Below are 288,358 nucleotides of genomic sequence, written 5' to 3'. Positions count from 1 at the left end.
CAGCTTATAATGGTCATGTTATGATGCCAGGCTACTTTAAAACAGCTCAATACACCCTAAAAGCACAGTTGCAGATGCCAAGGTTTAAACCAGTTTTCTCTTGGCCTGAAAGGCTCCAAAACGATGTTTTAGTGTTTCTGCATTGCTTTCTAACAATTACAGCTTATAATGGTCATGTTATGATGCCAGGCTACTTTAAAACACCTCAATACACCTTAAATGCACAGTTGCAGATGCTGTGGATTGCATTAGTTTTCTTTTGGCCTGAAAAGCTCAAAAACGATGTTTTACTGTTTCTGCATTGGTTTCCATCAGAACAGAACAGATACTGTCAGATACTGTGGTTTAAACTAGTGTTCTTATGACCTGAAAAGCTCAAAAACGATGTTTTACTGTTTCTGCATTGGTTTTTAAGTATACAGTTTGTAATGGTCATGTTCTCATGCCAGGCTACTTTAAAACAGCTCAATGCATCCTAAATGTACAGTTGCATATGTCGTAGTTTAAACTAGTGTTCTTATGACCTGAACAGCTCAAAAACAATGTTTTAGTGTTTCTGCATTGGTTTCCACCAGAACAGCCTCTAATGGTCATGTTCTGATGCCAGAATATTGTCAAACAGCTCATTGCTTCCTAAATCTGCAGCTGCATATGTCTTGGTTTAAACTAGTGTTCTTCTGACCTGAAAAGTTAAAAAACAATGTTTTACTGTTTCTGCATTTGTCACGGCTTCCGAGGTAGCGGACCCACATGCACAGCGAAGACAAGACTTGAGTGGTAACGCAGTTTACTTAATTCGTGGTCAGGCAAACAAAGGTCAATACACCGAGCAGGCAGGTACAGTACAGACAGGGTTTAGGCAAGCGGTGGTCACAAGGCAGGCTAGGGTCAACTTACGGCAAGGCAGGATCATGGATGAGACAAGAATCAGGGTCAGGAGAAGCAAGGTCATACACAGGTTCAAGATCATGAGGATAAACGCTGGTTTGCTGACTAATGCACATAGACAATCTGGCAACCGGTTGGTGTGAGAGGTGGTGCTTAAGTAGTGGCAATTGATGGTTAGATGGGGAACAGGTGTATGGTCTGGAGCAGGAAGTAAAGCTGGCAGTAACTAATAATGGCTGAGGCAGGAAGTGACAATAACATAAAACCGGAAATGAACATAAACAATGGTGCAGTGACTGAGTCCATGACAGCATTGGTTTTTAACTATACAGTTTGTAATGGTCATTTGATAAGATCAAGTGTAGTATCTGTTCTTATCAGTTTAATATCTGATACGTCTCCTAGCTGGAGCCCTTATATTAAATTGCTTTTTGAAACAGGGAGATGGAATAGGGGCCTTCTCCGTCCACTCCATGCATCTACCTAGTATTGCATTGCTTCTGGGAACTGTGCACCCCACTCAAGCTGTATAATGTTAGGACTATGTCAATGTTTCCTAGCTGTAACTGCGTTTCCTATAGCTAAAGCTTGTCCCCAGCATGGTTGGTCACCGTAACATTTCCTTTGAACTGTTGGAGATTGCCCTGGATTTGTAGTAGATGTGGTGCTTGAGTTTGTGCTGGAAATGTATCAATGTGTGATGGCAAAGGCGTGTTTCTGCATGTGGAACAGAAACACAAGGGGAAATGATGCTTGTCAACCCCTACACAAGCGTTCTGCCTGAGTAGTGGCTTAGTGCAGTTCTATAGGCTCATTGAATTCCAGCACCGTCAGTCAACATGATCAGCCCAGGAAGAATCTCCGAGTGTTGGAGGAGCAAGGAATATTTACCTGGCAGGGGAGATACCATGATCTAGAAGGTTGTTCACCCAGGGCGAGGCTCGGCCATTGCACTCTGGCTGTCTGACCCCTGAAAATTCCCCAAATGCGGGAATCTCGACTGTATAATTTGTGCTAGTGGGGGACTGCGTTTGCGCTCTCCCCTCATTTCCAGTTGAAGGACAATATGAATAAACGGCAATGGGCTCCTTTGAGCCCGTGTGGTTGGGCTGGCACCTGACCTTTGGCACACCTCTGTTCCTGCCTGTTTGGTTGGCATAGCTCCAGGAAGTGGGAGGGGCCTGTGAAACACTGCAAGTCTGGGGCACACGTCCCGTCACGACTGTGGCTTGTACGACAAGGGACTTTGGCTTCGGCTGTAGCGCCATGCCAGCTTGCCTCTGGTTTCTCTTCAAAACGCACAAGTCTTTCGCCTTTTACTAAAGACTACCGTGGAGAGGAATGCTGGCGAGTTGATATGATTTTTGGCAGGCACTGCTTGTGGGCAGTGCCTTCACAGTTTCATGAAAACCCGTGTCAGCTACGTTTGAGTATGACTCTCTTTCAGGGTTGTAATATCACACCCCCTTAGATCTCTCTGATCACAAGCACTTTTTTCCCACTTTAGGCTTTGTCCTACCCACAAACCTACCACTTCCAGAGTAAATACATATAACAATTTCTGCACCAAATTTGACCTCACTGAGTTCATTTTTTTTAAATCTGTAAACAAGCCGTGCACATCTATGTTTGAAAAAAGTTGTGCTTCCGTTAGGAGGAATGAAGGCACATCAAAATGTGGAAACGCTTCACAAATTTGCGTCTCGTCCTTTCGCAGGGGCCAATGCTAATCTTCTCTGTATCGATTACCATTTATCATATGTGCTGCCTGAGCAAGCACGGCAAATGTGAGGCGATGAGTGCCTTATAGGCCAGCTGTTGAAAAAAACTTCCTCACGCCGTGGTGTGGCCTGACAAGGGACAAAACGTTGGGAGCTGTTTTGGTGGGTAGTTAAACAAGAATAACTTCTGTATGAGCATGTGAAGAAAAATTGGCCAATAATCATATTTGTATCAGATTATATTTTGTGATCAGATAGCCTAAGACCATCGTCAAAGTCATTAAGTGAATTAGAGTCGGAGTTTCTGAGCATAGTGCATTGTGTCATTTGATACAAGAGTGTTGCTGAGGTCGCACGCATGATGAGACCTCTAACTAGTGGGATAACTTTCAGATCTTTAATTGTATATTTGGGTCTAGAATGAATACTAGAATCAGGGATTAAACCAGAATGATGATGCATATTGTCGCTTGTGTTGTCTATTGTCTGTAGATGAAGGATAAAAACTAATTGTAGCAGTGACTAAAGTGATTGTGAGCAAATGAAACACCAAGTCAACTTCAGGATATTTAAACTCAGTGTTGTTGTGAATTTTCTTAAAAAATCTCTCTCAAAAATAGTGTGTAAAGTTACAAGGAAAACGTCATATGATAAGGCAATAATCAGAGTAACATAAAATGAATTCTAACAAAACAAGGTTACAATTGATGCCTTGTAACAATCTGCTTCTTCCTGTTGAACAGTAGCGTTAGATTGTTTCCAACCTGTGTGTTGAAGTATTGACAGTTTGTTGGGGTTCTTCAGGTTGTGATTAGCTGATCACAGAGACACTTGGGGTTTGTTATCACCGCCAGGTTTCCTCCCAATGTCGTCTGAGTCACTGTCACTCTGTGATGTGAAGAGTCTACACGTCGTCCAGCGTCGGCAACCCAAGGCTGCTCGTGTGTGTGTTTTCTCAGGAACGTGTGTGTAGATGTATGGTCTGATAGTGTGATTCACCGGCGCAGCTTCAGGCGGCGCTTGGCTCACACCCTTAGCTGAACGGTCAACGCAGCCTCGCCTCAGTGCGTGTGTGAGCACAGCGAGGGTCATCCTTCTCACTTCTTTTCGTTAGTGGTGGTTTTCTCGGTGGGATGTAGATGGAAGGTCGTCTGTCGGATCCGGGACCTTCCTGCAGTAGATGGAGTGGATCCAAGTCGTTCTCTCTTTACAGCCGTGTGGGTCGTCAGAAGGACCTGGAAGGGGCCTCGCCACCGTTTGGAGTTCCAGTGCTTCCTCCTGAACTTCTTAACGATCGCTCAGTCCCCTGGTTGGATGGTGTGCAGTGGTCCTGTTGACTGTTTTAACCTGTTGGGAAATCTGAATTGTGGGGAAAAAGTGTTTGGGCGGCACAGCTGCCATCAGGCCCAAACCAGACTCCATGGCTACAGGTGGAACCATTCGTCTGCCAGAGTTCCTGTGAGGTTGAAAATGTTTAAAGCACAGGAAGATGAGGAAGGAGAGGATAGAGAGAGTTTGAGAGGGAACAAGGATCAGGAGAGAAAATGAGGATCAGGAGAGGGAGGGGTTGTTGGGCAGTTACCTTCGCATCAGCGTCTGCAGCTGCATGTTGGCAGAAACAAAGTTGTCACTGATGGTGTGAGTCGGACGGTTAAAAACAGCTTTAGCTGTAGGCAGCAGGACAACGTCCAGCAAAGCAGCAACCTAATCATGATGTAAGGTAGGTTTGCAATCAGACTTCAAAAGTTTCCTATGCTTCCACAGAGCACCTCTGTGTCACAAGCATCTGTGGAGTCTGTCTAGGAGTAGTGTCTTAGCAAAGCGCTAGACTTCAAGACGACCTCTTGATAGTAATGTTCAGCATGTTGAGCAAGGTGGTGTTGTATCTAAGTTGCAGAAAGATGTGATGTTTTCTGTTCCTAAAGATTAAAAGACACAGTATGAGGACAAAAGAACAGAAGTCGTACAACCTGATTTCTCATCCACTGTTTGAGTGAAAGGTCGCCTAGGGTCAGATCACGGAGACCCAAAGTAGGAGCCGAATGAAGAGCAAGCATGAGGTCAGTGAACGTTGTTTAGCCTCAGACGTGGACGATGAAGACGTCCACTTCAGGACCCTGAGTGGGGCCTCAAAGACAGTAAAGTTAGGAATGAAGTTCCTAAAAAAAGGACAAAGACCTAGAAAAAATAAGCTGTTTATACGTGCACGGTTTAGGCAGGTTTCAAATTGCTTCAACTCTGTTGGGTGAGATGGATTTGCCATCAGCTGTAATTACAATGACCCAGAAAAATGTAATTTAGACAGGCTCTCTTTGTGGCCTGGAGCATCCAATGTTTCAGTAGCTTAGTGGTGTCTGCAGTAACGCCATCTATGGCTTCCTTTAGAGGGTGTTGTTGTTTGAATTCATGGTCAGATTTAGGTGTGATGACCACTGGTTCACATCCTCTGATCAAACCTACATTATATGTGTGTGAGCCACAGGGAAGCAGGCCTTCCTGTAAGGCTGAGTGTTGAGTCAGAGCGTCCTCTGAAAAATAAAAATAAAAAAAACATGGAAGTGTAACATTAGAATATGGAGGTAACAAGTTCACTGTTTGTTGTGCATAACGGGCAGAATAAAAAAGAGTTTTCTAAAAGTATGCAAAGTAGGTGAATACGTCACGTGGGGTCGGAAGTCGTTCACCAGTCTCCACCCCGTTGACATCTGTTCACGAAAGGACCCACATCCTGCGTCTGTCTCCATCATGTTTTCACAGAGGGACGTGTGGAACTGTAGAATAAACATCAAAAATCCTTTCGTTCGTTAGTAAAAAAAATCGCAAGCGCAGACCTGTGTTCATCCCAAAAAAGGGAAGTTGAGGTCAGTTTGTCAGTGTGTGTGTGTGAAATCATAACTCTTTAAACTTATCATCAGGACCAGAAGACACATGTGCTGTACAGGACAGGTCAGATGCGTCTCTGGAGGTCGTATCACATAGGAAACAAGCTGTGATACAGCCTGTGTGAGGGCCTCAGTTACAGCCCCCCCCTCAGTAGCCAATGATAAGAGTACAGCTAAGCTGAAGTTAACACCAACAAAAGAGGGATTATTTAGAATGTTTGTAGATGTAACCTGCACTCCGTCTGGAGTGGAAATCAATCAAATACCTAAACTACACATGAGATCTCTTCCTAAAAATTTAACTGGGCATAAGTTTGAAAGCAAAAATGAATCTCAAGGTGTCTTGCTGTCAGATGTTGCACAAGAGTAAAGAGTAAGTTTTTCTTTAATAGTCTGGTACGTACAGTAATTATTACTTCTCTCTAATAGTCGTCTTCCCTTTAATAGTCATTAATAATCTATTTCAGTCAGTTTCAGTCATCCTATAATCTGGTTTTGCTTTTTCTACAGTCTGGCCAGACGAACCTATAGAGTGCACAAGTAGTTTTAGAAACACGAAGGATTTTATTACTGAATTTGTTGCAAGTTAAAATTGTTTAAAACCATCAGACTGTAAAGTCATGCAGCAGTTGTTATTTAGCTGTTTGTCATCATTTTAAAATCACTCTGTGGGATTTTTTTTTGAGCAAAAAGCGATTCTTCATTGCGAGCAGATAAGAATGAACATGAATTTGAGCGTGTATCAGCTGTAAGCGTGTTTCTTCATTGCGTGTCTGAATGTTTGTGTGTGTGTTTGTGGTACCGTTTTCTACGTCACCCACTAACGCTCACTGATGTGAGCGCTAGTGGGTCGAGCCTGACGTAGATGGGACAGTTGTTCTTCAAATGCGATGACAGACCTTTCCTGGATCCTCAGATGCAGCTCTATTGGGCCGATCACGTCTGAAGTCTTTCCTGTTGTTTCAACCAGTGTCTGTGTCAGAGCACGTCTTCCCACTCTGCTGTTTCTCTGTCCTTGTTTTCCTTTGCTGATTGTCATAAGCAGGTGTCTGTGTCAGACACACACGCTTGTAGTAGCTGGTCAGTCTGATGAGCCCAGAACGTGATGGCTGCAGACGTTGTGGGAGTCTGCGAGGCCTCCATGCTGTGGTCTGTCTCCTCCAGCTGCTGTGGTATCAGAGCTTCCACCCTGTTCTGGTTGTTGGTCAGGCGCTTCTTCTCCTTCGGTTCTTCTGCTGATGGTGGGAAAGGAGTCCAGATCCGGATTTACCCTCATCGCGCTCAGTTCTGCATTAGAACAGAGAGCAGAAACAATGGGAGCATTTGCTCTTGACATGATATGTGTGTGTGTGTGTGTGTGGTCTGTGTGTGTGTGTGTGGCAGAGTGCAAATTCTTTCCCAGAGTTGTTATTTCCTTTTTTTCTGTTACTCTCATCACTCTTTTGTTTCTTTTAGGGGTTTAGTTTTCATAGTTTTGCTTTTTTCGAATTTCATCTTTTGTATCTAATTTTTCTTTTAAAGGTGCATATGTCTTTTACACTAAGTGATTCTCCTTTTGAACCCATAACCAGTTTCCCACTCATGGAAACATGAAACGCAGTAATAACCATATTTACTTTGTACTTTTTACTTTTGTAATTCTGCAGTCTGGTGGTGGAGACTTAGATCGCCCCGAACCCATCTTTCAGAGTCCCGGCGGTTTCCTGCCTTAGACTTTTATGTGTTCCGGCCGGAACCTTTTTTCGAAATTTCTCTTCCACGGACGTCTCTGTAGAAAGGGAACCGCTCAGATCAGCGACAGAGTTCTCGGAAGTGCTCCCTCACCGTTAGGCCCCCTCTAATCTAGCCCCTCGTATCTCAAAAACACTTCACTCTGCAAACGCGCTCCGGCTTTCAGAAGCCGTCTTTTATTTCTTGTCCACTCCCTTTGGACTGCGCTCAGATCTGCACACTGGTCTGTATCCTCAGTACAGACAAAAAAAGCTTGGTTCCATGAGCCAACCCTTAGCAACCACCGTCTTGGCCACCAGGGCAGACTTTGACCTAATTAATTTTACCCGAATATTAAATTTGAAAATCAAAAATTTTTGTTTGTTCCTAATTATTATATTTTAGATGTTTTTAACCAAATAGTCGTTTTAGAAACATTGTTATCTCTAGTCCTAATTATGTTTTCTTTTGTTGTTGGCGATCCAGATGGGTGAGCAGTCCTCCCATCTCTGAATGTCTGTAGAGGTTTGGAGGCTGAGTGACCCTAGTCCTCAGGACTATCGTCCCTGGTCACACCGTCCAGACGACCTGCAGCTGATCCTGTTCGTAGACGCCAATTTCTGTGGTGGAAATTTCCCATAAAGAAGCAGATGAGAGAGTTGTCCTTTTGTGCGATTTATTGAAATAATAAAGAAAATAAAAATAATGGGGAAAGCAAATAAAAAGCATGGATGTTGATCGTGCACATCAACAAACCAAAATCCAGCTGGGGAGATCAGTGCACACACCACGAAGGTGTGATGCAAAGAGCCCACGATCCTCAAGTTGTCTCTGACTTTTAACCCCTTTCTCTGGCTCTGGTGGAATGTCCCTCTGCAGCAATGGAATTGTTTGTGCCACCTTATCTCGCTGTGAGTGAGAATGTTTGCTTTCTCACTTCTGCATCATCATGTCTTGTTATCCAAAGGAAGGAACACCGAGCTTCCAAGACAAGATGCATTCGCTTTAACAGCCTTGGTTCTGGTGGGAAGTCAGATAGAATGGAGCCAGAGTCCGGGTGTAAAAGACATATATAACATTACATAACATATATCACAAATTATTAGTCAGTCAAATGGAACATCAGATGTTTAGACTTGATGTACGACATGGCGCAAGAGATTATTTGTTTGTGTAAGAATGTTCAGTATTGCACCTAACCAGCACATGACGACTGTGTTGGATAAGAAACAGCATAAAGGCAAAATTTTTCCATTACAGTCAGTAAACATGTGACACAGCTACATTTGAGTAGATCTCTGTTGGGAAGTTGTCACTATGCACTCTTGAAAATGTCAATGCCCTAACCTCATTTGCTCTGTTTCTCATTGAAGCACAGCATGGCTACCTTGCAGAAGGCCCGCGGATAATTACAGAGAGTAGGGGCGTGGGTGTGGCTAAGCAAACACCATTGTCTGTCCAGCTCAACGCACAGCACCCTGACAAGTGACTGTGTCAGTGTCCCCTAGCTGTACCTGGGTTTCTTATAGCTAAAGCTTGTCTCCAGCATGGTTGGTCACAGTAACGTGTCCTTCGGACTGTCTGCGATTGCCCTGGATTTGTAGTAGATGTGGTGCTTGGGTTTGTGCTGGAAATGTATCAATGTGTGATGGCAAAGGCGTGTTTCTGCATGTTGAACAGAAACACAAGGGGAAATTATGCTTGTCAACCCCTACACAAGAGTTCTGCCTGAGTAGTGGCTTGGTGCAGTTCTATAGGCTCGTTGAATTTCAGCACCGTCAGTCAACATGATCAGCCCGGGAAGATTCTCCGAGTGTTGGCGGAGCAAGGCATACTTACCTGGCAGGAGAGATACCATGATCAAGAAGGTGGTTCACCCAGGGCGAGGCTCGGCCATTGCACTCTGGCCTGCGAGTTCCCCAAATGCGGGAATCTTGACTGCGACTTGACTCTTTACGCTAGTGGGGGACTGTGGTTGCGCTCTTCCCTTATTTCCAGTTGAAGGACAATATGCATACACGGCAATAGGCGCTTTTTGATCCCGTTTGGGTGGGCTGGCACGTGACCTTAAGCACACCTCGGTTCCTGCCTGTTTGGTTGGCAGAACTCCAGGAAGTAGGAGGGGCCTGTGAAACTGTAAGTCAGAGGCTCGCGTCCCGTGACGACTGTGGCTTGTACGACAAGGGACTTTGGTTGTGGCGCCGGGCCATCTTGGCTCTGGTTTCTCTTCAAAACGCACAAGTCTTTTGCCTTTTACTAAAGACTTCCGTGGAGAGGAATGCTGGCGAGTTGATATGATTTTTGGCAAGCTCTGCCTGTGAGAAGTGCCGTCACAGTTTTGTGAAGAACACACATTTATGCGCACGCTACAAGCAGCCTTCTGTGGCATCGTCCTACTCACAACCCTACCAGTTCCAGAGCAAACACAGATAACAATTTCTGCACCAAATTTGACCTCAGAGTTCATCTTTTTAATTCTGTAAACAAGCCGTGCCATCTATGTCTGAAAAAAGTTGTGCTTCCGTTAGAAGGAATGATGGAACATCAAAATGTGGAAACGCTTCACGAATTTGCGTGTCATCCTTTCGCAGGGGCCATGCTAATCTTCACTGTATCGATTCAAATTTATCCTATAGGCTGCCTAGGCAAGCAAGGCAAATGGGAGGCGATGAGTGCCTTATAGGCCAGCTGTTGGAAAAACCTTCCTCACGCCGCGTGGTGGCCTGACGGGCTGCCACTAGCCTGGCAGCAAATAAGTCGATGTAATGGTGCCGCACCTTTGAGCCGACTACAGTAGCGAGGCCTTTCAGAATAACTAAGCGTGTAGACATTCGGAAGACGTGAGCTGTTTGAATGAGGCCTGAATGATTCTGTTGCAAATTACAAGACAGTGTCGAGCTAACGCTGTCTGGCCAGCGCTGCTCTTGCCTCCCAGGTTTATAAAACATGCTAGTGAGTTAGCTAAGGGTCAATTGGAGGCTTAAAGGCATCGCTATGTAAAGCTGTGTCCTTTCACATACAGGACAAATTCAAAACGGGTCAAGTTCTTACTATTTCACTGGAGGGAGTATATTGACTTTCCACCGTGTCAGTAAACATGTGACACTGCTACATTTGAGTACGTCTCTGTTGGGAAGTTGTCACTATGCACTCTTGGAATGGTCAAGGCCTCAACCTCCTTTGGCGTGTTTTTCATTGAAGCACAGCATGGCTAACTTGCAGAAGGTCCGCGGGTATGCACAGAGAGTAGGGATGTGGGTGGGCTAAGCAGACACCAATATCTGTCCAGCTCAACGCACAGCATCCTGACCAGTGAGCAGCACCAGAGGAGGCGGCCTCTGGCAGCAAAGAGGTTGGCTCATTGCTTCTCGGCCTTTTGGCTAAGATCAAGTGTAGTATCTGTTCTTATCAGTTTAATATCTGATACGTCTCCTAGCTGGGGACCATATATTAAATTGCTTTTTGAAACAGGGAGACGGAGTAGGGGCTTGCTCCGTCCACTCCACGCATCGACTTAGGATTGCATTGCTTCTGGGAACGGTGCACCCCACTGAAGCTGTACAATGTTAGGACTCTGTCAGTGTTCCCTAGCTGTATCTGGGTTTCCTATAGCTAAAGCTTGTCCCCAGCATGGTTGGTCACCGTAACGTGTCCTTGGGACTGTCGGCAATTGCCCTGGATTTGTAGTAGATGTGGTGCTTGCGTTTGTGCTGGAAATGTATCAATGTGTGATGGCAGAGGCATGTTTCTGCATGTGGAACAGAAACACAAGGGGAAATGATGCTTGTCAACCCTTACACAAGCATTCTGCCTAAATGGTGGCTTAGTGCAGTTCTATACGCTCATTGAATTTCAGCACCGTCAGTCAACATGATCAGCCCGGGATAAATCTCTCTGAGTGTTGGCGGAGGAAGGCATGCTTACCTGGTAGGGGAGATACCATGATCAAATAGATTGTTCACCCAGGGCGAGGCTTGGCCATTGCACTCTGGCTGTCTGACCCTTGCGAATTCCCCAAATGCGGGAGTCTGGACTGCATAATTTGTGCTAGTGGGGGACTGTGTTCGCGTTCTCCCCTTTTTTACAGTTGAAGGACAATATGCATACACGGCAATAGGCTCCTTTGAGCCTGTGTGGTTGGGCTGGCACCTGACCTTTGGCACACCTCGGTTCCTGCCTGTTTGGTTGCCATTGCTCCAGGAAGTGTGAGGGGCCTGTGAAACACTGCAAGTCTGAGGCACATGTCCTGTGAAGACTGTGGCTTGTACGACAAGGGACTTGGCTTCGGTTGTGGCACCCTGCCATCTTGGCTCTGGTTTCTCTTCAAAACGCACAAGTCTTCCGCCTTTTTATAAAGACTTCCGTAGAGAGGAATGCTGGCGAGTTGATATGATTTTTGGCAGGCTCTGCCTTGGGCAGTGCCGTCACAATTTTGTAAAAAAACTGTGGTGGAAATTTTCCCTAAAGAAGCAGATGAGAGAGTTGTTCTTTTGTGCGGTTTATTGAAATAATAAAGAAAAGAAAATAATGGGGAAAGCAAATAAAAAGCATGGATGTTGATCGTGCACATCAACAAACCACAAACCAGCTGGGGAGATCAGTGCACACACCACAAAGGTGTGATGCAAAGAGCCCACGATCCTCAAGTTGCTTCTGCCTTTTAACCCCTTTCTCTGTCTCTCTGCAGCAATGGAATTGTTTGTGCCACCTTATCTCGCTCTGAGTGAGAATGTTTGCTTTCTCATTTCTGCATTGTCATGTTTTGTTATCCAAAGGAAGGAACACCGAGCTTCCAAGACAAGATGCATTCGCTTTACCAGCCTTGGGTCTGGTGGGGAGCCAGATAGGAAGGAGCCAGAGTCCGGGTGTAAAAGAAAGACAAACATATATCATAAATTATTATTCAGTCAAATGGAACATCAGACTTGATTTAAACTTGATGTACAACAGGGCGAAAGAGATTAGTTGTTTGTGTAAGAATGTTCAGTTCGGTATTGCACCCAACAAGCACATGACAAGTGTGTTGGAAAAGAAATAGCACCAAGGCAAAATTTTTCCATTACATTCCCCCCTTTTGATTACACATTAATTAAACACTAAAATAATAAAAATTTTCAAACATTGCATTTTGTAGTAACAGCCCTTACAAATGAAACAGTGAGTGTATTAAGTCATCAAGATTCACAAATACACCTTCACATAAAATGTAACATAAAATGCAAGTAACTTAGGGATAAAAGGTTGGGAGCTGTTTTGGTGGGTAGTTATACAAGAATAACCTCTGTATGGGCATGTGAAGAAAATAAGCCAATAATCGTATTTGTATCAGAATTAGAGTTGGGGTTTTTTGAACATGCATTGTGTCATTTGATACAAGTGTGTTGCTGAGGTTGCACGCATGATGAGACCTCTAACTAGTGGGATAACTTTCAGATCTTTAATTGTAGTTTGGGTCTAGAATGAATACGAAAATCAGGGATTTGACCAGAATGATGATGCATATTTCCGCTTGTGTTGTCTTTCATCTGTAGATGAGGAAAAAACTAATTGTAGCAGTGAATAAAGTGATTGTGAGCAAATTAAACACCAAATCAACTTCAGGATATTTAAACTCAGTGTTGTTGTGAAATTTTCTTCTTCAAAAGTAGTGTGTAAAGTTACATAGAAACATCACATGATACAGGCAATAATCCAGGTAACATAAAGTGAGGTCTAACACAGCATGGTTACAATTAATGTCTTGTAACAATCTGCTTCATGCTGTTAAACAGTACCGTTAGATTGTTTCCAACCTGTGTGTTGATGTATTGACAGTTCGTTGGAGTTCTTCAGGTTGTGATCAGCTGATCACAGAGACACTTGGGATTTGTTATCACCACCAGGTTTCCTCCCAATGTTGTCTGAGTCACTGTCACTCCCGTGATGTGAAGAGTCTACACGTCGTCCAGCGTCGGCAACTCAAGGCTGCTCGTGTGTGTGTTTTCTCAGGAGCGTTTGTGTAGATGTATGGTCTGATAGTGTGATTCACCGGCGCAGCTTCAGGCGGCGCTTGGCTCACACCTTTAGCTGAACGGTCAACGCAACCTCGCCTCAGTGCGTGTGTGAGCACAGCGAGGGTCGTCCTTCTCACTTCTTTTCGTTAGTGGTGGTTTTCTCCGTGTGATGTAGATGGAGGGTCGTCTGTCGGATCCGGGACCTTCCTGCAGTAGATGGAGTGGAGTCGTTCTCTCTGCAAGCTTTACAGCCGTGTGGATCGTCAGAAGGACCTGGAAGGGGCTTCGCCACCGTTTGGAGTTCCAGTGCTTCCTCCTGAACTCCTTAACGATCGCCCAGTCTCCTGGTCAGATGGTGTAAGGGTCCTGTCGACTGTTTTAACCTGTTGGGAAATCTGAATTGTGGTAATTCATTTGCCAGAGTCTGCGTTCCTGTGAGGTAGAAAATGTTTAAAGCACAGGGAGATGAGGAAGGAGAGGGTAGAGAGGAAACGAGGATCAGGAGAGGGAACGAGGATCAGGAGAGGGAAGGGTTGTTGGGCAGTGACCTTCGCAACAGCGTCTGCAGCTGCATGTCGGCAGAAACAAAGTTGTCACTGATGGTGTGAGTCGGACAGTTACAAACAGCATTAGCTGTAGGCAGCAGAACAATGTCCAGCAAAGCAGCAAACTTATCATGATGTAAGATAGGTTTGTAATCAGACTTCAAAAGCTTCCTATGCTTCCACAGAGCATATGTGGAGTCTGTGTAGATGGTAACAGACTCTCCTTCTGCTGGTTTACTAGCTTCAGTCAATGCAATAAACTCTGCAGCCTGAGCAGAGTAGTGTCTTAGCAATGTGCCAGACTTCAAGGCGGCATCTTGATAGTAATGTTCAGCATGTTGAGCAAGATGGTGTTGCATCTAAGCCATCGGGCTGTAGAAAGATGTGATCTATTCCAAAAGAATCAAAGTATGAGGACAAAATGCCTGATGCAAAAACCTGATTTCTCATTCACTGCTTGAGTGAAAGGTCGAGTAGGGTCAGATCAGGAAGACCCAAAGTAGGAGCCGACTGAAGAGCAAGCCTTGAAGTCAGTGAACGTTGTTCAGCCTCAGACGTCCACGTGAGACAAGAAGTGGACGATGAAGATGTCTGCATCAGAACCCTGAGTGGGGCCTCAAAGACAGTAAAGTTAGGAATGAAGTTCCTAAAATATAAACAAAGACCTAGAAAAAATAAGATGTTTATATGTGCACGGTTTAGGCAGGTTTCAAATTGCTTCAACTCTGTTGGGTGAGATGGATTTGCCATCAGCTGTAATTACAATGACCCAGAAAAATAAACCCCGTTTGTCTAAACAAACTGTAATGTAGACAGGCTCTCTTTGCGGCCTTTAGCATCCAATGTTTCAGTAGCTTAGTGGTGTCTGCAATAATATCTATGGCTTCCTTTAAGAGGGTGTTGTTTAAATTCATGGTGAGATTTAGGTGTGATGACCACTGGTTTACATCCTCTGTTCAAACCTACATCATGTCTGTGTGTGAGCCACAGGGAAGCAGGGCTTCCTGTAAGGCTGAGTGTTGGCTCAGAGCGTCCTCTGAAAAAGAAAAAGAAAAACAAAAGCATGTAATGTGTGTCATTAGAATGTGGAGGCACCAAGTTCACTGCTTGCTGCACATAACGGGCTGAAGAAAAAAAATTATAAAGTATGCAAAGTAGGTAAATACGTCACATGGGGGTCGTAAGTCGTCCACCCCGTTGACATCTGTTCACAGAAGGACCCACGTCTTGCATCTGTCTCCATTATGTTTTCACAGAGGGATGTGTGGAACTGTAGAATAAGCATCAAAAATCTTTTTTGTTCGTTAGTAAAAGAAATCGCAAGCGCAGACCTGTGTTCATCCCAAAAGAGGGAAGTTGAGGTCAGTTTGTCAGTGTGCGTGTGTGAAATCATAACTCTTCAAACCTCTCATCAGGACCAGAAGACACATGTGCTGTGCAGGACAGGTCAGATGCATCTCTGGAGGTTGTATCACATGGGGAAACAAGCTGTGATGCAGCCTGTATGATGGCCTCAGTTACAGCCCCCCCTCAGCAGCCAATGATAAGAGCACAGCTGAGCTGAAGTTAACACCAACAAAAGAAAAACTCACACCTCCGGGAGAGCTTCAACCAGATTCCGAGGGAGGTTGGAGACATAGAGTCCGAGTGGACCATGTTCTCCGTCTCCATCATCAACGCGGCCGTTCGGAGCTGTGGACGCAGGGTCTCCGGTGCCTGTCGTGGTGGTAATCCCCGAACCCGGTGGTGGACCCCGGAGGCAAGGGACGCCATCAAGCTGAAGAAGGAGTCCTACCAGGTATGGTTGACCTGTAGGACTCCTGAGGCAGCTGATGGGTACCGGCAGGCCAAGCGTGCTGCAGCACGGCTTTGGAGGAGTTCGGGGAGGCCATGGAGGAGGACTATCGCTCGGCCTCAAAGAGATTCTGGCAAACTGTTCGGCGCCTCAGGAGGGGGAAGCAGTTCTTTACCAACTCTATTTTCAGTGGAGGTGGGGAGCTGTTGACCTCAACTGGTGATGTTATTGGACGGTGGAAGGAGTACTTTGAGGATCTCCTCAACCCCTTCGACATGCCTTCTGCTAAGGAAGCAGAGGCAGAGGACTCAGAGGCGGACTCGCCCATCACCCAGGCTTAGGTCACTGAGGTAGTTAGTAAGCTCCTCGGTGGCAGAGCAGCGGGGGTGGATGAGATCCGTCCTGAGTACCTTAAGTCTCTGGATGTTGTGGGGCTGTCTTGGGTGACACGCCTCTGCAACATCGCGTGGATAAGGGGGACCGGGGGGGACTGTTCCTCTGGACTAGACAACCGGGGTGGTTGTCCCTCTTCACAAAAAGGGGGACAGGAGAGTGTGTTCCAAATATAGGGGAATCACACTTCTCAGCCACCCTGGGAAAGTCTATGCCAGGGTACTGGAGAGGAGAATTCGGCCAATAGTCGAACCTCGGATACAGGAGGAACAATGTGATTTTCGGCCTGGTCGTGGAACGCTGGACCAGCTTTATACCCTCAGCAGGGTGCGTGAGGGTTTGTGGGAGTTTGCCCAACCAGTCTACATGTGCTTTGTGGATCTGGAGAAGGCATTCGACCCCGTCCCTCGTGACATCCTGTGGGAGGTGCTCCGGGAGTATGGAGTCCAGGGCCCTTTGCTAAGGGCTGTTCGGTCTCTGTACAACCGGAGCAGGAGCTTGGTTCGCATTGCCAGAAATAAGTCAGACCTGGTCCCGGTGCATGTTGGACTTCGGCAGGGCTGCCCTTTGTCACCGGTTTTGTTCAATATTTTTATGGACAGAATTTCTAGGCGCTGCCAGGGGCCGGAGGGGGTCTGGTTTGGGGACCACAGGATAGCATCTCTGCTTTTTGCAGATGATGTTGTCCTGTTGGCTTCATCAGGCCAGGACCTCCAGCGTGCGCTGGTGCGGTTTGCAGCTGAGTGTGAAGCGGCTGGGATTAAAATCAGTTCCTCCAAATCTGAGGCCATGGTTCTCGGCCGGAAAAAGGTGGTTTGCTCTCTCCAGGTTGGAGGAGAGTTCCTGCCCCAAGTGGAGGAGGCAAATGTGAGGCGATGCGTGCCTTATAGGCCAGCTGTTGTTAAAAACCTTCCTCACGCCGCGTTGTGGCCAGATGGGCCACTAGCCTGGCAGCAAATAAGCCGATGTAGTGGTGCCGCACCTACAGTAGCGAGGCCTTTGAGACTAACTAAGGGTGTAGACATTAGGATGATGTGTGCTGTTTGAATGAGGCCTGAATGATTCTGTTGCAAATTACAAGACAGTGTTGAGCTAACGCTGTCTGGCAAAAGGGTCAATCGGAGGCTTAACCCTCACGCAGCTCTCATTTTTAGACCCCACGAGGGCAACGGAGGAGGGTTTTACATCTGACCCCACAAGTGGGTGAGGATGTGTTGTGGGGGGGTGGTGGTCGGAGTCACGCTCAACCCCACGAGGACACCAAAAGTGCAGGTTAGTAGGAGGGAGGTGGAAATCACTCTCGACCCCACGAAGAAACTGAAAGTGCAGGTTAGGAGGAGGGTGGTGGGGGTCACGCTCGACCCCACAAGGACACCGAAAGTGAAGGTTAGGAGGAGGGAGGTGGGGGACACGCTCGACCCCACGAGGACACAGAAAGTGCAGGTTAGGAGGAGGGATGTGGGGGTCATGCTCGACCCAGCGAGGACACTGAAAGTGCAGGTTAGGAGGATAGAGAATCTCCAGGTTGGATTGTGTGTGTGTGTGTGTGTGTGTGTGTGTGTGTGTGTGTGTGTGTGTGTGTGTGTGGGGGGGGGGGGGGGGGGGGGGATACAGGGAGGGCTGTGACGTTGTGTGTTTCCAAGTTGGAGGGGTTCTCCAGGTTGGAGAAATTCTCAGGTTGGAGAAAAAAAAAACAAAATACCCAAATTCAAATGCTTTTGCTTTTTTTATTAATTATTTTTCTTTTACATATTACACTTTGTTAGTAAATAGTGTTACTACACTGACAACAACAAAAACATCAACAATAGTATAAAACACACACCGAATATTATTATTATTATTAATTTTATTATTATTATTATTACTATTATTCCTATTCTTATTATTATTTTATTTTCTAATGAACAAACAAATTATCTTCAGGAGCAAGGGGCGCAGTCTGAGCAGCAGAAGAGCAAATGTCTGTGGCAGATGTATCTCTCGCACCGATGGCAAACGTTGTTTGTTTTGCGGTCCCTCGCGTGCGGACAAATTTGACACCTTTTCCTCTTGCCCTTTTGCGCCCGGTCGCTAGCGGCGGAACCAAGGGCGTCATCTTCTCCGTCACCCTCGCCGTCCCCGACTTCACCCCAGACGAGGTCTGCGGTGAGGGCACGAGCGAGGCGGACGCTTCGCCGCGAGGTGGATGGCGCCTTCTCCGGATGAGAGGAGTCACGAGTGCCTTGCCCAGCTGCTCTAGAAACACCCTCCTCCTGCTGCGGTTGCCGGGCATCCAGTCCGGGTGGGCCTCTTGCCACACGACGAAAGCGTTGTAGCAAGACACGTCTAGGACGTTGTGAAACACCGCCACGGGCCAGCCCGCCAACTTTCTCCTGCAGCTGTAGGTTCCTATCACCTTGTCCAGGTTGTCTACGCCTCCCTTGGTGGCGTTGTAGTCTAGGACGGCAAAGGGCTTTTTGTCCGAGCATGGTGAGCTCCCTGCGCAGGAGCCGCTGGCCCAGTTCGTAGGAAGTGAAAAAGTTGTCGCACGTCACGTTGCGAGGCCCGGCGAGCCCTTCGGTGACGTCCAGCACGACCCGCTGGCCATGCTTTTTTTCAGAAGCTCTCTTTTCTCCTCCTCCTCCTCCTGGCTTGCCGGTGTAAAGCTGCATCTTCGTAGCTGGACTTGGCGTTGCACGCCACCCAAAACATGAGGCCGTATTTTGCTGGCTTGCTAGGCATGTACTGTCTGAAAGAGCAACGACTTACAAAAAATAAAGGTGAGATTTTTAAAAATATATTTTTTACAGAGGTAAAAAAAAGCCGACGTGCTATGTTTTTTCTTCATGTCTGCGTGTGTGTGTGTCTTTGTGCCTGTGTGTGTGTATGTGTGTGTATGGGTGTGTGTCTGTGCCTGTGTTTGTGTATGTGTGTGCCTGCGTGTGTGTGTCTGTGCCTGTGTCTGCATGTCTGCGTGTGTGTGTGTCTGTGTCCCTGTGTGTGTGTATTTGTGTGTATGGGTGTGTGTCTGTGCGTGTGTGTGTGTATGTGTGTGCCTGCGTGTGTGTCTGTGTCTGTGCCTTTGTCTGTGCCTGTGCCTGTGTTTGTGTGTCTGTGTCTGCATGTCTGCGTGTGTGAGATGTATGTTTTGCTTTACTTCTGAAAGGTACCAGTTGCCCGTCCACCGTCACGTTAGCTGGGCAGCCGCTCCACCCACGCGTCCCAGACCTCTCTCACGGCTGCCAGCTTGTCCGTTGCTCGCCTGGCGGGTCTAGTTTGGCGATCGCCGAAACGCAACAGCTTCGAGTAAGCGTGAAACACCTTGAGCGACATCGTGGCGCGAAAAATGGCACTGCCGCTCTCGGCGTCCCACAGGCTGGCCACGGCGTCCCCTCAGGACCTGTAGACGCCGGACAAAATAAGGAGGCCCAAGTAGGCTCGCAGGTCGACCTGATCCATGCCCTTCCAGGCGCTCCCGAGCTTTTCGAGAACCCTCCTGGTTGCTGTTCTCCAGGACGATCCTTTCCACTGCTGGGGTCACAAACATGCAGAAGGTCGATTCCAAGTTGACTGCCTGAGCCACCGTGTCCAGCCTTAGATCCCATCCCTCGCTGTCTTCTTGTCATTCATCTGTTTCTGGTCCTGCTGTATCTGCTGCTTCTGCTTCTCCTTTTTCTTCCTCTTCTTCACTTGACACATCTTCCTCCAATTCCTCTTCTGGTTCAGAGTTGTCATTTGACTGGCTTAAAAAAAAAAAAAATCTGCTTCAAATCTTCAGGCAGGCAGGCCAATGATCAGGTGTTCAGGCACGCAAGCATGCAGGAAACGCGGGCACGCAGGCGTCTCCCTAACACCAACTCATAAGTAAGACCAGTTGTCTCTTTTTTTGTTTGTTTTTAGACCAAGCTACGTGAGGGTGGTGAAATAATTTGCAGGTGAAAGCACACACAAACACAAGTTTCCAAGTTGGAGGATCCTTCTGGTGGGATAAACTGCCAGGTTGGAGGATTTTTCACGTTGGACAAACCGGTGACAGGTCCCGACTCTACCCCCAGGTTAGATGATTTTTTCCCACCACGCTGGAGGAATCCTTCTGTTGGGATAAACTGCCGTGTTGGAGGATTTTTCACATTGGACGAACCCAGTTTAGATGATTTGAGGGTTATGAGCGTTTGGCTTACATAGCTGGCTGTATTGAGCTTCTCCCTGCCATGCCTGCCTCTGTCGTTACGCGTGCCAATTAAGATGTCCGGACCTCTTTGGATTATGAATACATGTGATGTGAATATTAATATGAATATGAATATGAGTGCATATGAATGCATTGTGTACCCCTTTCTTTGATTACTGTTTTATATTCAATAAATATTTAGCATTTATCTAAATATCAATCAAAAGTTTTGCTTATTTGGTCTTTATGTTTTCCCTCATAATATAATAATAATCATATAATGTGTGTGTGTGTGTGTGTGTGTGTGTGTGTGTGTGTGTGTGTGTGTGTGTGTGTGTGTGTGTGTGTGTGTGGTGCGTGAGGGTGGTGGTGAAAGCACACACAAACACAAGTTTCCAAGTTGGAGGAAGTTGGAGGAATCCCCCCCCCCTTGGTTAGATGTTTTTTTTTGTTGGAGGAATCCTTCTGGTGGGATAAACTAGGAGGAGCTTGGAGGATTTTACACGTTGGATAAAGCGGAGAACGGTTCCGAGTTCTTTGGTGGTGAGATGATTTTGGTTTTTGGTTTCTGGCAGTGATGGAGATGTGGCGCCAGAGAAAAAGAAAAACAAACAAAAGCAAGGTTGGGGTCAACTTGGACCCCGGTCTGACCTGCCACCTTCCACGGTTGGCGTCATATAAACCCCACAGAAGATGGAAGAGGATGGCTACTCTTCCCATCCCTCTAAACTGAACAGAGCTCAAATACATGGACGCAGAGACCAGAGACGCCCGCATCGACAGCTCTAACTTCTCTAACGGACCGGAGCTTGTTGCCGCCGCTCAGATCTTAGAGACCTTCTCTAAAGGCACTGGAAAAGCCAGAGACAATGACAAATTTGCTGTCTCCGAGACGTGCGTCCTAACCTCTTGCAACGCAGACCCTCGGGAAATTGGGCGCTCCTGAACGCCTCCTGGGAGAAAATGGAGGTCCTAACGGGGAAGATCTGGGCCTCACCTGGCAAGGGGCTGGTGCATCTGTTTCGCGCGCGCGTTACACCGTGCGAGGGAATCGTTCAAGTCAAGTCCCAGGAAAGAGTCGGGGCACGGCACTGTTCTTTGGGGTGTAATCAAGACTGTGAGGGGTCTGAGATTTTTCTCTCTTGTGGTTTACAATGGAGTCTTCGAGCCAGCGGCTCTCGACGACCCGGACATGGACACCACCACCTCAATTTGGTCCGACCCTTACAGGACGGCGTTGGACCCCGTGAGGCTGATTGGCGAATATAAAGTTATTTATGTCTAAGCAAGTAGAAAATTACAGGTGTTATGAATACAATGCCCTTTAGTCAAACATTCAGTCAACATCCACATGGATATTTTATTTGTTTTAATTATATGTATTGTATGTATTACTGTATTGTAATGTTTAGCACTAATCTTACTGGCATTTTTTGACAACTGACAAAGACCAAAAGCTTCCTTAGTCTGAGGGAAGTTCCATATTATCCTCCAGTTTGGCTTCACTTCACACTTGCAAAGAAGTGGCTCGTTACGTGAACAAAAGACACAAAAGTGAGTAGGTGTGATGAACCCTCCCCCAAAAAGGACACCAGACTGAAAGAGTTGACATGACTTAACTTCCACACAACTTCACCAGAGCCATGAAAATCAGATATATTTGTAAACTGCTTAAAAAGAAAATTCTTCATGGATCCGTAACTTTAAAGGTTCCACTCAAATCAAGGCTCTGTTAACATAATGCTGTATGAAGGAATTTAGTTACTGTCCATACAGTAGGTTTCCCTCAGAGGACCAACAGCCTAGTGGTTAAGGCACAGAAGCTCCCAGCTAGAGACTCCTGGTGTAAACTTGCCTCTGGTGTCTTTTGTTTACCACACAAATTCAAGTGACACAAAATGCAGAGATCTGCATATATATGTGTTTTGAGTTATGCCAGCTGATATTCTTTTAGTTCTGTGTCATTTCAGTCACCTTTTACTGCCAAATGTCACCGCAATCGGCTGATTGTGACTGCTCAATAATTTTTAAGTTAACTTACAGACTTTTCTTAAAGCAGAAACATTACCAAAAGTGCAGGAACCTTCAATCTGAGTAAAGTTAGGCACTATCCTCTATTGACAATAGGCTTAACTTCACACCTGTAAAGAACTGGCTCATCAGTTGAACAAAGGACTGTAAGAAGGTGTAAAGACCATGTCCTCCATGAAGGACATATAATGTAGAAGCTCCTTGAGAAACAGTTCTGCTCTAAAAGAATGTAGTGACCCAACATTCAGACTTGGTTTAGAAAACGGTCAAATGAACTGGACGTTTATAAAATCTGTAAATAAAACTTAAAATAAAAAAAAAAAGTGTTAAGTCTATGGCTTTAGGATATAAAAGTTTCTTATTTTAAACCACCAACTAACAAAAACTGTTTATTTAATAACTGTGGGTTAGAAGTTGTGTGCTTTAACCACTAGGCTCTTATAAGTGATGGACGGATGAAGTAGTTCACAAATGTATCTGGTTACATCACATCAGGTAACAGCACTGCAGGACTCTGGTGCTTTGGGGAGAAGGGGGTGGTGTGAAACCAGTCTAACTAGTGCTGTGGATTGGTCGTTCTGTCTGAAAAGAGGCTTTCTATTGTTATGTTCATCTAAGCTTGATTAGAACATTGAAATGTTCTTTTTTAAGTTAAAACAGCTCCTGAAGCAGGCAGACTGACACACACTACATTCAAGTGAATATGAATAATATATAGAATGAGAATTTAATAAATTCATTAGGTACTTTTGTGAAGTCCAACTCAACCTAATACAGCCAGTAACTGATAAACCTCCAGAAGGTAGTTTGGCAGCTGTGGCAGCGTGAGCTGCCGATGCTTATCTATGATTAAAAAAAGAGTTAGTACAACATTCAATTCTGACATGAAGTCAGCTTTTCAAGTTTTCTCAACTTTTTAGTTGACTTTTTAGACAGACTATTGTCTGTCTGTCTGTTTGTCTGTCTGCCTGAGCAAACAGTGTAGAACTGACGTTATCAGATCTATGTCCTGTTCTCAGAACTGTGCCTATACTTGCTGTTTGACCCTAACTCTACAGGTCAGATACTAAAGCTCCACCTTTTGGTTTTACCCTGGAATTGCGTCTTTGGTGCTAAAATGGGGGTGGCCTCATTAACATTTTTAACACCTTCCCCAGGCAGACCAAGGGGGGGGGGGGCTGCTGACAGTTGGCTGATGAGGGTGTGATAAGTGTGTGATCAGCGTCAGAAAGGTGACTGACAGTCTGACTGGCTGTCCGACCACTACAGGTAGGAGATCACCGGCGTCAATTATTTTACATGTATGGGGAGCGTGGCTGCTGCAGGCACTGAGGTCTGCGCTGTGTCAACGCTATTCCACCAGTCTCAATGTGAGGAGCACTGCGGCCAGTGCTGACCAGTCGCCACCGCATTTCCAATTACACACAATTTCACACACCCAGGATTTTTCCGAGTTGGAGGATCCTCCTAGTGGGATAAATTGCCGGGTCGGAGGATTTTTCCACGTTGGATAAAGTGGAGGATGGTTCAAATTGTCTGGTGGTGAGATGACGATGAGCCGATTGGAGGATCCCTCGCTGGTTCAGATTTTGGGTTGGGTGCCTGTGGCGGGGACAGAGGTGCGGCGAACATTAAAAGTCACAGAGAGAATACGTCGCAGTATCACTTCACCTGACAAACTTGGAACGAGCATTTATCCACAGTCTCGTCGAAAAGTCCCAACGCTATGGCCTCTCAAGAAGGTGACCTGCAAACCGACGACTGTGCGGTCTTTGAGCCGCGGCTCAAGCAGACCAGAGACTGTCTGCGCTTTCGCGTAGAAGAAGGAACCCCGTGCCCGTTGGATCATAGCGGATTCCCAGACCCGGAAGGAGGCCTAGACGAAGGTCTGGAGTGCGACTGTTTGCGTGGGAACGCTCTGGCCGCTGACGGCATAGAGTGCGACGGCGTCGGTGGCATCGTCGGGCATGGACCGGAAGGGAGACGCGGTGCCTTGAGGGCCTTGTTGGACAAACACATCCTGGCCAGTGACGGACGGTGTGCTCGTGTCAAGGCTCGTTACAAAGATCGTAACGTGCCAACGGATCAATTGGCCTTGGACCTGGGCGAACTCAGGTCCGCCCACGGCATGGTGGCGTTTCCAGACACCCTCTTATTTGCCAGCGGTGGCAAATGTTACCTGCTAAACGTAAACTGATGCGTCATCTGTGCCGGCGCAGGGGGACGACACCGCGACAGATGCAAAGAAGTTTGCGAAAGATTCACGGCGTACCTGACCGACACCCATCTGGATGGCGACTACGGGCGCAAGGCTCCGCTGTACACGAAAATGCCGAGCTAGAGGAGCGTGGTTGGCCCTCGCACTGCGGACAACATGTTCAGGGAGCTAAGCATTAAATTATACTGTATGGAATGCGCCTTGTACTCCTTTCTTTGATAACGTTTTTTTTTTAACCATCATCATCATCATCATCATGTTGATCATCAGTGGGCCTGTGGCACGGGTGGAGGTTGCGCCGGATCCCAGGAGGACGAGGGACGGGCCTGTGACGAAGACGAAGGGAGAGGTGACCCGAGCCGCCGTAGATCCTGCGACGCGTAGGTGCCTCGTGGTCAAAAAAAAAAAAAGAATCAAAAGTTTCATAGTTTGTCTCGTGGGGTCAGACTGACCCCCTCGAAGGCTGCGTGAGGCTTAAAAGAGCTCCTGTCACAATCTTCTTTCTCTTACCGCCATACCACCCTGAGCACGCCCGATCTTATCTGATCTCGGAAGCTAAGCAGGGCTGGGTCTTGTTAGTACTTAGATGGGAGACCGCCTAGTAATCCCAGATGCTGTAAGCTTTTACATTTATCCTCAACCCTGCCAGAGGGTGCTGTTTGCTCAGGTCCACATTGTACTGCACAGTGTTGTGGGAAAAATGTTTTCTCTTCCTTATTCTATGCAGTTATTATATGATTTATGACGTATGGTCTGAAATTAATGTGTTATGTGTTATATTACTTCGGTTTTATGTATTTGACATTTCACCTAGATTGTTCATTTATTTGTAACCCCTATAATTGCATCGTTCTTAGACAACAGAAGCTATTACCTGTGAGAATTTTCTGTTTTCAGTTACAGTGCTGCTTTTGCTTTGTTCACAGTTCATGCCTATGGTCAGTGACACATTACAAGTAATGATTTCGACTTCTCTCTGTTTGTGCTGTTTAAAGGGAGCGCGAAATACACAAAAAGAACATTGTGTTAGAGGCCAAAATGGCCACCTTCTGTGTACAGCCCAAAATGCTTTAAGTCCTTTACAAACGCCACATCCAGGCAAATGGATGCAAAGGTGTGGCTTGCCAAGTTTAAAAGAGCTCCTGTCACAATCTTCTTTCGCTTACCGTCATACCACCCTGAGCACGCCCGATCTCGTCTGATCTCGGAAGTTAAGCGGGGCCGGGCCTGGTTAGTACTTAGATGGGAGACCCCCTATGAATCCAAGGTGCTGTAAGCTTTTACATTTATCCTCAACCCTGCCAGAGGGTGCTGTTTGCTCAGGTCCACATTGTACTGTACAGTTTTGTGGGAAAAATGTTTTCTCTTCCTTATTCTATGCAGTTATTATATGATTTATTACGTATGGTCTGAAATTAATGTCTTATGTTTTGTCTTAATTCCGTTTTAGGTATTTAACATTTCACCTAGATTGTTCAATTATTTGTAAATCCTGTAAATGCCTCATTCTTAGACAACAGACGCTATTACCTGTGAGAATTTTTTGTTTTCAGTTACATTGGTGCTTTTGCTTTGTTCACAGTTCATGCCTATGGTCGGTGACACATTACAAGTAATGATTTTGGCTTCTCTCTGTTTGTGCTGTTTAAAGGGAGCGCGAAATACACAAAAAGGACATTGTGTTTGAGGCCAAAATGGCCACCTTCTGTGTACGTCCCAAAATGCTCAAAATCCTTTACAAACGCCACATCCAGGCAAATGGATGCAACGGCGTGGCTTGTCAAGTTTAAAAGAGCTTGTGTCACGCTCTTCTTGCTTACGGCCATACCACCCTGAGCACGCCTGATCTCGTCTAATCTCGGAAGCTAAGCAGGGCCGGGCCTCGTTAGTACTTAGATGGGAGACCCCCTATGAATCCAAGGTGCTGTAAGCTTTTACATTTATCCTCAACCCTGCCACAGGGCGCTGTTTGCTCAGGTCCACATTGTACTGCACAGTGTTATGGGAAAAATGTTTTCTCTTCCTTATTCTATGCAGTTATGATAAGAGTTATGACGTACGGTCTGAAATTAATGTCTTATGTTTTGTCTTACTTCTGTTTTATGTATTTGACATTTCACCTAGATCGTTCAATTATTTCTAAACCCTATAGTTGCATCGTTCTTAGACAACAGACGCTATTACCCGTGAGAATTTTCTGTTTTCACTTACAGTGGTGCTTTTGCTTTGTTCACAGTTCATTCCTATGGTCGGTGACACATTACAAGTAAGGATTTTGGCTTCTCTCTGTTTGTGCTGTTTAAAGGGAGAGAAATACACAATAAGGACATTGTGTTTCAAGCCAAAATGGCCACCATATGTGTACGTCCCAAAATGCTCAAAGTCCTTTACAAACGCCACATCCAGGCAAATGGGTGCAATGGGTGCATATGCCTTGGTTTAAACTAGTGTTCTTATGACCTGAAAAGCTCAAAAGCGATGTTTTAGTGTTTATGCATTGGTTTCATTCAGAACAGCCTCTAATGGTCATGTTCTGATGCCAGAATACTGTCAAACAGCTCAATGCCTCCTAAATGTACAGTTGCGTATGCCTTGGTTTAAACTAGTGTGTACTTATGACCTGAAAAGCTCAAAACCGATGTTTTAGTGTTAATGCATTGGTTTCCATCAGAGCAGCCTCTAATACAGCTCATTACACCCTAAAAGCACAGTTGCAAACCCCGTGGTTTAAACCAGTGTTCTTATAACTTAAAAAAGCTCAAAAACGATGTTTCTGCACTGGTGTCCAACATTACAGCCTCTACTGGTCATGTTTTGATGCCAAGCTACTTTAAAACAGCTCAATACCCCCTAAAAGCACAGTTGCAGATGCCGTGGTTTAAACTAGTTTTCTTTTGGCCTGAAAAGCTCAAAAACGATATTTTAGTGTTTCTGCATTGTCTTCCATCAGAACAGCTTCTAATGGTTATGTTCTGATGCCAGGACACTGTCAAACAGGTCAATACACCCTAAAGCACAGTTGCAATTGCTGTGGTTTAAACTAGTGTTCTTATGGACTAAAACGCTCAAAAACGATGTTTTACTGTTTCTGCATTGGTTTCCACCAGAACAGCCTCTAATGGTCATGTTCTGATGCCATGATACTGTCGAATAGCTCAATGCATCCTACTGTAACTGTACAGCTGCATATGTCTTGGTTTAAACTAGTGTTCTTCTGAAAAGCTCAAAAACGATGTTTTAGTGTTTCTGCATTGGTTTTTAACTATACAGTTTGTAATGATCTTGTTCTCATGCAAGGCTACTTTAAAACAGGTCAATACATCCTAAATGCACAGTTGCAATTGCTGTGGTTTAAACTAGTGTTTCTACAGCCTGAAAAGCGCAAGAACGATGTTTTAGTGTTTCTGCATTGGTTTCCACCAGAACAGTCTCTAATAGTCATGTTCTGATGCCAGAATACTGTCAAACAACTCAAGGCATCCTAAATGCACAGTTGCACATGCCTTGGTTTAAACGAGTGTTCTTATGACCTGAACAGCTCAAAAAAGATGTTTTAGTGTCTCTGCATTGGTTTCTTACATTACAGAATAAGATGGTCATGTTCTGATGCCAAGCAACTTTAAAATTGCTCAATACACCATAAAAGGACAGTTGCAAATGCCTTGGTTTAAACTAGTGTTCTTATGACCTGAAAAGCTCAAAAACGATGTTTTAGTGGTTGGTTTCTAACATTACAGCTTATAATGGTCATGTTATGATGCCAGGCTACTTCAAAACAGCTCAATACACCCTAAAAGCACAGTTTCAATTGTCGTGGTTTGAACTAGTGTTTCTACGGCCTGAAAAGCTCAAAAACGATGTTTTAATGTTTATGCATTGGTTTCATTCAGAACAGCCTCTACTGGTCATGTGTTGTTGCCAGGCTACTTTAAAACAGCTCAGTACACCATAAAAGGACAGTTGCAAATGCCGTGGTTTAAAGTAGTATTCTTATGGCCTGAAAAGCTCAAAAACTATGTTTTAGTGTTTCTGCATTGGTTTCCACCAAAACAGCCTCTAATGGTCACTTTCTGATGCCAGAATAATGTCAAACAGCTCAATGCATCCTAAATGTACAGCTGCATATGTCTTGGTTTAAACTAGTGTTCTTATGACCTGAAAAGCTCAAAACCGATGTCTTAGTGTTAATGCATTGGTTTCTAACATTACAGCTTATAATGGTCATGTTATGATGCCAGGCTACTTTAAAACAGCTCAATACACCCTAAAAGCACAGTTTCAATTGGCGTGGTTTGAACTAGTGTCTCCATGGTGTCAGACTCGGGCAGGCGGCGGACCCACATGCACAGCACGGAGGCAGGATAATGATTAAGCACAGGTTTATTTTCCAAGGCAGAGTCAGACGGTCCAGGTCATACACAGAAGTGTTCAGTGAAGTAGTACACAGGGGAGCAGGCAATCTTGAGTCCGATATTCAGGCAGGGTTCGTACACAGGCGGTCTCGGCAGAAGTACAGACAGGGATAAGGCAAAAACTCACGGTCAGTTAGTTAGTCCAGGTTCTCTTACAGGTGGCGGTACAAGCGAGGATCAGGCAGGATACACGGTGCAAAGCAAAACAGGAACAAACACGAGGAGCACGGACACGAAACACGGGAACGAGGAAACTCACACAGTGACTTGATGACTAACAGAGTGCAGGTGTGGGTAATGACCAGGTGAGGCAGGGACAGCTGTGACAGGACATGAACCGGAAGTGAAGCTTGAGCAGACACAGAAACCAGGAGACTACCAAAATAACACAGGAAACAACTAGAAACACAAAAGCCAGATCATGACACATGGCCTGAAAAAAACGATGTTTTAGTGTTTCTGCATTGGTTTCCACCAGAATAGCCTCTAATGGTCATGTGTTGATGCCAGGTTCCTTTAAATCAGCTCAGTGCACCATAAAAGGACAGTTGCAAATACCGTGGTTTAAAGTAGTTTTCTTAGTTTCTTAGTTTAAACCAAGGCATATGCAACTGTACATTTAGAATGCATTGAGCTGTTTGACAGTATTCTAGCATCAGCATGACCATTAGAGGCTGTTCTGGTGGAAACCAATGCAGAAACACTAAAACACCGTTTTTGAGCTATTCAAGCCATAGAAACACTAGTTCAAACCAAGGCAATTTCAACTGTGCTTTTAGAGTGTGTTGAGCGGTTTTAAAGTATCCTGGCATCAAAACATGACCAGTAGAGGCTGTTCTGATGGAAACGAAAGCAGATACACTAAAACACTGTTTTTGAGCTTTTCAGACCATAGGAAAACTTGTTTAAACGACGGCATTTGCAACTGTGCCCCCCCTAACCCTGTTGCGGTCCCACCGAAGGAAGCAATGAAAAACATCAACAATACAATAAGACAGCTTTGCTGCTTTGCTTATTTACAAAAAAACAAATAAAGTCCACACATTATTTCACTGTAACGTTACTAAAAATTGCAGAAAAGACGACAGTACACCGCTCACCCATCTAGTTTTAACAAATGTGCAATTAAAAATATATTATAAACCAAAAAACGCTTGAAAGCGTTTCGATTTTATATTCCATTTATTTCGTTATTTCCCCTTTCACCTGTACCACATAATAAGTCATTGCAGAGCTACAGCCATGTTTCACCAGCCGCTTTCGGCAGTGAGTCATAGACGGACGTTGTTCTGCCCGCTCTCATGTAGACACGGAACTCTTCACAGTTTTTTTAAATGTAGATTTTGTTAATTTCGTTATTCATATACAACAACATGCAAATGCTAAAAATTAAAAGATGACAGTACACCCATCTAGTTTGGGTGAACAGAAAACGCTTGAAAGCGTTTCCGTTTTATATTCCGTTTATTTCGTTATTACTCCTTTCACCTGTACCACATAAAGTCATTGCAGAGCTACAGCCATGTTCCTACAAAGTTAACCAGCTGTTTATTTCGTGATTCCCTCTTTCATGTCCGTCTGTTGAATGGAAGTGGGCGTGGCCATCCACATCCCAGAGCAGGGACACTGGGGGAAGGGGAAACCCGCATCAACACGCAGGACAAAGATCTGCGTTTCTCTGCTGCTACAGCCTCGGCTGCGTTTGGTTGTTAGTGTCCCTTTCACCTGTACCACATGAAAGGTGTTCCTACAAAGTTGATCAGCTGCTTTCAGAATCAGAATCGTTTTTATTCCCCAGGTTTGAACAGGGCAAACATTATTTTTATTTACAAAAAAAAATTAAAACTTTCACATGTGATTTGCCCGCTTTCATTCAACAGACGGACATGAAAGAGGGAATAACGAAATAAACAGCTGGTTAACTCTGTAGGAACATGGCTGTAGCTCTGCAATGACTTTATGTGTTACAGGTGAAAGCAGTAATAACGAAATAAATGGAATATAAAAAACGCTTTCAAGCATTTTCTGTTTATATTTTTTATTGCACATTTGTTAAAACTTGATGGGTGTACTGTCATCTTTTCTGTAATTTTTGATGACGTTACAGTGGAAACAATATTTGAACTATTTTTTTTTTGTAAATAAACAAAGCTTCGCCACATTTGAGAAGGATCTGAAACTGTCTTATTGTATTATTGATGATGATATCTTATTGCTTCCTTCGGTGAGACCGCAACAATGACACTCGTCCTTTCACGTTGTAAATCTAAGCACATAGCGGTGGAACATTGTAACAGTGGATGTCACTAATAGACTCATAGGAACTGTGCAGCCTTGGAGACAGGAGCAGGGGCAGCAAGCCCAGGCAACCCACCACCTAGAGTGCATCAGTGTTTGCCCTCTTTACCTAACAAAAGCAGCTGTTCACAGATGATTCAGGGTCTCAGCTAGCCGAGCAGATCATTTGATCACCTTCTAGTGGGAATGGGTATATTTAGAAAACCCAGTAGTTCTAGTGTTAAGGTGTAATGAGCTGTGTTAAAGTAGCCTGGCATGGAAACATGACCAGTAGAGGCTGTTATGATGGAAACCAATGCAGAAACAGTAAAACCTCGTTTTTGAGCTTTTTAGGCTGTAGAAACACTAGTTTAAACCAAGGCAATTGCATCTGTGCTTTAAGGTGTATTGAGCTGTTTTAAAATAGCCTGGCATCATAACATGACCATTATAAGCTGTAAAGTTAGAAACCAATGCAGAAACACTAAAACTTCGTTTTTGAGCATTTCAGGTCACAAGAACACTAGTTTAAACCATGGCAACTGCAACTGTGCTTTAAGGGTGTATTGAGCTGTTTTAAAGTAGCCTGGCATCATAATATGACCAGTAGAGGCTGTTCTGATGTAAACCAATGCAGAAACACTAAAACATCATTTTTGAGCCTTCTGATGGAAACCAATGCTGATACGCTAAAACACTGTTTTTGAGCTTTTCAGGTCATAAGAACACTAATTTAAACCACGACAACTGCAACTGTGCTTTTAGGGTGTATTGAGCTGTTTTAAAGTAGCCTGGCATCATAACATGACCATTATAAGCTGTAATGTTAGAAACCAATGCAGAAACACTAAAACACCATTTTTGAGCTTTTCAGGCTGTAGAAACACTAGTTCAAACGAAGGCATTTTCAACTGTGCTTTCATAGTGTACTGAGCTGTTTTAAAGTAGCCTGGCATCAAAACATGAAAAGTAGAGGCTGTCCTGAAGGGAACCAATGCAGAAACAATAGAACACCGTTTTTGAGCTTTTTAAGTCATAAGAACACTAGTTTAAACCACGGCAATTGCAACTTTGCTTTTACAGTGAATTGAGCTGTTTGACACTAGACTGGCATCAGAACATGATAATTTTAAGCTGTAATGTTAGAAACCAACGCAGAAACACCAAAACTTCGTTTTTGAGCATTTCAGGTCACAAGAACACTAGTTTAAACCATGGCAACTGCAACTGTGCTTTAAGGGTGTATTGAGCTGTTTTAAAGTAGCCTGGTATCATAATATGACCAGTAGAGGCTGTTCTGATGTAAACCAATGCAGAAACATTAAAACATCGTTTTTGAACCTTCTAATTGAAACCAATGCAGGCCATAAGAAAATTAGTTTAAACCACGGCAATTGCGACTGTGCTTTTAGTATGTTTTGAGCTGTTTTAAAGTAGCCTGGCATGAGAACATGACCATTATAAACTGTAATGTTAAAAACCGATGCAGAAACACTAAAACATCGTTTTTGAGCTTTTGAGGTTGTAGAAACACTAGTTTAAATCACAGCAATTGCAACTGTGGTTTTAGGATGTATTGAGCAGTTTTAAAGTAGCCTGGCATGAAAACACAACCATTATAAACTGTAATGTTAAAAAACAATGCAGAAACACTGAAACATCGTTTTGGAACTTTTCAGGTCATAAGGACACTAGTTTAAAACCACAGCATATGCAACTGTACATTTAGGATGCATTGAGCTGTTTGACAGTATTCTGGCATCAGAACATGGCCATTAGAGGCTGTTCTTGTGGAAACCAACGCAGGAAATAATAAAACATCGTTTTTGAGCTTTTCAGGCCATAAGAAAACTAGTTTAAACCACGGCATTTGCAACTGTGCTTTTATGGTGTACTGAGCTGTTTTAAAGTAGCCTTGCATCAACACATGACCAGTAGAGGCTGTTCTGAATGAAACCAATGCATAAACACCAACACATCGTTTTTGAGCTTTTCAGGTCATAAGAATACTAGTTTAAACCAAGGCATATGCAACTGTGCTTTTATGGTGTATTGAGCTGTTTTAAAGTTGCCTGGCATCAGAACTTGACCATCTTAAGAACACAACCATTGGAGGCTGTTCTGAAGGAAACCAATGCAGAAACACTAGAACATTGTTTTTGAGCTTTTCAGGCCGTAAGAAAACTAGTTTAAACCACGGCATATGCAACTGTACATTTAGGATGCCTTGAGCTGTTTGACAGTATTCTGGTATCAGAACATGACCATTAGAGTCTGTTCTGGTGGAAACCAATGCAGAAACACTAAAACATCGTTTTTGAGCTTTTCAGGCCGTAGAAACAGTAGTTCAAACCAAGGCAATTGCAACTGTGCTTTTTGGGTGTTTTTAGCTGTTTTAAAGTAGCCTGGCATCATATCATGACCATTATAAGCTGTAATGTTAGAAAACCATTGCAGAAACACTAGAACATCGTTTTTGAGCTTTTCAGGCCATAGGAAAACTAGTTTAAACCACGACATTTGCAACTGTGCTTTTATGGTGTACTGAGCTTTTTTAAAGTAGCCTGGCATCAACACATGACCAGTAGAGGCTGTTCTGACTGAAACCAACGCATAAACACTAAAACATAGTTTTTGAGCTTTTCAGGCCATAAGAAAACTAGTTTAAACCAAGACATTTGCAACTGTGCTTTTATGGTGTACTGAGCTGTTTGACAGTATCCTGGCTTTAGAACATGACCATTTCACCCCAATAGAACCATACGTCGCAGATGGAGAGCCAACACCTTCGGCAAGGAAAGGCACCTCGACCCGCCTTCAGAGCGGGTCCTGCGTTTTGTTACTGTGGACATTCTTCGCAGCATTCGAGACTCAACAATTCAACATGCACGTGAAACAGACAGTGCAGATTGGTTCATGGCCCCCCTTGAATTGATGGCATTTATTGCAATTGCGGGGGGTTATGAGACTTCCATCACTACGTGACTGCTGGTCTGAAGAAATGGGAAACCCACAAATTATTCGCATCATGTCAAGTGACTGCTTTCAAGAGATCATGGGACATCTACGGTTTGATGACAGGTCCACCCGCAGTGATCGAGTACAGACTGATAAGTTTGCAGCAATTTCTGATGTGTGGGGAGCGTTTGTTGCAAACTGCATCAGATCCTACAATCCTGGTCGACATATAACAGTCGATGAACAGCTTTACCCTTCAAAGACTCGCTGCTGCTTCCTGCAGTACATTGCAACCAAGCCGGACAAGTTTGGAATTAAGTTTTGTGTGGCTTCTGACTTGAAATCCAAGTATATTTGCAATGTCATTCCATATCTTGGCAAAGACCCCAGTCGTCCCAGTGGCGAGAGACTGTCAGAAACTGTGGTGATGAGGCTGATGGAACCCTTCATGGACAATGGCAGAAACATAACAACAGACAACTTTTTCACGTCACCGTCACATGCACGACGACTGCTTAGCCGCTTAACCACTATCCTCGGCACAGTCAACAAAATCCAGGGGGGGAAATCCCTCCATCCGCCAAGCAGACGGACCGCATGCAATACACCACACAGGTACATTGCAGATGTTTTGTGCTTTGTGCTCTGGATGCGTGTTTATGTGTTTCTACTTTGTGTGTGAAAGTGCTATGAAAGTAACAACTTGTCTCATTTGTTAGGTGCTTTCAACCACTGGTGCCACGCTGACAGTGTATGCGGGCAAACCGAAAAAGTCAGTCTGCATTTTGAGCACCATGTACAGCGTTGTCCAGACAGACGAAGACGACACCAAAGCAAAGCCAAACACCGTCACCCTTTACAACTCCACAAAGTGCGGTGTGGACATAATGGATCAGATGGTGCAGGAGTACACTGTCCGCCAAGGAACACGGCGCTGGCCAGTCGCCGTTTTCTACAACATGCTTGATATGGTAGCAGTAAATGCACATGTGCTGTATCAAGCATGCACCAGAAAGCAGGAACGACGAGCGGACTTTCTGGTGAGGCTCACAAGAGAGCTGGCTAACGCTCATGTGTGCGCTAAGTTGGCAGAAAGAGAACGGTTGCTTCGCCAACAACCTCCCACACCTGGCCCTGGAAAAAGAGCCATGTCTCAGGTGAAGAATTGCTGCAAGTCCACAAACAGCAACAAAGAGTCCATGAGAAGCAGGGTCCAAAACTGTCCTTTCACGGGGGATGGTGGCGAGGCGAGATCCTGCTCAGCCGTCGCCGAGACAGGGCGGCACACTCAGTGCCCAAGAGCAAGGCTGGCGGAGTCCGGGAGGGCAGAGCCAAGTCCCGACGGAGGTGATCCAAGGATCCCAGAGTCGCGGCGGACGATGACGGCAGAGACCACGCCATCGTCGCAGCAGGAGGGGACGTTCCCCAGGTGAGCGGCCCCGACGACGGCGGAGCCGAGGCGGACGTCACAGCAGGAGGCAGCGCCACCCAACCGGCAGGAGGTGACGAGGGCAAGGCCACCAGTACGGCAGACGAACCAGAGACGAGGACAGACATGGAGACGAGGCCGGAACCAGAGACAAGGCAGGGACCAGAGACGAGGACAGACGTGGAGGCGAGGTCGGAACCAGAGACGAGGCAGGGACCAGAGACGAGGACAGACGTGGCCGGAACCGGACCCCCAGGGACCGGTGCAGGCGCGGCTGGGGCCGAGCCACCAGGAATCGATGCAGGCGTGGCCGGGACTAAGCCACCAGGGGCTAATACAGATGCAGCCGGAGCCGAGCCGCCAGGAGCTGAGACGAGCGTGGCCGGGACCGAGCCACCAGGGGCTGATGCAGATGCGGCCGGAGCCGAGCCACCAGGAACCGATGCAGATGCGGCCGGGGCCGAGCCACCAGGAACTGATGCAGATACGGCAGGGGCCGAGCCACCAGGAACCGATGCAGATGCGGCAGGGGCCGAGCCACCAGGAACCGATGCAGATGCAGCAGGGGCCGAGCCGCCAGGAACCGATGCAGATGCGGCCGGGACCGATCCGCCAGGAACCGATGCTGGAGCAGAGACGAACGTGGCCGGAGCCGGGCCACCAGGAACCGATGCTGGAGCAGAGACGAACGTGGCCCGGGACCAAGCCGCCAGGAACCGATGCAGAAGTGGCAGGGACCGAGCCGCCAGGAACCGATGCTGGAGCAGAGACGAACGTGGCCGGAGCCGGGCTACCAGGAACCGATGCTGGAGCAGAGACGAATGTGGCTGGAGCCGGGCCACCAGGAACCGATGCTGGAGCGACCCCCTCCTGGAGGTCGGCAGGAACCGATGCTGGAGCGACCCCCTCCTGGAGGTCGGCAGGAACCGATGCTGGAGCAACCCCCTCCTGGAGGTCGGCAGGAACCGATGCTGGAGCCACCTCCTCCTGGGGGTCGGCGGGGGCTGCGGCAGGAACTTCAGCTGGCGCGACCTCCTCCTGGAGGTCGGCGGGGACTGCGGCAGGAACTGCCGCTGGCGCCACCTCCTCCTGGAGGTCGGCGGGGACTGCGGCAGAAACTCCAGCCGGCGCGGCCTCCTCCTGGAGGTCGGTGGGGACTGCGGCAGAAACTCCAGCTGGCGCGACCTCCTCCTGGGGGTCGGCGGGGACTGCTCTCCTGAGGCTGACAGGAACACGAATGGCGTCCTCGCGGTAGCCGACAGGAACGGGAACTAAAACGGCGTCCTCGCGGGAGCCGACAGGAACGGGAACTAGAACGGCATTCTCGCGGGAACCGACAGGAACAGGAACTAGAACGGCGTCCTCGCTAGAGCTGGAACGACCGAGTCAGGCCCGCCAAGGGCCAGACCGGTCTCTCCTGGATCAGCGATGGGCAACGCGACCGCCTTCCCAGGACCGACAGGGACAGGGACGGTGGGAGTCGACAGGGACAGGAACTGGAACGACCTCTAAAGGGCCGAAAGGAACTAGAACGACCTCTACAGGGCCGACAGGAACTGGAACGGCGTCCTTACCGGAGCTGACAGGAACAGGAACTAGAACGGCGTCCTCGCAGGAGCCGACAAGAACAGGAACTAGAACAGCGTCCTCGCAGGAGCCAACAGGAACAAGAACTAGAGCTGGAACGACCGAGTCAGGCCCGCCAAGGGCCAGACCGGTCTCTCCTGGATCAGCGATGGGCAACGCGACCGCCTTCCCAGGACCGACAGGGACAGGGACGGTCACCGCTACCAGGTCGACAGGGCTGCTTGCGGTCTCCTCTCTGGAGCCGGCAGGGCTGCTTGCGGTCTCCTCTCTGGAGCCGGCAGGGCTGCTTGCGGTCTCCTCTCTGGAGCCGGCAGGGCTGCTTGCAACCTTTGCGCTTGTCGGGACGGGCGCTGAACCCGACTGGGCTAGAGCCGGGCTCGACTGGCGTGTTGTGCCATGTGGCTGGGGCGAGACTGGAGCGTGAGCGTGACGTGATTTGGCTGGAACCTGAACGGAACACGACTGAACGGGACCCTGAACGGAGCCCGATTGAACGGGGCCCTGAACGGAGCCCGACTGAACGGGGCCCTGAACGGAGCACGACTGAACGAGGCCCTGAACGGAGCATGACTGAACGGGGCCCTGAACGGAGCACGACTGAATGGGGCCCTGAACGGAGCACGACTGAACGGGGCCCTGACACGACTGGACCGGAACCTGAGCAGGACACGACTGGACTGGAACCTGAGCGGGGCTAGAGGACGGGGGACCGCATGAGTGCAGGAAGTCCTCCCAGCGGAGTAAACAGGGAGCTGGGCAGGCTGGTGCAGCCACGACGGTCAGACGGGGCTGGGAAAAGGAAACTGAAACCAGGACCATTGGCGGTGCGACCGGGGCTGGCGTAATCCAAGCAGACAGCGTGGGGGCTGGTGTGGTGCACATCCGCTCGTAGAGGCGACGGACACTGGGGCGTTCTAGCACGCTGTCCTCGTCCTCCAAGGTCAACACGGCCACCTCCACGGCGCTTCGCTGGGCCGCCGGGTCGGGCGCCCTCCGATAATCCTCCGCAGGGATCTTAAAATAATTGCGGAGGTCGCTGGGTAAATCGGCACATGAAAAATCCATGGCTTACGGCAAAAACGGGAAAAGCAAAAGAGCGGAGGGAAAAAAAAAACGAACTGGGAAACTAACTAGAAGCCGGCTGGGTCCAATTCTGGCCAGATTGTTCTGTCAGAACGTCAAGGCGGCGGACCCACATGCACGGCACGGACAGGCTGGTGTATGAGTAGCAACAGGAATTTATTCCAACTCTGTGTCGATATCAAGCAGGGTCATACACAGACAGTTCATACAGCGTATACAGGAGCAGGCAGAATCGATGTCAGGGACAGGTGAGGTTCGTACACGAGAGACTGTTTTACAATACCAGATCGTCAGGCGTAGAATCGTGGTCAGGCAGGCAGACAAGGTCGGTAACAGGCAGGATCAGAAAACCAGGGCAGGCAGGGACTAGACAGGCTCGGAATCGGAGGTCCAAAACAAGATACACGATACACGACGGGACTAGATGAACGAACACTGGAAAGTGGTGATAACACGCAACACGAGCAAACAATCTGGCAAGTTACACAGGTGAGAGGTGGAGCTTATATACAGGGTGGACTGATTGCGGATGAAGTGCAGGTGTGGATAATGAGAGCCGATACTGACAGGGAACAGCTGATGATATGACGTTTAGCAGGAAGTCCTTTCAACATAAAACAGGAAATGAAACTGGAACAAAACCTGGGTGACGACAAAGTCCTTTCAAAATAATACCAGAACAAGAAACCAGATCGTGAAAACCGGTACTCCCTATTTCTTGCAGAGCAGAAGGGAGAAAACTTCAAGGCTATAGCACAGCTCACGTGGCTTGAGCAGATCAGCAAAATAAATTCCAACAATGTTTCAATGATTAAATGCAGTATTTCTCCAACATTTCCCTCCTGTTTAACATTGAAACATCCATTAAACAATTATGCATACATCAGAAGAGCACAACTTCTTTTGATTTTCAGTGCAGTCATCATAAAACATGGAATAAATGTTACAACATCGTAGGCAGGGTCAAAAGCACAGAAGCACAATATTTACAGCTTAGCGTCCATTTCCGTCGACATCGTGGAGATCCTCTTCACAGTTATCAAGCTTCAAAGGTGTATAGTGTATTTGCCGAGAGTGCATGACTGCGCACACCCTGAGAAGGCCTTGATTCACCAGCCCGATGATCATGGCCCTCAAAGGAATTACGCACAACACAATCAGCATCAGAACAAAAAGAATCAGTAGAATCGGTCCAAAAATCTTCATCAGAATGTCAGTCCATGTGCCAGACCTAAACCAATCAAACCAGGAATTGTCTTTCACTACATCAGCCGCCTGCACATTAGATATGTGCTGTAGGTCACGAAGTGCCTGTTGGGTGACCTTTGCGTCTTGGTCGTCTCCTGGAATGCATGTGCAGCACTTGGGGCCCACTATTGCACACACTCCACCTTGGCTTGCAGTGAGCGGATCTAAGACCAGGCGGTCCTGTAACTCACGGAGTGTTAGGGCGGTGAGACGACGATCTATACGGGCAAGGGCCGTTACCGTGAAGAACAGGGTCATACGGTAATTTATGGTTTCAACTCTTAGCATGATTTTTCTTACCCCCAACCATGGAAATAGGGATTGTGCCACTTTCTGGCCTGTAGTCCAGAGCTTCTTGTCCATGGGGACGTCTGATCCCCAGATCCGATCACTTTCCTTCAGGTCAATCTCTCGCTTCCGTAGCCGTCCCTTGGAAGTCGTTTGCTGTGGTGTTATCGCGTAGGAGCCATCTGAAACATAAACAGGGGCACAGCGTCCTACCCAATGGGGTGGAAGATCCACATAGATTGTGTGTCCACGAACATAATTGATATCAGACTGTGGGAGAGTCCCCATGAAATCAGGACCATCATAATGAGGTCACACTGAACCCTCTTTGGTGCCTCAGAAGTGTTGAAATGGGTGGAAGAAGTTGGCACTCAAAAACCGTGTATAATTACGACCCTGGTATGGTGGAGGACGTGGAACTAGTCCTTCCGTTTGACCTCGGAAAGAGGTATAGAAAGCATCAGGTGACACCAGTGAACGTAAAGTGTCTGGATATAATTGCTCTCGCTGTGGGTCTACAGGCTAAATTTGTACATCAGGGTTTGCGACAGATTTTGGCATGTTTCCACACACATAACAGCCACTTTCAGTAAAGTTATGAGTGCTCGGTTTAGCAAGAAACTTCATGTAACGATACCACAAGTTAGTGTGATACTGGTCAGGAGGTCTCTCCTCATCCTCGATGAGGCATGTTTCCACACACATAACAGCCACTTTCAATAAAGTTATGAGTGCTCGGTTTAGCAAGACAACTTCATGTAACGATACCACAAGTTAGTGTGATACTGGTCAGGAGGTCTCTCCTCATCCTCGATGAGGTCGGGGAGCAGCTTAGCATCGATCAACAGTACAAGGGCAGTTAGTACAACTCCCGTGGCTGGACAGTGTCCCCTCATAGTATCTCCTTATGAGAATGTCCCCCTAAGTGAGAGAAGGTACCGCTGGTTTCTTTACTGCCGTTGAGACGACCAGTGCTCTAAATGCTGCTGACCCCCTTTGTAGGCAGACTTTTTCCCTCCCTCAGTTGGGTGTTTTCTCACGGACAATACTACTTGGTTGCCTTTACCTGTTGTCTTTTGCAGTGTGTGTTGTGTATCCACCTAGAGATGCCTTCGACTTTGCAGGCTGTAGGTGTTGTCAGCATCACTCTTCCCACCGGGGTGAGGTCCAGTTCTTGCGCTTTATGATTCTGATGAACACCCAGTCACCAACCTGCAGCGGTCCCTCCTGTGGACAAAGCACGTCTTGAGAAGCATTTTCAGAAAAACATTTCTGGTGATGTTTTAACGCCTTTGACATATAATTAACTATGTCCCCTTCTATTTGTAAGTCTGTTGGTATATCAGGGAACTGAGATGTTCTATACTCTCTCCCATATACTATTTCAAAAGGTGACAAACCAGTCTCGTTAGGTGTGATTCTCATACTGAGTTTGACTAAATCAAGACAAGAAATCCAATCCATATTGGTCGCTGCCATGGCCTTTCTCACTTTGCTTTTAATTGTGCCATTAGTTCTTTCCACCAACCCAGCACTTTGAGGGTGGTAGGCACAGTGTTTTTTTAAATCTATATTTAATCGTTTGGCAATAGAGGATATGACTTGATTTACAAAATGTGGTCCATTATCACTGTAAATCTTTTCTGGTATTCCAAATCGAGGTATTATGTCTCGTACTAGAATTTTTGCAACAGCTAGTGCATCATTTGTGGTTGTGGGAAACACTTCTACCCATTTAGAAAAAGGATCTATAATTGTCAGACAATACTTTTTTCCTTGAAATCTATTTAATTCTATACAATCCATATGTAAATATTGGAATGGATATTCTGCTTTAGGGAATGTTCTTCTTGTTTGGCGAATATTTCCTTGAGGGTAATGTTTAGCACATATGATGCATCGGTAACAAAATTTTTTGTTACCGATGCATCATATGCAGGGGGTGCAACCAGCTGCTGAAACCAAGCAAATCTGTTAAGTAAACAATAGGAGCAAAATAAATAAGAAGCAGGGATGTACCTTAGGCTAACACATTCATAACTAAACAACTTTTGTACTTTGGTTTACCTTGGAGATTAATACTAATACCAATAATAGTGTTAAGTTATGTGCACATACTCAAACAAACATATACATATGCACATTGTTATACATATCCCATACTACTTAATAAAAGTCATGACATACAACACCACAAATTCCAAATTCACACATTATTGATATTGGTAGTGATAAGTATCAATAATACTTACAGTTGGATTTGGAAAGTGTCCCACTACAAGGTTAGTAAGGCTGTAGCTTGATATTATTCACCCAAAGGGCGAGGCAGACGTTGGTGCATGAACAATGCCACTTGTGGAAGCCAGGGTGATGTGAGGGGCTCGGCCACTACACCCATCCAGCAAGCTGAGGAAAGAATTCTAGCAGCCGGGGAGCCCACACACCTTCAGTTCCAGGAGGGCAGGTGTTGCGACCCAAGCCGCCCACACAGAGCCCCCCAGGCAGAGCTGCAGCAGCCACAGAGACAGCACCTGAGGTCAGAGTGGGCCACCGTGGGTCAACGCTGTTCGCCCCATGAAAACCAGGGACAAACACTCCCCCCGGCGGGAGGGTCGGCCTGAAAGAGTAGAGCCCGAGGACCCACGGTCCGTAGGGAGCCCGCCAGAAGATGCCCCCAATATTTTTTGCTCTAATTCTAATTCAAGTAACATGTCCTTTTTTTTCTTGTGCAATGAATATGAAATAATTCCACCCCGCATAACTGCCTTCCCAGTCTCCCAAAGAACACAGGGTGATATTTCCGGTGTATCGTTGATTTCTATAAAGGTTGTCCATTCTCTCCTGACATAACTGATTAAGTCTTGATCATTGAGTAATTATTGAGTATTAAACCTCCAATTCCTGGTTGATGGTGTGGCTGTTTTAATCAACGAAATGGACATTGGTGCATGATCACTGATTGGGATAGAGTGAATATTGGTGTCAGAGACATCTTGCAAGACTGAGTTATTTACTAAAATATAATCTATACGGGAGTGAGAGTGGTGAACTGGCGAGAAAAAGGTATATTCCCTGGATGTAGGATGAAGAGAACGGCATGTGTCACAGAGACCGAAGTCATCCATGTACTGTTTTAAGGTCTGTACTGATTGCCAGTTCCTGTTGCTCACAGCTTTGCTTAGCCTGTGTGAGTGTAATTTATAATTTTGGGAATATGAGTTTCCTGTAGTAAAACAATGTCTGCTTGTAGGGTTTTCAAATGATTAAATATTTTGTGGTGTCATATCTTACCTGACTGAGTGTGACAGACTTTAGGTGTGTGGCTAACCTTAAGTACCTGTGTATTCTGAGTTGTGTGTTATCTATGTATGTGCACGTGTTTCCCATGTGCAGTAGATGTTTGTGTGTGGCTGCTGGAGGGCTACATAGCTGGCTGACTACGTGGGAGAAGAATAGAGAAAAGAAGGATGTAAACAGTGTGGAGTCAAAGTAGGTGAAGGAAAAAGAGTAAAGGGAAGGAAAATTAAAGTGAAAGGAAAGTGAGTGATTAAGTATGATGAGCGCTTTGCAAAGTGAGTGAATGAGTGACATTAGATTGACAATAAACATTTACATGAAACATCTGCGAGAGAACAAGTTTGAATACTGGATGTAAAGTTATAACACATAGTTGCATTGCATCTATTTTTTTTTCATCTGTTAATACAAACCTTTTATATTAAACCATTTTTTTACATACCACCTGCTAGTACAGCCACGGAGTTGCTTCCCGGTCCCGGTAGAGCTCTCCATTGACGTACAGTTTGTTGACGCTGATGACAGCCCTGCAGCCTTCTGCCATGAACTTTTTACGGATGGGGAACAGTCGGCAGCGGTGGTCGAGGATCTCCTTGGGGAACTGGTCGTTAACGCTGTAGTCGGTTCCCTTCAGCTGTCTGCCCCGGCTCTTAACCAGTTCCTTCTGCTTAAAGTCATGAAACTTGGCAACGATGGGTCGAGGGCGCTGGCCATCCGGTCGTCTTCCTCCGAGTCTGTGCGAACGGTGGAACGCCATCTTGTCCACAACTTCCACTGGAATCTTCATCTGTTGTTTCAGGAAGTTTTTAACGGTGGTTTCCGCGTTTTCCTCCGCCTGAGAGAACACCAGGTTGTCCCTCATGCTGCGGGCCTGCAGATCGATGATGCCTTCTTTTATTTTTTTATTTTCGGCCGCTAGCTGAGCCACATCCTCCGTCAGGGACTGCACCGTTCCATTCAGGGCCTCGTTCTCGGTGGCGAGAGAAACCACCTGCTGCTGGCTGAATTCCAGGGAGTCGCGGAGGGCCATAAACTCTTTGTGGAGGAGTTCCACTAGCGCCAGACGTGTGTCAAAACTTGATATTTTTTTCTCTATGGACTCCAGGATGTCCGTGATGTTTTTATCCGCCGAGCTAGCTCCAGGTGACTCAGGTGAGTCAGACGGACGGGAACGCTTGTTTGGAGCAGTGTCCTTTTTCCCCATTACCAGACGCTTGAAGCACTCGTCGATGTACTCGAAACTTTCTTCTGTGTTATCCAGAATGGTAACATGGTTGATTATTTTCCGTAAAATAAGGTAGTTATTTATTTATTTAAATTGGCGGATAGTTTGTCGCGCTGTTGTTTACTACCGGTGTTGCGCCGCCTTGTTGAATTTCTTGTGCTGTTCTCGCAGAGTCTCGCTTTCTCTCACAGCAACGCATTCCCTCTCCTGCATTTCTTACAAGAATGTGCTGTCCACTGGGTAAGTGAGATAAGTGTAACATCGCTTTGCAACACTCTGTCTTCAGCGTTAGTATGAGCAGTGCATTTACAAACGGCTATTTTGGCTGGTAGTTGTATTGTCTTTAATAGATTTCTTATTAAATCACCATGCATTATAGGCTTTCCTGTTGATGTTATCATGCCTCTATTTTCCCACTGACTGGCAAATATATGAATAGTTGAGTGGGCATATGTGCTGTCAGTATAGATGGTAACTATCTGACCTGCCATAAGTTTGCATGCCTCAGTCAGTGCAATTATTTCTGCTGCTTGTGCACTGTAGTGTGGGGGTAACGGCTCTGCTTTCAAGATTTCAGTATCATTTACAACTGCATAACCGCTTTGTGTCTTTCCACTTTCAGAGTTTGTGCTTGATCCATCAACATAGATAAATACAGAACCAGGTATTGGGTCGTCCCGTAAATCTGGCCTAGGTTTTGTGACTTTTGAACACTCTACTAAACAGTCATGTGGTTCTCCGTCTATTTCTGTGGGCATTAGGGTCGATGGGTTCAGAACTGTACATCTTTCTATTGTCATGTGTGGCTGTTCCAGTAGGACTGCCATACACGACAAATGTCTCGCTGGGGACAGTAGTTTTATCTTTTCTTGCAGGAGCAGAATAGAGATGGCATGTGGCACCAGCAGAGTCAGTTGGTGATATAGTACAATGGTGGATGATGCTAAGACTGCTTTTGCTGCTGTCTCTACTGCTCTTACACATGGTGGGAATGCCCTGGCAACTGGGCCCAGTCGTGTAGAATAATACGCCACCGGTCTCATTTGCATGCCGAATCGTTGTGCCAGCACAGAGACCATGTATTCCCCTTTACAGTCTACTGTCTGCGGGTAAGGGTTTGGGATTATCAGGAAAACCTAACGCTCCTGTCTGAGTCATTGCTTCTTTAAGTTGTGAGAAAAAGGCTTCAGCTTCGGTCGACCACTCTAGTTTCATGTGCATTGGTATTTCTTTTTTAAACATCAGCACTTGGAGTGGGGCCGGTAAATGTGCATAATCTGGTATCCACCTTCTGCAGTAATTTGTCATGCCCAGAAATGACATCATTTGTTTTTTAGTTTGTGGTTCAAGTGCTTTTAATATAGATGTGACTCTAGCTGGATCTGTTTTTTTGTCTGCCAGCAGTTATGATGTGTCCTAAATATTTCACTTCCTCCCTCCACAGCTGTAGTTTGTTTTTACTGACCTTGTGGCCATTCTCTGCCAGAAATGAAAGAAGTGCTACAGTGTCTTTCCTGCATTCTCCTTCAGTCTGTGACGCCACCAGAATATCATCTACGTACAGTAATATCTGACTACCGTGTGGGGGTGTAAACTTAGCAAGATTCGCTGACATACAATGTGAGAAAATAGTCGGGCTTTCACAGTAACCTTGGGGTAGCCTGGTGTATGTGTATCGCTGACCTTTGTAAGTAAACGCAAACCAATTTTGAATCTGGATGTATTGGTATGCTGAAAAAGGCATTACTAATATCTATAACTGAAAAAATCTGCTTATTTGGGTCTAAATTATTCAGCAGAGTGTATGGATCGGGTACCACAACTGCTCTTGGTTGTACAGCCTTATTTACAGCTTGAAGGTCTTGTACCATCCTCCAGCCAGTGGAAGGAGGAGCCTTTTTAACTGGGAATATGGGAGTATTGCAAGGCGAGTCATCACATGGTATTAAAATCCTAGTTCTCAAAAGGGACTCTATGATGGGTGCTATTCCTTTTTCTGCATCAGGTCTAAGCGGATATTGTCTCTGACATGGCCGATAAGAGGTTTTCTCTTTTATGTGGACCAGGGCTACTCCTTTCATTAGTCCCTCATCCGCATCATATTTTTTCCATAAAAATGAAGGAATCTGCTGTAACTCATCCTGGTTCACCCCGAGGTCAACATAACATCATTCTGATTTATAGGGATTTCCTCTAAGGTGGGCTGTGGGCACAGCCTGAGCTATCCAATTCAGAGCTATCCTCCTCCAGCCCGTCACTGAGCTGTAATAACACTCTTGCTGTGGTTGCCAATCATAAATTTTGTTAACGACCTCGTCTGCAGCATAACCCACATCATTCCAGGTTTGCTCTTTTTCTTTGCTCAAAGAAACATGAGGCACATGTCTGTTACAGTAGACTCTCTTCTGTTTCTGGTTCAGTTCGCAAGTCAAAAAGACCACATTTGTCTTCCAGCACAAATATTTTATTTTCAAAGATAGTCCTGCTTTTTCTTGCAGCTGCTTTTCATAATCTGGATCGAAGCCTGGAGCCTGATGATATCTGAATGTACAGTGTAAATTTTCTGGGGCTCGACAGTCTCCATCATGGACTCTGTTTTTTGTCATTTTAATTATTTCATCGCATGTCTCAGCGGGTCCATTCTTTAGGTCAAGGCCGTACCAGTAATAGGGTTCTCCCCTCTCGTGTTGTACAAAGGTATGTGTTTGTCCGAAACGTCGAATGACCAGTCTCCCTTCTACAGGAACTATAGTCAGATTTTACAGGGAATTGCATCTCTCCTCAACAAATTTACAGGACAAGATGGGCTATATACAGCATGTACAATAGCCTCAGTTCCTGTGACTGGATCAATCAAGGTTAAGGCTTTTGTTAACCCTGCTCTGTCAACGTTTCCGTTCGCTGTCACTTTCCCACCACTATTCGTCTAATTACTCTCTCTGTTTCCAGGCTGTTTAACTGATAACTTTGCAACAATTCCCCCATGTCACGCACAAACTGTTCACTGTCTTCTGATGGAGGGGTAACAGGTGCACTAGCTGCTTCCATGTCACTTTGTGTCCAGGGTCGATAGACCCTCATAGTTCTTGGTTCATTGCCTTCCCCAAATCGTGGGTTAGCTACTTCAATCAGAGGATAAGTGTCTGCTGTACCAGTGTCCTCATCTGATTTAGGTTATTTTTCTTGCAGTTTGTTTTTTTCAGCCTCCTTCTTTTGATGTCTGGTTTGCATTCCACCTACTGTTCCTGCCCCCCCCCACTGCCCCTAACTCATCAAGATTGGGAATTGGTTGGTGACCCTCTCCCCAGTAGGCTGGGGGTGGAACGTCTACATCCCCTGCGTGTTGTGGGTGGGGCTGAGGCTGGGGTTGGTGTCTACGTCTAACAATAGTTTGTTCATCACATGTATCATATTGTGGCCACTGTGGACCCTTTGGTTTCTCTTTTTTTTTGCTGTTTTATAGCTTTAGATTTATTAATATCATCCCGTCTCTTTTTTGCTTCATTTAACCATAATATGGCTTCTTCTCTGCCTTGTTCTTTACATCTCTTTTCACTCTCTCCAGTTATCACAGTTATTTTATCCACTAATTGTTGGCATGATTCCACTTTTAATTTACCATCAAATTCAAATTTCTTTTTCCACTGTGGTAAATATTTAGTTGATTGTGGATGTGTCTTAGACATGTATTTTGAATCACCTTCAAGGTTTTCACCCTTAGTGTTTTTGTTTCCCATTTTTAAGTTGTTTAATTTGCTTCACTACGAGGATTGAGATCAACGATCAGTCACAGTGTTCAGAGAGCATCGACTGTGCCAAGCTTCTACAGGAACTAGTTTCCTGCGGACACAGCTGTCTCAGTAAACCAACCTCTCAATTTTGATCTCAATCAGACACACAACACAAAAGGTCTCTGAGACTTCCTCTAAGAAGTTAAAATTCACTTAGAGCCTGACAAACAATAAACTTATTTATATAGTCTGATTTACTTCAACTGAGTTTATGTTAACACCGTCAGGTTTCCACTCTAATCTATTTTACGAGGACCCCGTTCTCTTTTACCTCGTGACCCTGTCACGGAACTTTTCTGAAGACCCGGTCTTCTTTTACCTCGTGAGTCACTCACGGAATTCTTATGAGGACCCGATCCTCTTTTACCTCGTGACCTCGTCACGGAACTTTTCTGAAGACCCAGTCTTCTTTTACCTCGTGAGCCACTCACGGAATTTAAGATACCTTAGATACCAGCTATAACAGCTGGAAAGAAATGTTACTATAGCAGATGTTTATCTGACAACCAGATTCAAGCAGATGATTCCATCATCTTTTGCCTCAATGTCTTGTAGATACACAGAGAACAGTCACCTTAATCCTTATGAACAGGTTGACTGTCTTGTAGATGATGCTGCAGCTTCTCTACGTACAATGTTAGACACAGTGGCTCTTTTGAAGAAGAAGACAGTGAATCAGAGGAGGTTAGCTCCGTGGTATAACTCAGAGATCCGCAGTGTAGCAATCCACGTCTGGACTGAGGTAACCTGACCTACATGTGAACCTAACTCCCTCCTTTAAAGAGCCCCTACGTCCCTTTCAGTCCCCAGAGATAAGGGACCCTGAATCTTTCTCCACAACAGGAGACTGGCTTCTATCACCACAGGCACCAATTGACGCCAACATCTCAAAGGTCCATATCAAAGAACCATGAGTCCACTCTGTTGATCTACCTGTAAATCCCTCAGGATTCTACCTCTGCTTATCATGCCAAAGGGAGAGGCTGTCACATTTATCACCAAGAAGCTGTCTCTCCCAGAACTGGGACCACCAGCCATAAAATGTGGAATGTGCTCATCAAAGAGAACGAGAGACTTCATTTGGACACAGGTTCTGGTTCAGATGCACCAGAACTTTCAACTTCCATGAAACTGATGTCATTGTATTCTGTGGACAAAATGTTTTCATTTGATATGAGATTGGTTTCTGTGTGATGTTCAATGCCTGATCTACAGATTTGCCAGGGAATTCTTAAAGTACAAAGAGACTTCAACTCATCACCATGCTCTCCTTTGTGTGTAGGCACAAAGTTTAAATAGAGAGACTCACCTTCTTTACTTCTTTTAATCTGTGCAACATACACATGGACTATTTCCACCAGCTACAATTCGGTATCCTCATTATTGTATCACATTTTTAAGTGTTACAATTGTTTAATTACTAATGTCCAGATTAGGTCATTTATAATTTGATTTTGCTTGCATTTATTATTCGTGTATGTTTTAGTGTTTACTGGGTGTTACATAAGACAAGACCAGGCATCATGAATAACATTTAATTTGTTACAGCATTTGTAAGGGACCACATATAAGACCTTAATATTCTATGCAGTTAATATTGCTGTTTAACCATTCTGACTTCTCTGCTTATTTGAGTGTCAAAGTGATCATTACATGTTTATTGTGTTATAATGTGATGGAACTTTGAGCTTGATGAAAAGAGGAAAGCTTAGTTATCCCAGATTTAGGAGCGATCCAAATCAAATAGTTTGATTCCTGATCTGAAGAGGCGGAACTCTTCACCACTGGTTGAAGTCATTTCTCCGCCCTGCAGTGACCACTGCCCCAGAGGTATTTAAACCAGTGACACCCAAGGCAAAACGGATTTCCCTCTATCTTCAAACTTCTTTCACTTTTTCCTTTTTGCGTCGCATTACTTTTCTCTAATTTTCCTTTGTTCTTAAATTTCGTAAACCTAAGTTAAACTTAGAAACACGAACGAACAACGATTTTTGTAACGTTATAAAGTCATCAAGAAACTCTGCGAAACTGAAACTATTACAACCAGTCCTTAATTGACTCGCTATTTGTGATCGAACCAATTAAATTAGATTCCAGCCCGTTTGCTTTTTGGGCTAGTTTAAGTAGCGCTGACGCTTGGAAACACCTTGGAAAGTCCAGCCTGGCTGACTGTTACTTCGCTGAACCCGAGCCGTCCTCATCAATCGCGGGCGACGATTCCTGGCCCAGAGGCCGTGGCACCTGGACCAGAGAGGGCACGCCTGCTCAACCGAACCGGTAACGGGAAACGCTGCACAGCGGCCGACAGCTCCAAACTAAAACTCTAATCCTCTGAGAATTCTGGTGTTTCTCAAAGCGCTAAAATTGATCATTCCAAATTAATTAGTTATCCTTAGATTTGAATTAGTTAGAGACAAATACTCTTTTCTCTTGATCAAAGTCATCACACACTCAGGTCTTGACCATTCTTTGGGTCTTCACTCATTGATTCATTCACTGTTCATCATCTCATTCTGATCGTTCTCTCATTTTCTATTCTGTTTATTTGAGTATTTCCATATTATGTTATTCATATATCCAGTAGTGTTAGATTAATAAAACGTTAAAATGAATCTGGTTTTGTGTGCATTGTTCTTCAGATTTAAACAGAGGTCACTGAACCGCGACAAGAATTCACGGCATAAGAGACTGATTTGGTTTTATCACAAGAAAGTGGTTATTGTTGTTCATGAGTGGTAACTCATTGAATTATTATCTGGCGTTGACTAGATTAATACAAGTGTGGTTTCAGCTTTAAAACAAACCTGGTGCCCCAACTTCGAGGTATATTAATGTTTTGCATTAATATCAAACTATTAATAATTTGAATCCGCTACATATTATTTGTGCCCCGTGTGAGGCACTATTTCATACCTTTGCTTGTCTGAGAACGTTGCGAACCATAGTTCGGTTGAATAGAGTCAGTTGTTGGTGCATTTCTTGTTTGACTTTCGGAAAAGCTTGATCTGAAGCTTAGTTGGTTTACAATAAAACGAGTGGACACGGCCGTGCGCTGTGGAGTGTTGTTGTTTAAGTCCGCGCCGCGCAAGTCCTCCAGCCGAGAGGGGCGCGCAGATAATTAAGCGTTGCTGACGAAGTCAGAAATATGTAGAAGAAGAATATTGTTTTGATTAAAGTGTGTTTGCAAACATTGTTATAACTGAGCGTCGCCGTACGCTTGTGTGAAATTAAAGGCCTTGTTGGCGAGTTCCTTGGTTGCTGCGTCTTCCAGAACTATGGGCTGCGCCCTGGATTAAGTCGATTCTCTGCGTGTTCCAGTTAATTCACCTCTGATCCAGACCTTCCCTTTAGAGCAGCTGGATTAGCTACCCAGCTCCCTATAAACTGTTCAAATAAACCGTTTGACAGGGGAAGAGTGACGTTTATTGCGCATTATCTTGGAGAGTCATACGGACTCCTTATTGTTATTGAAGAAAACCGGTTAAATAGTGAAAACGTTGAAGTTGCCCACTGTGCAATGCCAAGTGGGAAATAAATAATCCAAAGTTGTTAAGACTTAAGATACTGTTGAGTTCAAACGTGGAACTGTTGCTAGGCCTTGGAGCCCAAAGCGTGTAGCCGCCATGCTAATTTAAGTGTATGAACTAAGTGCTCTGACCTGCAGACAGAGCGCAACTGACCTAAAACTTTACCTGCAGCGAGCCCCTTTCAAGGGGCGTGCCCAAAAGTTGTCGGTGCTGACGTCACCGTCTTACAGCGCCTCCCAGTCGAGAGCGCCCTGTCGTCCTTAAACGGAATTAAAATCCGAGTGATACTCTCTGCCTCCACCCAGTGTCCGATTTGGTTAACTGAGTCAGAAAGCAGGAATTCCAGCAGAGAAGGCCCCAGTGCACCTCATAGTTGGATTTAAATAGCCTTAATTGTTAATAAACGTTGTTTTGCTTATGACTAGTCACAATTAATCCTATTTACTCACTTTGGATTGAATCATACATTGTATGACTTTAATGAGTTTTTTTTAAGTTAAAATTAATGCATAGGTAACTTCTGATCTTTGAATATAGACTGCAAATACTTTGAAATTGCAAACTATTATTGAATTTCTTTTGAGTGGGCTAAATTACCTTTGCATTTTTAGCTTTTAGCTTATTCTATTTGATTGATTTTTACCTGTTATCTTTGATTGCCATATTGGGTATAGAACTTTTCTTTTAGGAAAAAAAACTTCCATGAAGAATTTAATTTATTTGATCTACTCTAGTTAAAGAAGCGTTTTGAATTTGAATAATTGATTAGGTGCCTCCTCACCTGTATAAAGATACAATAAGGAAGAAGTAAACTTTTTGTGATTAATTGAGAACCACTCAATTCTAGAGAACTGCTGACCAACCTCAGTAACCAAAACACTGGTAAAATGGAGCCAACCAGTGAGTTGAAAAACCCGAATACCAGCATGTCCAATGACCCTAGAATAGATATCCGGATCGCCACGGAAGAAGCATTAAATGAGCTGACCCAAGCTTTTGTTCCTGGATACATGACAGAAATCTAGAGATCTACGGTGAAGGAACTTGACAACCTGTTAACAGACTTCACTGCTGATGCCCTAACCCAGTCCTTGAACGAAAAGGATAAGATAACAATGCTGGAATGGATGGCCACGATAATGTCCATCCAGTTAAAACAAACACACCTACTACTAGATGTTATGGCAAAAATTGTCTCTTCCTTATTTCTATGTGTCTTCCTTACTTCTATGCAGTTATTATATGATTTATGACTTATGTTCTGCAATTAATATCTTATGTTTTGTCTTACTGTATGCATTTGACATTTCACCTAGATTGTTCAATGGTTGTCTCTGCCTGATAGACTCTCAACTCTAGCTCCCAAACCCAAGGTCGGGGAGTTGTGTCTCTGTCTGTTGAGACTTGGTGCTCCTTTCTCACAGATAGTTGGACGTCAGCAATGCAGGTGTGAGAATGTAAATATCTTCACACACACTGCGACAGGGAGGAGATGGTGCATGTAATTTGATTGGGTTAGAAAGACATTCCACCCTAGTCGGACAGAGAAGCTAAAAGGCAGAAACAACTTTAGGATCGTGGGCTCTTTGCATCACACCTTCGTGGTGTGTGCACTGATCTCCCCAGCTGGTTTTTGGTTTGTTGATGTGCACGATCAACATCCATGTTTTTATTTGCTTTCCCCATTATTTTTATTTTTTTATCCTTTCTTTATTATTTTAATAAATCGCACAAAAGGACAACTCTCTCATCTGCTTTATTATGGAAAATTTCCACCACAGAAATTGGCGTTGTCGGCAGGATCCCGCAGCAGGTCGTCTGGACGGTGTGACCAGGGACGATAGTCCTGAGGACTAGGGTCGCTCAGCCTCCGAACCTCTACAGACATTCAGAGCTGGGAGGACTGCTCACCCGTCTGGATCGCCTCTGACGAGATCCACGAACTCAGATTCAAACTCAAATCCTAATTTGGCTCAGCTCGGTGAGAGAGATTCCTTTTAATTTGGGAAAAAACAAAAAGAAAATATAACTAGGAAAAGAGATAATATTTCTAAAACGACTATGTGGCTGAAAACATCTAAAATATAATAATTAGGACCAAACAATTTTTTTTAATTAAAAAACTTAATATTCGGGTAAAAAAATTAATTAGGTCAAAGTGTGCCCTGGTGGTCGAGACGGTGGTTGCTAAGGGTTGGCTCGTGGAACCGAGCTTCCGTCTGTACTGAGGATACAGACATGTTTTTCTGATCTGTGCGTGGTCCACACGTGGGGGACTGAGTATAAAAGACGGCTTCTGAAAGAGGGAGTGCGTTTGCAGAGTGAAGTATTTTCAAGAGACGAGGGCCCCGGGCCTAGAGGGGCCTAACGTTGAGGAAGTACTTCGTGAAAGACTCTGTCGCCAGATCGGGTTGGTTCCCTTTTTACGGAGACGTCCGATAAAAAGGCATTTTGGGAAGGTTCCGGCCGGAACACATAAAAATCTAAGGCAGAAAACCGCCGGGACTCTGAAAGATGGGTTCGGGGCGATCTAAGTCTCCACCACCAGACTGCAGCATTACAAAAGTAAAAGTAATTAAAAGTAAAAAGTAAATATGGTTATTAGTGCGTTTCATGTTTCCATGAGTGGGAAACTGGTTATGGGTTCAAAAGGAGAATCGCTTAGTGTAAAAGGACATACGCACCTTAAAAGAAAAGTTAGATACAAAAGATGAGATTTGAAAAAGCAAAACTATCAAAACGAAACCCCTAAAAGAAACAAAAGAGAGATGAGAGTAACAGAGAAAAAAAAAAAAAAAAAAAAAAGGAGATAACAACTCTGGGGAAGAATTGTTTGCACTCGCCACACACACACACACCACACACACACATGTCATGCCAAGAGCAAATGCTCCCATTCTTTCTGCTCTCTATTCTAATGCAGAACTGAGCGCGATGAGGGTAAATCCGGATCTGGACTCCTTTCCCACCATCAGCAGAAGAACCGAAGGAGAAGAAGCGCCGACCAACAACCAGAACAGGGTGGAAGCTCTGACACCACAGCAGCTGGAGGACACAGACCACAGCATGGACGCCTCACAGACTCCCACAACGTCTGCAGCCATCACGTTCTGGGCTCATCAGATGAACCAGCTACTACAAGCGTGTGTGTCTGACACAGACACCTGCTTATGACAACCAGCAAAGGAAAACAAGCACAGAGCAACAGCAGAGAAGACGTGCTCTGACACAGACACTGGTTGAAACAACAGGAGAGGCTTCAGACGTGATCGGCCCAAAAGAGCTGCAACCGAGGATCCAGGAAAGGTCTGTCATCGAGGAACAACTGTCCCATTGAAATGCTTCACCCGCTGGCGCTCACATCAGACTGATGGTTGGGGAAGGAGGAAGGTGACGGTTCCTTTTCACGTGACGTACAAGACGGTACCGCAAACACACACACACATTCATACACGCAATGAAGAAACACGCTTACAGCTGATACACGCTCAAATTCATGTTCATGCTTATCTGCTTGCAATGAAGAATCGCTTTTTGCTCAAAAAAAAAAAAATCCCACAGAGTGATTTTAAAAATATGACAAACAGCTAAATGACAACTGCTGCATGACTTTACAGTCTGATGGGTTTAAACTATTTCAATTTGCAACAAATTCAGTAATAAAATCCTCCATGTTTCTAAAAATACTTGTGCACAATATAGGTTTGTCTGGCCAGACTGTAGAAAAACAAAACAGACTGTAGAAAAAACAAAAAACAGACTATAGGAAGACTGAAACCGACTGAAACAGACTATTAATGACTATTAAAGGGAAGACGACTATTAGAGAGAAGTAATAATAATGACTGTACGTACCAGATTATTAAAGAAAAACTTATTCTTTCACTGTCATGTGCAACATCTGACAGCAAGACACCTTAACATTCATTTTTGCTTTTAAACTTATGCCCAGTTAAATTTTTAGGAAGAGATCTCATGTGTAGTTTAGGTATTTGATTGATTTCCACTCCAGACGGAGTGCAGGTTACATCTACAGACATTCTAAATAATCCCTCTTTTGTTGGTGTTAACTTCAGCTCAGCTGTGCTCTTATCATTGGCTGCTGAGGGGGGGCTGTAACTGAGGCCCTCACACAGGCTGCATCACAGCTTGTTTATGATTTCACACACACACAAACTGACCTCAACTTCCCTCTTTTGGGATGAACACAGGTCTGCGCTTGCGATTTCTTTTACTAACGAACGAAAAAGATTTTTGATGTTTATTCTACAGCTCCACACGTCCCTCTGTGAAAACATGATGGAGACAGATGCAGGACGTGGGTCCTTTCGTGAACAGATGTCAACGGGGTGGAGACTGGTGAACGACTTCTGACCCCATGTGACGTATTTACCTACTTTGCATACTTTAGAAAACTTTTTTTTATTCTGCCTGTCATGTGCAGCAAACAGTGAACTGGGTACCTCCACATTCTAATGACACACATTACACGCTTTTGTTTTTATTTTCATTTTTCAGAGGACGCTCTGACCCAACACTCAGCCTTACAGGAAGCCCTGCTTCCCTGTGGCTCACACACAGACATGATGTAGGTTTGATCAGAGGATGTGAACCAGTGGTCATCACACCTAAATCTGACCACAGACCATGTAAACAACAACACCCTCTTAAAGGAAGCCATAGATGGCGTTACTGCAGACACCACTAAGATACTGAAACATTGGATGCTACAGGCCACAAAGAAAGCCTGTCTAAATTACACTTTGTTCAGACAAAGGTCATTTTTCTGGGTCATTGTAATTACAGCTGATGGCAAATCCATCTCACCCAACAGAGTTAAAGCAATTTGAAACCTGCCTAAACCGTGCACGTATAAACAGCTGATGTTTTTTCTAGGTCTTCGTTCTTATTGTAGGAACTTCATTCCTAACTTTACTGTTTGAGGCCCCACTCAGGGTTCTGATGCAGATGTCTTCATCGTCCACTTCTTGTCTCACGTGGACGTCTGAGGCTGAACAGGCGTTCACCGACCTCAAACTTGCTCTTCAGTCGGCTCCTACTTTGGGTCTACCTGACCCTATGCGACCTTTCACCCAAACAGTGGATGAGAAATCAGGTTGTATGACCTCTGTCCTTTTACAGGATCACGGAGGACGTCCGCGCCCTGTAGCCTATTTCTCTGCTAAGCTTGACCCAGTCGCTGCGGGGCTCCCGATGCCTCCGAGCAGTGGCTGCGGCAGAGAAAGCCGTGCTGGCATCACGTGACATTGTTGGCTATTCTGGTGTCACCCTGCTGGTTCCTCATGCCGTGTCTTTGATCCTTCTGGAACAAAAAAAACATCACATCTTTCTACAGCCCGATGGCTTAGATACAACACCATCTTACTGGAAATGCCAAACATTACTGTCAAAAGGTGCAATGTGCTTAATCCAGCCACTTTGTTTCCAGGCCCTGACGATGGCGAGCCTCACAACTGTGTTTCGGTGTTGAACCAGGTCTGCACTCCGCGCCCAGATCTGTCGGAGGTGCCAATTCCTAACTGTGACCTCGTTCTCTTTGTTGATGGCTCCGCCTCTAGAGACCCTGCTTCGGGCCGCTGTCAGGTTGGATATGCAGTCTGCACCTCTCATACTGTTTTACAGTCTGGCCCTTTGCCAGGACATTACTCTGCTCAGGCTGCAGAGTTGATCGCACTGACCGAAGCCTGTAAATTGGCTGAAGGGAAGTCTGCTACTATCTACACAGACTCCAGATACGCTTTTGGCGTCACACATGACTTTGGTGCTCTGTGGAAACACAGAAGGTTTTTGAAATCTGATGGCAAACCTATCTTGCATCATGATAAGGTTGCTGATCTGCTCGACGCAATTCTGTTACCAGCTGCAATTGCTGTATGTAAGTGCCCCGCACACACTGGGGGCACTGATCCCATCTCTGCTGGAAACACACGTGCTGATGCTGCTGCGAAGGCAGCTGCTCGACATTCCCTTCCCTTTGCTCCCTGCCTCTTATCCTCCACCTCTACCCAACCTCCCTCTCCTCCCTCTGCTCTCCCTGATCTTCAGACATTCTCTACCCCACAGGAACGCAAGCTCTGGCTGACGAATGGCGCCACCAGTAGCCATGGCGTTTGGTATGGGCCCGACGGCAAACCTTGCCTACCTAAACACTTTTTCCCCCATTTCGCGAAGTTGACACATGGATTAGACCATGTATCAAAGGGGGGAATGTTAGATGCTCTTACAAAACATTGGTACACTAAGGGATTTTCAATCTATGCGCAAAAATACTGTGAAGCATGTATGACATGCGCCCAACACAACCCAGGTAAGACGACTGCCAAACCACTGGCAGCTCACCCACCACCGGAACAGGCGTTTGACCATTTAATGCTGGACTTCATCGAACTAACGCCGGCAGGAGGTAAAAAGTATTGTTTAGTGATTGTTGATATGTGGTCAAAATGGGTGGAGGCCTTCCCAGCTAAACATGCTAACAGCCATGCAGTTACCAAAGCCTTGCTGACAGAAATAATTCCCAGATGGGGAATTCCATCTAAAATCAGCAGTGACAACGGCTCACACTTCGCAAACCAAGCCCTCGAGGAAGTGGGAAAGTTTCTGAACATCGACATCAGAAAGCACTGCTCTTACCACCCTCAAAGCGGAGGGGCGGTAGAGAGAAAGAATGGCACTTTGAAAAACAAACTGGCTAAATGCTGCTCAGAGACTGGTCTCAAGTGGACTCAGGCTCTTCCCATTGTGCTCTCATACATGAGAATGAGGAGAAGGATGAGAACAAACCTCAGCCCGTATGAGATCCTATTTGGTAGACCTCCTATGATGGGACTCCACCCTGAGACCGAGACTAGGATTTTACCACCTACTGAAATGTGCGAAGACGCAATGCTACAGTACTGTAAGAACTTATCCTCTGTTCTGTCCCAAATCTCCAAGCAGGTGAAAGCGGCTCTGCCCAAACAGGCGACAGAACCACTGCACATCATTCAACCAGGAGACTGGGTGATCATTAAGGAGCTTCGCAGGAAGCACTGGAACTCAAAGCGGTGGCAAGGTCCCTTCCAGGTCCTTCTGACGACCAACACGGCTGTGAAGATCGCAGAAAGAGCGACTTGGATCCACTCCAGCCACTGCAGGAAGGTCCCGGATCCGACAGACGACCCTCCATCTACATCTACACCACACGAGAAACCACCACTGACGAAAAGAACTGAGAAGGTCGACCCTCGCTGTGCTCACACATGCACTGAGGCGAGGCTGCGTTGACCGTTCAGCTAAAGGTGTGAGCCAAGCGCCGCCTGAAGCTGCGCCGGTGAATCACACTATCAGACCATACATCTACACACACGCTCCTGAGAAAACACACACACGAGCAGCCTTGAGTTGCCAACGCTGGACGACGTGTAGACTCTTCACATCACGGGAGTGACAGTGACTCAGACGGCATTGGGAGGAAACCTGGCGGTGATAACAAATCCCAAGTGTCTCTGTGATCAGCTGATCACAACCTGAAGAACCCCAACGAACTGTCAATACTTCAACACACAGGTTGGAAACAATCTAACGCTACTGTTCAATAAGAAGAAGCAGATTGTTACAGACATCAATTGTAACCTTGTTGTGTTAGACATTTTATGTTACTCTGATTATTGCCTTGATCATATGATGTTTCCATGTAAGTTCGCACACTACTTTTGAATGAGAAAATTTCACATAATTTACAACACTGAGTTTAAATATCCTAAAGTTGACTTGGTGTTTAATTTGCTCACAATCACTTTATTCACTGCTACAATTAGTTTTATCCTTCATCTACAGATGAAAGACAACACAAGCGGAAAAACGCATCATCATTCTGGTTAAATCCCTGAATCTCGTATTCGCTCTAGGCCCAAATGTACAATTAAAGATCCGAAAGCATGAAATCTATCTTAAGATTATATGAAACAGAACCCCACCGGAAACGTATGGCTATCATACATTAATTGTCTTTATTACATTACAATTGAATGGCCGTAGACACGTTGTTAGCAGAGAAAAGAGGCGTTTGTGTTATGTTTGGAGACGCATGTTGTACTTACATCCTGAATAACACTGATTCTAATGGTATTGTGGCGAAGGCGCTCCACGGCCTTCAGAATCTCAGCTAACTCTGGTATAGGGTTTTTTTTCCCTTGGAATTGGCTAGACGAAATGTCTGGAAAATGGAAATCTGTTCTCATGTCCGCAGCTGTTTCCCTTATAATTGAGATGGCTGTGATTCTCTTGTTTGGTTTTTGCGTTATCACACTGGTTAGAGGTCTCATCATGCGTGCGACCCCAGCAACACTCTCGTATCAAATGACACAATGCACTATGTTCAAAAACCCCAACTCTAATTCACTTAATGACTTTGACGATGGTCTTAGGCTATCTGACCACGAAATATAATCTGATACGAATATGATTATGGGCTTATTTTCTTCACATGCCGATACAGAAGTTATTCTTGTATAACTACCCACCAAAAACAGCTCCCAACCTTTTATCCCTAAGTTACTTGCATTTTATGTGAAGGTGTATTTTTGAATTTTGACTTAATACACTTATTGTTTCATTTGCAAGGATCTTGTTTGATTAATGTGTAATCAAAAGGGGGGAGTGTTATGGCAAAAATTGTCTCTTCCTTATTTCTATGTGTCTTCCTTACTTCTATGCAGTTATTATATGATTTATGACTTATGTTCTGCAATTAATATCTTATGTTTTGTCTTACTGTATGCATTTGACATTTCACCTAGATTGTTCAATGGTTGTCTCTGCCTGATAGACTCTCAACTCTAGCTCCCAAACCCAAGGTCGGGGAGTTGTGTCTCTGTCTGTTGAGACTTGGTGCTCCTTTCTCACAGATAGTTGGACGTCAGCAATGCAGGTGTGAGAATGTAAATATCTTCACACACACTGCGACAGGGAGGAGATGGTGCATGTAATTTGATTGGGTTAGAAAGACATTCCACCCTAGTCGGACAGAGAAGCTAAAAGGCAGAAACAACTTTAGGATCGTGGGCTCTTTGCATCACACCTTCGTGGTGTGTGCACTGATCTCCCCAGCTGGTTTTTGGTTTGTTGATGTGCACGATCAACATCCATGTTTTTATTTGCTTTCCCCATTATTTTTATTTTTTTATCCTTTCTTTATTATTTTAATAAATCGCACAAAAGGACAACTCTCTCATCTGCTTTATTATGGAAAATTTCCACCACACTAGAGAAGGAACGACTAATCCAACACTTGCGCCATCAATTGGTTGTGGCTGAAAACAAAACATGCGAAACGAAACGCCTCCAAGAAAAACATGAGAAAGAATTAGCTACGGATAGGAGAGATCCTGATTATTCTTTTGAAATAGGGAAGACACACACTTCCCATGAGGCCTTTTACCAGCAAACAAAAAGGGAAGCAATCCCCCCCAAGGAGGAGGAGCCGCCACCTGCTGTACTCCATTCCTACCTCCCACCTGAACCACTGAGGGCACAATACTCGCACAGAAGCTCCTCACCAGTGGTTGCAAACGCATTGCCTTCTTCCCCTCTAGGTCAAAACGCATCACAAAGACCTTCTATGAGAGATTTGGATAAGATAGCACGCAACATCACGCGCTTTGATCCTAGTCCTGGTGGTTCTCATGATACCACCGGCTACTTAAAGGACATCAGCTTTTACCTGCAAAGGTATCCACAGTCTACAACCCATGATAAGTTATATCTTATCAAATTAACCTCGAGTCGTGATGTTAGCAATTTCATTGAACGACAACCCAGCATAATCAGAGATGATTATGACCTGCTATGCGATGCTCTAGAGCGGGAATACAGTGATACTGTTTCCCAATCTGGACTTAATGCAGCTATTGCTATTAAGCAAGCCCGACATGAAGATCCTCAGGCGTACTACCGACGCCTTCTTCGAGCCTACTTCGGCTCTAGAAATGAACCAGGAATGGAGGAAGACTTGAACTTAAAAACACTTTTTATCAAAAACCTCCATCCTGCTACAAGCAGTCATCTTGGCATTTCAGCAAATCCACGCAACTCCACCAGCCAACACCTACGTGAACTGGCATCGTTGGGGTTTGCAAAACACAAAGAGATTCATCCAAGGAATCCTGAACCGAGTACTGTGTTCAACATTGACACCAAACATTTGCCTCTGAGATTAGAAGGAGCCTATGATGGTGGCTCAAAGGACACCGAAAGAACTCCCTGGAGATCTCATCGACCTGAAGATAGCCATGAACCATACAGGTTTCAGGAAACTAACCCATGGCGTAGCCATTCCAAGTCATCTTGGTCTGACAAAAGGCCAAATTCTATAAGGTATGAAAGGGAACATCCTTGCCCTGCTTCCTTTGAAGATCGACCTAACCCTCAGCACGGAAGTGACTTCCGAATGCAAAGGGGGGACATAGGTGAACGACCACACGCACAGAACGGTGACCATCGAGATTACATATCTCCTGGTCCTCCTTGGCGCAAATCCTTTAAGAAGGAGAATAGAAATGGTTATGTGGAGTACAGAAACACCCCACATGAGCCCCACTTTGACGCCTCGGGCCTCAATGGAAAGGACTTGGAGACACTTGAACAAGTTGCCCAAGACCTCAGAGAGAAAAAGAATAGGAAAGCTGAGGTTTTGTCACTGACAGCTGTACAGCCAGATCCTCAGCTAGATCTGATTGTTCAGAAAGAACTTCCACTAAGCCCTACAGGGACTGGGCCACTCACACATTCCAGCCCAAACAACACATGTGTGGCTGAGAAACCGGAGTCTTCCAGTCCAGTCTTGGTAGTTCAGCTGGACCCTAATGAGTCACCCAAGGATGATGATCCGCTCGTTCCAGGTGACCCGCCCCTCTTACAATTTCTTGGTAACCTCACCAAAAGGGGGGTTACACGAAAACCTCACTTACCAGTCACTCTGGAAAACACCTTCAAACAGGAGGCTCTTCTTGACACAGCTTCAGACATCACTTTAATATCTACTGCACTGCTCAGCAAACTGACATCAATGATGCAGCAAACAGGCAAACAGCTTACACTGCATCCATGCTCCCTAAAGATTCAACCTTACGCCCCTACAGGGACCATTCTTACAGCCATGGCTTTGATCCATGTGTCTATTGGTCCAATGAAGTTTGTTCATCCAGTATACGTGTCATCTCTGGAAACGGTTCCTCTATTGATAGGCCAAGACCTACTCAACCGCTTGGAACCAGTAATAGACCTCAAGCATTCCAGAATCTGGGCACAAGTCCGTGACCCTGTGCCCCTCCTGCACAACCAGCCCACAGAGGTCCAATGCTGCACCCTTACCGTTGGGACACCCTCCAACATCAGGCTGATCCATTGACCAAACAAGGCGCCATCCTAGGCCTGCCTGTACACTCAATCTAGAACTGGTTGGAACAATTTTACGGCATTTGCAAGTCATTGTGCTTTATCATGTGCCTACTATCGTATGGCTCCGACGCCCTCACTCTCTTTTGGTCGTGGTGCCTCATAGCCAAAGGGGGGTAATGATGACGTAGGCCCATGACCCTCCACGCGCAAAACACAGATGAATCAAAACTACATGCAACACTCTTCAACAAGTGGCATACAGGCCACATAGGAAGAACGATCTAACAGATTATAACCAGAAAGCTTCCCACCAAAAGTTCCCAAGTGGGGGACAAGCCCACTAAAGAACCCAAATTAATTCATTAGTGGTCATTGTGTTGTTTTGTTGTTTGATTTTGTGAACTATGTACTAAGTGGGGGACACACAGACAATCCATCAAAGTTGATTAAAGGATGATAATGATATGACATGCTACCATCTTTGATCTGAATATTATGAACAATGTTGAAATTTCTGACTTCCTCAGTAAACACGTGGTACAGTGATAAAGGTAACCTTATCTGAATTTAGCATGAAGATTGTTCAAACTATTAATGTAAAGATAATTGAGAATATTAAGGAGTCGTTTGACAAGCCCAGGCTCCAATTCGGTTTAGTTCGTAGGCGTGATTTAATGCAGGCGCCACTGTAGTAACTTTAAAAGTCTAGGTTACATGCTGAAATTCTGAATATCTTATCTCTGCTTTCTAAAAGCTCAAATTGAAGATCAACAAAAGGTATTACCAGCTTGAAAACGATTTGGTGACGATGCCACAAAACCAGAACTTTGGAGATCATAACAGTTAGATTTTTAGAAACCTGGAAAGAATTTTTCTTCCTCTTTCCCTTCTTTTTCCTCCTTAAGATGTTCTTCACACATATACACAGTACATACACACATACATATAGGTAACAAAGGCACCAGCTTAGTCAGTAGGAACCTGACTAATTGATTATAGCATGTAATGGCAGATTTGTTTGTTTTACTAGACCTAATGTTATTTTTTTTTTTACTAGGCTATTTGTTGGCCCTCTTTCGCCAGATATTTTTCCTTTTGATTTAGAAGTTTCTTTACTACTAGTACACTGAAATGTTGCTAGGTAACCACCATTGGTTAGAAGGTTATTAGTACTGAGTCCCACTCTTTCACAACAGTTCCTTTGACGTCCCATAGTCATAGGACAGGTTTTCCCCTTCGATTTTATAAGGGGATACAAAAAAAAAGTAGAGAAGCACCAGTCTACTCATGGGATTAGAATGTTCCACAGGTTCCTGTCTGCCATCCGTGGATGCCTGGAAGTACCTCACGATGATCTCCATCTTCATTCGATCAGCGTGAGCTAAGTGGGGTAATATGTAGCAATCCACGTCTGGACTGAGGTAACCTGACCTACATGTGAACTTAACTCCCTCCTTTGAAGAGCCCCTACATCCCTTTCAGTCCCCAGAGATAAGGGACCCTGAATCTTTCTCCACAACAGGAGACTGGCTTCTATCACCACAGGCACCAATTGACGCCAACATCTCAAAGGTCCATATCAAAGAACCATGAGTCCACTCTGTTGATCTACCTGTTGTCACAGCTCATGTCATTTAGCCACTGCCCTCAGTCGTTTCCGGTTTTATTTTGTCACCACTTCCTGTCTCAGTCATTGTTAGTTTCAGTCAGCCTTGCTTCCGATTCTAATCTACTCACCTGCCTGTCATTTAGTCATCATCACTTAGTATTTAAGCACCACCTCTAAGCCCAGCACCTTGCCAGATTGTTTTTTGTGTCCTTGCCAGCAATCCAGCGTTAACTCACATATTGTCTCGTTACCGATCCTGTTTTCCTGACCTTGCTTTCCGCCTCGCCTGTGATACCGCCTTGCCGTAAGTCCAACCGAAGCCTGTCTTTTGACCACCGTTTGCCAGATCCTTGCCTGTACTGAAACCTGCCGTCTTTGTGTACCGACCCTTGCCTGCCTGACCACGAGCTCGAATAAACCCTGTTGTTCACTGAGCCTTGTCTCCGCTGTGCGTGTGGGTCCGCTACCTAGAGCGCCGTGACAGTACAATCTGGCCACACTCGGACCCAGCCGGCGTCTTGCATCTGTTTAAGGTCTGCAAGGGATTTTTTGTTATTGTGTACTTGGACAACGCAGAGTCGCGATGGTGTTTTCCTGCGCGAGGCTGCCGGAGGACCTCCGCTGGTGCTTCGGGGAGCTCGCGAAGAATTACGCGGAAGCCCCCAGTCTAAAGGTGCGGCTCCGCGTCATAAAGCAAGCTATTGCTATCCTGGAGGAGGAATTCTGGTGGCTTGATTACCCGGAAGTGCAGACGCTTTTTGAGAGGCTCCAGGTAGTGCGGAGGGATTTGGCACGCGCTCTGCGCGCGGCGCCCGCCAGCGTCGCATCAGCTGTTCCTGCTTCACCGGAAAGAGATCCTGTCGCTGCTCAGTCGAGTCAAGCTCATGTTCCTGTCACCGCTCAGTCAAGCCAAGCTCACGTTCCTGTCACCGCTCAGTCAAGCCAAGCTCACGTTCCTGTCGCTGCTCAGTCAAGTCAAGCTCACGTTCCTGTCGCCGCTCAGTCAAGTCAAGCTCACGTTCCTGTCGCCGCTCAGTCAAGCCAAGCTCACTTCCCTGTTGCCACTCAGGCAGATCCAGTCCCTGCTCCAGACGCCGTTCAGGCAGATCCAGCTCCCGTTCCAGACACCAGCTCATCGGCCCAAGTCCATGCCCACGCTACCGCCATAGTTCCCCAGTCCAAGTCAGCCCGTACCGTGGCCCCAGCTCCTGCTTCAGCCCTGGCGGTTGAGGAGGTGAAGCCCACAGCTAGTCGTCGGAGGTCCAGACGGCGTCGACGACAGCCGGATTCCCCTGTCCAGGCTCCAGAAGACTCGGCCACTGAAATCAAGCGGTCCTCTCCGCCAGCAGAGGGCACTCTCGCTCCATCATACGACATGCCCATCTCCATCGCAGGCATCCCGGACAGCATCTTCCGGCGGATCCGTGCCCAATGCGCCCCTCCGGTCCTGTTCCTGTTTGCACACTGGCTGAACCCCGCTGAGGCAGAGACCAACCCGATAATCAAGGAGCGTCACTTCCGTGAAGCCGCCCTGCTCATCGCCTGGAAGCATGCGCTGCGCAAGGCCCTGGGTTTCATTGAACCCCCGTCAGAGCCTGCACCCGTTCCTGCATCAGAGCCTGCACCCGTTCCTGCATCAGAGCCTGCATCACTGGCCCCAGCGTCTAAGCCTACATCACTGGCCCCAGCGTCTAAGCCTTCATCACTGGCCCCAGCGTCTAAGCCTACATCACTGGCCCCAGCGTCTCTGGCTGCATCACTGGCCCCAGCGTCTCTGGCTGCACCATTGGCCCCAGCGTCTCTGGCTGCAGCAACTCCCACCCTAGCCTCACCTCAGCCATGCCAAGCTCCAGTTCCAGCTCACGCCTCAGCTCAGCCACGTCAAGCTCAAGCCTCAGCTCAGCCACGTCAAGCTCAAGCCTCAGCTCAGCCACGTCAAGCTCAAGCCTCAGCTCAGCCACGTCATACTCAAGCCTCAGCTCAGCCACGTCAAGCTCAAGCCTCAGCTCAGTCACGTCAAGCTCAAGCCTCAGCTCAGTCACGTCAAGCTCAAGCCCCAGCTCAAGCTCAAGCCTCGGCTCCGCCACGCCAAACTCAAGCTCCATCTTTACGCCAGCTAGCGGACACCCCTGGCCAGTCACACCAGGCCTCAGTTACTGTTCCTGTTTCTGTCGGCCATATTGAGGCCGTCCCAGTCCCTGTTCTCGTCGGCCATATTGAGGCCGTTCCAGTCCCTGTTCCCGTCGGCCATATTGAGGCCGTTCCAGTCCCTGTTCCCGTCGGCCATATTGAGGCCGTTCTAGTTCCGGTCGGCTCCTCGGAGGAGGACGCCGTTCTAGTTCCTGACGGCTCCTCTGAGGAGGACGCCGTTCTAGTTCCTGTCGGCTCCTCTGAGGAGGACGCCGTTCTAGTTCCTGTCGGCTCCTCTGAGGAGGACGCCGTTCTAGTTCCTGTCGGCTCCTCGGAGGAGGACGCTGTTCTAGTCCCTGTCGGCTCCTCGGAGGAGGACGCCGTTCTAGTTCCTGCCACTGTCGGCCCCTCGGAGGCCGCAGCCCCAGACGATCCCCAGGAGGGGGTCGTCCCGGCCGCAGCTCCAGCCGCAGCTCCTGCCGCAGCTCCTGCCGCAGCTCCTGCCGCAGCTCCTGCCGCAGCTCCTGCCGCAGCTCCCGACGATCCCCAGGAGGGAACCGCTCCCGCCGCAGCGCCTGTTGCAGCTCCTGCCGACCTCCCGGAGGAGGTCGGTCCAGCGCGGTCCCCTGCCACCCTCCCGGAGGAGGTGGTCGGTCCGCTCCTGGTCCCTGTGTTTTTTGAGCCAATGTGTGCAGGTGCAGCTCCTGGTGGTCCAGCGCCGGCCACGTTTGCAGCGATCCCGGTTGATCTGGCACCGATCGCATCTGCCTCAGCTCCGGGCGGTCCGGTCCCGGCCACGCCCGTCTCAGCTCCTGGTGGTCCGGTCCCGGCCACGCTCGTCTCTGCTCCGGGCGGTCCGGTCCCGGTCACGCTCGTCTCAGCCCCCGAGGGTCCGGTCCCGGCCACGCTCGTCTCAGCCCCTGAGGGTCCGGTCCCGGCCACGCTCGTCTCAGCTCCTGGTGGCCCGGTCCCGGACACGTTCGCCTCAGCTCCTGGTGGTCCGGTCCCGGACACGTTTGCCTCAGCTCCTGGTGGTCCGGCCCCGGACACGCTCGCCTCAGCTCCTGGTGGTCCGGTCCCGGACACGCTCGCCTCAGCTCCTGGTGGTCCGGTCCCGGACACGTCTGTCTCCGCTCCTGGAGGCCCGGTGCCGGCCACGTCTGTCTCCGCTCCTGGAGGCCCGGTGCCGGCCACGTCTGCATCGGTTCCTGGTGGTCCGGCTCCGGCCACGTCTCCGCGTCTGTCTTCGCCTCTGGTTCCTGCCTCGTCTCCACGTCTGTCTTCGCCTCTGGTTCCTGCCTTGTCTCCACGTCTGTCCTTGTCTCCGGTCCCGGCCTCGTCTCCACATGGGTTCCTGTCTCTGGTTCCGGCTTCGTCTCCACGTCAGGCCTCATCTCCACGTCCGTCCCCGTCGTTGTTCCCGGCTTTCCGCCGGCTCTCGCCTCAACTGCCTGACGGAGGGCCAGGTCCTTGGCGAATCCTGTGGCAGGGATGGCGCTGCCTCCTGCGTCGTCGGCCACCTCGGCTGGCTGGTTCCGGATGCAACCACCTACCTGGAGGTCGCTGTTTCCCGCCTCGACGATGGCGCGGGTTCCGCCATTGCCAACCGCCGCATCTTCTCAGCCCCCGGGAGCACCCCCAGTCTGGAAAGCACCGGTGCATGCGTTTGGCCACTGGAGGCGGCATGTTCCGACGCCAGCCTCCTAGGACTCCAGCCTTGCCCTCGGGCACAAGATGTGCCGTCTCGGCCTGGCGGCTGCGCGGCCGAGACTCTCCGCGCATCCACCCTCCTTGAGGAGGTTTCTGGACTTTGTATTTCCCCCGTCATGGACTCATTATTCATGGACTCACCTCATGGACTTGGTTCTGTTCCCTGCCACTCAGTGCCTTGATCATCATGTGTTTGTTCTAGTCCGTTGCCCATCATGTTTAGTTGTGTTTTAATCCCCTCATTTTCTGTTCCAGCCTGTCGCCCCCCCTTGCGTGGTTGTGTTTTGTTTTTGGTCGTCTTGGAATCCGCCCTAGACGGGGGGGTTCTGTCACAGCTCATGTCATTTAGCCACTGCCCTCAGTCGTTTCCGGTTTTATTTTGTCACCACTTCCTGTCTCAGTTATTGTTAGTTTCAGTCAGCCTTGCTTCCGATTCTAATCTACTCACCTGCCTGTCATTTAGTCATCATCACTTAGTATTTAAGCACCACCTCTAAGCCCAGCACCTTGCCAGATTGTCTTTTGTGTCCTTGCCAGCAATCCAGCGTTAACTCACATATTGTCTCGTTACCGATCCTGTTTTCCTGACCTTGCTTTCCGCCTCGCCTGTGATACCGCCTTGCCGTAAGTCCAACCGAAGCCTGTCTTTTGACCACCGTTTGCCAGATCCTTGCCTGTACTGAAACCTGCCGTCTTTGTGTACCGACCCTTGCCTGCCTGACCACGAGCTCGAATAAACCCTGTTGTTCACTGAGCCTTGTCTCCGCTGTGCGTGTGGGTCTGCTACCTAGAGCGCCGTGACACCTGTAAATCCCTCAGGATTCTACCTCTGCTTATCATGCCAAAAGGAGAGGCTGTCACATTTATCACCAAGAAGCTGTCTCTCCCAGAACTGGGACCACCAGCCATTAAATGTGGAATGTGCTCATCAAAGAGAACGAGAGACTTCATTTGGACACAGGTTCTGGTTCAGATGCACCAGAACTTTCAACTTCCATGAAACTGATGTCATTGTATTCTGTGGACAAAATGTTTTCATTTGATATGAGATTGGTTTCTGTGTGATGTTCAATGCCTGATCTACAGATTTGCCAGGAAATTCTTAAAGTACAAAGGGACTTCAACTTATCACCATGCTCTCCTTTGTGTGTAGGCACAAAGTTTAAATAGAGAGACTCACCTTCTTTACTTCTTTTAATCTGTGCAACATACACATGGACTATTTCCACCAGCTACAATTCGGTATCCTCATTATTGTATCACATTTTTAAGTGTTACAATTGTTTAATTATTAATGTCCAGATTAGGTCATTTATAATTTGATTTTGCTTGCATTTATTATTCGTGTATGTTTTAGTGTTTACTGGGTGTTACATAAGACAAGACCAGGCATCATGAATAACATTTAATTTGTTAGAGCATTTGTAAGGGACCACATATAAGACCTTAATATTCTATGCATTTAATATTGCTGTTTAACCATTCTGACTTCTCTGCTTATTTGAGTGTCAAAGTGATCATTACATGTTTATTGTGTTATGGTGTGATGGAACTTTGAGCTTGATGAAAAGAGGAAAGCTTAGTTATCCCAGATTTAGGAGCGATCCAAATCAAATAGTTTGATTCCTGATCTGAAGAGGCGGAACTCTTCACCACTGGTTGAAGTCATTTCTCCGCCCTGCAGTGACCACTGCCCCAGAGGTATTTAAACCAGTGACACCCAAGGCAAAACGGATTTCCCTCTATCTTCAAACTTCTTTCACTTTTTCCTTTTTGCGTCGCAAAAAGGAAAAAGTTTTTGCGTTTTTTTTTTGTTTTTTTTTGTTTTTTCTCCGGCGCCGGTCGAGCTGGCTGCTGGTCACAACAGCTCCTGTCCTCTTACTTCTATTTATTACTTTCTTCACTTATTTAAGTTTACCTTTCTAGTGTGTTGTTAGTAACATTAGTGTACACAACCTGTACACAGCTTTTTTATAGTTTTTCTAAGTTTGGCGCAGTACAAACGCTGTTTTTAAAGCTACGATGTGCGTCGGGGTCAGAGCGTGCATTGTTTACACCGCGGAGCAGCTGATCGCGCTGCGCAGCGCCGTAGTTCTGCCCAGAGACAGACACGAGATCACCGCTGAGGTGCTGGTGAAGTCCCGACGTGGGCGCCGCGCTGGAAAACTACGACGGGAGAAAACGAGACGCTTCAGGCCCGCTGTCCCCTCAGTCATCATGGGGAACGTGAGATCTCTCGCCAACAAGATCGACGAGCTCGCGGCGCTCACACGGTACCAGCCGGAGTACAGAACGAGCAGCGTCCTGCTGTTCACGGAGACCTGGCTGACGTCACTCATCCCGGACTCGACTGTCGCACTGGACAATTTTCATCTGCTACGTGCGGACAGAACGGAGAACAGCGGTAAGAGGAAGGGAGGGGGTCTGGCTGTGTTTGTGAACATCAGGTGGTGTATGCCACGACATTGCACTGTCAAAATGAAGCTGTGTAACAGAGACATTGAGCTGTTGGCAGTGGGCATGAGGCCATTCTACCTGCCAAGGGAGTTCACACACGTTATAATAATTGCTGTGTACGTCCCACCCTCCGCTAACGCTGACACAGCTTCTGAGACCCTGCTCTCAGTCACCAGCAGGCTGCAAACACAGCACCCACAGGCCCTCTTCCTGATCTCTGGGGACTTTAACCATGCACCTCCTTCAGCTGCTCTGCCTACATACACCCAGTATGTGACCTGCCCCACCAGAGACAATAAAACACTGGACTTATTCTATGCCAACAAAAAAGAGGCCTACGCTGCATCCTCCCTCCCACCGCTGGGCAGAGCTGACCACAACATCCTGCATCTCCTGCCTGTGTATAAACCTGTTGTACACAGGCAGCCGGTGGTGCCCCGCACAGTGAAGAGGTGGACAGCTGAGAGCGAGGAGGCTCTCAGGGACTGTTTTAACACCACTGTGTGGACGGAGCTCTGCGACCCACATGGGGAGGACATTAACGCAATAACAGACTGTGTAACGGACTACATAAACTTCTGCTGTGAAAACACTGTTCCCACCAGGCGGATTCGGTGTTTCACCAACAGCAAACCATGGGTCACCCCTGATATTAAAGCTCTGCTAAAGGAGAAGAAGAGAGCATTTAAATCAGGGGACAGGGAGGAGCTGAGGAGGGTGCAGAAGGAGCTGAGGAGGAAAATCCGTGAGGGGAAGTCCAGCTACAGGAGGAAGATGGAGGAGCAGCTGCAGCAGAACAATGTGAGTGAGGTGTGGAGGAGCCTGAAAACCATCTCAGGCTTCAAAGCTCCACACCCACAGGCTGAGGGGGACCTGAGCTGGGTCAACGAGCTGAACTCACACTTTAATAGGTTTGACCAAGCACCCACTCACACCTCCCAGCAGCTGCCTCCGAACCTCTTGTCACCTCATACCACTGGATTACCAGCCCCCACAGCCCTTCACACCTTTACACAAAGCCCTCTACCCTCAGCCCTGACGACTGGTGACTCATCCCAACCACACCCCCTCACTTCACACAACACTGAGTCACTTCCTCAACCCCTCACTTCACACCACACTAAGACACTCCCTCCACCCCTATCCTTCTCCAGCACCCAGGTGAGAAGTGAGCTCAGGAAGATCAAGGCCAGGAAAGCAGCTGGACCAGACGGCATCAGCTCCAGACTCCTTAAGTCCTGTGCAGGCGAACTGTGTGGAGTTATGGAACATGTCTTCAACCTGAGCCTCAAGCTGAGGGTGGTACCACAGCTCTGGAAGACCTCCTGCGTGGTACCAGTGCCCAAGACACCGCACGCCAAAGACCCCAGCAGCTTCAGACCAGTGGCTCTGACATCACACCTGATGAAGACACTGGAGAGACTGGTCCTGGGTAACCTCCGCTCTGCAGTGGGAACCTACCTGGACCCGCTGCAGTTCGCCTACCGACACGGCATAGGAGTAGACGACGCCGTCATCTTCCTCCTACATCGAGCCCTTTCCCACCTAGAGAAGCCCGGCAGCACTGTGAGGATCATGTTCTTTGACTTCTCCAGTGCCTTCAACACCATCCAGCCGATGCTTCTGAAACACAAACTGGAGGAGGCTGGTGTGGACCTTCATCTGACGGAGTGGATTATGGACTATCTCACAAACAGGCCTCAGTTTGTGAGAGCCAGGGGACTGTGTGTCTGACACTCTGACCTGCAGTGTGGGGGCCCCACAGGGGACTGTACTGGCCCCCTTCCTTTTCACCCTCTACACGTCAGACTTCAGACACAACACGGACAGCTGTGTTCTGCAGAAGTTCTCTGATGACTCTGCGATCGTCGGACTGATCACCGATGATGACGATGCAGAGTACAGAGGACTCACTCAGAACTTTGTGGACTGGTGCCAGCGGAACCACCTCCTGATCAATGTAGGGAAAACGAAGGAGATGGTGGTGGATTTCCGCAGACAGCAGCCTGCTCTCATCCCACCGATGCACATCCAGGGAAGGGACATTGAGAGAGTGGACTCTTACAAGTACCTGGGAGTGCATCTGAACAATAAACTGGACTGGACTCATAACACGGATGCACTGTACAGGAAGGGTCAGAGCAGACTCTACCTGCTGAGGAGACTGCGGTCTTTTGGAGTGAAGGGGCCACTCCTGAAGACCTTCTATGACTCTGTGGTGGCATCAGCCATCCTGTACGGTGTGGTCTGCTGGGGCAGCAGCATCACAGCGAGGGACAGGAAGAGACTGGACAGGATCATCAGAAAGTCCAGCTCTGTCCTGGGCTGCACTCTGGACACGGTGCAGGAGGTGGGTGAGAGAAGGGTCCTGGCTAAACTGACATCCATCATGGACCAGGTCTCTCACCCACTGGAGGACTCACTGTCTGCTCTGGAGAGCAGCTTCAGTAGCAGACTGATCCACCCTCGCTGTGTGAAGGAGAGATATCGTAGATCCTTCCTACCTGCTGCTGTCAGACTGTACAATCAGAACTGTTGACCACATCCCACCACAGTCACTCACCCACTGCATCAGTGGTTTATATAGCAACCTGCTCTGCACAATATTTGTGTAAATCTGTGAACAATCATGTATATTGTTACCGGTACAAATCTTATACCCATTACTGTGCAATAACCCTGCAATGACCTCATACTCACTCTAACTGTACTGTACTGCTTTGTACTGTGCCAACACAAACTGTTCTGTACCTGTATTCTTGCTCATCTGTACTGCTGTTGTGAGAGGTAATTTCCCCACTGCGGGACTATTAAAGGTTTTCTTATTCTTATTATTCTTATTCTTATTAATTTTTTTTTAATTTTCCTTTGTTCTTAAATTTTGTAAACCTAAGTTAAACTTAGAAACACGAACGAACAACGATTTTTGTAACGTTAGAAAGTCATCAAGAAACTCTGCGAAACTGAAACTATTACAACCAGTCCTTAATTGACTCGCTATTTGTGATCGAACCAATTAAATTAGATTCCAGCCCGTTTGCTTTTTGGGCTAGTTTAAGTAGCGCTGACGCTTGGAAACACCTTGGAAAGTCCAGCCTGGCTAACTGTTACTTCGCTGAACCCGAGCCGTCCTCATCAATCGCGGGCGACGATTCCTGGCCCAGAGGCCGTGGCACCTGGACCAGAGAGGGCACGCCTGCTCAAACGAACCGGTAACGGGAAACGCTGCACAGCGGCCGACAGCTCCAAACTAAGGCAAGACGAACATCTCTAATCCTCTGAGAATTCTGGTGTTTCTCAAAGCGCTAAAATTGATCATTCCAAATTCATTAGTTATCCTTAGATTTGAATTAGTTAGAGACAAATACTCTTTTCTCTTGATCAAAGTCATCACACACTCAGGTCTTGACCATTCTTTGGGTCTTCACTCATTGATTTATTCACTGTTCACCATCTCATTCTGATCGTTCTCTCATTTTCTATTCTGTTTATTTGAGTATTTCCATATTATGTTATTCATATATCCAGTAGTGTTAGATTAATAAAACGTTAAAAGGAATCTGGTTTTGTGTGCATTGTTCTTCAGATTTAAACAGAGGTCACTGAACCGCAACAAGAATTCACGGCATAAGAGACTGATTTGGTTTTATCACAAGAAAGTGGTTATTGTTGTTCATGAGTGGTAACTCATTGAATTGATATCTGGCGTTGACTAGATTAATACATACGTGGTTTCAGCTTTAAAACAAACCTGGTGCCCCAACTTCGAGGTATATTAATGTTTTGCATTAATATCAAACTATTAATAATTTGAATCCGCTACAGCAGCCTAAAGCAAAGGACTAGACAACTACAAAGACAGTGGCGTTCCAACAAAATAAATGTAAACTGCATTGCATGGAAGAAAAGTCTAATGAAATATAAAAAAGCACTTTGTGCTGCTAGAAAAACATATTATTCCTCCCTAATTGAGGAAAACAAAAACAACCCCAGGTATCTTTTCAGCACTGTAGCCAGGCTGACAAAGAGTCATAGCTGTATTCAGTCTACTATCCCCTTAAATCTCAGCAACAATGACTTTATGAACTACTTTACTAATAAAATTATCATCATTAGAAAAAACATTCAGCAGCGACTTCTTCCAAATGACAGAAAGCACTGTCTAGATCCATCAACTTTAAATTTATTAAATCCTCTGTCTTACCTAGACAGCTTCTTCCCCATAACTCATATGGAGTTAACCTCAATAATTAACTCTTCCAAGTCGTCCACTTGTCTTTTAGATCCAATCCCAACCAGATTACTCAAAGAAGTTCTACCTTCAATCAGCTCGTCCATATTAAATCAAATCAACCAATCCAACTAGGCTATGTACCACAGGCTTTTAAGGTGGCTGTGGTCAAACCTCTATTGAAAAAATCAACCCTTGACCCTGGACAACTAGCCAACTATAGGCCCATTTCAAATTTACCCTTTATTTCCAAGATTCTGGAAAAAATCGTGGCTAAACAATTATCTGACCACCTGAGTGGGAATAACCTGTACGAAGATTTTCAGTCAGGATTTAGAAAACATCATAGCACAGAAACAGCTCTGGTTAGAGTCACTAATGATCTTCTGTTAGTTTCGGACAATGGTCTAGTTTCTGTCCTTGTCCTGTTAGATCTTAGTGCTGCATTTGATACAATTGATCATAACATTCTATTACAGACACTAGAACATAGAATCGGGATTAATGGAACAGCATTGGGATGGTTTAAATCCTATTTGTTGAACAGATTCCAGTTTTTTCATGTTAATGATGAATTCTCCACATGCACAAGGATTAGCTATGGAGTACCACAGGGTTCTGTGCCGGGTCCAATCCTGTTTAGCCTATACATGTCTCCTCTAGGTGAGATTATTAGAAAGCATTCTATTAATTTTCATTTTTACGCAGATGATACTCAGCTATATATGTCCTTGGAACCAAATGAAACAGATCAACTAGTCAAAATTCAGGGTTGTTTAAAAGACATCAAATCCTGGATGTCCCAAAACTTCCTTCAACTAAACTCAGATAAAACCGAGATTCTTATTGTTGGGCCTAAAAATCTGAGAGAGACACTATTGAGTCAGACATCCACCCTGGATGGCATAACATTAGCTTCAGATTCCACTGTAAGGAAACTTGGTGTCATCTTTTACCAGGATCTCTCTTTTACATCATACATTAAACAAATCTCCAGAACTGCCTACTTTCATCTTAGAAATATAGCTAAAATCAGAACCATCCTCACTCCCAGCGATGCAGAGAAACTGATCCATGCATTTGTTACCTCTAGGCTGGACTACTGTAACTCCTTACTCATAGGATGTCCTAACAGCTCCTTAAAAAGCCTACAGCTTATTCAAAATGCTGCAGCCAGAGTTCTGACAGGACTTAGAAAGAGAGATCACATTTCTCCTACATTAGCTTCTCTGCACTGGCGAGACGCGAGGAGAGCTGTGAGAGACGCGATGCTGTGAGAGAACGCGAGACTCTGCGAGAACAGCACGAGAAATTCAACAAGGCGGCGCGACACCGGTAGTAAACAACAGCGCGACAAACTATCCGCCAATTTAAATAAATAACTACCTTATTTTACGGAAAATAATCAACCACCCTACCATTCTGGATAACACCGAAGAAAGTTTCGAGTACATCGACGAGTGCTTCGAGCGTCTGGTAATGGGGAAAAAGGAGATGGCTCCCAACAAGTGTTCCCGTCCGTCTGACTCACCTGAGTCACCTGGAGCTAGCTCGGCGAATAAAAACATCACGGACATCCTGGAGTCAAACGAGAAAAAAATATCAAGCTTCGACGCACGTCTGGCGCTAGTGGAACTCCTCCACAAAGAGTTTATGGCCCTCCGCGACTCCCTGGAATTTAGCCAGCAGCAGGTGATTTCTTTGCCACCGAGAACGAGGCCCTGAAAGGAACGGTGCAGTCCCTGACGGAGGATGTGGCTCAGCTAGCGGCCGAAAATAAAAAAATAAAAGAAGGTATCATCGATCTGCAGGCCCGCAGCATGAGGGACAACCTGGTGTTCTCGGGGATTCCAGAACAGGCAGAGGAAAACACGGAAACCACAATTAAAAACTTCATTAAACAACAGATGAAGATTCCAGCGGAAGTTGTCGACAAAATGGCGTTCCACCGTTCGCATAGACTTGGAGGAAGACGACCGGATGGCCAGCGCCCCCGACCCATCGTTGCCAAGTTTCATGACTTTAAGGCGAAGGAACTGGTTAAGAGCCGGGGCAGACAGCTGAAGGGAACCGACTACAGCGTCAACGACCAGTTCCCCAAGGAGATCCTCGACCGCCGCCGCCGACTGTTCCCCATCCGTAAGAGGTTCATGGCAGAAGGCTGCAGGGCTGTCATCAGCGTCGACAAACTGTACGTCAACGGAGAGCTCTACCGGGACCGGGAAGCAACTCCGTGGCTGTACTAGCAGGTGGTATGTAAAAACAATGGTTTAATGTATAAGGTTTGTTAAAAAAAAAATAATAGATGCAATGCAACTATGTGTTATAACTTTACATCCAGTATTCAAACTCGTTCTCTCGCAGATGTTTCATATAAATGTTTATTGTCATTCTAATGTCACTCACTCACTCACTTTGCAAAGCGCTCACCATACGTAATCACTCACTTCCCTTTCACTTTAATTTTCCTTCCCTTTACTCTTTTTCCTTCACCTACTTTCACTCCACACTGTCTACATCCTTCTTTTCTCTATTCTTCTCCCACGTAGTCAGCCAGCTATGTAGCCCTCCAGCAGCCACACACAAACATCTACTGCACAGGGGAAACACGTGCACATACATAGGTAACACACAACTCAGAATACACAGGTACTTAAGGTTAGCCACATACCTAAAGTCTGTCACACTACATACACACAAGACTAGTGATCCACAGCAGTCAGGTAAGATATGACACCACTAAAGATTGTCACTTGGAATGTACGTGGAATCAATAAGAAGGAGAAACGATTTAAAATATTTAACCATTTGAAAACCCTACAAGCAGACATTGTTTTACTACAGGAAACTCATATTCCCAAAATTATAAATTACACTCTGGCATCAGCAGAGTTCCCACATGCTTACTTAGCCGGTTACAATTCTAAACAAAGAGGGGTCGCCATCCTGATAAATAAAAAGATTAACTTTACGCATAACGATACCATTGTAGATCCAGAAGGGAGATATATAATCATTAATATCTTGATAGGAAACATTGAATATTGCATAGCTAATGTGTATGGCCCTAATGCTGACGACCCCTCTTTCTTTCACAGCTTCTTCACATCACTGTCTGCTCACTCTGGTTCCAAACTTATAGTAGGAGGGGACTTTAATTTAGTATTTAACCCAGAGTTGGACAGGCTAAGCAAAGCTGTGAGCAACAGGAACTGGCAATCAGTACAGACCTTAAAACAGTACATGGATGATTTCGGTCTCTGTGACACATGGCGTTCTCTTCATCCTACATCCAGGGAATATACCTTTTTCTCACCAGTTCACCACTCTCACTCCCTTATAGATTATATTTTAGTAAATAACTCAGTCCTACAAGATGTCTCTGACACCAATATTCACTCTATCACAATCAGTGATCATGCACCAATGTCCATTTCGTTGATTAAGACAGCCACACCATCAACCAGGAATTGGAGGTTTAATACATCATTACTCAATGATCAAGACTTCATCAGTTATGTCAGGAGAGAATGGAAAACCTTTATAGAAATCAACGATACACCGGAAATCTCACCCTGTGTTCTTTGGGAGACTGGGAAGGCAGTTATGCGCGGTAGAATTATTTCATATTCATCACACAAGAAAAAAAAGGACATGTTACTTGAATTAGAATTAGAGCAAAAAATAAAATCTCTAGAGATTAAATATGCAGCCTTTCCAACCAATGATGTCCTAGAAGACCTAAAGAATCTAAAGCTGAAATTAAATAATATAATTGATTGCAAAACTCAGTTTCAGATAGACCAATTACGCTGGGAGAACTTTGACCATGCTAATAAATGTGGTAAATTTCTAGCTAACCAATTAAAAAATAATAAAGAGAAACAAATCATCCATTCAATAACTAATAAGGAAGGCAACATTACTCGTGATCCCCATGAAATAAATGATACCTTTAAAAACTTTTACCAAGAGTTATATACGTCCCAAATAGATCCACCCACCTCAGCCATAGAGGCGTTTCTGAATAAACTAGAACTGCCAAAGCTAAATGAAGAACAATCTACAACTCTAGACTCATTGTTATCTTTGGCAGAACTACATGAAGCTCTGCAGGAGATGCCCAATAAAAAAGCTCCAGGACCAGATGGATTCCCAACTGAATTTTATAAAGAGTTCTGGTCCATGCTGGCACCCAGCTTTTACAAAATGTTAGCTGAAATTAAACAACAACATTCATTACCCACAAATATTCAATTCAATTCAATTCAATTTTATTTATATAGCGCCAAATCACAACAAAGTTATTTCAAGGCACTTTACAAAGTAAGGTTTAAAACCTCACACAACTAAACCCAACAAATCCCACATACAGCAAGCATTTAATTTGACAGCAACAGTGGAGAGGAAAAACTCCCTCTCTAACGAGGAAGAAACCTCCAGCAGAACCAGACTGGATGTGGGCGGCCATCTGCCTCGACCGGTTGGGGTGAGAGGATAGAGAGATAGAAAAGCACAGCAACGGCAACAAGCAACAACAAGCAACAACAGAGCACAGGCAGGATGGTAGGACCAGGGACTGGATGCAGGCAGGATGGTTGGATCTGCAGCTGCCCATCACAGACACCAAACTTTGAGTCCAATGATACCTGTGGGTGAGGACAGAGAGGGAGAAAGAGTGGGGGTGGGGGGGGGGAGAGGAGAGAAGCACAACTACTGGACAGAAAGAGACAAGGTTAGTTAAACATGGGACAATGATGGGAGGTTATGGGACAGAGGAGGTAGAAGGAAACAGAGGAGCTCAGTGTATAAATTAAGTCCCCCAGCAGTCTATGTCTATTGCAGCTTAACTAAGAGATGGTTCCTGTGACTAACAATAATTGCCAGTGACCTGAACCATCTCTAACTATAAGCTTTATCAAAAAGGAAGGTTTTAAGCCTAATCTTAAAGGTGGAGAGTGTGTCAGCTTCTCGAACCTGAAGAGGGAGCTGGTTCCAGAGGAGAGGAGCTTGGTAGCTAAAAGCTCTGCCCCCTGTTCTACATTTAAACACTCTAGGAACCGGAAGTAGCCCAGCGCTCTGAGAACGAAGTGTTCTGCTGGGAGCATAAGGAACTATAAGGTCTTTAAGATAAGAAGGAGCTTTATCATTGAGTACTTTGTATGTGAGTAGGAGAATTTTAAATTCTATCCTACATTTTACAGGCAGCCAGTGCAGAGAAGCTAATGTAGGAGAAATGTGATCTCTCTTTCTAAGTCCTGTCAGAACTCTGGCTGCAGCATTTTGAATGAGCTGTAGGTTTTTTAAGGAGCTGTTAGGACATCCTATGAGTAAGGAGTTACAGTAGTCCAGCCTAGAGGTAACAAATGCATGGATCAGTTTCTCTGCATCGCTCTGAGAGAGGATGCTTCTGATTTTAACTATATTTCTAAGGTGGAAGTAGGCGGTTCTGGAGATTTGTTTAATGTATTATGTAAAAGAGAGATCCTGGTCAAACATGACACCAAGGTTCCTCACAGTAGAATCTGAAGCTAATGTTATGCCATCCAGGGTGGCTATCTGACTCAATAGTGTCTCTCTCAGATTTTTAGGCCCAACAATAAGAATCTCGGTTTTATCTGAGTTTAGTTGAAGGAAGTTTTGGGACATCCAGGATTTGATGTCTTTTAAACAACCCTGAATTTTGACTAGTTGATCTGTTTCATTTGGTTCCAAGGACATGTATAGCTGAGTATCATCTGCGTAAAAATGAAAATTAATAGAATGCTTTCTAATAATCTCACCTAGAGGAGACATGTATAAGCTAAACAGAATTGGACCCAGCACAGAACCCTGTGGAACTCCATAGCTAATCCTTGTGCGTGTGGAGAATTTATCATTAACATGAACAAACTGGAATCTGTTCAACAAATAGGATTTAAACCATCCCAATGCTGTTCCATTAATCCCGATTCTATGTTCTAGTGTCTGTAATAGAATGTGATGATCAATTGTATCAAATGCAGCACTAAGATCTAACAGGACAAGGACAGAAACTAGACCATTGTCCGAAGCTAATAGAAGATCATTAGTGACTCTAACCAGAGCTGTTTCTGTGCTATGATGTTTTCTAAATCCTGACTGAAAATCTTCATACAGGTTATTCCCACTAAGGTGGTCAGATAATTGTTTAGCCACGATTTTTTTCCAGAATCTTGGAAATAAAGGGTAAATTTGAAATGGGCCTATAGTTGGCTAGTTGTCCAGGGTCAAGGGTTGGTTTTTTTCAATAGAGGTTTGACCACAGCCACCTTAAAAGCCTGTGGTACATAGCCTAGTTGTAAAGATTGGTTGATTTGATTTAATATGGATGAGCTGATTAAAGGTAGAACTTCTTTGAGTAATCTGGTTGGGATTGGATCTAAAAGACAAGTGGACGACTTGGAAGAGTTGATTATTGAGGTTAACTCCATATGAGTTATGGGGGAGAGAAGCTGTCTAGGTAAGACAGAGGATTTAATAAATTTAAAGTTAATGGATCTGACAGTGCTTTCTGTCATTTGGAAGAAGTCGCTGCTGAATGTTTTTTCTAATGATAATAATTTTATTAGTAAAGTAGTTCATAAAGTCATTGCTGCTGAGATTTAAGGGGATAGTAGACTCAATACAGCTATGACTCTTTGTCAGCCTGGCTACAGTGCTGAAAAGAAACCTGGGGTTGTTTTTGTTTTCCTCAATTAGGGAGGAATAATATGTTTTTCTAGCAGCACAAAGTGCTTTTTTATATTTCATTAGACTGTCCTTCCATGCAATGCAGTTTACATTTATTTTGTTGGAACGCCACTGTCTTTCTAGTTGTCTAGTCCTTTGCTTTAGACTGCAGATGTCTGAGTTATACCACGGAGCTAACCTCCTCTGATTCACTGTCTTCTTCTTCAGAGGAGCCACTGTGTCTAACATTGTACGTAGAGAAGCTGCAGCATCATCTACAAGACAGTCAACCTGTTCATAAGGATTAAGGTGACTGTTCTCTGTGTATCTGCAAGACATTGAGGCAAAAGATGATGGAATCATCTGCTTGAATCTGGCAACAGCATTGTCAGATAAACATCTGCTATAGTAACATTTCTTTCCAGCTGTTATAGGGTCAGTTGTGCTAAATTCAAAAGTTAATAAGAAATGGTCAGATAACAGAGGGTTTTGGGGAAGAACTATTAAATTATCAATTTCAACTCCATATGTCAGGACAAGATCTAGAGTGTGGTTAAAACGATGAGTGGGTTCATTTACCTGCTGTGTAAAACCAATAGTGTCTATTAAGGAGTTAAAAGCAGTGCTGAGACAGTTGCTGTCAACATCTACATGAATGTTAAAGTCTCCCACTACAATGACTTTATCTGTGCTAAGAACTAAGTCAGATAAGAATTCAGAGAATTCAGTTAAGAACTCTGAATATGGAGCAGGAGGACGGTAAACAATACAAAACACAACTGGTTTCTGAGTTTTAGAGTCTGGGTGAGAAAGGCTCAGAGTGAGGCTCTCAAATGAGTTATAACTATGTTTAGGTTTAGGAGTAATTAATAAATCTGATTTATAAACTGCTGCTACTCCTCCACCTCTACCTGTACTTCTTGGAACATGATAGTTGATGTGACTCATTGGAGTCGACTCATTTAAAGTAACATATTCATCCTGCTGCAGCCAGGTTTCAGTGAGACAGAACAGATCTATGTGATGGTCACTTATCAAGTCATTTATTAAAAAGGATTTAGATGAGAGAGATCTGATATTTAATAAACCACACTTTATTAGCTTACTGTTACATTGTTCCGTAAGAGGAACTGTTTTGATGTTTATTAAATTCTGGTAAGTCACTCCTCTTTGATTTGTTTGTGACTTGTATAGTTTAGGTGGTCGAGAAGCAGACACAGTCTCTATGCGATAACTAAGACTAAGAGTGGGTCGCGGCTGTAGAGAACATGCAGAGAGGCGTGTAAGACTGCGACTCTGCGTCCTGGGCTCCACTCTGAGTTGTCACGGAGTGGGGGGACTAAGCAACATGGCCATGTTACTAGAGAGCAGAGAGGCTCCGTTCAACGTGGGATGGACGCCGTCTCTTCTAATCAGCCCAGGTTTTCCCCAAAAAGTGCTCCAATTAGCCACAAAGCCCACATCATTTGCAGGACACCACCTGGACAACCAGCGGTGGAGCGATGACAGCCGGCTATACATGTCATCGCTGGTCACATTGGGGAGGGGTCCAGAGAAAACTACGGAGTCCGACATTGTTTTGGCGAACGAACACACCGACTCAATGTTAGTTTTAGTGACTTCCGATTGGCGTAACCGGGCGTCATTAGCTCCTGCGTGTATTACGATCTTAGCGTACTTACGTTTATCCTTAGACAGGAGCTTAAGATAAGACTCAATGTCGCCCGCTCTGGCCCCAGGCAAACACCTAACTATGACCGCTGGATTCTCTAACTTCACGTTTCGGACTATGGAGTCACCAATGATCAGAGTGGGTTTCTCAGCGGGTGTGTCGCTGAGTGGGGAAAATCTGTTTGAAACGTGAAGCGGTTGGTGGTGCACCGTGGGCGCCTGCCTAAAGCTACGTTTCTTACGAGCCGTGACCCAGTCGTTGCCCAGCTGCCTGGGACCTGCCGGGGGACTGGTAGCAGCTAAGCTAGGAGGCTCCGCACCGGCTAAAGGGACCTGGCTAGCTGGCCTGTTTTCTAAAGTGCGAAGCCGAGACTCTAAGTCTAACAACCTCGCCTCCAACCCTGCAACTAGCGTACACCTATTACAGATACCATTACCATCACTAAAGGAGGCGGAGGATAAGCTAAACATAAGACACACCGAGCACCGAACAGAGCGAGAGGGAGAGGAAAAGGGGGAAGCCATAGCAGGAAAGTAAGCTAGGAGCTACGCTAGCGGAGAAAACACTTAGATAACAGTGTAAATTAGCAGGACGTTTAATGAAAGGAAAAGATGCTTGAGTGTTACAAGCTTGTTTTGAAACTTTTAGCAGTCGCTATCGGATATAAAACGATAATATTTAGAAAAGAGCGGAGAGTAACGCTGTACACACACAGCGGCAGCAAACCTCAGTAACCGGAAGTGACGCGATACGCTTACCGTCAGTCAGCCGTCAGTCAGTTGGCATCAGTGAATTCTGCCTTCATAAGCCTGCTCCAAAAACCAGGAAAAGACCCTACACTCCCATCGAGTTATAGACCAATTTCACTAATAAATGTAGATCTAAAAATAGTGTGTAAAGCACTTGCTAGAAGATTAGAAAAAATCACTCCATATATAATTCACTCTGATCAAACAGGCTTCAATAAAGGTAGACAGTCAACTAACAATATGAACAGACTAATTAATTTAATTGATTATGTCACCATCCATAAACTAGAGTCAGCCATCGTCTCCTTAGATGCAGCAAAAGCTTTCGATACAGTAAACTGGAAGTTTCTTTTAGCCACTCTGCACAAATTCGGCATTGGGGAAACATTCATAGACTGGATCCAAATATTATACAACTCAGCAAACGCTGCAGTCAGAACAAACAACCAGATCTCACCAAGGTTTAATCTGCATAGAGGGACAAGACAGGGCTGCCCACTTTCCCCATCACTATTTGCAATATTTATTGAACCTCTAGCCGCAGCAATAAGACAGCATGAAGGAATTACTGGAATATCGACCAAATCAGTAAATCATAAAATAAGTTTATATGCTGACGATGTGTTACTGTTTCTCCTGGAGCCACAGACGTCTCTTCCTACAACTATCAGCCTCATAGATGAATTCTCAGGACTTTCAGAGTACTCTATTAACTGGACCAAATCTATAGTGCTACCACTTAACCTTAAGGTGACTAACATCTCCTCTACCACACTCCATTCAGGGAACATTAAATACTTGGGCATTGAATTGTCGTCTAGGCTATCAGAGCTTATTGATCTAAACTACAATCCATTATTAAAACAAATAGAAGCCAACCTCCAAAGATGGCAGTCCTTACCCATTTCACTTATGGGAAGAATTGCCACCATAAAAATGATGATCCTGCCAAAAATTAATTACATATTTTCAATGATTCCAACTCAGCCAGCCCAGGCGTGGTTTAAGACATTAGACTCCTACATCTCACAGTTTTTGTGGAAAACCAAGCCACCACGAATTAGTTTAAAAACTCTTCAAAAATCCAGACGCTGCGGCGGCCTAGAACTACCTAACTTCCACCACTATTTTCTTGCCAATAGACTGAACCATGTCCACAAATGGATAAAACCCATGCCAGCAGACTCCTCCTGGATAGACATTGAACAAACATTTTGTGGAAATATTAAAGTTGCAGATCTGCCCTTTATCAGCACCAAAAACAAACATCATAGTTGTTACCAGAACATTAGCATAAAAGCATCTCTGCAAGCCTGGTGGGAGTTTCTTAAAATTAATGGGTCTTCGCTTACTCTTTGCCAAAACACACCTCTCTGGAACAATCCAGACATCATACAAAACAAAAAGGCAATACACTTTCCAACTTGGCATATCAAAGGGATAACACATCTGAAACATGTTTTCACAAGAGACAAGTTTACCTCTTTTGAAGAACTAGTGTCTCACTATGAAATCACTAGTGCCAATTTCTTAGAATACCAACAACTAAAGTCAATACTTAATGCAAAAAGTAAGAATACTGCCATCCACATGCAACCACCACCAGTAATAGAGCGATTTATTGATATATCAGGGAAAAAGACAGTAACCAAAAATCTATATCTTAATTTCCAATGTAGACCAGACAGTGAGCCTTCCGATCTCTAAATGGGAAGCTGATCTCAATATCACCACTAATTACACGTTCTGGAATAACATATGTTCTAATTTATTCAGAATGACAAAAAATACAAATTTACAACTAATACAATACAAAATTCTTCATAGAACTCACTATACAGGACAAAGGATGTTCCAAATGGGTCTCACAAACTCAAATATTTGCCCTCACTGTACAGATAACACAGCAGATAGATTCCTACATGCATTCTGGTCATGTTCACCTGTGCAGCAATTTTGGCAACGAGTATGTGAACACCTGTCAACCCAGTTAAACTGTCCAATCCCAGCAGCCCCTGCACTTTGTCTTCTAGGAGATCTAAGTGGGCTTGATCTAGAGACAAACTCATCACACACACTTCTTTCTGCCCTCTGTGTCGCAAAGAAAATCATCCTCATGAACTGGAAAACTAAAAAAAAATTAAGCATTACTCAATACCTGAACAGCTTGTTAGATTATACCACCTTAGACACATTGTCTGCTTCATCAAATCAATGACCAAAACTGTACTCTGATTGATTCCATTTCCAGGTAAGGATGCGTGGGGCTCGGGTGCTGCGTCATGTCTGGCACAGTGGAGGGGGGGTGACTAGTGGTTGGTGGTGCCTGCCTGCCTAAGGAACCGGGACAACGGGTTGGTGGACTCTGGGCTGGCCGCATGGGTCCCCTGCGGCGGGGGTGTGGTGGCTGCTGAGACCGGCGGCCCTGTGCCGGGGTGGGACCATTTTGAGGGTTGGCGTGTGCCTGTCTCCGGGGAGCCGGAGGCGGGCCTCCCTGCCGGTGTGTGGGGGCGGACCTGGGGGTGGAGACCTAGGTGACCTGAGTCCGGGGGACTCCCTCTGGGGGTGCCTGCCTGTGCCCGGAGGGGTGTCTCTCCCCTGGGGCGCTGCCCCTGCTCGGGTGGGCGCTGCCTGCCCTAGCGGTCCGACGCCCTCTGGTAACTGCTCGGGCCTGTTGCAGTGGGGGTTGGCGGACTACTCAGGCTAGAACCTTCATTGGGCCCTGGGCGGAGGCTGGCCCTCAATGCACAACCGCAGAGTATTTGTGTGGGTTTGAGTGTCACACTACACGGGGCGAGCATGGGCATACTTGAGCGAGAGAATGGGTAAGTGTGAAAGAAGGGTGAGGATGGCTCTGGCTGTGCTGCGTGTGGCGCCTGGGCAGTAGTACTGCGGTCCCTGGGTCTCGGCTGTCCCTTCCTGGCTGGGGGTTGTGGGGGGTGGTGGGATAGGTAGCAGAGCCAGTCGGGAACCTGGCTCTGCGGACCCTGGTGCTCTGCTTCCCAACTACATTTCTCCGCATTCATCCACTTAGGTCTGCAAGGGGCGTCCTGCTGATGGAGGGACCGGGGCTACTGGGAAGTGGTTCCGTCCCTTCCAAGTGGGATGCTCTGCAGTTTTAATTGCATTAGTCATACACACTTGTCCAGGAATCTGGGGGCTCCTTCCGGGGGGGCCAGTAGACGGAGCCTTCCCGTTGATGGCTCTGTCTGCTGGACCCCCCGGAGAATTGGATATCTCCCAAAGTTCCTCATACTTAGCTAGATACACATACATTTAGGGCCGGGGGTGGGCTCTTTCACTGGGGCCTGGGGCTGAGGCCAGTTGTGGCCTCGGCCACTGGCCCTGATGGAGAGATCACCACCCAGTTTTAACTGCAAAAAGACATTTAGGGCGAAGGGGGGCACCAGCGGTTGTGCTCCTGGAGGTGTCACCCACCTTCAGTGCACTTTAGTTCCACACACTCACGTCCAAGCTGGGTTGCAGGGTTCTGGGGTACCTTTTTCTACTGCCCTCTGCCTCCCCCGGGTTGGGGGGGTTGGTCGGGGCTCGGGAGGAGCTGCGGTCCCTGCCTGGGGCCACATGGACGGCAGGCCGGAGACCTACCCTCCCCACGAATGTGATCAAGCGAATGGTGTGGGTGCGAGAATGTATCTGAGAGTGCATTGGTTCACGTATGATTGACTAGTTTGTTGTGAGAGAGTCTATGGTGTGTGTGTGTGTGTGTGTGTTGATGTGATGATGTGTGTTGCACATGTGGGTGGGTGTATGCATCTGTGTTTGTGTGAGTTGGTATGCGTGTGGTGCGGTTGAAGTGTGGGGGTCCGGTTTTTCGCCCGGGGTACGATGATCGTCTGCCTGGGTGGTCTCTTTTCTGCTGACCTCACCAATTGCTGGCCTTGTGCTGCAGGCCGCTGTGGCGCCAGGGGATGAGGTCGGGCCGATGGGGTAGGCCCCGCTCCGCCCATGTGGGGGTGGTGGACTGGGGGCGGGCCCCACTCTGGGCGCGGGGGCATCTTCTGGCGGGCTCCCTACGGACCGTGGGTCCTCGGGCTCTACTCTTTTGGGCCGACCCTCCCGCCGGGGGGAGTGTTTGCCCCTGGTTCTCATGGGGCGGACAGCGTTGACCCCCGGTGGCCCACTCTGGCCTCGGGTGCTGTCTCTGTTGCTGCTGCAGCTCTGCCTGGGGGGCTCTGTGTGGGCAGCTTGGGTTGCAACACCTGCCCTCCTGGAACTGAAGGTGTGTGGGCTCCCTGGCTGCTGGGATTCCTTCCTCTGCTTGCTGGATGGGCGTAGTGGCGGAGCCCCTCACATCACCCTGGCTTCCACAAGTGGCATTGTTCATGCACCAACGTCTGCCTCACCCTTTGGGTGAATAATGTTAAGCTACAGCCTTACTAACCTTGTAGTGGGACACTTTCCAAATCCAACTGTAAGTATTACTGATACTTATCACTACCAATATGAATAATGTGTGAATATGGAATTTGTGGTGTTGTATGTCATGACTTTTATTAAGTAGTATGGGATATGTATAATAATGCACATATGTATGTATATTGTATGTATATGTTTGTATTAGTATGTGCACATACCTTATTGGTATTAGTATTAATCTCCAAGGTAAACCACAGTACAAAAATTGTTTAGTTATGAATGTGTTAGCCTAAGGTACATCCATGCTTCTTATTTATTTTTTTTTTATTTATTTTTTTGCTCCGATTGTTTACTTAACAGATTTGCTTGGTTTCAGCAGCTGGTTGCACCCCTTTTATTTGTCAAGAGACTGTTGCCTTGTTTAAAGAGTTTAACATAAAGAGACACTACCAAACCAAACATGCTAACACATACGGCAAGCTAACCGGGAGTGACCGCGCAGAAAAAGTTAAACAACTCCAAGCTGCTCAGACATCACAACAGCAATTCTTCCCGCGGGCCTGTGAGTCAAAGGAAAGTATCACCAAAGCAAGCTACGAAGTGGCCATGTTAATAGCTAAACATGGCAAACCTTTTTCTGAAGGTGCCTTTATCAAAGACTGTGTCATGAAAATGGTGGAGAACGTTTGCTCCGAGAAGACGCAACAATTCATGAATGTTTGTCTGGCACGTAACACTGTGGCACGGAGAGTGGAGAACATATCATCAGATGTTAAGAAACAACTGGGGGACAAGGGAGTGGCTTTTGATTATTTCTCATTAGCCTGCGATGAAAACACAGATGCATCAGACGCTGCACGGCTGTTGATTTTTTTTAAGAGGAGTTAATGACAACATGAACGTAACCGTGGAGCTGCTTGACCTCCAAAACCTTAAAGGCCAGACCAGAGGAGCGGATTTATTTGTTTCTGTTTGTAAAGCTGTTGATGATCTGAAACTACCGTGGGGTAAAGTTTCTGGGATCATTACCGATGGTGCGCCCGCCATGGCTGGTGAGCGAAGTAGATTGTCCACACTGATCTGCAATAAAGTCACCGAAGAAGGAGGTAACACTATTAAACTTCACTGTATAATTCACCAGCAGGCTCTCTGCGCCAAACATCTCAAATTTGATCATGTTATGAAACTAGTGGTAAAGGCAATTAATTCTATTCGCTCTAAAGCTCTACACCACCGACAGTTTCAGCAGTTCTTGCTTGACATTCAGGCTGAATACGGAGACGTAATATATCACAACGCTGTGAGGTGGCTAAGTCGGGGGTTCTGCATTGCAGCGGTTTTTCTCTCTCAGAGAGGAAATCGGACGTTTTTTGGGTGAAAAGGGGCAACCGATGGAAGAACTGTCCGATCCTAACTGGCTGGCAGATTTGGCTTTTATGGTTGACATAATGAAGCACCTGAATGTGCTAAAAGTTAACCTGCAAGGACGGGATGCAGTGGTGAGCCAGCTCTACGCTCACCTCAAGGCCTTTGGAACCAAGCTGCAACTTTTCCAAAGACACTTATCCCAAACAGAGCCCTGCACCGCACACTTCCCAGCTTTGAAAGAGGTGATCAACAGCTTCTCGCAGGACAAGATCGGTGCGCAAATGATGAGTTACGCAACAACTATCGCATCTCTTTCTATGGAATTTAACACACGCTTTTGGGATTTTGCGGCTATTGAAAAAGACATGTTGCTTTTCTCTTCTCCCTTCTCCGCGGACCCTGATGATGCTCCTCCGCAGCTGCAGCTGGAGCTCATTGAGCTGCAGTGTGATCATGAGCGGCGTGGTAAACACCAGCAGCTTTCTCTTGCTTTCTCTGACTTTTACAGGCAGCTGGATAAAGGTAGGTTTCCAGAAATGCGAACATTTGCAAAGAAAATGCTGAGCTAATTCGGCTCCACATATTTGTGTGAGCAGACATTCTCTGTCATGAACATAAACAAGAACCGACTGAGGTCAACCCTAAGTGACTCCCACTTATGTGACAATTTACGCATCTCAAATGATTCCCTCAAACCAGACCTGGCCTCTTTACTGAAATCCAGATCTCAGTTTCACCCTTCTCATTAGTGTCAGCAAGTTATTGGTTTCTTGATCAATCTGAAATTGAATGTTTTGAATCTGTCACTATTAGCAGTGAAAAGCCAAAAGCATACTTATGCACTTTTAAGTATTACTATGGCACTTTTTACATTTTATTTAACATCTTAAATAAGATTTGGATATAACTGTTGTTGTTGTGTAATGGTAAATGTGACAAACTATTACTCTGAAAGATATTGTAAAAGATAAGAGCAAAATGTACTTGTTTTAAACTTTAATGATAGGAGACAACTTTGCATTACATATAACTCCTGTTTAAAATGGTCACGAGGCAAAGATATTTATCAAAATAATTTAAATTTCAGGTATTTCATAAAGTTCAGTGTTCTATGTTATCTGACTCCCCAGATATGAATTAAAAACAGAGTTGTCGTTTAAGAGTTTGTCGTGTATTTCTATTCTCTTCAACCACGACAGAAATTTCACAAGAACTCAACTTTGAAGTTTAAATCAATAGCATACAAATTTATTATACATGACAAATTAAAACAATCAGATAATGATTACAAAAGAGTAATAACAAGAGAGGCAGAGACCAAATTCACCTGCTTGTTCCTCTGCAGAGAGAACTGAGAGGTCGGAAAAGGTCAGCTGTGAGCGAAGCGCTCTGAAAACCCCAGTCTGTGAAGGCCTGCTTATAACCACCACCTAAAGTCTTTCCACATGTCCAAATAAGGCTACTTGGAAAGTCCTGGCGCTGGGCCGTGTTATCTGTCCGGCTCCCAGATCCATCTGGCCCAGCTTCAACCTCTCAGTTCCTTTCCCAGGTCGGCGTGACATTTTGAATAGCTCAGATAACCATTGTTAGACAACAGATTCTGCGAACACAGACTCTGTGAACCCAGTTTAAGCAAACTCTCTAACCCCAGTCACTGAGGACACACGAACCCATCTACTCTATGTATTTCTCTCATAAGCAATGATCAGTTTTACTGCTAAAAGTAAATGTAAATGATATGATATGACAATGATACATAAATATACTACAAATCGTTCACGTCTGCCTGAACGGCTTATATTTGGTTACACTGCGATTTGAAAAATAAAGAGAATTTTGACGATGAAAATTGTTTCATAATTTTGTACATTTGAATGTAACTTTTTTGGTTAAAAAAACATCAGAAGGATCTACTGGCCCCCAGGCATCTTCACTTTATCAAATCTGGCCCTTTGTGCAAAAAGTTTGGACACCCCTGTTTTAGGGTGTATTGACCTGTCTGACAGTATTCCGGCATCAGAACATGACCATTAGAGGCTGTTCTGGTGGAATCAAATGCAGAAACACTAAAACATCGTCTTTGAGCTTTTCGGGCTGTAGAAACACTAGTTTAAACCACAGCAATTGCAACTGTGCATTTAGGATGTATTGAGCTGTTTTAAAGTAGCCTGGCATCAAAACATGACCAGTAGAGGCTGTTCTGAATGAAACCAATACATAAACACTAAAACATTGTTTTTGAGCTTTTCAGGTCATAAGAATACTAGCTTTAACCAAGGCATATGCAACTGTACATTTATGATGCATTGAGCTGTTTGACAGTATTCTGGCATCAGAATATGACCATTAGAGGTTGTTCTGGTGGAAACTAATGCAGAAAATCTAAAACATCGTTTTTGAGCTTTTCAGGCCTCAGAAACACTAGTTCAATTCTTGGCAATTGCAACTGTGCTTTTAGGGTGTATTGAGCTGTTTTAAAGTAGTCTGGCATCAAAACATGACCAGTAGAGGTTGTTCTGATAGAAACCAATGCAGAAACACTATAACGTCGTTGTGAGCTTTCACGTAGTAAGAAAACTAGTTTAAACCACGGCATTTGCAACTGTGCTTTTATGTTGTACTGAGCTGTTTTAAAGTAGCCTGGCATCAGAACATGACCATTATAAGCTGTAATGTTGAAAACCAATGCAACACTAAAACTGTCACGGAACGCCAGGACACGATGTAGAAGGTGAAAAAATTGGATTTATTCCAGAATCGAAGTCACAAAAGAGTCTGGGTCATACACAGGTCAGGATCAGACGAGAAGCAGGAGTCAAAAATACGGAGCAGGGTCAAACACGAAATACGCTATCAGAAGAATGCTGGAAAGTGACGGTAGGAGTACAACGATCTGGCGGATAACTGTGGTGACTACTGGTGCTTAAATCCGGGTGGCTGATTATTGATCTGAGATTGGTGTGCATGGTAAACCGGGAGTGACAGGAAACAGCTGACATGAACAAAAACAGGAAGTCCTTCAACATAAAACAGGAAATGAAACTGGAACCAAAAACATGCCTAAGTCCTTTCAAAACAAAAGCGAAAAAATTAACCTGATGCACAGAAACCGGATGCGGCAGGCGCCGAGCCACCAGGAGCTGAGACGAGCGTGGCCGGGACCGGGCCACCAGGAGCTGATGCAGATGTGATCCGTGCCAGATCACCAGGAACCGAGAAGAACGTGGCCGGGCCACCAGGAGCTGCGTCTGTGGACCGGGCCACCAGGAGCTCCAGAGGCAGCCCTTTGGCTAGCGTCCCCGAAGCCTGCGGCTGGCGCTACCTCCTCCTGTAGGTCGGCGGGAACTGCGGCAGGCGCAACCTCCTCCTGGAGGTCGGCGAGAACTGCGGCAGGCGCGACATCCTCCTGGAGGTTGGCGGGAACTGCGACAGGCGCGACCTCCTCCTGGAGGTCGGCGGGGACTGCCCCTCCGGGGCTGACAGGAATATGAACGGCGTCCTCCGTGGAGCCGACAGGAACGAGAGCTAGAACGGCGTCCTCGCGGGAGCCGACAGGAATGGAAGCTAGAACGGCGTCCTCGCGGGAGCCGACAGGAACGGGAGCTAGAACGGCGTCCTCGCGGGAGCCGACGGGAACTAGAACGACCTCTACCGGGCCGACGGGAACTGGAACGACCTCTACCGGGCCGACGGGAATTGAAACGACCTCTACCGGGCAGACCGGAACTGGAACGACCTCACCGGGCCGATGGGAACTGGAACGACCTCTACCGGGCCAACGGGGACTGGGGCGGCGTTCTCACTGGAGCCGGCAGTGCTGCTCTCTGCGTCCTCACTGGAGCCGGCAGTGCTGCTCTCTGCGTCCTCACTGGAGCCAGCAGTGCTGCTCTCGGACTCCTCACTGGAGCTGGCAGGAACTGGGACGGGGGTGGCTCCCTCGCTGGAGCTGGCAGGGCTGCTCGCGGCCTCCTTGCGGGGGCCGGCGGTGCTGCTCGCTGCCTCCTCGCTGGAGCCAGCAGGGATTGGGACGGCGTCCTCTATGGAGCCGGCATGGCTGCTTGCAGCTGCCGAGCTCGACGGAGTAGACGTCGGGCCTGACCGGGTGTGAATAGGACTTGTCTGACGGGTGGTGCCCCCTGGCTGGGACAAGGCCCGAGCCTGAGCGTGACTCGGCTGGACTGGAGCGCGACTCGACTGGACTGGAACCTGGGCGCGACTCGACTGGACTGGAACCTGAGCGCGACAAGGCTGGACTGGAACCTGAGCGTGACAAGGCTGAACTGGAACCTGAGCGTGACAAGGCTGGACTGGACCCTGAGCGTGACAAGGCTGGACTGGAACTTAAGCGTGATGAGGCTGGACTGGAACCTGAGCGTGACAAGGCTGGACTGGAACCTGAGCGTGACAAGACTGACCTGACTGAGATGCAGGAGCTGGTGTGGCTGCAGGCTGCAGGCCTGGGAGTTGCAGGACCTCACGCAGGACAGGTTCCCTCAGTATGAGAGCGGCTGCCTCCTCAAACAGTTGTTCCCTCGTGCCCTGGTCTGCTGCCGAATCGGCGGTGTTCATGAGGTGGGCAAAGAGGAACGCAACCGGGGGAGAGCAATGGAGGTGGATCCGCTGGGCGACGCTGTCTGGGATGCCTGCTATCAAAGGTACACAGTCAGTAGGGGAACCAAGAGAGTCCTCTGCCGGGGAAGAGAGCTGCCCCGGCAGGGCAAATGATGAGTTACGCAACAACTATCGCATCTCTTTCTATGCTGTGCAAACTGTGCATTTAGGATGTATTGAGCTGTTTTAAAGTAGCCTGGCATCAAAACATGACCAGTAGAGGCTGTTCAGGTGGAAACCAATGCAGAAACACTAAAACATTGTTTTTGAGCTTTTCAGGTCATAAGAGTACTAGCTTTAACCAAGGCATATGCAACTGTACATTTAGGATGCATTGAGCTGTTTGACAGTATTCTGGCATCAAAACATGACCATTAGAGGTTGTTCTGGTGGAAACTAATGCAGAAACACTAAAACATCGTTTTTGAGCTTTTCAGGCCTTAGAAACACTAGATCAATTCTTGGCAATTGCAACTGTGCTTTTAGGGTGTATTGAGCTGTTTTAAAGTAGTCTGGCATCAAAACATGACCAGTAGAGTCTGTTCTGATAGAAACCAATGCAGAAACACTATAACGTCGTTGTGAGCTTTCACGTAGTAAGAAAACTAGTTTAAACCACGGCATTTGCAACTGTGCTTTTATGGTGTACTGAGCTGTTTTAAAGTAGCTTGGCATCAGAACATGACCATTATAAGCTGTAATGTTGAAAACCAATGCAACACTAAAACTGTCACGGAACGCCAGGACACGATGTAGAAGGTGAAAAAATTGGATTTATTCCAGAATCGAAGTCACAAAACAGTCCGGGTCATACACAAGTCAGGATCAAACGAGAAGCAGGAGTCAAAAATACGGAGCAGGGTCAAACACGAAATACGCTATCAGAAGAATGCTGGAAAGTGACGGTAGGAGTACAATGATCTGGCGGATAACTGTGGTGACTACTGGTGCTTAAATCCGGGTGGCTGATTATTGATCTGAGACAGGTGTGCATGGTGAACCGGGAGTGACAGGAAACAGCTGACATGAACAAAAACCGGAAGTCCTTCAACATAAAACAGGAAATGAAACTGGAACCAAAAACATGCCCAAGTCCTTTCAAAACAAAAGCGGAAACTAACATGATGCACAGAAACCGGAATTGTTACCAATTAAAACAGGAAACAAGACCAAAACCTGACAGAAACTGTTTCTGTTTTTGAGCTTTTCAGGCCGTAGAAACACTAGTTTAAACCACGGCATTTGCAACTGTGCTTTTGGGGTGTAATGAGCTGTATTAGGGGCTGCTCTGATGGAAACCAATGTAGAAACACTAAAACATCGTTTTTGAGCTTTCACGCCATAAGAAAACTAGTTTAAACCACGGCATTTGCAACTGTGCTTTTATGGTGTATTGAGCTGTTTTTAAGTACCCTGGATATAGAACATGACCATTGAAAGCTGTAATGTTGGACACCAGTGCAGAAACACTAAAACATCGTTTTTGAGCTTTTATAAGTCATAAGAACACTGGTTTACACAACGTGCTTTTAGGGTGTAATGAGCTGTATTAGAGCCTGCTCTGATGGAAACCAATGCAGAAACACTAAAACATCGTTTTTGAGCTTTTCAGGCTGTAGAAACACTATTTTAAATGCACGGCAATTGCAACTGTGCTTTTAGGATCTATTAATCTGTTTTAAAGTAGCCTGGCATGAGAACATGACCATTCTAAACTGTAATGTTAAAAACCAATGCAGAAACACTAAAACATCGTTTTTGAGCTTTTCAGGCCAAAAGAAAACTAGTTTAAACCATGGCAACTGCAACTGTGCTTTTAGGGTGTATTGAGCTGTTTTAAAGTAGCCTGGCATCAAAACATGACCAGTAGAGGCTGTTCTGATGGAAACCAATGCAGAAACACTATAACATCGTTTGCGAGCTTTTCACGCCATAAGAAAACTAGTTTAAACCACGGCATTTGCAACTGTGCTTTTTTGGTCTATTGCGCTGTTTTAAAGTAGCCTGGCATCAGAACATGACCATTTTAAGCTGTAATGTTAGAAACCAATGCAGAAAAACTAAAACATTGTTTTTGAGCTTTTCAGGTCATAAGAACACTTGTTTAAACCAAGGCATATGCAACTGTACATTTAGGATGCATTGAGCTGTTTGACAGTATTCTGGCATCAGAACATGACCATTAGAGGCTGTTCTGGTGGAAACCAATGCAGAAACACTAAAGCATCGTTTTTGAGCTTTTCAGGCAGTAGAAACACTACTTCAAACCACGGCAATTGCAACTGTGCTTTTAGGGTGTATTGAGCCATTTTAAAGTAGTCTGGCATCAAAACATGACCAGTAGAGGCTGTTCTGATGGAAACCAATGCAGAAACACTACAACATCGTTTTTGAGCTTTTCACGCCATAAGAAAACTAGCTTAAACCACTGCATTTGCAGCTGTGCTTTTATGGTGTATTGAGCTGTTTTAAAGTAGCCTGGCATCAGAACATGACCATTATAAGCTGTAATGTTAAAAACCAATGCAGAAACACTAAAACATTGTTTTTGAGCTTCTCAGGCTGTAAAAACACTAGTTCAAACCACGGCTTTTGCAACTGTGCTTTTAGGGTGTAATGAGCTGTATTACAGGCTGCTCTGATCAACCTCCTCCTTGAACCGCCGCTTTACAGTGGTGGAGGAGTTTGTGTGCCCGAATGACCCCGGGAGCTATATTGTCGGGGGCTAAATGCCCCTGGTAGGGTCTCCCAAGGCAAACAGGTCCTGGGCGACGGGCCAGACTAAGAGCGATTCACAACCCCGCTATGAAAGGCAGACAACCAAGGCTAGAGACGTCGCCCGGTATGGCGCAGCCGGGGCCCCACCCTGGAGCCAGGCCAATGGTTGGGGCTCGTATGCGAGCGCCTGGTGGCTGGGACTATTCCCACGGGGCCCGGCCGGGCACAACGTGGGGCCGTCCTCAAGTGGACCCACCATCCGCAGGAGGAACCGTAGGGGGCCGGTGCAAAGTGGATTGGGCAGCAGTCGAAGGCGGGAGCCTAGGCGACCCAATCCCTGGATAACCAATCTGGCTATTGGGACATGGAATGTCACGTCACTGGGGGGAAAGGAGCCTGAGCTTGTGCAGGAGGTCGAGCGGTACCGGCTAGAAATACTCGGGCTCACCTCCACACACAGCCTGGGCTCTGGAACCCGAATCCTTGAGAGGGGCTGGACCCTCTTCTACTCTGGAGTTGCCTGCGGTGAGAGGCGGCGGGCTGGTGTGGGCTTGCTCATAGCTCCCCAGCTTAGTCGCCACGTGTTAAAGTTTTCCCCGGTGGACGAGAGGGTCGCTTCCCTGCGCCTTCGGGTGGGGGATAAGTCACTCACCGTCATTTGTGCTTACGGGCCAAATGGTAGTGTGGAGTACCTGGCCTTCTTGGGGTCTCTGGAGGGAGTGTTGGAAAGCGCTCCAACTGGGGACCCCATCGTTCTACTGGGAGATTTCAATGCCCACGTAGGTATCGACAATGATACCTGGAGAGGCGTGATTGGGAGGAACGGCCTCCCTGATCTGAACCCGAATGGTGTTATGTTATTGGACCTCTGTGCTAGGTACAGTTTGGCCATAACAAACACCATGTTCGAAGATATGGGTGTCCATCGGTGCACATTGCACCAGGACACCCTAGGCTGGAGGTCAATGATAGACTTTGTAGTCGTTTCACCTGACCTTCGGCCATATGTTTTGGACACTCGGGTGAAGAGAGGGGCTGAGCTGTCAACTGATCACCACCTGGTGGTAAGTAGGATCCGCTGGAAGGGAAGGAGGCTGGAACAACTTGGCAGGCCCAAACGTATTGTGAGGGTCTGTTGGGAACGCCCGGCTGAACCCTCTGTCAGACGGACCTTTAACTCACACCTCCGGGAGAGCTTCAACTAGATTCCGAGGGAGGTTGGAGACATAGAGTCCGAGTGGACCGTGTTCTCCGTCTCCATGGTCAATGCGGCCGTTCGGAGCTGTAGACGCAGGGTCTCCGGTGCCTGTCGTGGTGGTAATCCCCGAACCCGGTGGTAGACGCCGGAAGTAAGGGACGCAATCAAGCTGAAGAAGGAGTCCTACCAGGTATGGTTGACCTGTAGGACTCCTGAGGCAGCTGATGCTACCGGCAGACCAAGCGTGCTGCAGCCCGTGCCGTTGCGGAGGCAAAAACTCGGGCTTGGGAGGTGTTCGGGGAGGCCATGGAGGAGGACTATCGCTCGTCCTCAAAGAGATTCTGGCAAACTGTTCGGCGCCTCAGGAGGGGGAAGCAGTTCTTTACCAACTCTGTTTTCAGTGGAGGTGGGGAGCTGTTGACCTCAACTGGGGATGTTATTGGACGGTGGAAGGAGTACTTTGAGGATCTCCTCAACCCCTTCGACACGCCTTTTGCAGAGGCAGGGGACTTAGAGGCGGACTCGCCCATAACGCAGGCTGAGGTCACTGTGGTAGTTAGTAAGCTCCTCGGTGGCAGAACAGCAGGGGTGGATGAGATCCGTCCTGAGTACCTCAAGTCTCTGGATGTTGTGGGGCTGTCTTGGGTGACACGCCTCTGCAACATCGCGTGGACGAGGGGGACAGCTCCTCTGGACTGGACAACCGGGGTGATTGTCCCTCTTCACAAAAAGGGGGACAGGAGAGTGTGTTCCAACTATAGGGGTTTCACACTTCTCAGCCTCCCCAGGAAAGTCTATGCCAGGGTACTGGAGATGAGAATTCAGCCGATAGTCGAACCTTGAATACAGGAGTGGTGCGGTTTGCAGCTGAGTGTGAAGCGGCTGGGATGAGAATCAGTTCCTCCAAATCTGAGGCCATGGTTCTCGACCGGAAAAAGGTGGTTTGCTCTCTCCAGGTTGGAGCAGAAATCCTGCCCCAAGTGGAGGAGTTTAAGTATCTTGGGGTCTTGTTCACGAGTGAGGGAAGGAAGGAAGGAGCGTGAGTTCGACGGATCGGTGCTGCGGCTGCAGTAATGCGGTCGGTGAATCGGTCCGTCGTGGTGAAGAGGGAGCTGAGCCTAAAGGCAAAGCTCTCAATTTACCGGTCAATCTTCGTTCCTACCCTCACCTATGGTCATAAGCTTTGGGTCATGACCGAAAGGGCAAGGTCACAGATACAAGCGGCTGAAATGACCTTCCTCTGTAGGGTGGCTCGGCGCTCCCTTAGAGATAAGGTGAGGAATTCTGTCACCCGGGAGGAGCCCGGAGTAGAGTCGCTGCTCCTCCACATCGGGAGGAGCCAGTTGAGGTGGCTCGGGCATCTGGTACAGATGCCTCCTGGACGCCTCCCTGGGGAGGTGTTCCGGGCATGTCCCACCGGTAGGAGGCCCCGAGGAAGACCCAGGACTCGCTAGAGAGACTACGTCTCTCAGCTGGCCTGGGAACGTCTTGGGGTCCCACCGGAAGAGCTGGAGTAAGTGTCCGGGGAGAGGGAAGTCTGGAACTCTCTGCTCAGACTGCTGCCCCCGCGACCCGGCCCCGGATAAGCGGATGAAAATGGATGGATGGATGGATGAGATGTTTGACAGTATCCTGGCATCAGAACATGACCATTAGAGGCTGTTCTGATGGAAACCAATGCAAAAACACTAAAACATTGTTTTTGAGCTTTTCAGGCCATAAGAAAACTAGTTTAAACCACGGCAATTGCAACTGTGCTTTTAGGGTGGATTGAGCTGTTTTAAAGTAGCTTTGCGTCAAAACATGACCAGTAGAGGCTGTTCTGATGGAAACCAGAGCAGAAACTCTAAAACACACCGTTTCTGAGCTTTTCAGGCCATAAGAACACTAGTTTAAACCACGGCGTAAGCAACTGTACATTTAGGATGCATTGAGCTGTTTGACAAGATTCTGGCATCAGAACATGACCATTATAAGCTGTAATGTTAGACACCAATGCAGAAACTCTTCAGCATCGTTTTTGGGTTTTCGGCTTTTCAGGTCATAATAAAACTAGTTTAAACCACGGCTTATGCAACTGTGCTTTTAGGGTGTATTGACCTCTTTGACAGTATCCTGGCATCAGAACATAACCAATAAAGGCTGTTCCGATGGAAACCAATGCAGAAACACTAAAACATCATTTCGAGCTTTTCAGGCCATAAGAAAACTCGTTTAAACCACAGCATTTGCAACTGTGCTTTTATGGTGTACTGAGCTGTTTTAAACTAGCCTGGCATCAAAACAGGGTGGATTTGGCCTTAATGCCACGTGAGCCAAAGTGCCCTCTGGCGGCCCGGAAGCTGACTCGCAACAGAGCCCCACCTCCAAGGACAGCTTCCAGATGGCCAGGACCATGCCCCGTCGAGCCCGGGCGGGCGGAGGGAGGCGAGGAGGAGGATCAAACAAAACTAAAACACAGAACAATACAAGAACAAAAAAAGAACCAGCACCGGACATGAACCAACCAAACCGTAAACACTCAAAAACAAAATAACCCATAACATCACATACCCTCTTTAGATCAAAACACAACCCCACTAATGTAACTCCCAATAGTAAAACAAGTCCAAAAACAAACTGAGGTAGTCTACGAATAACAAGTCTTCCACCAGTCTCATGGGTGCCAACGAGGCAGGGTCCAACCCAGCAGCCGCTGGGAGTCAACTGGCACTCCTGGTGGCCCTGAACATGGGCTCAGCTCTCTGGGAGGGCGTCGACGGTAGAGGCAGGGCCAGCGTAGCAGCGGGTGGTTATGGCGGCAAGATGACCAGTCTGGTGGCATAGCCCCCATGAGGCCTAAGGCCACTTGTGGACCACCACCACGACAAACGGGAACCAGCGGCATCCTCCTTGGACCACCGCGACAACAAAGGGGAACCAGCGGCGTCCTCCTTGGACCACCGCGACGACAAACGGGAACCAGCGAAGATCAAACGTAGCTTGACGACAGGAACCTCACGTGGTGCTGCCATAAGGGAAACCAGAAGCAACCCCACCCTCAGAGAAGCACCCTCCTAGGAGGCCAGACGTAGAGCTGGAACCGCAGCGCAACACGAAGAGGTGAAGGCAACAGCTGATGTGCTGTCACGCTGTATCGCACTGACCGGCGCCACCACCTTATGGCACCGTGGTGCGGGTACTGGGAAGTTCGGCTGCGGCGTTGACGTTCCACGCCGGGGGGCCGAAACCAGAACCAGATGTTGCGCAGCGGGACTGCCCCGCTGTATTTCCACGCCCCGCGTCTCCTCCAAACGCTGGGACCGTAGAGTTGGCACAGCAGTAGTGAACTGCCGATCTGCACACGTCGACGCTTCCTCCTTGAAGTGCCTTGGTGCAGTCTACAGACATCCTCACGCTGTGACTCCACGTCCAGTGCTCCCTTCCAACAGCGCTGGGTAAGAGGGTCTCCCTCTGACACGGTTGCCGGCCGACGGCCACCGGGCTCCGACACTTGGTCCTCCAGGTGCTGGTCTGAAGGAGTGAGAACAGCAGCCCTCCATTGCTGTCTCGTCAAGCGCAGCGTCTTCCGCCTTGAACGCTGACGTCTCGGGGGTTGTGCCTCAGATGCAGTAAGGTTCGTTGTGTGAGCCAAATTAGGGCTGGAATGGGTGCCCATCTTCGCTCCAACCCATGAGCTGGAGACGAGCGTCTGTTCATGGAAGTCTGAGGGCCGGGTACAAAAACGAACCTACAAATCTGGAAGGAGGGGGCGAAGTAGTCCGCATTCTAGCTCATCGCGCATCGCACCCACCTCAACCCACAGCTTTGCCACACCCGGGAACTCAAACAACCAGGGTTCCTCCCACAAAATGTCATCCAGCAGCTTGACTGCTACTAACCTGGCCTCCAGCCTAGGAGCTTCAGTGGCTGCTTTCAATATGACCCAGAAGCGCATTAAAAAGTGTGGGGACAGATTTGGTCTTGCAGGATCCATGGCACTGAACTTGAACTGATCACACACACACACACACACACACACACACACACACACACACACACACACACACACACACACACACACACACACACACACACACACACAGACAAACTAAACAAGTTGTACAAGCACAAAAACAAGACAAGTACCCAGTGAACACAAACACACAGGCTCACAAACAAGACAAGCTATAGTGCTAACACAGACTACCCCTACAGAAGCGCTCCACTACACTAACCAGGGAAAACAAAAGGAAATGGGTCGGCTGGGTGTAAATGGTTGGTTCGTTCTGTTACACGCAAGGGTCAAACTGGACTGGAACTATTTTCTAAAACACACTCACTATGAGTGGGGAACAGGCTACAAAGGCCTACAAACCATACTGTTTGTGACATAGATCCTTTTCTTCCCTCCGACGGCGTTGATGATGAGTTCCAGGAGATGAGCAATACAGCAACAATAAGTGAGTGTCTGTAATGCCAATAATAATAATTCCGGGATAAATAAGTAGGGGTTGACTGGGCCCATATTTACAGGATAAATAACTGAAGGTTGACTAGTGTCGTAATTCCAGAGTCGTGTTGGATCGATTATTCCAGAGTCGCGTTGGATCGACTGGGTTGACTGGAGCCGTATTTCCAGCGTACTTGTTAAGACGTTAACAAAACGTGTAAATGATTGTATGAATGAGTCTATGTAGAGTGGAAACCTAACGGTGCTAACACAAACTCTACGCTTGACCATTGTCCCTGAGCGCATTTAACTCCTTAGTGTCAGGAAACACGTGGTGGAGGACCCAAACGCACAGCGCAGTACAGCACAATACAGGAAATACCAAATTAAAACTGGGAACTAAGCACACACACGATCAAAATGCTGAATCCATAACAGAACCCCCCCTCTCTAGGGCGGATCCCCAGACGCCCAAAACCAAAACAGAGCACACAAATAGGGAGGGCGGAGGGAGGACAGGAGAAGGTTACAGACACAGGAACACAGCCCAGCACACCAGCAGGGTGGGCGGAGGGAGGACAGGAGGTGGGCAGAACCAAAATCATACAGTCCATAAAGTAAGTCTATCGCCGGAGAAGCACAAAGTCCAGACACTCTCTCAAGGAGGGTGGTGGCGAGAAGAGTCCCGGCCCAGCAGCCGCCGGACCGGAACAGCACACTCAGTGCCCAGGGACGAACAGCGAGCTCTGGGAGGCCGGCGCCGAGGCCAGTCTCCTCCAGAATCCCACAGGGAACGACAGTGTCCTGCAGACGGGTGACACTCCAGGAGGCTGAAGGGTCAAGGCTGCCGGCGACGGCAAAGACCACGCCACCACCACGACAGGAGGCGACGTCCTTCAGGCGGGAAGAGGTAAGACTGCAGAGGAGGCAGCACCACCCCGCGGCAGGCCGCACCAAGGACGAGGCCACCCGTCAGGCAGACGAGACGAAGGCCGGTGTAGAGCCAGGACAAACGTGGCAGGTGTTGATTACCGTTTCCAGGTTTGGGTTAACGCATCCATCACCGTGAATGAGGGACAGAACCGTGAGATCCATGCTCTGAGAATTGTTGCCATGCAGAATAGGATGGTGTTAGATTTGCTCACAGCTGGTGAGGGAGGTGAAGATTGGTACTGCATGTTGCACTTATATTCCAGATGAAGTTAACACCAATGTTACAGCAGCCATGGGAGTGATGAAGAATCTGAGGAAGGCCATGTCACAGGATGCACATCCAGAATCTCGTGATCCAGACTGGTTGAATGCTCCTCTCGAGAGAATGGTGACATAAATTGTTGATGGTTGTTGCATTGATAATTGGCATATTCTCCCTTTTCTTCCTTTTTTTGTTCTACTGCATTCCATGCCTGAAAGCAATGGTCTCTTCAGTTGTCTCAGACAGGATGTATGCAAATTCAATTGCTATGACTGAACTCGACTTTGACTTTGAATTTGATTCTAGACTTTAAAGGTTTTGTAAAAGCTCTTACAAGGTTGATACAATGTTTTGACGTTCACATTGAAAACTGTTTCAGAGAGATGTGATACTGATGTTTAATTGTCCTTGTAATGACAAACAAGGGGGGATGTTGGAGAAAATATATTTTCATCTATTATTAATCTCATTTATCTTTGTTGTTTATTCATTGCATTTATTCATATCATTTATTCATATCATTTATATTCATTTATCTTTTTATGTATCATTTAACCTTTTTTACATTTTCTATTTATGGTTTGCATTTGCTGTGCTTTATGGTCATAAGGCACAGCAAATGACAGGTGCACAGACTTTTTACCACAGGTTTTCAAGTATTGTCATATACGAAGAACAATTTTGTCACATTTGCCATTTGCTCTGTGCTCCTACTCAGGCGTAGGTGTTCAAAACCACAAGAGGGGTTGGAGGAGTACTGCTACTGTATGCCTAATGTGTGTGTTTCCGCATGTTCAGCAATGATGTGATAATGCGATGATGGAGGCATGTACAAGCTTCAATAAAATGCTGTGCTTTGGGGAAGTTTGTTGAAGTTGGTTGGTCTCTGAGTGAAGCGCTTACAACGCTAAGGCGAGCTCCCCTTGCCAAGTAAAATCTCTGGTTGGCTCTCAGTGTGCTATATTGTTCTCGTCTCTGTGTGTATCAGTGCTGTTGTGGTATTTTCAGACCCAACATACAGTTACAAATTAGACTAATGATAAATGACTATCTTCGCATTTTAGATTAGTGTATTATCTTATCTTATAAGTGTTAAGATAAGATAAGATAAGATAAGATAAGATAAGATAAGATAAGATAAGATAAGATAAGATAAGATAAGATAAGATAAGATAAAATAGGCCTTTATTCCCCCACAATGGGGAAATTTCCACGTTGCAGCAGCAGTACAGTTATAAAACAAGAGCAGGATCAAAATTATGTACAATTTAAAGTAAAATACAGATGTATCATCAATTCTACCAATTGTATGAATATTGCACAGGATGAAAGATTGCACAAACATTTAGATTTATATTAATGCCAGTTAGCTAACATAACTTTAAATTTATGGTTAAAGTAATACAGCATTGTTTGAAACCTAAACAAACCGTAATGGTCATCTTACCCAAATAAATTTAATCTCTCCAGGAGTTCAGACAAACAGTTAACACTATTGCAGAAGGTAGCAGGGGCCCCAGACATGCTAACTGCAGCATGTTCTGTTACCACATGTTTAGCTAACCAACAGCACGTGGATTACTGTGAGAGAGGGATGTTGGAGAGAGATAGACAAGTGAAGTGGATGCTTAATCGGTCGGGGAAGCTGTGGTAGTGAGTTTTAGGCACCAGTTCTATTATCTACAATTTTTGCGGGGTAGATGTAATTTACTGTGCTTGCCATTGTGACAGTGTCACAGTGGATGAATAAACTTGATCCAGGATTTCTGTGGCAACAGTGACAAGATACCGACTCCAGACCAGACAGATGACCCACACGAGCACCCGGAGAAATGCTTCCAGAGGCTCAAAAAGTATATCACCTGGGTACTAGTAGTGACACAAAGGAGTGATAAACAATGTAGACAATGTAGAGACACGTTAACTAAACCCCTCCCCCCAACCGATCGTAGCAGATTTGTTGGGTGTAGTTGTGTAAGTTCTTAAACCTTACCTTGAAATAATAATTAAAGCAATAATTAGTTCACTATTTGCCTTAAATTTCAGTAGACATCACAACAACTTTTCTCTTACAAATAGACAGGTTTCCTAAGACAGAATGTGATAAGTGGTCACAAAGGACAAATGTCCAAGTCCTAATCAAAGCAGAGACATTTAATAACAACCGCTACAAGATTAACAGTCACATGCTTTATCTGCTGGTCCTATTAATGAGGCACAGTCAGTGTGAGAACCAGTAGCATTAGTATCAACTCCAGTGAACGATAGTAGGTGCTGTATTATTCTGTAACATTCTCAGCAGTAATTATTTCATGAACTTTATGATTTATTACACAACATGTCCCTTCTTTGGTCCTAAAAGGACCATCCATCAATAGCATACATGCACTTCACTTTAGGAAATACCACTTCCTACGTACCACTACGACATCTACTAGTTGTATGAATTTAATAGTGTGTTAGTTGTCATTAATAAATAATATTATTTGAATAATTTCATTTTTGTACGATTGCATTTGTCCATTTACTTATTTCAGAATGACCTTTTATATGTTTTTTTAGCTCTACTTTTTACCATTTGAAACTTTGTCCAGCCTAGATTTACTGTGTCCATAGTCCCCCTCAAGTCCATTATACAGTTCTTTTCTCCTCTTCGTAGCATCCTGTTATCTTCTGGGGTCTCTGTCATACTGGTTGTGTGGTTATATATGTTCCAATATAATGTAAGTAAGAAAAGAAGAAAAAGCTGTTGGGTTGGATAATGGCTCTTCATTATCATTAGTTTCTGGTTGGTTCCCTGCTGGGTCTGGAGGCAAGTGGACCTGCTGCCGTGGTTCGTTGCTCCCCTCTGAATGCTGGGGCTCCCCGGGTGTTGGTGTTAGTGGTGGTGGGGTCGGTGATGGGGGTGGTGGTGCTATGGTTGAAACTGGACGATGGCCACTCCAAACCATGGTGCCATCAAATGTGGAAGTTATGCTAGTAAAAGGATTGCTCCCCCCTATTCCAACGCTATACCCTGCCTGTTTTATGGTGGTCAAAATAGGTGTTTCCCCAGGTGATGTGGCTATGTGAAAAGGTGTTGCTAACATGTGTGATGGGCCTAATGTTTTAGTGTTTCTGCATTGGTTTGTGACAGTACAACTTATAATGGTCATGTTCTGATGCCAGGCTAATGTAAAACAGCTCAATACAACCAAAAGCACAGTTCCAATTGCCGTGGTTTAAACTAGTGTTCTTATGGCCTAAAAACCTCCAAAACAATGTTTTAGTGTTTCCGCATTGGTTTTTAACATTACAGCTTATAATGGTCATGTTCTGATGCCAGGCTACTTTAAAACAGCTCATTACACCCTAAAAGCACAGTTGCAAATGCCATGGTTTAAACTAGTTTTCTTACGGTCTGAAAAGCTCAAAACGGTGTTTTAGAGTTTCTGCATTGGTTCCCACCAGGACAGCCTCTAATGGTCATGTTCTGATTCCAGGATACTGTCAAACAGCTCAATACACCCTAAAAGCACAGTTGCAATTGTCATGGTTTAAACTAATGTTTGTATGGCCTGAAAAGCTCCAAAACGATGTTTTAGTGTTTCTGCATTGCTTTCCATCAGAACAGCCTCCAATGGTCACGTTCTGATGCCAGGATACTGTCGAACAGCTCAATACACCCTAAAAGCACAGTTGCAATTGCCGTGGTTTAAACTAGTGTTCTTATGGCCTGAAAAGCTACAAAAAGTTGTTTTAGTGTTTTTGCATTGTTTTGTAACATTACAGCTTAAAATGGTCATGTTCTGATGCCGGGCTAGTGTCAAACAGCTCAATACACCCTAAAGGTACCTTTGCATATGGCGTGGTTTAAACTAGTGTTCTTATGACCTGAAAAGCTTCAAAACGATGTTTTAGTGTTTCTACATTGGTGTCTAACATTATAGCCTCTAATGGTCATGTTCTGGTGCCACGCTACTTTAAAACAGCTCAATATACCCTAAAAGCACGGTTTCAATTGCTGTGGTTTAAACTAGTGTTCCTATGGCCTAAAAAGTTCCAAAATGATGTTTTAGTGTTTCTGCATTGGTCTTTAACATTACAGCTTATAATGGTCATGTTGTTGGGTCTGAAAATACCACAACAGCACTGATACACACAGAGACGAGAACAATATAGCACACTGAGCGCCAACCAGAGATTTTACTTGGCCAAGGGGAGCTCGCCTGAGATCTTAGCATTGTAAGCGCTTCACTCAGAGACCAACTAACTCCAACGAACTTCCCCAAAGCACAACATTTTATTGAAGCTTGTACACGCCTCCATCATCGCATCATCACATCATTGCTGAACATGCAGAAACACACACATTAGGCATAGCAGTACTCCTCCAACCCTTCTTGTGGTTTTGAACCCCTACGCCTGCGTAGGAGCACAGAGCAAATGGCAAATGTGACAAAATTGTTCTTCGTATATGACAATACTTGAAAACCTGTGGTTAGAAGTCTGTGCACCTGTCAATGGGGTTATAAGGCACAGCAAATGCAAACCATGAATGGAAAATGTAAAAAAGGTAAATGATACATATAAATGATTAGATGAATGTAATAAATGAGATGAATAATAGATAAAAACATATTTTCTCCAACACATGTTCTGATGCCAGGCTACTTTAAAACAGGTCAATACACCTTAAAAGCACAGTTGCAAATCCGTGGTTTAAACTAGTTTTCTTATAGCCTGAATAGCTCAAAACAGTGTTTTAGAGTTTCTACATTGGTTCCCATCAGGACAGCCTCTAATGGTTATGTTCTCATTCCAGGATACTGTCAAACAGTTTAATACACCCTGAAAGCACAATTGCAATTGTCGTGGTTTAAACTAGTGTTCTTATACCCTGAAAAACTCCAAAGCGATATTTTAGTGTTTCTGCATTGGTTTCCATCAGAATAGCTTATAATGGTCATGTTCTAATGCCAAGCTAGTGTCAAACAGCTCATTACACCCTAAAAGCACAGCTGCAATTGCCGTGGTTTAAACTAGTGTTCTTATAGCCTGAAAAGCTCCAAAACAATGTTTTAGAGTTTTTACATTGGTTTCTAACGTTACAGTTTATAATGGTCATGTTCTGATGCCAGGCTACTTTAAAACAGCTCCATACACCCTAAAAGCACATTTGCAATTGCCTTGGTTTAAACTAGTGTTCTTATAGCCTGAAAAACTCCAAAATGATGTTTTAGTGTTTCTGCATCGGTTTCTATTATTACAGCTTATAATGGTCATGTTCTGATACAAGGCTACTTTAAAACAGCTCCATACACCCTAAAAGCACATTTGCAATTGCCTTGGTTTAAACTAGTGTTCATATGGCCTGAAAAGCTCAAAAACGATGTTTTAGTGTTTCTGCATTGGTTTCCATCAGAATAGCTTATAATGGTCATGTTCTAATGCCAAGCTAGTGTCAAACAGCTCATTACACCCTAAAAGCACAGCTGCAATTGCCGTGGTTTAAACTAGTGTTCTTATAGCCTGAAAAGCTCCAAAACAATGTTTTAGAGTTTTTACATTGGTTTCTAACGTTACAGTTTATAATGGTCATGTTCTGATGCCAGGCTACTTTAAAACAGCTCCATACACCCTAAAAGCACATTTGCAATTGCCTTGGTTTAAACTAGTGTTCATATGGCCTGAAAAGCTCAAAAACGATGTTTTAGTGTTTCTGCATTGGTTTCCATGAGTACAGCATCCAGGGTCATGTTCTGATGCCAGAATACTGTCAAACAGCTCAATGCATCCAAATTGTACAGTTGCATATGCCGTGGTTTAAACTAGACCTAAAAAGCTCCAAAATGATGTTTTAGTGTTTCTGCATTGGTGTCTAACATTACAGCCTCTAATTGTCATTTTCTGGCGCCAGGCTACTTTTAAACAGCTCAATACACCCTAAAAGCACAGTTGCAATTGCCGTGGTTTATACTAGTGTTCGTATGACCTGAAAGGCTCCAAAACGATTTTTTAGTGTTTCTGCATTAGTTTCCATCAGAACAGCCTCTACTGGTCATGTTCTGATGCCAGGTGTGGTGGAAATTTTCCATAAAGAAGCAGATGAGAGAGTTGTCCTTTTGTGCGATTTATTAAAATAATAAAGAAAATAAAAATAATGGGGAAAGCAAATAAAAAGCATGGATGATGATCGTGCACATCAACAAACCAAAAACCAGCTGGTGAGATCAGTGCACACCACGAAGGTGTGATGCAAAGAACCCACGATCCTCAAGTTGCTTCTGCCTTTTAACCCCTTTCTCTGGCTCTGGTGGAAAGTCTCTCTGCAGCAATGGAATTGTTTGTGCCATCTTATCTCGCTGTGAGTGAGAATCTTTGCTTTCTCACTTCTGCATCATCATGTCTTGTTATCCAAAGGAAGGAACACCAAGCTTCGAAGACAAGATGCATTCGCTTTAAGAGCCTTGGGTCTGGTGGGGAGTCAGGTAGGATGGAGCCAGAGTCCGGGTGTAAAAGACAAACATATATCATATATTATTAGTCAGTCAAATGGAACATCAGATGTTTAGACTTGATGTACGACAGGGCGCAAGAGATTATTTGTTTGTTTAAGAATGTTCAGTATTGCACCTAACCAGCACATGACGACTGTGTTGGATAAGAAATAGCACAAAGGCAAAATTTTTCCATTACATTCCCCCCTTTTGATTACACATTAATCAAACACTAAAATAATAAAAATTTTCAAACATTGCATTTTGTAGTAACAGCACTTACAAATGAAACAGTGAGTGTATTAACTCATCAAGATTCAAAAATACACCTTCACATAAAATGCAGGTAACTTAGCGACAAAAGGTTGGGAGCTGTTTTGGTGGGTAGTTGTACAAGAACAACCTCTGTATAAGCATGCGAAGAAAATAAGTCAATAATCGTATTTGTATCAGAATTAGAGTTGGGGTTTTTTGAACATGCATCGTGTCATTTGATACAAGAGTGTTTCTGAGGTCGCATGCATGATGAGACCTCCAGTGGAATAACTTTCGGATCTTTAATCGTAGATTTAGGTCTAGAATGAATAGGATAATCAGGGATTTAACCAGAATGATGATGCATTTGCTGCTTGTGTTGTCTTATAACCTCTATCATCTGTTGATGAAGAAAAAAAACTAATTGTAGCTGTTAATAAAGTGATTGTGAGCCAATTTAACCTCAAATCAACTTTGGTATATTTGAACTCAGTGTTGTTGTGAATTTTTCTCATTCAAAAATAGTGTGTAAAGTTACATGGAAACATCATATGATTAAGGCAATAATCCAAGTAACATAAAATGAAGTTTAACAAAACAAGGTTACAATCGATGTCTGTAATGATCTGCTTCGTCCTGTTGAACAGTAGTGTTAGATTGTTTCCAACCTGTGTGTTGATGTATTGCCAGTTCGTTGGAGTTCTTCAGGTTGTGATCAGCTGATCACAGAGACACTTGGGATTTGTTATCACTGCCAGGTTTCCTCCCAATGTTGTCTGAGTCACTGTCACTCCCGTGATGTGAAGAGTCTACACGTCGTCCAGCGCCGGCAACTCAGGGCTGCTCGTGTGTGTGTTTTCTGAGGAACGTGTGTGTAGATGTATGGTCTGATAGTGTGATTCATCGGCGCAGCTTCAGGCGGCGCTTGGCTCACACCTTTAGCTGAATGGTCAACGCAGCCTCGCCGTGCGTGTGTGAGCACAGCGAGGGTCATCCTTCTCACTTCTTTTCGTTAGTGGTGGTTTTCTCGGTGGGATGTAGATGGAGGGTCATCTGTTGGGTCCGGGACCTTCCTGCAGTAGATGGAGTGGATCCAAGTCGGTCTCTCTGCGACCTTCACAGCCGTGTGGGTCGTCAGAAGGACCTGGAAGGGGCCTCGCCACCGTTTGGAGGTCCAGTGCTTCCTCCTGAACTCCTTAACGATCGCCCAGTGCCCTGGTTGGATGGTGTAGTGGTCCTGTGGACTGCTTTCACCTGTTGGGAAATCTGAATTTTGGGGAAAAAGTGTTTGGGCGGCAAGGCTTGTCATCAGGCCCAAACCAGACTCCATTGCTACAGGTGGAACCATTCGTCTGCCAGAGTCTGCGTTCCTGTGAGATAGAAAATGTTTAAAGCACAGGGAGATGAGGAAAGAAAAGGAGGGAGGGTTGGAGAGAAAACAAGGATCAGGAGAGGGAGGGGTTGTTGGGCAGCGACCTTCGCAGCAGCGTCTGCAGCTGCATGTCGGCAGAGACAAAGTTGTCACTGAGGGTGTGAGTCGGACAGTTACAAACAGCATTAGCTGTAGGCAGCAGGACAGCGTCCAGCAAAGCAGAACCTTATGATGTAGGATAGGTTTGCAATCAGACTTCAAAAGCTTCCTATAACCCAGAAAATAACCTTAGACTGAACTAACTGTAATTTAGACAGGCTCTCTTTGTGGCCTGTAGCATCCAATGTTTCAGTAGGTTAGTGGTGTCTGCAGTAACGTCTATGGCTTCCTTTAAGAGGGTGTTGTAGTTTACATCATGGTCAGATTTAGGTGTGATGACCACTGGTTCACATCCTCCGATCAAACCTACATCATGTCTGTGTGTGAGTCACAGGGAAGCAGGACTTCCTGTAAGGCTGAGTGTTGGGTCAGAGCGTCCTCTGAAAAATAATAATAAAAACAGAAGCATGTAGTGTGCGTCATTAGAATGCGGAGGCACCAAGTTCACTGTTTGCTGAGGGGCAGACGGGCAGAATAAAAAGTTTTCAAAAAGTATGCAAAGTAGGTGAATACGTCACATGGGGTCGGAAGTCGTTCACCAGTCTCCACCCCGTTGACATCTGTTCACGGAAGGACCCACGTCCTGCATCTGTCTCCATCATGTTTTCACAGAGGGACATGTGGAACTGTAGAATAAAAATCAAAAATCTTTTTGTTTGTTAGTAAAAGAAAATCGCAAGCCAGACCTGTGTTCATCCCAAAAGAGGGAAGTTGAGGTCAGTTTGTCAGTGTGTGTGTGTGTGAAATCATAAATCTTCAAACCTGTCTTCAGGACCAGAAGACACATGTGCTGTACAGGACAGGTCAGATGCGTCTCTGGAGGTCGTATCACATGGGGAAACAAGCTGTAATGCAGCCTGTGTGAGGGCCTCAGTTACAGCCCCCCCTCAGCAGCCAATGATAATGTCAGGAACACACAGAGGAGGACCCAAATGCACAGTGCGGACGAGGATTATAGTTAACAAACAGCGTTTATTACTCAAACGTAGTCAGGCGATCCAGGTCATACACATGAAGGCTCAGTTCAAAGGCACAAAAGAGACAGGCAGGATTAGGTCCGGGAAACATGCAGGAGTTTGGTACGCAAGTAAACACAGCAGAGGTACAGACTAGGGCTAGGGAAAACTCAATGGTCAGACAGTCGTAAGGTTTACCACAAGATCCAAGGCGAAGGTACAGACAGGGTGTTGGCAGGAATCGGCAGTCAGGTACGGACAGGATCGTGCAACAAGTTTAGCTTATACGGCAATGCTGGAAAGTGGGAAACTGAGACTCGACAATCTGGCGAGGTACTGGGGTGCGAGGTGGTGCTTAAAAACACAGTGAACTGATTACTAATGAAGTGCAGGTGTGGATAATGACCGGTGGAAACGGGGAAAGCTGTGACATACGGTAAACAGGAAGTGAAGCTAGAACAGAAACAGAAACCGGGAGTACTACCAAAATAAAACAGGAAATGGAAATGGAACCAAAACATGATGACATGGCTGACAAACTAAGTCCTTACAAAAATAAAAGCAGAACTAGAACCGGATCGTGACAGATAAGAGCACAGCTGAGCTGAAGTTAACACCAACAAAAGAGGGATTATTTAGAATGTCTGTAGATGTAACCTGCACTCCGTCTGGAGTGGAAATCAATCAAATACCTAAACTACACATGAGATCTCTTCCTAAAAATTTAACTGGGCATAAGTTTGAAAGCAAAAATAAATCTTAAGGTGTCTTGCTTTCAGAAGTTGCACAAGACAGTGAAAGAATAAGTTTTTCTTTAATAGTCTGGTACATACAGTACAGTAATTATTATTATTTCTCTCTAATAGTCCTCTTACCTTTAATAGTCATTAATAGTCTGTTTCAGTCGGTTTCAGTCTTCCTATAGTTTGTTTTGTTTTTCTATAGTCTGATTGTTTCTTTTTGTTTTCTATAGTCTTCTAGTCTGGCCAGACAAACCTATATTGTGCACAAATCTTTTTAGAAACATGGAGGATTTTATTACTGAATGTGTTGCAAATTAAAATTCTTTAAACCCATCAGACTGTAAAGTCATGCAGAAGTTGTCATTTAGCTGTTTGTCATCATTTTAAAATCACTCTGTGGGATTTTTTTAAGCAAAAAGTGATTCTTCATTGCGAGCAGATAAGCATGAACATGAATTTGAGCGTGTATCAGCTGTAAGTGTGTTTCTTCATTGCGTGTATGAATGTGTGTGTGTGTGTGTGTGTGTGTGTGTTTGTGGTATCGTCTTCTACGTCACGTGAAAAGGAACCGTCACCTTCCTCCTTCACCAACAATCAGTCTCATGTGAGCGCCAGTGGGTGAAGCCTGACGTAGATGGGACAGTTGTTCTTCCAATGCGATGACAGACCTTTCCTGGATCCTCGGATGCAGCTCTATTGGGCCAATCACGTCTGAAGCCTCTTGTTGTTTCAACCAGTGTCTGTGTCAGAGCACGTCTTCTCAGATGGAGCTCACTCTGCTGTTGCTCTGTCCTTGTTTTCCTTTGCTGATTGTCATTAGCAGGTGTCTGTGTCAGACACACTGTATGACAGTTTTACAGCCTCTGAAGCTTCAGACACAGTCCTTTCCTGCTGGTGCAGGGCTTGTACTAGCTGGTTCATCTGATGAGCCCAGAACGTGATGGCTGCAGACGTTGCGCTCAGTTCTGCATTAGGATAGAGAGCAGAAACAATGGGAGCATTCGCTCTTGACATGATATGTGTGTGTGTGTGGTGTGTGTGGCAGAGTAAAAACCATTCTTCCCCAGAGTTGTTATTTTCTTTCTTTCTGTTACTTCTCATCTCTCTTTTGTTTCTTTTTAGAGGTTTAGTTTTGATAGTTTTGCTTTTTCAAATCTCATCTTTTGTGTCTAATTTTTCTTTTAAGGTGAATATGTCTTTTACACTAAGTGATTCTCCTTTTGAAACCATAACCAGTTTCCCACTCATTGAAACATGAAACCCACTAATAACCATATTTACTTTTTACTTTTGTAATGCTGCTGTGTGGTGGTGGAGACTTAGATCGCCCCGAACCCATCTTTCAGAGTCCCGGCGGTTTCCTGCCTTAGATTTTTGTGTGTTCCGGCCGGAACCTTTTCCAAATTTCTCTTCCACGGACGTCTCCGTAGAAAGGGAACCGCTCAGATCAGCAACAGAGTTCTCGGAAGTGCTCCCTCACCGTCAGGCCCCTCCAAGACCCGGGTCCCTCGTCTCTCGAAAACACTTCACTCTGCAAACGCGCTCCGTCTTTCAGAAGCCGTCTTTTATTTCTTGTCCACTCCCGTTGGACTGCGCTCAGATCTGCACACTGGTCTGTATCCTCAGTACAGACGAAAGCTCGGTTCCACGAGCCAACCCTTAGCAACCACCGTCTCAGCCACCAGGGCAGACTTTGACCTAATTAATTTTACCCGAATATTAAATTTTAAAATTATAAGATTTTTTTTTGTTTGATCCTAATATTATATTTTGGATGTTTTCAGCCAAATAGTTGTTTTAGAAATATTATTATCTCTAGTCCTAATCATGTTTTCTTTTGTCGTTGTATGTTTAGTCTAGTAGGGGATGTTTTAGAATTAATTGTTATTTGCCTTACTTTCCCTAAACCAAATGATCAGAGCCAAGTAAACCCCGAATAACTGAAACCAATTTCAAACCCGTTTTTTTTTTTTTTTTCTTCAATAAGTCACAACAAAACGGATTCTCTCTCACCGAGCTGAGTAGAGGTTGGATTTTGTGTTCGCTGGATCTCGTCAGAGGCGATCCAGACGGATGAGCAGTCCTCCCAGCTCTAAATGTCTGTAGAGGTTTGGAGGCTGAATGGACCTAGTCCTCAGGACTATCGTCCCTGGTCACACCGCCCAGACGACCTGCAGAGGATCCTGTTCGTAGACGCCAATTTCTGTGGTGGAAATTTTCCATAAAGAAGCAGATGAGAGAGTTGTCCTTTAGTGCGATTTATTAAAATAATAAAGAAAATAAAAATAATGGGGAAAGCAAATAAAAAGCATGGATGTTGATCGTGCACATCAACAAACCAAAAACCAGCTGGGGAGATCAGTGCACACACCACGGAGGTGTGATGCAAATAACCCACAAACCTCAAGTTGCTTCTGCCTTTTAACCCCTTTGTCTGGCTCTGGTGGAATGTCTCTCTGCAGCAATGGAATTGTTTGTGCCACCTTATCTTGCTGTGAGTGAGAATGTTTGCTTTCTCACTTCTGCATCATCATGTCTTGTTATCCAAAGGAAGGAACACCAAGCTTCGAAGACAAGATGCATTCGCTTTAACAGCCTTGGGTCCGGTGGGGAGTCAGATAGGATGGAGCCAGAGTCTGGGTGTAAAAGACAAACATATATCATAAATTATTAATCAGTCAAATGGAACATCAGATGTTTAGACTTGATGTACGACAGGGCGCAAGAGATTATTTGATTGCGTAAGAATGTTCAGTATTGCACCTAACCAGCACATGACGACTGTGTTGGATAAGAAATAGTACAAAAGCAAAATTTTTCCATTACACAGGCTACTTTAAAACAGCTCAATACACCCTAAAAACACAGTTGCAAATGCCTTGGTTTAAACTAGTTTTCTTATAGCCTGAAAAGCTTTAGAAAAGTTTTAGAGTTTCTGCATTGGTTCCTATTAGAGCAGCCTCTAATGGTCATGTTCTGATTCCAAGATTCTGTCAAACAGCTAAATACACCCTTAAAGCACAGTTGCAATTGCCATGGTTAAAAACAAGTGTTCAAATGGCCTGAAAAGCTCAAAAACAATGTTTTAGTGTTTCTGCATTGGTTTCCATTAGAACAGCCTCAGAACAGCCTCAGTATTCTGATGCCAGAATACTGTCAAACAGCTCAATGCATCCAAAATGTACAGTTGCATATGCCATGGTTTAAACTAGTGTTCTTATGACCTGAAAAGCTCCAAAACGATGTTTTGGTGTTTCTGCATTGGTGTCTAACATTACAGCCTCTAGTGGTCATTTTCTGGTGCCAGGCTACTTTAAAACAGCTCAATACACCCTAAAAGCACAGTTGCAATTGCTGTGGTTTAAACTAGTGTTCGTATGGCCTGAAAAGCTCAAAAACAATGTTTTAGTGTTTCTGCATTGGTTTCCATCAGAACAGCGTTCAATGGTCATGTTCTGATGCCAGAATACTGTCAAACAGCTCAATGCATCCTAAGTGTACAGTTGCATATGCCATGGTTTAAACTAGTGTTCTTATGACCTGAAAGGCCCCAAAACTGTGTTTTAGTGTTTCTGCATTGGTTTCCATTAGAACAGCCTCTACTGGTCATGTTCTGATGCCTGATGTTTCTGCATTGTTTTTTAACATTACAGCTTATAATGGTCATGTTATGATGCCAGATGCCCTGTCAATTAGCCCAATACACCCTAAAAGCACGGTTGCAATTGCCGTGGTTTAAACTGAGGCATGGAGAGAACCCCTTTTTGGTGCAACACGAGAGCGAGCCATCAGGAAAGGCAGATGCACATGAACTTTGCTCGTCACCATTCTCATATAAGCCACTGCGCCGTATGCCTGTTCAGATGCATCACAGAATATGTCAATCTCTGTTTTATCCTGGTTAAGCCAAAGCTCAGCACTCGTAGATCTGATGTCTTCAGGTAGGTGGCTAATAGCTAACTGCTCCTCACTCTGACCGTTGTCTCTGGTGTGGTGCTGCAGTGCAAAGGTTGCACAGCAGGGGCTGCAGGTTGTGCCAAAGGGAAGGACCTGCCATTCGGAGACTGTGACAGGTCCGTCTGTGTGTAGGTTACGCCACACAAAGTGCAGTAGGGAGCGGTTCTCAGGAAGCAGGCGGACCTGGTGGAACATGCCTTTGATATCACTAATTGCTCACTGAATTGCTCACTAATTGCTCACTGAATCTCAGGAGGACACCAAGAAGGGAGGGTCCCAAGGTTGGGACAGTTCGGAGATGTTCATTCAGGGTTTGGCCCTTGTGCTGCAAGGAACAGTTGAACACCAGATTAGGCTTGCCATTATGACTGACCAGGTGGTGTGGGATGTACCAGGATTCTGCTGCTTGGTTCACCTCTCCAGGAGACTGCTTGACCACAGAGCCAGCTTGAACCAGCTTCTCGATCTCTGCGCTGTAGATCTTAGCTCGATCTGGATCTTTCTTAAGCCTTCTCTCCACACTCCTCAAGTTAGGCATGACAGCATCAGGGGTGGCTTGCAGGTGCAGCATGTCCTTTCGCCGGAGTAGGAGCGTGGCATAGCGATGTATACCCCCCACCTCTACACGGACGGTGCTTGTCTCAAGCAGGTCAATGGCTCGTTTATCTTCTCTGGAGCGAGTTACTATCTTGTAACTATCTTTCACTGGAATAACATCTGCCTGCCAGAGCTTCTCCAAATGTCTAGATAGTTCATTCACCTGAGGGGAGAGAGTGGTGGTGAACAGGCACTGCTGTGGCTGGGAAAGTGGGTGGAAAAGGCTTGAAGGGCCCTGCAATGTCCAGCCTAATCTGGTGCACATTGCTGCAGGACCTTCAGGAGGACCAAAGCGTATCGGCTCAATTGGAGTGATGAGCTGTGGATGGTCACTACCAATCAGTAGCAGAGGTTTAACCTTTTTGAAGGTGCTCAGTACTGTCTGCGGGCAATAGCGTCTCTAAGGCAATTCTGAGGCGAGCAAATTCCCCTGGATCATGACGTGTGAGATTTGGAATGCTGGCGGCAGTGATCTCTGATCTGCTGGAGCTCGCCATGGTAGATAGTGAAAAGATTGAGGAATGGGGGTTTGCACCTCTGGCTTAGGCTGTATTAGAGTGGACTGAGCTGGCATCTCATATGGTGTAGATGATATCTGCAGGGGGTGGGGAGCAAACACTGACTTGTGCTTAAGTTCAGCTGGGTGTTTAGCTTGTTGTTTCTGCTGAGTGGGAAAAGAGTCTCTCTTCAGGATCTGAAGCTCCTTCATCCTGGTCTCAAGGTGCTCTAAAACTGGAGTCTGACTGGAAACTGGTTCCTCTTTAACTTCAACTGACCAGGGATGGGGTGGATGCCAATCATCCTCTTCCAGACAGGGGTCTGACTTTTTGGGGACCTCTGGCGGTGGAGGTAGTGGTAGGCTCCCAGCACAGTTGACACTCTCAGTGTTGACACTATCTATATGGTGTTGTGAGCTGTGACCTGTGGGGTCATAGTCTTGCATCCACTCGCTGCCTCTATAGGAGCGATGATCAGGAGAGTAACTAGCATCAACCGCTGGTGGTATCATTTCACTCCCTGGCTGGTGATATTGTGTCTGGGAAGGTCAACTTCATAATCCTTATAACTTATGAATCCTTATGCCCGGAACACCTCCCCAGGGAGGCGTCCAGGAGGCATCCAAATCAGATGCCCGATCTACCTCAACTGGCTTCTCTCGATGTGGAGGAGCAGCAACTCTACTCCGAGCTCCTCCCGGGGGACAGAGCTCCTCACCCTATCTCTAAGGGAGCGCCCAGCCACCCTACGGAGGAAGCTCATTTCAGCTGCTTGTATCCGTGACCTTGCCCTTTCGGTCATGACCCAAAGCTCATGACCATAGGTGAGGGTAGGAACGTAGATTGACCGGTAAATTGAGAGCCTTTCAGCTCAGCTCCCTCTTTACCACTATGGACCGACATTACTGCAGCCGCCGCACCGATCTGTCTGTCAAACTCACGCTCCCTCCTTCCCTTACTCTCGCCCAAGTAACAACTTGGGGTAGGAACTCTCCTCCAACCTGGAGAGAGCAAACCACCTTTTTCCGGTCAAGAACTATGGTCTCAGATTTGGAGGAACTGATTCTCATCCCAGCCGCTTCACACTCAGCTGCAAACCGCACCAGCGCAAGCTGGAGGTCTTGGCCCGATGAAGCCAACGGGACAACATCATCTGCAAAAAGCAGGGATGCTATCCTGTGGTCCCCAAACCAGACCCCCCCGGCTCCTGGCTGCGCCTAGAAATTCTGTCCATAAAAATGATGAACAGAACCGGTGACAAAGGCCAGCCCTGCCGAAGTCCAACTTGCACCGGGAACAGGTCTGACTTATTGCTTGGGATGCGAACCAAGCTCCTGCTCCGGTGGTAAAGAGATTGAACAGCCCTTACTAAAGAGCCCTGGACTCCATATTCCCGGAGCACCCCCCACAGGATGTCACGAGGGACGTGGTTGAATGCCTTCTCAAGATCCACAAAACACATGTAGACTGGCTGGGCAAACTCAAACTCAAGCACCCTGCTGAGGGTATAAAGCTGGTCCAGCGTTCAACGACCAGGTCGAAAACCCCATTGTTTCTCCTGTATCCGAGGTTCGACTATAGGCCGAATTCTCCTCTCCAGTACCCTGGCTTTCCCAGGGAGGCAGAGAAGTGTGATCCCCGTATAGTTGTCTCCTGTCCCCCTTTTTATGAAGAGGGACAACCACCCCAGTTGTCCAGTCCAGAGGAACTGTCCCCCTCGTCCACGCGATGTTGCAGAGGCGTGTCACCCAAGACAGCCCCACAACATCCAGAGATCCATACAGAGACTTGAGGTACTCAGGACAGATCTCGTCCAACCCTGCTGATCTGCCACCGAGGAGCTTACTAACTACCTCGGTGACCCCAGCCTGGGTGATGGGCGAGCCCGCCTCTGAGTCACCTGCCCCTGCTTCCACTGTCCAATAACATTCCCAGTTCAGGTCAACAGCTCCCCACCTCCACTGAAAACAGAGTTGGTAAAGGACTGCTTCACCCTCCAAAGGTCATCCAGACCTGGTAGGACTCCTTCTTCAGCTTGATGGTGTCCCTTACCCCCGGCGTCCACCACCGGGTTTGGGGATTACCACCACGACAGGCACCGGAGACCCTGCGCCCACAGCTCCGAACGTGACAATTGAGGCAGAGAACATGGTCCACTCGGACTCTATGTCTCCAGCCTACCTAGGAATCTGGTCGAAGCTCTCCTGGGAGTGTGAGTTAAAGGTCTGTCTGACAGTGTTCAGCCAGACGAGATCAGATTATGAATACCACAACTACTCAAATGTGAAATCCAAAATCTCTGTCAAATAAAACTGCCCATTGATCAACAAATTATCATACTGCTGTTAAAAGTACATACCTTTGCTCCTGAGGTGAGCCAACAACTCTTCTACAAGGTAGTAGTGTGTCCAAAGCCTGCAGTGGCGTGTCAGTCTGAGACAGCAACCTCCTTGCATTTTGGTAGCTGGGATGCACCAGCCTGTATAAAAAAACGAGAACGCAGTAACAACATACGTGTTAGACTTTAAAAGAACTTGTCATAACCCAAATTCAAAGGTCTACTTGGGCTACAACACACACATGACAGGCTCGGTAGTAATTAGAAACACAGCCGACTCTCACAACTTACTATTGCAGCCAAACCCAAGTTGTACTGGACGTAATGTAGAGGGCTAGCGCTAGCCGCTAACGCTAGCCGCTAACATGGCGCTAGTAGCTAAAATGTGAGCTGAGTAAATGACCTCAATGCCGTATATCACACAATTCGAACCGGAAAAATGCTGAGGCTTGGATTCATCCAAATTGCGTGGCAGCACCTTGCAACGCTGTCTCTCTCTCTGTCGCTAAGCTGTTAGTATAAACTGTTCTAGCCATTAGCATTCCTTACACAGGAGGGAAGCTAGATTACAAACAGTGAAACCTCTGCAGTACATACATCAAATAAGTATCAAGCATGTACTTACGTTTAGGAAAGCAGCATGTGGATCACATCTTGTAGGAATAGAGCCATTCTTTAACCTCAAGCCTAGTAATAAATATACCCTCGTTTTCAAAGCAGTCGGAGGTGAAATGGTGTCCACACACGAACAAGCATTTAGGCAGCGGTGCCAGCATCGGCCCATTTACAATAAAATTAATCCATAAAGTTCTCCTTTCTTGCTCCGCTGGTAAAAAGAAATTACTGCGATGCTGGATAATACAACCAACATCGGAGCACTTTCTGAACCCTAATGGCCCCATGTCAGTTCCTGTCGCAGTGAGTTTTTTTTTTCTTCTTCTTCTTCTAAGTTTACCGGCGGCTTGCATCCTAATTGTTGCATTACCGCCACCTATCGATATATGTACCTCTCATATTCTTTTCCCTAAACCAGTAACATTTAAAAATTTAAACAATGCTATCATTCCACATCCTGCTCCCCCAACTTCCAGCACCCACCTCAAACATATATCTTTGACTCCTGCTTCCCTTATACTCATACATACCCATTATAACATGTTCCACTCCCTCCACCTCGCCACAAAACTCACACCTCCCATCCACATGTCTCCCCATCAACCGTAGAGTGCTGTTCAGATACGTGTGCCCTATTCTTAATCTACTAATGACCTGTTCTCTTTTCTCCTTTTCTATACAATTTCCGTACTTTATCCTCTTTATCCCAATTGTCCTGCCACTCCTTCATAATCTTCACGCACATGGTTCATTTTCGCTGATTTCAGTCGACTGTCAGTGCCCTTTCTGACGCTGATCACACACGTATCAAACCCTCATGAGCCAACTGTCAGCAGCCCCCCTCCTTGGTCTGTCTGGGGAAGGTGTTAAAAGACTTTGGTATCTGTCCTGTATACCTGTACATCTGACCTGGGTCAAATACCAGATATAGGCACAATTCTGAGAACAGGACATAGATCTGATAATGTCAGTTCTACACTGTTTGCTAGGGCAGACAGACAGACAGACAGACAGACAGACAGACAGACAGACAGACAGACAGACAGACAGACAGACAGACAGACAGACAGACAGACAGACAGACAGACAGACAGACAGACAGACAGACTAAAAAGTCAACTAAAAAGTTGTGAAGACTTGAAAAGCTGACTTCATGTCAGAATTGAATGTTGTACTTACTTTTTTTAATCATAGATAAGCATCGGCAGCTCACGCTGCCAATCTACCTTCTGGAAGTTTATCAGTTACTAGCTGTATTAGGTTGAATTGGACTTTACTAATCTACCTAATGAAATCCTTAAAGTCTCATTCTATATATTCGGCCATATTCACTTGGATGTGGTGTGTGTCAGTCTGCCTGCTTCAGGTGCTGTTTTAAATTAAAAAAAATCAGCATTTGAATCTTCTAATCAAGCTTAGATGAACATAGAGAATAGATAGAGAGCTTCTGTTCAGACAGAACGACCAATCTACAGCACTAGTTAGACTGCTTTCACACCATCCCCTTCTCTCCAAAGCACCAGAGTCCTGCAGTGCTGTTACCTGATGTGATGTAACCAGATACATTTGTGAACTACTTAAACAGAAGATTCTTCAGAGATCCATCACTTCAAAGAGCCTAGTGGTTAAAGCACACAACTTCCCACCCACAGTTTTTTAAACAAACTGTTTTTGTTAGTTGGTGGTTTAATATAAGAAACTTTTTTAAATCCTGAAGCCATAAACTTAACACTTTCTTTTTAGCAAGTCTAATTTACAGATTTTATAAACATCCAGTTCATTTGACCATTTTCTAAACCAGGTTGTCTGAAAGTTGGGTACATTCTTTTAGAGCAGAAATGTTTCTCAAGGAGCTTCTACATGATATGTCCTTCATGAGGGACGTGGTTTTCACACCTTTTCACAGTTCTTTGTTCAACTGATAAGCCAGGTCTTTACATGTGTGAAGTGAAGCCTATTGTAAATAGAGGATAATGCCTAACATTACTCAGACTGAAGGTTCCTGCACTTTTGGTAATGTTTCTACTTTAAGAAAAGTCTGTGAATTAACTTAACTTAACTTAAAATTATTGAACCGTCACAATCAGCCCATTGTGGTAAGATTTGGCAGTAAAGGTCATTAAAATGACACAGAACTGAAAGAATATCAGCTGGCATAACTCTGGTAACACATGTATTCAGATGCCCATTTATTACTGGACATGGTGGATGAGGATGCTAATTTCCTGCTGTACAACCAGGCCCAGTGTCTGTCCATTCTTGAGGCACTGATGTGCTTTGCCTTGTCTGATTCTTCTCACCTTGTCAACAGAAAATGGGGTGCACAAATGTCTGTGTTTTGTGTCACTGGAATTTGTGTGGTAAACATAAGACACCAGCGGCAAGTTTACACCAGGAGTCTCTAGCTGGGAGCTTCTGTGGCTTAACCACTAGGCTGTGGTCCTCTGATGGTGACCTACTGTATAGACAGACATGAAATTTCTTCATACAGCATTATGTTAACTAAGCCTTGATTTGAGCGGAACCTTTAAAGTTATGGATCAATGAGGAATTTTCTTGTTAAGCAGTTTACAAATATATCTGGTTTTCATGGCTCAGGTGAAGTTGTGTGGAAGTTGAGTCATGTCAACTCTTTCAGTCTGGTGTCCTTCTTGGGGGAGGGTTCATCACACCTACTCACTTTTGTGTCTTTTGTTCACATAACGAGCCAGTTCTTTGCAAGTGTGAAGTGAAGCCAAACTGGAGGATAATATGGAACTCACCTCAGACTGAGGAAGCTTTTGGTCTTTGTCTGTTGTCATTTATTCCTGACTGGTTGAAAAGAAATGCCAGTAATTTTAATGCTAATCATTACAATACAGTACATAGTATAATTAGAACAAATACAAATGTTTGACTAAAGGGCATTTTATTCAAAACTGCTGTAATTTTCTACTTACTTATACGTAAATAACTTTAAGTTAACTACTTTACATTTAAGACACTCATTCTATTGCTGACTCTGTGTATTTATTGTGATCAGTTTAGGGTTACATACGTTCAGAGGTGCTGAAAACTAGCTTCAGGATGCCAAGAGGAAACCAGTAAAACAGTTTAGACAGAATGGTCAAATGAGCACTGAGTAAGTGCTTTAATATTTTCAACTGTTATTGTTTTGGCTTGCACCGTGAGGTTTGAGTAAAGTTAAGAGCTGCAGCTCTTAACTGTTGGAATGTTGGAATGTTGTGATAGAGTGAATATTGGTGTCAGAGACATCTACGGAGATTAAATATGCTGCCTCTCGCACCAATGATAGAATCCTACAAGACCTAAGGAATCTAAAGCTGAAATTAAATAATATAATTGATTGCAAAACTCAGTTTCACATAGACCGATTACGCTGGGAGAACTTTGACCATGCTAACAAATGTGGTCAATTTCTAGCTAACCAATTAAAAAATAATAAAGAGAAACAAATCATCTATTCAGTAACTAATAAGAAAGGGAATATTACTCATAATCCCCATGAAATAAATGATACCTTTAAAAACTTTTACCAAGAGTTATATACGTTCCAAATAGATCCATCCACCTCAGCCATAGAGGCTCTTCTGAATAAACTAGAACTGCCAAAGCTAAAGGAAGAACAATCCACAACTCTAGACTCATTGTTAACTTTGGCAGAACTACATGAAGCTCTGCAGGAGATGTCCAATAAAAAAGCTCCAGGACCAGATGGATTCCCAACTGAATTTTATAAAGAGTTCTGCTCCATGCTGGCACCCAATTTTTACAAAATGGTAGCTGAAATTAAACAACAGCATTCATTACCCACAAATATGAATTTTGCCTTCATAAGCCTGCTCCAAAAACCAAGAAAAGACCCTATAGTCCCATCGAGTTATAGACCAATTTCACGAATAAATTTAGATCTAAAAATAATGTGTAAAGCACTTGCTAGAAGATTAGAAAAAAACACTCCATATATGTTTCACTCTGATCAAACAGGCTTCATTAAAGGTAGAGAGTCAACAAACAATATGAACAGATTAATTAACTTAGTTGATTATGTCAACATCCATAAACTAGAGTCAGCCATCGTCTCCTTAGATGCAGAAAAAGCTTTCGATAGAGTAAACTGGAAGTTTCTTTTAGCCACTCTGCACAAATTCGGCATTGGGGAAACATTCATAAACTGGATCCAAATATTATACAGCTCAGCAAACGCCGCAGTCAGAACAAACAACCAGATCTCACCAAGGTTTAATCTGCATAGAGGGACAAGACAGGGCTGCCCACTTCCCCATCACTATTTGCAATATTTATTGAACCTCTAGCCGCAGCTATACGACAGCATGAAGGAATTACTGGAATATCGACCAAATCAGTAAATCATAAAATAAGTTTATATGCTGACGATGTGTTACTGTTTCTCCTGGAGCCACAGACGTCTCTTCCTACAACTATCAGCCTCATAGATGAATTCTCAGGACTTTCAGAATACTCTATTAACTGGACCAAATCTATAGTGCTACCGCTTAACCTTAAGGTGACTAACGTCTCTTATACCACACTCCATTCAGGGAACATTAAATACTTGGGCATTGAATTGTCGTCTAGGCTATCAGAGCTTATTGATCTAAACTATAATCCATTATTAAAACAAATAGAAGCCAACCTCAAAAGATGGCAGTCCTTACCCATTTAACTTATGGGAAGAATTTCCACCATAAAAATGATGATCCTGCCAAAAAATAATTACATATTCTCAATGATTCCAACTTAGCCAGCCCAGGCATGGTTTAAGACATTAGACTCCTACATCTCACAGTTTTTCTGGAAAACCAAGCCACCACGAATTAGTTTAAAAACTCTTCAAACTCTTCGGCCTAGAACTACCTAACTTCCACCACTATTTTCTTGCCAATAGACTGAACCATGTCCACAAATGGATAAAACCCATGCCAGCAGACTCCTCCTGGATAGACATTGAACAAACATTTTTCAAACATACACACTCGTCCAGGAATCTGGGGGCTCCTTCCGGGGGGGCCAGTAGACGGAGCCTTCCCATTGATGGCTCTGTCTGCTGGACCCCTAGCCACATACACATACATTTAGGGCCGGGGGTGGGCTCTTTCACTGGGGCCTGGGGCTGAGGCCAGTTGTGGCCTCGCCCACTGGCCCTGGTGGAGAGATCACCACCCAGTTTTAACTGCAAAAAGACATTTAGGGTGAGGGGGTGCACTGCTCAGGGGACACACCGTCAGCCAGCAGTCGTGCTCCTGGAGGTGTCACCCACCTTCAGTGCACTTTAGTTCCACACACTCACGTCCAAGCTGGGTTGCAGGGTTCTGGCGTACCTTTTCTGCTGCCCCTCTTGGGGGGCTTGGTCGGGGCTCAGGAGGAGCTGCGATCTCTGCCTGGGGCCACATGGACAGCAGACCGGATACCTACCCTCCCCACGAATGAGATCAAGCGAATGGTGTGGGAGCGAGAATGTATCTGAGAGTGCATTGGTTCACATATGATTGACTAGTTTGTTGTGAGAGAGTTTATGGTGTGTGTGTGTTGATGTGATGATGTGTGTTGTACATGTGGGTGGGTGTATGCGTCTGTGTTTGTGTGAGTTTGTATGCGTGTGGTGCGGTTGGAGTGTGGGGGGTCCGGTTTTCCACCCGGGGTACGATGATCGTCTGCCTGGGTGGTCTCTTTTCTGCTGCAGGCTGGTGTGGTGCCAGGGGATGAGGTCGGGCCAATGGGGTAGGCCCAGCTCCGCTCGTGTAGGGGTGGTGGACTGGGGGCGGATCCCACTCTGGGCACGGGGGCATCTCCTGGCGGGCTCCCTACGGACCGTGGGTCCTCGGGCTTTACTCTTTCAGGCCGGCCCTCCTGCTGGGGGGAGTGTTTGCCCCTGGTTCTCATGGGGCGAACAGCGTTGACCCCCGGTGGCCCACTCTGACCTCGCGTGCTGTCTCTGTGGCTGCTGCAGCTCTGCCTGGGGGGGCTCTGTGTGGGCGGCTTGGGTCGCAACACCTGCCCTCCTAGAACTGAAGGTGTGTGGGCTCCCTGGCTGCTAGGATTCTTCCCTCTGCTTGTTGGATGGGCGTAGTGGCCGACCCCCCCACATCACCCTGGCTTCCACAAGTGGCATTGTTCATGCACCAACGTCTGCCTCACCCTTTGGGTGAATAATATTAGGCTACAGCCTTACTAACCTTTTAGTGGGACACTTTCCAAAACCAACTGTAAGTATTACTGATACTTATCACTACCATTATCAATAATGTGTGAATATGGAAATTGTGGTGTTGTATGTCATGACTTTTATTAAGTAGTACGGGATATGTTTAACAATGCATATGTGTATGTATATGATATGTATATGTTTGTATGAGTATGTGCACATACCTTAACAGTATTATTGGTATTAGTATTAATCTCCAAGGTAAACCACAGTACAAAAGTTGTTTAGTTATGAATGTGTTAGCCTAAGGTACATCCCTGCTTCTTATTTATTTTGCTCCGATTGTTTACTTAACAGACTTGCTTGGTTTCAGCAGCTGGTTGCACCCCTTACAACCCCCCCCCACCACCACCCTCCCGCATACACACCCTAAAGCAGAAACTTAACCTGTCCACTAACACAGCAAAATCACACATATCTTGGATTAGCTAAATAAACCATTAAATAAACCATAAATCAAGAAGAGTACACATATTATATATATACTCCTCTTGTTAAAGCTGTCCATCACAATATGGCATTCAGCGTAAGATATGCTGCTTGCTAAACTGCTGGACAGAACAAAAAAAAAAACTGTTGGAATGTTGTGCACTAGCCTGGTTGGCAGCAACTTTATTACTAATAAAATAATTCATTTTATTCTTTTGTATGTAATATCGGCCGGCCACCTATCATCACAGAGACTCTTGGAAGGGACAACCATCTTGTTAAGCCAACCACTCACAGCAGATGAAGAAAAGAAGAGGGTTTTTGCTAAATTAATAATCTGTGGCTTTCTACTGTAAGAACTTTCTGCTTTTGATTCAAAATAAAAGGCTGCTAAATGACTTAGAAACAATGTCTTTATTCAAACAACCAAACAAATCCAAACAAATCACCAACTCAATGCGTCAAAACAACAAAATATAAATACCTAAAAACTGGTTAAACTTACACTGCATACAATAACTGACATACAATAGTACCATTAACACACCATCTCCCACACAGTGCCTCTCAGTCATTTGGCCTGCTACTTTACAAAACGGTAAGCATAAACTGCGTAAAATCTGAGTTTAAGGCTCTCTGACCTTTTTTTATTTCTCCTTTTAAACTATTCAGTTACTGTACATAGTTTTCTGTTTCTAAATTAGTATAGTTGAAACTTTACATTTGCATTTACAGGCGCTCTATCTTAACTTCAAGCACTAAAAAGACCTTAACGCATCAGTGAAGTTTAAGTATTTTCAAGGATGTCAAGTTTTTACAAACAGTGTTCATATGTTACTGCTTTCCACTAGGTGTCTAGGAGTCTCTTCCTAAAAGTTGAGGCTTCTCTGATGGGGATGCTGGTAATGAGTAATGTTACATCAAAGGATACCATGTCTGCCCTGTGACTCAGAATGTGAATGTGATGGTGTGGCCAATATGACATGAATTTTGTCTTAACTTTTGACAAATAAATGTCATTTGTGTCAGGAACGCTCGGGTGAGGACCCAAATGCACAGCGTACACAGGTTGACGGTGATCAAAAGGGTGGTTTATTCCAGGTTTAGGCAGAGACAGCGTCAGGGACAGGCAAGGTTCATACACGATCGATCAGCTAAACCAGGATACATGAAAACACGGCCGGACAGGAACAATGAACTGGGGGAACAACGATGACACACGAAACAACGACCTGGCAAGGTGCTGGGCTTAGAGGTGGTGCTTAAATACAAAGTGGGTGATGACTGATGAACTACAGGTGTGTACAATGACCGGGTGAAGCAGGAACAGCTGTGATGTAACGTAAACCGGAAGGTGAAGCTAGAACCAAAAACAGAGACTGTGAGATTACCAAAATAAAACAGGAACTACGGTGCTAAAACGGGACACAACAAGAAACAAAACCTCAGATCGTGACAGTACCCCCCTCCCAAGGGCGGATTCCAGACGACCAAAACAAAGAAAAGGAAAACGAGCAGGGCGGGCGGAGGGAGGACCGGCGGAGGGCAAGAACCAAAAACAACCCGCACGGAACACCGACAGGGCGGGCGGAGGGCGGACTGGGGGAGGGCAAAACGGGAACCCCCATCAAAACAAAACACACGCCGAACCTGACCGACCAGAAAAACAAAGAACGAGTCTCAATCAAAGAAAACTGCATTGGTTGTCCATGAGGTAAGTCCAGGGTGCATTAACAACAACAACAACAACAACCCAGTTGCTCAGCCGCCGCTGAGGCAGAGGGGCACACCCAGTGCCCTTGGGCTGGGCCAGCGTCCACGGGGATCCCCCCGAACGGCGATGTCCTCCTGGCGGACGCTGATCCAGGCGGTTGAGGAGTCGAGGCGGACGGCGCCGCAGGAGGCAGCGCCATCCAAGCAGCAGGATGCACCGAGGGCGAGGCCACCAGTCCGGCAGCAGAGACAGAGACGAGGCAGGAACCAGAGACGAAGACAGACGTGGGGACGAGGCAGGAACCAGAGGCGAAGACAGACGTGGAGACGAGGCAGGAACCAGAGGCGAAGACAGACGTGGGGACGAGGCAGGAACCAGAGGCGAAGACAGACGTGGGGACGAGGCAGGAACCAGAGGCGAAGACAGACGTGGAGACGAGGCAGTAACCGATGCAGGTGCGGCCGGAGCCGAGCCGCCAGGAACCGATGCAGGTGCGGCCGGAGCCGGGCCGCCAGGAACCGATGCAGGTGCAGCGGGAGCTGCGATGGGAACGACACCCTCCTGAAGGTCGGCAGGAACTGCGACGGGCGCGACCCCCTCCTGGAGGTCCGCCGGGACTGCGACGGGAACGACACCCTCCTGGAGGTCCGCCGGGACTGCGACGGGCGCGACCCCCTCCTGTAGGTCCGCCGGGACTGCGACGGGCGCGACCCCCTCCTGGAGGTCCGCCGGGACTGCGGCTGGCGCGACCCCCTCCTGGGGGTTCGCCGGGACTGCGGCTGGCGCGACCCCCTCCTGGAGGCCCGCCGGGACAGGAACAGGGACAGGAACTGGAACGGCCGCGACATGGCCGACAGGGACTGGGACAGGAACTGGAACGGCCGCGACATGGCCGACAGGGACTGGGACAGGAACTGGAACGGCCGCGACATGGCCGACAGGGACTGGGACAGGAACTGGAACGGCCGCGACATGGCCGACAGGGACTGGGACAGGAACTGGAACGGCCGCGACATGGCCGACAGGGACTGGGACAGGAACTGGAACGGCCGCGACATGGCCGACAGGGACTGGGACAGGAACTGGAACGGCCGCGACATGGCCGACAGGGACTGGGACAGGAACTGGAACGGCCGCGACATGGCCGACAGGGACTGGGACAGGAACTGGAACGGCCGCGACATGGCCGACAGGGACTGGGACAGGAACTGGAACGACCTCTACTTGGCCAACAGGGACTGGAACGACCTCTACTTGGCCGACAGGGACTGGAACGACCTGTACTTGGCCGACAGGGACTGGAACGACCTCTACTTGGCCGACAAGAACAGGGACTGGAACGACCTCAGCTTGGCCGACAAGAACAGGGACTGGAACGACCTCAGCTTGGCCGACAGGAACAGGAACGACCTCAGCTTGGCCGACAGGAACAGGAACGACCTCAACTTGGCCGACAGGAACAGGAACGACCTCAACTTGGCCGACAGGAACAGGAACGACCTCTACTTGGTCGACAGGAACCGGAACAGGGACAGGAACGGCGTCCATACTAGAGCCGGTGGCGCTGCTCTCAGGCTCCTCACAGGAGCCGGCGGCGCTGCCCTCAGGCTCCTCACAGGAGCTGGCGGCGCTGCCCTCAGGCTCCTGTGAGCCTGGAACCTGGACGGGACTCGACTGGGCTGGAACGTGGACGGGACTCGACTGGGCTGGAACGTGGACTAGAGACTGAACAGCGCGCGGCTGGACTGGAGACTGAACAGCGCGCGGCTGGACTGGGGACTGAACAGCGCGCAGCTGGACTGGGGACTGAACAGCGCGCGGCTGGACTGGGGACTGGGCAAAACACGGCTGAACTGGAGACTGGGCAAAACACGGCTGAACTGGAGACTGGGCAAAACACGGCTGAACTGGAGACTGGGCAAAACACGGCTGAACTGGAGACTGGGCAAAACACGGCTGAACTGGAGACTGAACAGCTCGCGACTGGACTGGAGACTGAACAGCTCGCGACTGGACTGGAGACTGAACAGCTCGCGACTGGGCTGGAGACTGAACAGCTCGCGACTGGGCTGGAGACTGAACAGCTCGCGGCTGGACTGGAGACGGGGGACCGCATGAGTGCAGGAAATCCTCCCAGCGGGGCAAACATGGAGCTGGGCAGGTTGAAGCAGAAACGACGGTCCGACGGGGCTGGGAGGAGGAAACCGGGGCCATCGGCGGTGCGACCGGCGCTGGCGTGGTGCGGAACGCTTCGCTTAACTCATCAAACCTTGCGCACAATCGCTCATAGAGGCGACGAACACTGGGGCGCTCTAACACGCTGTCCTCGTCCTCCAGAGTCAGTATCGCCACCTCCACGGCGCTGCGCTGGTTTTCTGGGTTACGCGCTCGTCGGTAATCCTCCGCGAGGATTTTAAAATAAACTTGGAGGTCGCTAGGTAACTCGGCGCAGGTAAACTCCATGCTCCCTCGGGTGAATAATACTCGCCGTTTAAAAAAAAGAAGCGAGAAAAAACAGTCACTGACCTGACTGGAGGCTGAGTGCTGGCTGGGTCCAAGTCTGGCCAGATCGTTCTGTCAGGAACGCTCGGGTGAGGACCCATATGCACAGCGTACACAGGTTGACGGTGATCAAAAGGGTGGTTTATTCCAGGTTTAGGCAGAGACAGCGTCAGGGACAGGCAAGGTTCATACACGATCGATCAGCAAAACCAGGATACATGAAAACACGGCCGGACAGGAACAATGAACTGGGGGAACAACGATGACACACGAAACAACGATCTGGCAAGGTGCTGGGCTTAGAGGTGGTGCTTAAATACAAAGTGAGTGATGACTGATGAACTGCAGGTGTGTACAATGACCGGGTGAAGCAGGAACAGCTGTGATGTAACGTAAACCGGAAGGTGAAGCTAGAACCAAAAACAGAGACCGGGAGATTACCAAAATAAAACAGGAACTACGGTGCTAAAACGGGACACAACAAGAAACAAAACCTCAGATCGTGACAATTTGTTGAAATCTTGTTAGCTAAAATAAATAGTAATACAAATGTGTTCATGAAATATCATAATTTAAAAGTATTTGTGGATTGAATTAGGGAATTGTTAAGTGGTAGTTTATGTAAACTGAGTCATAAGATAAATAAAAATAGAAATAGACAGATTTTGGTTTAAAGCCATTTTATTACTGTAGCAAACATCTTGCTGTAACATTCTTGATAAAGATGACCAAAAAATAGGCTAACTGACCTCTCTTTGTTACGGAAATTACTCTATAATAATAAAAAAGGTCAAACACCAATCAAAAGACAAATTCTCTCAAACAAAAGACTCTCTAGTGATAAAAATTTCAACACCAAAGCAATGCTAAGTAAGGAATGTGATAATCCAACTACACTATGAACCTTTTAAACCTAAATATGCCAACAAGAAATCAGCTATGCTTTGGATTTTTAAAAAACAGACACATCACTATAAAGATGTTAATAATAATAATAATAATAAACGGGGACAAACTAATAAGTCTGGCTCTGTTTTGGAGAAGTAGTTTTGCATAGAGTAATATAATATGTTATATTAGAATCAGAAACTCAATATAATTTCCTATTCTCCATTTATTTAACTTATTTTTCGTAGGAAAAGGGGCATTGTTCTGGATTTTTCTTTCTGACATGTTGTAAGACGATTTAACATTTACGACCAATTTAATTACCATTTACTACAGTACAATTATTATAAGTCAAGTTATTTGTAAGTCTAACAAGGTCAATAATTAAAAATCCAAAGCTCTCGTGAACGAAACTACAATTGTGTCAAGGTGAGTTATTGTAATATCATGTAACATGCAACATCTTTGTTTAGTCACATCCCACCATATGAAGTAAACACTAATTGATAATATTATAGGGAACAATGCCATCAAAATACACAAGGTTAAATATATGATAGTTAATCATTTACTAACAACATAAAATTTAATAATGGCGACGATGCCCCCGCGACCCGGCCCCGGATAAGCGGATGAAAATGGATGGATGGATGGATGGACTTTAATTTTGGTATCGCCAATGGTGATGCATAATGAGTAATAATGATGATTATCAATGAAGAGGAAAAACTACAAGAACTTTACAGTCAATATACTTTTTGTTTTTCTATTTTTCCAGGACTATAAGAAGGTGTTCATAGTTGAAAACACAGCACACTTTGTTCGACCTAGTAATATGTTTTTTTTCTGTATTCTATGGCATGAATAGGCATTAATGCACTTCTGCTTGAATTTGGCCTGCCTGTAGGTAGCTATTTTCTTTTTCACCCAATTTACTGCAGGTGTGCATTAATCCTTGACTAATATCACAGGACAATAAATATATATATATATATTTATATAAATTGGAAGAAACTTTGTTTCATGTGTCCATGGTCCAAGTGTTTTTAGTAATTTTTTTTAGTAAATATGTTTAAATTAATTCCTGGATTGCTATACAGGACAGTATTACGTGCTGGCAGATATTCAAGAAAATGCGTTATAATGATCAGTCATAATCAGTCATTATTTTAGATGACTTTTGCATGAACCTTTGCATGCTATTTGTAGTTATTTCTATTAATAATTTGAGTTTTCTTTATTTTTATTAATTATTAAATATTTTTAACCAGTTCACATATAGTGTGATGACTTGGATATTTACATTAAACTGTCTTCAATCTGCCTCTGGTTCCACTGTACTCTCTGGAGGGGCACTGGGGTCCAAGAAGTCTGAGTGTTGTAGTTCTTGTAGATACATTTGTGGGGTCAAAATGTGCGTGGAACCTATAGGGGACAAAACCGTAAAGCTCAACAAAGACATAATGCCATGCTAGAATGTTTATTAGAAGACACGCATAAACAAACACACAGGTCTTACTTAAAAATTAGAAAATGCTGTTAATTTTAGAGCATCTTATTATCTTAAAACAGTAAAAGTAAAAGTAATTTGCAAGTCAAGCCCTGCTGAATTACCTGCATTGCAAATCAATTTAAATAAAAAATTGCAAAAAGACAAAGCAGCAGGTACTCAACATGTTGGATCATTTACCTGTTAAGATCTCCAGTCCATTTCTTCGCCCCCTCATCCACACTCTCTCACCCTAGCCATGCCACTTGCTTCCAGACACTCCCACTTACTGCTTTTTCTTCCTCTATTTTCCATTGCCAGTTTAATTACCTAAACCACACTCCTTTGATTGGTGTGTCTTTCCCTCTGCCTTCAGTATTTATCCTCTACCTGTTTCACTCTTCCCCTGATCGGTTTCTCATCATGACACTTTGCACTTCTCCAGACCCTTGTTCAAGTATGTTTTCAGTAATTGTGTTTACATTGCAGGTAGTTTAGTATACTGAGTGAAATGTATGTACATATGTCTCTGATAGTGACAGCAGAATTGAAACTTTGTGAAGCACAGAGCAACTCTGATACAATTGGGCTGAAATCAACTGCTCAGAACATTTGATTCAGTGAGAACAATGGCATTTACTGCTTGTACACATACGGCTGCAGGATTATGGTGTTGAACATTTTGAAGTTACACTAACACAGACCGGAATTAATGATTGATGACACACAAACACTAACACCTGCCGGGCGAGTATAGTTAGGAACTAGATAAAGCATTTCCATAAGAAAGTGCACAGTGAATGCTTCCATGCTGAATGTATTGCTGAAGAATTGCTGAAAATAATCGTAATAGTAGTAATTTAAAATGGAGAAAACATTTGCTAAAATGACTGAACTGCTGAAAATCAAGGAAGTGTGTAAAGATTTGTTTAATTTGTTGAAACATAGTCAAATGTATCAAAATGGCAAAATATTGTAATTAAATAGTTTTCATTTCAAGAGCTGAATGAGCAGCTCAACGTTTTGGAAGTATTTAATACAGCTGAAATTTGCTGCAGAACAAGTAGTTTAAATTGAGAAAAGTTGAAGCTTTGAAGGAAGTGTGTGCAGGTAATTGCTGAGCAGTAAAATAGATTCTTTAACTAGTCATAATTAACTAATCAAATGTAGAAAAGTGATATTTAGGCTTAGGTTAGATTGGTGCTACTATTTTGTGTGTCCTAAATTGTTAACCTGGAAAAAGCGCTCATTAAGTAGTCCTAAATAACAAAAGCAGAAATCAAAAAGGTTTAGAGCTTAGTTAGTAGCACTAAAGGTGTAGTGCTCTTGTTGAAATGATTTACAGGAAGCTTGTGTGGGTAATTGTTAAATTGTAAATCTGTCTCTTTAACTAGTCATAATAAACCAGTAATTAGTTTATTGTAAAATAGACTCTATTAAAGCAAAAACAATTGGTTTGATGCTTTTATTTTAAAAGGATTTAGAGATGTGTGTGCTTTATATCTGAACTGTAAAATAGTCGCATTACCTGTCACAATTAAGCATTCAAAACCAGAAATTATGCTAACAAACCTAAACATTTGGATTTGTGCTTTTATTTTGAAAGGATTCAGAGGAAGTGTGTGATTAATTACTAAACAATCATATTCTGTCAATCTTTATTGAGCAACTGCTCATCAATTAAGTTCACGGTGATGCTCATCAGCGCCTCTCCATCGGCTGTTGAGCGTTGCTGTTTAATGCGCACTGGTTCGCGCAATGACCCGAACCCCCACGGTACAAACAAAGTCCGGAGTGAAACCGACACTGTCTCTCCTCCGTCGATAGGCGACCTATACCGATTTCCATCAGCTCCTCCCTGTCTGTCATGATGACGCCCCTTAGAGGAAACCCCTGGCACCTGGCGTGTGGGAGGAGACAGATGACGTAGAAGTGATGTAGGGAATCCCCCCGCATCAACTGAAGGTTGGGCTCCTGCGACCGCCACTCGTTATCCCGGATTCCCCGTGGGGAACAGCTGGAACTGCCAGGGTCCTGTGATGGGAAATCCTAAAGGCCGACGGAGGTCGGCTGAGATAGCAACACAGCGCTCCGCGCTCCACATCTCGTTGAACCAAACGCTGGTCAATGTTCACGACGAGCGCCACAAGATCTCTCAGTCTATCCGGAAGTGTGCACCCGCCAGCTCATTCTTCATCTCCTCCAAGAGACGTCGTAAAAATGATTGGTGACGGGGTTAAACAAGGAAGTGAGTTCCTCTGCGAATCCCTCAAATATGGCGACACAGGCAGTGTTGTTTTCGTATTCCGCCGCACCCCACTCTAGAGCTTTTCCTCCCAGCAGAGAGATGCAGTATGCCACCTTCTTCCCTTCCGATCTGAACAGCCCTGCCACTAACCAGAACTTTAGTCTTAACGCTGTCAGGAACTCTGGCAACGGGAGGCTTCCCCTAAAATCTGTCGAGGGGGGCTAACCTAACCTGGGAGGACGGGATCGAATCTAAAGATGCTGATTCACTGCCAATATCCCGCAGAGTACGCAAGGCCTCAGCCCTGGCTGCGGTGCGTGGGCTGTCAAGTAACGAACGAGCACTGCAAAGGCTCGGAGCCTGCCAGGCCTCCTCTCCTGCTGCTGGGTCCATGTTTGGTCAGTGTGTACTGTTATGACACCCCCAAGACCAGACAGAATGGAACCCACAAGCAGTCACATGCGAGGATGGCAGATACAAAATGGTGTATATTACAAGTACACCAAAAACCACACAGAACTGAGGGTCACTACCAGAGTAGAAGAAAGGTTCACTAACTAAAATGAGATGCACGGTCGTGCTGGACTAAACAAACTAAACAGAGATATTCTGCTGAATAGGAGTAACTACAAAAACAAAATCAGGAAACATAAAGTCACCGCACTGAGCAGGTAAATTATAAGTGTGAGTAAACGAGAATTCAAACACTGCAGACTCAGGCCCTACGCCTCTCTACAAAGTTCTAACGTAGCAAATGAACATAACAGGACTGCACACAATCTAACTCAAACATAACCAAATGTGTTACATGACGCCGCAGACCAGGGTCATACAGATTTGAACATAGAGTCCACCATGAACACACTGATAACTGGAGGCATCTCTATCCTCCACTTAAATAGTCCCCCAGTTAATGGTGCTCCCGGAAGGAAACCAGCTGCTCAGTGCTGTCCTCTGAGTTTGGGATGAGATTCACAACACTAAACTGTGAAACAGTCTTATTAATTAGCAGTCATTACCCATTCAGAGGCATAACAATGACTAAAAAAGCTGACAAATAAAATTGGTGCTTTTATTTTAAAAGGAAACGGAGGAAGCATGTGTAAGTAACTATTAAATTGTAAAATAGTCTCATTAACTACTCATAATAAACCAGTTGAAAGCAGAAATATTGCTATTAAAGCTAACGATTTGATTTGGTGTTCTTATTGTGAAAGGATTTGAAGGAAGTATGTGTGCTTAATAGCTAAACAATAAAATACTCTCATTACCTAGTCCCAATTACCCATTCAAAAGCAAAGAAAGCGCTATTAAAGCTAAAAATTTGGATTGGTGCTTTTAGTTTGAAAGGATTTAGAGGAAGTGTGTGATTAATTACTAAACAATCAAACAGTGTAATGAACTAATCAGTAATATGCATAGACTGAGGCTACACATAGGCTACACTTAGCTTTAGGAGTTTTAGCTGTCACTCAAAGCTGCAGCTGCACCGTTGTCATGGAGATGAAAGGCAGGAAATCAGGATCATTTTGCTCTGAGAAAGCAGAGTTGCACCCCTGCTAAACAGGCTTGTTACAGCAAAACCATTATAGTTGTAAAAATATAACTCCACTTTATAAAATGCCAATGGTTTAATGAGCAACTGGTATGAGTTTTAGATTTAAAGACAAAACATTGTGGTAACAGTTGCGATTTCAATATGTTCATGACAACCAAATGCCTTAGAGTGAGGATTTCTGGAACTCTCTGCACTTTGAGTCAGCTACAGACTAAAGTATAGGTCTGAGGGCTTAACCAGACCTATCATTAGAAAGAAGACAAGTATGACTATGAGTGAAAAAATTATATCAATAGCTTAAAAACTGTGGCTGTAGTGATGAGATAAAGAGAAAAGTTCTGTCTTAGAAAAATGTTTCTTCACACTCTAGCTGTGACATCACACAAAAAATTGACCAAAAACTACACAGTATTATAAACAGCTATAGATCAGAAAGTATTAAAGATTTTAAAAAGCTGAACGGAAGATTATTAGTTGAATAGCTGAAGACTGTTTTAAAGTTTGAACGGTGTCTGTAGCTTAAAGTATGCTGAAGTAGTTAAAGCTGAAAAAAGACTAAGCTGAAGAGGATTTGAAAATGGTTTCCATTCATTTCAATGGAGAGATTTTGATGAATAAAACTTAATAATTTGAAAAATATGAAAGATATGAATAAGAAAATGGAAGCACACTTCTTAAAAAGCTTAAAAATGTTGATGCTTGAATGTTTTTTGTACAGCTGTGGCACTTAAGTGTCGGCCTTTACGGTGATCCGTTTTCATTTTCAGCGCAGTATCACCTTGTTTTTACCGCGTTGGAGCATGTGTTACTTCTTTTTGGCCTATAGGTGGCAATCAGCCCCCACACTGGCCCCTATGACGCCGTACTAAGACCATGTTATATGGGCCCACGTAGAGTAATGTGACAATGTCTTGGCGGTGTAATGGTTAGTGTATTGTTTAACAGTCTTGACCCGTCCTTTTTTTTGTCCTGGGTTCGAATGTTGGTGAGAGCAGAAGTTGTAATTACTGAACTAATATGTTATCTCATATCTCATATTTTGGCCTACAAAAAAATAACAAATGACTAATAGGGATGGATGCCTGTATTATTTAGCAGATGATTGTAGTATTTAGCATTATAGCAGTCCAGTAGTATTTCTAAGTTGTGGCAGTTCAAAACCAAAATAAGCAGCTGTATGCTTAAACAGACCGAGTGCGCACTCACTACAAAAAAATCGCTTTTATAGCTGGCTTTTCGCAGACGACACATCACTAGTACTGACGTCATTGATGTTAAATGCACTGTGATGGAGTTATTTTTAGTTTGTACAATACTTTTAGTAAAAAAGTGACAGTATGATATTTCCCAATTTCCCAATCCAACAATTTAGCCAGGAAAGACAATCTTAATACTGTACAAAATAGCATTCGCTAGGATTAGATATTATTCAACATCAGTCATCAGAAGAACAACCCCAGGTTTTTTTCCAGCACTATAGCCAGGCTGTCCGGAGAGTCCTACTTCTGTTGAAACTAGTGTTTAAATCTCCATTAGTGTGTATAGCGTAAGCTAGTGTACGTGATCCCAGCTAGAGTGTGAGGGGACGTTTTTTAAGACAGAACCTTTCTTTTTAACTCATCACTAAAGCCACAATTTTCACTCTCTCAACGTAATCTTTTCAGTAAATTGTAGTCATACAGTCTTCTTTCCAATGATGTGTCTGACTATACCCTCAGACCTATACTTTAGTCGCTATCAACCTCAAAACGCAGAGAGATCCTGAATTTCTCCCATAGACTCTAATGATAATTTTCAGCAGACGTCTGGGAAAAAAAACAGGAAGAGAAAATATTTTGAAATTAAGACTGTGGCTACAAGCTTTCGTCCTCAAATATAAAATTAACTCCAGTTGTTAGGGGAAGCCTTAGGATTCATAAAATGAAAATATGTTTGTAATGACTATTATGGTTTTGCTGGAATAAGCCTATTTATCAAGGGTGAAAGTCTGCTTTCACAGAGCAGAGTGAGCCTAATTTTCCTGCCTTTTGTCTCCATGGCGACGGCACAGCTGGAGATTTGACTGACAAGTCAAAGTTCTGATGCTCAGTGTACTCAGCAGTTCCATGCTTATTACTGATTAGTCAACTACACTATTGGATTATGTAGTAATTAAGCGCACACTTCTTCTAAATCCTTTCAAAATAAAAGCACCATGCCCAAATAATGCTTTAATAGCAATATTTCTGCTTTTGGCTATGTAATTATGACTATTTAAAGTTAGATTAACAGTTTAGTAAATACCCACACATGCTACCCCTACGTCCTTTCAAAATAAAAGCACCAATGGAATTTATTACCTTTAACTGCACTGTTTTTGCCTTTGAATTGTTAATTATGACTATTTAAAGACTAATTGACAGTTACGTTATTACCCCCACACGTTTCCTCTAAATCCTATATTTTATTTATTTAATAATTATTTTATTTGCTCTAAGTTTCTAGTTCTGACTGAATAAATACCAATCGTTAATAAGACTATTTTACAGTTCAGTAAATAAATAACCACACACACACACTTACGGTGCTTTTATTCTGAAATGGCTTAATCTAAATCTTTGGCTTTAATAGGGCTATTTTTACTTTTGAATGAAATTATTAAATTTTAATATTATAAATTATTAGCATTTAGCGACTATTTTATAGTTTAGTAATCACTCACACACTTCTAAACTTCTAGACTTCTAAATCCTTTCAAAATTAAAGCACCTGTAAGCACATGTAATTTATTACCTTAAATGGCAAGATTTTTGGTTCTGACTGGTTATTATGACTACCTGTTAAACTATTACACAGTTAAGCAATTAACTTTCAATTTAAAAAGCTAGTCAGGTTTTTCATGATTGTCAACAATGTACCTTAGTCAGCCTTTTAATCTTGTCATCGTTTCACCTTGTTCATCTTTTTAATCGCTTTCATCTTTTTAATCTTTGACATTTTGTAGTTTTCATCATTTTGTTTTAGTCAACTTTTTGAAGTCAGCATTTTAATCAGCGTTTGGCATCATTGCGGTAGCATATCAGCTCTCCCACGTAATTTCTGAGAAATTACTTTTTGTAGTTAATTCATAATTTTCTCATAAATATGACCATTAATAAAAGAAAATAAACCTCCACACTCCTATAAATGATAGAATTCAGATTCCAATCCCCCATGTCGCTTAGCCCTATCCCAAATAGATAATTACATAGAAAGGTTTTACCTTACTGTGATGATCATAGTGGTTTAGATTTTATTCTATTTTATTTGTCTTGATTTATTTTATTGTACTTTTTCTGGACATCAATGTTGAGGTTTACAACATGAAATGACTTTCATATATACTATACAATAAATCTCTTATTATATTACCACTTCCATTTTAAAAATTGTGCAAAACCTAATAGCATCTATTCTTAAAATGAAGGAGAAAAATGAATCCATGCATTTCTTGGAGCTTGGACTACTATTATGGGATGAGATCACTAGACACTAAACTAATTAAACAATAAAAAAACAACCTTTTTATTTTAGTGAGCTAATCATACAGGGATATTTAAAGGCTAGTTCTAATGTCACTTTTCTACTTTTCTGTATAGTCAAACATAACCAATAATGTCATTGGTCAGATAGCAAGAAATCCTGTCATGGATCATGGTTTCCTGCTTTATTTTGTTAAGCTCCTGTTTTCTTCCTGCCTGTTTCTATTCCTGCCAGCTTTACTTCTAGTCACGTGATTCCACAGTTGTTTTCCATTAGTCACTTGTTCTGTTTTTTAAACAGCACCACTCACCTAGTTCACTTGCCAGATTGTCTGTTCATTTCACCCCTTTCTTTAGCCTTCCAGCAATTCAGTCTAAAGATGGTAAAATTGAAGCCTCGTGAATCATTGAGCAACTTTGACACAGTTGGGTTAAAATGAACACATTGCTCGACACCATTTCACGCAGTCAGAACAACGACATCTGCTGGTTGTGTGTGAGAACTGCATCAGAGCAGACTGACCATCAAACCCTCACTTATATGTGGTTGTTCAGGATCACAGTCCATGTTTTATTCTCAAATAAAAGTACTTTAATCATAGGTGTGTAGTTGTGTTTTTCTGTGAATAATAATATATCAGTAGCCTTGATATGGCAAATATGTTTGATAGTCAGATGTAATAGGTATTTGGTGCTTCTGCAACTCTGTTTATTACTACATTGAGGAGACATGTTTGTCAATTAGTTAAATCGAAGACATTTATTTTAAAATTGTTTTCACAGAACGTGGCTTTAATCAGCTTCTCACTACCTCTCCAGCTGTGGAGAAGAGGTTTTCCGACAGCACTGATGCCTGACTATTAAAGATGTTTTTATTGGAATTGTGACTTGTCAAAATGTAGTTGTAGTCTTTAATTATAGCTTGGACTTGTCATAACTAAATTACAGACCTGTGTATGATGTCCTGTCTATAACATGTTGACATATTGAAACAACCAGTCCTTTCAAACTGCATAAAAGCAGCTCAGTAGTCATGTGACATGTTGACATCTCTTGCTTGCATTGAACGCGCTCAAGACTCTACTTGACAACACTTCCGCTTTAAAAAATCAATGCCGTGTAGAGTAAGAGCTCTCGAGTTGGACATTGATTCAGTGAAGTCGTGGTTTTGATTCTCATGCCTGTCTTCTACCTTGTTTTTGCCTTGTTCCTGCCTACACAATTTAGTGTATTAAAGATTAATTCTAACCTAAGCCCTGTCTCTGAGCTGTGCATTTGGGTCCGGTCTCCTGCCGTCCCTGGCACATCCTATTGGTTGGCGAATTTTGATAGGATCCTCTCAGTTCGTTCAAAGCAAAAGAGCGAGCAGCAGGAGGCGAAAGCAAGGAGGAGGATTTGAGCAGAAGCACAGAGAATCTGTGCAAGGAGCAGGAAATCTAAGCACAATGTTGAATGTGAACAGAGCAAATCTTGAGCACGAGCAGAGACATTTTGAGTTGAGGGAAGCGTTTTGAGAGATTGAAAAACTATGTTTTTGATTGGAGATTATCTTTTCCATATACTACTCTTTAGAATGTCCCACCAAATAAATAAAAAGTATTTACTTAATTCAAAGTTAAAGTACTATAGTAAGAGTTCTGACTTAAATTATAGAATTTATATTTCCTGTAAAAGATCATACTTAGAAATGTATGGGGTGAGATCGCTATCTTTAATCAAGAACTTAATTTTTCAATTTGATAGTGCACTTTAATGATTTAATTACTATAGAGACAATAACAATTTTGTCATGTTCGCTTTTAAAACCCTTCCTTCACTTTAAAAAACTCTCTGCTTTGCAGATTTACTCTGCTTAAGTTCAAATCTGTAATTGTACTGTCAGATTTCCAGTGCTATCGCTCTCGTTTCTGCTGCTTTCATCATTAGCCAATAGGAGGAATAGCCAGGGCTGCTGACCAATCACATTATCGCTTACATTTTTTCAGCAAATCTGAGCGCATTTTGAAAGCAAAGGAAAGAGTTTTGAGAGCAAGCATTAAATCGTTAAAATGCGCTCTTGAATTAAAAAACGATGTTCTTGATTAAAGATAGCGATTTCACCGCATAGAAATGAGTCACTCTGAACCCTCTTAGTAAGCTGCTTTAGCGCAATAAAGGTAATTTAGAGTTGCAGAAGACATTAAATACATTTTTCTCTCCTGTCTCCTTAATAACACTTACCAATTAAAGCTTCCCACTTGCCATTAGCCTGAGTAACCTCATAGACACAGCGCATCTCACTATAGGTCATTCCACCAATGATAAAGACAATGATCCTGGGTCCTGTTTTTATTTCTGTGGGGCCTCTGTTCTTGTGCCAGTTTCCATAGCGAGCACTGCAGAAGAAAAACATAATAGACAAGTGTTTAATACCAAACCCTGCAATACAAATGTTTTTTTTTTACTTACTACAACTCAAAACAGTAATAATAATTGACACACAATTTACATCTTTCATGCTAAAATTATGAAAATTAAGTTATTAAGAATTAATTTAATTAAGTAATTATTTAGGAGTTTTTAAATGTTTCTTGCAAATACAGTACAATAAAACCCATGTATGTGCAGGAGACCAGTTAGTCCATTAGTGACCACTATATATGAAAGGGTTATTTTTACAGTAGTTTGTAGTCAAGCTATTGGTTAAAGAAAAGTTATTTATGAGTACAGTGGATTGACAGACTCACCTTGATGGAACACTAGCTTTGACAGATGCTTGTCTTTGGGAAATATACGGGTACTGCTTGGGGTCAAGTTTGTCCTCAATAGCATCCTATATAAAAAAATAATTTACCAAATTACGATACATGTAATAAAGTGTAAAAGTTGATTCATATGTAAGCTTGTTTGGTCATTAAAAAGCACAAAGCCCAATAGTGAAAGAGAAACCAGATCATTATTTACTTGAATAAATAAAGGTTTGTGATGTTGTGTGCTAAATTAAAGGCAAACTTTTAAAAATGTAAGCCAGATAAGAAACACTGGTTCTGATCATGTAAATCAGCTCACCACCAATATACAGCAGCAGCTGAGGGAAAAAGAAAAGATTTTATTGCATATTCCCTTGTTGTGGATGAGAGCAACAACACTTCTGATGCTGTCCAGCTGTCAGTCTTTAGTCGTGGCGTGGATTGAATTATGTGCGTAACAGAGGAACTTCTGGGATTACACTCAACGCATTGTACAATTATGGAAAAGGACATCCTTCAAGAGGTATGCAAAAGTGTAAATAAAACAGAGCTGCCTTGGGATGAACTATTGGGCCCGCAATGTACAATTTAAAAAGTGGATTGGCTAGTAGAAGATGCACAAAGAAAACTGCTTATCTCAGCTTATCACTGCATTATTCACCAAAAATCATATTGTGACAAATTCTTGAAAATGGAACATTTTGTCAGCATCATACACAAGCACCTCATAATAACAATAATAATAATACATTTTATTTATAGGTGCCTTTCATGGCACTCAAGGTTTCAAGGTCTAGACTTAAAAGAAGGAATTAATTTATGTTACAAAGATTTGGGGGAGGGAATTCCATGCCCCCATAGTCGTGAGTTGGGTAGAAGGGACAGTGAGCCGAAGGGATGATGAACATCTGAGCATATGAGTAGGTACGGTAAAATGGAGGAGGTCAGCAAGTTAAAAAAGGGCCAGGTTATGTATGGACTTGGTGAGTAACATTAAAAAGTATTTTAGTATTTTAGTTTGAATGTGGTAAGTGATTGGTAGCCAGTGGAGTTGTTACAAAATGGGAGCAATATAAATGACAGTGTGTTGAAGGCTGCCAAATTTTGTAACATCTGAAATTTGTAAAGGGCTTTGTGGGGAAAACCAAACAAAAGGCTATTGCAATAGTCCAGGCGAGAAGTAACAAGACTGTGAAACAGTATGGCAGTGAGATGTGAAGAAGGGATGAAAGCAGTTGACGTTACACAGGTGGAAGTACTCTGATTGTGACTGAGATGATGATAATTGTCAATTGGATATTAAAAGGGTGGTTCAGTGGTAGAGCGTTGGTTTGGAAGAGCGTAAGGTTGCAGATTCAAACCCATGCCAGAGCACCAACGGTACCGTCTGTGAGTAAGGAGGGAGGGAGGGCGAAACTTGGTTTGGTGGAAATATAGAGCTGGGTGTCAGCTGCATAAGGGTGAAAATTATAATGATAATGGCAAAATACATGACCAAGAGGGAGTATGTAGATGTAGAGTATGTAAAGAGCAGAGTGCTGGGCACACCAGAGGTAACTGGGATTGGGTGTGATGTCAATGATGTCAACTGGATAAACTGTGTGCAGTCAGAGAGATACGATAAAAAAACACTTAAGGGGTGTGGATGATGCCAATAATGGGGAGTACATCAGAGATAATAAAGGCAACTTTCGATCAACTCAGGTTTTGACAGCTCTAGGTCAAAGGTCACTTGATCTTTTCACCGTTGAACTTGCCATGTCAGAGTGCACTTGATCTTTAACACCGAGTGTCAGAGTGCACTTGAACTTTAACACAGAGTGTCAAAGTGTACCTACTCTTTGACTCCAAATGTCAAAGTGTACCTGTTCTTTGACCCGGAGAGTCAAAGGTCTGCCGATCTTTAATCCACCGTCATCGGAACGCCGTTATGTATGCAGATATATTATATATATGAGCCACCGGTGCTTTCTGTGTATCTTCCTTTAGGCTGTGCTCTCTGTATCACTGGGGTCTCGCATTCCTCTGCGTGTGTATTTGAGTTAACAGGCCTGCGTTCTGTCGCACATTAAGCGCCGACATTTAATGTTGTGTTTGACCGTCCGATTATTTATGGTCCACGTCTGCCTTTTACCCCCGGTCTCTGGCTCTTTCCTATATGATCCCTCAACAGACTCAAAGTCATAAACCTGATTAGGCATCAAGGGGGCCTGTGTTGTCTTAGAAAGAGCAGATTTTGAAACAGGGATCTTGCATATGTAGTATTAGAGTGTGCTGTTGGTGTACAACGACAACATCCGCAACATGTATGCAATGCAACACACACACACACACACACACACACGCACTGTAATAGGGGGGAAAAATCATTCTCATTCAACTCAACTCAACTGAACTCAACAAACAAACTCTCACCCTCTCAAGGTTCTGTCGCACATTAAGCGCCGACATTTAATGTTGTGTTTGACCGTCCGATTATTTATGGTCCACGTCTGCCTTTTACCCCCGGTCTCTGGCTCTTTCCTATATGATCCCACAACCCCTAAAGTCATAAAGCTAATGCATCACATCTTTGAAACTTGGTGTCCCACCCCTTCGGATAGCATGGCACCCCCGCATGCAGGAGTGAGAATGTTAACATCTTCACCCCCGGTGCAATAAGGCGATTCCACCAGGCGCCGGGAGAAAAAAACAGGTGGTTAAAAAACACAACGTTATAACACCTATCGGTACATGAGTATACAAAATACTGCTTAACCCGTTACACCGCAGGAGTGTTTGGAGGAGCCCTCCTTGGAAATACAGGGTAGAGGGTGTTAGGGCATCATCGAGGGCTAGGTTGATTTGTTATGCAAAACAAGAGGTGTAAGGGGGTAATTCAAGAGTCACACACTCTGGATTTCTAGTAGTATTTAGAGCGTATATAGTCTAATCTATAACATAATATGATGACGATGATACGAATTACCGTTTTAACATTGCAGGATTATCCTAAGGAATCCTCCTTGAAAAGACAATATAAAAAGTGGAGAGGTGTTAAGGAGGGATAGGGCCTTAGCAGGAGGGGGGTCGGGGTGTTGTAAAATCATTTGATCAGTTTCTGGGTGACTTTTATGGAGAAACCTGGTATAAATATAGGCGGAGTTGAAGTGCCAGAATCAACCCGAACCCAGGCCTTCACGCTAGATCTTTGTCGGACGTTGAAGCAGCGGTATGATTCGAGGTAAAGCTCCGGCGGATCTCATTTCTTTGATTCTCCTGAAATTATGCGCAAACAAATTTCGTCCGCGTCAGCTCCTGCATCTCACGCCGCTCGCAGGGCGAGCGTCTGCCAGACAGCGCTAGACTCTGTAAGTATGACCTCTTTTGCAAAATCAACCATTATTAGACTGTAGAACGCTTTGAAAAGGTTTTCTTTTTTGGCAGATCGTCTTGCGCTACAGCGTCGCCAGAGCGGAAAATTCCAACTGCAGTATAGGCGCCAGGTGGCTCAACAAGCATTCAACGCCTTCCCGACCGGAGCGGCCCTTAGATTCGTCGGTCATTTATTATATAATATAAGCCGATCAACATTTGAGCGTGCTGAAAATAACAGCTTTTTTATTTTTTCTGATAAAAGACGCTGAGATCCATCAGCCGCCATGGACCGATCACAGTCTCGACGGTGAGTACGGATATTGTGAAGCATGATTATATTCTTTTTATTCCGCCGGTTCTGCTGAAATAAACTCTCCTTTTTATTCACGCAGTATCAGACGACGTGCTTCTGGAGGTGTCACCGGACCCCGGAGAGATATTTACTGCCGGCAAGTGTGTCGTCAATGCGTCGCCACCCAGCTCGGAGCCGCTGCAGCAGCCACAAGAACAACAACAAGAACAGCGGATCCACGAAGAGGAGTGTCTAATCGGCGAGTTGGAGCACGTGTTGTCCAGACAGCCAAGCGTGGAGCCTTCAACTTCCGAGAGCGGGGCCCCTGTGCTTCTAGCGGTCCGGGACTACGAGGGAGGAGGCGGTTCCGAGGATCGAGGCTGCTCTTTAATAGGGCCATTGAGCACAGATTTGAGAGCGTCATCTGGAATGTTATTGAGCGGAGTCTGATGATGAATGATTTGCTCCGCACGCTGATGTGAAAACTGTGCTGGAATGTCACTCATTTCAATATTAAACAACAAGATGGCTGATGAAAACTCTGATCTCAATGATTTACAAGCCGAATTAGAAGATGTGTTAACTTTGATATCCAATGGCCAAAGAGGGGTTCGTGGTGTGAATATAACCACCAAGCATTTTGATCGGTTGGATGAATTGGTGAATGATTTGAATGATGGTGGCGAAAGTTGGAAGTGTGTCTCCGGTCTACTCCCCGAATCGCGACTATGACTTTCCTAGCGGGGGTGATGAGTATGTTTCTGATTTTGATCGATTAGAACAGTCTGTAAACCGCTTCATTGAAAGACTGCAAAATCCCAGCAGGAGAAATAATGAACTCCCGTCAGAGGAGGGCGCAACCGTGTGTGGAGACAATGACGATGCTCCGGAAGGAGCTCCTCCGAGCAGAGACGGCAGCCCGGAAGCACCCCTCAACGGACCCCCGACGCGGCGCAGAGGGGAAGCGGGCCCTCAAATGAAACCAGGATTGTAACCAGAAAAAGTTTCAATAACTTTGAAATAAGGCGATTGCTTAATATCGAGCAGACGGACGAGGTTGATTACGGACACTTTTACGGGACTGTTATGGGGAATGTTGCCGAGATGGTGCAGCAGGCTTTAAATCAGACTGTTGTGTCAGTCGCGGACGGCGTGGATTTTTCCCAATTTCAGGACCTGTTGGACGGCGCTGTTCAATCCAATATGAAAGTGTTGACGGACAGCAGCTTGGAGCTGGTGATTCAGGTGGTGTGCAACCCCCGAGGGGGTGGTAAAAGGCTGTTGGCAAAGACCCTAGACTGCGAAATTGTTCAAAAGAAGCAGAGGTTCATGTACATTGTCAACAATCGGAATAATGACCTCTGTTTTACCATCAACCTGGCGCATCTGCTCTATCTAGGAATCACAGACGCCGAGGCTGAAAGGAGGGGGCACGATCTTCAGCAATGGGCCGGTTTAACAGCGCAGACGCCGGTGTGTTTCACAGACGTGGAGAAGTTTGAAGAGCTTGTTCAGCGTCAGATTGTAATCTTTTACAGAACAGATTTGAAGGGCCTCAACACGTTTCACACTGCAAAGCAGCGGCCTGGTAAACCTTTATACATGATTCTTTTCGAGAATCATTATTACGGTCTAAAGAACGCCTGCGCTTTCATAGGAACGAGATATTTGTGCAGTCATTGCTACACCGGTTATGATGGGTTGCTGAATCATAAATGCGAGGGGCGTTGTAACGTGTGTCTTGATGCTGCATGCGCAGCCACGCGTCCAGCAGCCGGTGGGGGCGTACTGTGTGAATATTGCAACCGTTGGTGTGCCTCGGCCTTTTGTCTTGCAAAACACGGGGAGAAGGTGTGGCGCCCCGAAGCACGCGAGCATATGTGACATGCACAAAAAATGTTGCCGCTGCGGCCTCTTGTATTACATCTCCCTTATTAAAATACCAAAGCCGCACGACTTTTACGTCTGCGTGATGAGGGGCAACAATAGCCGCCAGTGGGGCTGTTACAGGCCCGACTTCTTTTGAGCACCATGGTGTCACTGGGGATCAGCCCTCACGTTGTAATACAGGGGTCTAAACTGGTATTGTTCACAAAGCCTCATTTTAATCTCAAATTTATAGATTCCATGAGCTTTCTACCTTTCCCTCTGGCCTCCCTGCCAAAAGCTCTGGGCTTTGAGGATGCTGAAAAGGGTCACTTTCCTCACAAGTTCAGCTCTAAGGAGAATCTGAATTATGTCGGACCATACCCTGCTCCTGAATATTACGGTTGTCAGCAAATGACTCCAAAGAAACGCAAGGATTTTATGGCGTGGTACACCCTAGTTTCCGTTTAATGACGTTTAATTTTAAAACGGAGGCAAAGCGCTACTGCCAAAATGACACAGAGATTCTCATGAAAACGTGCTTTGCATGAGTGTTTTGTGAACAAGACGGCTCTAGACCCCTTCAAGCAAGCAACCATCGCCTCCGCATGTATCTTTGTTTTCAGAACATGTTTTCTTAAAGAAAACACTCTCGCCATTCCCTGTCCGTACGACTACAAGTATAGGTGCAAGCGCTTTTCAGACGCGTGCGTGCAGTGGGTAGAATGGGTGATGTTCAGGGACGAAGTGTTTATCCAGCACGCTCTAAACGGAGGTGAACGGAGCTTTGGACGCTTGTAGGTGGACGGCTATTGTGAGTCAGGCGGGGTGAAGGTCGCGTATGAATTTCTGGAATGCTTCTACCACGGTTGCTTGGAGTGTTTCACAGGCAGCCGCGTTCACGCCTTAACGGGGAAAACTTTTGAAAGAATGCACGTTGAGACGCAGGAGAGATTGACAGAGTTGAGGTCAGAGTATGGGCTCCGTGTGATTACCATGAAGGAGCCCAACTGGGATCTGCTGAAAAAGTCTCACCAGGGTGTGAAAGCGTTCCTGAAAGCCTACAAGGCCCCTGAGCCTCTAGCCCCACGCGATGCTCTGTACAGGGGGCAGGCGCACATGCCCTGTGACGTTGAGATACTCTGCGGGAGAAGATGAGATTGTGAGATACGTTGATTTTACATCCCTGTATCCTTACGTCAACTACACGTGTCCTTATCCTCTGGGACACCCGGAGATCATATTCAGAGATTTCCAGCCGCTGGAATCTTATTTCGGGCTCATTAAGACAACGTTGTATCCTCCCCGCGGCCTGTTTTTTCCTGTGTTTCCTTACAGATCTGGCAAAGGGCGCCTAGTGTTTACTCTATGCAGAAGTTGTGCTGAGCTGAACCGTCAGGACGGCCCGTGACCACAGCGACGCGGAGCGCGCTCTGACAGGAGTCTGGCCTTCCCCCGAGATTCTGAAGGCACTGGAGAAGGGTTACAGAGTAGCGGAGGTCATAGAAGTGTGGCATTTCATAGAGCAGAGTACCTCTCTCTTTAAAGAATACATCTCAACCTTTCTCAAGGGGAAGCAGGAAGCCAGCGGCTATCCTGTGGATGCTACGGATGCAGAGAGCAGGCAAAAATACATCGATGACCATGCCAAAAATCGGGATCGTCTTGGATCCGGCGAATATTGTGTTAAACCCTGCTAAAAGACAAGTAGCAAAATTATGCCTAAACAGTTTCTGGGGGAAGCTGAGTCAGAGGTGTAATTTAGTTCAGACTGAAATAGTGGAAAGGCCCGAATATTTTTTCAGGCTGCTGTTTTCAGGAGACAGGGAGGTAAAGTATTTTACTTTTCTAAACGAGAGGGTGGCATTGATTCAACACTGCAGCAGCGAGCGGGTCGTAGCTCGTCCCAATCGGTCAGACAACGTATTTGTCGCCGCTTTGACCACCTGTTACGCCCGGCTGAAATTGTACAGCTGCCTGGAGGGGCAGGTTAAAAACCTGGTGGACAACTATATTGAAACGGGCGAGAGCGGGATCCTGACGGCTCCTCAATACAACATTGCCCGCGACAAAAAGACCTTTGATTTAAGAAAAGTCTCGGTCGACAAGAAATTCAGAGTGGTGTTTGACAAGCGCCTGCTGCTTCCCGGAGGGTCCAGCGTCCCTTTTGGTTATTAGTGCCATGCAGGAGGTGGAGGAGCGATTTCTCCCGGGCCTGAAAGCCCCGTTCCCCCGCCTTATAGCGGGGCCCTAGTGGTGCGGGTAAAACGTTTTTTGTGAAAAGTTTTTTGGAGAATTGTAAACATGTAACCGATAATGTGCCTGATATCATTGTGTGGATATATACATCTTTTCAACCCATGTACAAGTAATTGCAAAGGATGAATAAAGGAATAAAAATTATGGAAGAATTGCCTGATTCTTTCAACGACGAGACGCTGTTTCCGCGAGGGCAGAGTCATTTACTCATTTTGGACAATGTGTTGTTTCAAGCTCTGGAGCACCCTAAAGTGGTTAAAATCTTTACCCAATACAGACATCATCGAAACATGTCTGTTATGTTTTTAACTCAAAATGTTTTTCAAAAGGGTAAACACGGGCGAACGCTGAGTCTAAACAGCACGCACATTATTTTATTTTATTTATTTATTTTTTTTTACATTTTTTTTTTTTTTTTACATTATTTTATTTAAAAATCCCCGCAATAAACTGCAAACGGCGAAGCTGGCTCAGCAGATATTTCCGGGGTAGAAGGCGTATTTTATGGAAAGTTTTGAAGACGCCACCAGGCAGCCGCACGGGTATTTACTGGTTGACCTGACGGCCGGCTGCCCAGATGACTTCAGGCTGAGGACGGGTGTGCTGCCCCACTAGCGCGCCTGTGTCTAGCAAGAAAATGTCTGAATGTATCAGACGAAATCTCACACTCCTAAAAGTACTAGTTTCCAGCCCACCGAGGCAGCGCCGACCACTATTGGCCGTCTGCTCGCCCGATCTGGTTAAAATCATTTGCGAGCTAGCGTTTAACCTCCTCAAAGGCAACATCGCGCTGTCCAGCAATCAGTACAACAAGCTAAAACGACAGTTGCGCAGCCTCCAAATCCTGGCCGATAAACGCACCGCTTTAGCAAAAAAGAGAGTGCTTATACAAAAAGGTTGGTTTCTGTTTCCGATCCTGGGTCAGCTGGTGAGCGGCCTGATACCGGCCCCTCGCTAAGTGGTTTCACAGGCCGCCGCTAGATGGCCTCCAGAAAAATGTATCTGGTCTCCCAGCAACAGCCGAAGGGGGGCAGCAGTGACATCAGAGACAGGGCAGAGGGCGACTTGGACAAGCAAATGAGAGTCGTTTTAGAGCAGAAAAATTTAGCCCCCGACGAAAAGATTAAAAAAAAGTCGGGGGGCCGACAGAAAAAAAAGAAGACGAGGGCGCGTTATTCCCGTACAAATTCAATACATTCTGATAGGATAAGCCTCTGGCCCTGTGGAACAGAAAGTACGCACAGTGCTCCCCACAGACGACGGATAACGGGTGCTGCAGCTGTCTATTGTGATAATAAACGGCTTTAGAGTCCTTCTCCAGAAATTATAAAATAGTTTTAGGGCAGTAGGGGCAGTCCGGCGCTAGCCCGTAGCTGTCAAAGAACGCGGCATCTCCGCTCTCTTCAAGAATCAGCGCGAGCCAATGCTCTCCGGGCAGGTACCGCGGATGGGTGTTCACTATAATATAGGAGGGTCTCGTAAACACATGCAGCGACAGCTCGTCAGAGCCCACACTCCTTGGAACGCGTCGCCCAGTAGGGGCCGCATAATGGTTTCCAGTTGAACGCTGTTCATCCCCTCTAATAAAAATTGACTAAAACGTTCCTTTTTTAATCAATCTCGAGAATGGAATCGTAACAGGTGTAGACCACTAGCGTAGTCGTCTGCGCTATAGCCGTTCTAAAGTGCATCTCCAGGCGCAAGGTGCCTGTCTAGACCGGAGGCAGAGCTCCGCCCTCCTCCTCCGGGGCCACGTTGAACGCGTAAAGCGTATAATTCTGCTCATAATCTCTTCTATTAAAACACAGAGGCTGGTCTTTTAGGTGCCGTCCGGTAGCGGTGATTAGGCTATAATACTCTCTGATTGTTACGAGCGAGGGGCAAACTAGACCGAACGGTTACTATAGTTAAAACGAGGGTCAAACTAGACTGAACGAGATTCTAATACACGCTCTTAGAGCGGGGAGAACTACGGCTCTCACGGAGCCGGGAGGAGAACGCGCTCACACTGAGCGGAGGCTTCAGGCGCCACGCCCGACGCGCTTCCAGCACACAGCTCTCTGTGTAATCCCTCACACCGACACCTGGCCGCAACCGGCAGACCAGGTCGCAGGGAACACAAGAGAGGGTGGAGACCCCAAATGCACGACCCAAACACAGAAGGTGACATTAACGGTTTATTTAAATACAACATAAATTCTTTGCACAGCAGGACTCAGTTCAACACAAAGGAAGAACTAAAAATCACTGCATTGCAGGAAAACGATTAACAACCTAAACTCACTACCTAAACTAAACGCTCCGTACACTGAACCAGCGGCGTCCTCCTTGGACCATCGCGACGAACAGGAACCAGCGGCGTCTTCCATGGGCCACCGCGACGAACAGGAACCAGCGGCGTCCTCCTTGGACCACCGCGACGAACAGGAACCAGCGGCGTCCTCCTTGGACCACCGCGACGAACAGGAACCAGCGACGTCCTCCTTGGACCACCGCGACGAACAGGAACCAGCGGCGTCCTCCTTGGACCACCGCGACGAACAGGAACCTCAAGGGTCAAACGAGGCTTGGCGACAGGAACCTTACGTGGAGCTGCCCTCGGGGAAACAAGAAGCAGCCCCACCCTCAGAGAAGCGCCCTTCTTGGAGGGCAGACGTGGAGCCGGAACCGGAGCCAGAGACGAAACCAGACGAGGAGCCGGAGCCAGAGACGAAACCAGACTTGGAGCCGGAACCGGAGACGAAACCAGACGCGGACGTGGAGCCGGAACCGGAGACGAAACCAGACGTGGATGTGGAGCCGGAACCGGAGACGAAACCAGACGTGGAGTCGGAACCGGACCACCCTCAGGAACAGACGTGGCCTTCTCCAGACCACCAGGAACGGCCGTGGTCATCTCCAGACCACCAGGAACGGACGTGGTCTCCACCAGACCACCAGGAACGGACGTGGTCTCCACCAGACCACCAGGAACGGACGTGGTCTCCACCAGACCACCAGGAACGGACGTGGTCTCCACCAGACCACCAGGAACGGATATGGTCGAACGTGGCTTAATTGTCCGTTTAAAATCCACCGTTCCATCACCCTGTCCCTTCAGCTCCTTCCATATACTCCGAGCCTCGGAGGGAGAGAGACAAACAGCTCCGGGCACGGTCTCCATCTGAGTGACGGGAGCCGTGGGCGGAGCTACGGCAGAAACCGCTGCCGGTTGAGAGTCTGTTGGCGCCCCTGAATAAAAATAGGCCACCGCTGTTCTGGCCGCTGCCAAAAATCCAGACCGCAGTGCTGGATCCCCCTGTGATGGCGGGCGTCCGGCCCACTGGGCAGCCAACTGGGCAGCCAACTCCTCCCGTAGCGCGGGGAACCACGTGACCAATTTCGGAACTCCCGGAATTGCGTGGAACTGCGGCACGACAACGATTAAATCGTCCAATCGATTTAATCCGTACAGCCGGCCTCATGGAGCCGGCGATGTGCACGCAGCCCTGACATGCTCACAAAACAGCCCCCAGAAGCGAGGGTTGATCTGCTCTGAAGCAATCGAAGCCATGTGGACACTCCGGTGCAAAAACGAAACAAAACACAGAGCAAAAACAAAAGCACGCACACAAAACACAGACAAGCTAACACGGACTAAACACTTAGCTGGCTAGCTAACCTAAACCAAACACGAACTAAACACAAACTATGGGTCGGCTGGGATCTGGATGGCTGGTCTGTTCTGTTACGAGCGAGGGGCAAACTAGACCGAACGGTTACTATAGTTAAAACGAGGGTCAAACTAGACTGAACGAGATTCTAATACACGCTCTTAGAGCGGGGAGAACTACGGCTCTCACGGAGCCGGGAGGAGAACGCGCTCACACTGAGCGGAGGCTTCAGGCGCCACGCCCGACGCGCTTCCAGCACACAGCTCTCTGTGTAATCCCTCACACCGACACCTGGCCGCAACCGGCAGACCAGGTCGCAGGGAACACAAGAGAGGGTGGAGACCCCAAATGCACGACCCAAACACAGAAGGTGACATTAACGGTTTATTTAAATACAACATAAATTCTCTGCACAGCAGGACTCAGTTCAACACAAAGGAAGAACTAAAAATCACTGCATTGCAGGAAAACGATTAACAACCTAAACTCACTACCTAAACTAAACGCTCCGTACACTGCGGGCAAAAATCCTAAACCTGAAACATAAGACCTAAACATGAAACATAAGACACTCACAAAACTTACGTGGTGGGACAGGACATAAACAAAACCAAAAACTCCTTGGCATCACAAACTCTCCTCAACGTAACAAAGGGGTAGCATCCAGCTACACCAAGCGTACAGACCAGCAATGTGTCAAACAAAAAACATCCCTTAAATACAAGACAAGACAGGTGAACCCAATCAAACTAATACAGGAAACACAAGACAGGAAACAAGGACACAAAACCAAAAGGGTGAAACCAGGCTGCCCCTGGTGGCGTGGTAGCCGAGTCACAACACTGATAGAGAAGCCGTGCTCAAAATCAGGCTGCAGCGCTTTTCCCAGAACCTGTCTGCTGTCTCTGCATAAGGCTAAAAATTCTAGGTTGGCGTGAATAAACCTGAAAGGGTTCATAGTACTCCGCCCCGTAAAAGCCTTGTGGTTAACCAGCCCTATAACCACATATTTTGGTAGAGTGCCCAGAAAAAGATTTTCCTGCGTGCATATTCTGGAATTGACTGGAATAGAGAATGTTTTAACATTGACGCGCGAGAGTGAGAGCGAGTTGCCCTTGGTCAGTGCGGATGAGTGTCCTATCCGCACGGCGGGGGACACGGTCACTTGTTCTTTACAAACAGAGAAGCGCCCAGCACATGCAGCCTAAAATCAGCGTTTGCCGCGTGCATCAGGCAAAAGGCGTTGCTGGATCTTGTGAGTTTAACTCTTAAATCGACAGAATTTAAGAGCAGCCTCTCGCAGAAAAAGATATCCGCGTGTAGGGGGCCCAGGAGATGGAATTTGCGCGACTGAGCGCTGAACCTTGCCCTCGTAACAAAGTCGCTGTTTTGCCCGTTATTCACCACGTGAGAGTCCATGACACCTGCCGTGTCCTGATAAAACAGGCCGGCGCTGAACTGACTTTTCAGAGATTCTGGAGAGTAATTCAGCAAAGCCTTAATCAGGGATCTGTAAGCGTGAGTGGCGCTTGACTGGGAGATCAGCCGATCCCCCAGAGTCATGTCGCATTTGCTAAATATTGTATTCAGAGGGTAGTTGATGATGTCCACGTCCGCGCCCGCCGCTAAATCAGTTTCGTCCGCGTTTGTAATTTTCAGCCTTAAAAACAGCAGCGTGTCATTCAGATCCAAGTAACGCTCCCCCTCCGACGCTACATAAAATTCAATAGGACCGTCGTCTGTGATGGAGGAGATTGGAGAAATCTCCACATATAGTTTGTCCTCTATGCTCAGTTGTGAAAACGGACAAGAAAACAAATCCAACTCTGACATGACGCATTCCGACGACTTCTCGTGTAACAGAGCCATGCTGATTAGAAAATATCCCCGCTCTTTACAGCAGACCTCCGCTTTTTACACCCGCACGGGAGGACTGAATTTTTATTATGAGCGGGTCTTCTTTTGGAGACTCCCGGTAGACGCTGCCCGGGGGGCGTTTCCTGGCTCTACGGGCTAAAACCATAATACCGGAGCCCTCCTGCGGCTCTTCAGACCGGCCGCCGGTGAACCTCCTTACAGCTTTCCTCATGGCGTTGGTGGCTATGTTTTTAGTGGCCGCTGCTAGATGGGGCTTGGCCACGCTAAATCCCCTTTTTACCAGAGGCATTACAAAACGAAAACATTGAGCATTGCCGTACGCAAATTTGACGGGATTGTTTTGATTGTTTTTAATTTCCACGTAGACATTCTCTATATGATGCTTGGACAGCGGCAGGTAGTGCGGAGGATTGAAAGTCTTTGTGATGACGTCTCTGTATTGACCCTCGACCGTCACGCAGCGCAGGAGAGGAGCGAACGAGTCACCAACCACCTAGTGCCTCACTATATCTGTATAACAGTATAAATGGTAAAATCTGCACTTTAAATCAGCCGGATGCGACAGTTGTATTCCAGGCCCCGTAGAAATCCACGCATCCTTCTCCACACCCAGCGCGTAGCACACAGGCTCAGAAAACTGAGTTCATAGCGCCCACTGCCGTTCCATGCAAAGTAATGCGTGTGTGTTCATACCCTAGATCAACTTCCATTTTAAGCCTTTTAAACCTGTTGTTTAGCTTCCTCATAAGACTCTCTCTAACGTAAGACCCGTATCCAAAAAACTCTCGATTCACCTTGTGGTTTGCCTCGGCATAGGTGGCGCGGTGCTCCGGGTTCTCTGAGGGTTCTGAAATACCTCTAAAGCATTTTCAGACGTCACCTGAACAGGCTTCATTTTAATACTGTAGTGATACACGTTATTGTAGCTTTTGACAATCTGCTGCAAAACCTCCACATATCTCAGGGTGTATTTACCCGTAAAGTAACGGTACAGTTTATATTTTAAGGTTTTATTGTAGCGCTCCACGACTGATGCTTTGACTTCGCTGGATGTGCTGAAATGCGTGATTTCTTGTTTTTTCATCAGAGCCTTAAATAGCTTGTTGTAAGACTATTTTCCCTGATCCGTCTGAACACGTTTAGGGATTCCACTCTCTAGGGGAGGAGGGGGTGGTGTGATCTAATTAGTGCTGTGGATTGGTCACTCTGTCTGAAAAGAGTCTCTCTATTGTTATGCTCATCTAAGCTTAATAAGAAGATTCAAATGCTCTTTTTTTAATTTAAAACAGCTCCTGAAGCAGCCTGACTGACACACACTACATCTGAATAAGTATGGCCAAATTTATAGAATGAGAATTTAAGAATCTCATTAGGTACATTTGTAAAGTCCAATTCAACCTAATACACCCAGTAACTGATAAACCTCCAGAAGGTAGTTTGGCAGCTGTGGCAGGATGAGCTGCCGTTGCTTATCTATGATTAAAAAAAGTAACAACATTTAACGCTGACATAAACTCAACTTTTCAAGTTCTCTCAACTCTAGTTGACTGTTTAAACAGACTATTGTCTGTCTGTTTGTCTGTGTGCCCTAGCAAACAGTGTAGAACTGACCTTATCAGATCTATGTCTTGTTCTCAGAACTGTGCCTATACTTGGTATTTGACCCTAACTATACAGGTCTGATACCTGCAAGAGTAAACATATGTATTTATCGTAGCTTTATGGTCTAATTTATTTGTAGCACTTCGACATTCGTTTAAAATATGCAGTGCATTTTAAAATGAAAATATTATTATTATTATTTATTAGCTTTATTGTAAACACAATTTTAATTGCACAATTTGGACTGGCGATGATTTGCGCTTCTTCCATAATAATCATGGATAATCAAGGAAAAAACTGCAGTTCACAGATGTTATTCAGAGACGGTTTGATAAAGATTCAGTGTGTTTTTCAACTGAACTGTCAGCCAAGGTAAGTGCATTATCAAATGAATGCGCCTGTCAGTGGGGAAGACATCAACTCTATTCAGTCGCTGCTGCTGTCTCCTCCCCAGTTCACACACCTAAAGCGTCCAAACCAATGAATGCGTTTCCAGATTGACCGGTGATGCCGCACGGGTTGCTCTCAGTGACAGCAGCTGTTTGAAACAAGGAAAAGCGAGTTAGCTGTCCTTGTCGATGATTTGACAATGTTTTATCGTCTGTAAACGATCTGAACAGTTTTTATAGTTTTACAAGGCGTAATATGACGTATATGATCGTTGCTCGTATTCCATATAAAAGAGAACGAGGACTGAATAGGTATGCTGTTAATTGCTACTATCTTCTGTCAATAAAATAAAAAATGTTAAACCCCCGAGTCCTGACTTTTATGTCTTCTTTGGATTAAAAAACAAATGTTAAATGTTCTCAAATAATATAATATTGCCGCCCTCCGTGGCTCCCAGTGTTTTTTTTTTCATTGAAAATGTGGGTGTTACCAGTGGCCGACCCCTGGTCTAAATCATCCTTTTTCACTTTTTTAAACTGTAGTAGTGTAACCTTAGTTAGTATTCCTTTTTATTTTTTGATTTTATGTTTGGAAAAACGTGGCATTTCAGCTACTGTGATTTTATTTTTAATTAACATTAGTTTCTCTAAGGGCATCAGCCTTACTCCAGCTCTTTGTGCTGATCAGTGGAGGTTCCTGCCTGTTCCATGACAACAGCACAGCTGCAGCAGATAAGGGTTTGATCTCAGTAGCACTTTGACTTACAAGTCAAACTCCTAATGCTCACAGCAGCCCCATGCATATTACTGATGAGTTCATTGCACTTTTGATTCCCCATAAGGGCAGGTGTAGACATTAAGCTTTTTAAAACTACCTGGTCTTTGTAATAGTTTAGGGGGTGTTTTTAATGAATTAATTCAACATTACAGCATTATACAATATATGCAAATTAATAGCACAATGCATTGTGGGTGATGCACCATAACAGAACATTGTGTTAATAGGAGTGATTCTTGCAATGAATAATGAACAATTTTTGGATTAGGCTTTTCATGTTGACATAAGAGACTAATCTAATCTATTTTATTTTTATTTAAATTGTTTTTTGTTACAATACGAAGTTACTGGACTTACTGGGGGCTGTGGTCCTGACTACTTTGCCATGACAGCCAACCCAAACAACCACGTTCTGTGTTACCGGCGTGTCCAGACACATTAACAGGTCCTCCGGTTTTAAAATGTTCTAAAACGACTCGTTTTCTCGTCTCAGCTTTTATTCTCGAGGGGGAAATCAAACCATTAGAACGTACACGGACCCGACACAGTTCTTAAACACGAGGACAAACTGTATAAAGGCAGCAGCAACATCAGCAATTGATAACAAACACTAGCACATATTGACAACATCATCCAAGTCATCTTCCTATGAATAAGTGGCTCCTCTGCACCATCATTGGAACGTCACATCACTGTCTGCTTTAGATGGTGACGCCACTTCCCCGACTTCCAACTTGTTGCCTGCATTTGAAAGCATACATTTCTGGTTAAGCTCTATCTGGACACAACATCTGTCATTCGGGTTCTTACGTTTTATTTAGAGTCAGAGCAAACTATAGGTCATTGCATTCTGAGTAAATTTTAAGAGTTTGGTTTCTCCACCAACTTAAAAGCTACCATAATGAGAGAACGACTTATTTTTTTGTTCTCAAAACGAAAGATCAGGTTTAAATCCAACTCTTTGCCTTGTGTCGAAAAAACAACAACACTTGAATTCCGTTTGTCGCTCCAGAGAGGATGAAACGTAAAATCCAGTTTTTGTATTTTTTCCTCATGATCAACAAACCAGAAGACAAGTACAGATTTACATATAAAATATATTTATAACACAGATTGATGAATAAATATAGATTCCTATTTTATGTTATTATACTTATATTGTCGTATTGGATTGGCTGGAAGAGGGACTGTGTCTCTCGACTGGCCTGGGGACTGTGTAAAAACATCAGCAGTTTCGGCAATTGACAACAAACACTAGCGCGCACTGGTAAGCAAAGACGCATAATAATCTATAATATTTAAAAATGAACTACTCTACATTAAATGATACAATACCATTACATCGTTTTTTGTGCTTAATGTGCAGACACAGATCGAAATGAACAGTCGGACCTCATATCTTTGCGCCACCTGGTGGTGAAAACGAATGAGGTCGGGCCGATGGGGTGGGTGCCGCTCCGCTCGTGTAGGGGTGGTGGACTGGGGGCGGGCCCCACTCTGGGCGCGAGGGCATCTCCTGGCAGGCTCCCTACGGACCGTGGGTCCTCGGGCTCTACTCTTTCAGGCCGACCCGTTTTCCGACCGGGGCACGATGATCGTCTGCTTGGGTGGTCTCTTTTCTGCTGACCCCCAACAAGTGCTGGCCTTGTGCTGCAGGCCGGTGTGGTGCCAGGGGATGAGGTCTGGCCGATGGGGTGGGCCCCGCTCCGCTCGTGTAGGGTTGGTGGACTGGGGGCGGGCCCCACTCTGGGCGCGGGGGCATCTCCTGGCGGGCTCCCTACGGACCGTGGGTCCTCGGGCTCTACTCTTTCAGGCCAACCCTGCCGCCGGGGGGAGTGTTTGCCCCTGGTTCTCATGGGGCGAAAAGCGTTGACCCCCAGTGGCCCACTCTGGCCTCGGGCGCTGTCTCTGTGGCTGCTGCAGCTCTGCCTGGGGGGCTCTGTGTCGGCGGCTTGGGTCGCAACACCTGCTCTCCTGGAACTGAAGGTGTGTGGGCTCCCCGGCTGCTAGGATTCTTTCCTCTGCTTGCTGGATGGGCGTAGTGGCCGAGCCCCTCACATCACCCTGGCTTCCACAAGTGGCATTGTTCATGCACCAACGTCTGCCTCACCCTTTGGGTGAATAATATCAAGCTACAGCCTTACTAACCTTGTAGTGGGACACTTTCCAAATCCAACTGTAAGTATTACTGATACTTATCACTACCAATATCAATAATGTGTGAATATGGAAATTGTGGTGTTGTATGTCATGACTTTTATTAAGTAGTATGGGATATGTATATTGTGATGGCTCTCAAGCCAGAAGTGTTAAAGGTATTAAAAAAAAAAAAAAAAAAAAACTTTGGAGTGAGCGCTCCGCACATTGGTCTCGGGAAAATAGTTGGAGTGAGCGCTCTTGTTGCTCGTGTTTTAGTAAATATCTTTTTGTGGAGGTAAGCTAGGTTAACGGGGAGGAGAAACAAACGGTAGCTCATGCAAATGTTTAAGGCAGTTTTACAATGCTGGAACTTTGGTTGCGTATGTCTTTGTGAGTATGAACGAGCATAAATTGTACAACCTTTTGGCATGCAACGCTATCGTATGTAATTGTTAATTAAACAATTTCTGTACGTTTCAGTTACAATGTCATAAAGCTGGGAACTTCAAACGAGAAACGCAAGCCTTGTGTGGAGTCCTTAGTTTATTTGTTAGCTGGCTGTCTAGCAGCACATGGTAGACGCGTTGTGAGGACAGCACATATATGTATGTATGAGTATGTGCACATACCTTAACACTATTATTGTTATGAGTATTAATCTCCAAGGTAAACCACAGTGCAAAAGTTGTTTAGTTATGAATGTGTTAGCCTAAGGTACATCCCTGTTTCTCATTTATTTTGCTCTGATTGTTTACTTAACAGATTTGCTTGGTTTCAGCAGCTGGTTGCACCCCTTACAACCCCCCCCCCCAACCTCCCGCATACACACCCTAAAGCAGAAACTTAACCTGTCCACCAACACAGCAACATCACACATATTTTGGATTAGCTAAATAAACCATTAAATAAACCATAAATCAAGAAGAGTATATATATTCTATATATACTCCTCTTGTTAAAGCAAAGCTGTCCATCACAATATGGCATTCAGCCTAAGATATGCTGCTTGCTAAACTGCTGGACAGAACAAAAAAAAAGTCTGAGCAGAGTAGATATTTTAGAGGATCAGTAATTGCTGTGCTGTTGTTGTTTTTCATTTCCTGCTGTAATCGTGCTATTCACACAAGCAACACTAAGCAAGCACGTGTCTATACCACTGATAAAGCCCCAAGTGGATATGAGAGGTGTATAATGGAGTTGCTGTAATCTGTGATTTTGCTTGCTTTATTGTTGTGCTGTGCTATTGTTCTCTCTCTACTTTTATCTATCTAATAACTAACACACACACACACACACACACACACACACACACACACACACACACACACATCACCTAAGGTAACACACACACAGTTGAACACTCAGATGAACACGCCATTTTATAATGTATTATTTTCTGATAAGGTATTGTAGATATTGGACTTTATATTATTTGTTTAATAAAAGTGATCATAATTTAATTGATAGCTGTCTGTGATTATTCGTATGTGGTTATGGCTTATGGCACTGGTAAATTCAGTCGGCTATAGTAAGTAATTCACCCTTTAATTTAATGTAAACACAATTGTGACTGTATTGGCATTTGCAAATTGGTTATTAGTCCCTGGTAGCAACCTGTGAATAAATCAATTCATTCATTCATTCAATTAATAATTATGAATTAGTGTTTCACTTTCCAAATGACAGACAATTGCCATGGATAGTTATAAATATTTAAGACAATAACTATCATTTGTGAAATTGTAAATATAATTGGTATCTCCACTCAGGAGCTATAATCCCAATTATTATGTGGCTCTTTACATATCCTCAAGGTAATTGCATGGTATATGGCTTGCTATAATCTAAATTACTGAAATATGTTCATTAGCGTTACTGTGTAGCAATGACATTAAATGTGTAGATATACCAAAAATACAGGAGAAATACCTCTAGGAGATCCTTGACAAGAGGAGTCCATCTAGAGAGCTGGTAGGTCTGCTCACTGATTCGTTCTTTACGATCAGGCTTCTTGGTTTTCTTGGCAGTGCCCTACAAAACAAAATATACTTATTATTCATACTATCAATTATGATGTGCCTAAAATAATAACAAAAATAAATATTTGCTGCATTTGTGACTAGAGAGTTTGCAATCGTTAAGGGGAAAATGAATTCTCCAGGATATCAAAAAGGTCTTGATGGAAGGTACACAACATTCAAGATTCAAAAAACTTTATTAATCCCAGAGGGAAATTATTTTGCACACTTTGATCATTGTCACAGATGGAGATACACACAAAAAGGTAGGGATATTAAAATTATGAATGCTAACACATCTACACGCACTCACATCAAGTCTAATTGCTATTGTCTAATTACATCTAATAACTAGCTAAAATTTTATTATACATATATTATTATTATATCATTGCATGGAAGAAGATCAACCATCACAGAGAGAGGAAAAGTTGTACAGTGGCGGTGGCGTTCTGTGGAACACCTAATACTGATCAGCCTCTGGCTGAAGGTGCTCCTCTGTTCAGCCAGCACACTGTGTAGGGGGTGGGAGATGTTGTCTGGGATAAAGAGTAGTTTGACCAGCATCCTCCTCTCAGCTACAGCATGTAGGGGGTCCAGCTCCACCCCCAGAACAGAACCAGCCCTCTTGATCAGTTTGTCCAGTCTGTTACTGTCTGCTACATTCATGCTGCTGTCCCAGCAGACCACAGCATAAAACACAACACTGGCCACCACAGACTCATAGAACATCCTCAGCATGGTGCTGCAGACATTAAAGGACCTGAGCCTCCTCAGGAAGTACATCCTGCTCTGAGCCTTCTTGTACACAGCTGAGGAGTTCTTTTCCCAGTCCAGTTTATTGTCAAAGTACACTTCCAGGTATTTGTACTCGGTCACGACCTCCACCTCTTAATTTTTAATAAAAACTCTATCACCATCTCCTTAGTTTTACTGATGTTCATTTGGAGGTGGTTCTGTCCACACCAGTCTACAAAGCTGTTCACCATTCTCTGATACTCTCTGACATCACCACCCTAGATACATCCTACAATGGTACAGTCATCAGAGAACTTCTGGAGATGATAGGACTCTGAGTTGTACCTGAAGTCAGAGATGTACAGTCTGAAGAGGAAGGGAGACAGGACTGTCCCTTGTGGAGCACCTGTGCTGCAGACCAGAGTTCTGCAGGTGGACATACTGGGGGCAGTTGGTGAGGTAGTCCATCATCCATGAGATAAGGGGGGGTTAAACTTGCATGTCTTTTAGTTTCTCTCCCAGGAGCACAGGCTGAATGGTGTTGAATGCACTGGAGAAATCAAAGAACAAGATCCTCAGAGGCAGCAGGCTTGTCCAGGTGGTTGTAGATGCTATGGAGCAGATGTATGATGACATCATCCACTCCTAGATGGGGTTGATATGCAAACTGGAGGAGGTCGACTCAGGGTTTGATCAGAGAACGCATGGAGTCCAGGCTCAGCCTCTCAAAAGCCTTAATGACGTGAGAGGTCAGACCCATGGGTCTGTAGTCAATGAGGACTCTGGGACATGGTGACTTTTTCTACCCAAGAGAAACTCTCTCCAGCTGCAGGCTCAGGTTGAAGATGTGTTGGAGAAAACCACGAAGCTGGGGAGTGCAGACTTCCAGCACCCTTGGGCTGATTCCATCAGGTCCGGAAAAATTTGTTCAGCTTCTTTCTTACCTGATCTACTGTGATTGTGTGTAAGGTGGGGGTGGATGAGCCCTGTGGGTAATGTGCAGGGGAGTCTATCATGGGCAGCGGGGGGTTTAGAGGCCCACCTGAAATCTGTTATGAAGTTCGTTGGCCCTGTCCACAGACCCCTCGGTCACCTGGCTGCCAGACTTGTAGCCAGTGATGGCCCCTCCTCACTACCCTAGTGTTGTTGTTTAGAAGTCTGTGTTCCAGTTTCTTCCTGTGAGCTTCCTTTCCCTTTTATCAGGTACATAGATGTCCACGCAAAAATTAATATAATCTGAGATGCAGTCTGTCAGTCCATCAATGTCCTCTCCATGAGGTTCACAGAGAGCCTCCCAGTCAGTGTCTTTAAAGCAGCTCGGCAGAGCAACGCGGTCCTCATTTGTCCACCTTTTTTACAGTTTTAATGGTGGCAGGCCACCTTTGAACCTGAGGTGTGTATTGTGGCAGCAGATTAATCAAATTGTGATCCGACTTTCCTGGGGGGGGGCATCCTTAACATTAGCATAGATGTAAACAGCGACCATCACATGTCCAGAATGGCACCACTTATTGTTAATAAGTGAATAAATATGGCCTTCCCCCCCTCTTCGTATCTTCCTGGCCCCCACTCTCTGTCTAAGCGCACAGCACTGCGCATCTCCTCTCTTGCTAGAGCTGTCAGTTCATCCATTTTATTATCCAGTCCCATTGCCCATAATCAGTGAAGGGGGACACAGCTTTAATCTTTTCACCTTCTCTTTGCGCAGTGCCTTTCTTCTGTCTTTATTCCCCCCACAAACTTTTTTTCCTCCTCTGCAACCCCTCGTTTTTCTCCTTATTTCTTTGGGGAAGCTTAAGAGTTTTTAGCATATCCTTAGATTCCTTAGGATCTTAGCTTTAATTTGAGCCATTGTTTATTTGTGTTGATATATAAATAGAGTATATCTATTCTCAGTGCATGAATAAATCATTCATTATTCAGGAACCATATATGCCACCCACCTGAAAGTCAGTGCTGTACAAAAGGCTAGCTTATTGTCTCGATCTAGCAATGTATTTCATAGGGCAAATACTAACAAATATAGTATTATATAACATAATATAACTATAAAAAAACAAAGACATTTCATATTTCCTTAAGACTGATTATTATGAAAAACTATACTCCTGTCAGGGCAGCTTACCTCATAGATAATCGGAATGCCCATGTGGGCCATGTTAGAAATGATGTCACTGTCTTCTGGTGGAATGTTGGCATGCTGAAGGAGCTTACAAAGATTCTCCTCAGTAACTCCTGGCACACAAAGAGACACACACAGCATAATTTGGCACCGTGTATAAGTAAAAAAAAATACTAAGCAAAAGAAACCATGGTCCAAACATGATGTATGTATATACATGTATATGTAGATATACAGTATTTATATAGCTGAATTGGTAAAGTCGGCAGGACTTGCACACGGGGGGACCTCGGTTCGAATCCCTGTCAGGGCAGGAGTGAGCATCCAGTGTGGGTCCTTGGGCAAGAACCTTCAAGCTACTGACTACCTCATATGATGATGAGAGACAATGAAGCAAATGGCTCAGATAGTGGCTCAGACTAACAGGTCTGCGTCGGGTGTTGGGGAACCAGAGCACCGTGGCGAGAAGTGGGCTACTTGAATAAGAAAGAAATGGCTGAGATGGTCAGAGGGGACATTTCATCATCTCCCCAACTGGAAATTGGATATGAAGCCTCAATGAGCACAGACATTGAGGATTATGGCGAGATTGAGCAGGCCATCAGACGTTGCATGGACACATCTCATGGAAATTGTGAATGCAGCATTGAGAGCAATCCCTACCACAACAATCACTGAAAGCAATGAGCTGATATACACTTAAGCATTAGGGATCCTGGAGGTGCTTGGCTATAAGAGGAACCATGGAAAAACAATACCCACCGTGGAAACGAAGGTCTCCTCCTTGAACCGCCGCCTTATTGTGGTGGAGGAATTTGTGTGCCCGAATGACCCCGGGAGCTATGTTGTCGGGGGCTAAATGCTGGTAGGGTCTACCAGCATTTAGCCCCCCTCCCAAGGCAAACAGGTCCTGGGTGATGGGTCAGACTAAGAGCGGTTCACAAACCCCCTATGTAAAGCAGGTGAACAAGGACCGAGACGTTGCTCGGTATGGCGCAGCCAGGGCCCCCCCTGGAGCCAGGCCCGGGGTTGGGGCTCGTATGCGAGCGCCTGCCTATTCCCACGGGGCTCGAAGGAGCGATGTGGGACCGTCCTCAGGTGTACCCACCATCCGCAGGAGGAACCGTAGGGGGCCGGTGCAAAGTGGATTGGGCAGCAGTCGAAGGCGGGAGCCTAAGCGACCCAATCCCTGGATAACCAATCTGGCTATTGGGACATGGAATGTCACGTAACTGGGGGGAAAGGAGCCTGGGCTTGTGCAAGAGGTCGAGCAGTACCTGCTAGAAATAGTCGGGCTCACCTCCACACATAGCCTGGGCTCTGGAACGGAACTCCTTGAGAGGGGCTGGACCCCCTTCTACTCTGGAGTTGCCTTCGGTGAGAGGCAGCGGTGTGCTGGAGCTGCAGCTGGTGTGGGCTTGCTCATAGCTCCCCAGCTTAGCCGCCATGTGTTGGAGTTTTCCCCGGTGGACGAGAGGGTCGCTTTTCTGCGTCTTCGGGAGGGGGATAGGTCACTCACGGTCATTTGTGCGTACGGAGAACCCAGCCTTCTTGGGGTCTCTGGAGGAAGTGTTGGAAAGCGCTCCAACTGGGGACCCCATCATTCTTCTGGGAGATTTCAATGCCCACGTGGGTAATGACAGTGACACCTGGAGAGGCGTGATTGCGAGGAACAGCCTCCCTGATCTGAACCCAAATGGTGTTATGTTATTAGACTTCTGTGCTAGGCCCAGTTTGGCCATAACAAACACCATGGTCAAACATAAGGGTGTCCATCGGTGCACATTGCACCAGGACAGGTCCAAGTGGACCATGTTCCCCGCCTCCATTGTTAACGCGGCTTTTCGGAGCAGTGGACGCAGGGTCTCTGGTGCCTGTCATCGTGGTAATCCCCAAACCCGGTGGTGGACGCCGGAGGTAAGGGATGCCATCAAGCTGAAGAAGGAGTCTTACCAGGTCTGGTTGACCTGTAGGACTTCTGAGGCAGCTGATGGGTACCGACAGGCCAAGCATGCTGCAATTCATGCCGTTGCAAAGGCAAAAACTCGGGCCTGGGAGGAGTTCAGTGAGGCTATGGAGGAGGACGATTGCTCAGCCTCAAAGAGATTCTGGCAAATCGTTCGTCGCCTCAGGAGGGGGAAGCAGTCCTTAGCAACTCTGTTTTCAGTGGAGGTGGGGAGCTGTTGACCTCAACTGGGGATGTTATTGGATGGTGGAAGGAGTACTTCGAGGATGTCCTCAACCCCTTCGACATGCCTTCTGCTGAGGAAGCAGAGGCAAGGGACTCCAGACTGAAAGAGTTGACATGACTCAACTTTCACACAACTTCACCTGAGCCATGAAAAACAGGTATATTTGTAAACTGCTTAACAAGAAAATTCTTCAAGGATCCATAACTTTAAAGGTTCCGCTCAAATCAAGGCTTTGTTAATCTTATGCTGAGTAGGTTGGAAGAACCTTACACCAAGAAAGACACAACCTGTAGAAGCTACAAACTCTTCTGCTGCGGATTCAGTGCATGACTCAACTGTCAGACAACCTTATCTGAGTCATGGGAACCAGATATATTTCTGAGCTGCTTAACAAGAAAATCCGTCAGGGTTCCTTCACTAAAGATTGCTGTCAAAGCGCTCTTGCTTTACTTACCTGTTGTTTAGTCCCTTTTTGATAATTCCTAGCCTGAACCTTAGTTTTGCCTGCTTGACCTGATACCGACCTGCTGCCTGTGTTCTTGACCACGCTCTTGCCTGCCTCCTCTGTACCGCTGCCATTCTGCTATTGTGTTTTGACCATTCCCTGTATTTCTCTGACGACGTCTGAATTAAACTCCTTCTACTTACCTGTATGCCTCCCGAGCTGTGCATATGTGTCCGCCATGTTAGACACACATATCGGGGCCCTCTCTGTGTGGACATGTTCTCCCTGTGTTCACATGGGTTCTCTCTGGGTTCTCTGGCTTCCTCCCATGGTCCAAAGACATGCGGTTATGTTGATTGTTTACTTGGCCCTGCAATAGGTTGGTAACCTGTTCAGAGTGTACCCTGCCTCTCGCCCTCAGCCTGCTTTGTGTGTGGTTTTAGTCACGTTTAGGACCTAAAATTACCTGCATTTTTGACTGTCAGCAGCTGGTCTTTTCAGCAACAAAGCTCTCCCACGTAGATTCTCAAGCATTTGTAGTAATTTTTTCAGATTAACCATAATCAAACATATATTATACTATTAGTAATGCCCCATCATAAACAAAACATGCATAATGAGCTAATTTGAATGAAAAACAGTACCGCTCGCCCTTTACATGCCTTTATAATTCACACCATATGCTCAGTGACTGTACCCATTCACAAATAAACTAATTCAAATTAATTTAAATTCATTTCTAAATTTAAATAAATGCTATAAAAAACACAGATGTGTATCTTACCATTCTTAAGAAAAATGTAAAGCAGGATGATGCGGATTTTGTCAGATACGCTAACGTTTGCATCCAGTAGAATGGGTACGATGAGCCTCATTGGATCCTTGACCTTCTCTCCCTCTGCATCTGTGCCCATTGCCAAATCCTTGAAAGCAAGACAAACAATGACATTTGTAAGATTCCCATTCTACAAAACATGGAATCATCTGTGAATGTCACAGTGTTGTATTTTATAGCTGTTGGGAACGTGTGGGAAATGAAGTACTTAATACTACTGTAGAGTTCATTGTTAGAATATACATATCTCACAAAGTAAGTGCACCCTTCACATTTTTGTAAATATCTTATTATAGCTTGTCATGTGGCGACACTGAAGAAATTACGCTTTGCTGCAATGTAAAGTAGTGACTGCACAGCTTGTATAAAAGTGTTTGATGTCCCCTCAAAAACTCATCACACAGGCATTAATGTCTAAGCTGCTGGTTACAAAAGTCAGTACACCCCTAAGTGAAATTGTCCAAATTTAGCTCACAGTGATAATAATGTGTTGCTGATTGAGTTCTTTTAATATAAGATAAGATAAAGTTATTATTAAACCCACAGTGGGGAAAATCAATTGCTGGAACAGCCGGAAGGCAGCAAAGACGTTTTGCAGGAAAAATGTGAGTGGGGGTCTGGACGGATGGACGGACGGACAGACGGACGGATGGATGGATGGACAATATCTGTGACATTTGGCAATGTCAAATTGAGCAATCATAATACATTGCTATTTTTTGTACTTTTTTTGTAATTTTTATTTTATTTGTAGATGTAGAGCAAAAGACTGAGGCAGAGCCTCACCTTACCTAGAAAATACAATAAAATGTTTTTTATAACACACAAATATAACAAATATTAACACAAATATCAATAATATAACTAATGTATGTGTACATGTATGTGATTTTACCTGTTCTACACGGCAAAGTCTGTCAACTGTTCCCTGGTAGCGGTTCATACAGTCCTCAGCCAGGTGAAGATGGGTTGAATACTGTGCTCAGATATTGTAAGCAAGATTAATATAGAAAACCAGACAATTAACTGCAAACATTATAGGAACATTTATGCTGCTTCGTGATGACAGGTATTTTGAACATCTAGAAAGATGGTATGAATTAAAAATAACATTCACCTTTAATGTTATCTACCTATGTTTTTTTACTGTGACATATGCAATTTTTAAGGAATTTAATAAGAGTTACTATTTAACACTAGGTCTACCACATTTTTCTTTCTATCTAGACTACCACGGAGCAGCTGATTGGTGACATAGATATTGTTAGCAAGATTAATATAAAAAATCAGACCATTAACTGCAAACATTATAGGAACATTTATGCTGCTCCGTGATGACAGGTATTTTGAACATCTAGAAAGATAGTATGAATTAAAAATAACATTCACCTTTAATGTTATCTACCTATGTTTTTACTATGACATATGCAACTTTTAAGGAATTTAGAAAGAGTGATCTATTTAACACTAGGTCTAGCACATTTTTCTTTCTATCTAGACTACCACGGAGCAGCTGATTGGCTGGAAGGATGTAGCCAACATCCTAAATCATCTATGAACAGGGCAATCACTGGCACAGAAATTCATGCTGGAGAATAGGCTGGGGGAGGACGATTGCTGGAGGTTTTCTGTGGAGTGAGCACAATGTCTCAACAGTCTCTCAGCCAAAATAGTCATGATAGAGTGAAGGTGAAGAAGGTTACAAAGGCTTTACTGCACAAAGTGAGGTGAACTTCTCCAAAATGGCAACAAACATTTTGGCACAATCTTTGTACGCAGTGAGCAAACTGCAACATTTTTGAGCTGCTTTGTGGAACAGGGGTCTGGTTGGGGTCCTGTTCAACGGCATAACAAATATAACAAAGTGGAAGAAAAATGTCTTATACCACTTTGTTGTCAGCATGCATTGTTCAGACTGAAAATACCACCATGGCTTCCACCAAAGGAAGCCATCCATACCTAGCCCTAGAAAAACGTGCTGGCTCAGTTGTTACGGCATTGGCTTGGGAGGTAGAAGGTTCCAGGATCAAGCCCCACCATAAGTAATTATTATGTGGCAAATGCAGAATGGAGATACCATGGCAGTGTCAGGACTGAAATGTATTCACTTCCTTTTTATTACTATTATTTCTCGAATAAAGAAAAAAGATAAAAAAGGGGTATAAAAAGGAAGCCAAACACTGTCACCCTTTATGGATAGAGATCAGCACAAATGTGTTTTTTTTTCCTTAGTTAAGATTGATAAAAATAGTACAAAATGATGCATTATTAGTATAAGATTTTCAGCAAAGATTTTTTTTGTTACAGCTCTGTTTTAGTTAGTTTAGTTTAGTTTAGTTTCTTTATGGTGTCTACACTCAAAGAAATGAGTTGTTGGATTTACTTAACTGGGTTGTGTCAACCGGTCCCACACAATGCAGTTGCTTAAATAGAAATAAAAAACAAATAAATCCAACAACATGCTCTTAAGTTATTTGAACTTAACATTATTGAGTAAATGCTACCGCATGGAATTATGTTCAGTCAACATGTTACTATTACATTGAGGCAACATTATCCTATACTATGTTCAGTGTACTTAACCTACCACATTTTTGTCCAATTTAATAAAATTTAAAAAATTTTAAAATTTTATTTTTTTAGGGTCCTCATTGTAACTAATCCCCACAGCGATTCGCTCCTCCGTTTCTTTAGTTGACACTGTGCCCTTCACGAAACAATCCTCTCTATGGATTTGAACTCACAACCTCTTTTTCGACAGCGGAACACTCTTACCACTGTACCAATGCTCTGGTAGTGGCTTAGGATGTTAAATATATATACAACTCTTTACAATCACCTTACCTGACTTTCGATAAAGTGCTTCAATCAGAAATTTACTACAATTGTTAAATTCCTCTGAATCATCCAGAAGGCAAATGCAAAAAAAAAATGCTACCAACAAAAATGTATTAGTTAATACGAAAATACAGCACATGCAAAATGATAAATAATTGCTTTTAAAGTGCCCAAACTCGAAAGAAATGAAATTTGGGTTTTGTTAGTATTACACTGTTGTATTACGTTAAAACTGTGAAAGGTTAATTTTAGCGAGGAAAACCGAGGCAGTTATGTTGAATCAACGTAATATTGTGTGTTTTCAACGATACATAATACTGTTAATTTAAACCAACATAACTCAGTCGTTTAAAACGGCACGAACGGCATTGCGTAATTACTGGGAAAGATTTTCCTGTGCAATGCGCATGCGTGCCTATAACTACGGAAAGTTTGTTGGGACATTTGTTACTTCATTCAATGCCGTTCGTGCGTTTTAAACGAAAGAGCTAAGTTGGTTCAAATTAACAGTATTATGTACCTTTGAAAACAAACATTATTACGTTGATTCAACATAATTGCCTTGGTTTTGCTAACTAAAATTAACCTTTCTTCGTAGTTTCAACGTAATACAACAGTGTAATGCTAACAACACCCAAAGTTCATTTTTTTGAGTGTAGTTCCGTAAGCCAGGATTTTCAGTTTTCTCCCAGATTCAGTTTTTTGGGCTTTTGTGTTAGGGAGTGTTTTTGGTTGTGTCACATCTTTTATTATTTGCAAATGTGTAAAAATTTTCTTTTGGGGTACTATTTTTATTAATAAATTTCAACTAAGGAAAAAACCCATGTGTGATGATCTCTCCCTAAAATAGCAAAGTGAAACACAAGTTTTGTAGAAGTGGCTCAGCATGCCCTCCCCCTCTGAGGTGCGCTAGTATTGTAGCCCTAGGTATTTCTAGGTAGAAAAACCCAATGGCTGCTCTGTGGTAGTGCTTGTTTAAATGACTTGAGGACCCACAGGGCTGTTTTAGTTGGACAGATTATTTATTTATTTATTTATTCAAATCAAAGACTGTTCACTGTTCCATACAATGAACTCCACCTTTGGTCCAGCCACACCTGGAAGTGTATTAACTTTTTCTCATGCACATGCATTTGTTAAAGCCGATTCGTGTTTAGATTAATCTGTATTTTCCAGGAAAAATTCAACATCAATTTTATAATTTCCTACCCTAATTATGGAAACTAGAATTCTTGTGTACAAGACACACCGGTGTTCTCCAGAAAGCTAAACTGATTCTTGAGTGCATGTAAAATGCATTGAATGAGAGGGAAATTCATACATAGAATTTAGAAGTAATTCATTATTGGTCCTTCTGTGGGGTAATTCAAAGCAGAATTTAGAGCTCCTCACCCTATCTAAGGTTGCAATCAGCCACCCTACGAAGGAAACCCAAGTCCGGCTCCTTGTATTCATGATCTTGTTCTTTTCGTTCATGACCTAACGCTCATGGCCATAGGTGAGGGCAGGAACGTGGATTGACTGGTAATGCAGACTAGTACACCAAGCGCATTACTGCAGCCACCGCACAAATCTATCTGTTAATCTCACAGGTCCTTCCTTCCCTCACTTATGAACAACACCCCAAAATACTTCTACTCCTACACCAGGGGCAAGAGCCTAGTGGTGATCAGTTGACAGCTCAGCCCCTACTTTTACAGCAGTGTCCAAATTGCTGTGACCGTCACCCACCGGCCAGAATGGTGCCATTTGGGGGGTTGGGAGGAGGGAGGGGCTTCCCCATGTGGGCTCACAGCGACTGTGGTGCTTGGGCTCTAATCTCTGGGCTGACCTTCCAACTGGGGGGAGTGCTGCCTGGGGGATTCTGTGTGGACGGCTTAGATCACAATTTCTGCCCTCCCAATACTGAAGGTATGTAGGTTGCCTGGCTACTAGGTTTCTTCCGTCTGCTCTAGGTTTTTTTTCTGATGTGAAAGCCAGAGTGATGAGAGGAGCCCGGGTGCCACAAGTGGCATTGTTTATGCACTAATGTCTGTCTCCCTCCTTTGGTGAATAATATTACAGCTTTACTAACCTTATTATTTACAGCTATGTAGTATTATGTGATTATGTGTAATAATATATATGCATGTGTAACAAATATAACCTTAGATGGTTTATAGTTAAAATGATTAAACATAGGTAGTTATTAAAACTAGAAATAAGACTAAGAAGACTAAGTCATCCCAAGGAGGTTTTTGGAAAAGGGTAAATAATCAGTAGAACAGGAGTCTTGCAATGGTACAGGGTTTATGTATAAACATACACCCAACAATACTACAACACTTCACTATATCAACTATTTACAGTCATGCAGGAAAACAAACAACAACAAACATACATGCACTCAAACAGATACATTTCGATAGCACTATTGCGCAACCCAGTCCAAGTAGTCCAAAAGGTAAAGTGGGCAACCACACCCAACTGGGAAGCAGTGGGTGTATGTGTGCCGACCTCAACGTCCGGCCTACTACCGATCCGCAGGCGAGTGTAGCAGTTAATCTTCAGGCTCCTGGTCTAACTCGGAGCAGCTCGCCAACCATCGGCCTAACCGTTACACCTGGCCTGCGTCAATATAACCATGACCAGGCATTACACAGCCACAATCACCTTTACACACAAATGTATCAATTATAACGACAAACAAATACAGGGTTGATAGTTTCCCCATTAACCATGAACAATTTTAAACAACTCAATTGACTAGCATACGATACACAACGTAGCAACATGCTACCACAACATAACATGCCAACATTCAGCATAAAAAACCCAGACTCACCAATTCCAAATCGCTTGGCAGTCAGTGTTCTAACACATGATCCATGTGTTAGCTTCAGCATTACTGAATCAGACCCAGAAACATCAATTGTATTTGGCGCCACATTTAACGTGATTGGCTACTTATCACCTGACTACCAACGTGATTCCCAAGAGGTGTTCAGGGAGTGGAGGAACTTTTCACCCCTGCTCTCAACCTGGGTAGGTAGTAATATTAACTCAACAGTACAGCAGTTATTTAGTTATGAATGTGTTTCCTTAAGGTGTATCTTTATTTATTTATTTAGTGCCTAATTATATCTTGTTGTTTTGCCACACTGATTTGCTTGGTTTCAGCAGCTGGTTGCATTCGCTCTACCACCCTCCCACAAATACACGCGCACATGCACAAACTAAGCTTGTTATAGTATTGTTATAGTAATTAGCATACTAGTATTTACAATTTATTGCAGTGTAAAATCCAAAAAAGCAGCTGTATGCTTAGACAGACCAAGCTTTATTCAGCGGTGCATGCTTCGATTTGTGGCAGACAAGCTGCTGACAGACATGGTGCTGAGGAGAGTCATATGCGTTCGCTTTTGACGAGGTATTCTGCTGCAATTTATAGAAGTGAATAAGGATGTTCTCAACAGTCACTTTGGCTGGTGCAGCCAAGGTGGGAAATAAGTAATCACATGACTAATAGATCTTCTTGTATTGATATATGTCAATTTCTAAAGTAAAAGGAAGACAGAGTTTCTGTTAGAGTTGGCTTTTCTGTGGGCTATTAAGAGACAAGAGAGCTGTGTTCCCATGTGCAAAGTCTTACTTTTATTTACTTTGTGCTAAGTTCAGCTGATGACTTGCCAGATTTTATGCTTGCTTGAGTATCTTTTCCTGCTGTATTTAGTGAAACAATTTTGCAAGTTCATTACATCCCTTTCGCCATTGACAGGCACATTTATATGATAATGTATTCTCTCCCTGGCTGAAGATTCAGTTGAAAAACACATAAAACCTTTAACCTCCTCTTCTTCCTACTCCATTCAAGCATGTACTTAAATGTTTGAATAAATTAAAAAAACTTCATTACCTAGAAAAAGCTATTCTAAAACAAAATGCAGAGTTAATGTTTCCACGCTGCATGTATTGCTGAAAAACTGCTGAAAATATGTAAAACATTTAAAACATATCTGAAATCTGTAGCTTAAGCACATAAATTATAGATAAATGTATCTGAACAGAACCGGGAGTTGTTTAAACAGAGCTGAACATTTTTAGAAGAAGCTGAAGCAGTTGAATTCAAGAAACGCTAAAATGTCGGTAAATGTAAAGGATTGCTGAATTTGATGAAATATAGCTGAATGTATCAAAATAGGTGAATAGAGCTTAAGAGTGAAAGTTGTGGAAACATTTGAAACAGCTGCAGCTTTAAATTTGGAAAAGTTGGAGCATTGGAGGAAGCATGCACAGGTATTTGCTAAACAGTAATATAACCTCATTAACTAATTATAATTAACCAGTCAAAAGCAGAAAATGTGCTATTTAGAGTAAAGATTTTTATTGGTGCTTTTAATTTGAAAGGATATGGAGGAATTACTAAACTGTAAAACAGCCATATAATAAAGTCATAATAAACCAGTTGAAAGCAGAAATATGGCTATATAAAGCTGAAGATATGAATTTGTACTTTTATTCTGAAAAGTGTGTGATTAATTGCTAAAGTGTAAAACAGTGTGAATGACTATTATATTATGCTATTATATATATCACAGATGACCCTTTTATTATATAGCTGAAAGTTGCAGATATATTAAATATATAACTCAATTTATGTGAAGGAAATCAATGTATTTATATTAAGAACTGAATGCATAAACATGCCTCCAATGGTAATCAAAACTAGATCTCCGACTCCTGAGTCAAGGACCTATACCATTGAGTCACGGCTTATAACTGGTGGATAAGGAAAAAGCTAAAGCACTTAACATTTTTTCTACGAAAGCTAATGATTTTGACTTATGCTTTAATTCTGAAAAGATTTGGGGGATGTGTGTGCTTAACTGGTAAAGTTAAAACCAGTTTAGCACACACATAAAAAAGTGGAGCCCAGGACGCAAAGTTACACGCCTCTCTGCATGTTCTCTACAGCTGCCACACCCTCTTAGTCTTAGTTATCGCATAGAGACTGTGTCTGCTCCCCGACCACCTAAACTATACAAGTCACAAACAAATCAAAGAGGAGTGACTTACCAGAGTTTAATAAACAAAACAGTTCCTCTGACAGAACAAAGTAACAGTAAGTTAATAAATTGTGATTTATTAAATATGTTGCGGACCTCGGGGTCCGTTTGTGTCTGTGTCTTTGTCTGCGTCTAAGGGCCTGCGTGAATGAGTGCGCGGTGACCGTGAGTGGCAGAGGGATTGGAGTTCATTGGTCGAGGCAGCGACGTCGCGGGATAAAGGGACGGAGAGCGGGACCAGTAGCCCCCCCCCCCAACGACGAGAGATGACAGTTTGAGTTTTGTCATAGAATTGACAATGTGACCAGTGTTTTCGTTCTTCGTTATAATCGTTAGTTCGTTTATTACGTAGGGAGTTAGGCCTAGTAAATTTCTGTTTGGTTCTGTCGTTTTCTTTTGTAATAGGACTTAGTTAAGATTTGGGGGGGACCATAGACATCATTTTGTTTGTTGTGTTGGCCTTGGCTCACTCCGAAGTCTTTTGTGGTTGTTTTTTGTTTTGCACTGTAAATACTCTAAAATAGCTACGGGTAGCTGGTTGGTTTGTAAATAAATTGTTGCACGGGAAATTACTTGGCCCAATGTTTGATTGGGCATCTGGGTGGGGAAAGTTATGTTATGTGCCCTAACTAGACGGGGCCGTAACAAATATGAGATCTCTCATCTAAATCCATGTTAATAAATTACTTGATAAGTAACCATCACATAGATCTGTTCTGTCTCACTGAAACCTGGCTGCAGCAGATTGAATATGTAACGAATATGTTCCTAGAAGTACAGGTAGAGGTGGAAGAGTAGGGGCAATTTATAACTCAGACTTATTACTTACTGCTAAACCTAAACATAATTATAACTCATTTGAGAGCCTCATTCCGAGCCTTTCTCACCCAGACTCTAAAACCCAGAAGATTAGAAGCCAGTTGTGTTTTGTATTGTTTACCATCCTCCTGATCCATATTGAGAGTTTTTAACTGAATTATCTGAATTCTTATCTGACTTATTTCTTAGCACAGATAAAGTCATTGTAGTGGGTGTCATGGTTCATAATTAGTCACGGTCTTACTCATTTCCGGCTTTAGTTTGTTACCACTTCCTGTCCAGCAGTTATACCCAGTTAGTCCAGCTTTACTTCCGGTCCTCGTTAACCTCACCTGTCATTATTAATCAACTCCTCTGTACTTAAGCACCACCTCTCACCATAGCACCTTGCCAGATTGTCTGCGTTGTCTTGACCAACATTCCAGCGTTTTAGTATCTTGTAATCGTGTTTGACCTTGTCCTGCTACCAACCTTGTCTCTAGTCCAGCCTCTGACAGTCCAGTGCTGTAAGTCTGACCATCGCCTGTTTTGGACCTCGCCTTTGCCTACCCCCTTGTCGGATCCAGTCTTTGCCTGCACCTTGTATGACCTCTGCCTGCCTGACCTTGACCATTAAATTATTGTTCTTAATCAAGTCGACGCTGTGCATTTGGGTCCTTCCTCCATCGTATGTTTGTGACAGTGGGAGACTTTAACATTCATGTAGATGTTGATAGCAACTGTCTCAGCCCTGCTTGGAACTCATTAATAGACACTAGTGGTTTTACTCAGCAGGTAAATGAACCCACTCATAATACCCTTGATATTGTCCTGACATATGGGGTTGAAATTGATAATGTAATAGTCATTCCCTAAAACCCTCTATTATCTGACCATTTCTTATTAACTTCTGAATTTACCAAAATTGAAAATAATTATATACATAATTGCAGCAGCTGGAAAGAAATTTTGCTATAGAAAATGTTTATCAGACGTTGCTGTTGCCAGATTGAGGCAGCTGATTCCAGACAACTAGAAAGGTCCCGCTGCCTGTCCCCATCACAGAGTCGCCGTCTGCCCCAGCCTTTTGTTGGGATCCAGCCCTTGTAGTGGCACTACCACCTGACTCTGCTTCCATGACCGAGGTCCCCTCTCCTCCAGCAAAGGATTCCTCCTGTCGTCCAGATGAAACCCCTACCTGATAGCCTCTTCTCACGGATCCATCACCAATGCTCACCCCCAGTCATGTTCCTCCTGGCACACCTCCTGAATACTACCGATGCAACCATTGACCCAGACTCCAGAGGACAACAACTCCAGGAGGCAGCGGCCCTTGTCCTCAGGCCTGCATCAGCCCGTGTCTCAGCCTGCCTCAGACCCTGTGTCACAGCCTGCATCAGCCCCTGTGTCACAGCCTGCATCCACCACAGGCTTCTCGCCAGTCCTTACCTCTGTTGCTGTCCGGCCAAGCCCGGCTCCAACCCAGCAAGCCAGGCCTCGGTTCCCGCCCCTGCCAGCCTGGAGGAGGCCGCCCCTGCCCCTGCCGGCCCGGAGGAGGCTGTCCCTGCCCCTGTCTGCCCTAAAAAAGGAGGCCGTTCTAGTCCCTGTCGGCCCACTCTGATCATTGGTGACTCTATAGTCCGGAATGTGAAGTTAGAGAGTTAAGTGTTTGCCTGGGGCTTTGCCAGAGCAGGCAACAGAGAGTCTTGTTTTAAGCCTAAGGGTAAGCGTAAGCACGCTAAGATCATAATACACGCAGTAGCTAATAATGCCTGATATGTATATATCATCACTTCACCGCTGGTTGTCTAGGTGGTGCCCTGCAAACAATGTGGACTTTGTGGAAGAGTGGAGCAGCTTTTGGGAAAAACCTGGGTTGATTAGAAAAGACAGCATCTATCCCACATTTGACAGAGCCTCTCTACTCTGTAGTAAAATGACCTCCTTACGTTACTTAGCCTCCCTACATTCTGGCTATTCAGAGTGGAGCCCAGGACATGCCTCTCTGCATGTTCTCTACAGCCTTCAGGCCCTCTTAGTCTTAGTTATTGCATAGACACTGTGTCTGCTCCCAACGCCCTAAACTATACACAAACAAATCAAAGAGGGCCAGAATTACTAGAATTTAATAAACATCAAAACGATTCCTCTTACAAAACAAAGTAACAATAAGTTACCACACAATACACAATAAGTGTGGTTTATTAAATATCAGGTCTTTTTCTAAATCTCTGTTAATAAATGACTTGATAAGTGACCATCACATAGATCTGTTCTGTCTCACTGAAACCTGGCTGCAGCAGGATGAATATGTTTGTTTACACGAGTCAATTCCAATGAGTCACATCACCTATCATGTTCCTAGACGTACAGGTCAAGGTGGAGGAGTAGGAGTAACTTATAACGCAGACTTATTAATTACTTCTAGACCTAAACATAGTTATAACTTTGAGAGCCTCACTCTAAGCCTTTCTCACCTAGACAGTAAAACTCAGAAGCCACTTGGAGTTGGAGGATGGTAAACAATACAAAACCCATGTATGGCATTCTTAACTGAATTCTCTGAATTCTTGAGTTCTTAGCACAGATAAAGTTGTTGCAGTGGGAGACATTCATGTTGATGTTGATAGTAACTGTCTCAGCACTGCTTTTAGTTTATTACTAGACACTATTGGTTTTGCTGAGCATATAAATGAACCCACTCATTGTTTTAAACCTTTGCTCTTATCCTGACATACGGGATTGAAATTGATCATTTAACAGTTTAATAGTTCCCTAAAACCCTTTTAGGATTTGAATTACTTTTGAATTTACAATAATTGAACTTGCAGCAGGTGAAAATAAATATTAATATAGCAGATGTTTATCTGACAATGCAGATTAAAGTAGATGATTCCATTATCTTTCGCCTCGTTGTCTTGTAGCTACAGAGAGGAGAACAGTCAACTTAGATCTTATGAACAGGTTGTATGTCTTGTAGATGATGTTGCAGCTTCTCTTTGCACAATGTTGACACAGTGGCTCTTCTGAAAAAGGCACTGAATCAGAGGAGGTTAGCTCCAAGGTATAATTCAGAGATCTGCATCCTGAAGCACAGGACCCGACAACTTGAAAGGCAGTGGCGTTCCAACAAAATAATTGTGTCACAGATCCTGTCTCTTAGCCATGTCTCTGTCTAGTCTCCTGTTTTATTTTTAGGACTCACACAGCTGTTGCTTGTTACTTATTTGACCGAATATTTAAGCACCACCCTTTGACCATAGCCATATCTGAGGATATAGTAACGCAACTGCGGAATGAGTAGTCATGTATAATGCGTCAACTTGTATGCAATGATATTTATTTAATAAGAAACCGTTGCACTTAATAGTTGCCACTTTTGAGCACACAACAAATACTTCATAATAAAATAGGTTTGGTATAATATATGTATCTCACAGGTAGAAACAACAACAACGACAACTATTAGGATAAAAGCAGAAGGACTGACCTTTATGGCCACAGTTAGTTATAGTTATTGACTAGTTATTAAGACTATTTTGCAGTTTAGCCATTAACCACACAGACCTCCTGCAAATCCTTTCTAAATTAAGGCACAAATCGAAATCATCAACTTCTCAATTAAATTCAACTTCTGTAATTAGAATAAGTGTGTGTTTAACTGTGTTTGCTGCAACCTCAAAGCAACAAAACAACACTTTAGATTTTCAACCAAAAACATGAGACCTCTCACTTCCCAAGCCAATGCTCTACTAACTGAGCCACCAAAACTTTCTGCCTTTATTTAAAATTGTCACTGTTGAGACTGAGTTCTTGTTTTATTTTGCAAGCACTTCCGTTTCTGTTCATACCACATCAGTTTCTGCTTTACTTCCGGTCCTCATTACACACACCAGTCTGCTAACAGTAATCACCCACCTGTATTTAGGCACCAGTAATAATCTGAACCAGTTGCCAGATTGTTGCGTGTACTCACCACTCTGCAGCGTTATCTTACGATGCACCTTGCATCGTAAGATATCGACCTTGCACCTGATCTCGACCCTGTTTCGTGACCATCGTTTATACTAGGACTGACATGCCAACACACAGCGTGTAACTTTACATTAATTTTACAGCACAAGCTAGAACAATAAGAGGTCGAATATATTACTTACTCAGTGCTCATTCGACTGTTCTGTTTTTGTCTGGTATCCTAAAGTAACTTTCCAGCATTCCTCTGTCCATATGTAGCCTAAAACCGATGATCCGCAATACATATATGTTCCCCGTCAGAAGTTGTAATGGAAATTTCATGTATGTGAAAGTATTTTCTATTGTGATAGAACTTATATATATATTTATATAATCCAATGAGTAGTGTTATTTGTTCGAAATTGCATTGAGCATAAAATGATCAATCTATGAACACTTTGTTCTTTGTATGTTTCACTTTTTACTGAGTTCTTACATTTTGATTCATTTTTGATTCCTTCCTGAGATTTCAGAACTACACTCTCGCAGGGCAACTGCACCTTTTCCTGTGTACTTCTCTTCTTGAAAGAATAAAACAACAGAGACAACTTTGATTGACTCTTATTAATTAATCAGTTCCCGACATTTTTGCCTCTACAGCAGTAGAATCTATAACTTTATCCAAGAGAAACTGGAAGTGGTGAAATTCATTGCATGCAGGGATTTCCATTTTGTTTCCAATGGTGTGTCGTGGAGAGACACCGCCCACGGCATGCAGCTGTGTGCCAAAATATGGAGAAATCTGAGTGTCCCTTCATTTTCAAATAGTACTCGACATGTTTTGGTCAACTCCCATTGAAAACTGGTGAAATCTTCCTTTAATAATTTGAAAAAAATTCTTCAAATGTCATTTTTATTTTTCATGATTTTTGATTTCTGTAGCTAAAGGTATGCGGGAATGTCTCAGGGTTCACTCTAACATAACTGTCTGTCACAGCATCAACCTTCTGATACTCATATGGAGGTTAGGTATATATGTGTATAGTAGTACATTCTAATGAAATTCAACTGTTTCTACTTATTTTGTACAAATCATCTCTATTTAAATTACATCAGCATAACACTTACCTTGCTGAGCTCTTTTTGATACTGAGGCATCTTCTTCAACATCTGAGACAGTTCCTTCATTGTGGTCTGAAAGAAACAGATTTTGTAAATTACAAAGCGAATCAATTACTTGTTTTTCAATAATTAATATTTTCAGTGGCGCTTTTAGGAATGCCATTTACTGTACATGCTAGATACTTCACAGTACAGTAATAATTAAGTAACATGGAATTAGAAATAGACAATTTGTATAATAATCACTTTACCACACCCTGACACACACACACACTGGCTGAGGTGCTGTGGTGCTTTTCCTGTCATGTATTTATGCCATTTGTGACATAATTTACTGTTTCCTATCTGGTCAATCATTGTCATTACTCACATCTGTTTGCCATAGCTTGTATTTAAGGTCTGTTTTCACTGATGTCACGCTGTTAGTTCTGAAACATTTTAGTTGATTGTCTCATATGGGACACATCTTGTGAAGTCTTAGAAAGTGTAATGGCTACACTCTAACATTAAAGGCCTCAATAGGGTCAGTCTTTAAATTTTAATTTCTGAAAAGCAGCAGTGGTATCAAATAATTATTGTTTAGCCTACAAGACAATATCACGACTATTACAGTTGGCCCACCCATATTATTTAGTGCATGGATCGCTAAGTTGATTAAATACTACTGTCTGGGGAAGACATCTTGTGAACAGTCCTATACAGTACAACAACATGCTCTTGATGATTACGCAGAGGAAAGTACTGAACAGATCTTTTGAGCCGCATGAAGAAATATGTCAATTTCTGTAAAGGAAAAGACGCAGCAAAGTTTATGTTTTTGAATTGGCTTTGTTGTGGGACATAACACATCCTGATGCGTTGCAGAAGAAGCTGCAAAGGACGAGGGCATGTCATTACAGGTCCACTGCAGTGAGGGCTTTTAAAACTAAATATACTAAATTAGTATTCCTATGGGAGAATCAGATGATCCAAATAAATCTGAGCCATTTTCCTGCTGCCAAACTGTGGACACACAAATCTCTATCGTGTGTTTACAATCTTATTTTAATTTACTTTGCCCTGAGTTCAGCCAGTGATGTGCAGAAATTGATGAGTGCTTGACTTTGTCACCCTGCTCTAGGTGGTGAAGCATTTTACGCAAAAAAGTTCTTCATGTCCCTTCCCCAACTGACAGATGTATTTTTTTTTATATTTAACCAAAAACAACAATTTAGAATATTTATATCATCGCAGTGTAATATTACATGCTTTATGTATTCCAGACGAGTATTATTCTGTGCCATGACTAACCAATTGTGAAGTCAAAGTACATGGTCTAGTTTCTGTCCTTGTCCTGTTAAATCTTAGTGCTGCATTTGATACAATTGATCATAACATTCTATTACAAAAGACTAGAACATAGAATCAGAATTAAAGGAACAGCATTGGGATGGTTTAAATCATATTTGTTGAACAGATTCCTCAGCTATATCTGTCTTTGGAACCAAATGAAACCGATCAACTTGTCAAAATTCAAAGTTGTTTAAAAGACATAAAATCCTGGATGTCCCAAAACGTCCTTCAACTGACTTCAGATAAAACTGAAATTCTTATCGTTTGGCCTAAAGATCAGAGGGAGTCAGACATCCACCCTGGATGGCATTACATTAGCTTCAGATTCCACTGTGAGGAAACTTGTGTCATCTTTTACCATGATCTCTCTTTTACATCATACATTAAATAAATCTCCAGAACTGCCTACTTTCATCTTAGAAATATAGCTAAAATCAGAACCATCCTCTCTCCGAGCGATCCAGAGAAACTGATTCATGCACTTATTACCTCTAGGCTGGACTACTGTAACCCCTTACTCATAGGATGTCCTAACAGCTCTTTAAAAAGCCTACAGCTTATTCAAAATGCTGCAGCCAGAGTTCAGACAGGACTTGGAAAGAGAGATCACATTTCTCCTAAATTAGCTTCTCTGCACTGGCTGCCTGTAAAATGTAGGACAGAATTTAAAATTTGCCTACTCACCTACAAAGTACTTAATGATAAAGCTCCTTCTTATCTTAAGGACCTCATAGTTCCTTATGCTCCCAGCAGAACACTTTGTTCTCAGAGCGCTGGGCTACTTGTGACTTCTAGAGTCTTTAAATGTAGAACAGGGGGCAGAGCTTTTAGCTACCAAGCTCCTCTCCTCTGGAACCAGCTCCCTCTTCAGGTTCAAGAAGCTGACACACTCTCCACCTTTAAGATCAGGCTTGAACCTTTCTTTTTGATAAAGCTTATAGTTAGAGATGGTTCAGGTCACTGGCAATGATTTTTTTTCTCTTAGTTAAGCTGCAATAGACATCGACTGCTGGGGGACTTAATCACAGTGAATGCTGCAAAGCATTCACTGTATTGTTTTTCTAAGCTTTATTATTATCACAGTGAATGCTGCAAAGCATTCACTGTATTGTTTTTCTAAGCTTTATTATTATTATTATTATTATTATTTTTCTTCCCCCCGTTTTTCTGCATCTAACTAGTCCTGCATACTTTCAGCTACAGAAACGATTCCAATATCAAAATGTTCAGCTTTTTAAGGAGAAGTGTGCTATTACTTTTCTCATTCATATGTTTCATATTTTTCAAGTTATTAAGCTTTTTTTAACTTTTTTTTTCCCATTGAAATGAATGGGAACAACTTTTCAAATTCTCTTCAGCTTTGTCTAATTTCAGCTTTAACTACTTCCGCATACTTTAAGCTACAGACACCATTTAAACTACAAAATAATCTTCTACTATTCAACTATTAATCTTCCAGAAATCTTTTAAATATCTTCAAAAGTTTCTGATTTATAGCAGTTTAAATATTGGGTGGTTTTTGGTCAATTTTCATCTTTTCCATTAGTGTGTATTGCGTTATTTAGAGTGCGTGATGTCACAGCCAGAGTGCGAGGGGACGTTTTTTTAAGATAGAACTTTTGTCTTTAACTCGTCACTACGGACACAATTTTCCCTCTATCAACGTAATTATTTCAGTAAATCGTAGTCATACTTGTCTTCTTTCTAATGATGTGTCTGGCTTTACTCTCAGACCTATACTTTAGTCGCTATCAACCTCAAAGCGCAGAGAGATCCTGGATTTCTCCCATTAACTCTAATGATAAATTTCGTCAGACATCTTGGGGAGAAAAACAAGAGGAGAAGTATTTTGAAATTGCGACTGCGGCTACAAACATTTGTCCTCAAACATAAAATTTACACCATTTGCTCATTGAAGACTTGGGACTCGTAAAATGAAATAATTTTTGTGATAACTATTATGGTTTAGGTGGAACAATCCTGTTTATACAGGGTGAAACTCTGCTTTTACAGAGCAGAGTGAGCCTGATTTTCCCGTCTTTCGTCTCCATGGCGACGGCGCAGCTGCAGATTTCACTGACAGGTCAAACTCCTGATGCTCAGTCTAGACAGCAGTTCCATGCGTATTACTGATTACTCAACTACACTATTGGATTGTGTAGTAATTAAGCACACACTTCCTCTTAATCCTTTCAAAATAAAAGCATCAAGCCAAATAATTAGCTTTAATACCAACATTTCTGCTTTTATATGGGTAATTATGATTATTTAAAGATAGATTAACAGTTTAGTAATTACCCACACATGCTACCTCTATGTCCTTTCAAAATAAAAGCACCAATGCAATTTATTAGTTTTAACTGCACCGTTTTTGCCTTTGAATGGTTAATTATGATTATTTAAAGACTAATTGACAGTTATGCTATTACCCCCACATGTTTCCTCTAAATCCTTTCAAAATAAAAGCACCAATTACAATTTATTACCTTTAATGGCAAGATTGATTAGAACATTTCTGGTTCTGAATACTTACCAATCGTTAATGAGACACTTTAGAGTTCAGGAAATAACCACTCACACTTATAAGGGTGATTTTATTCTGAAAGGGCTTAACCTAATTTTTTTTTCTTTAATAGGGCAATTCTTGCTATTGAATGACATATTATGACTGTCTAATGACTATTTTATAGTTTAGTAATTACTCACACACGACCTCTAAATCCTTTCAAAATAAAAGCACCAATCCAGATTTTTAGCTTTAATAGCACTATTTGTGCTTTTGAATGGGTAATCATGACTGGTTAGTGTGACTGTTTTACAGTTTAGCTATTAAGCACGTACAGCCCCTCTACATCCTTTCAAAATAAAAGCCCCAATCCTGATCTTTAGCTAAAGATAACAATAGTTCTGCTTTCAACAGGTGTATTATGACTAGTTATTTAGACTAATATACTGTTTAGCAAATACCTGCACAGGCATTTTCCATATTCTTTTAAAAAAAAGCACCAATCCAAAGTTTTAGCTTTAAAAGGACTATTTATACTTTTTAATGGGTAATCGTGACTGGTTATTGTGACTGTTTTACAGTTTAGCTATTAAGCACACACAGCCTCTCCACATCCTTTCAAAATAAAAGCCCAAATCCTGATTTTTAACTAAAGATAGCAATATTTCTGCTTCCAACAGGTTTATTATGACTATTTATTTAGACTAAAATACTGCACACACAGTTTCTCCAAATCCTTTCAAAATAAAAGCCCCATTCCAGATCTTTAGCTAAAAAGGGCAATATTTCTGCGTTCAGCTGGTGTATTGTTACTAGATGATAAGACAATCTTAATGTTTAGAAATTGCCTGCACAGGTGTCCTCGATATCCTTTCAAAATAAAAGTACCAATCCAAATTTTTAGTTTTAATAGCATAAACTCTGTTTTTGAATGGGTAATTGTGACAAGTAATGAGACTATTTTAAAGTTTAGCTATAAACACATACATCTCTAAATCATTTTAAAATAAAAGCATTAAACCAATTTTTTTGCTTTGATAGAATAAATTCTGCTTTTGAATGGTCAATTGTAAATCAGCAATAAGTCTATACCAGTTATTACTGGTTTATTATTACTAGTTAATGAAACAATTTAACAATTACTCACACAAGCTTCCTGTAAGTCATTTCAAAATAAGAATACTAAACTTTTAGTGCAACTAACTAAGCTCTAAACCTTTTTAATTTATGCTTTTGACTGCTTTTTTGTTATTTAGGACAACTTAATGAGCGCTTTTCCCAGTTTACCAATTTAGGACACACACTTCCTCAAATTACTTTCAAAATAAAAGCACCAATCTAATTATTTAGCCTAAATATCACATTTGTGAATTTGACTAGTTAATTATAACCAGTTAATGAAACTATTTTACTGTTCAGCAATTATCTGCACACACTTCCTTCAAAGCTTTAACTTTTATCAATTTAAATCCAAATACTTGTTCTGAAGCAAATTTAAGCCGTATTAAATATTTCCAAAACGTTAAGCTACTCATTAAGCTCTTGAAATCAAAACTATTTAATTACAATATTTAGCCATTTTGATACATTTGGCTATAATTCAACAAATTATTAATTGATTTTCAGCAGTTTGTTAATTTCAGCAAATCTTTTTCGTGTTTCCTCCATATGAAATTCAACTACTTCAGCTTCTTCTGCAAATATTCAGCACTGTTTAATCAATTCCTATTTCTCCTTAGATACATTCAACTATGCTTTACATGATTGAGCTATTTCATCTGTTTTAAATGTTTCAGTTACTTTCAGCAACTCTTCAGGAATATTTTCAGCTTGGAAGCATTCACTGTGCATTTTCTTATGGAAATGCTTTTTCTAGTTTATACACTGAGTTTCTCTGTTTTCTTCTACCTCTTCTGTCCAATAACCTCCCATCATTGTTGTTCAACTAACCTTGTCTCTTTCTTTCCAGTAGTTGTGATTCTCCCCCGCTCCCTCTCTCTTTCTCTCCTCCACTCTGTCCTCACCTACAGGTATCATTGGACTTAAAGTTTGGTGTCTGTGATGAGCAGCTGCGGGTCCAACAATCCTGCCTGTATGCAGTCCCTGGTCCAACCATCCTGCCTGTGCTCTGTTGTTGCTTGTTGTTGTTGCTGTGCTTTTCTCTGTCTCTATCCCCTCACCTCAGGCAGATAGCCACCCACATCCAGCCTGGTTCTGTTGGAGGTTTCTTTCTCATTAGAGTTTTTCCTCTCCACTGTTGCTGTCAAATTAAAGGCTTGCTATAAGTGGGATTTGTTGGGTTTAGTTGTGTAAGGTCTTAAACCTTACTTTGTAAAGTGCCTTGAGATTACTTTGCTGTAAATTGGTGCTATATAAATAAATTGAAATATCAAAAATAAAGTTGTAGAAGCTACACATGCTGCTGCTTCAGATATAATCAGTTGACATGACTTAACTTTCAACAACCTGGTTTAAAAAGTGGTCAAGTGAACTGTAAATATGACACAGCAGAGCTTAATAAAGTTAAATAGAAGCAGAAAAATAAGAATATAATAATAACAACATGCTGGATGTTGCCTACCAACATCACAGCACAACACCCTGATGGGTGGTGGGAATTGACAACATCTATTTAATCATTTTTACAATAATGCCGCTTAATCATATTCTTATTATCTTTTTGGAGAATTTGATACCTACTGGGGTTTACTATCAGTCTTATCCCATTACTATGTGTTTGTCTATTTCTTTAAAGTGAAGATCTAGTTTTCTTTATGACATGAATCTGTGTAGAATTGCGTAGAATAACTGTAAGCAGTGTTTCTAGTTTCATACCATGCAAACATAGATGTCACACCAGTTGCCAACATGTGGTTTATTTTGGATTACTCTCAAACTTTTGCTGGAAAAAGATTGTTTAGCAGAGGTAAAACCCATTGCCTTTTACTTACACCAAGTCCATCAACTCACTTCATTGTATTAAATGAATGGTGGAGCCTTCTAGAGTTGTAATTCTTATCCTGAACCCAACACGGGTCAGCATACTTTACCATGCATGCTCATGTCTACACTCTTTTGCAAGCCATGCCTGCAGATGCACTGATTTGAGACCCAGAGTTTTGCGAAGTGGAAAAATGTACGCAAATGTATGCAAGCTGACGACAAAGATGACAACTTTAATGTCACATGCTACATAAAAGTGGCCGCCATGGAAAACAAAATGGATGTTCTTGGTACTATGTAACCAGTAGCAGCAGCAGTGAAGGTGAAAGTGTTAAGTGCTGCTGGACTCTCAGTGAGCTTAGGACTGCGCTGAAGCCATCTACAGTGGATTCAATTATTTTCATTATGCCAACCCATGTTAATTTAGAATTTATCTCAATTTATTTTGTTAGGCGTGTTGGCCTATTAATAAACAATTAATAATTGTAATTTGTGGTCAATCAGTATCAATAATCAATCAATTATGTTGAAACGTGTATAAATAACTTATTCTTGGCAAAAGCTGTGCTCGTGCGCCTTGCGCACATTTGAATAATGTTCCGGCTGTAAATGGGTTTGGGCTGTCAATTAAAGTGTACTTTACACAGTGTACACAGTCAGGCTCAGGCCCCAGGCCCCAGGCCCAGGGCCGAACTTTACAGGCCCGATTTTACAGCTCTAGAGCATCCCACCAGGATTACGTATTCATGTAAATGCTCACTGCTTACCTAGGATGCAGCAGCAAAGTGAGTGACAGAGTTTTACAGATGTCTGCCTGATTTACTTTAATCTGAAAACATTGGCTGGATTTTTCTCAGTGAGACAATCCTTTATCACACCTACTAAACGCCTGGCAAAACAACGGACAAAGCACCACAGACAAATCTACTCCGGCAGACTCGTACCTCCGCCAGAGAACAACGCAGCAATGCTTCAACAATGGTGCAGCAAATATGAAGTCTGGTGAGTAAGATGCTGCCGTGTTTTTTCACTGTGTGAAGGGTGTAGTCTTTTTCTGTTTACAAACTAACATTATTGGTAACTAGCCACTTTGGGTTTGGGAAAAATCTAAGCGGTGGGGAACGTTGTTTAAATCGAACGTGAGCTGTCCGTCACATGTTAGCTAACTTAGGAACATGTCTTTGCTTCATAGAATGTTTGTTAGCTGTAGAAAACATTCTTTAATGTTAGCTAACTTAGGAACACATATTTGTGTATAAAATGTTTTTTGATTAAAACAATAAGGTAAGTATTGCACTGAATGTAAAGTTTTAAGTGAAGTAGTCTAGCAGATCAAGGTCGGCAACCATAGACTGAACTCGGTGCAAAGAAAATAATAGTAGTAGACTGAGAATTCTGTGTTCATGGTTTGGTAGGAAAATGGCTCAGATTTATTTGCAATATTTATTTCTCCCACTGTAAAATTTTGCTCTCTTTAATGACACGCCCCAGCTTCAACACACCCACAGAAACGCTAGTGCCAGCTCTAACAGAAACTCTCCTTTTTACTTTAGAAACTGACATATTTCCTCACACAGATTGGAAGATTTATTAATTATAAGATATTGTCTCATGGGCAAAATGACAATAATAATAATACCAACGTTGTTATTTCAGAAATTAAAATTGAAAGGCTACTCCCGCCAAGACTTGAACGTGATTAAAGCATTTAAACGAGGCCCATTAACCACTACTCTAGCTAAGATTTAGGATACCCAGCACTATGTACTCATTTATTGTTCTCCAGACACATGGGAGAGTGTCTGACGCCCTCCCTCATGATTATGTATTTATATGTAAAGGCTTATTTCCCACCTTGACTGCACTAGCCAAAGAGAACAGAGAGAAAAACCTGATTCCATTTTATGAATTGCAGCAGAAAAGATCGTTGAAAGCAAACAATCACAGCTACATAGTGCACACCGCCGAGTAAAGCTCAATCTGTCTAGTATGCAGCTGCTTATTTTGGTTTAAGATTGCCATAACTTGTAAAAACATACTGTACTAATCGTCTGCCAACCAGCATTTTGTAGTCCTAGTGATCCATGCACTAAATAATATGGTGATGTTGTCATGTGATATTGTCTTGTGGGCCAAATGATAATGATTAGAGCAATGTTTCTTAATCTGGGTTCGATGAGTCAGTCGCAGGGTTTCAGCAGAGGTCAAGATGATCTCGCTACATTGCTTGGCCAATCTGTGCTGCAGGGAATTGGGCACTAGTGTTGCCAGACATACAATAATTATCGTATTTATTTGATAGTTTTGGGGTCTGTACGATCTACGATATCGTAGAGCTAATACACAATAGTTTTGACACTTTTGCTGTTTGTCATGTTTTGATGTCATTTTGATTGATGCACATTACCAGGAACCGTTTTAACTTGTAGGTGGTTGCCTCCTCCCCTCTGCAATCACATCAGCAGCACTGCTGATTAGTTCGATAATCTACTTGTGTTTGTTTGCACAGTTGCACCTTTCATCCAACATCCAGCCAGAGCGAACATAAGCAAGCATGAGTTCAGAACTTAAGCAAACTAGCAAAAGAAAAAGACTCCAGTAGTGCAGAGATTCAACCTGATGAATGAGGCCGAATCCTTTTGCTGCTGCTGCAGTGTTCAAGTGGTGTCAGACATTACAATGTTAAAAAACAGTAAATATTCATTATTATTGTAGTGGTATAGCCTGATGGAAATTAGCTGATAAGTTCATTTTTGGAATACATAAGTTAAAAGTTAAAACCATTTCATTGTGGTATTATTACAAAAGGTCATGTCTTTGTGAAAAATTATGTATGTAATTTTTGAGTTCATGCATAGTATTGGTTTTGTTCTTTGAACACAGTGATGTTAATGCATTTCAATTTTGTGAACCAGCAAAAAATATCTATGTCCTAAATAAAAAAAAAACAATCACATCTTATTTTTCAGTAAAGAAGGTTCAGGGTTACGTACCTCCAACAAGGTTAAAACTGTACAAAAAACTGTTAAAACTGTAACAACAATAATTAATACTAAAAGATTGATCCGACCGAGACTCGAACCGGAGACAAAAACCTGTGAAACCATGTGAAACCAACAGACATCCTACAAGAGCCTATATAACACAGTAACTACAGCATTTAAGGATCAAAAGTAGGAGCCAATCACCATCTACAGTCCAAAAGAACGTACACACACAATCTCATGCATTGAAAATGAGGTGATAACACAGGGCAAATGAAAACGTGTCACAGTAGAGATTGAGACGTTAATTGTAATTGACAGAAAATTCACATTTTTGTAACTGGACCCTTAATAGGTCCCCCAGGGCGTTCTCAGGCCAGCCAAGAGAAATAGTCCCTCCAGAACTGATTGTCACCCAGCCGGTTTGCACTCCACTGCAAACCGCACCAGCGCATGCTGAAGATCCTGGCCCAATGAAGCCAACAGGACAACGTCATAAAAAAACGTCAAAAATCAGAGACCGAATCATCCCCCTATATTTGGACACTCTCTCTGATAGCAGCAGGTAGGAAAAATCTGCAATATCTCTCATGAATTAGTCTGTTACTGATCTGCTCTCCAAAGCAGACGGTGAGTCCTCCGGTGGGTGAGAGTCCTGGTCCATGATGGATGTCAGTTTAGCCAGGATCCTTCTTTTACCCACCTCCTGGACTTTTTGATGACCCTGTCCAGTCTCTTCCTGTCCCTCACTGTGATGCTGCTGCTCCAGCAGACCACACCATACAGTATGTCTGATGGCACCACAGAGTAATAGAAGGTCTTCAGGAGTGGCCCCTTCACTCCAAAAGACCGCAGTCTCCTCAGCAGGTAAAGTCTGCTCTGACCCTTCCTGTACAGTGCATCAGTTTTATGATTCCAGTCCAGATTATTGTTCAGATGCACGCCCAGGAATTTAAGAGTCCATTCTCTCAATGTCCATTCCGTGGATGTCCATCGGTGCGATGACAGCAGACTGCCGTCGGCGGAAATCTACCACCATCTTCAACGTTTTCCCTGCGTTGATCAGGAGGTGGTTCCACTGGCACCAGTCCACAAAGTTCTGAAATTCTGAGTGAGTCCTCTGTACTCTGCATCGTCGTCATCAGTGATCAGGGCAACAAACGCAGAGTCATCAGAGAACACAGCTGTCCGTGTTGTGTCTGAAGTCTGACGTATAGAGAGTGAAGAGGAAATGGGCCAGTACAGTGTGGGGCCCACACATTGCAGGTCAGAGTGTCAGACACACAGTCCCTGGCTCTCACAAACTGAGGCCTGTTAGTGAGGTAGTCTATAATCCACTCCCCTAGGTGAAAGTCCACACCAGCCTCCTCCAGTTTATGTTTAAGAAGTACTGGCTGGAAGATGTTGAAAGCAATGGAGAACTCAAAAACACGATCCTCACAGTGCTGCCGGGCTTCTCCAGGTGAGAAACAGTTTGATGTAGGAGGAAGATGAATGCGTCCTCTACTCCTATTCTGTGTCAGTAGGCGAACTGCAGCGGGTAGGTTTCCACTGCAGATCTGATGTGACCCAGGTCTTTCCAGTGTCTTCATCAGATGAGAGCTACTGGTCTGAAGCTGCTGAGGTCTTTGGCATGCAGTGTCTTTTGCACTGGTACCACGCTGGAGGTCTTCCAGAGCCGTGGTACCACCCTCAGCTTGAGGCTCAGGTTGATGACATGCTCTAGAACTCCGCACAGTTCACAACCTAGTCTGAAGCGGATGCCATCTGGTCCAGCTGCTTTCCTGGCTCTGCCAGCCCTTCAGTTTCTCCTACTCTGGACTACACCTTCTCCATCACCATGCCACGTCTCTGCCTTGGACCATGCCCACTCCCTCTTTCTTCCTCAGTAGACTCCTGGCAATCAGTTCAATTCACCACACCTGTGCTTCCCCTCTGCCTCCCTTTAAAGACTCCTCCAGCCCTTCACTCGCTGCTGGGTCATTGTCACCACACCACTCCATGCTACTCAAGCATGGATACCCGCCACGGACATGAACTTTCAAGGGAAACTGCCTCCTGTTAGTCACGTGTTGCTTTGTTTGTATGACGTGCAAAGGCACCCGTCTTTAGTTCATGTTTTGCCTCCTCATATGCCATAACCATTGTCTGTTGTTGAGTCGGAGTGCTTATGTTAGACACGCGTTGAGCTGCATGTAAGACATGCATTGGCACCTCTCGCTTTCTGTGTAGTTCATTGTTCATGTTGTTTATGCCATGCTCTAGCCACGTTGTTCATGCTATGCTCTAGCCGCGTTGTTCATGCTATGCTCTAGCCATGTTGTCACATTGTTCATGCCATGCTTTAGCCATGTTGTCACGTTGTTCATGCCGTGCTCTAGCCACGCTATTCATGCCACGCTCTAGCCATATTGTTTATGCTATGCTCTAGCCGCGTTGTTCATGATGTGCCTTAGCTTCTCTTCTGCCATGTAAGGTTATTTGGTTTTGTTTCTTGTTCCATTTGAGTATTTGCCCCTCCTGTTTTTTTATGTTTTGTGTTGCAGGAGTGTTTTTGGTTCCAGTGGATGTCGGGTTTGGTTCATTAAAGTGACTTTAGTTTTGTACCCCTGCTCTCCTGGCTCTGACTCGGTCCAAATGGACCTCCAGGCACTCAAGCCGCTATCTTGTGTGGTGGATACTAACATTCCTGGCCTTGCTCTTCCTGAGCTATTTTCTCACCTGGGTGCTGGAGAAGGACAGGGGTTGAAGGAGTGTCTCAGGGTGGTGTGAAGTGTTGCTGGGATAAGTCGCCAGTCTGCAGTGCTGATGGTAAAGGCCTTTGTGTAGAGGTGTGAAGGACTGTGAAGGACCACACCCACATCATGTGGGTGTGGTGTTTTGAAGCCAGAGATGGTTTTCAGGCTTTTCCACACCTCACTGATGTTGTTCTGCTGCAGCTGCTCCTCCATTTTCCTCATGTAGCTGGCCTTTTCCTCCTCAGCTCCTTCCGATGAGGATGCACTGTAGGCCTCTTTGGTGTTGGCGTAGAATAAGTCCAGTATTTTATTGTCTCTAGTGGGGCAGGTGACATGCTAGGTACATGTTGACAGAGCAGCTGAAGAAGGTGCATGGTTGAAGTCCCCAGAAACCAGGAAGAGGGCCTGTGGTGCTGTGTTTGCAGCTTGCTGGTGACTAAGAGCAGGGTCTCAGAAGCTGTGTCAGCGTTAGTGGAGGGTGGGACATATGGGACATACAGCAATTATTATAACATGTGTGAACTCCCGTGGCAGGTAGAATGGCCTCATGCCCACGGCTAACAGCTCAATTACCTTGTTACACAGCTTCATTTTGATTATGCAATATCTTACACCTTCTCATGTTCATAAACACAGCCAGTCCCTCTCCTTTACTCTCACCACTGTCCTCCGTTCTGTCTGCACGCAGTCGATAAAAATTGTCCAGATTTTGTTTGGTTTAGTTCCAGTGCTGCTCTATAGATATGTCCTGTAATGTGTTATGCAATTATAACACATAACAGAAAACATCTAAGTCACCCCCCAATAAAGGTGGAACGTGAGGGTGACTAAGGGACATTCATTGATTAGTGACATTAGTATCAAAAAAGTTAGATTTCAGAGCCTGAGTGCAGTAAGATGGCTGTGTGCTTTCATTTGACACAAGGGGTCAAAGTCATGAGTTTCAGCCTCCAACATTTGTGCTTTCTAACATTTAACATGTCTGGACTGTGCAAAATGATAAAATGATGATAAAAATCTTCTTGTGTGCGTGAATGGGTAAATGCAGTGTAAAAGCGCTTTGAGTACCCCTAAGGTAGAAAATGCTATACAAGTGCAGGACAATTTCCCATTTACCATATTTCACAATACCTTTTCTCCAGTGTTCATCCTTTTGCTAGCAGAAAAGTCTTTCAGAGAACGAGTCACAGCCCTGTGCAGACAAATGGGAAAAATATAGGAGGAGTAAGAGGTTTTACATTTGTGGTAAACTGAGATACAGAAATGTTGTAAGATCTAAGGGGTATTGCACAAAAGTATAATTAAAATCCCGTATACGTAAAACTCCTGGAGGAGTTTCTCCTAAACTCCTCCAGTAAACGCTTGCCAAGCCATAAGTAAGAACAGTAAATATGTTATGTAGTAAATTAAAAAGTTGTTCACAGAGGACATTTTGTTTATTTATTTTGTTTAGTATCTAGAGAGAGGTTAATTTTTAGTGAAACATTTTGAGCAGTATGTCAATTCATCAGCTGAGCAAAAAGAAACTGTCAGTACTACATTTTACAAAGGCTGTTTAGAGATGTCATTGTTTATATTCATTGCATGATGTAAATATACATAGACTGTGTCTCACATATTTTACTCTCTATGATTTTTGTACTTAAAACAAATATCTGACATGCGGGTCCATGCATGAAATGCAATTCATTATTCATGTGTAAAATAAAAATTGAATAACGTCTTTTTATGCTGTGTTTCGTTTCTGTAAGTTGGTAAAACACATTTGCGATATACTGATTTAATCATTCTCCTTTTCTCCACTTTCAAATGAAATAAGAAAAAGGGAAACCGGGGGCGAGGCCAATCGCCGGACTTTCACAATAAAACGCCCAAGAACATTTAAAGCGCAACATTGGCAAATATTTGTAACTCTTGAAGGATTGCGGTTGTGTTTTGACACACAATGAGACCCACATTGTTAACATTAATCAACGTAAAAATTATTTATTTAAATCATTTATTTAACCAAGCTATTTAACCAAGTGCTGACACTGTCGATTACGTTACGACTCATGGCGTTTGCTATACGAATCACAGGTCAGTCAGCTCGCCACAGTCGGGTCACTTACACAATCACCTGCCAACAAAGCTAAGTTTTCGGGGCATCCAGCTTCATTAGACTGCAGCGACATCACAACCTTGTTGACACCTGATGAGGAAGGATTTAGAGCATCTGTTCCGGTGATTTTCAGTTTATGATGAGACTGAAATTGCGTCCTCCTGCTTGGCCGGTTGATGCTCTTATGCCCAGGAAGACTCTCTAATGTTGTGCCGATCTTTGCAAGTATTCTAAACAGTGATTTATTACAGTTCATTGTGGCTCTTTAGACATGCTCCATCATTGGACTTCCTGTCTCAGAGCCTGCTTTACCTGCGGGAGAATAACAGCCACTCAACCTGCCTCACAATAACTGAACTCATTGTGAGCCACGACTACCCTAATTTGCATCGCATCATCTTTGTGAGGCAGATTCTGTGGCAAAGTGTGTGTGATCAGATGATCCGTCACGCAACAAGGTGTTACTGTATGTACAGAGCAGATGAGTGACAGGATCTTTTTGTTTCCCACCACCTACCTTTGGTATTGGTTTAGTAGTCATCATACCTGAGAGACTGGTTCTACATCAACTGCGCTGCATGGTGAGCTCAGCAATGGATCCGCTGCAGTTTGCCTACCAGCCTGGCATCAGAGTAGAGGACGCCATCATCTACCTCCTCCATTGTTCCCTGGCCCACTTTGAGAAGCCCAGCAGCACTGGGAGGATTCTGTTCTTTGACTTCTCCAGTGCCTTTAATACCATACAACCGGCTCTCTTAATTAACAAATTGGAGTCAGCTGGCGTGGACATTTACCTGACAGTGGATACTAGACTACCTCACAAATCATGCCTAGTTTGTGAGGGTCCAGGACTGGTGTCAGCAGAACGACCTTCTAATCAATGCAGGGAAGACCAAGGACATGGTGGTGGATTTCCACAGATGTCAGTCTACACCCCCTCCTCTAGTAAACATTTAGGGAATGAACATCCAGACAGTGGACTGTTACAAGTACCTTGATGTTCACCTTAACAACAAACTAGACTGGACTAACAACACAGGCGCACTGTACGGGAAGGGTCAGAGCAGACTCTACCTACTGAGGCTGAGGTCGTTTGGACTGAAGGGAACACTGCTGAGGACTTTCTATGACTCTGTGGTGTCATCAGCCATCCTGTACAATGTTGTCTGCTAGAGCAGGAGCATCACAGGAAGGAAGAAGCTGGATAAGGTCATTAAGAAGTCCAGCTCTGTCCTGGGCTGCACTCTGGAGTCAGTGAGGGAGGTGAGAGACAGAAGGGTTCTGGCAAAATTTAAATTCATGCTGGACCACGAGTCTCACCCACTGCAGGACACACTGTCTGCCCTGGAGAGCAGATTCAATGACAAACTGATCCACCATTGCTGTGGGAAGGAGAGATTCCGCAGGTCTTTCCTTCTTGCTGCTGTCAGACTTCATAATGAACAATTATAACAATCAAGGAGTTGATTGGTTGGCTGACTGACGGTAAGCGTATCGCGTCACTTCCGGTTACTGAGGTTTGCTGCCGCTGTGTGTGTACAGCGTTACTCTCCGCTCTTTTCTAAATATTATCGTTTTATACCCGATAGCGACTGCTAAAAGTTGCAAAACAAGCTTGTAACACTCAAGCATCTTTTCCTTTCATTAAACGTCCTGCTAATTTACACTGTTATCTAAGTGTTTTCTCCGCTAGCGTAGCTCCTAGCTTACTTTCCTGCTATGGCTTCCCCCTTTTCCTCTCCCTCTCGCTCTGTTCGGTGCTCGGTGTGTCTTATGTTTAGCTTATCCTCCGCCTCCTTTAGTGATGGTAATGGTATCTGTAATAGGTGTACGCTAGTTGCAGGGTTGGAGGCGAGGTTGTTAGACTTAGAGTCTCGGCTTCGCACTTTAGAAAACAGGCCAGCTAGCCAGGTCCCTTTAGCCGGTGCGGAGCCTCCTAGCTTAGCTGCTACCAGTCCCCCGGCAGGTCCCAGGCAGCTGGGCAACGACTGGGTCACGGCTCGTAAGAAACGTAGCTTTAGGCAGGCGCCCACGGTTCACCACCAACCGCTTCACGTTTCAAACAGATTTTCCCCACTCAGCGACACACCCGCTGAGAAACCCACTCTGATCATTGGTGACTCCATAGTCCGAAACGTGAAGTTAGAGAATCCAGCGGTCATAGTTAGGTGTTTGCCTGGGGCCAGAGCGGGCGACATTGAGTCTTATCTTAAGCTCCTGTCTAAGGATAAACGTAAGTACGCTAAGATCGTAATACACGCAGGAGCTAATGACGCCCGGTTACGCCAATCGGAAGTCACTAAAACTAACATTGAGTCGGTGTGTTCGTTGCTTAGTCCCCCCACTGCTTGACAACTCAGAGTGGAGCCAGGACGCAGAGTCGCAGTCTTACACGCCTCTCTGCATGTTCTCTACAGCTGCCACCCACTCTTAGTCTTAGTTATTGCATAGAGACTGTGTCTGCTTCTCGACCACCTAAACTATACAAGTCACAAACAAATCAAAGAGGAGTGACTTACCAGAATTTAATAAACATCAAAACAGTTCCTCTTACGGAACAATGTAACAGTAAGCTAATAAAGTGTGGTTTATTAAATATCAGATCTCTCTCATCTAAATCCTTTTTAATAAATGACTTGATAAGTGACCATCACATAGATCTGTTCTGTCTCACTGAAACCTGGCTGCAGCAGGATGAATATGTTACTTTAAATGAGTCGACTCCAATGAGTCACATCAACTATCATGTTCCAAGAAGTACAGGTAGAGGTGGAGGAGTAGCAGCAGTTTATAAATCAGATTTATTAATTACTCCTAAACCTAAACATAGTTATAACTCATTTGAGAGCCTCACTCTGAGCCTTTCTCACCCAGACTCTAAAACTCAGAAACCAGTTGTGTTTTGTATTGTTTACCGTCCTCCTGCTCCATATTCAGAGTTCTTAACTGAATTCTCTGAATTCTTATCTGACTTAGTTCTTAGCACAGATAAAGTCATTGTAGTGGGAGACTTTAACATTCATGTAGATGTTGACAGCAACTGTCTCAGCACTGCTTTTAACTCCTTAATAGACACTATTGGTTTTACACAGCAGGTAAATGAACCCACTCATCGTTTTAACCACACTCTAGATCTTGTCCTGACATATGGAGTTGAAATTGATAATTTAATAGTTCTTCCCCAAAACCCTCTGTTATCTGACCATTTCTTATTAACTTTTGAATTTAGCACAACTGACCCTATAACAGCTGGAAAGAAATGTTACTATAGCAGATGTTTATCTGACAATGCTGTTGCCAGATTAAAGCAGATGATTCCATCATCTTTTGCCTCAATGTCTTGCAGATACACAGAGAACAGTCACCTTAATCCTTATGAACAGGTTGACTGTCTTGTAGATGATGCTGCAGCTTCTCTACGTACAATGTTAGACACAGTGGCTCCTCTGAAGAAGAAGACAGTGAATCAGAGGAGGTTAGCTCCGTGGTATAACTCAGACATCCGCAGTCTAAAGCAAAGGACTAGACAACTAGAAAGACAGTGGCGTTCCAACAAAATAAATGTAAACTGCATTGCATGGAAGGACAGTCTAATGAAATATAAAAAAGCACTTTGTGCTGCTAGAAAAACATATTATTCCTCCCTAATTGAGGAAAACAAAAACAACCCCAGGTTTCTTTTCAGCACTGTAGCCAGGCTGACAAAGAGTCATAGCTGTATTGAGTCTACTATCCCCTTAAATCTCAGCAGCAATGACTTTATGAACTACTTTACTAATAAAATTATCATCATTAGAAAAAACATTCAGCAGCGACTTCTTCCAAATGACAGAAAGCACTGTCTAGATCCACCAACTTTAAATTTATTAAATCCTCTGTCTTACCTAGACAGCTTCTCCCCCATAACTCATATGGAGTTAACCTCAATAATTAACTCTTCCAAGTCGTCCACTTGTCTTTAAGATCCAATCCCAACCAGATTACTCAAAGAAGTTCTACCTTTAATCAGCTCATCCATATTAAATCAAATCAACCAATCTTTACAACTAGGCTATGTACCACAGGCTTTTAAGGTGGCTGTGGTCAAACCTCTATTGAAAAAACCAACCCTTGACCCTGGACAACTAGCCAACTATAGGCCCATTTCAAATTTACCCTTTATTTCCAAGATTCTGGAAAAAATCGTGGCTAAACAATTATTTGACCACCTTAGTGGGAATAACCTGTATGAAGATTTTCAGTCAGGATTTAGAAAACATCATAGCACAGAAACAGCTCTGGTTAGAGTCACTAATGATCTTCTATTAGCTTCGGACAATGGTCTAGTTTCTGTCCTTGTCCTGTTAGATCTTAGTGCTGCATTTGATACAATTGATCATCACATTCTATTACAGACACTAGAACATAGAATCGGGATTAATGGAACAGCATTGGGATGGTTTAAATCCTATTTGTTGAACAGATTCCAGTTTGCTCATGTTAATGATAAATTCTCCACACGCACAAGGATTAGCTATGGAGTTCCACAGGGTTCTGTGCTGGGTCCAATTCTGTTTAGCCTATACATGTCTCCTCTAGGTGAGATTATTAGAAAGCATTCTATTAATTTTCATTTTTACGCAGATGATACTCAGCTATACATGTCCTTGGAACCAAATGAAACAGATCAACTAGTCAAAATTCAGGGTTGTTTAAAAGACATCAAATCCTGGATGTCCCAAAACTTCCTTCAACTAAACTCAGATAAAACCGAGATTCTTATTGTTGGGCCTAAAAATCTGAGAGAGACACTATTGAGTCAGATAGCCACCCTGGATGGCATAACATTAGCTTCAGATTCTACTGTGAGGAACCTTAGTGTCATGTTTGACCAGGATCTCTCTTTTACATCATACATTAAACAAATCTCCAGAACCGCCTACTTCCACCTTAGAAATATAGTTAAAATCAGAAGCATCCTCTCTCAGAGCGATGCAGAGAAACTGATCCATGCATTTGTTACCTCTAGGCTGGACTACTGTAACTCCTTACTCATAGGATGTCCTAACAGCTCCTTAAAAAGCCTACAGCTCATTCAAAATGCTGCAGCCAGAGTTCTGACAGGACTTAGAAAGAGAGATCACATTTCTCCTACATTAGCTTCTCTGCACTGGCTGCCTGTAAAATGTAGGATAGAATTTAAAATTCTCCTACTCACATACAAAGTACTCAATGATAAAGCTCCTTCTTATCTTAAAGACCTTATAGTTCCTTATGCTCCCAGCAGAACACTTCGTTCTCAGAGCGCTGGGCTACTTGCGGTTCCTAGAGTGTTTAAATGTAGAACAGGGGGCAGAGCTTTTAGCTACCAAGCTCCTCTCCTCTGGAACCAGCTCCCTCTTCAGGTTCGAGAAGCTGACACACTCTCCACCTTTAAGATTAGGCTTAAAACCCTCCTTTTTGATAAAGCTTATAGTTAGAGATGGTTCAGGTCACTGGCAATTATTGTTAGTCACAGGAACCATCTCTTAGTTAAGCTGCAATAGACATAGACTGCTGGGGGACTTAATTTATACACTGAGCTCCTCTGTTTCCTTCTACCTCCTCTGTCCCATAACCTCCCATCATTGTCCCATGTTTAACTAACCTTGTCTCTTTCTGTCCAGTAGTTGTGCTTCTCTCCTCTCTCCCCCCCACCCCCACTCTTTCTCCCTCTCTGTCCTCACCCACAGGTATCATTGGACTCAAAGTTTGGTGTCTGTGATGGGCAGCTGCGGATCCAACCATCCTGCCTGCATCCAGTCCCTGGTCCTACCATCCTGCCTGTGCTCTGTTGTTGCTTGTTGTTGCTTGTTGCTGTTGCTGTGCTTTTCTATCTCTCTATCCTCTCACCCCAACCGTCGAGGCAGATGGCCGCCCACATCCAGTCTGGTTCTGCTGGAGGTTTCTTCCTCGTTAGAGAGGGAGTTTTTCCTCTCCACTGTTGCTGTCAAATTAAATGCTTGCTGTATGTGGGATTTGTTGGGTTTAGTTGTGTGAGGTTTTAAACCTTACTTTGTAAAGTGCCTTGAAATAACTTTGTTGTGATTTGGCGCTATATAAATAAAATTGAATTGAATTGAATTAACAAGGTGCACAATTCTACCACACTGCCACACACACGCTACATCTCCATCTCCAGAGCAATTGCACCAGTCGCTTTAATATCTTACTCACTTTGTTTGGTGCAGTCACCTTACCTCATTGTTATATGTACATGATTTTAATAACCTGTGGAGTTCTAAGTTCTAATTTCTATAATTATTATTGTGTTATTTCTTCTGTATATATGTCTCTGTGCTGTTGCAACTTGGTAATTTCCCCATAGCGGGACAATAAAGGTATTCTATCTATCTATCTACCTTGCATTGAATATTTTATGTGCATGTTCCTATGATAGTAGTCATGTCTTAGTCCTGTTTCCGGTTTTATTTTGAAGCACTTCTTGTCTCACCCACGTCTCAGCTGTTTCCATGTCATTCCCAGTTAATCACGCACACCTGACAGTTATCTCGAAATCAAGCACCAGTATTTAGCCGCCACCTAACACAAGTCAGACGCCAGATCGTTACGCGTGTACTCACCGCTTTCCAGCAATACCGTATAGCTTACCTTGTCAGTGATCTTGTTTCGTACCTTGACTTCGGATTCCTGCCTGCTTCTTGCCTGTACTTTTGCCGTGGAAAGACTGGTAACGTACCTGACCGTTTGACCAAGATTAGAGCCTGCTCCTTTGGTACTCACGTCTGAGAGCACCTGTGTATAACTCTGCTTGCCTTGCCTTAAGTTACGTAATAAAGACTGTCACCTCTTAAACCACCAACCTGTCCGCGCTGTGCATGTGGGTCTGATATCTGCAAAAGCCTGACAAGTAAAGCAGTAGTCCTTTTTTTTCACAAAACATTTGTAGTCAGAACTGCCCATATGTTTTTTAACCAATGTTTATTTACCAAGTTTAAATCTGCCAACTCACAAAATCTTCAACCTCTTCAAGGCTGAACTTTATAGAACATGTAAAATGTAAAATTATCTATTAGCATAGAAATATATAAAACAATGGCCTAATTATTTGAAAAAATGTTGCTAAAAGAGCTACAGACTGTTTTCCTCAGATCAGGATGACCGATGAATGAGAAACAACAGTGCAACAGAACTGTGGGTTCACCTCTTGTAATGCAGTCCTATGACCTATATGAGGCAGAGAGACAGTCATCATTAACACGAATGTCCTCTTTTGGCCAAAATCCCTTCCACACCCCAGAAGAACAACAGCATGCAGATCTATGATTTGGGACTGCATTACAAGAGGTGAACCCACAGTGTTCCAGGATGCACTGTTTTTTCTGATTCATCTGTCATCTGCACATAAGATGTTCATTGCAAGGTATGATGACTACTAAACCAATACCGAAGGTAGGTGGTAGAAACTAAAAAAATCCTCTGCAGGCACTCATCTGCTCTGTACATACACCTTGATGTTGCGTGACGTATCATCTGATCACACGCAATTTGCCTCGGAATCTGCCTCACAAAGATGATGCAATGCACATTAGGGCAGTCATGGCTCACAATGAGTTCAGTTATTGTGAGGCAGGTTGAGTGGCTGTTATTCTCCCGCAGGTAATGCAGGCTCTGAGACAGGAAGTCCAATGATGGAGCATGTCTAAACAGCCACAACAAATTGTAATAAATCACTGTTTAGAATACTTGCAAAGATCGGCACAAAAAAAAAAAAAAGAGTCTTCCTGGGCATAAGAGCATTAACCGGCCAAGCAGGAGGACACGATTTTAGTCTCACCATAAACTGAAAAATCACCGGAACACGGCAGATGCACTAAATTCTTTCTAATCAGGTGTCGACAAGGTCGTGATATCGCTGCACTCCTAATGAAGCAGGATGCCCCGAAAACTTTGTTGGCAGGTGATTCTGTAAGTGACCCGACTGTGGCGAGCTGACTGACCTGTCATTCCTTTAGCAAACGCAATGTGTCGTAACGTTATCGACAGTTGTCAGCACTGAGAGGGGCTAAATAAGTTGTGTGTCAAAACACGACCGCAATCCTTCAAGAGTTAACAATATTTGTCAATGTTGCACTTCAAATGCTCTTGTGAAAGTCCGGCGACTGGCCCCGCCCCCCCTTTCCCTTTTTCTTATTTTGTTTTAAAAGTGGAGAAAAGGAGAATGAGTAAATCAGTATATCGCAAATGTGTTTTACCAACTTACAGAAAAGAAACACGGCATAAAAATACGTTATTCAATTTTAATTTTACAAATAAATAATGAAATGCACTTCATGCACGGACCCATGCGGGGATGCCTAATGATTGGCCCTGAGCTTCCATATGCAGGGCTGTCATTACAGAATAATTACAGCCTATAGAATCGAGCTAAACCCACCACGAGATTGACAGCACCATTTGCCAGTTAGAATAGGCCAAACGTTGCTGCAACACGCCCTGGTGCAGAAAACCCAGGACCATATTTTCGGCCAATAAAACGCTGTAAACTATATAAACTATAGCTATATAAACAGCTATGCCCTGCCAGTGATCAGATACCCTGCGGGAATAATAAGGTGGCCAAAGGAAGCGATACAGACCACAGATGTTAAGACACGAAAGCTCCTCACCATGCATGGAGGGTTCCACCCCAAATCCAGCACCCTGAGACTGTACGCTAGCCGCAAGGAAGGAGGACGAGTACTAGTGAGCGTGAGAGCCACTATCCTGGATGAAACATCCAAGATCCATAAGTACATCAAGGATAAGGTCCCGACAGATGACGTGCTGAGTGAATGTCTCAGGCAGTGGAGAACAGAGGATAAGATGATGGAAGAGGGACCATCATGGGAAGACAAGCCCTTATAGGGACGAACAACCGGAACATAACTGAAGTGGCTGATCTCAACAAATCCTACCAATGGCTTGAAAGGGCTGGCCTGAAGGACAGCACAGAGGCACTCATGCTGGCTGCAGAGGAGCAGGCCCTGAGCACCAGAGCCATAGAGGCCCAGATCTACCACACCAGACAAGACCCAGCGTGTGGACTGTGCAAAGAGGCCCCTGAGATGATCCAGCACATAACTGCAGGGTGTAAGATGCTGGCAGGGAAAGCATACAAGGTAACGCCATAACCAAGTGTCTGGCATAATATTGTTGGGGGACCTCATCTGTATAATCTGTTATTACCAGAATTGTTATTAAGGTCCCACATGCTCAGACAAAGGAGGTACTGTTGTCTGCATGTAAAGTCTTCATCCTGATAGTAGTATGTGAGAACAAAGAGATTTCAAATCTGAGCGCCAAATCCAGGCGCCAGGCTGGGGAACCATACCTGGCCAAGGTCAAAGTGGGAAACACCTGCCAAGGTCTTAGAGAACGAGCGAGCCAAGATCCTGCGGGACTTCCAGATACAGACAGACAAAATGGTAATGGCGAACCAACCAGACATTGTGGCGTTGGACAAAGAGCAGAGGAAAGCCGTAGTGGTGGATGTGGCAATACCAAGCGATGGCAACATCAGGAAAAAGGTACATGAGAAACTAGAGAAATACCAAGGGCTCAGAGAAGGCGGGGGGAAGGCTTGAAAAGTGAAGGCGACAGTGGTGCCTGTGGTGATCGGAGCACTCGGGGCAGTGACCCCCAAACTGGAGGTGTGGCTACAACAGATCACTGGAAAAACATCCGACAACTCAGTCCAGAAAAGTGCAGTCCTATGAACAGCAAGGATACTCCGCAGAACCCTCAAGCTCCCTGGCCCAAGCTTGGAAAGTGGATGAGACCACCCGAGGAGGGTGAGAATAGAGTGTGTATATATATATTTACAGGATTGTATAGCAACACAACGTACGTTGACACTTCAGCGATGTGTTTGTGTCTCAGGGTCAGCCAAAGGTCATCATCCTCATCTAGCAACACCTCCTTCATTCTTGTCTCTCCCATGCCACTGGTTTCAAACCTAACAAAGTTTGAAGGTTCATTTGGTTAAAGAAAATAGGAGATATTATTATAATTTTAGCAATCTGAGTAACTTCTTTAGTGATGTTTTTACCTATACACATCATTCTCAATACCCAGAAGGTCATAAGCCATGGCCTGTAGTGTGAGTTCATGTAAGAGAGGGGACACAGGATCGAAGCCACGATCCAGGATAAGCAGCTGTGTACGAGATTTATCCGGACCCTGTAGAGATCAGAACAAAAGCAAGTATGATGTGTAGATATTAGTTCTATTAACAACTGAATAATAAGTTTGTTGTCTATTTACTTTCAGCTTAAAATATACACAATCTCTCACTGTCTATCACTTAGTCCTCGCAAAGGTTGCAGCTGGCTGGGAGAGATTGCCTGCTCATAACATAATAATTATTTATCTTCATTGATCCCACATTGGGGAAATTATTCTCTGAATTCTGACCCATCCCCCTTTGAGGGAGCAGTGAGTTGCCACGAGTGGCGCTCGGGGAGCTAGTGCAAAGTGTCATGCTCATGGAGAGCTGATGCTATGGCTCTACCAACTGAGCCACCAACAGGGTGGCCTGATTAAGGCAGACAGCTATTCACTCTCTTTCACACACACCTATGGGCCATTTAGAAACTCCAATTCTGTATGTATTTAGACTGTGTGACGAAACTGAAGTACCCAAAATCCCATGCAGTCCAGGTGAAAACATCCAAACCCTGCTCAGTATTCTTTGTTGCTAAACTACAAACCATGTGATAACAGATGTTTGTTAAAATATATTGTGTGTTGGTAAAGCTGGAGTAGAGAGGGGTGTGTTGTGGTTAGCACAACTGCAAGAAGGACCTAAGTTCCCTATGTGAATTGTTATCAATTGTTCCCTCTGGGATTCTCTGTCTGTGTGTCTGTGTGTCTGTTTGTCTGTCTGTCTCACACTAGTGTCTTCTGTGGAGTTTGCAAGATCTCCCTGCTCTTAAAGGTTTCTCGATGAGCTATGTGTCTGTGTACTCTGGCTTCCCAGGCACATACTGTACACTCAGGTTAACTGGAGATCCTGAGTTTCTTGTCAGTGTTATTAAGAGTGAATGGTTGTTTACCTAGATATGGCTCATTGACTGACTCCAAAAGCCTATTGTGAGGTAAAGTGAAGTGCCTTTTTTTAAATTGGCATCATGTAAATAAACTGAACTAAATTACGTGAAATTAAGTCTCTTAAGGGCCTTATGTTAAATTTCAAGATTTAACACTTAAAGATTAATGCACATCATGTACCAAGTGCTAGAGATTGTGCTAGACTGCCATAATCTCAAAGGTACTAAATAAATAATTTTAGCAATCTATATGGTTCTTTTCATTAGTACTTCAGTCATTTAATCCTATACCTCTCCCATGGCGGGGTCATCAGCCTTGTAGCCATCCAGTTTGTCTTGTAGCATCTGAGCAAATACTTCACAGTCTTTGTACTCCCTAAACAAACACAAACATGCACAGCATACTGAAAAAATAGCTATTTAATAATAATAAGCTATTAATTTCATTAAAATAATGGAAATATACAGTGGTATAATGTGTCTCACACCCTTCTTCCTGTATAAATTACATAATGTTATATGTGATAACCACGACTAAGAGATAACACAGCAAATTAAAAAAGGTTTTTGGTCATATGTCATTCTATCCTGTCCTGTGCTAATAAGATTTTTTTCTTTCCATCTTACCCTCTATATCGAATTCCAGGATACTCTTTGAGTGTGGCACAGAGGGTGGCCATTTGTTCAGCACAACGCTCTAACATATTATTCTTCATGTCACTCTTGAAAGGACTATAGAAGTCTTGAAAAGCATCCAGTTTAGCCAGGGAAAAGACCTAGGCATAGAGGCAAGGACAGAAATCTTTAATTATATTAAATTCATGTCAACATATTGTTTTACTTTAGCTTCGCCTCTAAATTATGAGTAAAATGTAAAATTCCCTCACTTTTTATAATCAGTGATTAAAGACACATAGATAAATGGCAGAAAATATTAAATAACCGAGTAAATGTTTTGTTAGAAACAAGAGCCATGTTTATTTTACTGTAGCTGTCATCTGAAACAAGGGCTATATCTGATAATGCAGCTTTGTTAGAATAAATGAAGCTGAATTTAATTTATATGTTTAGAATTTTTTGTGATGACTATTACAGAGCCACGTGTCAGTAAAAACACATAGTGTCTAAAAAGGCTTCACATAATTAATACAATTGAAACTATTTCTGTTATATGTTTTATATATATATATATATATATATATATATATATATATATATATATATATATATATATATATATACTAACCATAGAATGTAGTCAAATGTGCAAAAGTATAAATAGAAAGTATATGTATTTATATGACAGGGAGAGCTACAAAATTAAAGCAGCAGGGTTAAACCACATATAAAAATTAGCTTGTTATTTCAGTAGTTGGTATAAACGTGGTTAACTTAGTGTTTTACCTGAGATTCATATGGAAGAAATGCAATGTGGATTTCAGTCAGGGCCTTCATGGCTTTAGAGGCGCGGGATTTGGTCAGCAGGCCAAACAAAGACTCTGGAATTGCTGCAGAAAAAAACACAAGAACATGGTGAGTAAGATTATTATTAATACACAGGCACATAACTATATGTCAGGAAATATTTTCATAATTTTGAATAGTGTGCAGTATATAAACAAAAACAGCTCCCTTCTCACCCTCCGCGGGTGGTCTCAATTGCTTTCCAAGCTCGGGTCCTCTACCAGAGGCCAGGAAGCTTGAGGGTTCTGCGCAGTATCCTTGCTGTTTCTAGAACTGCACTTTTCTGGACAGAGATGTCGGATGTATTTCCAGGGATCTGTTGTAGCCACTCCTCCAGTTTGGGGGTCACTGCCCCCAGTGCTCCGATCACCACAGGCACCACTGTGGCCTTCACCTTCCAAGCCTTCTCCAGTTCTTCTCTGAGCCTTTGGTATTTCTCTAGTTTCTCATGCTTCTTTCTCCTGATGTTGCTATTGCTTGGTATTGCCACATCCTCCACCACAGCTTTTCTCTGCTCTTTGTCCACCACCACAATGTCTGGTTGGTTCGCCATTACCATTCTGTCTGTCTGTATCTGGAAGTCCCACATGATCTTGGCTCGCTCGAGCTTGGAAAGCGATTGAGACCACACGCGTAGGGTGAGAAAGGAGTTTTTATATGTTATGTGAATCTATATTTATTGAGAAAATCCAGTTGTAATTATCTGAAAAGTTAAACATGAGTTGAACGAGTAAAGGTGCATACATAATGCAAGTCTGAACAGCTTTCAATTGGACTTTTTTAAACATTTCGGCCATGTCCAGTAATTTAAGTGGTTTGATGTGACAAGGCTAAATGGATTGGCGGCATAAAGCCAAGAAAAATCCTTAAATTAGTCGCACTGTTGTTGAAGCTGAAGGTTCAAAGCGTAAGTAGGATAGGATGGGATAGGATAGGATAGGACTTTTTTTATCCCATAATAGGGAATTTATTTTGTTTACAGCAGACAATGACAATTTACAGGACAAAAAAGGCAAAAAACAAACACCAACAATAATAATTGCAAAAAGGAACAGTAATAACAGTGCTTTCCTTAGCGGTTTATAGAAATTATGGTAGATTGGATGTGCAATTAGGCAGTGAGTGTAGAAAATACAGGTCTACAGTACAGTATTTACAAGGTTACTACAGCACTACAACGCTTTACCCCTACTACTACAGCATAATTCTCTCCACCACTTTCAGTGAACAAGTAGAATCCTAAAGTTTTCTTTGACACAATTAATAATATTAGTTCACCTTTAGCTCAAGTCTGTGTACAGTAAAAATGATTGCAATCCGTTTTTAAAGATAAGTTGCCATCTATCTATCCATCTATCCTCATTATTGCGCAGGTATGAGCGTTACTGCAGCGTGCTTTGATAGCTCTGGTTACCGTGTTGGCCGCAATATACTCGACTCTCTCCGGAACATTAAGCTTGCCTGAAGAAACAAGGTGGAAAACGACGGGATTTAGAGGAGGCAAAAAAGTTTGCTGAGGGGGCAAAGACCGAAGAATGTTGCTGCGCGAAGAGAAGGTGAAACATTCAAGCCGCATCTCCCTTCACTGATTATGGACAAAGTGAGGTCACTGTATAATAAAATGCACAAATTGACAGCTCTATTGAAAGAGAAGATATTTTCTGAGTGTAGTTTGATATGTTTAATGGAAACCTGGCTGCATGACAGTATCCCAGACTCCAACGTTAATATTGATGGATTCAGCACCGTGCGCTTTGACAGAGACCAAATGGGGACCAGGAAGAAGCAAGGACGGGGGGTGGTTATGTCGACATATGACGGCCAAATAGCAGATTTGCAGCCCTGACATCGAACTGCTGGCTGTGGGCCTCCATCCATATTATCTAGCCAGAGAGTTTTCACACTAGCCAGAGAGTTATACTCATCGCTGTGTACACCCCCCCTCCACAAACAAGACACCCTGACGGTTTCATTATGATCTCCGATGACTTTAATCACACCAGCCTCAACAAGTCACTTCCTACGGTCACCCAGTTGTGAGTTGTCCCACCAGAGGTGAGAAGACACTGGATCTGATGTATGCTAATGTTAAGGATGCCTACTCTCCCACTGTCCTCCCCATTCTGGGAAAGTCAGATCACAATTTGATTCATCTCCTGCCACAATACACACCTCAGGTTCAAAGGCAACCTGCCACCATTAAAACTGTTAAAAGGTGGACAGATGAGGACTGTGTTGCTCTGCAGAGATGCTTTGAAGACACTGACTGGGAGGCGGCCTGTGAACCTCATGGTGAGGACATTGACATTGACAGACTGCATCACAGATTATATAAATTTCTGTGTGCACACCTATGGACCTGATAAATGTTTTCGCCGCTTTTCTAACAACAAGCCATGGGTCACTCGTGATACCAAAGCCACCCTGAATGAACAGAAGAAAGCATTCAGGACAGGGAGGCCTCTAATCCTTCGCTGCCCACGATAGGCCCCCCTTCACATCACCCCAGAAAAAAGCTGAACAAGCTTCATCCAAAAAAGGCTTCAAGACGGAATCAGCCCAAGGGTGCTGAAAGTCTTTGCTTGCAAGCTATGTGGTGTCCTCCAACACACCTTCAACAGCTTCTCCGTTGCTCTTCACCCTATATCCCTCAAACGTTACGTACAACTCAGAGTCCTGTCATCTCCAGAAGTTCTCTGATGCTGTTGTAGGATGTATCCAGGGTAGTGACGTTGCGGAGTGTCAGGGAGTGGTGGACAGCTTTGTGGAATGGTGTGGACCACACCACCTCTAACTGAACATCAGTAAAACTAAGAAGCTGGTAATTTACTTCAGGAAATCTGGGAGTCCTGTCACCCCTCTCACTATTATAAAGGAAGAGGTGACCGAGTACATATACCTGGGGGTGTACTTGGGCAATAAACTGAACTGAAAAAAAAAATTCCTCAGCTGTGCACAAGAAGGCTCAGAGCAGAATGTACTTCCTGAGGAGGCTCAGGTCTTTTAATATCTGCAGCACCATGCTGAGGATGTTCTATGAATCTGTGGTGGTCAGTGTTATGTTTTACTCAGTGGTTTGCTGGGGCAACAGCATGAATGTAGGAGACATTAACAGACTGGACAAACTGATCAGAAGGGTTGGCGTGGCACTGGACCCCCTATATGTAGCAGAGAGGAGGATGCTGGCTCAAAATTTTGATCGTTGCTTGTATTCTAGTTACGGAAATAGCTAAAAGAGAATGAGGACTAAATACGTCAGCTGTTAATTGCTATGACCTTTTGTCTATAAAATATAGAATGTTAAATCTCTGCATCATGTCTTTTGAGTCTTGTTTAACTAACTTGTTTAACCTAACTGTTGAATGTTCTCAAATATTGTGAAATTAGCAAAAAAATAACGGGATTCGATCCCGCTGTCACTGCAGCACAATAACATTACACTCACAGTCTTAACCATTACACCAATAAGAGCTCACTACTGATCTGACATCATGGAACAGATATGACATACATGAAGATGTTTTTTCTGAACAGTAGCAACCAGATCAACCTGTCACCAGAATTACTGTGATCTGGAGTTACATTTAGCGGTTCCGAATAACATACCCCCTCCCATCACCCCTGCTGCTTCCAGTGTTTTTTTTCCACGAAAAACGGGTTCAAATGTCTCTTTCAGTGTTTTGGGTTGCCGACCTCTGCCCTACACAGTGTGCTGGCTGGACAGAGGAGTGTACCTTCACCCAGAAGCTAATCAGTATTCTGTTCAACTCCTCTTCCCTCTGTAGGGGTTGATCTTGCAAGTTGTTTACATGCCTCCTATTCACCGCAGCGTTACTGAGGCCCACCAGCTCATTCTTACCCGTTACATACATATACTAGACAAAGCATTTTTTATCATGAAGTATCTGTTGTGTTGTCAAATGTGACGATTATCAAGCACAAAGGTTTCTTATTAAAAACATATTGTATTCATATTGTATTCAAAAGTACTTTTAATAAGTAGTCATGTTTTCCTGTGTCCTCAGATGGCCCAGTGGTTTGGCTGAACTACTGTTGTCTTGGCAGCGTCAGTTTGATTCACTGTCTTTGCCATGCTAAAACTAATTTAACCCCTGTGGTATTCACTTTCGGGACCCTCTGGTATCCCTTGGGTCATTTTGACCCGAGGCATATTTGGGGTGTGAAATCAATTTAAAATCAAAAACAATACTTCATAAACCATTAACATTTATGATTTATCTCAATTACAAACAATAGAGAGAATATATTTATTATAATATTGTAACAAGCCCCTATAAGAACATAATGCCAGGGTTGTAAAGCTGGGGAACTGGTCGGCCCACTGGTCTCAGACAGTGTGGATTGCTGCCGTCAATTATCATTCTCCCTGTTTCAGCATCTCATACAGTTCCAGTCGACTCTTGACCCGACACCAGCAAGGATTAGGATACCAAAGTAGGCATGAAGATACATGATATTTATCCAGTTCTCACCAAAAAACTCCTCTCAAGATTTGTTTTGTCTAGAACAATTTCCTGATTTGAGTGAGGAAACAGCAGCTCAAAGGACTTAATATACTGAGCATGCATCACTTCAAATTGTGTGGGTCCTGGTACCATTCATATGATGTTGGCAGCTGAGCAAGGGAACTGTCCCACCATGGACAAATACCATTGAATCTGTCCATTTTTGTATCTGTAGGCTTCTTCCATTGGCTGATTCTTGGGCTGCTTTAGCAGATCCTTGTAGTGCTACTGTGCCATTATCTCTAAATCATCTTCATAACCTCAGCTACTTTCCTCTTCTGCATCACTGTTTTACTGACTTACTTCAAATATAAGCTCCAAAAGCCCTGTTAGCTAAAACGTTTGGTCATATTGAGAGTAGAAGATTACTCTACTGGCTGTCCAATTGATGAGCAGGTGTAAGACATATAGTGCTAAAGCAAAACTGGTGTTTTCATCCTCCTTACCTTTCTTTGTGTCTTTAAGCAACAGGCGTCTCCTAGGAATATATACACACACAGCATTGTATCAACTCTAACATGTGGTACAATACTTAACATATTTTTGTGGTTATGGGTTGCGTTTATTTAAAATTGGACATGCATGGCAGCTCAGTCTATCTGCAACTACACAGCCGCTTATTTTGGTTTAAAACTGCCATAACTTTTAATACACATTTTCCAGTGGTTGTAGTGATGCCATGTCTTTTAGATTTTATGTAAATAATCATAATAATCAGCAGTCGTTGATCGTAACTGTGGAACTCCATGACATGACGTGCTCGTCAGATCTACAGCAATGTATTTACAAGAAATTGGCCTTCATTTGGCAGCAACAGAATGAGACTGCTCCACAGATGAAGAAATTGAATTAGGGACTGTTGAAAATTACAAATAAATAAATTCTAAATACATTGAATTCATTCAGATTTTCAAAAAATTAATAATTCAATAGCGTCCAAACCATATGACCTACTGGTTCAAAACCTGCTCCATAATGTGTGTCTACATCTTCTTCACAAAGTACAACATTTTTATGAGAAAATAGTCATGTTGCATATTTTTCAATAATATTTTAGTGTTAATATTACAGTTATCTATAAACAACACAACACTACACTGATGCAGATACAACACCCGCCACCTTACAGTCTCACCGTCTGCTCTCCGACCTTATCTATCCCTCCTGATGTACCCAAGAAAAAATTCCAGCAAGGTTTGCACTTGTACTCACCACCTTCCACCACCGCCACTGTGTGTATGCGTGTGTTTCTGTATTGTATTGTTTTCTACTGCAACTTGCTTCCACTGTCAGTGGGGACGTGGTGGTGCAAATGGCTGCCTGGGTGTGCCAACACCAAGACAAGTTCCTAGTTCTGTAAAGTGCACTCTACAAGACCTGGCAATAAAGCCTTTTCCGATTCTGATTCTGATAATATTTAAATACATCCAAACCATTAGACCTACTGGTTCCAAACGTCCTCCAAAATGTGTGTCTACATCTATGTCACATGGCACAACCATTTTCATGAAGATTCAATTTAATTCAGTTCAATTCAATATTATTTATATAGCGCCAAATCACAACAGTTATATCAATTATCTCAAGTCATACAAGCGTGTGTCTGACACAGACACCTGCTTATGATAATCAGCAAAGGAAAACAAGGAGAAGACATGCTCTGACACAGACACTGGTTGAAACAGCAGGAGAGGCTTCAGACGTGATTGGCCCAATAGAGCTGCATCCAAAGATCCAGGAAAGGTCTGTCATTGCATTGGAAGAAGAACTGTCCCATCTACGTCAGGCTTCACCCACTGGCACTCACATCAGACTGATGGCTGGGGAAGGAGGAAGATGACGGTTCCTTTTCACGTGACGTAGAAGACGATACCGCAAAGACACACACACAGACAAACACACACACACACATTTCCACGCACGCAATGAAGAAACACACAGCTGATACACGCTCAAATTGTGTTCAATGTTCATGCTTATCTGCTTGCAATGAAGAATGCTTTTTGCTCAAAAAATCCTGCAAAGTGATTTTAAAATGATGACAAACAACTAAATGACAACTGCTGCATGACTTTACAGTCTGATGGGTTTAAACTATTTTAAATTACAACAAATTCAGTAATAAAATCTTCCATGTTTCTTAAAAAAAATGTTTGCACGATATAGGTTTGTCTGGCCAGACTATAGAAAAACAAAACCAGACTAGAAGAAAAAAAAAACAGACTATAGGAAGCCGACTGAAACAGACTATGAATGACTATTAAAAGGGAAGACGACTATTAGAGAGAAGTAATAATAATTACTGTACGTACCAGACTATTATAGAAAAACTTACTGTTTCACTGTCTTGTGCAACATCTGACAGCAAGACACCTTAACATTCATTTTTTTCTTTTTTAGGCCCAGTTCAACTCTTAGGAAGAGATCTCATGTGTAGTTTAGGTATTTGATTGATTTCCACTCCAGACGGAGTGCAGGTTACATCTACAGACATTCTAAATAATCCCTCTTTTGTTGGTGTTAACTCAGTTCAGCTCTGCTCTTATCATTGGCTGCTGAGGGGGGGCTGTAACTGAGGCCCTCATACAGACTGCATCACAGCTTGTTTCCCCATGTGATACGACCTCCAGAGATACATCTGACCTGTCCTGTACAGCACATGTGTCTTCTGGTCCTGATGAGAGGTTTGAAGAGTTATGATTTCTCTCACACACACACACACACACACACACACACACACACACACACACACACACACACACACACACACACACACACACACACACACACACACAAACTGACCTCAACTTCCCTCTTTTGGGATGAACAGGTCTGCGCTTGCGATTTCTTTTACTAACGAACAAAAAGATTTTTGACTTGATTTTTTATTTAAATTTTTTTTTACTACAATTCCACACGTCCCTCTGTGAAAACATGATGGAGACAGATGCAGGACGTGGGTCCTTTCGTGAACAGATGTCAACGGAGTGGAGACTGGTGAACGACTTCAGACCCCATGTGACGTATTTACCTACTTTGCATACTTTAGAAATTTTTTCTAATCTGCCCGTCATGCTCAACAAACAGTGAATTTGATACCTCTGCATTCTAATGACACACATTACATGCTTTTGTTTTTTTTATTTTTCAGAGGACGCTCTGACCCAACACTCAGCTTTACAGGAAGCCCCTGCTTCCCTGTGGCTCACACACAGACATGATGTAGGTCTGATCAGAGGATGTGAATCAGTGGTCATCACACCTAAATCTGACCACAGACCATGTAAACAACAACACCCTCTTATAGGAAGCCATAGATGGTGTTACTGCAGACACCACTAAGATACTGAAACATTGGATGCTACAGGCCACAAAGAGAGCCTGTCTAAATTACAGTTAGTTCAGACTAAGGTTATTTTCTGTGTCATTACAGCTGATGGCAAATCCATCTCACCCAACAGAGTTGAAGCAATTTGAAACCTGCCTAAACCGTGCACGTATGAACAGCTTATGTCCCACTCACACCATCAGTAACGACTTTGTTTCTGCCGACATGCAGCTGCAGACACTGCTGCGAAGGTCACTGCCCGACAACCCCTCCCTCTCCTTATCCTTGTTCCTTCTCCTTATCCTCGTTTTCCTTTCCTCACCCTCTCATTCCTCATCTACCTGTGCTTTAAACATTTCCTACCTCACAGGAACGCAGACTCTGGCAGAATGGTTCCACCTGTAGCCATTGAGTCTGGTTTGGGCCTGATGACAAGCCGTGCCGCCCAAACACTTTTTCCCCACAATTCAGATTTCCCAACAGGTGAAAACAAGTGACAGGACCACTGCACACCATCCAACCAGGAGACTGGGCGATCGTTAAGGAATTCAGGACGAAACACTGGACCTCCAAACAGTGGCGAGGCACCTTCCAGGTCCGTCTGACGACTCAAACAGCTTTGAAGTTTGCAGAGAGAGCGACTTGGATCCACTTTATCTACTGAAGGAGGGTCCAGAATCCGACAGACGACCCTCCATCTACATCACACGGAGAAAACCACCACTAACGAAAAGAATTGAGAAGGACGACCCTCGCTGTGCTCACACACGCACTGAAGCGAGGCTGTGTTGACCGTTCAGCTAAAGGTGTGAGCCAAGCGCCGCCTGAAGCTGTGCCGGTGAATCACACTGTCAGACCATACATCTACACACACGTTCCTGAGAAAACACACACACGAGCAGCCTTGAGTTGCCGACGCTGGACGACGTGTAGACTCTTCACATCACGGGAGTGACAGTGACACAGACGACATTGGGAGGAAACCTGGCGGTGATAACAAATCCCAAGTGTCTATGTGATCAGCTGATCACAACCTGAAGAACCCCAACGAACTGTCAATACATCAACACACAGGTTGGAAACAATCTAATGCTACTGTTCAACAGGAAGAAGCAGATTGTTACAAGACATCAATTGTAACCATGCTGTGTTAGACTTGATTTTATGTTACTCTGATTATTGCCTTGATCATATGTTGTTTCCATGTAACTTTACACACTATTCTTGAATGAGAAAATTTCACAACGACACTTAGTTTAAATATCCTGAAGTGGACTTGGTGTTTAATTTGCTCACAATCACTTTATTCACTGCTACAATTAGCTTTTATCCTTCATCAACATATGATAGAGGTTATAAGACTACACAAGGAGCAAATGCATCATCATTCTGGTTAAATCCCTGATTCTTCTATTCACTTTAGACCCAAATGTACAATTAAAGATCCAAAAGCATGAAAACTACTGTACAATCTTAAAATTGTATGAAAGAGAACCCCACCGAAAACTTATGACTAACATACATTATTAGTCTTTTATTACATTGCAATCAATGGCATTTCATTAATGTTACACATGAAGACCACGACTAAAACAGCTCCAAACCTTTTATCACAAAGTTACTTGCATTTTATGTAAAGGTTTATTTTTGAACCTTGATGAGTTAACACACTCAATGTTTCATTTGTAAGGGCCATTTTTACTACAAAATGCAATGTTTGACAATTTTTATTCTTTTATTGTTTGATTAATGTGTAATCAAAAGGGGGGAATGTAATGGAAAAATTGTGCCTTTGTGCTTTTCCTTATCCAACACAGTTGTCATGTGCTGGTTAGGTGCAGTACTGAACTGAACATTCTTACATAAACAACTAATCTCTTCTGCCCTGTCGTAAATCAAGTCTAAACATCTGATGTTCCATTTGATTGACTAATAATTTATGATATATGTTTGTCTTTTAAACCCGGACTCTGGCTCCATCTTATCTGACTCCCCACTAGACCCAAGGCTGTTAAAGCGAATGCATCTTGTCTTGGAAGCTTGGTGTTCCTTCCTTTGGATAACAAGACATGATGATGAAGAAGTGAGAATGCAAACATTCTCACTCACAGCGAGATAAGGTGGCACAAACAATTCTATTGGTGCAGAGAGACATTCCACCAGGGCCAGAGAAAAGGGTTAAGAGGCAGAAGCAACTTGAAGATTGTGGGCTCTTTGCATCACACCTTTGTGGTGTGTGCACTGATCTCCCCAGCTGGTTATTGGTTTGTTGATGTGCATGATCAACATCCATGCTCTTTATTTGCTTTCACCATTATTTTTATTTTCTTTATTATTTCAATAAATCGCACAAAAGGACAACTCTCTTATCTGCCTCTTTATGGGAAATTTCCACCACAATGTTGCACAATTTTACTGCTTACTTAAACAATGATTGTTTAATTCAAATAACTAAGCCTCTGTGTGATTTCTTTAGGTTATGTGCACAGAATATTTTTGCTTTAAAATGCACTATGATTATTAAAGGAGACTGATCATACTGCTTTTTAGTTACGAAAGGACTATAGTGTAGAAGTAGTTCAGCTTCTACATTTAGCTTACATCGAGCATATCTAATGCTGTGCTGACTTACTTTTGCGTCAGCATGTAAGTACCATGTTTATAACCATGACATAATAAGCATGTTGTGCTGAAGTATTATTGATCTTTTAACAGTTTTTATAGTGTTATGACCATGGCTCATAATGTAATTGATTTTGTAGACTAGGGCGTAACATTAGCAATGAGTGTTTTAAAAAATGCTTAAAAAGTATTTCCATGTCTTTGATGCCCATTTAGTTCAAAGCTAACACAAGTAGGTAAAATGGGGTTTGACTACAACGATCTCTGGTAGCATTTAAGAATGAAGAGACACTCAGACTCCTCCATATTTTCTTTGAAGAGAAGTTATCATTTAAAGCTGTAGTGAGCCCAAGGCAAAAAAAGCCTCTTTTTTTCACCAAGTCTTGGCTTTCATATAGTAGAAATGCAAACTGCAATACAACAGTGAATTATAATATATTTTTTGTAAAATATTACTCCAGTGGCGTGTGGTGAGGTTCACAGCTGGTAAGGCATAAAGTCCTCTGGAGTAAGATTTTACAATCATAATAGTTAAAAGTGTGTATTTTCACTATTTAATTGTCAGAATCTATATTAATACTGGCCACATTTTATCATCATTCCTATCTTACCTAAAGGAAAATATTTGGTCTTGAAGGTACATATCTTTTATAGCATTAAGAGACTTAACCTGTAGCCTTCATGTATTTTTCACAATTCCTATTCATTCTAAAATATAGAGAGGAGTAAATGTTGAATTTTGACCCTCAGTGAAATTTTATGCTGTTTTTAAAACTTAAATTCTGCTTTAATCCTTTTTAAAGGTTTGCTCTTCATTAGAATAACATAGAATACTTCACTCAAGGTTCAAATGTACTTCTCAAGCACTAGAATTCTTTTACTTCTCTACTCTTTTTAGAAAATTGAAAACCATTTGTGGGGATACCCTGTGTTAAAGGGTGGTAGCAGCGCCCCCTTCTGGATGAGGCACAGACCGGTCCAGCCTCCCCTTTAAGCATGATCAAAAAAGTAATTATGTCACAAAAACATCGATAAACACATCAGCCAGGTTGCACAAAGTCATGGTGTATAATAAATCCGTCTGAAGGCTGCAAACATTATACTGGAGACAAAATGTGAAACAGAAATGGACCATGCCTTGTATGAGCCCATTTACTGACAATTTCAGTATCTGGGCTGAGAATCCCCTCGCTAACGCCTCACTTCCGGCTTCTCGCCCTATTAGATCAGGCAATGTGCAGATTTAGCGATTTTTACTCAGGAAAATGTTAAGATAATTTAAATTATAGAAAAAAATATTTTATGTATAACACAGATCAATGGACAGAAATTCATTTTTATTTTACGTTTTCTTCATGTTATGTTATTGTCAGGCGAGGTGAGACCCTGCCTCTTCTGCCTACCCTGACTGCACGTCACTGCATTACTCACATATATTACATTTCTAGTATTCAATTTTTGGTTTACTCACTGTCAGTGAAGAAGACATGTGCTGCTCGGTACCTTGGAGACTGTGGGTCCCTGAAGTCATCAATCAGGCCCCCAACAGACTGAGATAACAGAGAACAATGTTTATTCACAAAACGATCAAAAAGTTCAACACCCTTTGTCTTTGGTAATCTGTTTTGCAGTCATTATGAAACATCTTTATGCAACAACTCCTCAGACCTTGAGATCAAAAAGACTACAGTAGTCCAAGCTCCTGTCTCTTGGAGGCTGTCTTTTTTCCTCTCCATGGCAAAAGCTAGAAGGTTGTTTAAACCTTTGGCTCATTTAATGCTTGATACTGTACTTTGAGTGACCTGAAATGGTGGTGATTGAAGGTAGGAACAAATAATGCTTGCTCTTTGAGTCAACCCACACAAATAAGTTTGCCTCAAGAAGGTGTAAGTTCAACACAGGGTTTATTGCACAGGTTAAAATAATACTTTAAAACATTAAAAGCACAGCAACCTCTAAAACCTAAAAACCAAATATAATAAAACCAGGTAGAAGAAATAAAACCATTAACTCAGCAAGGTAAATAAACCTGCTTAACTCTTGTTTAAAAAGGAAACGTGGGCCTGACATTAATCACGCACATTTAGCAATCTACAAACAGAACCTGCCCAGGCAATCCTCTCAACCCAGAGTAAAACAAAAATACCTCCTACCCACCTGGGAATAACCTTTAAAAACAGGATAAAATAATTTAATTAAAACATGCAACAACCCTGCACCTGTTGGCTTTCTCATATAATTAAACTCAAACTATGCCCATCACAAGTGGGACTTAAAAAACAGTTAAAAAGCGAAAGGAGTTAAAACTAATTATACGGGTAAAAAGCAGTAGCAGGGCTTCCCTGTATGACACACTCATGCAGTAACTTTAGGGTCAGCCGTAAATCATTAAAACTCCACTCCGCCACCACTAAAACTCTTATTAAGCAAGGGTACCACCGCACTGTTGTTGCGCTCTGCGCTTACAAGTTGTCACAGTCCGAGACTGTGACAACTTGTAAGCGCCCACCCTGCTCGGTTGGATGGTGTTTCCTTTGGTCGTCTGGTATGCGCCCTAGGGGGGTACTGTCACAGTCTCGGTCTAGGCTTCTGGTCATGTTCTGGTTTTTATTTTGAAGCACGTCCTGTCTGTCTCGTCTTGATTCTAGTTCCTGGTTTTATTTTGAATTCCTTCCTGTCTGTCATGTTTTGGTTCTGATCTCTGGTGTTATTTTGAAGGACTTCCTGCCATTATCACACCACAGCTGTTTTTCCATGTACTTACTGACTTATGCTTGTCTATGATAAATAAAGTAAGTACAATACTCAACTCTGAGAGTTGCAATTTCTTAGTTGAGGCTGTAAGGTGCCTGTTGTCTGTCTGTCTGTAAATCATATAATAACTGCATAGAAATAAGGAAGACACAATTTTTCCCATAACATTACCAAACAGCGTGTGACATGACACAATCAGTTCTAAGGTCTGCCTTTAGAACTATTTCTATACTTAGTACTTGAACCTGATTATATAGGTCAGACACTAAGTTTTTGTGATTAAAGCTCCACCTTTTGGTTTTACCCTGTAATTACGTCATTTGTGCTAAAAATGACGGTGGCCACATTAGCATGTTTAACACCTACTGCAGACAGCACAATAAGGGGGATTGGTAACCGGCTGGAAAGGCACTAGTATGAGTTGAGTCAGCACCTGTAAGTTGACTGGAATCAGCAAAAATGAACCACTGCATCTGTATGTTCATCCAGGAGAAACACCTGTGATTCTTATGGAACCAGCTATACACTCATACTCAACATAGTCACAATCATTTCATCCAGGTATACATAGGATTGTTGCATTTGTTTCAAAACGTTTTCTACAAAGTAACATTAGATTAAGTCTTATAGGACATAGAAAGTGAAATATGGATACAAAAAAATCTATGGGGAGCATTTACCTCATCTGTGGGTGTAATCAGGTAGATGGCTTCCATGCTGGGCAGAGGCTCACGACGCTTAGTTATGTCTTCTACAACTGGAAAGCACAACACAATAATTCAGCTCAAACTGTAAATAACAAAATAATCAAATAAAGACTTATCTAATGAAAAGTTTAGGTTGATTGCCTTAAAAAATATGTTTTATTATTGTTTCAACTGAAATTATGACACATGATATAAATGGTGTTTATTACATGCTTAAAGGTCTCTGCACACACAAAATCCACTTTTTAGCCTTTCTGGTGCATTTATATGCATGCACAACTTTTTATAAATTTGGTATTATGTCCAATCCTGTCTAAGTGCAAGTTTTGAGCTACACCATAGCTATCTGATACAGACAGCAATGTGCTACAGCGACACAGAGAGCTAAGCCAGCTATAGCCGGTGGTTGGTTTTAGCACAACAGCTTATTCTGCACTGACCACACCCTTAACATCCAGTTGCCAGCAGCCCCCCCCCCATGCTGTCTGGAGTAGGTTTGAAACTTCAAATGCACCTACTTCCATTTTTTAGCACCAATGACACAATTTCACGGTACACAACCAAATAGCATATTGATTTGCCATATGTAAAATGTATTTTTTTGAAATTAATTTCAAATTGAAATGTTGACTTAAGCAGTAAGTCAACATTTGCAACATACTGTTAAAATACTTACTGGTAATTCCCTCTGACATGATGTCTGTCATTTTACAACAGGAGGAAACCATTCTCATACTAAGCTTGTCCACCACCAACACCTAAAATACAATAGCTTTGTTAACGTTTTCTGATTAATTATATTCATACCAGGGTAAACACTAAAATGTGACCAGAATAACAGGATTATTACCTTCCATTGTCCCTTTTCTCTTGCTTTCTTTATCACATTGTTCATAATCTCTGTAATAAAGGAAAATTTAGATGTGTTAAACCTGAATTAGAAAAGGGTTAGGCTGAAGAAACACTTATCAAAAGATTGATAAAAATATGGTTGATATAGCAAAAATATCTGCTCTTAATTAGACATAAAGATATAAAATGAAATAGAACATAATGGTTGTAACAGATCTGCAATAAAAGACTGATTCCAAAGTGTCATGTAACCAATGCTTTTTATGAATAGTGTGATGGGACACACTGGTGGGCTGTATAGCAAAACGTTTCCAATCACAACTAAATAAATAGAAAAATTTTTTCATGTTCCTCCTACCCTTCACAAGAGCTGGATCATGGTTGCTTTTATTTTGCAGTTAAACTGACTACCACTGGTAGACTCTATCCACTGGTCCCTTTAAAGCCTTAACTGGCTGTATGTGTATAGAGAAATTCAAACAGAGGGGCATTTTGCTCCAGGTGGGTCATTCACTTATACACACACATTAGCTGTGTTCAGCCATAGATGGAGCGTGCCTCATTGCTACTGGATTTCACGCTGATCTCGTCATGACATTACAGATTGAGCGGTTCATTTTTTGCTGATTTCAGTCGACTGTCAGTGCCCTTTCTGACGCTGATCACACCCTTATCACACCCTCATGAGCCGACTGTCAGCAGCCCCCCTCCTTGGTCTGTCTGGGGAAGGTGTTAAAAATGTTAATGAGGCCATCCCCATTTAAGCACCAAAGACGCAATTCCAGGTTAAAATCAAAAGGTGGAGCTTTAGTATCTGAGCTGTAGAGTTAGGGTCAAACACCAACTATCTGCACAGTTCTGAGAACAGGACATAGGTCTGATCATTTCAGTTATACACTGTTTGCTAGGGCAGACAGACAGACAGACAGACAGACAGACAGACAGACAGACAGACAGACAGACAATAGTCTGTCTAAACAGTCAACTAAAAAGTTGAGAAAACCTGAAAAGTTGACTTCATATCAGACTTGAATGTTGTACTTACTTTTTTTTAATCATAGATAAGCATCGGCAGCTCACGCTGCCACAGCTGCTAAATTACCTTCTGGAGGTTTATCAGATACTGGCTGTATTAGGTTGAATTGGACTTTACTAATGTACCTAATGAAATTCTTAAATTCTCATTCTATATATTCAGCCATATTCACTTGGATGTAGTGTGTGTCAGTCTGCCTGCTTCAGGAGAATTAAAATAAGAGCATTTGAATCTTCTGCGCTGGATTCAAATGCTAGGCTACTGCCTACCTCATAATGATGAGAGACAATGAACCACGTGAGATACCGGCTCAGACGTTGCCCGGTCTAATAAGGTCTGCGTCAGGTGTAGGGGAACCAGAGCACTTTGGCGAGAAGTGGGCTACTGGAACAAGAAACTAAATGGCTAAGATGCTAACAAGGCTCTGTTGGAATGCTACTACTCAAGTAACCTTAGTCACAGGGGTTACATGAAAAGAATGTGCGGCGAATGGGAACGGAGAAACCACCAAGCAACTAATAGCTCAGTCTTCCAACATCCACAAACGGCAACTGCTATCACAATTTTAGATTGACGAGGTACAAATGAAATGGCAAGGGGGAGCCAGGACACCATGTCAGAGGGGAGATTTCACCATCTGAAAAAAAAAAATCAAAAATCAAGGCAGCTCGGAGTGAAGTGAGCCAAATGACAGAGGCCCACAGAGGTGCAATGAAAAGACCGATGCCCAAGAGGTATGGCCAGATGACCATACCTGAAGCACTCGAAACTGCCAAGCAAACTGCCAGCCGCCTAAAGAGATACACCAGAGACAACGAAGCCAGACGAATAAACCGGCTGTTCGCAACACAACCTGCGAAAGTGTACTCTCAATGGCAGGGTAATAACAACAGAGCAGACCCACCAAGGCTGGAAACTGAACAGTACTGGAAAGGTATATGGGAGAAGGAGGCATCACACAACAGTGATGCACAGTGGCTGGTGGATTTGAGGGAAGACCACAGCAACCTCCCTGAACAGAACCCAGTGAATATCACAGTGGCAGACATCCAACAAAGAGTCTCAGGTATGAAAAACTGGACAGCACCTGGCCCTGACATGATCCACACCTACTGGCTAAAGAAGCTCACTGCAATCCATAAGCGCCTGGCAGCACAAATGAACCAGCTGCTAAGGGACGGGACTCACCCTGAAAGGCTAACCGAAGGGCGAATGATCCTGATAATAAAGGATCCCTCAAAGGGTACAGTCCCATCCAACTACCGGCCAATAACCTGTCTCTCCACAACATCGAGCTCATGTCAGGCATCATCGCAGCTAAGATAAGTGGGCACATGGGTCAATACATGAGCGAAGCACAGAAGGGTATTGGTAAGGATACCAGAGGAGCCAAACACCAACTCCTGGTTGACAGAACAGTTGCCCAAGACTGCAGAGTGCGACACACCAACCTGTGCACAGCCTGGATCGACTACAAGAAAGCCTATAACTCAATGCCACACACATGGATCACTGAATGCTTGGAGCTGTACAACATCAACAGAACTCTAAGGGCCTTCATTGCAAACTCGATGAGGTTGTGGAGAACCACCCTTGAAGCCAATGGGAAGCCACTTGCCCAAGTATCCATCAAATGTGGCATATACCAAGGAGATGCACTGTCCCCACTGCTGTTCTGCATATGTCTGAACCCCCTCAGCCAAATAATAAACAAGACTGGCTATGGATACCGACTCCGGAACGGGGCCACCATAAATCAACTCCTCTACATGGATGACATCAAGCTGTACGCCAAGAGTGAGCGAGACATTGACTCGCTGATCCACACCACCAGGATCTACAGCTCGGACATTGGAATGTCATTCGGGCTCGAGAAATGTGGGAGGATGGTGACAAAAAGAGGCAAAGTAATCCACACAGAAGGGATCTCACTCCCAGAAGGAACAATAGCAGACATTGAGGACAATTACAAGTACCTTGGAATACCACAGGCAAACGGCAACCTTGAACAGGCAACAAGGAATGCGGCAACAACCAAATACCTCCAACGAGTAAGGCAAGTCCTAAGAAGCCAGCTCAATGGCAAGAACAAATCCCGGGCAATAAACAGCTACAGTCGTAGCACTTCAAAGCGACCACCTTTCTTACCGCAGTATGTGCGCGTTGCCAGCGCGCCACGGGTGCGTCCCCGACTAAGGATTTTTAATCCTGCAGCCAGCTGAAAAAAATCAGGGTGTTAATCTCGTGTTAACCACCAGGTGGCGCAAAGATGTGAGGTCCGACTGTTCATTTCTATCTGTGTCTGCACATTAAGCACAAAAAACGATGTCATGGTATTGTATGTAATGTAGAGTAGTTCATTTTTAAATATTATAGATTATTATGCGTCTTTGCTCGCTAGTGTGGGCTAGTGTTTGTTGTCAATTGCCGAAGCTGCTGATGTTTTTACAGTTTCCAGGCCAGCCGAGAGACACAGTTCCTCCTCCAGCCAATCCAATAGAATAATACAAGAATAATAACATAAAATAGGAATCTATATTTATTCATCAATCTGTGTTATAAATGTATTTTATATGTATATCTGTACTCGTTTGTTTGTTGTTTGTTGATCATGAGGAAAAAATACAAAACAAACTAGGTTTTCGTTTCAATCGTAATTTTAATTAACGGAATTCAAGTGTTGTTGTTTTTTCGACACAGGGCACAGAGTTGGATTTAAAGCTGATTTTTCGTTTTGAGAAAAAAGCAAAGAACGAAAAACTAAGTCGTTGTCTTGTTATAGCAGCTTTTAAGTTTAACCAAACTCTTAAAATTTACACAGACCGCAACGACCTATAGTTTGCTCTGATTCTGAATGAAACGTAAGAGCCCGAATGACAGATGATGTGTCCAGATAGAGCTTAACCGGAAATGTATGCTTGTCAAATGCAGGCAACAAGAGAATCAGGGAAGTGGCGTCACCGTCTGAAGCAGACAGTGATGTGACGTTCCAACGATGGTGCTGAGGAGCCGCTTATTCATAGGCAGATGACTTGGATCAAGTTGTCAATACGCGCTAGTGTTTGTTGTCAGTTGCTGATGTCGCTGCTGTCTTTATACAGTCTGTCCTTTGATTTCCCCCTCCAGAATAAAAGCTGGGAAGACGAGAAAACACGTAGTCTTAGAACGTTTTAAACCCGGAGGACCTGTTAATGTGTCTGGACACGCTCCCAGTAAGTCCAGTAACTTCGTATTGTAACGAGAAACCCCCACCATCTCGTTTAAAAAGGACAAACGGCATTTATTCAAAGCAGCGTGAGGGCACAGAGTTGGATTTAAAGCTGATTTTTCGTTTTGAGAAAAAAGCAAAGAACGAAAAACTAAGTCGTTGTCTTGTTATAGCAGCTTTTAAGTTTAACCAAACTCTTAAAATTTACACAGACCGCAATGACCTATAGTTTGCTCTGATTCTGAATGAAACGTAAGAGCCCGAATGACAGATGATGTGTCCAGATAGAGCTTAACCGGAAATGTATGCTTGTCAAATGCAGGCAACAAGAGAATCAGGGAAGTGGCGTCACCGTCTGAAGCAGACAGTGATGTGACGTTCCAACGATGGTGCTGAGGAGCCGCTTATTCATAGGCAGATGACTTGGATCAAGTTGTCAATACGCGCTAGTGTTTGTTGTCAGTTGCTGATGTCGCTGCTGTCTTTATACAGTCTGTCCTTTGATTTCCCCCTCCAGAATAAAAGCTGGGAAGACGAGAAAACACGTAGTCTTAGAACGTTTTAAACCCGGAGGACCTGTTAATGTGTCTGGACACGCTCCCAGTAAGTCCAGTAACTTCGTATTGTAACGAGAAACCCCCACCATCTCGTTTAAAAAGGACAAACGGCATTTATTCAAAGCAGCGTGTTAAAAACGAATAAACGAGCTGAAAACGGTGTTTTCAAAACCAGACACATTAATAGATTTAAAGCCGTTTCCCGTTTTCTCGTTTCGGGGAAAAACGAATCGACTGTGGCATTGGAGCATTTTGCCAGAATGAGCTTTGCAAAGAAAGGACACTTGCTTTCCAAACCGCGACCTAAGCATCCCCTCAAACTCCACGTTTGGGGAATGATTTCTAGGTGGGGACCAGGACCGATGATTATTTTCGAGGGGATTATGGATGGACAGTTTTTCGAGGAGTCCATAATCAAACGCACAGTGGGGCCATATATTAGAAAGTATATTGAAACACGGCATCGGTTTTTCCAGGACAATGACCCCAAACATGTCCCTGCAAGAGCCTGTCTAGAGGCGAAAGAATCAGCTGGGTGCGCACACCGGCAGAGTCCCCTGATCTGATCCCCTACTAATTAAACAACATCGGGCTTTTAAAACCAATGGTCTTTTCTTATACTCCTGACATTAAAAACCTTTCACTTCACCGCTTTTAAACGCAGTTCTTTGCATAAAATGTGCAAGAGGATTTTATTTAATAGAAATAAATACATTGTATTAAATCTTTCTCTATGGCGCATCAGAACGTCAGGACTCAGATCAACAACGCATTAATGGAGCAGCTTGTTTGTTTTACATGTGCTTATTATTCACGATAAATGTTAACGTTTTTTTACTGAATGAAAACGAAAATAATTCCTGCTCTGCAGCATAAACCGCTTTGAGAAATTTTAAGGTGGTCAAGTTAAACCGTTAAAACAGTTAAGACATAGTCAATGTGTCCTTTAAACGGAAGCTGCATTATTATACTTTACCGTAATGACATTTACCACAATATCTGCAGAAAAACAATGTTTTATTACACAGGCAACACAGTGGATTTGGAACTCGCTTCGCGCGAGTTACGGCGTCTGATGTTGATTCAGTTGCAAAGCAAACTTCACATCCCACCCTACGTATTGGCACAGAGACATTAACATATTGTCTCCACTCGGTCAATAGGTGTAAAATACTTTAGCTCCGAGACAAAGAAAAACTCCATGGGAGATCGGGCAGCGTGATCAGCTGCACCTACGTAGCTGTGAGACGCCAAAACCTTTCACTTGATTTTTTTAAAACGCTCTTCTTATGGTATTTCACACAAGTCTGGCAGACTACCACTGCTAACTTGTAGAGAATATCATATATTAAAAAACAAATTAATTTTAATAAACTCTCTGTGGTATGCCAGAACGCCAGGACTCAGTAGATCTCCTACTCATTAATTCAGCAAGTTTTTTGTTCTACATATATTGATTCTGCATGAGTAATAAGGATTGTTTTACACTTGTTTAGCCGAACACAAAACTCAAAAGAGAGACACTCATCAAGTTTTAACAAATGTGCAATAAAAAATGTAAACAGAAAATGCTTGAAAGCATTTCCATTTTATATTCCGTTTATTTTGTTATTACCCATTTCACCTTTTCCACATAAAGTCATTGCAGAGCTACAGCTGTGTTCCTACAAAGTTAACCAGCTGTTTATTTCGTTATTCCTTCTTTGATGTCCGTCTAGTGAATGGAAGTGGGCGTGGCCATCCACGTCCCAGAACGGGGACACTGGGGGGAAGGGGAAACGCGCATCAACATGCAGGACAAAGATCTGCGTTTCTCTGCCTGCTACAGCCTCGGCTGCGTTGAGTTTTTAGTCTCCCTTTCACCTCTACCATATGAAATGTCTTCCTACGAAGTTGATCAGCCGCTTTCAGAATCAGAATCGTTTTTATTCCCCAGGTTTTAACAGGGCAAACATTATTTTTATTTTCACAGAATTGGCTCGTTACGCAAACAGAAGACAAAAAAGTGAGTAGGTGGGATGAACCTTCCCCCAAGAAGGACACCAGACTGAAAGAATTGACATAACTCAATGAAATAACTTTTACACAACTTCACCTTAGCAATTAAAAACAGATATATTTGTAGACTGCTTAACAATAATAATAAAAAATATTATTAATAATAATTATTATTAATAATAATAATAATCATAATTATAATACTGAGCAGATTTTACAGGAGATTTACATGTATTTCATAATAATAAGCTTAATTTGGAAAATGTTTGTAATTAATTCATAATTTCATGTCAGTTTACATACATACTCTCATTTATCGATATGTATTTATTTTATAATGTCCTATTACCTAATTTAATATTGGACACTTTTGGAATTCCATAGCTGGGTGTGTTACCGCCCTGAGAGGTACGTAATCCCACAACAGTAATAACAACAGTCATAATTAGTTAACAGTTCCCCAGTGGCGAAGGAGGCCCTCCACTCCTTTCCAGGAATGGCTCCAACACACTGGTTCAGATGTGGATGACACTCAGCATTCTGGGAGTTCTAGTTATATTGTATCACACGTTAAATGCGCTACATGTACAAGTTAACGCGGAGGAGGAGGCCTCATACAAAATCTGTCTTCTATTTATCATCCTGCCCTTTCATCTATTCCAAAGAAGATCAAGTGTAATGATACACTCACAGCCTTATCCATCACACCACTGGGAGCTCACTACTGATTTGAGATCATGCAACAGATATGACATACATACACGTGTTTTTGGCTGTGTTAGCGCTACTTTCATAGCTAACACTCCAGTGACCCTTGCAACGCAAATCTACGCGTTATTTAGTTTAATGTAATTTTGACTAAATACTGATATGTTGTCATCAAAACAAATAAGTAGTTGTCCAGCTAGTTTGAACTCACAGCCTTAATATTACCAGCATCAGCATCAAGTCTTGCGGAAAATACGGTAGTAACCCACCATTCCCAAAAATCAGATGAGCTTCATTTTAGTGGTGGGTTGGAGAAACCGTTTCACAGCTTTTGTGCAACAGTTTTGGTATATACTGGTTGAACTTCCCCTTGGACCACTACTTTCCCCAAATTACAGTTAGGTTACGGTAGCCTCGGCAAACTCATACTTTGCAAGGTTTATTGTTAATTGAGCCCAGACAAACCTGTTGAAAAGACCACCACATCATCCAAATACACCGCACAGCCTTCCCGTTTAGAAACAACACCATTCAATACCTGCTGGACAGTTGTCGGAGCATTCCTTAAACCAAATGGCATAACTGTGTGAGAAAACAACCAAGAATGGGTAATATAAGTGGGTATTTCCTTGGCCCTTTTGTTAAGAGGTACTTGCTAGTAACCCTTTAAAAGATCAAATTTGCGCACCCATTTAGCTGATCCCACCTGATTGATACAATCCTCCCTTCTCAGAAAAGGGCAAAGGTCAAACTTAGTAAGGGTATTTACTTTACTTTATCCGTACAAGGTCACACTGTAGAATTGGCCTTTTTCAGCAAAAGACAAGGTGAGGACCAACTGGCTGCACACAGTTCAGCAATACCATTACCATTATTACTACATGTACTGAACTTCTGCTTCCAACAGCCTTCTCTTTTCCTCTAACACACAGTAAAATCTTTGCTTGATGGTCTTAGCATCACCAGCATCTATGTCATACTTAATAAGTTGTGTCTGAGTCGGGTGTCAGAAAACAAGGTGGGATAACTTTTAATGAGTGCCTTCAGCTCCTCACTCTTTGTCTCATCGAAGTGAGCCAACAGGAGATTCAGGTTCTGCAGCGCTTCAGAATTCCTCAATTGTCAACAGCTCATCTGACACCAACGCCACCTCACCGCCATCCTCTGCTATATCAGCACCAGAACATGTAGAAACCAGTACTCTCAGCAGGACTGGCTTAGCAGATGTGGACTCTAACTCTGGACTCTCAGCTCTACAAACATAATAGGGTTTTAATAGAATTGCATGACACAACCTAGTGGATTTATGGTAACCAGGAGTTTTAATCGGATAGTTCAGATCAGAGACTTGACGCACAAGCTTCAACTTTAACCTAAACCTGTTTTCAAAGTCAATAAGATTTTTAAGAGGGTTCTCAGGTAAACATCTATCCTTCAAAACTGTTAGAGGCCCGTGCACCTTATGCCCAGACACTAATTCATTAGAGCTACAAACAGTGCTTTCAGGAATCAACTCTCTCGCAGCCAACAGTAACCAGGGAAGCCCCTCGTCCCAGTCACCAGCCAGATCAGTGCAGTATACACCGATTTCAAGGTCTGATAAAAGCACTCCAAAGCCTCCTGGCTCTGTGCATGGTATACAGTTGACTTACAGTATTATGGTTAACATGTTACTGCTTAAGAACCTGGGCAAAAAGATGAGAGGTGAAATTTGACCCCTGATTAGACTGAACTACCTTCAGAATCCCAACTATCGAAATGAACTTAGTTAGGGCTTTAACCACCGTTCTAGCTGTAATTGTGCGTAATGGATAGGCAGCTGGATACCAAGTCGCTAAACACATTATTGTCAGCAGGTAACGATAGGTAACACGGAAGGCTTAGCAACAGTACAAATAGGGTGCAGGCAGGCTCAGGTCCAAAACAGGCAAGATTGTCTACAAGCAAGCACAGCACAGGCACAGACAGGGAGCAGGCAGGTCAAAAACAATCAGGAACGTTACCAGGTAATCACAGCTGAGGTACAGACAAGGAGCAGTCAGGAATCAGGAACAACAAGGATCATCTGTACTTGTCTTCTGTTTTGTTGGTCATAAAAAAAACAAACAAACAAATTTTTTTCGTTTTTTTTCGATTTTCGTTTCGTTTCGTCCTCTCTTGATATGAGCGACAAACGGAATTCAAGTGTTGTCGTTTTTTTGACAGAAGGCATGAAGTTGGATTTAAAGCTGATTTTTCGTTTTGAGGAAAAAGCAAAAAACGAAAAAATAAGTTGTTCTCTCGTTATAGCAGCTTTTTTCTTAAGCGAAAAACAGAATCTAATCACAGCACTGTGTTAAAAACGAATAAACGAGCTGAAAACAGTGTTTTCAAAACTAGACCCGGAATTGGATTTGAAGCAGTTTCCCGTTTACTCGTTTTGAGGAAAAAAATGGAAAACGAGAAAACAAGTCATTTTCTCGTATAATAAACGGAAACAAATATACTGGATGAAAACAAAAATAACTCCTTATGCTCTGCAGCATAAACCACTTTGACCACTTTTAAGGTGTATGTGAGAACATTTAAACCAGTAAGATATAGCCAATGTCCTTTAAACGGAAGCTCCAACATTTTACTGGAATGACATTAATCACAATATCTGCAGAAAAAAAAACTTTTATTACACAGGCAACACAGTGGATTTGGAACTCTCTCTGCGCCTCTCGGCGTCTCGGCCCCTACTAATTAAACAACATCTGGCTTCTAAAACCATTGGTCTTTTTCTTATACTCTTGACATTAAAAACCTTTCACTTCACCGCTTTTAAACGCAGTTCTTCGCATAAAATGTGCAAGAGGATTTTATTTAATAGAAATAAATACATTGTATTAAATCTTTCTCTATGGCGCGTCAGAACGTCAGGACTCAGCAAATCAACAACGCATTAATGCTGCAGCTTGTTTGTTTTACATGTGCTTATTACTCACGATAAATGTTAACATTTTTAAAAAAAAAAAATCCTGCTCTGCAGCATAAATTTTTGAAATTTAAAATTTAAAATTTGAGAAATTTTAAGGTGGTCAAGTTAAACCGTTAAAACAGTTAAGACATAGTCAATGTGTCCTTTAAACGGAAGCTGCATTATTATACTTTACCGTAATGACATTTACCACAATATCTGCAGAAAAACAATGTTTTATTACACAGGCAACACAGTGGATTTGGAATTCGCGTCGCGCGAGTTACGGCGTCTGATGTTGGTTCAGTTGCTAAAGCAAACTTCACATCCCTTCCCCCTACTCCGTATTGGAACAGAGACTGTTATGGCAAAAATTGTCTCTTCCTTATTTCTATGCATTTCTATGCAGTTATTATACGAGTTATGACTTATGTTCTGCAATTAATATCTTATGTTTTGTCTTACTGTATGCATTTGACATTTCACCTACATTGTTCAATGGTTGTCTCTGCCTGATAGACTCTCAACTCTAGCTCCCAAACCCAAGGTCGGGGAGTTGTGTCTCTGTCTGTTGAGACTTGGTGCTCCTTTCTCACAGATAGTTGGACGTCAGCAATGCAGGTGTGAGAAAGTAAAAATCTTCACACACACTGCGACAGGGAGGAGATGGTGCATGTCATTTGATTGGTTTAGAATGACAGTCCACCCTAGTCGGACAGAGAAGCTAAAAGGCAGAAGCAACTTTAGGATCGTGGGCTCTTTGCATCACACCTTCGTGGTGTGTGCACTGATCTCCCCAGCTGGTTTTTGGTTTGTTGATGTGCACGATCAACATCCATGCTTTTTATTTGCTTTCCCCATTATTTTTATTTTCTTTATTATTTCAATAAATCGCACAAAAGGACAACTCTCTCATCTGCCTCTTTATGGGAAATTTCCACCACAGAAATTGGCGTCACGAACAGGATCCCGCGGCAGGTCGTCTGGACGGTGTGACCAGGGACGATAGTCCTGAGGACTAGGGTCGCTCAGCCTCCAAACCTCTACAGACATTCAGAGCTGGGAGGACTGCTCACCCGTCTGGATCGCCTCTGACGAGATCCACGAACTCAGATTCAAACTCAAATCCTAATTTGGCTCGGCTCGGTGAGAGAGATTCCTTTTGATTCGGGAAAAAACAAAAAGATTGGAACTTTTATTTTTAATTTAGCTGAAACATTTCAATTGGTTGAAAAAAAAGAAAACGGGTTTGAAATTGGTTTCAGGTATTCGGGTAAAAAATTAATTAGGTCAAAGTCTGCCCTGGTGGTCGAGACGGTGGTTGCTAAGGGTTGGCTCGTGGGACCGAGCTTGTTTTGTCTGTACTGAGGATACAGACCAGTGTGCAGATCTGAGCGCAGTCCAAAGGGTGTGGACAAGGAAATAAAAGACGGCTTCTGTAAGACGGAGCGCGTTTGCAGGGGGAAGTATTTTCAAGATACGAGGGACCCGGGCCTAGAGGGGCCTAACGTTGAGGAAATACTTTGTGAAAGGCTCTGTCGCCAGATCAGGTTGGTTCCCTTTTTACGGAGACGTCCGATAAAAAGGCATTTTGGGAAGGTTCCGGCCGGAACACACAAAAAATCTAAGGCAGGAAACCGCCGGACTCTGAAAGATGGGTTCGGGGCAATTTGAGTCTTCACCACCAGACAGAAACCGTACAAAACTAAAGGTAATTAAAAGTAAAAAGTAAATATGGTTATTAGTGCGTTTCATGTTTCCATGAGTGGGAAACTGGTTATGGGTTCAAAAGGAGAATTGCTTTGTGTAAGGACATACGCACCTTAAAAGAAAAATTAGAGACAAAAGAAAATACTTGAAAAAGCAAAACTATCAAAACTAAAGCCCTAAAAGAAACAAAAGATGAGAGTAACAGGAAAAAAGGAGATAACAACTCTGGGGAAGAATCGTTTGCACTCGCCACACACACACACACACCACACACACACACACACACACACACACACACACACACACATATCACATCATATGCCAAGAGCAAATGCTCCCACTGTTTCTGCTCTCTATTCTAATGCAGAACTGAGCGCGATGAGGGTAAATCCGGATCTGGACTCCTTTCCCACCATCAGCAGAAGAACCGAAGGAGAAGAAGCGCTAACCAACAACCAGAACAGGGTGGAAGCTCTGACACCACAGCAGCTGGAGGACACAGACCACAGCATGGACGCCTCAGCGACTCCCACAACGTCTGCAGCCATCACGTTCTGGGCTCGTCAGATGAACCAGCTACTACAAGCGTGTGTGTCTGACACAGACACCTGCTTATGACAATCAGCAAAGGAAAACAAGGACAGAGCAACAGCAGAGAAGACGTGCTCTGACACAGACACTGGTTGAAACAACAGGGGAGGCTTCAGACGTGATCGGCACAATAGAGCTGCATGCGAGGATCCAGGAAAGGTCTGTCATCGAGGAACAACTGTCCCATTGAAAGGCTTCACCCACTGGCGCTCACATGAGACTGATGGTTGGGGAAGGAGGAAGGTGACGGTTCCTTTTCACGTGACGTACAAGACGGTACCGCAAACATACACACACACATTCATACACGCAATGAAGAAACACGCTTACAGCTGATACAGGCTCAAATTCATGTTCATGCTTATCTGCTCGCAATGAAGAATCGCTTTTTGCTTAAAAAAATCCCACAGAGTGATTTTACAATGATGACAAACAGCTAAATGACAACTGCTGCATGACTTTGCAGTCTGATGGGTTTAAACTATTTTAACTTGCAACAAATTCAGTAATAAAATCCTTCATGTTTCTAAAAATACTTGTGCACAATATAGGTTTGTCTGGCCAGACTATAGAAAAACAAAACCAGACTGTAGAAAAACAAAACAGACTATAGGAAGACTGAGACTGACTGAAACAGACTATTAATGACTATTAAAGGGAAGACGACTATTAGAGAGAAGTAATAATAATTACTGTACGTACCAGACTATTAAAGAAAACTTATTTTTTCACTGTCTTATGCAACATCTGACAGCGAGACACCTTGAGATTTATTGTTGCTTTCAAATTTATGCCCAGTTAATTTTTAGGAAGAGGTCTTGTGTATTTGATTGATTTCCACTCCAGACGGAGTGCAGGTTACATCTACAGACATTCTAAATAATCCTTCTTTTGTTGGTGTTAACTTCAGCTCAGCTGTGCTCTTATCATTGGCTGCTGAGGGGGGGCTGTAACTGAGGCCCTCACACAGGCTGCATCACAGCTTGTTTATGATTTCACACACACTCAAACTGACCTCAACTTCCCTCTTTTGGGATGAACAGGTCTGCGCTTGCGATTTCTTTTACTAACGAACAAAAAAGATTTTTGATGTTTATTCTACAGTTCCACACTTCCCTCTGTGAAAACATGATGGAGACAGATGCAGGACGTGGGTCCTTTCGTGAACAGATGTCAACGGGGTGGAGACTGGTGAACGACTTCTGACCCCATGTGACGTATTCACCTACTTTGCATACTTTAAAAAAAAAAAAAAACCTTTTTTTATTCTGCCTGTCATGCACAACAAGCAGTGAACCTCCACATTCTAATGACACACTACATGTTTTTATTTTCATTTTTCAGAGGACGCTCTGACCCAACACTCAGCCTTACAGGAAGCCCTGCTTCCCTGTGGCTCACACACAGACATGATGTAGGTTTGATCAGAGGATGTGAACCAGTGGTCATCACACCTAAATCTGACCACAAACCATGTAAACAACAACACCCTCTTAAAGGAAGCCATAGATGGCGTTACTGCAGACACCACTAAGCTACTGAAACATTGGATGCTACAGGCCACAAAGAGAGCCTGTCTAAATTACAGTTAGTTCAGACAAAGGTTATTTTCTGGGTCATTGTAATTACAGCTGATGGCAAATCCATCTCACCCAACTGAGTTAAAGCAATTTGAAACCTGCCTAAACCGTGCACGTAAAAACAGCTGATATCTTTTCTAGGTCTTTGTTCTTATTGTAGGACCTTCAGTCCTAACTTTACTGTCTTTGAGGCCTCACTCAGGGTTCTGATGCAGACATCTTCATCGTCCACTTCTTGTCTCACGTGGACGTCTGAGGCTGAACAACGTTCACTGACCTCATGCTTGCTCTTCAGTCGACTCCTACTTTGGGTCTTCCTGATCTGACCCTACGCGACCTTTCACTCAAACAGTGGATGAGAAATCAGGTTGTACGACTTCTGTTCTTTTGTCCTCATACTTTGATTCTTTTGGAATAGATCACATCTTTCTACAGCCCGATGGCTTAGATGCAACACCACCTTGCTCAACATGCTGAAAATTACTATCAAGAGTCCGTCGTGAAGTCTGGCTCTTTGCTAAGACACTACTCTGCTCAGGCTGCAGAGTTGATTGCGTTGACTGAAGCTAGTAAACTAGCAGAAGGAGAGTCTGTTACCATCTACAGACTCCACAGATGCTTGTCACACGTTGGTTCTCTGTGGAAGCATAGGAAGCTTTTGAAGTCTGATTGCAAACCTATCTTACATCATGATAAGGTTCTGCTTTGCTGGACGCTGTCCTGCTGCCTACAGCTAATGCTGTTTGTAACTGTCCCACTCACAACATCATAGACAACTTTGTTTCTGCCGACATGCAGCTGCAGACGCTGCTGCGAAGGTCGCTGCCCAACAACCCCTCCCTCTCCTGATCCTTGTTTCCTCTCCTGATCCTTGTTCCCTCTCTCCAACTCTCTCTATCCTTTCCTTCCTCTCTCCCTGTGCTTTAAACATTTTGTACCTCACAGGAACGCAGACTCTGGCAGACGAATGGTTCCACCTGTAGCCATGGAGTCTGGTTTGGGCCTGATGGAAGCAGTGCTGCCCAAACACCCTTTCCCCATAATTCAGATTTCCCAACAGGTGAAAGCAGGCGACAGGACCATTACACACCATCCAACCAGGGCACTGGGTGATCGTTAAGGAGTTCAGGAGGAAGCACTGGGACTCCAAACGGTGGCGAGGCCACTTCCAGGTCCTTCTGACGACCCACACGGCTGTAAAGATCGCAGAGAGAGCGACTTGGATCCACTACACTGCAAGAAGGTCCCGGATCCAACAGACGACCCTCCATCTACATCTACACCACACAAGAAAACCACCACTGATGAAAAGAATTGAGAAGAACGACCCTCGCTGTGCTCACACACGCACTGAGGCGAGGCTGCGTTGACCGTTCAGCTAAAGGTGTGAGCCAAGCGCCGCCTGAAGCTGCGCCGGTGAATCACACTATCAGACCATACATCTACACACACGTTCCTGAGAAAACACACACACGAGCAGCCTTGAGTTGCCGACGCTGGACGACGTGTAGACTCTTCACATCACGGGAGTGACAGTGACTCAGACGACATTGGGAGGAAACCTGGCGGTGATAACAAATCCCAAGTGTCTCTGTGATCAGCTGATCACAACCTGAAGAACCCCAACGAACTGTCAATACTTCAACACACAGGTTGGAAACAATCTAACGCTACTGTTCAACAGGAAGAAGCAGATTGTTACGAGACATCAATTGTAAACATGTTTTGTTAAACTTCATTTTATGTTACTTGGATTATTGCCTTTAGCATATGATGTTTCTATGTAACTTTACACACTACTTTTGAATGAGAAAATTCACAACAACAACAACACTGAGTTTAAATATCCTGAAGTTGATTTGGTGTTTAATTTGCTCACAATCACTTTATTCACTGCTACAATTAGTTCTATCCTTCATCTACAGATGAAAGACAACAGAAGCGGAAATATGCATCATCATTCTGGTTAAATCCCTGAATCTCCTATTCGCCCTAGACGCAAATGTACAATTAAAGATCTGAAAGTATGAAATCTATCTTAAGAATATATGAAACAGAACCCCACCGGAAACCTATGGCTATCATACATTAATTGTATTTATTACATTACAATTGAATGGCCTTAGACACGTTGTTAGCAGAGAAAAGAGGCGTTTGTGTTATGTTTGGAGAGGCATATTGTACTTACATCCTGAATAACACTGATTCTAATGGTATTGTGGCGAAGGCGCTACACGGCCTTCAGAATCTCAGCTAACTCTGGTATAGATTCTTCCTCTTGGAATTGGCTAGACGAAATGTCTGGAAAATGGAAATCTGTTCTCATGTCCACAGCTGTTTCCTTTATAATTGAGATGGCTGTGATTCTCTTGTTTGGTTTTTACGTTATCCCACTGGTTAGAGGTCTCATCATGCGTGCGACCTCAGCAACACTCTCGTATGAGATGACACAATGCACTATGTTCAAAAACCCCAACTCTAACTCACTTAATGACTTTGACGATGGTATTGGCTTATTTTCTTCACATGCCAATACAGAGGTTATTCTTGTTTAACTACCCACCAAAAACAGCTCCCAACCTTTTGTCCCTTAGTTACTTCCATTTTATGTGAAGGTGTATTTTGAATCTTGATGAGTTAATACCCTTATTGTTTCATTTGCAAGGATCTTTTATTATTACAGAATGTGATGTTGACAATTTTTCTTCTTAGTGGTTGATTAATGTGTAATCAAAAGGGGGGAGTGTTATGGCAAAAATTGTCTCTTCCTTATTTCTATGCATTTCTATGCAGTTATTATACGAGTTATGACTTATGTTCTGCAATTAATATCTTATGTTTTGTCTTACTGTATGCATTTGACATTTCACCTACATTGTTCAATGGTTGTCTCTGCCTGATAGACTCTCAACTCTAGCTCCCAAACCCAAGGTCGGGGAGTTGTGTCTCTGTCTGTTGAGACTTGGTGCTCCTTTCTCACAGATAGTTGGACGTCAGCAATGCAGGTGTGAGAAAGTAAAAATCTTCACACACACTGCGACAGGGAGGAGATGGTGCATGTCATTTGATTGGTTTAGAATGACAGTCCACCCTAGTCGGACAGAGAAGCTAAAAGGCAGAAGCAACTTTAGGATCGTGGGCTCTTTGCATCACACCTTCGTGGTGTGTGCACTGATCTCCCCAGCTGGTTTTTGGTTTGTTGATGTGCACGATCAACATCCATGCTTTTTATTTGCTTTCCCCATTATTTTTATTTTCTTTATTATTTCAATAAATCGCACAAAAGGACAACTCTCTCATCTGCCTCTTTATGGGAAATTTCCACCACAGAGACATTAACATATTGTCACCACTCGGTCAATAGGTGTGAAATACTTTAGCTTCAGGACAAAGAAAAAGCTCCATGGGAGATTGGGCAGCATAATCAGCTGCACCTACGTAGGCTGTGGGACGCCAAAACCTTTCACTTCACCTTTTTTAAACGCTCTGGCAGACTACCACTGCTAACTTGTAGAGGATATTGTATAATAAAATAAATAAATTGTATTAAACTCTCTCTATGGTATGCAAGAACGCCAAGACTCAGCAAATCTCTGACTTATTAGTGCAGCAAGTTGTTTGTTCTACATATATAGAGTCTGCATGAGAAATAAGGACTGTTTTACACTTATTTAGCTGAAGACAAAACTCAAAAGGTGATCGGACAATTCGCCCAGCTGCACCTAGTCTGTGGAACGCTCTCCCAAAGCACATGAGAACGCCACAGACTGTGGACGCTTCGTAAGATGTATTTATTTACCAGAGCTTTCAAAGTCAGCTAAATCCAGAGTTGCTCAGATTTATTTGCAACATCTGATTCTCCCGCAGGAATAATATCACAATAAAATCAAACGCTGTACGTGGGAGCGCGCACTCGGTCTACAGTACAGCTGCTTATTTCGGTTTTGAACTGCCATAACTTTGCAATACGACTATACTAAATACTACAATCATCCGCTAAATAATACAGGCAGCCAGCCGTATTAGTCATTTGTTATTATCTTGTAGGCCAAAATATAAAAATGAGGTAACAACGCTGATTGTTCAGTAATTACAACTTTCTTCCACCGAGACATTGTAACGTTACTCTACATGGGCCCATATAACATGGTTTTAGTATGGCGTCATAGGGGCCAGTGTGGGGGCTAATCGCCACCTATAGGCCAAAAAGACGTAACACACTCTCTAACGCGTTAAAAACAAGGTGATACTGTGCTGCAAATGGAAACAAATTGTAGTAAAGGCTGACACTAAGTGCTACGACTGTATTGGACCACTGACTGAGTCTGGTTTGAGCACACACACTTCAAGTAAGCTTTGTTTTATGCAAGCCTCCACTGAATCCTTTAATTTCTTATGTCAGAACTCAATCTCAAAATGATCTGCAATTTTCAAAAGCTGTAATTTGGTATGCTGATCCAAAGTGGACTCTAAAAGATTCTTAATAAAACTGTCCATCAAGGAAGCCATCATTACCCAAACACAGGTGTGTAAAACTGTGTTTTAATAAAAAAAAAACTGGGGACACCCCTCCTTTCCTAAACTAGTAACAGATGAACTTTCCTAACTTACCCCTAGTCTTTGTGCAATTGTGGGGGGTACTTATGCACTTTAAACCAGTAGCATAGACAAAGACAACCAGTGAACTGACATTCCTCCCACTGCTCCCGAGCTAAAAAGCTCTACCTACTTTCACCTTAACCTAAACAAGAACACCACAGACAACATGAGGGAACCTGCAAAAACCAGAAACACTCACATGGGGCTCATTTCACAAAAAAGGTTTTGTTGGAACACGGAGTTTGTTAACCCCGAAATGAGGAAAACTCTGATTTTTCGGTTTCAGATGAGGTAACTTAAACCCGTGAAAGCGGGGTAAGTCGGACCCGTTTCAAAAGTAATCTAGCAGGTTTTGTTTGGGAAACCCAGAGTTTCTTTCGGTCTTCACCCCTTTTTCAAAGTGAACAGTGTTTAAATATGCCTACCTTGTATCTTCCAGTACATTCATAGATTGCACCTGTTTCCTTCAAGCAGAGTTTGGTTAACTTGTTGAAATATAGCCAAATGTATTAAAATTGCTAAATATTGTAATTAAATAGTTTTGTTTTTAAGAGCTGAATGAGTAGCTAAACGTTTTGGAAATATTTATTACGGCTTAAATTTGCTTCAGAACAAGTATTTGAATTTGAATTGATAAACGTTGAACCTTTGAAGGAAGTGTGTGCAGATAATTGCTGAACAGTAAAATAATTTCATTAACTAGTCATGATTAACTAGTCAAATGCACAAAAGTGATATTTAGGCTAAAGAATTAGATTGGTGGTTTTATTTTGAAAGGAATTTGAGTAATTATGTGTCCTAAATTGCTACTTACTGGAAAAAGCGCTCATTAAGTAGTCCTGAATAACAAAAAAGGCAGTCAAAAGCAGAAATCAAAAATGTTTAGAGCTTAGGTAGTCGCACTAAAAGTTTATTGTTCTTATTTTGAAATGATTTACAGGAAGCTTGTGTGAGTAATTGTTAAATTGTAAAATTGTTTTATTAACTAGTAATAATAAACCAGTAATTACTTAAGGACTCTACTACTTATAGATTACCGATTCACAATTGACCATTCAAAAGCAGAAATTATTCTATTAAAGTTAAAAAATCTGGTTTAATGCTTTTATTTTAAAATGATTTAGAGATATGTGTGTTTATAGCTAGACTTTAAAATAGTCTCGTTACTTTTACAATTAACCATTCAAAAACAGAATTTATGCTATTAAAGCTAAAAATTTGGACTGGTACTTTTATTTTGAAAGGATATTGAGGACACCTGTGCAGGTAATTTCTAAACATTAAAATTGTCTTAGTATCTAGTCACAATACACCAGCTGAACGCAGAAATATTGCCATTTTTAGCTAAAGATCTGAAATGAAGCTTTTATTTCGAAAGGATGTAGAGGGGCTGTGTGTGTTTAATAGCTAATCTGTAAAACAGTCACACTAACCAGTCATGATTACCCATTCAAAAGCAAAAATAGTGCTACTAAAGCTAAAAATCTGGATTGGTACTTTTATTTTGAAAGGATATGGAAAAGGCATGTGCAGGTAAGATAAGATAAGATAAGATAAGAAAACCTTTAATAGTCCCACACGGGGGAAATTACTTCTCACAACAGCAGTACAGATAATAATGAATACGGCTACAGAACAGTTTGAGAGGACAGGAGCTGTTGTGACCAACAGCCAGCTCGTCTAACTAGTCATAATAAACCTGTTCAAAGAATGCGCACTCTAGCTCACGCAATACACACTAATGGAAAAGCTGAGAAACAAACCAGTTGAAAGCAGAAATATTGCTATATTATATCTAAATAACTATTTGTAATTAATCATTTGAAACATTACTTAAACAAGCTAATGAGTTGAATGTATAGCTGATTGGATCTGCAAAACAAAAGGTGCAAGCCAAGGACTGAAGCCATTGAACCACAGTATATACTGTAGTTGAAAGAGGACTCACTGTAGCTGAAGAGCTGTCTCCACATGGAGAGAGATGTGTGTGTGTGTGTGTGTGTGTGTGTGTGTGTGTGTGTGTGTGTGTGTGTGTGTGTGTGTGAATATAACATATTTATTGGTTCAATAAACGACTTGAGAGTTGCAACAGTCCCAAAATGGTGGACCTAAAGCAAATGAGAATATTTTATTACAAACTCATGCATCAATCATTGCAATTTCAAGTTTACCATGTTGTAGTGGCTCACAGCAGTAAGTCCCACCCTGAGCTGCTAAGGCTTATGGGTAAAACAACCGTTCTTGTGTTTGTAGTGTTATAGTTAAAGTTAGGATTCAAAAAATGTTATGACTTTGGTGAAATTAATTTAGTATTTTGTTAATTTATGCTTGTAATGAGTTCTTTTTGTTTTTGTTCTTTTTGTTTGGTACACCGTAAGTGAGGGGATTATGTGGTGGGAGTGACCATCAACGAGCAGTGATTTGTTGGATGTATGAAGAAAAACATTAGAGGTGGTATTGTTTCAAGTCTCTTTGTCTGCACAGTCTAAACTGAGTACCTGAGACATGAACGTTTTCCCCTGTAGAATAAGTGTAGGAATTAACTGGACAGCCAGTTAATTGGTCGTGCTTCTTGTATGAGAAGAAGGACTCATACATTAATTTGTTGAATGTTGCTGTAGTCTAGGAAGTGTAGACTAAGTCTATTGTGCATAGTTTAATACAAAATCACGCATCAGTGATTAATAATTCCTTAAAAACACACCCTCAACTATATGAAAGACCAGGTAGTTTAAAAAAGCTTAATGTCTACAACTGCTCTTATGGGGAATCAACAGTGCAATGAACTCATCAGTTCAATGAGCATAGAGAGTGTCACTTGTAAGTCAAAGTGCTAATGAGCTCAATCCTTTATCTGCTGCAGCTGCGCCGTTATCATGGGGACAGGGCTCCACAGGCAGGAACCTCCACTGATCAGCACAAAGAGCTGGAGTGAGGCTGATTTCCACCCCATCTTAACAGGCTTGTTACTTCAAAACCATACAGGTTTTCACAAAAATAACTTCACTTTATGAATCCCAAGGCTTCAATGAGCACCTGGTGTGCGTTTTATGCTTGAGGATTGAAAATTGTGGCCACAGTCGCGATTAAAAAATGCCTGTCCCTCTGTGATTTTTCACAGACGTCAGAGAGTATTTTCCATTGGAGTGAATGGGAGGATTTCTGGAACTCTCTGTGATTTGAGGCAGATACAGACTAAAGTGTAGTTTTGATGGCTTAGCCAGGCACATCATTGGTAAGAAGTATGACTACAAACGAGTGAAGAAAATACGTTGATAGAGTGAAAACTGTGGATGCAGTGACGAGTTAATGAGAAAAGTTCTGGCGTAAGAAAGCACCTTTCTACACTCTAGCTGTGGTATCCCCCACTCAATTAGACGCAACACACACTAATGGAAAAGCTGAGAATTCCTAAAAAACCACCCTATGCTTAAACTGCTATTACTCAGAATAAACAAGACATTAATAGTTGAATAGTTGAAGATTGTTTTGTAGCTTAAATGGTGTCTGTAGCTTAAAGTGTGTTGAACTAGTTAAAGCTGAAAGCAGACAAAGTTAAAGAGGATTTGAAATCCTTCATCCATTCATTTCAATGGGGGAAAAAAGTTGAAAAAGCTTAATAACTTGAAAAATATGAAACATAAGAATGTGAAAAATAATAGCACACGTCTCCTTAAAAAGCTGAACCTTTTGATATTGTACGTACGGAAGAACTAAAGAAAATAATAATAATAAGGACTAGATAAAGCATTTCCATAAGAAAATGCACAGTGAATGCTTCCAAGCTGAATGTATTCCTTAGGAATTGCTAGGAAATAGCTGAAACATTTAAAACATATCTGAAAGTAGCATAAGCACATAAAGTATAGATGAATGTATCTGAAAGAAACTGGGTGTTGTTTAAACAGAGCTGAATATTTTCAGAAGAAGCTGAAGCAGTTGAATTTAAAATTAAGGATAGTTCAAAGAGATCTGTTGAAATTCAAGAAACGCTGAAATGAAAAAAAGTATGTAAAGGATTGCTGAACTTGATGAAATATAGTTGAATTTATCAAAATAGGTAAATAGAGTCTGAGAGCTGAAAGAATAGTTGACTGCTGTGGAAACATTTAAAACAGCTGACAGTAGTCACTAAAAACTATAGTGTTTTACACATGACAATAGTGCTGTAAATCTTTCTTGGAAAAACGTTTAGACTTGCTACAGTTGGGTTTCAAACCAGGAATTCCTGCGTTATGGGTAAGTGACTGAATGTTCAGTTAATTGGCCTTGCTTGCAAGAAAAGTAACTGAAATAATTGAGACAGCTGAAGAAATCTTGTTTCTGAATATTGTTTAATGACTTGCTTGAGAATACTTTCTTGCCATTAGGTCAAACTAGCTGCTTAAATCAGTGCTTAGAGTGGCTGTATAGATCCTACTTTAAAAAGTAAAACTTTCTAAAAGTTTTTCATTTATGATATAGATTACTAATATAGTGATACATTAAGGATATAACTCACTTTATCTGGGAAATACAAACATTTATGCAATAAGGTGATTGCATAAATATGCCTCGGACAGGAATGGAAACCCGATCTCCCACTCTAGAGTCAAGGACTTAAACCATTGAGCTACTGAACATGACAGCTTCATGTTCACGTGTTTATTTCATTAAATAAAGACTTAAGAGTTGCAACAGTCCCAAAATGCTGAAGGTAAAACAAATGAGAATATTTTAATACAAAACCATGCATCAATCATTGCAATTTCAATTTTAACATATTGTTGTGGCTCACAGCAGTTAGTCCCGCCCTGAACCGCTAAGGCTTCTGGGTAAAACAACCTTTCTTGTGTTTGTAGTCTTAAAGTTAAAGTTAGGATTCAAAAAATTTTATAACTTTGGTAAAATCAATTCAGCATCTTGTTCATTTATGGTTGTAATGTGTTCTTTTTGTTTTTGTTCTTTTTTGTGAGGTACACCGTGAGTGAGGGGATTGTGTGTTGGAGTGAAGATCAACGAACACTGATTTGGTTGGTGTGTGAAAAACAAACGTGGCTTGCTTTATACAAAGAGAGCTTACAAAGCGGGACTATTGTTGAGTGTCTCCTTCCCTGCAAAGTCTAATCTGTTCACTTGCGATATCAATGATTTTACGCACATTTAAATACAGGAATTACTGGACTGTCATCAATTGGCCCTGCTTCTTGCCTGACAAGAGGGACTCTAACATTTTTTTTTGAATGTTGGTGTAGTCTAGTAAATTGTTACCCTAAGCCAAATGTGCATAGTCTAATACAAAATATTGCAATAATGCTTTTTCTATATATAAGCTATATATACTATATAAGCAGAAGGACAAAGCAGAACATCATTCTGTGATTAAAAAATAATTTAATCAAAAATAAAATAAATTAAAAAAAATATTGTATTTAAATATAAAGTTTACTCTCTTATGTCAATATGAAGAGCCTAATCGAAAAATTGTTCATTATTTATTGCAAGGGTCACGCTTATTAACACCACGTTCTGTTATGGTGCATTACCCACAATGCATTGAAACGCTTTTACCATTCATTTCAATGGGACAAAAAAAGTTGAAAGAAGCTTAATAACTTGAAAAATATGAAATATATTAATGAGAAAAATAATAGCACACTTCTCCTTAAAAAGCTGAACATTTTGATATTGGAATGGTTTCTGTAGCTCAAACGATGCGGGTTAGTTAGATGCGGAAAAACGTACGGAAGAGTTGACTACGGCAAAACGATGAAAACGAGAAAATGTTGACAAAAATTAAAACGATGACAAAAGATGGCAATTAAAAAAATTCCAAAGTTGACCAAGGTGAAAAGATGTCAAAGATTAAAAAGTTGACCAAGGTGCATTGTTGACAATTATAAATAAGCTGACTAACTGTCAGGTTCTGGTTCTGTTCTCGGTTTTATTTTGTAGGACTCTGTTCATCAGCCTTATATTCATGTTTTGGGTTTCCACTTCCTGTTTTATTTTGGTAGTCTCCCGGTTTCTGTTTTTGTTCTAGCTTCACTTCCGTTTCTCATCACACCACAGCAGTTCCCGCTTCACTCCCGGTCCTCATTACACTCACCTGTTTCGTATCAGTGATCTACTCCGTGTATTTAACCACCACCTGTCACATTAGTTCTCCGCCAGATCGCTGTTTACTGATTCCTGACCCTCACGTTCTCGCAGCTCCTTACCGACCCTGTAAGTCTTTTTCCCGTATTGACACCTGCCGGTTATCAGACCCGAGAAACTATTTGCCCTGTGTGCTGGAAGACTGTTAACCTGTGTATGACCTGGACTGCCTTGTGACTTCGTTTCTGGAATAAACCCACCTTTTTCACCATCTGCATCGTGTCCTGGCACTGTGCATTTGGGTCCTCATCCGAGCGCCTCCCGTGACACTAGCTTTTTAATTTGAAGAAAGTATTTGTAATTAATTCTGTGTAATAGTTTATTAACTAGTCAAAAATGTACATGTAAATGTAAAATGTAAACTCAGTCATTAAATAGTAATAATTTATCTTTCAAAAGTGAAAATAGCCCTATTAAAGCAAAGGATTTAGATTAAGCCCTTTCAGAATAAAAGCACCATAAGTGTGAGTGGTTATTTACTGAACAGTAAAATAATCTCATTATTGATTGGTAATTATGCAGAACCAAAACATTATGAAAATCTTACCATTAAAGGTAAAAAAAATGCATTGGGGCTTTTATTTTGAAAGGATTTAAAAGGAAATGTGTGGGGTAATAACGTAACTGTCAATTAGTCTTTGAATAGTCATAATTAACCATTCAAAGGCAAAAACAGTGCAGTTAAAGCTAATAAATTGCATTGGTGCTTTTATTTTGAAAGGACGTAGAGGAAGCATGTGTGGGTAATTAATAAACTATTAGTTTAATATTAATTAATAAACTATTAGTTTATTAATTAATAAACTATTAGTTTATTAATTAGTTAATTAATTGGTTTATTTTGAAAGGACGTAGAGGAAGCTTGTGTGGGTAATTACTAAACTATTAGTTTATTAATTACCGGACGTAGAGTAAGCGTGTGTGGGTAATTAATAAACTAAAATTTAACAAAAACCACACCATATTTAAACACTCACAAGTCGAAAAGTATAGAACATACGAGGACGCTGATTTACACAGATAAAGTTGAAAGATTTTAGACGCTTTTGAAGTTGAAATGACGTTTCTACGCCAAAGTATGACAATGATAGACGCTGATGAAAAGAGTGAAGTTAACAAAAAGTTGAACGATGATTCCCGTAGACGACCATTATAAAAAACAATGAAAAAAGTTGAATAACATTAAAAGTTAAAAAAACTGAAATCATAAAAAGTAATAGCCCACATCTCCTAAAACATCTCCTTGTAAATAATTACCTGTGTAATAGTTTAATAACTAGTAAAAATTTACCAGTCAGAAACAAAAATCTTGCCATTTAAGGTAATAAATTACATTGGTGCTTTTATTTTGAAAGGATTTAGAGGTCGTGTGTGAGGGATTACTAAACTATAAATACTCATTAAATAGTCATAATTTATCATTCAATAGCAAGAATAGCCCTATTAAAGCAAAAGATTTAGATTAAGCCCTTTCAGAATAAAATCACCCTAATAAGTGGGTTATTTACTGAACTCTAAAATAGTCTCATTAACGATTGGTAAGTATTCAGAACCAGAAAATGTCTAATCAATCTTGCCATTAAAGGTAATCAATTGTAATTGGTGCTTTTCTTTTGAAAGGATTTAGAGGAAACGTGTGGGGGTAATAGCGTAACTGTCATTTAGTCTTTAAATAATCATAATTACCCATTCAAAGGCAAAAACAGTGCATTTAAAGCTAATAAATTGCATTGGTGCTTTTATTTTGAAAGGATGTAGAGGAAGCATGTGTGGGTAATTACTAAACTGTTAATCTATCTTTAAATAATCATAATTACCCATCTAAAAGCAGAAATATTGCTATTAAAGCTAATTATTTGGCTTGGTGCTTTTATTTTGAAAGGATTTAGAGGAAGTGTGTGCTTAATTGCTACACAATCCAATAGTGTAGTTGAGTAATCAGTAATAAGCATGGAACTGCTGTCTACACTGAGCATCAGGAGTTCGACCTGTCAGTGAAATCTGCTGGTGCGCCGTCGCCATGGAGACGAAAGGTGGGAGAATCAGGCTCACTCTGCTCTGTGAAAGCAGAGTTTCACCCTGTATAAACAGGCTTGTTCCAGCTAAACCATGATAGTTATCACAAAAATTATTTCATTTTACGAGTCCCAAGGCTTCAATGAGCAAATGGTGTGAATTTTATGTTTAAGGACAAAAGCTTGTAGCCACAGTGGCAATTTCAAAATACGTCTCCTCTGTTTTTCTCCCCAGACGTCTGCCATAAATTATCATTAGAGTCTATGAGAGAATTTCAGGATCTTTCTGCACTTCGAGGTCGATAGCGACTAAAGTATAGGTCTGAGGGTATAGCCAGAGACATCATTAGAAAGAAGACAAGTATGACTACAATTTAGTGAAATAATTACGTTGATAGAGTAAAAATTGTGGCTGTAGCCATGAGTTATAGACAGAACTTCTGTCTTTAAAAAGCGCAACCTCGCACTCTGGCTGTGACATCACGCACTCTAATTGACCCAATACACACTAATGGAAAAGCTGAAAATTTAACAAAAAACACACAATATTTAAACGCTTAAACGCTGAAAAGTATAGAAGATACGAGGACGCTGATTTACACAGAGAACGTTGAGAGATGATTGACGCTTTTGAAGTTGAAATGTCGTTTCTACGCCAAAGTATGACGAAGACAGACGCTGACGAAAAGAGGCAAGTTGACAAAAAGTTGAACGATGATTCCCATAGACGACCATTATAAAAAAACGCTGAAAATGTTGAATAACGTTAAAAGTTGAAAAGTTGAAAAGCTGAAAACGTGAAAAGTAATAGCCCCCATCTCCTAAAGACGACACACGTTTAGAAAGGTGAAGGAGCAATTCAGCTCTCCCACTAATAAAGATCGAAGATAACAATAGTGTGAGAGCTGGGGCCCGTTTCAAGAAGGAGGTTTAACAAACTCTGAGTTTAAACGAAACTCTGAGTTGATTCACTCTGAGTTTACAAACCTGGAGTTTTTGGTTTCAGAACAGCTGAAAAGAGTTGGTTTAAGCAACTCTGAGTTGATTGACTCAGAGTTAAGCGCGTGCACCGCGACGATACAAAGCCCTGATCAATGGAGTGAAGATATTACGAGTCACCATTGCAACAGGACAACAAAAGATGTCCGGAAATGGATATGCTACCTCAAGCAAATAGCGACTACGAGTCTATATTCCGCAGAAAAAGCAAAACGGCTGCAGCGGCGAAGGAGAAAGAATTAGCTTGGAAGAAAATAGCTGCCCGAGTAAATGCGTAAGTTTACATTTTAATCATACAGTGTTCAGCGTAACTAAATACTAAATAATTTTAGTATTGCTGTTATATTTCACTCGTAAAGTAAGGACTTGTAAAGTAATTTTTCACTCATCTAAGGAGTGACTTCAGTAATTGCATAAAATACCGATGTTTGTATGAATTAAAAGTGCAGTGTTATGTCTATGCATTTTTAAAATTCTTGTTGTGGTTGATGTGGGATTTGTAAAGTAATGATAATTCAATAGGTATAAGGCACCATCATATCATGTGTGTCGACTACCTGACTTTACAACATTTGACATATTAAATAACTAAATAGCATGCAGAGTATAGCAGTGCAGCAGCGTTTTCAACATGGCTGTAATGTTTTCACACAGTTAAATCATTCATACTCAGCCAACAGAAAGAAGGCAGATGCTAGAACAACTGGAGGATCTGCACCACTACCACTGACACATGCAAAGGAGATGGCCCTCAGCATGAACACTGGAAAGCAGGGGCTGAAGGAATTCCTGGAGGGAGTTAATCAGAAACAGTAACTCCCCAGGATACAAGTGAATGTGTAAAATGTAATAGGCCTACCTATATATTTGATTTTTTACATAGACTACTTTTGATATATCCATTTCTTAGACTCTGGGTTGGGTTCTTTGTTGGTTTTAACAGATTCTGATGGTAATATGTGAATCTTCCTTTCACAACAGAAGCCCAGGATGTTGTAAGCATACTATTAAATAAAGCTTTAATTATGATAAGCAGTATTATAAAGTGTAATATTAATACAGTATATACACCTCACATGATTTCTGATGTTTTGTTGTGTAGCCTTAAAGGATGTAACTTGATCTCCAAGTATACTGACTTAATTTTCTCCCCTCTGCCCCAGAGTGTGGAAGAACAGCAGGAGGAGGGTCCGTCACATTCTGCTGCACAGATGCACACAGTTCAGTGATGTTCAGTAAATGCCAGAGTTCAATTCTGTAAGAGTAATGAGGAACTATGTCATGTAACTCTAAATCTTCTGTATTTTAAGTTACCGGTTAGTGAGTTGTATAAACTAAATCTCAAGGAAATGTTATACTTGTACAACAAGATTGAAAAGACAGATCTAGAAATTAAAATTCCCAAACACAAGCTGGAGATGAGTGTATAGTTAAAGGTGAATTGTATGAATTATTGGAAGAATCATAAAATCTAACAATTGCCTTTGTATTTGTAGGAAATGAAAAAAAATAAATAAATTATGATTTGCATCTATTCAGTTTCTTTTATTGGTGGTGGTGGTGATGGTTGATTAAGACATTAAAGCAAATCACCTCTCTGACTGTCCATCCACTCTGCAGATTACTATGATGAAAGAAGTCTTCCTCAGGGTCTTGTATTTGTAGGGCAGGGTGTTACTCCGCTCTAATAATTGCAATAATGTGGAGAACAACACATGCCACATTTAGGTCACAGGCTTCTCAGGTGTTTCCCTGAGGCGACGTAGGCACTGAAGACGTGCTTTCAACAGGCTTCTGGTCATTTCCACCCGGGCTCTTGTTCTGCAGTGCCACATTAAAGCGCTGCTGGGGGCCTGCTTCAGGTTCTGGGTGAGGGGTCAGTAGTGTGGGCTGGCATTAACCCCTATCTCTCAATCTCTCCTAGAAGAAAGTTTTCATTACTTATGTGCTGCATAGAAGGGCTCCTGTGAGTGTGTAGTGCATGCTTTGAAATAAGTGTATAGGACATACATGTACTTACCCCAGTGCAGCCTGTTATTTAGGGTTGACTCACGATATATTAATGAGTTCACGTTTATGATATGTGCAGCATCACATATGATCTTGGTGATGTAAACAATGTAATGTCAGTTACAGTGACCATTAGAAAGAGTAGTCAGTGCACCTGCACATTTATCAGTTTATTTCAGATCACAGCAAGATATTATTAACTGATCATCATTTTTCAGATTAGCCTCAATGAAACAAATTAATTACCACATACCTGCAATCCTGTGAAACTCCTCTTTAATGGCTTTAAGGAGTTTGTGTCAAGGAAAGAGCTTGAGCTTTTTCTACATACAGTGGCTTCACTAATGTGCTCAGCATCTTCAATGTTATAAAGAAAACTACCGTTTGCAAAAAAAAAAAATGTAACACAACACAAAGAATCTTTTGGGATGTAAAAGCACGGCCACGATGGGCGATGTGTTTGATGTATGGGTGGATAAGATTATTAATATATGTATGGAGTCTCGAGAAAAACGGTACCGCTAAAATAAATATGCACAGCGATATGACAGAAAATTCACTCGTGGCGTCAAAATCCTCTCGCGGCGTAAATTCAATGTCGTGTGAATTAGTACAGCGTCCTCATCTACAGGATCCTCTAGAAACTGACATTTTGGTCTCTGTGCGAAGGAAACAGGTGAAATCTATGAATGTACTGAAAGATTAAATGAGGCATTTAAACACTGTTCACTTTAAAAAGGGGCGGAAACTCTGGGTTTCCCGAATAAAACCTGCTCCCGACGAGGTTAGGTTCACAGAGTAAGTTGCCATAGTAACTGACTCTGAGTTTCGATTACCTTGCTTCTTGAAACGGGTTTAAACTTACCCCGCTTTACGGGTTTAAGTTACCTCACTTTTTGAAACCGAGTTTTCCTTATTTCGGGGCTAACAAACTCAGTTTCAACAAAACCTCCTTGAAACGGGCCCCTGTTCAGCTCTCCCACTAAAAAGAATAATAATAATAATAATAATAAAGATTACAACAACATAACAGTGAATGCTGGGAGCACCAAAGATAACAATAGTGTGAGAGCTGTTCAGCTCTCCCACTAATAAGCCTTTTTAAGCCTTATGGCACCCTGCACAGAGTCCTACAATTACCATATCAAACCTACCTACCCCAATCCTCTGCAGGAGACAAAAGCAGGAGCAAAAGGGGGGGTCGTAAAACATTCCTTGTGTCAAGGCATTCTTGAACCACAGACAGAGTCAGAAGCGTCTTCCTTAGACTAAAGACAAAAAGGACTAAACTGCTACTGAATGGTTTCAAAGTTATGTTCTCTGATGAAAGAGAAAATTTTGCATTTCTTTTGGAGATCAGGGTGCCAGAGTCTGAAGGGAAGGCACAGAATCTACGTTGTTTGAGGTCCAGTGTAAAGTTTCAACAATCAGTGATGGTTTGGGGTGCCATGTCATCTGCTGGTGTTGGTCCACTGTGTTTACTGAGGTCCAAGGCCAACACAGGCATATATCAGAAAGTTTTAGAGCACTTCATTCTTCCTGCTTCTGACCGGAGTAGGGCCATTTTAAGGGTTGGCGTGTGCCTGCCTCCAGGGAGCGGAGGCGTGCCTCCCTGCCAGTGTGTGGGGGCAGACCTGGGGGTGGAGACCTGGGAGACCCGTGTCGGAGGGGGTCCCTCTGGGGGTGTCTGCCTGTGCCCGGAGGGGTGTCTCTCCCCTTAGGCCCCTGCTCGGGTGGGGCACTCCCTGCCCTAGCGGTCCGACGCACTCTGGTAACTGCTCGGGCCTGTCGCGGGGGTTGGCGGACTACTCGGGCTGCGGCCTTCATTGGGCCCTGGGCGGCGGTTGGCCCTCAATGCACAACTGCAGAGTATATGTGTAGGAATGAGTGTAGCACTACACACAAAGCCTTCACATTGATGGCTCTGTCTGCTGGACCCCTCGGGGAACTGGGGATCTCCCAAAGTTCCCCATACTTAGCCACATACACATACATTTAGGGCCGGGAGTGGGCTCTTTTAATGGGGCAGAGGGCACTTGTGGCCTCGCCCAATGGCCCTATTGGAGAGATCACCACACGGTTTTAACTGCAAAAAGACATTTAGGGTGGGGGGGGGGGCACTGTCCGCTGCCCTCTGCTTCACCCGGGTTGGGGGGGGGGGGGGGGTGGTATGTATGCAGTGGTGCAGTTGGAGTATGGGGGGTCCGGTTTTCCGCCCGGGGTATGTGGATCCTCTGCCTGGGTGGTCTCTTTTCTGCTGACCCCCACCACTTGCTGGCCTTGTGCTGCAGGCCCGGTGTGCTGCCAGAGGATATGGTTGGGCCGATGGGGTTCCGCTCCACTCGTGTAGGGGTGGTGGACTGGGGGTGGGCATCTCCTAGCGGGCTCCCTACGGACCGTGGGTCCTCGGACTCAATTTTCTCAGGCCGGCCCCCGACTGGGGGGAAGTGTTTGTCCCCGGTTCTCATGGGGTGGACAGCGTTGACCCAGGGTGGCCCACTCTGACCTCGGGTACTGTCTCTGTGGCTGCTGCAGCTCTGCCTGGGGCAGCTTGGGTCGCAACACCTGCCCTCCTGGAACTGAAGGTGTGTGGGCTCCCTGGCTGCTAGGATTCTTTCCTCAGCTCGTTGGATGGGTGTAGTGGCCAAGCTCCTCCCATCACACTGGCTTTCACAAGTTTGTGAAAGCCAGTGTGGTTGGTACATTGTTCATGTACCAACGTCTGCCTCACCCTTTGAGTGAACAATGTTAAGCTACAGCTTTACTAATGTTGTAGTGGGACACTCAACACTTGAGCTGATAAACAGGCTTTCTAAACCCAACTGTAAGTATTACTGATACTTATCAATATCAATATTGTGTGAATATGGAAATTGTGGTGTTGTATGTCATGGCTATTATTAAGTAGTATGGGATATGTATAACAATGCATATGTGTATGTATATGATATGTATATGTTTGTATGAGTATGTGCACATATCTTAACACTATTATTGGTATTAGTATTAATCTTCAAGGTAAACTACAGTACAACAGTTGTTTAGTTATGAATGTGTCAGCCTAAGGTACATCCCTGCTTATTTATTTTGCACCGATTGTTTACTTAACAGATTTGCTTGGTTTCAGCAGCTGGTTGCAGCATCTCCGCGATCATGGGAACATACCGCTGTTGTAGCTCTGCCTGAATCTAAGAGGTGTACAGATGGAGCGGTTCGTTTTCGCTGATTTCAGTCGACTATCAGTCACCTTTCTGTCGCTGATCACACACTTATCACACCCTCATCAGCCGACTGTCAGCAGCCCCCCTTCTTGGTCTGTCTGGGGAAGGTGTTAAAAATGTTAATGAGGCCACCCCCATTTTAGCACCAAAGACGCAATTCCAGGGTAAAACCAAAAGGTGGAGCTTTAGTATCTGACCTGTAGAGATAGGGTCAAACAGCAAGTATAGGCACAGTTCTGAGAACAGGACATAGATCTGATAATGTCAGTTCACTGTTTGCTAGGGCAGACAGACAAACAGACAGACAGAAAATAGTCTGTCTAAACAGTCAACTAAAAGTTGAGAAAACTTGAAAAGTTGACTTCATGTCAGAATTGAATGTTGTACTAACTTTTTTTTAATCATGTATAAGCATCGGCAGCTCACGCTGCCACAGCTGCCAAACTACCTTCTGGAGGTTTATCAGTTACTGGCTGTATTAGGTTGAGTTGGACTTCACAAAAGTACATAATTCAATTATTAAATTCTCATTCTATATATTATTCATATTCACTTGAATGTAGTGTGTGTCAGTCTGCCTGCTTCAGGATCTGTTTTAAAATAAAGAAGAACATTTCAATGTTCTAATCAAGCTTAGATGAACATAACAATAGAGAGCCTCTTTTCAGACAGAACGACCAATCCACAGCACTAGTTAGACTGGTTGTGATGTGATGTAACCAGATACATTTGTGAACTACTTCATCCATCCATCACTTATAAGAGTCTAGTGGTTAAAGCACACAACCTCTCACTCACAGTTTTTAAATTAACTGTTTTTGTTAGTTGGTGGTTTAAAATAAAAAAAAAAACTTTTATATCCTAAAGCCATAGACTTAACACTTTCTTTTTAATAAGTTTTATTTACAGATTTTATAAACGTCCAGTTAATTTGACCATTTTCTAAACCAAGTTGTCTGAAAGTTGGGTCACTACATTCTTTTAGAGCAGAAATGTTTCTCAAGGGGCTTCTACATTATACGTCCTTCATGAGGGACTTGGTCTTCACACCTTCTCACAGTCCTTTGTTCAACTGATGAGCCAGTTTTTTACAGGTGTGAAGTGAAGCCTACAGTATTGTAAATAGAGGATAGTGCCTAACTTTACTCAGACTGAAGGTTCCTGCACTTTTAGTAATGTTTCTGCTTTAAGAAAAGTCTGTAAGTTAACTTGAAAAATATTGAGCAGTCACAATCAGCTGATTGCGGTGACATTTGGCAGTAAAAGGTGACTGAAATGACACAGAACTGAAAGAATATCAGCTGGCATAACTCATAACACATATGTATGCAGATCTCTGTATTTTGTGTTACTTGAATTTGTGTGTTAAACAAAAGACACCAGAGGCAAGTTTACACCAGGAGTCTCTAGCTGGGAGCTTCTGTGTCTTAACCACTAGGCTGTTGGTCCTCTGAGGGAGACCTACTGTATGGACAGTAACTAAATTCCTTCATACAGCATTTTGTTAACAGAGCCTTGATTTGAGTTATGGATCCATGAATAATTTTCTTTTATAGCAGTTTACAAATATATCTGGTTTTCATGGCTCAGGTGAAGTTGTGTGGAAGTTGAGTCATGTCAACTCTTTCAGTCTGGTGTCCTTCTTGGGGGAGGGTTCATCACACCTACTCACTTTTGTGTCTTTTGTTCACGTAATGAGACAGTTCTTTGCAAGTGTGAAGTGAAGCCAAACTGGAGGATAATATGGAACTTCCCCTTAGACTGAGGAAGCTTTTGGTCATTGTCAGTTGTCAAAAAATGCCAGTAAATTTAGTGCTAAACATTACAATACAGTAATACATACAATACAGTATAATTAAAACAAATAAAATATCCATGTGGATGATGACTGAATGTTTGACTAAAGGGCACTGTATTCAGAACAGCTGTAATTTTCTACTTGCTTAGACATAAATAACTTTAAGTTCAGTTACAAACTACTGTACATTTAAGACGCTCATTTGTGTTCTCTCTCTCTCTCTCTCTCATATAAAAAAAAAACAAAAAACTCCCTTCTCACCCCACGCGGGTGGTCTCTCATCCACTTTCCAAGCTCGGGTCCTCTACCAGAGGCCAGGAAGCTTGAGGGTTCTGCGCAGTATCCTTGCTGTTCCTAGGACTGCACTTTTCTGGACTGAGATGTCGGATGTTATTCCAGGGATCTGTTGTAGCCATTCCTCCAATTTGGGGGTCACTGCCCCCAGTGCTCCAATCACCACAGGCACCACTGTGGCCTTCACCTTCCAAGCCTTCTCCAGTTCTTCTCTGAGCCCTTGGTATTTCTCTAGTTTCTCATGTTCCTTTTTCCTGATGTTGCCATCGCTTGGTATTGCCACATCCACCACTACGGCTTTCCGCTGTTTCCACCACCACAATGTCTGGTTGGTTCGCCATTACCATTCTGTCTGTCTGTATCTAGAAGTCCCACAGGATCTTGGCTCACTCGTTCTCTACCACCTTGGGAGGTGTTTCCCACTTTGACCTTGGAGTTTCCAGTCCATACTCTGCGCAGATGTTCCTGTATACTATGCCAGCCACTTGGTTATGGCGTTCCATGTATGCTTTCCCTGCCAGCATCTTACACCCTGCAGTTATGTGCTGGACCGTCTCAGGGGCCTCTTTGCACAGTCTACACCTTGTGTCTTGTCTGGTGTGGTAGATCTGGGCCTCTATGGCTCTGGTGCTCAGGGCCTGCTCCTGTGCAGCCAGCATGAGTGCCTCTGTGCTGTCCTTCAGCCCAGCCCTTTCAAGCCATTGGTAGGATTTGTTGAGATCAGCCACTTCAGTTATGTTCCGGTGGTACATCCCGTGTAAGGGCTTGTCCTGCCATGATGGTCCCTCTTCCAGCATCTCATCCTCTGTTCTCCACTGCCTGAGACATTCACTCAGCACGTCATCTGTCGGGGCCTTATCCTTGATGTACTTATGGATCTTGGATGTTTCATCCTGGATAGTGGCTCTCACGCTCACTAGTCCTCGGCCTCCTTCCTTGCGGCTAGCGTACAGTCTCAGGGTGCTGGATTTGGGGTGGAACCCTCCATACATGGTGAGGAGCTTTCGTGTCTTAACATCTGTGGTCTGTATCTCTTCCTTTGGCCACCTTATTATTCCCGCAGGGTATCTGATCACTGGCAGGGCGTAGCTGTTTATTGCCTGGGATTTGTTCTTGCCATTGAGCTGGCTTCTTAGGACTTGCCTTACTCGTTGGAGGTATTTGGCTGTTGCCGCATTCCTTGTTGCCTGTTCAAGGTTGCCATATGCCTGTGGTATTCCAAGGTACTTGTAACTGTCCTCAATGTCTGCTATTGTTCCTTCTGGGAGTGAGACCCCTTCTGTGTGGATTACCTTGCCTCTCTTTGTCACCATCCTCCCACATTTCTCAAGCTCGAGTGACATCCCGATGTCCAAGCTGTAGATCCTGGTGGTGTGGATCAGTGAGTCGATGTCTCGCTCACTCTTGGCGTACAGCATGATGTCATCCATGTAGAGGAGGTGACTTATGGTGGCCCCGTTCCGGAGTCGGTATCCATAGCCAGTCTTGTTTATTATTTGGCTGAGGGGGTTCAGACCTATGCAGAACAGCAGTGGGGACAGTGCATCTCCTTGGTATATGCCACATTTGATGGATACTTGGGCAAGTGGCTTCCCACTGGCTTCAAGGGTGCTTCTCCAGAACCTCATCGAGTTTGCAATGAAGGCCCTTAGAGTCCTATTGATGTTGTACAGCTCCAAGCATTCAGTGATCCATGTGTGTGGCATTGAGTCATAGGCTTTCTTGTAGTCGATCCAGGCTGTGCACAGGTTGGTGTGTCGCATTCTGCAGTCTTGGGCGACTGTTCTGTCTACCAGGAGTTGGTGTTTGGCTCCTCTGGTATCCTTACTAATGCCCTTCTGTGCTTCGCTCATGTATTGACCCATGTGCCCACTTATCTTAGCTGCGATGATGCCTGACATGAGCTTCCATGTTGTGGAGAGGCAGGTAGTTGGATGGGACTGCACCCTTTGAGGGATCCTTCATTATCAGGATCGTTCGCCCTTCGGTTAGCCATTCAGGGTGAGTCCCATCCCTTAGCAGCTGGTTCATTTGTGCTGCCAGGCGCTCGTGGATTGCAGTGAGCTTCTTTAGCCAGTAGGCGTGGATCATGTCAGGGCCGGGTGCTGTCCAGTTTTTCATACCTAAGACTGTTTGTTGGCTGCCTGCCACTGTGATATTCACTGGGTTCTGTTCAGGGAGGTTGCTGTGGTCTTCCCTCAGATCCACCAGCCACTGTGCATCGCTGTTGTGTGACGCCTCCCTTTCCCATATACCTTTCCAGTACTGTTCAGTTTCCAGCCTTGGTGGGTCTGCTCTGCTGTTATTACCCTGCCATTGAGAGTACACTTTCGCAGGTTGTGTTGCGAACAACCAGTTTATTCGTCTGGCTTCGTTATCTCTGGTGTATCTCTTTAGGCGGCTGGCCAAGGCTTGTAGCCTTTGCTTGGCAGTTTCGAGTGCTTCAGGTATGGGCATCTGGCTGTACCTCTTGGGCATCGGTCTTTTCATTGCACCTCTCTGGGCCTCTGTCATTTGGCTCACTTCCCTCCGAGCTGCCTTGATTTTTGCCTCCAACCTTAGTTTCCATGGTGGGTATTGTTTCTCATGGCTCCCATGGTTGCTCTTATAGCCAAGCACCTCTAGGATCACTGATGCTGAAGCGTATATCAGCTCATTGGTAGGGATCACTCTCAATGCTGCATTCACATCTTCCATGAGACTTTCTGATGGTACTTCACTTAGCCGTTGTAGTGGTGGGTTCGGGGTTGCCTGTTTAATCTCGCCATGATCTTATCTTTCAGGTCAGTCGCTGCCTCGCTCAGCGTATCTGTGCTCATTGGGGCTTGGTACCCAATTTCTGGTTGGGGAGATGGTGAAACCTCCCCTCTGACCTGGCGTCCTGGCTCCCCCTTGCCGTAGCATTTGTGTTGTATCTTGTCAATCTCATGTTGTGATAGCAGTTGCCGTTTGTGGATGTTGGAACACTGAGCTACTAGTTGCTTCGCAGTCAGTCTTGAATGTGGGTTTCTCCGTTCCCATTCGCCACACATTCTTTTCATGTAACCCCTCTGACTAGGGTTACTTGAGTAGTAGCATTCCAACAGTTCTCTGTTCTCGCATCTCAGCCATTTCTTTCTTGTTCCAGTAGCCCACCTCGTCAAGGTGCTCTGGTTCCCCAACACCTGACGCAGATCTTGTTAGACCGGGCGACGTCTGAGCCGGTATCTCATGTGGTTCATTGTCTCTTATGATATGAGGTAGGCGGTAGTTTAAAGGGTCTTGCCCAAGGACCCACACTGGATGTTTATTTGCCCTAACGGGGATTCGAACCGGGGACCACCCGTATACAATATACACGGGGACCACCCGTATACAATATACATATATACATATATATATATATATATATTAGTACACAAACCTCATGCACTTCCAATCTGCTTGTGGGCCTGGATTACACATCACTGCTCCGATGACATGTATAGCCGGCTGTCATCGCTCCACCGCTGGTTGTCTAGGTGGTGTCCTGCAAACGATGTGGCTAATTGGAGCACTTTTTGGGGAAAACCTGGGCTGATTAGAAGAGACGGCGTCCATCCCACGTTGAACGGAGCCTCTCTGCTCTCTAGTAACATGGCCATGTTGCTTAGCCTCCCCACTGCTTGACAACTCAGAGTGGAGCCCAGGACGCAGAGTCGCAGTCTTACACGCCTCTCTGCATGTTCTCTACAGCCGCCACCCACTCTTAGTCTTAGTTATTGCATAGAGACTGTGTCTGCTTCTCGACCACCTAAACTATACAAGTCACAAACAAATCAAAGAGGAGTGACTTACCAGAATTAAATAAACATCAAAACAGTTCCTCTTACGGAACAAAGTAACAGTAAGCTAATAAAGTGTGGTTTATTAAATATCAGATCTCTCTCATCTAAATCCTTTTTAATAAATGACTTGATAAGTGACCATCACATAGATCTGTTCTGTCTCACTGAAACCTGGCTGCAGCAGGATGAATATGTTACTTTAAATGAGTCGACTCCAATGAGTCACATCAACTATCATGTTCCTAGAAATACAGGTAGAGGTGGAGGAGTAGCAGCAGTTTATAAATCAGATTTATTAATTACTCCTAAACCTAAACATAGTCATAACTCATTTGAGAGCCTCACTCTGAGCCTTTCTCACCCAGACTCTAAAACTCAGAAACCAGTTGTGTTTTGTATTGTTTACCGTCCTCCTGCTCCATATTCAGAGTTCTTAACTGAATTCTCTGAATTCTTATCTGACTTAGTTCTTGGCACAGATAAAGTCATTGTAGTGGGAGACTTTAACATTCATGTAGATGTTGACAGCAATTGTCTCAGCACTGCTTTTAACTCCTTAATAGACACTATTGGTTTTACACAGCAGGTAAATGAACCCACTCATCGTTTTAACCATACCCTCGATCTTGTCCTGACATATGGGGTTGAAATTGATAATTTAATAGTTCTTCCCCAAAACCCTCTGTTATCTGACCATTTCTTATTAACTTTTGAATTTAGGACAACTGACCCTATAACAGCTGGAAAGAAATGTTACTATAGCAGATGTTTATCTGACAATGCTGTTGCCAGATTCAAGCAGATGATTCCATCATCTTTTGCCTCAATGTCTTGCAGATACACAGAGAACAGTCACCTTAATCCTTATGAACAGGTTGACTGTCTTGTAGATGATGCTGCAGCTTCTCTACGTACAATGTTAGACACAGTGGCTCCTCTGAAGAAGAAGACAGTGAATCAGAGGAGGTTAGCTCCGTGGTATAACTCAGACATCCGCAGTCTAAAGCAAAGGACTAGACAACTAGAAAGACAGTGGCGTTCCAACAAAATAAATGTAAACTGCATTGCATGGAAGGACAGTCTAATGAAATATAAAAAAGCACTTTGTGCTGCTAGAAAAACATATTATTCCTCCCTAATTGAGGAAAACAAAAACAACCCCAGGTTTCTTTTCAGCACTGTAGCCAGGCTGACAAAGAGTCATAGCTGTATTGAGTCTACTATCCCCTTAAATCTCAGCAGCAATGACTTTATGAACTACTTTACTAAGAAAATTATCATCATTAGAAAAAACATTCAGCAGCGACTTCTTCCAAATGACAGAAAGCACTGTCTAGATCCACCAACTTTAAATTTATTAAATCCTCTGTCTTACCTAGACAGCTTCTCCCCCATAACTCATATGGAGTTAACCTCAATAATTAACTCTTCCAAGTCGTCCACTTGTCTTTAAGATCCAATCCCAACCAGATTACTCAAAGAAGTTCTACCTTTAATCAGCTCATCCATATTAAATCAAATCAACCAATCTTTACAACTAGGCTATGTACCACAGGCTTTTAAGGTGGCTGTGGTCAAACCTCTATTAAAAAAACCAACCCTTGACCCTGGACAACTAGCCAACTATAGGCCCATTTCAAATTTACCCTTTATTTCCAAGATTCTGGAAGAAATCGTGGCTAAACAATTATCTGACCACCTTAGTGGGAATAACCTGTATGAAGATTTTCAGTCAGGATTTAGAAAACATCATAGCACAGAAACAGCTCTGGTAAGAGTCACTAATGATCTTCTATTAGCTTCGGACAATGGTCTAGTTTCTGTCCTTGTCCTGTTAGATCTTAGTGCTGCATTTGATACAATTGATCATCACATTCTATTACAGACACTAGAACATAGAATCGGGATTAATGGAACAGCATTGGGATGGTTTAAATCCTATTTGTTGAACAGATTCCAGTTTGTTCATGTTAATGATAAATTCTCCACACGCACAAGGATTAGCTATGGAGTTCCACAGGGTTCTGTGCTGGGTCCAATTCTGTTTAGCCTATACATGTCTCCTCTAGGTGAGATTATTAGAAAGCATTCTATTAATTTTCATTTTTACACAGATGATACTCAGCTATACATGTCCTTGGAACCAAATGAAACAGATCAACTAGTCAAAATTCAGGGTTGTTTAAAAGACATCAAATCCTGGATGTCCCAAAACTTCCTTCAACTAAACTCAGATAAAACCGAGATTCTTATTGTTGGGCCTAAAAATCTGAGAGAGACACTATTGAGTCAGATAGCCACCCTGGATGGCATAACATTAGCTTCAGATTCTACTGTGAGGAACCTTGGTGTCATGTTTGACCAGGATCTCTCTTTTACATCATATATTAAACAAATCTCCAGAACCGCCTACTTCCACCTTAGAAATATAGTTAAAATCAGAAGCATCCTCTCTCAGAGCGATGCAGAGAAACTGATCCATGCATTTGTTACCTCTAGGCTGGACTACTGTAACTCCTTACTCATAGGATGTCCTAACAGCTCCTTAAAAAGCCTACAGCTCATTCAAAATGCTGCAGCCAGAGTTCTGACAGGACTTAGAAAGAGAGATCACATTTCTCCTACATTAGCTCCTCTGCACTGGCTGCCTGTAAAATGTAGGATAGAATTTAAAATTCTCCTACTCACATACAAAGTACTCAATGATAAAGCTCCTTCTTATCTTAAAGACCTTATAAGCTCCTCTCCTCTGGAACCAGCTCCCTCTTCAGGTTCGAGAAGCTGACACACTCTCCACCTTTAAGATTAGGCTTAAAACCCTCCTTTTTGATAAAGCTTATAGTTAGAGATGGTTCAGGTCACTGGCAATTATTGTTAGTCACAGGAACCATCTCTTAGTTAAGCTGCAATAGACATAGACTGCTAGGGGACTTAATTTATACACTGAGCTCCTCTGTTTCCTTCTACCTCCTCTGTCCCATAACCTCCCATCATTGTCCCATGTTTAACTAACCTTGTCTCTTTCTGTCCAGTAGTTGTGCTTCTCTCCTCTCTCCCCCCCCCCCCCCCCCACCCCCACTCTTTCTCCCTCTCTGTCCTCACCCACAGGTATCATTGGACTCAAAGTTTGGTGTCTGTGATGGGCAGCTGCGGATCCAACCATCCTGCCTGCATCCAGTCCCTGGTCCTACCATCCTGCCTGTGCTCTGTTGTTGCTTGTTGTTGCTTGTTGCTGTTGCTGTGCTTTTCTATCTCTCTATCCTCTCACCCCAACCGGTCGAGGCAGATGGCCGCCCACATCCAGTCTGGTTCTGCTGGAGGTTTCTTCCTCGTTAGAGAGGGAGTTTTTCCTCTCCACTGTTGCTGTCAAATTAAATGCTTGCTGTATGTGGGATTTGTTGGGTTTAGTTGTGTGAGGTTTTAAACCTTACTTTGTAAAGTGCCTTGAAATAACTTTGTTGTGATTTGGCGCTATATAAATAAAATTGAATTGAATTGAATTGAATTGCTCCACCTGGTGCATGAATGTGCAATTGCAGGTCATTTCTTAAAAAAGGTTTAGGGGGCGTTAACAGGGCAGCCACGCATTAAGTATGTCACAGTGGGGGGTCATGACTGGTGTAGGGGGGCTTGGTGGAATGGTACCTAAGTCATGCTAATGTCATGACAAGATCAGTGTGAAATCCTGCAGCAACGAGGCAACGAAAATTTGCCGCTCCATCTGTATATTGGAAATGCTGTAATTTTGCTATCTTAAGATCGCTTCATTGTGGTGCTGTGCTGTTGTTCTTTTTCTACTGTGACCAGCTAAGTGCATAATCTAATCACTGCATGCTTCCGCAATCACGTGACTATATCACGTGATTGCCTCCAGCTAATTCAAAATGCTGTAGCCAGAGTTTTGACAGGACCTAAAAAGAGAGATCACATATCTCTTACATTAGCCTCTCTGCATTGGCTGCCTGCAAAATGTAGGATTGAGTTTAAAACTCTCCTACTCACCTACAAAGCATTTAATGATAAAGCTCCTTCTTATCTTAAAGACCTCATAGTACCTTATGCTCCCAGCAAAACACTTGCTGGGCTACTTGTGGTTCCTAGAGTCTTTAAAGTCTTTTGTGGAATGGGAGGCAGAGCTTTTAGGTACAGTACAGTGCCAAGCCTTTGGAACCAGCTCCCACTTCAGGTTCAAGAAGCTGACACACGCTCCACCTTCAGGCTTAAAATATTCCTTTTTGATAAAGCTTATAGTTAGAGATGGTTCAGGTCACTGGCAATGATTGCTAGTCACAGGAACCATCTCTTAGTTAAGATGCAAGAGACATAGACTGCTGGGGGACTTAATTTATACACTGAGCTCCTCTGTTTCCTTCTAACCTTTCTATCCAATAACCTTCTATTATTGTTCAATGTTTAATTAATCTTGTTTCTTTCTCTCCAGTAGTTGTGCTTCTTCCCCACTCTCTCTGTCTCCCACCCACTCTGTCCTCACCTACAGGTATCATTGGACTCAGAGCTATGTGTCTGTGATGGGCAGCTGCGGATCCAATCATCCTGCCTGTGTGTTATGTTATCGCTTATTATAGCTCCACGTGTATCTAAGACCTCTACTGTTACTGCAAGCTGTGTTTTTTTCTAGTTCCATTCACATTGATTCACACACTTCTTTTTCTGTGAGCACCAGACAATCACACTCGATTCAAAGAGCTCACAGGCAAACGCAGCCTTTGTGCAGCTGTGCTGCCTCACCACGCCCCTAAACATTGCTAACACATAGGAGACATTGATCAAATCGGAATGCGAATGGAACCTAGAGGACAGGCTGATCAGTCTTCAGTATGAAAAAAGGCAGGTGTGTACACTGCTATTATTATAAAATTTGACTTTATTATTTTTTATTTAATTTTGAGAGTTAAAAAGCTAATGAGGTGAACAGAGCTAGCATTCTACCATCACACCACATCACAGGTGACCCAGTTAGCAACTTCAAGATAGAATCCATCATTTTACACCATAAACATTGAGCAGCGTTCCAGTTTCTCTCTGTGGGATTAAGCAGCTAACCAGTCTGTCAGATTGAACATTATAAACCCACTGCAATCACTGCCTCTAATCTCCTAATCCTCTTACCCCATCCCCATTTCCGCTCCTCTATTTCAGGGATATTTGTGTCAGCAACCATGACGTCACAGGAAAAGACCGTCACTTGCTCTCATAAACAAGTGAACCTATTCATTTCTACAGAGGACTAGGATGAAATATATTTTAGGGCTACATGTAATAATTTTAATAACAATAGACTGGAGCAATACGAAAATAAACCATGTGGTAAATGTCAGTCACTTTGAATGTCAGAATTAAGGGTTGTTTATTCATCAAACTCATTTCTAAATTTATTGCATATGTGAATGGTTTATCTAATATTTATCTAATCAGTCAGGATAAAGCCAAACAAAACAATGAACTGACAGTTACACTTTACAAGAAAGAAGAACAGCACAGAACCTACAGACAATATTTCATGAAAAGTGAAAGACTTTTGTTATTTAAAATCTCTTTAAGTTACCATTGATATTTAGACACTTTTGGACAACATCACAAGGGTATTGCACATTAGGGTTTCCTTATGAACTAATAAAGATAGGACAATCACATTTTTAATATTCTTTTTTATGTAAAATAGTTTTGGCAGCCTTTATTTTTTGTTACAAATAACACATAGTTTTCCAATAATTTGCCCTTTCCACTGTTCCACTGAATGTCTGTTAATGAATTATGCTGCCTATAAGTCTCATAAAAATGTGAAGAAAGTGTATGAATTGTATTTCTTTTGTTATTGAATGCATTACACCATATAGCCATGACTCTGTAACCAATTGAAATGAAAAATGTAAATAAAAATGGACTGTGTATTGATGTCAACTTAGAAACAAATGCTTGTTTAACTGTAACTGCTGTTTTTAGTTTCTGGTCATCCAGTACATTTGCTCTTTCCCTGATAATTATGTCAAAGCACTTAATCTACACCAACATGGATTAGTGAGGCAAGATTTACTCCAAACCAGTATATGCATTTACAATCTACTTCAGACAATAACATCTAAAAGCTGAAACCTACTACTACTACTATTTAGTAAAGTAAATAAAAGTAAGTAAAAAAATGTTGTCTCATATGTGGCATGTACATGTTTTCTTCGCTAATGGAATCTCACCAGGATGGTATGATCTTCGTGTTTAGATTTAGTTTCCATACAGCATAAAAATGCATAGGCATTTTTGTATAAAATGTATAATAATACAGAATTCCTATTTAAAGGTTTGGAAATTTAACAAAAAGCCTGATCCCTACATTAAATTTAGCTTAGGCAATAGTGAAATTAAATTGGGTTAGTTGATAGCTGGCTACAATCTTCTTATCTACAAAAGCAAAAATTCAATAGAATAGTCCTTACTGTCTCCAACAATGGCTTTTAGTCCGAGTGGTGCCATGATGAGCCTTCTGCTGGTTATAGAACCCTAGAAAACTCTGCCGTGCCACAACTGTTTAGCTTATAAGTACAAGTAATAGACTTCCGTTTCATTTGACTCCAAAATAAAAGTCCTTAGGGAGGGGGTAGATTCAGCTAAGCATCTATTTAAGGGATTATGGTGCATCCCAGCTTCTTTTCATTAATATAGATTAACATGTCTTACCAGAAAATAGCTGAAATAAGATAAGACAGTCCAGTACAGTCTTATCTTACCTGACATTATACTGTCAGGTAAACAGTATAACAGTATAATGTTCTAAGAGCTGCAATAGTGTGAAATTATTAACCAGACAGCAAAGGCAATTTCATCCTTTCCATTCCAAAAAACACATTGTAAACTCTTTCCCATACTCATGTATGAAAATGTATGAAGAGTAATTCACATTATTACTGATGTGTTAGCAATGTTAATAAAAGCAAACAACAAAATGAATATTAAACGTAACTAGAAAAAGCATTTCCATAAGGAAATGCACAGTGAATGCTTTCATGCTGTTGTATTGCTGAACTATTGCTGAAAGTATCTGATGAATTGAATGTAGAGCTGTATATATCTGAAGAGGTGGTTTAAACTTAGCTGAATGTACACAAAGGAAGCAGGAAGCGTAGATAAATGTATCTGAAGAGAATTGGCAGTTGTTTAAGCAGAGCTGAATATTTGCAGAAGAAGCTAAAGCAGTTTAATTTCAAATTGAGGTAAGTTGAAAAAGATATTGAAGATATATTGAAGAATTAATTTTACGGAAGGTAAAGCTCAAGGTATTAAGCAGCTGAATATTCTAATTAAATAGTTTCAAATTCAAGAGCTGAAAGAATAGCTCAAAGTTGTGGAAACATTCAACATAGCTGAAAGTAGCTGTAAAGGAAGTAGCTGAATGTTAAATTGAGAAAACTTGGAGCTTTAAAGGAAGCATCATCAGATAAATGCTTAGGAGTAAAATAGTCTTATAATAATCATAATTGACCAGTCAGAAGCGGAAATTGTGCCATTGAAGCTAAAGAAGAACATTGATGCTTTTATTCTGAAAGGATTTGATGGAGGTGTGTGTGGGTAATTACTAAACTATAAATCTGTAGTCATATTTAACCAGTCAAATCCAAAAACGTTATTATAAATGTTAAAGCTTTATAATGGTGCTTTTATTTTGAAAGGATTTGAAGAATATGTGGTCAATTACTAAACAATTAAATAGTGTTATGATTTAGCAGTAATTAACCAGTCAGAGGGGGAAAAATTACAAAAATATTTAGAAAAGAAAATGGTAACACTTTATAATAACTACACCTTATTCATCCTTAGTTAACCGTGAATAAGTACTTAATTAATGATGAGAAAAGCATCAATTAGGCATGACTCATACTTGATAACACGTCTGGTGTCGTCACGGATGGTGACTAAGATGATGAATAAGGTTGTTATTCGCTGTTTATTCATACATAATAAATCACGAAAAGATGATTTATTAACTGGTCACTCACTGGTGCATTGGATAAAGTTTTCTCACAAAGAAAATAATCACCGGGAGAGTCACTCTGCCCCTCGGGGACTCTTGCCTGTGGTTACGTGCGAGACGCTTGGAATTCCGTGTGTCCTTGTGTGTCTGGAGCCACTATCCATCGAAGATGCGGAGGATCTATTCATTTTTTGGACTTTGATAACAGGGCTAATCATAATTGGCTTTGGTGGTGCCCTGCTTTATCGGAAGATTAGAAAATCTGCAGCATGCTCATTGGCATGTCCACCTGCTGTGGAGTTACAAACGCCCCTGGGCGATATGCTGTGTATGGGCACCTGTGTGGAGTTCCACATACCACCTGCTGTGGTTGATAGTGTGATGATTGTAGCCTAAATCAGGGAGTATGCAATAAGCACGCCACTCATCACTGATAAATGATGAACCTCACAAGAAAAGCAATCAAAGGCACTAGATGACTCAGCTGAGTGTTGCTGAACTTGCTGCAATTTCATCAGCCATCATATCAATCTGCCATAATCTTAGACCCTGACAAAAACTGAAAAGACAAAATAAAATGTACTTTTGTATCAAGGAAAAGGTATTCAGAATTGCAATGTATCATAATATTTGTGGTTACCCATCCATCCATCCATTTTCATCCGCTTATCCGGGGCCGGGTCGCGGGGGCAGCAGTCTGAGCAGAGAGTTCCAGACTTCCCTCTCCCCAGACACTTCCTCCAGCTCTTCCGGTGGGACCCCAAGACGTTCCCAGGCCAGCCGAGAGACGTAGTCTCTCCAGCGAGTCCTGGGTCTTCCTCTGGGCCTCCTACCGGTGGGATATGCCCGGAACACCTCCCCAGGGAGGCGTCCAGGAGGCATCCGAACCAGATGCCCGAGCCACCTCAACTGGCTCTTCTCGATGTGGAGGAGCAGCGACTTTATTCCGAGCTCCTCCCGGGTGACTCCTCACTTTATCTCTAAGGGAGCGCCCAGCCACCCTGCGGAAGAAGCTCGTTTCAGCTGCTTGTATCCGTGACCTTGCCCTTTCGGTCATGACCCAAAGCTCATGACCATAGGTCAGGGTAAGAACGTAGATTGACCAGTAAATTGAGAGCTATGCCTTTTGGCTCAGCTCCCTCTTCACCACGATGGACCGATACACCGACCGCATTACTGCAGCCGCCGCACCAATCCGTCTGTCAAACTCACGCTCCTTCCTTCCCTCACTCGTGAACAAGACCCCAAGATACTCCTCCACTTGGGGTAGGAACTCTCCTCCAACCTGGAGAGAGCAAACCACCGTTTTCCGGTCGAGAACCATGGCCTCAGATTTGGAGGAACTGATTCTCATCCCAGCCGCTTCACACTCAGCTGCAAACCGCACCAGCGCACGCTAGAGGTCCTGGCCTGATGAAGCCAACAGGACAACATCATCTGCAAAAAGCAGAGATGCTATCCTGTGGTCCCCAAACCAGACCCCCTCCGGCCCCTGGCTGCGCCTAGAAATTCTGTCCATAAAAATAATGAACAGAACCGCTGACAAAGGGCAGCCCTGCCAGAGACAAACATGCACCGGGAACAGGCCTGACTTATTGCTGGCAATGCGAACCAAGCTCCTGCTCCGGTTGTACAGAGACCGAACAGCCCTTAGCAAAGGGCCCTGGACTCCATACTCCGGAGCACCCCCCACAGGATGTCACAAGGGACGCGGCCGAATGCCTTCTCCAGATCCACAAAGCACATGTAGACTGGTTGGGAAAACTCCCACAAACCCTCAAGCACCCTGCTGAGGGCATAAAGCTGGTCCAGCGTTCCACGACCAGGCCGAAAACCACATTGTTCCTCCTGTATCCGAGGTTCAACTATCGGCCGAATTCTCCTCTCCAGTACCCTGGCATAGACTTTCCCAGGGAGGCTGAGAGGTGTGATCCCCCTATAGTTGGAACACACTCTCCTGTCCCCCTTCTTGTGAAGAGGGACAACGACCCCGGTTGTCCAGTCCAGAGGAACTGTCCCCCTCGTCCACGCGATGTTGCAGAGGCGTGTCACCTAAGACAGCCCCACAACATCCAGAGACTTGAGGTACTCAGGATGGATCTCATACACCCCCGCTGCTCTGCCACCGAGGAGCTTACTAACTGTCACGGCTTCCGAGGTAGCGGACCCACATGCACAGCGAAGACAAGACTTGAGTGGTAACGCAGTTTACTTAATTCGTGGTCAGGCAAACGAAGGTCAATACACCGAGCAGGCAGGTACAGTACAGACAGGGTTTAGGCAAGCGGTGGTCACAAGGCAGGCTAGGGTCAACTTACGGCAAGGCAGGATCATAGACGAGACAAGAATCAGGGTCAGGAGAAGCAAGGTCATACACAGGTTCAAGATCATGAGGATAAACGCTGGATTGCTGACTAATGCACATAGACAATCTGGCAACCGGTTGGTGTGAGAGGTGGTGCTTAAGTAGTGGCAATTGATGGTTAGATGGGGAACAGGTGTGTGGTCTGGAGCAGGAAGTAAAGCTGGCAGTAACTAATAATGGCTGAGGCAGGAAGTGACAATAACATAAAACCGGAAATGAACATAAACAATGGTGCAGTGACTGAGTCCATGACAGAACCCCCCCGTCTAGGGCGGATTCCTAGACGGCCCAGGGAGGTCTGGGTGGGCTTGATGGAACTCCCGGATGAGGCTGGGGTCCAGGATGTCCCGTGCCGGGATCCATGATCTCTCTTCTGGTCCGTACCCCTCCCAGTCAACGAGGTACTGCAGCCCACGACCACGCCGCCGACTGTTCAGCAATACCCGGACCGTGTAAGCCGGGCCCCCATCGATGAGCCGTGGTGGAGGAGGTAGGGGCGTGGGGGGAACCAGAGGGCTAGAGTGGAATGGCTTGAGTCGACTGACGTGGAAGGTAGGGTGGATACGCATGGTTCTAGGCAAGGAGAGTCTGACAGAAGATGGGTTAATGATACGCTCTATGACGAAGGGTCCAATGAATCTTTGAGACAGCTTACGTGACTGGGTCTTGATGGGTAGGTCCTTGGTGGAGAGCCACACCTGCTGACCTACGGCATAGCTGGGTGCCTGTGATCGATGACGATCCGCTGTCCTCTTGTGGCGCTCTTGGCATGCGAGCATAGCGTTAACCAGGTGCGTCGACAACGGCGAAGGAGGGCATGTGCGGCCGGGATGACGACCTCCCCCTCCAATGATTGGAAGAGTGGGGGCTGGTAGCCGTATGCGCACTGGAACGGTGACAGACCTGTGGAGGAGCAAGGCAGGGTATTGTGGGCGTACTCCACCCAGAGGAGTTGTTGGCTCCAGGTGGATGGGCTGGTGGAGGCAAGAAGACGAAGCCCGGTCTCCAACTGCTGATTGGTCCGCTCCGTCTGGCCGTTGGACTCCGGGTGGTATCCGGAAGTCAGGCTGACCTGGGCACCGAGCAGGGTGCAAAACTCGTGCCAGAACCGAGAGACAAACTGGGGTCCTCTATCGGAGACCACATCCTTGGGGAAACCATGGAGCCGGAACACGTGCTCAAGCACTGCCTGAGCTGTCTGCTTGGCTGACGGGAGTCTGGGCAGAGGAATGAAATGGGTCATGCGGGAAAATCGATCAATTACCGTGAGGACCACTGTGTTACCCCCGGAGGGAGGTAACCCCGTGACGAAATCCAGTGCTATGTGGGACCAGGGTCGATGAGGCACGGGCAGAGGCTGGAGGAACCCCGGAGGGCGCTGGTTTGAGGTCTTGTGGGTCGAACAGACTGGGCAGGCTGCCACGTACTCCCTGATGTCTTTGAGGGCTGACGGCCACCAGAACCGACTGCCCACCACAAAAGCCGTCCGTTGGACTCCCGGGTGGCAGCTAAAGGTGGAGGTGTGGGCCCAGTGGATCACCTCCCCCCGAAGCTCCGGGGGCACGAACAGCCGATTCGGTGGGCACGCTGGGTGTGGAGGCAATCCGCGGGTGGCCTCCTTCACCCGAACCTCGACAGACCAGGTGACCGCCCCTACTAGGCAAGATGCGGGCAGGATAGTCGATGGCGTCTCCACCTCCTCCCCTGACTCGTGGACTCGGGATAGGGCATCCGGCTTGGTGTTCTTTGACCCTGGACGGTAGGAGAGGTGGAAGTTGAAACGGGAGAAAAACAAGGACCAACGGGCTTGGCGGGAGTTCAGACGCTTAGCGGTATTGATGTATTCCAGATTCTTGTGGTCGGTGAACACCAGGAACGGCTGCTCGGCGCCCTCGAGCCAGTGACGCCACTCTTCCAGAGCCACCTTGACCGCGAGTAGTTCCCGGTTACCAATGTCGTAGTTGCGTTCTGCAGGGGAGAGTTTGCGGGACAAGAAGGCACATGGATGCAGTCGCCCACCTTCAGGATCACGCTGGGATAGTACCGCACCCACGCCGGAGTCAGATGCATCTACCTCCACCACGAACTGACGAGCCGGGTCCGGCATCCGCAGCACCGGGGCCAAAGTGAAACTGGCCTTGAGCTGGAGAAACGCCCGATTGGCTTCTGTGGTCCACTGGAAAGTTGTCCTGGGGGAAGTGAGAGCATGAAGAGGGGAGGCGATTGCGCTGAAGCGGCGGATAAAGCGTCTATAGAAATTTGCAAACCCCAGGAACCGTTGGACGTCCCGACGAGACTGGGGAACGGGCCACTCTGTCACAGCCTGGGTCTTGGCAGGGTCCATCTGAATTCCCTCCGGGGAAATCACGAAACCTAGGAATGAGATGGTGGTGACATGGAACTCGCACTTTTCTGCCTTGACGTATAACCGGTGCTCCAGCAGCTTCCTCAGGACCTGGCGTACATGATCACGATGTTCTTCTTCACTCCGAGAAAATACCAGGATGTCGTCTAAATAGACGAAAACAAACACGTTAATCATGGAACTTAGCACGTCGTTCACCAGCGCCTGGAAGACGGCCGGCGCGTTGGTGAGTCCAAATGGCATGACTAGATATTCATAGTGTCCGGTGGGGGTATTAAAAGCCGTCTTCCACTCATCCCCCTCTCTGATGCGAACTAGATGGTAAGCATTCCTCAGGTCAAGCTTGGTGAAGACCTTGGCATCGGCTAGGAGCTCGAAAGCGGACGAGAGCAAGGGTAAGGGGTAGGAGTCCCGAACGGTGATGGCGTTAAGCCCCCGGTAATCAATGCAAGGTCGCAGGGACCCGTCCTTCTTCCCCACAAAGAAGAACCCGGCCCCCGCCGGCGAGGAGGACTGGTTGATGTACGCCGTCATGGCTTGGCGTTCTGGAGCGGAGAGCTGGTATAGTCTGCTCTTGGGTGGCGTGGTTCCGGGGCGAAGATTGATCGCGCAGTCGTGTGCCCGATGCGGCGGCAGGCTGGTGGCTCTGACCTTGCTGAAGACGGCTTGGAGGTCATGATAGCAGGATGGTACCTCAGACAGATCGATCTCCTCCATGCTGGACTCCGGGGACGGTTCTGCCGTGGTCTCGGACGCTGCCCCGAAACATGAATCGCGACAGCTGGAACCCCATTCCACCACCTCTCCGGTCCTCCAGTCGAGGCGGGGGTTGTGTCGGCGAAGCCAGGTGTATCCAAGAACGACTGGGTGATAGGAGGACTCGACCACGTGGAAGTGGATCTGCTCGGAGTGGCCATCGGCAAATGTCAACGTCACAGGGCCGGTGCGGTGAGTCACCCTCCACAGCCGGTGGCCATCCAAGGCTGTTGCTTCCATCGAGGCGGGCAGGGGCACCGTGCTAACACCTAGCCGTCTCACAAGTCTGGAGTCCATGAGGCTGGTGTCAGCACCTGAGTCCACCAGGACCGCTTGCTGGACAGACTGGGATTTCACGGATAAGGTGACGGTGGGCACGGGTCGGGCGGAGGCATGACACATAGAAGACTGGCTCACCACTATCCTCCGGACTAGTGGTGAGCGGGGGCTTTTACTGGGCAAGCTACTGCGATGTGGCCCGGCTGGCCACAATATAAACACAATCCGAGTGCCCGTCTGCGGTTCTTCTCGGCTTCGGGCAACCGAATCCGCCCCACCTCCATTGGTTCGCCAGTGGATCCTGACTTAACCGCTTCTATGGGCTCCACCAATCCCGGGGCATAGGGCGTGGTCCGACGCTCAGTCGGCTGCGGAATCCCTCGTACCGCCAGATTGGGTGGGGCCGCCGCACTGCGAGACGGCGGTCGAGGATGGCGGGGGGGTGTGGACCGCTCCTCCTCTCTGCATTCGCGGTCACTGCTCCACAACCGGCGATCCACCTTGATGGCGAGCGCGATGACCTCGTCCAACTCAGATGGAAGCTCGGTGGCCGCCAGGCCGTTCTTGACCTGCCGCGCCAATCCTGCTAGGAACACGTCGATCAAAGCGGTGGAGTCCCACCCCGCCTCCGCAGCTAGTGTGCGGAACTCGATGGCGTAAGACGCCGCGGGTCGGTCGCCCTGACGGAGACTCGTTAGTCGCTGGGCCGCTTCGCGTCCCGGCGTTATTTCTTGGAAAATGCGCTTCAGCGCTTGGGAAAAAGCAACAAAAGTGCTCAGGCAGGCGGAGTTATTCTGCCATTCGGCCGTTGCCCACAGCTCTGCTCTGCCCGACAAGTGGGAAACGGCGTACGCCACCTTGGCTCGCTCGGTGGGGAAGTCCGGCGCGTGCAGCTCAAACTGGATCTCACATTGGGTGATAAACGCTCGACAGTCACCTGAGTCTCCGGAGAAGCGTGCTGGAGCTCCCAGATGAACGTTCGGTGCAGGAGGACGCGGAGTCGGAGCGACGGGCACAGCTGGAGCGGGCGCCGGCGTCAGCCCCGCGGCGAGTAGCTGGGTAAGTAGCTTCAGCTGTTCCCCATACGCATTTACCTGCGCCTCTTGTCGCGCTGCGTGCTGAGCTAACTCCTGAAGCAGCACTCCGGTCTGTTCCTCTTGTTTGCGGATCCGTTCCGCCTGGGCTTGGAGCTCGGTCCGGATGGTCTCGGCGCTGGCTGGGTCCATGTTTGGCCAGATTGTACTGTCACGGCTTCCGAGGTAGCGGACCCACATGCACAGCGAAGACAAGACTTGAGTGGTAACGCAGTTTACTTAATTCGTGGTCAGGCAAACGAAGGTCAATACACCGAGCAGGCAGGTACAGTACAGACAGGGTTTAGGCAAGCGGTGGTCACAAGGCAGGCTAGGGTCAACTTACGGCAAGGCAGGATCATAGACGAGACAAGAATCAGGGTCAGGAGAAGCAAGGTCATACACAGGTTTAAGATCATGAGGATAAACGCTGGATTGCTGACTAATGCACATAGACAATCTGGCAACCGGTTGGTGTGAGAGGTGGTGCTTAAGTAGTGGCAATTGATGGTTAGATGGGGAACAGGTGTGTGGTCTGGAGCAGGAAGTAAAGCTGGCTGTAACTAATAATGGCTGAGGCAGGAAGTGACAATAACATAAAACCGGAAATGAACATAAACAATGGTGCAGTGACTGAGTCCATGACAACTAACTACCTCAGTGACCTCAGCCTGGGTGATGGGCGAGTCCGCCTCTGAGTCCCCTGCCTCTGCTTCCTCAAGGAGATCCTCAAAGTACTCCTTCCACCGTCCAATAACATCCCCAGTTGAGGTCAACAGCTCCCCACCTCCACTGAAAACAGAGTTGGTAAAGAAGTGCTTCCCCCTCCTGAGGCGCCGAACAGTTTGCCAGAATCTCTTTGAGGCCGAGCGATAGTCCTCCTCCATGGCCTCCCCGAACTCCTCCCAGGCCCGAATTTTTGCCTCCGCAACGGCACGGGCTGCAGCACGCTTGGCCTGCCGGTACCCATCAGCTGCCTCAGGAGTCCCACAGGTCAACCATACCTGATATGACTCCTTCTTCAGCTCCACCACCGGGTTCGGGGATTACAACCACGACAGGCACCAGAGACCCTGCGTCCACAGCTCGGGGTCCACTCGGACTCTATGTCTCCAACTTCCCTCGGAATCTGGTCGAAGCTCTCCCGGAGGTGTGAGTTAAAGGTCCGTCTAACAGAGGGTTCAGCCAGGCATTCCCAACAGACCCTCACAATACGTTTGGGCCTGCCAAGTCGTTCCAGCCTCCTTCCCTGCCAGCGGATCCTACTCACCACCAGGTGGTGATCAGTTGACAGCTCAGCCCCTCTCTTCACCCGAGTGTCCAAAACATATAAACATATAGCCGAAGGTCAGGTCAAACGACTACAAAGTCTATCATCGACCTCCGGCCTAGGGTGTCCTGGTGCCATGTGCACCGATGGACACCCTTATGTTCAAACATGGTTTTATGGCCAAACTGTGCCTAGCACAGATGCCCAATAACATAACAACATTCGGGTTCAGATCAGGGAGGCCGTTCCTCCTAATCACGCCTCTCCAGGTATCACTGTCGTTACCTACGTGGGCATTGAAATCTCCCAGAAGAACGATGGGGTCCCCATTTGGAGCGCTTTCCAACACTCCCTCCAGAGACCCCAACAAGGCCGGGTACTCCACACTACCATTTGGCCCGTAAGCACAAATGACAGTGAGTGACCTATCCCCCACCCGAAGGCGCAGGGAAGCGACCCTCTTGTCCACTGGGGAAAACTCCAACACATGGCGACTAAGCTGGGGAGCTATGAGCAAGCCCACACCAGCCCGCCGCTTAACATTATTCACCCAAAGGGTGAGGCAGACGTTGGTGCATGAACAATGCCACTTGTGGAAGCCAGGGCGATGTGAGGGGCTCCGCCACTACGCCCATCCAGCAAGCAGAGGAAGGAATCCCAGCAGCCAGGGAGCCCACACACCTTCAGTTCCAGGAGGGCAGGTGTTGCAACCCAAGCTGCCCACACAGAGCCCCCCAGGCAGAGCTGCAGCAGCAACAGAGACAGCACCCGAGGCCAGAGTGGGCCACCGGGGGTCAACGCTGTCCGCCCCATGAGAACCAGGGGCAAACACTCCCCCCGGCGGGAGGGTCGTAGAGTAGAGCCCGAGGACCCACGGTCCGTAGGGAGCCCGCCAGAAGATGCCCCCGCGCCCAGAGTGGGGCCCGCCCCCAGTCCACCACCCCCACATGGGCGGAGCGGGGCCTACCCCATCGGCCCGACCTCATCCCCTGGCGCCACAGCGGCCTGCAGCACAAGGCCAGCAATTGGTGAGGTCAGCAGAAAAGAGACCACCCAGGCAGACGATCATCGTACCCCGGGCGAAAAAACGGACCCCCCACACTTCAACCGCACCACACGCATACCAACTCACACAAACACAGACGCATACACCCACCCACATGTGCAACACACATCATCACATCAACACACACACACACACACCATAGACTCTCTCACAACAAACTCGTCAATCATACGCGAACCAATGCACTCTCAGATACATTCTCGCACCCACACCATTCGCTTGATCACATTCGTGGGGAGGGTAGGTCTCCTGCCTGCCGTCCATGTGGCCCCAGGCAGGGACCGCAGCTCCTCCCGAGCCCCGACCAACCCCCCCAACCCGGGGGAGGCAGAGGGCAGTAGAAAAAGGTACCCCAGAACCCTGCAACCCAGCTTGGACGTGAGTGTGTGGAACTAAAGTGCACTGAAGGTGGGTGACACCTCCAGGAGCACAACCGCTGGCTGACGGTGTGTCCCCCGGACAGTGCCCCCCTTCGCCCTAAATGTCTTTTTGCAGTTAAAACTGGGTGGTGATCTCTCCATCAGGGCCAGTGGCCGAGGCCACAACTGGCCTCAGCCCCAGGCCCCAGTGAAAGAGCCCACCCCCGGCCCTAAATGTATGTGTATGTAGCTAAGTATGAGGAACTTTGGGAGATACCCAATTCTCCGGGGGGTCCAGCAGACAGAGCCATCAACGGGAAGGCTCCGTCTACTGGCCCCCCCGGAAGGAGCCCCCAGATTCCTGGACAAGTGTGTATGACTAATGCAATTAAAACTGCAGAGCATCCCACTTGGAAGGGACGGAACCACTTCCCAGTAGCCCCGGTCCCTCCATCAGCAGGACGCCCCTTGCAGACCTAAGTGGATGAATGCGGAGAAATGTAGTTGGGAAGCAGAGCACCAGGGTCCGCAGAGCCAGGTTCCCGACTGGCTCTGCTACCTATCCCACCCACCCCCCACAACCCCCAGCCAGGAAGGGACAGCCGAGACCCAGGGACCGCAGTACTACTGCCCAGGCGCCACACGCAGCACAGCCAGAACCATCCTCACCCTTCTTTCACACTTACCCATTCTCTCGCTCAAGTATGCCCATGCTCGCCCTGTGTAGTGTGACACTCAAACCCACACACATACTCTGCGGTTGTGCATTGAGGGCCAGCCTCCGCCCAGGGCCCAATGAAGGTTCTAGCCTGAGTAGTCCGCCAACCCCCCCTGCAACAGGCCCGAGCAGTTACCAGAGGGCGTCGGACCGCTAGGGCAGGCAGCGCCCCACCCGAGCAGGGGCAGCGCCCCAGGGGAGAGACACCCCTCCGGGCACAGGCAGGCACCCCCAGAGGGAGTCCCCCGGACTCAGGTCACCCAGGTCTCCACCCCCAGGTCCGCCCCCACACACCGGCAGGGAGGCCCGCCTCCGGCTCCCCGGAGACAGGCACACGCCAACCCTCAAAATGGTCCCACCCCGGCACAGGGCCGCCGGTCTCAGCAGCCACCACACCCCCGCCGCAGGGGACCCATGCGGCCAGCCCAGAGTCCACCAACCCGTTGTCCCGGTTCCTTAGGCAGGCAGGCACCACCAACCACTAGTCACCCCCCCTCCACTGTGCAAGACATGACGCAGCACCCGAGCCCCACGCATCCTTACCTGGAAATGGAATCAATCAGAGTATAGTTTTGGTCATTGATTTGATGAAGCAGACAATGTGTCTAAGGTGGTATAATCTAACAAGCTGTTCAGGTATTGAGTAATGCTTAATTTTTTTTTAGTTTTCCAGTTCACGAGGATGATTTTCTTTGCGACACAGAGGGCAGAAAGAAGTGTGTGTGATGAGTTTGTCTCTAGATCAAGCCCACTTAGATCTCCTAGAAGACAAAGTGCAGGGGCTGCTGGGATTGGACAGCTTAACTGGGTTGACAGGTGTTCACATACTCTTTGCCAAAATTGCTGCACAGGTGAACATGACCAGAATGCATGTAGGAATCTATCTGCTGTGTTATCTGTACAGTGAGGGCAAATATTTGAGTTTGTGAGACCCATTTGGAACATCCTTTGTCCTGTATAGTTAGTTCTATGAAGAATTTTGTATTGTATTAGTTGTAAATTTGTATTTTTTGTCATTCTGAATAAATTAGAACATATGTTATTCCAGAACGTGTAATTAGTGGTGATATTGAGATCAGCTTCCCATTTAGAGATCGGAAGGCTCACTGTCTGGTCTACATTGTAAATTAAGATATAGATTTTGGATACTGTCTTTTTCCCTGATATATCAATAAATCGCTCTATTACTGGCGGTGGTTGCATGTGGATGGCAGTATTTTTACTTTTTGCATTAAGTATTGACTTTAGTTGTTGGTATTCTAAGAAATTGGCACTAGTGATTTCATAGTGAGACACTAGTTCTTCAAAAGAGGTAAACTTGTCTCTTGTGAAAACATGTTTCAGATGTGTTATCCCTTTGATATGCCAAGTTGGAAAGTGTATTGCCTTTTTGTTTTGTATGATGTCTGGATTGTTCCAGAGAGGTGTGTTTTGGCAAAGAGTAAGCGAAGACCCATTAATTTTAAGAAACTCCCACCAGGCTTGCAGAGATGCTTTTATGCTAATGTTCTGGTAACAACTATGATGTTTGATTTTGGTGCTGATAAAGGGCAGATCTGCAACTTTAATATTTCCACAAAATGTTTGTTCAATGTCTATCCAGGAGGAGTCTGCTGGCATGGGTTTTATCCATTTGTGGACATGGTTCAGTCTATTGGCAAGAAAATAGTGGTGGAAGTTAGGTAGTTCTAGGCCGCCGCAGCGTCTGGATTTTTGAAGAGTTTTTAAACTAATTCGTGGTGGCTTGGTTTTCCACAAAAACTGTGAGATGTAGGAGTCTAATGTCTTAAACCACGCCTGGGCTGGCTGAGTTGGAATTATTGAAAATATGTAATTAATTTTTGGCAGGATCATCATTTTTATGGTGGCAATTCTTCCCATGAGTGAAATGGGTAAGGACTGCCATCTTTGGAGGTTGGCTTCTATTTGTTTTAATAATGGATTGTAGTTTAGATCAATAAGCTCTGATAGCCTAGACGACAATTCAATGCCCAAGTATTTAATGTTCCCTGAATGGAGTGTGGTAGAGGGGATGTTAGTCACCTTAAGGTTAAGTGGTAGCACTATAGATTTGGTCCAGTTAATAGAGTACTCTGAAAGTCCTGAGAATTCATCTATGAGGCTGATAGTTGTAGGAAGAGACGTCTGTGGCTCCAGGAGAAACAGTAACACATCGTCAGCATATAAACTTATTTTATGATTTACTGATTTGGTCGATATTCCAGTAATTCCTTCATGTCTTATTGCTGCGGCTAGAGGTTCAATAAATATTGCAAATAGTGATGGGGAAAGTGGGCAGCCCTGTCTTGTCCCTCTATGCAGATTAAACCTTGGTGAGATCTGGTTGTTTGTTCTGACTGCAGCGTTTGCTGAGTTGTATAATATTTGGATCCAGTCTATGAATGTTTCCCCAATGCCGAATTTGTGCAGAGTGGCTAAAAGAAACTTCCAGTTTACTCTATCGAAAGCTTTTTCTGCATCTAAGGAGACGATGGCTGACTCTAGTTTATGGATGGTGACATAATCAATTAAATTAATTAGTCTGTTCATATTGTTAGTTGACTGTCTACCTTTATTGAAGCCTGTTTGATCAGAGTGAATTATATATGGAGTGATTTTTTCTAATCTTCTAGCAAGTGCTTTACACACTATTTTTAGATCTACATTTATTAGTGAAATTGGTCTATAACTCGATGGGAGTGTAGGGTCTTTTCCTGGTTTTTGGAGCAGGCTTATGAAGGCAGAATTCATATTTGTGGGTAATGAATGTTGTTGTTTAATTTCAGCTAACATTTTGTAAAAGCTGGGTGCCAGCATGGACCAGAACTCTTTATAAAATTCAGTTGGGAATCCATCTGGTCCTGGAGCTTTTTTATTGGGCATCTCCTGCAGAGCTTCATGTAGTTCTGCCAAAGATAACAATGAGTCTAGAGTTGTAGATTGTTCTTCATTTAGCTTTGGCAGTTCTAGTTTATTCAGAAACGCCTCTATGGCTGAGGTGGGTGGATCTATTTGGGACGTATATAACTCTTGGTAAAAGTTTTTAAAGGTATCATTTATTTCATGGGGATCACGAGTAATGTTGCCTTCCTTATTAGTTATTGAATGGATGATTTGTTTCTCTTTATTATTTTTTAATTGGTTAGCTAGAAATTTACCACATTTATTAGCATGGTCAAAGTTCTCCCAGCGTAATTGGTCTATCTGAAACTGAGTTTTGCAATCAATTATATTATTTAATTTCAGCTTTAGATTCTTTAGGTCTTCTAGGACATCATTGGTTGGAAAGGCTGCATATTTAATCTCTAGAGATTTTATTTTTTGCTCTAATTCTAATTCAAGTAACATGTCCTTTTTTTTCTTGTGTGATGAATATGAAATAATTCTACCGCGCATAACTGCCTTCCCAGTCTCCCAAA

At 44.0% G+C, this 288,358-nt stretch overlaps 2 protein-coding genes, 2 long non-coding RNA genes, 10 other non-coding genes and 3 pseudogenes across 24 annotated transcripts in view; 13 read left to right on the top strand and 4 right to left on the bottom strand.

Moving 5' to 3' along the window:
* Positions 1 to 60,678, top strand: part of LOC129603358 (uncharacterized) — a 395,454-nt gene extending 334,776 nt beyond the window's left edge. The window contains exon 2 of one of the 2 annotated variants that reach the window (XM_055504152.1): positions 54,375 to 60,678. In XM_055504152.1, the coding sequence (XP_055360127.1) occupies positions 56,843 to 58,738 (1,896 nt within the window). In that variant the 5' untranslated portion in view covers positions 54,375 to 56,842 and the 3' untranslated portion in view covers positions 58,739 to 60,678. The remainder of the gene's footprint in view (positions 1 to 54,374) is intronic. The other variant, XM_055504153.1, reaches the window with a different exon arrangement.
* Positions 1,217 to 1,408, top strand: LOC114846619 (U2 spliceosomal RNA). Its single transcript, XR_003784088.1, has one exon. It is a non-coding gene; the product is annotated as a U2 spliceosomal RNA (small nuclear RNA).
* On the top strand, positions 1,772 to 1,934 carry LOC114846630 (U1 spliceosomal RNA). The gene has a single exon (XR_003784097.1). It is a non-coding gene; the product is annotated as a U1 spliceosomal RNA (small nuclear RNA).
* On the top strand, positions 2,164 to 2,279 carry LOC114846621 (U5 spliceosomal RNA). Its single transcript, XR_003784091.1, has one exon. It is a non-coding gene; the product is annotated as a U5 spliceosomal RNA (small nuclear RNA).
* On the bottom strand, positions 2,561 to 2,668 carry LOC114846624 (U6 spliceosomal RNA). The gene has a single exon (XR_003784094.1). It is a non-coding gene; the product is annotated as a U6 spliceosomal RNA (small nuclear RNA).
* Positions 4,893 to 43,700, bottom strand: LOC129603362 (uncharacterized). Of its 2 annotated transcripts, XR_008693143.1 has the most exons (3): positions 43,351 to 43,700; positions 6,294 to 6,778; positions 4,893 to 5,137 (listed from the first exon to the last, which is right to left on the bottom strand). It is a non-coding gene; the product is annotated as an uncharacterized LOC129603362 (long non-coding RNA). The 2 variants fall into 2 exon arrangements; XR_008693144.1 differs by lacking the exon at positions 43,351 to 43,700 and having other exon boundaries at positions 6,294 to 7,519.
* Positions 9,033 to 9,191, top strand: LOC114846617 (U1 spliceosomal RNA). The gene has a single exon (XR_003784086.1). It is a non-coding gene; the product is annotated as a U1 spliceosomal RNA (small nuclear RNA).
* LOC114846620 (U5 spliceosomal RNA) lies at positions 9,414 to 9,528 on the top strand. The gene has a single exon (XR_003784090.1). It is a non-coding gene; the product is annotated as a U5 spliceosomal RNA (small nuclear RNA).
* Positions 9,748 to 9,854, bottom strand: LOC114846623 (U6 spliceosomal RNA). Its single transcript, XR_003784093.1, has one exon. It is a non-coding gene; the product is annotated as a U6 spliceosomal RNA (small nuclear RNA).
* Positions 10,562 to 10,752, top strand: LOC114846618 (U2 spliceosomal RNA). Its single transcript, XR_003784087.1, has one exon. It is a non-coding gene; the product is annotated as a U2 spliceosomal RNA (small nuclear RNA).
* Positions 11,118 to 11,280, top strand: LOC114846631 (U1 spliceosomal RNA). Its single transcript, XR_003784098.1, has one exon. It is a non-coding gene; the product is annotated as a U1 spliceosomal RNA (small nuclear RNA).
* Positions 11,509 to 11,620, top strand: LOC114846622 (U5 spliceosomal RNA). The gene has a single exon (XR_003784092.1). It is a non-coding gene; the product is annotated as a U5 spliceosomal RNA (small nuclear RNA).
* Positions 24,834 to 24,952, top strand: LOC114846629 (5S ribosomal RNA; annotated as a pseudogene).
* Positions 25,490 to 25,608, top strand: LOC114846615 (5S ribosomal RNA; annotated as a pseudogene).
* LOC114846627 (5S ribosomal RNA) lies at positions 26,144 to 26,262 on the top strand (annotated as a pseudogene).
* Positions 60,679 to 113,215: 52,537 nt separating the features above from the next.
* Positions 113,216 to 273,263, bottom strand: stxbp1b (syntaxin binding protein 1b). 9 transcript variants are annotated; one of them, XM_055504156.1, is made up of 24 exons: positions 273,157 to 273,198; positions 248,372 to 248,531; positions 227,494 to 227,543; positions 227,320 to 227,401; positions 226,617 to 226,693; positions 224,654 to 224,732; positions 212,647 to 212,750; positions 211,870 to 212,018; positions 211,534 to 211,618; positions 210,243 to 210,373; positions 210,042 to 210,149; positions 199,204 to 199,264; positions 185,576 to 185,641; positions 172,708 to 172,788; positions 171,762 to 171,900; positions 168,344 to 168,453; positions 165,392 to 165,493; positions 145,247 to 145,332; positions 144,741 to 144,895; positions 135,029 to 135,150; positions 121,373 to 121,492; positions 116,365 to 116,598; positions 115,976 to 116,165; positions 113,216 to 114,927 (listed from the first exon to the last, which is right to left on the bottom strand). In XM_055504156.1, exons 2-20 carry the CDS (start codon positions 248,475 to 248,477, stop codon positions 135,041 to 135,043), a joined length of 1,881 nt encoding a protein of 626 aa, XP_055360131.1. In that variant the 5' UTR covers positions 248,478 to 248,531; positions 273,157 to 273,198; the 3' UTR covers positions 113,216 to 114,927; positions 115,976 to 116,165; positions 116,365 to 116,598; positions 121,373 to 121,492; positions 135,029 to 135,040. The 9 variants fall into 9 exon arrangements, with proteins under 9 accessions (XP_055360131.1, XP_055360129.1, XP_055360134.1 ...); XM_055504154.1 differs by having other exon boundaries at positions 113,216 to 116,165; XM_055504159.1 differs by lacking the exon at positions 248,372 to 248,531 and adding an exon at positions 252,762 to 252,834 and having other exon boundaries at positions 113,216 to 116,165; positions 273,157 to 273,188.
* LOC129603360 (uncharacterized) lies at positions 220,010 to 245,397 on the top strand. Its single transcript, XR_008693141.1, has 2 exons — positions 220,010 to 220,062; positions 241,288 to 245,397. It is a non-coding gene; the product is annotated as an uncharacterized LOC129603360 (long non-coding RNA).
* Positions 273,264 to 288,358: the final 15,095 nt, after the last annotated feature.

This window comes from Betta splendens, chromosome 19, assembly GCF_900634795.4.
Source record: "Betta splendens chromosome 19, fBetSpl5.4, whole genome shotgun sequence".
NCBI lineage: Eukaryota > Metazoa > Chordata > Actinopteri > Anabantiformes > Osphronemidae > Betta > Betta splendens.
This window is presented reverse-complemented; position numbering and strand designations above follow the sequence as displayed.

Excerpts from the sequence above, each read along its gene's own strand:
- stxbp1b (XM_055504154.1), bottom strand. The coding sequence starts at position 248,477 with ATGTTATATTCACACACACACACACACACACACACACACACACACACA. Across the intron at positions 165,494-168,343 it reads GCATTCCGATTATCTATGAG|GGCACTGCCAAGAAAACCAA; the intron begins GTAAGCTGCCCT and ends TTTGTTTTGTAG. Across the intron at positions 145,333-165,391 it reads TTGTCAAGGATCTCCTAGAG|GATGCTATTGAGGACAAACT; the intron begins GTATTTCTCCTG and ends TTTTTTATATAG.